Source organism: Macrotis lagotis, chromosome X, assembly GCF_037893015.1.
Source record: "Macrotis lagotis isolate mMagLag1 chromosome X, bilby.v1.9.chrom.fasta, whole genome shotgun sequence".
In the NCBI taxonomy this organism is placed as follows: domain Eukaryota; kingdom Metazoa; phylum Chordata; class Mammalia; order Peramelemorphia; family Peramelidae; genus Macrotis; species Macrotis lagotis.
Genome location: NC_133666.1, coordinates 20,037,599 through 20,325,956, shown reverse-complemented (window position 1 = coordinate 20,325,956; position 288,358 = coordinate 20,037,599). Strand labels below are relative to the sequence as shown.

Genomic DNA, 288,358 nt, shown 5'->3' with positions numbered 1-288,358 from the left:
AGAGCCACACACCTAACCTATCTCTGGCTATTAGATCCAATTCACCTAAAATTTCTTTTTCTAGTTTGTTTAGTAATTAACCATAAAGATCCAGGACATTAAAGGAAAATTCCTTTATAGATATAAGTCTTGCATGTCAGTGTCCAGGTAGAGGTCACGTGGGTAAGTCAAATGTCTTAGGCCAGATTTATTCTTCCAGGTGAGATAGTCTCCAAATGTCATTTTGGGGAAATCAAGTCAAAGGGGTCCAATCTCAGCCTTACTGAGAAGTCGCCCCTTTGGCCTCCCATCCCAGTCACCTGACATCTTGGCTTCCTTGGCTGCAAGAACATGACATTTACCCAGTGGCATTTCCTTTTTGTTGACCATCCTGGTATCTGACATAAGAGAAAATCAATTAAAAGTCCCGTGATCTAAAATGGTTGTTTTACCTAGTTAGAACTTCCAGTGAATACAATTCACTAAATTCCAATTATAATCTTAATGGAGTCCCAATTAATGAAACCCCCTGCCTAAAGCTTGGATTATCCTTCCTGGGTCTTTGCCTAACATCTGGTATTCTAACTATGACTGGCCCTACAGGCCTGTCTCCTACCTCTTACATTCAGACATCCCTTTGTCTGAAATCATGCAAGGCAATTGGGGTTAAGTGACTTGCCTGATGTTGCACAGTAGACAATCACCAAGTATCCGAGGCCTGACCTGAACCCAGGTCTCCTGACTCCAGGGCCAGCGCTCTAACCCCTGTGCAACCTAGCTTCCCCTAGCACACAAATTACTAGATTGTACAAAGTAATTGCTCCATTATCACATTATTCATGAACCCACAGATCTATACCAGAAAGTGTCATATTTTGCATATTTTCCTTATTGCTCTTCAAAGCAATCATATTAATCCCAGGCTTTAACAATACAGTATTTAAAAAAACCATTTTCACAAGAGATAGCTAATAGCTAAATATTGCAAATATTATCTCTTTGCAGTTACAAAAGAACATCACATAACAGATACAAACATCTTATTCATCAATAAGTTACCTTACAATCGGGCCCACAATTGCAATTTGTTCAGAGGCCCCCATCAGCTGTCTGCAGTTATCAAGAGAGAAGTCCACATTTCTTGACTTCTTTAAACATACACTAATATACATTAAACATTAAGATTCTTAAACATCTCATTTCCCTTAGAACAAAAGCAAAATTCTCAGAATCCACTCTCATACATATGACACATTTAAAACCCCAATGTCATTACAATTCAACTAACTTTCCAACAGCTTAGTTTGATAAAAAAAAAAAAAAAAAACTTTAGAGTACCTTATACAGAGAATCCAGCACTCACAATCCAAAAGCTCTACCCAAAATAAAAACACTGTTAGCATTATTAAACTTAACATTAAAACCAATTAGAGCTTTTCCCCAAAAAGACATCAGTAAACATCCCTGATAACCTAGGTGTTTCTCTCCTTAGTAACCCAATACCAGTTTTCTTAACCCATATGTTTTACAATAGAGTTTTTTTTTTGCAAGGCAAATGGGGTTAAGTGGCTTGCCCAAGGCCACACAGCTAGGTAATTATTATGTGTCTGAGACTGGATTTGAACCCAGGTACTCCTGACCCCAGGGCCAGTGCTTTATCCACTACTCCACCTAGCTGCCCCAACAATAGAGTTTTAAAATCCCAAACTCCTTGCAAAAGTTACAATAGTGTTAAAACAGTTTAATCCCAAACTAATTTAACAATCTAGGTTATTTGATTCCTCCCATTCTGTACAAATTTTGTCAGAATATTACAACAGTAGTATTCTTCTTTTAGAACCCTCAGAATGCTTTCCAAAACTCTAGTTCATAAACTTTAGAAACAATGAGAGTCATCACTTAGGCCACACGGCCAGCAGATAGTCATTAAACGTGATTTCCTTTCAATAAAGGAGTCTCTTAACCCTTGGATCTTAGATAATTAATTTTTTTCCCAATCACACATCCCACCTCCCCACCATCCTCCTGCTACCCTCTTCCCCCTTTTTTATTTAGTGAAGGAATCTTCCAAGGGGAAACAGAAGGGACCTGTTGACAGGGGTGGGGGGATGGGGTGTGGAACTTCAGGGGCTGAGGGCACTAAATTTAACAATACAGTAATATGTATAATTTCCTCTTCAACAGATAATAAACTACACTGATCTCACATATCAATATTCCCTTTCATAAACATGAGGTGAAAAACAAAGCCTTTCACAAATTTTCTGGGCCAAAAGGACCTTGAGAACTAGAACCCATTGGCAAGGTATTCTCTAGTTGGTTTTTTTTCATAACAAAATCTTTACTAATGTGATAGGCGAAACTTCAGTTCATTTGTTATTACAAAACTATTTTAAATCTCAAAAAGCGTAGTTTAAATTGTTCTTATACAAAGCTTACTAATTGTACACAGCATATTTCAATTGCATGTATGTTCTCTTTATTCCCTAAACCTTTAAAATATAAAGAATTCTTAAGACTAATTGTTGCTAAAAAAAAATCCCTTCTTATTACTACAAGATTTTCTTCATGCTTCTCTTAAATTCCAAAAGTTACATTCAAATTAGTTTTAAATCGTTTTCTTTCCAAAAGCTAAAAAGTTTGCAAATTCTTCTTATCTTCATCAGTGCAATTCTAACTTCTCAATGCTCTCACTTATAAGAACTTTCTATCTTCACTGACCAACATTTCTCAATATTAGAACATTCTATGTTCTGGGAATGAGAGATTCCCCACAATTTGAGATATCAAAGTGATATGTACTAATTCTTTACCTAATTCCAATCAGTGTAAAATATTAACTTCCTCTTGTTTAGTTATTCTAAAGCTAGCTCACAAGTCTGTCCTGACTCCTATGACTCTGGAGGGGCCATAAAACATCAGAATCCAAACTCAAACATATTCTTTACAAGCCCCTTAATTCAATTTACAGGTATCTTTAGATTAGCACATTATAGGATTGATAATAACATTAATAAAATTAACATTTACCTAGCAATCGCTTTCATATCAAACTTTTCACTTTATGGGGTTTATTACTTTTCTTATCAATTCATTGCCAAACATTGCAAAAAGTACCAATTTAATGCAATTTTAAATCACCCCAATCTCAGATACACACATATCTCCCTATAGACTTACAGTTCTATACTTTCTTCTTTTCTCATAATGATTTGTATTATACCTTTTTCCAAAGTTCCCAAAATCCATCTTTGGTGTACAAAGTCCACCCTGCTCAGACCTTCTGTCTACATACTTTTACTACTTTCCATACTTAACAAATGGTTCAAAAGAAACCCCAATTGTCTCTATGTCTGGATTTTCTTTTCCAATACTTTCAGAATCTCTTACTCACGCTATACGACTCACATTTTCCACCATTCCTTTTTATTAGCTCTTCCTGACTTTAATTCATACTATTCCGAACTAGAATCACATAGCTTATACTACAGATATGATTCCACTTTTCACAATGCATTTTCCATTCCAAGGTTTTAATATGTAACATTTCTTGAAGACAACTGCTAAAATCCTGGAGAAGGCAGTCATTCAAAAAATCCCTTAGCCTAATTAGAATATTCCCTGCCCTCCTTCTTCAAATAGAGTAAACTGAGTAACTTTTATAGAGAGAGAGGGGCCATCCTAGATTCTTGCTGGAGGGGTGGTCTTCTATTCTTCAACCCTTACATGTCCCATAATTTTCTGTAATAACTAACAATATCTGAATCTATATTGATAAACTCCTAAAGCTCTAATGATGCCATATCATTCTGGGAAAAAAAAAAAAACTAGTTTCCCCTATACAGGCATCTTGGAAACCACATTATACACTTTAGGATTAACCTGACTCTCTTGTCTTTCTGAAATTTATTTTCCCTATTTTCAAATTAAAATAGAATTTCTTTCTATGATTTCTTTGTTTAACACATTTGGTAATATTTGCTGTTTCTTTAACTTCAAAGTAAGGTCCCTTTTAATACTTACTTTACTAATTCTTCCTGAAGTAGCTCTCTCTCCTGTAAGGGGGAGGGAGGGGGAAACACTCTGGCAGCACAGAATCAAGGAGGGCGGTCCCTTGACCTCCTTAAAGTGGTCTAGGAGCAGGCTCAGAGGAGTGGTCTGGGTCTGTCTCATCCCAGCTGGACCTTAGATTAAATGATTAAGAGCAATAAGCAAAGCAGAAGCAAAGCAAAAGAAGCAAAGGGGATAGATAACCAGTCAGCATCCATCCCTTCCAGCGGGACTAAGTGTTGCTAGCCAGGTCCTAAAAGAAAATCAGGTTAACCTTGTTTCCTTATCTTATTCCCATATGTCAGTCATTCCTGACCTGCAGAAGGGTTTCCTTATCTCATTTCCAAACGTCAGTCCTTTCAGTACTGACCGCCCGAAGGGTTGGGGAACGTCCACCACCACAACCCTGCTGGCGACCGTTATCAGTGCATCCACCTAGGCCCTTTGCCAGCTTAGTCCAAAAAAGAGCCACGGACTTGGTTACTTTAGATACCCCTCCAATTACGTCTTGTGGCCTCTGCTGGGGATCCCTAACAAGCCCCCAAATGTTAAGGTCTGAGAAAAGTCCCCAATTACAGAACAGAGGCACTTGACAAGATGGAGATGCAATAGCAAGGGTTTATTAAACTAGCTCAAGCTAGGGTTCCATCCTAGGTCAGGGCTAGGATCCTGGAACCCCGAGTAAAGTGAGGAGAGACCTTATATATGGTTTGGTAGGGGAGTTTCAAGCATCTGCCTGCAGCTTGTCTTGAGATGGTGTGGTATGTTCTTATTGGATGCAGGTCCTAGGAGAAGCCCCCCTGCTGCATGGTCCGAGGACTGACCAGGCAGGATCTTCAGAAGCTAATCTGGCACAAACTCAGCTAGCTGACCAAGCAGAGACTTAAGGGGCAGAATTTAGGCAACAGTTCATAGGTTTCAACACTTAGGATCTTACAGGCATTCAGGGTCTTACACCATCTCCCATCTCCAAAACTTTGAGCAGATTGTGTCCCATACTTTTATTGTACTCCTGTCTCACTTCTGCTTCTTAGATCTTCCTTCAATGATCTACTCAAATTTCACCTCCTACATGAAACCTTTAGATTTCTTCCAGTGCTCCCAGCCTCAAAGTTACTTGTATTACTTAGATATTTTTCCAGAATTTATGCGTGTACATGTTATTTCCTTGATAGAATGTAAGTTGAGGTCCAGAACTGTGTGTGTGTATGTGTGTGTTTCTCTTTGTGTCCTAACACAATGACTAATGATACATGTTAAATAAGTACTTATTCCATTGTTTGATTTTCTTTAGAGTTGTGATGGACAATGAAATCACCCAAGGAAGAAGGGGGAAGGTGGGGGAGGTAAAGGAACAATGCCTTGTCTAATTGAGAATTGAATGAAGGAGGACTGCAAGTCCTGCAAATTTTCTTCCTGAGAGAACCCTCTATCCCCAAAGCTCCTGGTGTGGCTCTAGGAATGCTGGATGGTGACAAAAAGGGAAGATGATGGGATGTAGTGTACAGCAAGAATACCCAGTAGTCCATAGGTTTTGACAGTCTAAGGAAACCTGAAGGAGTCAATTGCTATGGGGTTGGGTAGATAGAGACCTTGAGGAGCAAGTTCTCAAGGAAATCACAATGAACTCTCTTGCTCCAGTGATTTCAAGGGAAACAATATAGAGAATGTCCTGGTTCCAAGAGGGAGAGATGATCCAGTTGACAATTTGGGGTTTTGCCAAAGTTTTGGACATCTTCAGCTCATAGTCCAGGCATCCCCTCCCTTCCCTGCCTCCCCCTGTCCCTTTGTGTCAAAAGAGAATTTTGATAAATGGGACCTTCCTTGAAATGCCTGCTGATTGAATACAGTCCAACAAACCATTAACTTGGTACTGGAGATATGCTAAGAATTCAAGTACATAAAAGAAACAATCCCTGCTCTCATGGAATTTACATTCTACTATATATGTAAGACCCTGAATTTCGAAATCTGTGAACTTTAGCCTGAATGCCTGTAAGATCCTGAGTGTTGAAATCTGTGAACTTTAGCCTAAATGCCTGTAAGACCCTGAATGTTGAAACCTATGAATTGTTGCCTAAATTCTGCCCCTTAAGTCTCTGCTTGGTCAGCTAGCTGAGTTTGTGCCAGATCAGCTCCTGAGGATTCCGCCTGGTCAGCCCTCGGACCATGCATCAGGGGGGCTTCTCCGAGGGCCTGCATCCAATAAGACCACGCCGCACCATCTCAAGACAAGCTGCAGGCAGATGCTTGAAACTCCCCTACCAAACCATATATAAGGTCTCTCCTCACTTTACTCGGGGTTCCAGGATCCTAGCCCTGTCCTAGGATGGAACCCTAGCTCGAGCTAGTTTAATAAACCCTTGCTATTGCATCTCCATTGTGTCTAGTGTCTCTGTTCTGAAATTGGGGACTTTTCTCGGACCCTAACATATGGGGGAGGGGAGAAAGGGGATATAACATGGAAAGAAAACATGTATGTGCATACCTGATAATTTCAGGAAAGAGATTTTTAGTAACTAGAAGAATCAGGAAAGGAGGTTTCCTGGGGAAAGTGGAACATGAGCTGAGTACTGAGGGAAGCCAGGGGTTCTAAAATGTAGGGTTGAGAAAAGGGACGTAGGATGCTTTTAGTTGTGTTTGACTCTTTGTGATCTCTTTGGAATTTCTTCTTGGCTAGAATGGTTGGCCATTTCCTTCCCCAGTTTGTTTTACACATGAGGAAACTGGGTCAATGATAGTTAAGTGACTTGCCCAGGGTCACATAGCTGGTAACTATCTGAGGCCAGATATAAATTCAGGGAAATGAGTCTTCCTGATTCAAAGCCCAATGATTTATCCATTACAACACCACATAGTGGCTCTAACATGGGGTAATGATGATGATGTTTGTTCTTCATTTACAAAGATGACCATGAGATCAGAGAGGTGATGACATGACAAGTATGTGAATTGGATTTGAGTGAGGGGAGGCTGGGCTGAGTCATCAACCTCACTTTCTTCTCCAGAGCCATCTGGATCCAGTGACCAGAAAAGAATCAGTATGATTGGAGATGGCCCTTGATGTGAGACAGTCAGGGTTAAGTGACTTGCCCAAGGTCACACAGCTAGTAAATATCAAGTGTCTGAGACTGAATCTGAACTCAGGTCCTTCTGACTCCAGGGTTGGTGCTCTATCCACTGCACCACCTACCCTACATGGGGTATAGCTAACACAAAAGCAACATAGAGGTAGGAGACTCAGTGCAAGTTCAAAGAATAGCTTGAAGGGAGAAACATGGAATAAACTTACCAAGGTCTCTGAGGCCAGATGGAGAAGTTTGTATTTGTTCTTTATGTTAGAGGCAATACAATTGGAGGGACTATTTTTTTGCAAGGCAATGAGGTTAAGTGAATTACCCAAAGTCAAACAGCTGGGTAATTAAGTGTCTGAGACCGGATTTGAACTCAGGTCCTCCTGACTTCAGGGCTGGTGCTCTATCCACTGCGCCACCTAGAGACTATTTGGATAGTGATGTGCCTAGACACTTGCATTAGGAATATCATTTTGTCAGCAGTGTTAGGAACGGATGGAAAAACTGGAAGTTAGAAGTTCACTTAAGAAACTGTTACAGCGGGGCGACTAGGTGGTGCAGGGGCAGCTAGGTGGCGCAGTGGATAGAACACCAGCCTTGAAGTCAGGAGTACCTGGGTTCAAATCTGGCCTCAGACACTTAGTAATTACCTATCTGTGTGGCCTTGGGTAAGCCACTTAACCCCATTGCCTTGCAAAAAATCTAGGAAAAAAAAGAAACTGTTACAGTAGTTTACAGGAGAGGAAAGAAGAACCAAAGTCTGGTGGTGGCCCACTATATGGAGAGAAGGGAACAGATGCTAGAGATGTAGAGGAGGTAGCTGCAGTTTGGCTTGGCAACTTATTGGTTACAGGGGTTATTACAGAAAGATCTGAGAATGAGGTTGCTAACCTCGGTGATTGGAAGAATGGTAAGACCCTCTAGAGAAACTTAGAAATTAGGAAAAAGGAAAGACTCTGGGGGAAAGATAATGAACGAGAGTTTTGACCATGTTGAGTTAGAAACAGGACATCCAATTTTAAATGTCCAATAGACAGTTTAACATGCAGGTCTAGAAGCTCAGGAACTTCCCTAGAATTGGTTATGTAGATTGTTATTTAATGGAATTTTGAGGGGGTAAACTTATTAATCACCTCCAACTGTTCTTTGGTATAGATAAGAATTTTCAAATAACTCATTTGCCTAAATTAAGGGCTCCTGTTTAATATGAATAGCTAACACTTTCTTTGGGCTTTCAGATTTGCAGAACATTTCACATAAATTCTTTCAACTGATTCTCCTTCTGATATTATTATGATGCCCATTTAACAGATGAAGAAATTGAGGTAGAGGGACATTAAGTGACTTGACCAAGGCCACATAACTACTAAGTGTCTAAAGGTGGAATTTGAACTCAGGTCTTTTTGATTCCAAGTCCACAGCTCTATCCAGTATCTCAACCTCTTTCCAGTTCACAAATTCTATCCAGTAGTCTGTAATGAGGACATCACAGAGAGGCAGTTTTCATTTAAATATAAAGAAAACCTTCTTATAGTCAAAGTTGTCCTAAAGTAGAATGACCTTCCTAGTAGTTCCCTCTATGTTCAGGTCTTCCAACAGAAATAGGATGAAAGGATATCATAGGGGAGACTCCTGTCCAGATTTGGGTTGGATTATGTTCCCTCTGCTTCTTTGAAGGGCATGGAGAAAATTTATCAATTGTCAGAATTGATATAAGTCAACTTTCTAGATAGCATTTTTTTTTAGTGGAGGAGGTTCAAAATATTTTTCAGGTTCCCACTTCTACAAGTGTTAACTTTCCAGAAATGGTCAAAATCATAAACCTAGAATTGGAAGGAACCTCAGAGACCATTGAGTCCTATCATCTCATTTAACAGAGGGGGAAAACAGAGCTTCACTGAGAGGAAATGATGTGCTCAATATCACTCATGGGATCATATATCTCAAGTAAGATGGGGCCACTCCCCCTTCATTTTACTGAGAGGTAGTCCGAGGCAGTGAGATGAATGGAATTATGCAAGGTAAATGTTTGATATTGTTTTAAATTTTCTGAAAAAATGTAATGAATTATGCTTAATTTTGACAACCATAATAATATGCTATTGAAAATTATGAAAATGAGTTTTTGTTCCTTCAGTCTGTGACATCAGTGAGTTTAAATAAAGATATCATAGTGGGGCAGAAATACACTGATTAGATGAATGGCATTAACCACACAATTGCATTATTCTATGCTGGGCACATGGGAATTTGACTGAGAAAACAGGCTCCAAGCCTCCCCTTGTTGTGTTAGTCTCCATTTTGAGCAATGGTTAAAGTGATTTAATCATTGAATGAGTTGATAATTGAATGAATGAGTTAGCCAATCACAAACACTCCTTTGGAGATTCAAGCCAACAGTCAGATTTCTCTTCAGTGGTTTTATTTAATAGTCTATATAACTTCTATTTTTTTCCTCTGTTCTCCTTAATCACTTTTGCTCTATTTGATAAGGCCCTTGCAGACTTTCTGCAAATATTTCCATTTTGACAGGACTGTAATAATGCCAGGGCACATAGAGAATTATAGCAACCCCAATCGAGGAGAAAAATGACTTAATAAGATGAAAATGCAGAGTACCTATTTAGAAAATCAAATTACTAGATAAATGAAATGTGTTCCCATTTTGTTTCTAGCTTGTCTACACAATGAAACTCATGTCAGGCTGCAGTATGGTCCATGTTTAGGAATCTTGAAATGTGGTTCTTGTTTATTCTTTTTACTAGAGTCACCTATTGTAGAACCACAGGCAGTTTGATGTAGGAGAAGCTCTGACCTGGGAGTGAAGAAAGTGGCATTTTGATCTTGGGCTCTGTCACTAACTTCCTGTGTGACCTTGGGCCATTTCTGATGAGGAGGGAGCTGGCTCCTTTGAGGAAGAAGAAGCTGCTAGCTCTTTCAGAAATGATGCTGAATTTCAATGCGTTTTATCAGAAATATTGAACAGTCTGATAATAATAAAGAAGTCTGTTCTCGATGGAGGCATTTGTACCAAGGAAAAAACTACTGAGATTTGTAAAAGCAGATGGCTATGACCCACCTTGAGTGGTTCAAGTTGGCACAAATAATCCTGTTCAAAGGAATCTGGAAAGTATCATAAAATACCCCCCAAAGTCTTCAGCAATAAGTTGACTGCTTCAGGGGCACAGCAATGTTTTTATTTTTGCCACTGACCGAAGGAAATGGCTGCAACAGATTAGGGTAGAACTGAGAAATCAACAGTGGCATCCAAGAATGGAATTTGGATTTCCGGACCATAGATTAAAATAGTGGAATGATATACATTTGAAAAGGAGGTAAGACGGGCTGCGACTAAATTTACTAGGACAGTTAAGTGACTCAGTGTTGGACTTGGAAACAGGAACAGGGAGACTCATCATCCTGAGTTCTAATGTAGCCCAAATGGGGCAGCTAGATCGTGCGATGGAGAGAGTATTGGCCCTGGAGTCAGGAGGAACCTGAGTTCAAATCCAGTCCCAGACACTTAATAATTACCTAGTTGGGGAAGTCACTTTTGCATTGCCTTGCAAAAAAAAAAACCCAAAACCAAAAAAAAATCTAGCCTGAGATGTTTCCTGGGCAAGTCATTTGACATTGATTGCCTCAGTTTCCTCATTTATAAAAAGAGCTGGAGAAGGAAATGGCAAAGCACTTCATTATTTTTGCCAAGAAAACCTCAAATGGGCTCATGAAGAGGTGGGCATGACTGAAACAATTTGAAAACCAACAATATATTTACTAGGAATCTTACAAATCTTTTTTTTAGGTTTTTGCAAGGCAAATGGGGTTAAGTGGCTTGCCCAAGGCCACACAGCTAGGTAATTATTAAGTGTCTGAGAATGGATTTGAACCCAAGTACTCCTGACTCCAGGGCTGGTGCTTTATCCATTGTGCCACCTAGCCACCTGAATCTTACAAATCTAATCTAAAAAGCTCTAAATTGAAAAAGAAATGGGAACACACATACTCCCCCATATATATCTATCTCTACATTATGTCTATAGAATAACTACAAGTTGGAAGTAGCAAAGAACCAAAAAGAAGCCAGAAATACAATGTATCTTTGGTTCCTTTTTTGTCTCCTTGTAGGTTTCTTTTCTGTGACCCACCCCTAGGTGTATTTTTAGGTCTCTGTCTCAGATTCTAGCTTCTTCTTTCCTACTCTCTCTATATGATGTCATTGGCTCCCATAGGTTCAATGATCACCTCTATGTTGATGATTCCCAGCTCTAGATAATCAGACTTAGTCTCTCTCATGAGCACCAGTCTGCATCGCCAAACTCTCTGCCTATTGGAGGTTTTTGAATTAGATCTCAAATTCCACATGTTCAAAACAGAAATCATTACCTCCCCTGACAAAGCCTTCTCTCTTCTGAACTTCCCTAATACCATTGAGAGCATTACCATCTTCCTAGTCGTTCATACTCACAATGTTGGCAGCATCCTCACGTCCTCATTCACTTCCACCCCTGTGTTTAAATCTGTTGCCAGATCTTGTCACTTTTACCTTTACACATCTCTCCTCTATACCCCCTACTCTCCAATTTCACAGTCACTGCCATGGATTAGGTCCCATTCCAATCCATCTCACTCTCAGTGGCTGCTGCCAAAGTGATTTTTTTTTTGCAAGGCAATGGGGTTAAGTGGCTTGCCCAAGGTCACACAGCTAGGTAATTATCAAGTTTCTGAGGCCGGATTGGAACTCAGGTCCTCCTGACTCCAGGGATGGTGCTTTATCCACTACGCCACCTAGCCGCCCCCCTGAAAGTGATTTTTAAAGTATACATCTGACCATGTCATTTCTCTATTCAATAAATTCCAGTGGCTCCCTATGTCCTTTAGTGCTGGGACTTCTGAGATCTATTCTAAATCTCTCATTTTATAGAGGGAAGACTCAGGCTCATATAGATAAAGTAACTTAGCTAAAGTTGCTCCTAGGGTTATTGATCTGGTGCTGGAAGGGGTCTCAGAACCAGTCTGTTCCCATTGTCTCATTTTACAGATGAGGAAACTGAATCATAGAAGGGAAATGTCCTGCCTGAGCTTACATTAGTAATTGTCCAAGACAGAATTTGAACCCAAGACTTCCTGACTCCAAATCCAGTGTCCTATCCACTTATGTATGGATATTGCATTGCCTTAGACCGAATTCCTTGAGGACAGGGTCTCCTGCAAAGACTATATAGCTGTGATATCAAAGTTGAAGCATATGAAAAAAACTTATTTTTAAAGAGTTAATTGAATTCAAATAAACTTAATTGTTCACCTTGTAGCTAAACATGATGGTTTGTAGTTGACAAAGAAATGAGTTTCTGAATCCTCATTTTTGTTCCATACTGCTTTCTTGGAGCTGAGCCCCAACAGGAAGATGTGAAGTTCCCAGAGCTGGGGGCAGGTGTTTCCAGGTTCATGCCTAGGAGGGATGTACCTAGGAAATGAACCTGGGAGAGTCTTCTCTCTCTGTCTCTGTCTCTCTGTCTCTCTCTTTGTCTCTGTCTCTATCTCTCTGTTTCTCTCTGTGTCTGTGCGTCTGTCTCTAACCTTCAGTATAAAGACAATTGCTCTTCCTGATACGTGCTCAGCTTCCACTGGCCACAGAATGTCACTGTTGCTCTGAAGGAAAAAAAAAACCCTCTGAAGGTCCTGTATAGAGAACTGGAGCAAAGAAATTGATAATAGCATTACTTGACTTGGAAATGCCCACAATGGTCTCTTTCTATTCAACATGGACACAAGGAGGCTCTTCTCCTCCATTTCCCCCTTAAGTCTTTAATCTTTATTCCATCCTTCCCAGTGAGCCTAATGTTTTAGCCCTCCCCCAAAGGGAACCTGCTCCAATTAGACCAGTTTGAGGCGGCAAGGTTGCATAATGGGTAGAGTTGTAGATCTAGAGTCAGGAAATCGAATCATTCCTCAGACTCTTAGTGGCTGCTTAGGTCAATGACCCTCTTTGCCTCAGTTTCCTCTTTGTGAAATAAGGATAATAGCACCTGCCTCACAGGATTGTTGCCGTTGGTTGTAGCAAAAGGAGAATTCTGAATACTTTGAATAAATTCACTTACCTTGGCAGCATGCTTTCCAAGATGCACACATAGATGATGAGGTTGGTACACACATTACCAGAGCTAGCCCAGTGTTTAGGAGGCTCTGAAGGAAAGTATGGGAGAGAAGAGGTAGTCGGTTGTCTACTAAGCTGAAGGGCTACAAAATCATTGAACTGACCTCATTGTTGAATGCCTGGGAAACATGGACAGTCTGCCAGCACCATGCCAGCAAATGGAATTGCTTCCATTATCTTAAGATTTTGAAGATGATCTTGCAGGATAAGATAGTAGACAGAATTTGTTCTATTGAGCTAAACTGCAAGGTAGTCAAACTCTACTGTAGAGAGCACAACTCTGATGAACTGGCAACGTGGTTCAAATGCCAAACAGACATTTACCTAAAAGACTATTTTACAATGAACTCATGCTCACGTGGTGGCCTGAAAAATCAATACAAGGACACTCTCTAGATCTCTCTAGAGAACTGTGGAACTGATTGTGTGATATGGTAGATGCTGGCAAAGGATCCCCCAGCATGGTATGCTCACCTCAAAGAAGGCTCTGTGCTCTATGAACAAAGCAGAATTGCAGTGCTTCAAAAGAAATGTGTGATGAGCAAATTTAGAGGCATCTTCATCCCAAATGCTCACATGGACTATATATGCCAGACCTGTGGTAGAGCATTCCAAATTCATATTGGTCTGATCAGCCACAATTAGACACACTGCACCCTGACTCCAATCTAGTGATGTCATTTTGGAACAAAGGAGAACTAGCCGAACCTACAAGTACTGGGGAAAGACCCATTTCCATGTCTGAGCCTTTCTTTTTGTGCCTGCTAGCCTCTCTTCTCATATCTACTAAAGACTTTCTCTAGTTACTCCAGCCTAGAGTGATCTTCCTATTTCCTGACTTCCTACTTGAATCATGGAATCTCAGTGCTTGAAAGGGACTTTCTGAGGTCCATGGGACTCGAGGGATGGGATCATCTAAGCCCAACCCATGTCTAAAAAAGAATCCCCCTACAATATTGTTATGGTCATACAGCCTTTTCTTGGAGACCTCCAATGAGAGATGAGCTCACTACCACCTGATGTCACTAATTCTACTTTGAGATAGTCCTAATTGTTAAAAATATTTCCTGACTTTGGCCAAAATTTGTTTCTTCCCACCCAAGTCCTTTCTTCTTCTACCTAAAAGGCCTCAATCCCTTCAATAATCCTTATGAAATTGTGTAGAGCTCTTTCACTATTGTTCAAAGTCTTTTCAGTTCATCCAATGGCTTGCAAAAAAAATCTAAATTGGTCAAAGAAGTTTTATACTTAATTGAGATGACTGATTGATTTGATTAATTGAGATGTCTTCTCACCTTGTTTAGTTAGTGGGACATATAGCATATTATCAGTAACTCTAGCTATGTGGGGTGGGGTGACTTGATTGTTTCAGTTGACCCTTATATGTGCATCATTTTTTTTTGGCTTACACATTGATCCTTTTCAGATAATCTGTTTTCTAGTCATGCCCTCTCCATCTTTAAAAAAAATATTTTTGACCCAAGCATAAGATTTGACACATCCCTATTAAATATTATGTGATTAGTTTCCAGCCATTATTTTAGAATATTGTAATATTTTTGAATCTCAGTTTTGTCATCCAACATTTAGCACATTGCTCTCAGTTTTATATTTTCTGAAAATTTGAAAAGTGGAAATGCCATCTTTGTTTTCATCCAGGTAATTGGTAAAGATATTAGGTTGCAGATCCCTTGGGCACTCCACTTGAGATTTCTACTCATTTGACATCAATGATGACTTTTTGCATGTTTTGCTTAATAGGATTGGGGCTATTTTTTTGGCAGGGGAACCATCTGTGTGTGGGTTCAAGGATATATAGCTTGTGATACTCATGGGAAGGGAAGGATAGTCTGTGTGTTGGGTTAAGGACACAGTATATGACTGCCATCGAGGGGGTCAGTCTGTGAGCAGAGTCAAAGTTACAAATATGATCAGGGTGGGGGAGGTGATTCTATGTACTCAGTCTGTGATACAGCCTATGGGTGGGGTTGGGGATACAATCTGTGCCCATGGAATAGAGCCAAGCAAACTGGCTCACACTGGGATTGAGAATATTATGACCTTGGCCTCATTAACACCATGTGCTGAGTTGCTGAGCCAATTGTCCCAGAATTCACAAAGCTCAGGTCCTGAGAATCTGTGGGGTATAAAGTCAAATGAAACCATTCCATATTCTACTAAGAGTGAGCCCATGCATGGAAAAGGAATGCCATGTCTTTCCTAGTCAAACTTTCTCCTTCTTCTATGAGGGGAATGGAGAGAAATTTCAAGGAACTGGGGACTGGTTGGTTCAGTTCTTAAAGGATTTCCTTGAAACAAGAACTCAGAGTATCATTAAGATTCATCAAACCTCAGGGCGGCTAGGTGGTGCAGTGGAGAGAGCACTGAGCCTGGAGTTAGGAGTACCTGAGTTCAAATCTGACCTCAGACACTTAATAATTACCTAGCTGTGTAACCTTGGGCAAGCCACTTAACCCCATTGCCTTGCAAAATTCTGAACAAAAAAAAGATTCATCAAACCTCAAAGATACTAAATAATGGTGTTAACAATGTCCAAAACTGCTACCTTGGTTTGACTTCAGAAATACTCATAGTAATGCCCAGACCTCTCATCTGCTGACTTTCTTCCTTTATTCGAGCTTAAATTTATCACATGAACTCTTATTGTATTTATAACAAGAATTTACTTAAAAGTAAAAAGCCTTATGATATCAAGTAAGCATCAAATGGCAAAGAGCATTAAGTATATAATTATGTTTGTGCATAAAATTCTCATCTCAAGCTACCTTCTCCCATGTTCCCAAACTTTAGGAAACTAGTGCTATAGACCCTGGGTTTCTCATTACTAAAGCCATTCTCAGTCTATGGGAACAGTGTTATGTCTGAGAGAATTTGCTGCATATGATTACTAACAATACCATATCTTAATGTCTGGGCCATCAGTGTCTCTTGCCACTGACCAGGTGAGTTTCCTGGGATTATGTAGCTACAATACCCCACATTAAAGGTTTGAGAAGGGTCTCAGGAATTTTGTGGTCACAGATAGTCCTTTGGTTGAATATTGGCAGAAACAAGAAAAACCTCATTGCCCTGCTATGATACTGCCTCTTTAATCCTCACATCTATTATCAGTGGAAGCATGAAAATGTGAACAATTGTGACACTCTAGTGGAGAGGGAAATAGCTCATAGGGTCCTCTTGCCACAGTGGACTGTTCTTTTGGTCATCTCATCATCCTTTGTTTCTGCTAATGGCAGCTGTGAGAAAATATAGCTGAGTTGAGTATGAGTTTTGAAATACAAGCACAGTATTGGAGTCCAAGCACGAGCAAAATGGCCAAGGTCCTCATTGCTAGTGCCCTTTTGAAGGCTCTCCCAGTTTTGTCTGCTCAGCCAATCAAAAAAGTTTTTCCTTAATCAGGCCATTAGCAGACCTGACCAATTATTAAATATCTACATGTTTCACCATTTTGATTACACAGAATCACAACTCTCCTGGAAACAGGACACCTAGTCTTTCCCATGGGGAAAATTTACATTGACTTTGAATACTGATGCATTTGTATATATGCCAGTCCTTGTTCAAATGTAATAGAATATTTTTACATCATAAAAAAATGATGAAAGCATGCTTTTGGAGAATCCTGGGTAATATGAACTCATGAAGAGTGGAGCGAAAACCAGGAGAGCTACCTCCATGAGTACAACATTATCAGAAAGAAAAAGACCTTTGAAAGGCTTAAGAACTACGATGAAGGTACTGGTTGTAGTTTCCTGTTCTCTCTCCAAGTGCTGGATCATTTTCCTTTGTTTTGTTTTGCAGTATTTATTCATAGAGATCTGAACTCTTACTGGATTAGGAGACCATACCCCCTTCTGTTGCTAAATGGTGGTTTGTTTATGTTTGTAAAGTTTTTGAGTTTTCTTTTTTCTGAGATGTTTGGTAGTTTTAGTTCCCCCTCCCCAGCCTTTGATTTTCCTCTATTCACTTTATTTCTGTTCTCTCTGATGGTAGTTTCCTTGGATGCTGGATCTCAAAGCTTCTTGGCCTTCCCTTGACAATTCACAGTTCACCAGACTAGGAGTCCCACATGATGTTTTTGTGGTCAGAATCGGCCCCAGTTGGATGTTGTGCTCTTTCTCCCAGGCTAGGTAGAGTGTGGCACCCACCTTCCCCTACTCAGTACAGTATCCTGTCCCTCTGTTCCTTAGTTCTTTGACTGGGCACTGAAAGTCAGATCTTTGCTGTGCTAGTGCGATGGGCTTGTGGTCCTGCCTTCTCCAATCCCCTCCCCCTCCTTCCAGATTTTGCAACCACAGGGCTAGAGATTTGATGGTTGTCATTGCCCCAGCAAACTTACAAAGCCTGAGGCCCAGGTTTCCATAGAACTGGAAAGAAGGAAGGGGACTGGGGAATAAGGGTAGGTTTTGTGGTAAGCCAGTAGCATGTCTTTGGTCTTACTACCAACCAGCAGCACAGAGAGTGCAGGAGGATGGTGAAATGGAAGCTCAGGGTCAATGTGTATAGGGTTATGATCTTTTCTCTTTACCTTTTTTTAGATTCTTGGTGTCCTAGAACTTGGAAACAGCTGAAATTGCTTTGTCTTTGACACTTTTTTTCTGTTTTGTAGATGTTTGAGAGGCCATGGGGATCAGAGAAAATATCTAGTTTCCATCTTGTTGCTCAATGACTTGGAACTCTAATGTATACACTTAAAAAACCCCCAAGTACTATGAAATGGAGATTTGTTATATGCACAATCTCTTTTAGTGTTTTGCTGTGTTTGGGAATGTTCATTTTTTCCCTTGCTGTTTAAGTTCAGAATAAAAAAAAAGTAAATTAAAAAAACTAGGAACCATCTCTACTTGGACCTATCTTTTGTCCTGTGAGTTTCAAATAACCTTATGGGGAGAGGAATAAGAATTGGGCTTATGAGTTCCCTGATATAAAGAAATTCCAAATGAGTTAACTCTTTTTCCAGTGCAGGTTGGCACTTTCTCTGCAACTTCCAGTCTTAGAGAGTTGTCTGGGGGCATTTAGCACAGTGTCTAGCAAATAGAAAATGTTTACTAAATGTTTATTGGTTTGGATTGGGGCATTGGGAAGTTATGACTTGCCTAGGGCCACACAGCTAATGTGCATGACTTAGAAACAAACTCTATTAACTATGCCAGTATCCAAAAGCTTTTGTTTTGTGAGGGAATTGGGGTTAAGTGACTTGACCAAGGTCACACAGCTAGTAAGTCTCAAGTGTCTGAGGTCAAATTTGAACTCAGGTCCTTCTGACTCAAGGGCAGATGCACCATCCACTACAGCACCACCTAATGTCCCTAAAAACTTTCTTATAAAAGGTGACTCAAAATAGCATCTTTCATTATTCAAACAAGAGGGGGACAAGATTTGAGTTGTGAGTTTAAGAAATATCAGCTGTGTCACCTCCTTGAGGTCCTGAAGAAATGGGTGCCTTTTATCCATGAAAGAGCTGAAGGAAGAATGCTTTTGACTTAAGGCTTCAAGGATGACCTCAGGAAATGTAATCCTTTAGTTCGATTTACTTCTCTTTATAATTGGAGAGAGAAGGTGAACTGGGGTCTGTGAATTGAGCCTATTGAGGAATTAAATATTTATTTGTGGTGATAAATCATATAGTAAGGGCCTTTGAAAGGGCCTTTTCATCTCTTTCAAGGGGGAAAAAGCCATAGACTATAACACAAGGTTAATAGAATAATAATGACTCCCATTTCGATAGTGCTTTAAGGTTTACAGAATGTTTTTCTCACAACACTGAGGAGGTGATGCATTTCACAGGACAAAAAAAATGAGGTCAAAGAAGGTAAATAACTTGTCTACAGTTATACAGTTAGTTGTTGCTTGAGCCAATATTTGAACTCAGTACTCTAACTGAAGAATCTAGTGCTCCTTCTGCTGGCATTTGCATGTCATTCCTGAAAGCTACCCTAACTGTGCTCAGACTATCGTCATCTACTTGTTCCTAGAAGTATACAGATAGAGGCCTTGGAGTGGCTCTTTCCAAAGAGAACAGACTTGGGGCAGACCTTGGGTACTGCAAGTCACCAATGGGCTTGGGTTTGCTGAATGTTTAGCAGCAAAAGTCCTGGAGGAGGGGGAAACGGGGATAGAGGAGGAGGAACAGGAGAGTTAAAGGAAGAAGAATACAAAGCTGGAGGAGTTGGGAGGAAAAGAAAGAGCGGGATCAGAAAGAAAATAAAGCAGATTAATATAGGAAACAATGGACTCTCAGGGTTGGAGTGTAACTAACCAAGACTGGTAAGAATGAGTATTTGCCCAGACATTTGCAAATATAACCAAAGAAAGACTTATTTTAAAGAGGAGAAGTCTTAAGGGCCATATAATAGCTATTTTCAGGTATTTGAAGAACCATTTCATATGATAGCTAGATTAGACATGCTCTGCTTGGCTTTAAAGGGAAATGCTAGATGCAATGGGCAGATTCAGGATTTAATGTTGGGAAAACTTTCCTAGCAGTGTTCCCTCTATAATGGCAAATGGTCATCACTTTTGAGAAGGCCCTGTTAGAGAAAATCGAGATGAAGGGAGAGTAAGGAGAGACAGGAGGGAGCTCAGAGGGCCAGAAATTTAACACTGGAAGAAACCTTCAAGGTAATCTAGTTCAATCTCAGTCTTTTGAAGAGACTGAAATCCAGAGTAGTTGCCCCAAAGTCACAGGTAGTAAGTTACAAAACTAGAATTCAAACCTGGATTCTCAGAAACAAATTCATTGCCCTTTCACTCAGATGTGATCACTATGACCTTCAATATAAATAGCATTGTTGTCTGTCCTTTTTTAAAAAAAAACATTTATTTGTTTTCCAATTATATATAATAGTAATATGTACCCATCATTTTTTGCAAGGCTCTGAATTCTACAATTTTCCCCCCTCCTACCTTGCCTCCCCCACCCTGAAGGCTGTCTGACAGTCTCTACATTGTTTCCATGCCATACATTGATGTAAATTGAATGTTATAAGAGTAAACATAAGAATAAATATAACCACCCCCCCAAGAAGATGGGAAACCTCAAGAATAGAAAAAGAGGAGAGAAAAAAAATTGTACTTCAGTCTGTGTTCAGATTTCAATGGCTCTGTCTCTGGGGTGAGTTGCTTTCCCTATCATAACTCCACCAGAGAAGTTGCTTCAATATTTTTCCCACAGTTGCTATTACTAGCTGTTCCTCCACTCTATTTCTCCCCACTCTCATTTATTCTATTCTCTCTCTCCTTTCACCCTGGCCCTGTCCAAAAGCGTGTTGCATCTGAGTAGCCTTTCCCTTGATCTTCCCTCTCTTCTCTCACCTATTCCCCCCCACCCCATTCCCCCCATCTTGTCCCTTTCCTCCCATCCTTCTCCAGGGCAAGACAGATTTCCTCACCCTATTAAGTGTGTGTGTGTGTGTGTGTGTGTGTGTGTTATTTCCGCTCTGAGTCATCTCTGATGAGAATGAAGGCTCACTCATTCCCCCTTGCCTTCCCCCCTCCCCTCCATTGAAAAAGCTTTTTTTTGACTCATGTGAAATCTCTCAGCTTCTTCATCTCCTTTTCCTTCCTCCCAGTACTTTCCCCTATTGCCCATTGACTCTATCCCTTTACCACATCATATTATATTCTACTCCTTCCTGTGCCCTGTCTATATATGCTCCTTCTAACAGCTCTTATAAATGAGAAAGTTCATGTGAGTTATCAATATCTTCTTCCCATGCAGGAATACAAACAGTTCAACATCATCAAGTTCCTCATAGTTAGTCCCTCTCTTCTACTCCCTCTATGGTTCACTAGTGTCCTGTACTTGGAGATCAAACTTTCTGTTCAGCTCTGGTCATCTTGTTAGGAAAGTTTGAAAGTCCCCTGTTTCATTGAAAGTCCATCTTTTCCCTTGAAAGAGGGTGTTTGGTTTTGTTGGGTAGCTGATTCTTGGTTGTAAACCAAAATCTTTTGCCTTCCAGAATATCATAGTCCAATCCCTACGAGCCCTTAATGTAGTTGCTGCCAGATCTTGTGTAATCCTGACTATGGAGCCTCAGTAGTTGAATTATCTGTTTCTGGCAGCTTTTAGAATTTTCTCTTTGATTTGAGCATTTTGGAATTTGGCTATAATATTCCTGGAAGTTTTTCTTTTGGGATCCCTTTCAGGGGGTGACTGGTGAATTCTCTTAATTTCTATTTTACCCTCCACTTCTAGGATCTCTGGGCAATTTTGCTGTATTATTTCTTGAAAAATAAAGTCTAGGTTCTTCTCCTGGTCGTGGCTTTCAGATAGTTCAATAATTTTCAAATTATTTCTTCTGAATCTCTTTTTGAGGTCAGTTGTTTTTCCAATGTGATATTTCACATTTTCTTCTAATTTTTGGCTTTTTAGGAAGAGTTTTATTTCTTCCTGATTTCTTGCAAAGTTATCAGCTTCCTTTAGTTCCATTCTGCATTTGAAGCAGTTATTTTCTTTAGAGAGATTTTTTTATCTCCTTTTCCAGTTGGCCAATTCTGCTTTTCTTCTCCTCATTGCCTTTTGTTTTGCTTTTTACATTAGGCTTAAACTGTTTTTTAACATATTATTTTCTTTGGTATTTTTTGGTATATCTTTCACCAAGCTTTTGTTTTGGTTTTCATGATTTTTCTGCATCGTTCTCATTTTTCCTCCCAATTTTTCCTCCATCTTCCTTAATTGCTTTTCAAAGTCTTTTTTGAGTTCATCCGTAGTCTGAGCCCATTTTCTATTTCTTTATATTTTTTATAGTTTTTTTCCAAGGCAAATGGGGTTAAGTGGCTTGCCCAAGGCCACACAGCTAGGTCATTATTAAGTATCTGAGACCGGATTTGAACCCAGGTACTCCTGACTCAAGGGCTGGTGCTTTATCCACCCTGCCACCTAGCCGCTCCCCCCCCCCCCCATTTTCTATTTCTCTTGGAGATTTTGGATATGGAAGCTTCAATTTTGTCATCATCTGAGTATGTTTTGCTCTTCCTTGGGACTAAAGTAATTCTCTATGGTCAGATTCTTCTTTTTCTGTTGTTTACTCATTTCCTCAGCCCAAGACTAATTTACAGCACTTCCAAGGCTTTGGGGTTTTTTTTGGGGGGGACCCCACAGGGCCCTTTATTCCTCCAAAGTCTTATGCTCTCTAGCCTGTGCTTTGATATGTAGATGACCATAGCACTGCCCTCTGCCCTGGGGCTATAAGGTGGGATCTAGTTATCTTAGTATGGAAGCCCAAACTGCAACCTAGGTCTGAGTGTAGGCAGAGTCCTACCTACCCTAGGGAGAGCAGAGAAAACTCTGCAGACTTTCATTACAGTCTCTGGGGATGCAGGCTGCTTTCTTCAGATTCTGTGGCTGGTGCTCCCTACTCCACACTCATCCAGGTACAGCAGAGTTCTCTCACCGCCCTTCAAGTTGTTGTAGGTGATCTCTGGACTGCACTGGGCTTGGCTGCGCCATGGCTTTTTTCCCAACCCCTGGTCCTGGTGAAGCACACCTTTCCCGTGGAACTTCTAAGTTATCTTGGACTGGGAAAATGTATCACTCAGTCTTTTTATGGGTTCTGCCCCGCTAAATTTTGGCTAGAGCCATCCTTTGTGTTTTGGGGGTTTGGCGGGTTGGAGTTGTCGGGAATGTTGCCTTCATGCTGTCATCTTGGCTCTGCCCCTGTCTGTCCTTTTTATCTTGGGAGAAGAATACTTTAGAGAATAGTGAGTTTTAAAATTTAAAAGTCTGACAACTATTTCAGTGCACTATTAGAGGTTGCCTTAAGTGTTATCCCAGTAATCCTTTAGATTATCAACTAAGAAAAATGCCCAATGGACATAAAGAATAGCTATCTTGGAGAAAGTTTTTGAGAAGTTGCTTAAACTTAGATACCAGTTTATTGACTTCTTATATCTACTCTGTAGAAGATAGTGAATTCTTCATTAAAAGGTGCATTATGTCTTCTAATAGACCTCCAAAACATTGAGATCTTTCCTTAAAATATGCCAGATGTGTCACAAGGAAGGTTGTTCGTCCTTCATTTTCTTTTTTTTTCTTTTTAAAATTTTTTAAAATTAATTTTTATTAAAGATATTATTTGAGTTTTACAATTTCCCCCCCAGTCTTACTCATCCCACCCTCCACGGAAAGCAATCTGTCGGTCTTTACTTTGTTTCCATGTTGTACCTTGATCCAAATTGGGTGTGATGAGAGAGAAATCATATCCTTAAAGAAGAGACAAGAAGTCTAAGTGGTAACAAGATCAGACAATAAGATATGTTTTTTTTTTTTCTAAATTAAAGGGAATAGTCTTTGAACTTTGTTCAAACTCCATGGCTCTTTCTCTGGATACAGATGGAACTCTTCTTTGCAGACAGCTCCAAATTGTCCCTGATTGTTGCACTGATGGAATGAGGGAGTCCTTCAAGGTTGATCATCACCCCCATGTTGCTGTTAGGGAATACAGTGTTTTTCTGGTTCTGCTCATCTCACTCAGCATCAGTTCATGCAAATCCCTCCAGCTTCCCTGAATTCCCATCCCTCCTGGTTTCTAATAGAACAGTAGTGTTCCATGACATACACATACCACAGTTTGCTAAGCCATTCCCCAATTGAAGGACATTTCCTTGATTTCCAATTTTTTGCCACCACAAACAGGGCTGCTATAAATATTTTTGTACAAGTAATGTTTTTACCCTTTTTCTTCATCTCTTCAGGGTATAGACCCAGTAGTGGTATTGCTGGGTCAAAGGGTATGCACATTTTTGTTGCCCTTTGGGCATAGTTCCAAATAACTCTCCAGAAAGGTTGGATGAGTTCACAGCTCCACCAACAGTGTAATAATGTCCCAGATTTCCCATATCTCTTCCAACAATGATCATTATCCTTTCTGGTCATATTGGCCAATCTGGGAGGTATGAGGTGGTAGCTCAGAGAAGTTTTAATTTGCATTTCTCTAATAATCAATGATTTAGAGCATTTTTTCATAAGATTTTTGCATCTATGTTCATCAGGGAAATAGATGTAGAATTTTCTTTCTCTGTTTTAACTCTTCCTGGTTTAGGTAACAGCACCATATTGGTTTCATAGAAAGAGTTAGGCAAAGTTCCATCTTTCCCTATTTTTCCAAACAGTTTATATAGAATTGGAACCAATTGTTCCTTAAATGTTTGCTAGAATTCACTTGTGAATCCATCAGGCCCTGGAGATTTTTTTTTAGGGAGTTCAATGATGGCTTGTTGAATTTCTTTTTCTGAGATAGGGCTGTTTAGGTGTTTAATCTCTTCTTCATTTAACCTGGACAACTTATATTTTTGTAAATATTCATCCATTTCACTTAGATTATTGAATTTATTGGCATAGAGTTGGGCAAAATAATTTCGAATTATTCTTTTAATTTCCTCCTCATTGGTCGTGAGTTCACCTTTTTCATTTATGATACTAGCAATTTGGTTTTCTCCTTTCATTTTTTTAATCAAATTGACCAGAGGTTTATCAATTGTATTGGTTTTTTCATAATACCAACTTTTGGTTTTATTTATTAATTCAATAGTTTTTTGCTTTCGGTTTTATTAATTCTCCTTTAATTTTTAGAATTTCTAATTTGGTATTTAATTGGAGATTTTTGATTTGCTCTTTCTCTAATTTTTTTAGTTGCATATTTAGTTAATTGATTTCCTCTTTCTCCAACTTATTCATGTAAGCATTTAGAGCTATACTATATCCCCTGAGAGTCACTTTGAATGAATCCCATAGGTTTTGGTATGTTTTTTCATTATTATCATTAACTAGGATAAAATGGTTAATTCTTTCTATAATTTGTTTTTTGGTCCACTCATTTTTTAAAATGAGGTTATTCAGTTTCCAGTTTGTTCTGGGTCTATATCTCCTTGGCCCAGTATTGCATATGACTTTTATTGCATTGTGATCTGAGAAAGAGGTCTTCACTATTTCTGCCTTTCTGCAGTTGATCATTAGGTTTTTATGTCCTAGTACATGGTCAATTTTTGTATAAGTTCCATGTACTACAGAGAAAAAGGTATATTCCTTTCTATCCCCATTCAGTTTCCTCCATAAGTCTACCATATCTAATTTTTCTAACAATCTATTTACCTCCCTAATTTCTTTCTTGTTTGTTTTATGATTCGATTTATCTAGATCTGATAGCGGGCGGTTGAGGTCTCCCACAAGTAGAGTTTTGCTGTCTATGTCTTCCTGTAATTCTTTCAGCTTCTCCTCTAAGAATTTGGGTGCTGTCCCACTGGGTGCATATATATTCAATATTGAAATGACTTTATTGTCTATGGTACCTTTTAGGAGGATAAAGTTTCCTTCCTTATCTCTTTTAATGCTTTCTATTTTTGCTGCTGCTTTGTCTGAGATAAGGATTGCTACTCCTGCTTTTTTTACTTCAGCTGAGGCAAAATATATTTTGCTCCAACCTTTTACCTTTACTCTATATGTATCTCTCTGCTTCAAATGAGTTTCTTGTAAGCAGCATATTGTAGGATTCTGGTTTTTAATCCACTCTGTTATTTGCTTACGTTTTAAGGGAGAGTTCATCCCATTCACATTCAAGGTTATGATTACTAATTCTTTATTGCCCTCTGTGCTATCTTCCCTCTGTTTATATTTTCCCCCCTTTCCCCCCTTTTATCCATATTCCCCAGTATTTTGTTTTTGAATACCACCCCCTTCAGTGTGTTTGCCCTCCTATATCACACCCTCCCCTTTCTTTCCCTTTTTCCCCTTTTCCCTTCCCTTACTTTTGTTATTTCCCCTTATTTCCCCCACTCCCCTTCCCTTTCTCCATCCCCCTCCCTTTTTCCCCTTTTAATACTTGAAAGGTTAGATGTTTTGCAAGTTAACTGAGTATGTGTCGGTTGACTTTTAGCCAAGTCTGATGAGAAGAAGATTCAGGTGTTTCTCCTCTGCTCCCTTCTTCCCCTCTACTACCATAGGTTTTTTGTACCCCTTAGTGTAATGAGATTTGTCCCATTCAATCCCCTCCCTCCTCCTGTCTCTTTCCTGTCCCCCTTTTTAGGGAGGTAGTGTATTTTTTAGATCATTCAATCTAGGTCATAGAAAATTCTTAGTGTCTGTCCCTTCTAGTTCAGTATATTCTATTGAATAGAGTCAAAATTCCTGAGAGTTATTAGAGTCTTTCTCCCAAGTAGAGTTAAAGCCAGTTATATCCCATTAGATAGCAGTCTCATGGACGGGTCATGGATGTCCATCATTTCTAGCTAGGTATATTCTCTCTGTTAGAGTTACATTTCTCAGGATTTATGAGAGTCTCTTCCCCCCCCCCCCCCCATATTGGGATATAGCCAGTTTCAACTTACTGGATTGCATTTTTTTCCTTTTACCACCCCCCCTTTTTTTTTTACCTTTTCATGTGTCTCTTGAACCTCCTGTTTGATGTCCAAATTTTCTGTTTAGCTCTGGTCTTTTCATCAGAAATTTTTGGAATTCTTCTATTTCGTTAAATGTCCATCTTTTTCCCTGGAAGAGAAGGCTCAGCTTTGCGGGGAAGTAGATTCTTGGCTGTATTCCAAGCTCCCTTGCTCTTCCAAATATCTCATTCCAGGCGCTTCGATCCCTTAATGTTGATGCAGTCAGGTCCTGTGTGATCCTTACTGTAGCTCCTTGATATTTAAATCATTTCTTTCTGGCTGCTTGCAGGATTTTCTCTTTTATCTGATAGTTCTGGAATTTGGCCACAACATTCCTAGGTGTTTTCATTTTAGGATCTTTTTCTGGTGGGGATCGATGTACTCTTTCAATAACTACTTTGCCCTCCGATTCCATGATATCAAGGCAGTTTTCCATCACTAGATCCTGTAATATTAAGTCCAGGCTTTTTTTCCCTTCAATGTTCTCAGGAAGTCCTATAATTTTCAGGTTGCCCCTCCTTGATCTATTCTTTTTTTTTTTAAGTTTTTTTTGCAAGGCAAATGGGGTTAAGTGGCTTTCCCAAGGCCACACAGCTAGGTAATTACTAAGTGTCTGACACCAGATTTGAACCCAGGTACTCCTGACTCCAGGGCCAGTGCTTTATCCACTATGCCACCTAGCCACCCCTCCTTGATCTATTCTTGAGGTCAGTGGTTTTGTTGATGAGGTATTTTACATTTTCTTCTCTTTTTCTATTTTTTCATTTTGTTTAACTGACTCTTGCTGTCTCATGGAGTCATTAGTTTCTGTAGACTCCATTCTTTTTTGGGGGGGAGGAGTTTTCTTCATTACCCTTTTGCAACTCCTTTTCCAATTGGTCAATTCTACTTTTGAAAGAGCTTTCCATTTGACCAATTGAGGTTTTGAAAGAATTATTTCCTTTTTGCATTTGCCAAATTGAGGATCTGAGAGATTTATTCTCATTTTGTATTTGTCCAATTGTACTTTCTAAGGTTTTGTTTTCTTGTTGCAAGGTATTAATTGTATCTGCCAAATTTTTAAGCTCCTTCCTTATTTCTTCAAGGAAGTCTTTCTGTGCTGAAGACCAGATCATATTCTCCTCAGAGGTTCCAGGTCTCTCTGAGTTAGGGTCTTTCCCTTCCAAGAATTTTTCTATGGATCCACCTTTCTGCTGAACCTTCTTCATTTTGCTAAAACCTGAGTTGGGGAGGGGCTGTTTCCCAAGGGCTTGGGATCACTAAGGGCTTTACTCACTGAGTACAATTTCTCTGGCTGGCCAGTAGGAGGTGTTGGTTGCTTTCTCTGGAGTGTCTGTGACCTTGACTCTTTGCTTGAAGGGAGGAGTTGGAGCTATTGAATTCTTTTGCCTTCAATCAATGGTTGGCTTTACCCTGGCCTGAGGTCATTCCCCAGCTGGGCTGGTTCTTCTGCTGGAACACCTGGGCCTGAGGCAGAATTAGTTTGCATTTGTTTGTTTGGGAGGAGGTCTGAGCTGCAATGGGACTGTGTTCCTCAGAGTAGAGGAGTCCGGGGAGGATGGTGTCCCCAGCTCTCTTGCACCAAAACTCTCCCCCCAGCCCTGTCCACAAGCCCTCAGGGAACAGCACCAACACCAGCGCCTCTGCTCCCCAGTTGACCCAAGCCCCTGCCATACAGCCCCACTGCAGATATAGCAGGTCCGGCTCTTGGGCCCTCAGACTCCTGGTTCCAATTCAGCTGTTAATCTCGTTGATCTGGGCTGATCCTCCCTCTGAGCCTAGACTCACCCACCCGAATTTGGCCAAAGCTGCTGCTGGAAACAAATCCTGAGGTAGATGTTCTTTCTCCTGGCTTTTCTTCCTGGGTTTTGTGGGTCGGATTTCTTTTAAGAGGTTTGTTTCATGTGATAGATGGGGAAGAGATCAGGAGACTTTAGAACTGTGCTTGTCTTCTCTCTGCCATCTTGGCCAGAACTCCTGTCCTTCATTTTCAAAGAGGACCAATGATGTCATTACTTGTGTGTGCATCAGATTTAAGTGAGGCAGGGTTGCATTAAATCCTCAGCCTTACTTTCCCTTCCAGAGTCATTGAAGTCCAGTGGCAAAATGAAAGTCAGAATGACTTTTTGATGGTTCTGGATGCAGTGGATGACCTTGGTGACCTTGATGTCTGATTAAGCTTTATACATCTGGTTTAACCACCTTCAGGGCCATTGTTCCAATTGGAACTTGAACCCAGGTCTTCTGTCTCCAAGACCAATGCTTTCTTGGACAACTTCTCTTTTCTACTGTTTTTCTTTCAGTTCTTCTGAGTCTTATAGGGAAAACACTTGCTATTAGGAGGGCTTGCTCATTTTTTTTATCAACTATGAAATATATTTAGATCTTAATCTGCAACTTGACTGTTAAATTTGGTTAAATTTGAATGTCCTTGTGGACGAATTTTAATTTCATCCTGCTGTTTCTTTTGTATTCCACCACCTATATTTGTGAACTTTAAAGAGAGAGTTGAAGGCTGGTAGATTGCTTTAGTTTGGGAGTTCAAGCTAAAGCAAGTCAAGCTGATTGGGCATCTGTACTGTTTGGCATCAAGATGGTAAGCTCCCAGGAGAAGCCCTGGGGAGGGAGCCCTGGGAAGAGGAGCACTAATTTGCTTAAGGAGAGGAGAATTAATGAAAGTTGTAAATAGAATCCCAGGCTCACCAGAATGGGACCTAGCTCATGAGGAGCCCCTGTACTTCCAGTTTAGGTGAGATAGGGAGATCTAGTCTTTACAAAAATAAAGGGAAACTGAGGCAGCTAGGTGCAGTGGATAGAACACCAGTCCTGGAGACTGGTGGACCTGAGTACAAATTTGGCCTCAGACACTTAATAATTACCAAACTGTGTGATCTGGGCAAGTCACTTTACCCTTACCTTGCAAAATTGAAAAAAAAAACCCAAAATGAAATAAAGATTTAGTAAACATTACAAATCATGGGGTTGATGGTGATTTGGAAATTCTTTCATTAGGGTTACTTTAGAGCAGAAGAAATTTTTCTATTCTCCTCTTGCTCCAGTTGGACTTTGTGGACATTGTGGCTCAGGGTTAGCTTTGGGCCTCTTTTGCTATTCCTGCACATTAAAGATTTTAAATAGGTGAATTTTGTAACAATAAAGACATGACATGGGTGGAAACCAAAGAGACTCCTATTATTGTATTGAGGATGGGCTGGCTCCTGTTACAGTTGAATAATTATAGACAGTATAAATTCACCCCACCAGTATCTCTGGCAAGCAATAAGATGTGGCTTCTCCCCTGAAAGTGAGCAGAGACTGGTCTGAAAAGGCTGCTTTCGAGAGCATATTCAAGTTTTGCATCAGCTAGCCTGCTTACTGAAATTATTGAATTTTTTGAGATTTGCATTTATCTTTTAAATGGCTAAGGACTTTTCTGTTCCTTCCCTCTCTGGTGCTAGTTCCCAGTTTTCCTTCAAATTCAACCTGTAATTATTTATTTGTATTCTGTATATAATCATTTATGTGCATGTTATCTCCCCTGATAGAATAGAAGCTCCTTGAGGGCAGGAATTTTTTTTTTAGATTTTTGGCAAGGCAAATGGGGTTAAGTCACTTGCCCAAGGCCACACAGCTATGTAATTATTAAGTGTCTGAGACCGGATTTGAATCCAGGTACTCCTGACTCCAGGGCCGGTGCTTTATCCACTGTGCCACCTAGCTGCCCCTGAGGGCAGGAATTGTTTATCTTTATCTGATATTTTTTATATCCTCAACATCTATCATATATATAATATATAGTTTATTAACTGGTTTCCAGTAAGCATGTAATAAACGCTTATTTACTTGCTTTATTATTGTCTGGGGGATCCTTATTCCAGCCCCCACTCATACTGAGTCAGGTCCTTTCAGAGCAAAACTAACTAGTTATCATCTTTGTCTCAGAAATCTTAAGGTACCCCTGGAGGGTTGATAACTGATGTTATCAGTTCAAGCTCCCATTCTAGTGTTTTCCTCACAGTTGCTATCTCCCCTCTCTCCTTGATTGCCACAGTGATTAGTGTCCCAGTGTCATTTAACTAATCAATATCAATACATTTTTACAAGAGAATATTTGCTAAGAAAATATAGCAAGGACAGAAGTATAAAATGTGTCTCCTCCCTACGCCAGGTGCATACTCTCCTCTCAACCATTTGCCCCATCGGGTTCTGCAGGTGGCGTAGCAGACCCACAAGTTCCTTCCTTCCTTGAAGGACCTGGCATTCAGCTCCTAGCTCTATCTTCTGCTGACTGGGCTGGGTCTCAGAGTTTATTCCTCAAGTCATAGTTTCTAACCAGTTTTCATAGGAGCGCCAGTTCCTAGACCTCTGGTAGCTTACTGTTCCCACATTTTGAAGCTCACAAGGTTGTTACCTTCTCCAATACTCTCCCTAGTGATCCTGAAGAAGAGGTACAGCAAGGACAAAAGGATCAACAGGGTCATCGACTATTGGATTGTGTGACCCAAGTGACCAAATGAGACTACAAAAGTCAAGCATGACTGAACAGCAACAACAACAATGTGGGCACTCATCACCTCCAGCCACACTTGTTTCAATAACTTCCAATTCATCCTCCATACAGCTTTCAATGTGATTTTTCTCTTTTGAGGGAGATGGGTTTGTGGGGCCAAGGGTTAAGTGACTTGTCCAAGGTCACTCAGTAAGTATCAAGTGTCTGAGGCAGGATTTGAACTCAGATTCTCTTGACTCCAGGACCAGTGTTGTATCCACTGCACCACCTAACTGCCCTGGAAGTGATTTTCCTTAAGTGAAAAGGCCTGACTAGCCCACCTCCCTTACTCACGAACCTCCAGCTTACAGGATCCTTATTTTCTTTGGGATCAAAAAGGAAAAACATCTGGCATTGAAAGCACTTGAGAACCCATTGCTTACCTAATTTTTAGTCACTTTACTCCTCTCCACAGTCACTACAACCAGCTACGTGTACCTCCTTGCTGTTCTTCCCACAAGACACTTCATCTCTAGCCTCTATGCCTTTGCACTGATTTTGCCCCGTGTTTGGAATGCTCTCTCTTCTCACCTCCACTTTCTAGCTTCCCTAGCTTCCTTATGCATTAGGAGGATATTTCATGCCTACCTCTTCAGGAGGCTTTTTTTTAAAAAAAAGAACAAATTCTAGTGTTTGGGGACAAGAGGAGAGGAGATGGTTGGATACCATTGCTCCCTCATATCCCAGGGTTAAGAAACACAAGATATGAACAGGCTCCATATACACAGGGAGGGCAGTAGTCAAGGAATGTACAGGAATATCAAAGCCACAGTCGAATGAATGCAACATCACAGGAGGTGGGGGATAAGGGGTGAAGGAAGGGGCAGGGAGTAGAAGGCAGTCATTCAGGAAGGAGATGAAAAATAAAATAGTTTCCTGCCCTAGTTTGATCCTTCTCGCCATATACCTTTAGAGTGTAGTGGGGACTTCAGAGCGGGGCACTTGACTTTTTGTTGAGCTCCTGAGGTACCTGGGGACTCACCCTGTGGGTGAGGGGAGAAGGGAGTAGTCAGAGATGGGGCTATATTTTGGAAATGAAAAACCCCGTCATTTGGAGTTACCATATTCTCAGCTAGGTCCAGCTGCTCAGGGTCATACTGGTGGCCAAGAGTCCAATCCCCATTACTATCAGATTGGGCCTCAGCCTCATCCATAGTGAAGTAGGGTCATTTGATATTTTCATCAAACTTGGAATGTGGGGGCCCAACCTTCCTCCCACCCCCACCCTCCTCTTTCTCTTCTTCCTCACTGCTACTCCTCCTTAGTGGCCTATTTTTTGTCTCATCATCTGAGTTTTCTGGGTACTGGAGGTTCTGGGCCATGGATAGTTGGTGTTGCTTTAGCTTTTTCCATAGACAAACTTCTCAATATTGTTCAGGAGGCCTTTGCACTCCTTCCCTCCCCACTCTTCACTCCACTGCCTTTCCTCTGAGAATATCTTTGACCCATTCTGTATGTATTTTACTGAGAGTGAACCTTCCCTGGGTGAAATTGTTCTTTCTCTTCTGTTTTAAACTGAGGTTTCATTTCGTGTCCAGCTGAGGAATACATTTGTTCTTAGTTATTCTTTGGTATATCTTTTTTAATATTTATTTTTTATTTCTTTATTTTTTCCAATTACATGTAAAGATACAAATTAATATTCATTTTTTGTAAGATTTTTAAGTTCCAAATTTTTCTCCCTTCTGCCCTTCCCTTCTATTCCCCCTCCTCTTAATAGCAAGTCATCTGATATAAGTTATACATGAACATCTATGTCAAACTTATTTTGGGTATATTCTAAATCTGTAAAACTTCTCCAATTTCTGTTTGTCATTTTACTTAGGTAAATAGATTTGGTAATTATTAACTGTTTGTGATGGATTTTGTGGAGCTAGCATTTGGCCAGGAAAGGGCTAAACTGTTTAGTGTAAGTTAAGGCTTACCCTCTCTCTTAAAATGATTAAGGGAATATCTTTTCTTCTAAACCCAGAAATATCTGAAGAGTGGCATGAAGATATAAGTTTAGCCTGATACCCCACTTGGAGGGTGGAGGAGATATTGCACAGTCTTAGCAATCCTGAACCTTTCCTTTTCATCTTTATGGTTCAGGCACATTCCTTCTCCTACTCTTCGCCATACTTGCTCATTTTATAGATGAAGAAACTGAAGTACAGAGAGATTAAGTGATTTGCCCAGAGTCATGCAGCTAGTAAATATCCAAGGCAGGATAGGCTCCAAGTCTATACACTGCCTCTACATTTTTCTCTATCTTCTGTAAGTCAATAAACGTTTATTAAATTCCTATCATGTGTTAAGTTTCAGGGATTCAAAGAAAGGGTAAAAGATAGCCCCTACTCTTTAGGAGTTCACAGTCTGATGGGGAAAAAGAACAAAGTTCAGCACAATGGACAGCTCTTGATTTTTGATTCAGAATAAAAGCCTCCTGGGCAGCATTGTTCTGGTGGTGTAAAGTATGCAACAGAAAAGCCAGGTGCTGACACCACTGAATCTTCTGCTTAGACCTTGGGCTCTCTAGTATATTTCTCACTCATTAAAGTGCTTTCTCTCTGGGATTCCAGCTTCAGAAAGGACCTGAACCCTGTTTCACCTCACTCATGCAGAGTTCAATTTGTTTTCTTCTTTACGGAGCAGCCTCCACTCTAAGACCCACATCTTTCCATCTTCCTTTCCTAGAGTGTAAACTCCTTGAGGGTAGAGACCATCTGATTTTTTTTTTTCATTTTAATCCCTAGCACTGGATCCAGTCATCGACATATAGCAAGTATTTCATGAAAGGCCTATATGACTATAGGACTCCTTGACCATAGCTTTATGACTTGCGTCTTTTGAAGGTTTAGCAGTAGCCAAGTATATAATAAAAGCTATTTTATTCATTCATTTCAAGATTTCTTGGTTCTTGCCAAGGCTAGTACCTCCTTGAATAGCTAGCTGTCAAAATATTGACCTTGATCAGAACGAATTCTGGCAGAGAAGTCATTTGCAGAGTAGTTCTATAACATCGTGACATCTGGAAAAGCCTTCTGGTTCCTGGGTAGAGTAGACCTATTCATATGGGGTGAAATAGATGCCCTGCTAGGATGTTGCTTATATCTTTCTCAGCCCTTTCCAGGAAAGAGACTGAGTATCCCAGCCCCCAAACCTCACCAGGGAAGCATTTTTAGTCAACAGCATTTTAGTGTGAATATACCAAGACTATGTATTCCTCTTATTACATATCTCTCCTGCAAATTTGGACTAGTAGATGCTGGTCAGTATCAGCTACAACATTTTCTCTTTGTCTGGATGTCCCAAATTAACCATACAATGCATTCATACGTCTTGAGTAGGGCGACCTTGGGTAGCATTATCAACTGCCTTCTCAGACTTTGTGTTCTAGTTCAGTACATTTTTGTTAGTTACAAATTTTGTCACTGTCTTCTTCATTGCAAAATGCCCTTTGGTTCTTGAATCCTTGAGGGGTACATCACTTTTTCTTGTCCTATATTATCTTACAGACTTTCATCTTATAGTTTCATTCACTGTAAATTATCCAGAGATAAAAGGGGAAGAAGGGACTTGTTCAATGCTACCATATTCACTCCTACTGATGGCACAGTCTCTGAAGAAAGTCCAAGATTCTTCACTTTGCCATCTTGCATGAGTGTATACTATTTGCCTGCCACATTCCTATTTTCCCGTCTCCATTCAGTGGATAGAGCCCTGGGTCTAGAATCAGGAAGATGAGTTCAAACATCATCTCAGATACTTAATAGCTCTGTGACACTAGGCAAGCCACTTTACCCTGTTTGTCTCAGTTTCTTCATCTGTAAAAGGAGCAAATGACTCCACTATCTGCCAAGAAATCTCCCCACCCCAATAAAAGGGTCACAGAGAGTCGGATGTGACTGAAATGACTGAATTATGATGCCTTTGACAGTAATAAGGAAATTAGTAAGAAAGCAATGTTTGAGAGGAAAGATAATGAATTCAGTTTGGGATATGTTGAGTTCCAGATGTTTATGAGATATCTGGTTTGAAATATCCAAGAGAGAATTGTCAGTGAGAGTCAGGTTAGAGCTGGATGAATAGATCTGAGAATCATTGTACTGATTAGTCTACAATAATATAATTATCAAAACTATGGGAAGAAAAAAAAGAAAAAGGACAAGTAACATAAGATAAACATTAAACCCTAGCATAAACCATTAAAATAGTGTCAGCAAATGGGCGTGACAAAATTTGAAATCCCTACTGCTGGGAAGGCTAAGGCTGGTGGATTGCTTTAAGCTACAGGAGTGTTAAAGTTCCATGGATGTCTGCACTAAGCTCGTGATATGGTGAACATCTCCCTCCTCTGGGGGTGAGCAGTAACTAGGCTGCTTAAGGAGGGTCAGGTTCAAGAGTAGATCCTGTAACTTCCAAAAAATGGAAGTAGGGGACCTCTTTCTCAAAGGTTGGATGACCCGTTTTTTGGGATTCCCTTCTACTGAGAAGATTCTTGTTTAGGTTGGGAATGGACTGAATGACCATTGGAAGGATGTCCTTTCCAATTCTGTGTTTATATGGTTTCATGATTCCATGTCATAGAAATTTAAGGAGTGGTTTTTAAAACAATGATGTTCTGACAGTATGCAGAAAAGGAGCTCTTGCCAGTGGGGTCAGAAGAACATAGGAAATATGTACTCCACAGTGTTGATATGCCAGTTTAGATGAACTGACCCTTGCTCAGGCCACAGATGTTTCACTGACAGTATGCTGGCAGATTTCAGGATATAGAATGCCTATTCCACAAGAAGAAGGAAACTTGAAAGAATTTGTTCCTCACAATCTACTGGATGGAAGCCAGAAAATTGTCATGACTATTCATATCCCAGGCTTCCTTCAAAGTACAATTCAAGAATTTTCTGGATCTCCTCCACCTGTCAGTTCTTCCTTCCTTCCTTCCCTCCTTCCTTCCTTCCTTCCTTCCTTCCTTCCTTCCTTCCTTCCTTCCTTCCTTCCTTCCTTCCTTCCTTCCTTCACCTGCTCTGTAACTTATGGTCTTGGATAGTTGCTTAAAGTACTGAGAGTTTAAATGAGTTATCCTATGTTCATACAGTTAAATGTAGGGCCTTCAAATGTAGGGCCTTCTTCTTTCCGAGATTGCATCTATATCTACTGTTATACTGCTTTCTTTGGTTATTAGGCCTCATATTGACTATAAATGGGAATTAGTCTTATTTACATATAAATAGAATTATATATTATATGCAACATAGAATATTATATTGTTACTAGTTCATACAAACATAAAAAATCTGAGAAAGTAGATACTATTATTACTCCAAACTTATCTAAGGTCATGAAAGACCTTGGTTATTTTAGACATTTGGGTTAAGATAAAACTCTGGAGGTGAAATTGAACAGATTCTACTAGCCCAAGAAATGTGAGATCAATGTTTTATAAGAATAATGAAACTGATTCACACCCCCTAGGAACCAGTGTCCAACGAATTCACTCTATGAGAACAACCTAACATTGGGACTTGTCAATACATGCCCTAAGGTAGAGAGGCAGTTATGGGGCGAAGATGGTTTGGACAGGGTGAAAAATACCATCCCTGGAGTTAGGAGACTAGAGTTTGCTTTGAAGTGCCAACATTTATTAGCTAAGAGATACTGGACTAGTCACATAAGCCCTAAGCAGCCCCAGCCCTTCTTTCACTTCCTATTTCCACAAAAAGAGTTTAACCCCCCCCCCCCCCCCCAGTAACTTCCCCTATAAAAATCCTGTCTCTTATCTTTAGCTTTCCTAATATTTTTTAAAGACTGAGTCTCTCCATCTTATCCAGGCTGGAAGTGCAGAGCCTGTTCATGAGCCAGATCTCATTCTGATCAGAGCAGGAGTTTTCACTTTTGCTGCTTTTGACCTGGGGCTATTCTACTCTCTTTAGGGCAGCCTGGTGGTCCTTCATTCCAAGAAGAGGAGGAAGCTCACTACATCATGAGCTTAGTGTGGACACCTAAGGAAATTTAGCTCTTTTGGAGCTTGGAGATTCTGAACTCCAGTGATCCATCAGCCTTAGCCTTCTGAACAGCAAAAGTTGCAGGTGGGTACCATCATGTCCAACTCTTGACTATTATTAAAGGTCTGTGCTAGATTTTAATAGCAATGTCACCTTCTTCTTCCTCTTCTTCTTCCTCCTCCTCCTTTTGATGTTGTTGTGGTTCTTCTCTTTCTTCGCAATGTTATCAAAAGTCAATTAAAATGAGCACTTCAATATATATTATAGAAGGTAAGGAGATTGTAAATGAAACTGCAGATTTCTCATATATGACACATTCTTTTCTTTTAAAGCATATAATGAATTAAACCTGCAACTTCAAAGCTGTCCTGCTGGGCTGTGATTCTTTTTGTTCTCTCCCGTGTCTTTTATTTTGTCTTGTTTATAATTTTTTAAAAGATCAAATTGCGGGGTGGCTAGGTGGTGCAGTGGACAGAGCACCGGCCCTGGAGTCAGGAGTACCTGGGTTCAAATCTGGTCTCAGACACTGAATAATTACCTAGCTGTGTGGCCTTGGGCAAGCCACTTAACCCCATTTGCCTTGCAAAAACTAAAAAAAAAACGATCAAATTGTATAGGACAATAGATTTTACGTAGAACTGGAAGAAGACTCACAACAAAGCTGCAGTTCACACCTCTGTATGTGAACCTTTTTAAGGTATGAATTTTTTTTATATCACATTATTCCAAGGAATCATTGCATCAAGAAATCAAACCTTGGAAATATTTTAAAAGAGATCTGATGGTCTGGGATTTTACTGCACATTGGGCAAAAATATGAAGAAATACTTTATCAAGGAGGAAATGAAAAAAATGATCAGCTCCCTCTCCATCGTCCTGATCAACACCTCTTATTCCCTCACTGCTGAATATGGACAGTCTGTTTCTTTCTCCCTCACACCCTCTCTTCCTCCTTCTTCCTCTCTCTCTCTCTCTCTCTCTCTCTCTCTCTCTCTCTCTCTCTCTCTCTGCTTCTCTATCTCTAGCCCCTTCTTCTTCCTCTTTTTCCACTGGAAAAAATAAAAGCAAAACCTTTGTAACATACACACACACACACATACACACACACACACATATTCAAGTAAAACAAATTCCCACACTATCTTCTCTTCTCCTAGCCCCACCCCCCCCAGCTTCTAGTTAAGTCTCTTCAAAATCTATTTGCAATACTTCCCTCAAAGGGAGGTATTTTGAAAACCTTAAGCATTAAGGAAATGAGTATGGGATCATGAACAGGGAAGGAAAGGTACTGTGGTTAGATTTTGTTGTCCTTTTAGATTTCTGCAGGTTGGATACTAGCATGAGTTAAAGATTTGCAGTAAAAAAAAGACTGTCAATTTTAAGGCCATCTTGTCTCTTGCCTTTTTTTTTTTTTACAATGGTATCTAATCGGTCTCTTTCAGAGAAGATACTGAGTTAATCTCATTTATCTGATCCCAGGTTTCAAGGCTCATTGAAGGACAGCCCATGGGAAACTGGTTGGAAAAGACTTTTTTCATAATTTGGCAGCCTCAAGGACAGGTTGCTGAATGATTTTCACATGAGGTCCACATATCATCAAAGGAAATGACTGGGGGAAGGATGGAATATCGATATTGCTCCTGGGACAACATCTCTCACAGTGGGGCCCTTGAGATTAGCTACCCAAAGTTCCAGGTACTCTGTGGGTTCAAATGAACTTAAAATCATGACTCATGAGCCCCCTCTAATTGTTTACTCTTTTCTTCTCTAGTCATCGACAGGTTCAATGAGCTCAAAAAGATCTTCAATAAAATAGCATACTGAAATATGTAATTCAACATTCTCCCTATCAATCTGGGTCATGCAGTCCAAGAAATACACACACCATGAGTATGTAGAGTAGTTATGTAGACGGCTCAGGAATGAAGGGCTTATACATAGGTAACACCCATGATTAGGGTTCACATGTGGAGGGCAAACAGGCTTCTGACATTCTAGTACCACCTAAATACCTTGTGGCAAAATGACATTGATCTCACGGGGTCTGATCCCCACTGGATCTGGAATCAACACTGGGTATGTTATTCTATTATTCCCTCTTGATACAGCGACTACTAGTTATATCATTTCAATGGTTACCTATTGCTGACTGCTATGTTGCTATATGTGTCTAGCTTTGATGGCTGTTGTTCCCTGCTCCCAGCTTCAAGGTTTTTTTTTTAGTTTCTGTAAGGCATTGGGGTTAAGTGACTTGCCTAAGATCACACGATTAAGTAAGTATTAAGTATCTAAGGCTGAATTTGAACTCAGGTACTTCTGACTCCAAGGCTGGTGCTCTATCCACTGCACCACCTCACTGCCCCAGCTTCAGGGTTTTATGTCTTTAGGGCTCCCCTGCCAGTCAGCTTAGCTGATTCTACTTGATTGTAGTGGCTACCACTTTTCTCTGATAAAAATGCAAGTTGACAGAGCTTCTTTTTTAAATTAAAAATTTTTAAGTCAATAAAAATCTGTTTTTTATTTTTCCCACTTACTTCCTTTCTTGTGGGGGGGGAAGAAAAAAACCTTTTAACAAATGTGCATGGTTAAGCAAAACAAATTTTCACATTGGTTATGTCTAAAAAATTAATTTCAATTTGCATCCTGAGTCCATAACCTTTCTTTCAGGATATGGATAGCATGTTTTTTTTTTAGGTTTTTGCAAGGCAAATGGGGTTAATTAGCTTACCCAAGGCCACACAGCTAGGTAATTATTAAGTGTCTGAGGCTGGATTTGAACTCAGGTACTCCTGACTCCAGGGCCAGTGTTCTGTCCATTGTGCCATCTAGCTTCCCCTGGATAGCATGTTTACCATCACTCCTCTGGAATCATGATTAATCATTAATGTTGATCAGAGTTCTTAAATCATTCAAAGTTACTTGTCTTTAAAATGTTGTTACAATATAAATTGCTCTCTTGGTTCTGTTTATATCACTTTGTATCGATTCATACAAGTCTTCCCAGGTTTCCCTGAAATGATAATTTCTTATGGCACAGTAGTAATTCATTACATTCACATGACAACATTTGTTCCTCCAAATGATGGACACCCTCTTAGTTTCTAGTTTTTTTGCCACCACAAAAAAGTGTTGCTATAAATAATTTTTGTACGTATGGATTCTTTTCCTCTTTATTTGATCTCATTGGTGATATAGGCCCCGTAATGATATCATGGGTTGAAGACTATGCTCAGCTTGATAATTTTTGAGTATAGTTCCAAATTGCCTTTCAGAATGACTGGATCCATTCACAGCTTTATTAACTACACATTATTGTGTTGTTTGCCCATAGCCCCTCCAACATTTGTCATTTTCCATTTTTTAATCATCTAACCAATATAATGGGTGTGAGGTAGAAGCTCAGAATTGCTTTAATTTCCTTTTCTCTAATTAGTGATTTGGAGCAGCATATTGACAGCTCCTTAGTCATAGATAACCACACCTAGCTAATGAGATTCAGGCAGTGGGCTCCTGTGTTAAGATTTAAGTTTTTCTTTTCATCGTCCTTGCCTGAGCTGAGATCTCACATGCTCCCACCCCTTCCAGACAATTATCTCACTTAGGGTTAAATATTCCCAAGACCCTCTCTGGCTTAGCATGCAAATTAATTTGAGCCAGAAAAAAAGATACAGAGAATACATTATAATATATACTAAATAAATAATTGGTAGTTTGAGGAGGTAGAACATGAGTAACCGCTGTTGCTGGTGAATCAGGAAAGGTTTTACATAGAAGGGAGTGCTTGATCTGAATTTTGAGGGAAACCCAGGAAAACAAGAAGCAGTAGTGAAGAGGGAGAATATTCCAGTCATGGGGGACAGTCAATGTAAAGACATGGAGGTGGGAGATAGAGTATCATGGGTAAAGAATAGCAATTAGTCCAGAATGGCTAAATCATAAAGTATGTGGAAAGGAGATTTGGAAATGGAATTGTATAGGAAGATTAGAATGATAGAAAGGGGTCAGGTTGTAAAGAGCTTCCAATTCATATCTTTCTTGAACATACACCATGTTTCTTGATGAAAGAGGAAAAGTCACAAACTGGCTCATTTGCTCTTTGAATGATTCAGGGTTGACTGTATTATTGTGGTCCTTGTGGATAACCTTTTGTAGGAGGACAAATATATGATTTTGATCTTCACTTGAAGACCTTATTATATAGTGATGCCTAGTTAAGACCCCAAAGACAACTGTTAGCTTGACTTCGAGACAAGAAAGGTCTATCTCATCTGTAGTTACAGTTGAACATTCCTAGTTAAGAACACTTCTCCCTTAGGATTTCAATAAACACTTTTATGTAGAAATACTCCATTCTGCTCAGCACTTAATGTTTGCTATGTCTGATACAATGGAAAGAGTAACATCATTTCTGAGACTCTTTCCTCCTCCCTTCCATTAAGAGAATTATGTATATATCTATGGGGCTTTTGTTTATTTCAAAACGATTCCTGCCATTCCTGAAAGGAATAGATCCTAGATGACTTTTGCATCTAGGCTATATAATAAATGACAAGTTCATAATCAAGGCTCTTATCAATTTAAAGATTAGACTTCAAAATGTACACCCAGGAACTGGAAATGGAGATAGTACTCTAGAAGGAAGTAGAAAAAAGGGGATGCATAATTAGACTTGCTAGCTCTGTCCTTGGATGTAGTACTGTATATTAGCATGAGATTATATGGATCTAGGAGATTTGCCCCTTGGGAAACTGAATTGGCACAGATGGAAAGTGGAGTGCCTACAGCAGCCATGTGTTGTTCTTACCAGGACTTTTAGCTATGGAATGCACATCCTTGTGGATGTCACTGGATTTCTATGCTAAACAAGGTAGTGGTGTAGAATAGCAATGCTTGAAAGTGAGAGGGATCTATAAGCCTGCTGAGCTTGCCATAATGCCTTCCCAACACTGAAGGGCTATGAACTAGGTTCTTATCATGATAAACATTAAATGTGACAGGTAGTATGATATAATGGAAAGTATACTAGATTGCACTTCTGGATACCTAAGGTTGAGGCCAGGTTTGACTCATGATAGATAAGTGACCAAGACCAAGTCAATGCTCAGAGCTTCATTTTCCCCATCAAATGGAGAAGAAAGCTCCTGTCTTGCAGAATCGTTTCAAGAATGAAATGAGATCACTGATTTAAAGACTTTGTAAACCTTAAGGTTGTACACAAGATCATAGGGACTTAGATGTCATCAACCCCATCTCCTTCATTTGACAGAATAGGAAACTGAGGTCCATAGAGTTTAAGTGACTTGCCCAGGATCATAGAAAAAATAAATGGAAGAACTGCTGTTGATATAACTATGAAATTGGGATAACCAGAGGTAGCCACAGAATGAGTTTCTCCAAGTTATGTTCTTTCTCTGAGTCTCAGTTTCCCTCTCTGAAAAATAAAAATGATATTTTTTCTCTTTACTTCACAAAGTAAGCATTTTATTAGGAGAACTGTAACTGTTTTTTTTTTTTTGATTTATTTCACTAATGATTTTTTTTGGACAACGTTTCTCTAGATAAGAAATTGTCAGAAGGAAAAAATGAAATAAAAATTACTTTCTTATTAGGAACTGTAAATACTGATGGCTGCTATATATAATTTGGCACATCTTTGCACAATATACGTTTCTGATGGTGTGGTATTCATTTCCTACACTGCGGCATTAGTGAGGAAATTGGGATCAGGTAAATAACACCAGGAAGTAATGACTGTTGACATTACCACTAGTAATCTGTTTTCCTGGAACAAACCATAAATGTATTCAGTTTGGAATTAATACACTATTTTAAATTTTCTCCATAAAAATGACTTATGAGATTAAATCCATTAGTTTAATGGAATATCACAACCATTATCCGGAACTTGTTTATATTGCAATCAGTAGAATGGGATGTTGTCTCAGAATAAGGAAATGAATGTGAGTGCCAAAGATTTTCCCCTTATTTAATTTTAATAACTGTAAATCATTATATGCGACATGTATTTTTCATATTTATGCTCAGTTATACATCCATAAAGCCAGAGAGGGAGTAGAAGAGAGAAAGGATCAGAGTTTTTTAGACTTAGAGCTGAAAGGAATCTCAGAGGTTTCTTGAACAATCCCTTTATTTTACAAAGGAGGAAATTGGGGCTCAAAGAGGTTATATCCAACACCTCTCCTCCAACACCCCTCCTCTCTTCTGACAGTGCCACCACCCTTGGGCAGTCCCTTTAGCATCTCTAGTCTGAACTGTGACTCTAGTTTGCTGGTTGCTCTCCCTGCCTCATCTTCCCAATCATTTCTAACTTTAGTGCCTTCTCTCTAAGATTATCTACAACTTGTGCTACATCATTCTTGTTTGTACAGGGTTGTCTGAATGTTGCCACACCTTTAGACTATGAACTCTATGAAAGCAGGGACAGTTTTTAAAAAAAAAAAATTGTATTCTCAGTGCTAGTAGGCACTTAATGTTTATCGATTTACTGATGCTTTCCACTCCACTCTATCCTCTACTCAATTATAATATTGATCATGGCACTCCTCTCTACAATTCAATGAATTCAGGTGGCTCCCTATTATCTCCAGAATCAAATATAAAACCCTCTGTTTGGAATTCAAAGTCTTTCATGTCCTGGCCCCTTCCTACCTTTACAGGCTTCTTACTCACCCCTGTGTTCTCCATGATCTGGCGACACTGGTCTCCTTGTAGGTCCATCTTCTGATTGGGCATTTTTACTGTCTAGACTTCATGCCTAAACTTTCTTCCTCATTATCTCTCTGTTTTGGCTCGCCTAGCTTCCTTCAAATTCCAACTAAAAGCTTACCTTTAACAAAACCCTTTCTCAATTCCTCTTGGATTGGTAGTACTTTTCCTCTGTTGATTACCCGTAATTTCTCTCTCTCTGTCTTGTTTGTACATAGTTGTATGCATGTTGTCTTCACTACGTAGAGTCCTTAAACAGGGGCTATCTTTTGCCTTTCTCTATATCCCAAGCATAAGTCCTTAGTAAGGGTCCAATCAATACTTATTGACCTACCAAGGGGCACACATCTGGTAAGTGTCAGAGGTGAAAGTTGAAGTCTTTCTGATACCGAGTCTAACACTCTTATCTGCTCAACGATGCTGCCACTTTCAGGACTGTGCTATATTCAAATGGATTTCTTATTTTAAATGATTTTTTAATTAAAAAAAATTAAGAAGTATCGATTTTCTCCCAGCCCCTTCCTCTTCCCCAGTGGAAAAAAAGAACAAATCTCTTATAACAAATAGAAATTTGTTAGATGATTTCTCCTGTAGAGAGACAACTAGTTGACACAGTGGATAGAGCACTGGCCTAGGAGTCAGGAGGATGAGAGTTCAAATTTGATCTCAGACACTTGACTCCTACTAGCTGTGTGACCTTGGGCAAGTCACCTAAACCTGATTGCCTCACATCCAGGGCCATCTCCAGTTGTCCTGATTCCTATCTGGCCACTGGACACGGATGGCTCTGGAGGAGAAGGTGAGGCTGGTGACTTAGCACAGCACCTTCCCTCACTCGAATCCAGTTCATATGCTTGTCGTGGCATCATCTCCCCTGATGTCATGGTCTCCTGAAGAACTCAGAGTTCTAGTCCTCCCACCTCTCATCCCTCCCCAAGAAGGTGGGGAATTGTTGGTTAGCAATTAGAGTTGTGCAACAATGTAATAGGTTATCTTAAGAGAGTGTGAGCCCCCCATCCCTGGAGGTGTTTAAATAATGACCGAAGGACCACCTGTTGGGTGGTTATAGAGGGTGTACCATGTTTCAAGTGTGACTTGGGCTAGATTCTCCTCTGAGGTTGCTTCCAGTTCAGAGTGTGTGTTGTAGCAGCAAAAATGGAGATTTGTATGTTTGGGTTAGATGTAGCATAAAGGATAAGAAAGAAGTTTGGGAGATATATTTTTTATTATTTCTTAACTCATCATTAGGGCCTTTTGTTGGTGGAAGAATGTCTTACCTCTCCTAGCAGCCCTATAGAAGAGTTGATAGTGCCAATATCTGCTAGACAAGGTTTTGATTCACACTTCATGTATAGTTAAGAGTTTTTTGTTTTTGTTTTTTGTTTTTTTTTTAGGATTTTTGCAAGGCAAATGGGGTTAAGTGACTTGCCCAAGGCCACACAGCTTGGTAATTATTAAGTGTCTGAGGTTGGATTTGAACTCAGGTACTCCTGACTTCTGGGCTGGTGCTCTATCCACTGCGCCACCGAACCACCCTGGGAGATATTCTTGACAGAGAGCTTTTGAAAAATGCTTGATGTCTGTTCACCAGGATGGGATTCAGGATAGGGACAGTGAGGTACTAGAAAGAGAATCCAGGAGGAAGATTACTTTCTCCTCAGGGGTATCTATTCAGATAAGCTAGCCAATAAAACCGACCCTACACACGGACAGCACATACAGTTACCTGGAAGTATGATGTAAGGTCCTGTTTTTGAAGCGATCTCTGCCTTTTCTTGATGACCTTCCAGAGAGCCAGAGGCCAACAGGGATAATACAGAAGTATTTCCACTTCTGTATGTACATTTAGAGGTAGCATGATGTAGTGGCTGTAATTCTGAACTTTGGGTTTAAAATACCTGGATTCACCTCAGATTTGTGTTTGCTTCTGCTCATGGATCTATGTCACATAGACAAGTTATTACATCTTCCTAATCCTAAATTTTCTCCAACTGTAAAATGAAGATAATAATAGCCCTTCCCCCACAGGATTGGTGTGAGAATCAAAATAGCTAATGACTGTAAAACATTTGGCAACCTTTTAGGTGTTACAAAATGTCAGCTATCTAGAGAACTGAACTAGATGTGCCCTGAGGTGCCTTTCTGTTCTACAATTGTGATCTGATGACTTCAGTCAGAATATCTGGGTTTTGAATTCTGGCTATGACACTTAATAGTGTAATGGAATAAGAGTCACTCTCTGAACCTCAGTTTTTTCATCTGAAAAATGGGAATAATGATTTTCAAACTTCCTTTCTCACGGTGTCATTGTGGGGAACACCTTGTAGATGTGAGGCTTTCTTGTCATTGCCCGCAGTCCCATGGAGATGGCCATGAATATTTTGGCAGGACTGATCAATCAGATGGTTTTTCTACAGGGATTTCTGAGGATACCAGGAGCCCTGGAGGAGTAGCAAAGTTTGGTTATTGCACAATTTTGACATGAATTGGCCCTTTTAGTGTACATGGTTTTTTTTCCTTATCCACTCTTTCACTGTGTGTGTGTGTGTGTGTGTGCATGTGCGTGTGTGTGTATCAGATGATACACTCTGGCCAATGAATAATTATTTTTCCCCTTTAAATAGACAATGTGATATTGTGGATAGAATATTGTCCTTAGAGTCAGGAAGACCTGGGTTCAAATTCTGCTTCATAGCTATGTGACCCAGGGCAAGTCTCTCTACTTTCCTGCGTCTCAGTTTCCCTCATTTGTAAGACAGCGACAATCATAGGACCTAATTTATAGTATTGATTTGAGGATCAAATGAGACAACATGCACTTTGTGACCTTAATATGCAATATAAATGTCTGCTCTTATTAGAAAGCTGGTTTTGGAGCCAGAAAGGTACTTCAAGTCTCACTTGTGACACATACTGACACCTAGACAAGTTATTTAACTTCTCATGTCCAGGCCACTCTCCAGGGCTAAAAGTCACCATGGAATTGCTTACTTCCATTGGCAAAGAGACTTTTCTCACTTGGGACTTCCATATATCAATGAAATGAGAGGTCCAGTCCCTGTCTTCTCTGTTTTTTTGGACCAGAACTGTGATTTCACATGAAGCTCCCAGTGAGGAAATTTCCTCTCCCCAAGTAGACCAATGACTGTTCTGCATCTTCTAGTTTTAGAGAGGTGTCCCCTGAGGAGAGAGCAGCCATCTTCTTAGATTCTCACCCTGTCCCTGGTCTCGAAATCTATCCTGGTGAATAGACATGAAACATATTTTGTAAGCTCTCTGTCAAGAAGGTCTCCCAACCTTCTTCCTTTTCCTTGATGCTAGATCTAACCCAAAGGCGTATCGCACACTCAGAGTTGGAAGGTGCTTCAGAGGCCCGCTAGCCCAAGTTGTGCTTGCCCAGAATACTCTGAGAGGTTGAAATGGTCTGTCCAGGATCATGCAGCCAGGATGTGTGAGAGGCAAAACTTGAATACATGGCGTATCTTTGCCATGCTGCAGTTTCCTGGACCAGGGTGATAGTAGCAAGGATAGAAAGGAGTGAGAGAGATTGTGTATGTAGAATCATCATGACTTGGAAATGAATTGGAGTTGGGAGCTGAGGAGGATGATATAAACCCCACGTGAACACGGGAGACAGCATGAATATGGTAGAACTGCAGACAGAAATAATGAAGTCAAAAGGACAAGCAGTTTAAGGAGAAAATATAATGAGATAGTTTTGTGACATGTTGAGTTTGAGGTTCAGGTGGGGCATCTCGAGAGCACTCAGGAGTGAGGACAGAACTGGAGAGGGAGATTTGGGTACCATTTGCCTAGAGATTGGCATTTTGAAGCCATCGGAGTGAATGAGAGGGCCAAAGGAAGAAGAGAAAAGAGTTAAAGACAAAGCCTCAGGTTGCATTTATTTAAAGGGACTGGGAAGAGGAAAAAATAAATGGGGGCTAAGAGCAGCAGGAGGACAACCACTTAAATATCTTATCTTGGAAGTCTAGGGTATAGTACCTGGTTAGAGCTGGGGGGGGGGGTTAGGAGGGTGAGGTGAAGAGCGAGGGCATTCCAGGCATGGGATACAGCCAATGCAAAGACACAGAGTCAGGAGATGAGGAATAGCAGGAAGCTATAAGGATAGTTAGAAAATAGAATGAGTAGAATAGAGGGAATACAGTATAAGAAGATGGCAGGTTACAAAGGGCTTTACATGCCAAATAACGGATTTTATATTCGATCCTGGAAGCCATGGAAGTTTACTGGGGAGGGAGGTGATATGGCCTTTTGGAAGATCACTTTGTCAGCTAAGTAGAGGATGGATTGGAGTAGGGAGAGGCATGAGTCAGGGAGAACAATTAAGAAATGATTGCAATAGACCAGGTAAGAAGTGATGGGGGGGGGTCTAAACTAGGGTGGTGGTTTTAGGAAAGAGGAAATAAAGTTGACAAATGCTGGAGATATTGTGGAGGTAAATCAAGAATGAATGAAAAAAATATTTATTAAGTATTTACTTCATGCCAACCACCAGGAATATAAATACAAAACCAAAAATAGGCCCTGACCTCAAGCAGTATATATTGTAATGGGGCAGACAACACATACACATAGGAAAAAATGATGGTCAGGAGAACTTTGTTCCTGGAAAATTACAGGGACAGGAAGTTAGGATCATAGGGATGTAGGTTGTCACACCCTAACCAGGAACAGCAGCAGAGCTGACTTGATCATGAATCTAGGACTGAAGGAGGGAGGAAAGGTTGTGCAAGAGACAATAGGTTGTCTGGTGAAACTGGAAAGGGGAGATGGCTGTAGAGTTGAGGCTAAAGACTGGGGTCTTCCTGAAATAATGAATCAGGAGAGGTAGTACTAATCAGTCAGTTCTACTCAGTACTATCAGACAATATTCATTGGCTCAGGCCAAAAATTGTGGAGATGAAAGAATTGGATTCTCCAGGGCATAGTCTCTGGTGGGACTGGCAAGGCAGTTGGTGAGGCTGTGGAAGAGATGGCCAGAGAGTGAGGAATGATTTGGTTGAGACAAGGCTTGGTAGCTGATTGAATATGGGAGATGAATTTGAATGAGGAGTCAAGGATGTTAATAAGGGAAGTTTAGAAGAGGAAAGAACTTGACGGGGGCGGAGGGAGATAATGAGTTCTGTTTTGGACATGTTGGGTTTGAGATGCTTAGGAAATGTTCAGATGGAGAAATCTAGCAAACTTTTGGAGATGATAATTGAACCCAAGGGAGCTGAATGAGATAGGTCACTGAGGAGCAGAGAAAAAAAAAAGAGTATAGACATTTTTAAAAGAAGTTTGCAGGTGAAGAAAAGAGAAGGGGAGTAGTGGCACATAGTTGAAAAAGTCCCAAAGTGATGACCAATATCTGATAAATTGCTCATTATGTCCTAGTTTGATACCATCTGTGGAAAATTAAGCATCATATTGTCTCTTAGCATGAGCCCTAGAGTCACGAGGACCTGAATTCAAATTCAGCCTCAGACACTTAATAATTACCTAGCTGTGTGACCTTGGGAAAGTCTTTTAATCCTATCACCTAGCAAAAATAAAACAAAAAACCAAAAAAAGACCTGAAGTGAGAGAAAAGTTATACGCTTTCCATGAAACCCATCTCACTTTGAGTTATTTCCTTTGAGTTCCTATGCAACATCTATTGACCATTCCCACTTGTGCTCTCTGGGACCAAGCAGAACCAGACCAAGTCCCTCTTTCACACAATGGCTTCCAGTGATTCCCTTCAACCTTCTCTTCTGTAGGAAAACATATGGATATGGTAGCTATCATTGTTTTCATTGTACTGATTGGGTTTTTGCTCTGGATGCTCTGTAAGCTTTCAATGTTTCATCTCAAACATGGATCCAGAAGATGTCCTGTGTGCCTACTGGGTTGTCACTGGCATCTCAGGGACAATACTCCGTGTGTGGTCTGAAGGAAAGGATCAGAACTCCCTAGTTTGGGACAATGCACTTGTAATAATACAGTTAAAAATGACATGAGATTTTGACTGCCAGAGCTTAGCACAGTGTCTGGCTCGTAGGGTCTTACCAAATGCTTACTGATTGATATCAAAATACCCATTATATATAATAATTGTCAGCATGGAAACTAACTTATTTTCCTCTATTTTGCTCTGAATTTTCCATTCCCATTCTCTCTTCCATGGGCTATCCCATAGCTCTATAAAGAATAGGGAGCTGACCTATGTTCAGGAAGCCTGGGGTTCAAGTCTCACTTCTGGCTGTATGATCCAGGTAACCTCTCAGTGTTTCAGACAGCTCTATAAGACCACAAATTGAAGAACAGTTGCTGATATGCAGTAGGGGAGGGAGTTTCCTTGCTAGGAGTTCCTGCCACTCATGAAAACACAGGTTTGGACAAAATCTCTAGTCCCCCCCCCCCCCAAGTGTTTGTAGGTTCCATCAATATATTTCAAACCTGCGGCATTCCATGATCAAATGAGCTTAGGAAACCCTGCTTGATGTAAATGTTCAATTGTTCCTTGGCAAATAAGAAATGCTTCTTTGGGTTCTCTAGAAGGGACCAGATGCTTTGGCCTTAGAATAACAATAAATCATAGAATGCATTCTGAAGGCAAAAGACAAAGAGAAAATACCTTTTGGAAATAGAGACTACATCTAACTGTAACTTCTTTATGGTCTGTGTATCTCCTGCATTTGCAAATTCAGGTTGCTGTGTCCCTCTCTAAGGACATGAAATCAATAGTATCAGTTAGTATTAGGCAATGTTAGACAGAATCTGATGATTGCTTCACTTGTTCCTCCAGTTCTGGTGCTCATTGGTCTCTGAAGTAAAATAAGCCATGAATCTGAATTGAGACAGACACCCAGTAATATTCCCATGTGTCATGATGGCAACACAAGGGATGGACCTGGGACCAGCCATGCCCGGTGTCACAACTATTCATTTCCACTTTCACTTAATTTCATTCTTATACTTATTTCATGCACTCTCACTATACATCTCACTGGTGACCATATATTGACTGATTCCAAACCAAAATGCATTTGCTTTCTTCTATGCTTTGCTATATCTCTCCTAAATATCCTGGAAGAATTACCAGTGCCTTTGTTTTTGCTGTTGAAAGACCTCTAGTACTGCAGGGCTATCTCAGAGGATCTCCTGTGTGCCTGCTGGGTTGCCACCGGTATTTCCGTGAGCCTGTTATTTAACATTGTGTCAACACATTCACTTTCCTCTACTGTCTTCTTCCTTGAATGCTACTACCGTGTGTGTGTGTGTGTGTGTGTGTGTGTGTGAGAGAGAGAGAGAGAGAGAGAGAGAGAGAGAGAGAGAGAGAGAGAGAGAGAAAGCTGTTCTTCATTGTCTTTGGAAGATTTTTTCTTTTCAAGCTCATTAGCACCAGCATTTCTGGGCAATGACTACTGGAGCACTGATTGACTTGCTTGTATTTAATGAATATTTATTAGCAAAATGCAAATGAACCATTTTGCTTCTAGATGAAAGCTTAGGGAAACCACTGCAGGGGTAGCTTGGCTGAGCCTGGCCACATGTGCTGAGAGAAGATTATTTATGAGGCTGTCGGGACTGGTTCTTTAATACTCTTATACTTTGTCTGCTGTGACTCAGCAGACAAATGAAACTGTCCGCTGCCCTGCGGTGGGCAGAAAGTTTGGCTGTGTTTGTGGGCTCCCAGAATGCCAATTGTTGATACTGCTGGGATGTGAGCAGCTTCCTGGACACAATATCAGTTATGATTGGCTAGCATTTGATTCCATTATGCATAGAAAGCGGAGATACTGGAGGCAGTGCTGGAACAATCTTTGTACTTAGATTTAGCAGTTGGAAACATATCCTCAATTTAGTTATTGGGGGTGGGGGAGGGCAGAGGCTCCGGCATATCATGGAACCTCTATTGGGGAGACTGATGTGGGGCAGGGGAAGTAGAGGTTGGCAGCCGGGACCAGGGTCAGGCTACAAATAAGGTCCCTTGTGATATAACTGCACAGGGAGGAAGTTGAGTTTTCACATGGAGTTATTCTAGTTCAGTTCAAGTCCCATTTTCTTAATGATGCCTTCTTTGACTATCTCTGCCCCTGATGATGGTTCACTCCTCCATCTTACTACAATACTCAGGAGGCTCTTATGAAATGCAGCCTTTAATGTTAGTTATACCAACTAGAAGCACTTCTCTTTGGTGTATGTGCCAAACACAGGCCCAAGTGCTACATTGGGACCTGCAACAGTCCGGAATGGTGCTATCTGAACCAAATTGAACTGTAATTGAGAAGAGTTTTAAAAACATAAATACAAATGCAGTAAAACAAAGATAATGTTAATTTGTGATTTTCTAAGTCATTATGTGGTCCTGAAGGAAGCCATTTCTATTTGAGTTTGATATCACCAACGTACCTTAGTGCAGGGTCAGGTATATCGGGGTAAGTGTGTGAGTCAATGTTTATGGATAGTTTGATCCATTGTGTACCACCTTGTCAGGGCAAGGCTGATAGGCCTCCCTGATTGAACAAATACTGAATCAGGGAAACAGTAGTGCTTGTCTGAGAGGAACAGGAAAAATGAGTAAAGGGTAAGATTTTCAGCATGTGGAGGAACTGATTGTGTAACTCAATGCATCTTTGTAAAGCTTTGGTCTTTCATAGGGTTTCTGGCATCTCCTTCACTGACATGTATGGCCTCTAACCTTGTAAGCTGTTCCTACAGGAACATGGATCTAGGATTGGCAGGTCTTCAGAGGTCATCCAAATTCTCTAATTTACAGATGTGGAAAAGGAGGTCCAGGGAAGTAAAGTAACTGGTCCAAGATCATGGATGTAAAGCTATAAAGGATCTCAGAGGCCATCTGGTTCTCATTTTACAGAGGAAGAAACAGAGACATGGTGAGGGGAAATGACTTGTCCAAAGTGCACAGAGAGTAATTATTAGAACTGGGATTTGATACTAGAGCCTCTGTCTCTAAATTTATCCCTCTTTCCATTGTGCCATGCTTCTTAAACTGTTTCTCCTATTTAAGCCACACTGGCATGGCTATGGCCTCTGACTGAAAAATAGGAGACAGGGCTCATTAGGAATAACAACTCAGAATTCTAATGATTTAAGATTTACAATGTGCTTTCATAGGATCTTTGGGCCCTAGATCTAGAACTCAGAGTGATCTCTAAGGTCATATAGTCTAAACCTCTCATTAACAAAGGAGGAAACAGAGGTCCAAGGAACAGAAATGATTTGTCCAAGATCATACATAGGATCCTAGAGCCAGAGCTCAGACAGAACCATAGAAGTACTGAAGAAAGCTTTAAGAAGAGCTGATTGTTAAATTTTCAGTGTGAGAATTTACACTTTGACAGTTGGCAAACATTGCAGTTGTCAAACACAGCAAATCAGGGCTTGATTTATTGTTTTGTTGATTGTCTAGTCTTAAAAAATGTCAGAGAAAATATTGATAATGGAGATTAAGCTCACAAGTGTGTGTGTGATATATTCATATATATGTATGTGTATGTGTATGTGTATGTGTATATGTATATGTATATGTGTATATTTTGAGGGCCTATTGTTAACCATTTACCCTAGGAGAAACCATCAAGACCATCTAGCTCAATGCCCTCTTTTTCCAGGGGAGGAAACTGAACTCCAAGGAGGGGAAGTGACTTGCTCTGTAAGGTTCTTTTCAGAAGAATTGAATTAATTCAAGGCCCTATTATCTGTGGGCATATTGGCTTAGATTAGTGGATCACATCAGCCCTGTGATGGAAGAGGGAACTAAGTAAATTGGACACTGGACTGGACAGTTTGTTTTTTTTTTTTTTTTTTTTTTTTTTTTTTTTTTAGTTTTTGCAAGGCAGTGGGGTTAAGTGGCTTGCCCAAGGCCACACGGCTAGGGAATTATTAGGGGTCTGAGGCCAGATTTGAACTCAGGTACTCCTGACTCCAAGGCCAGTGCTGTATCCACTGTGCCACTTAGCCGCCCCATGGACTGGGTTGTTTTCATAGGAGGAAGGTGAGGGGTGGAGTATTCTCTAATATAAGCTATCATCCTGGGTAGGCAAGTAGGTCTTAGGAGTAGACCCTCATACAAGGGCTAGAGGCAGACTGCTGGCAATGTTGTTACTGAAAGGGAAAGGTGGAAGTAAGAAAGGGTGAGGAATGTGTCTGAAAGTTGTAGCTCTGTATTAATAGAGGAGGCTTCCTTTCTAGGCTTTTCTTACAATAATGACATAACATATTGGATGAATGCTTTGTATTTACTTCTCCAAGGCAGTGTGATACAGTAATGGCTTCTGGAACCAGAGGACTTGGATTCAAATTCCATCTCTGATATCTGCTATATGTGTCATCTCAGACAAGTCCCTTCCCTTTTCATGGCCTGTTAACTTGCCTATAAAAATGAGTGGGTTGGACTAGTATTCCAAGAGACCCTCCAGTTTTAGATTTAGGATACTGTGGTGTTGTTACCTCCTTTCTCCACCCTCAATAAAACCTAAATTATTTTTATCTGTACCTGATATATGTTTGTTGATTGAATATTGAATGGACAAATGATTGGGTTGTTCTGACTAGATGCTAGGACTGTAGGTTTCAGCTGTGGGGAAGTGGGGAGAAGTGTCTGTTCTTGACATCTCCCACTAGGAGTCATCCAAGAGGTTGGATGACCATTTGTTGAGGGATACAACATGTGCACTTGTTCATAAAGGGGTTGACTGAACCATCAGCCAATTCTGCCATTTTTTGTTTCCATGACGAATGTGGGGTCCCATTTCCTTCCTTGCTGAATCAATAATGCTGAAATAATGACCATCACCATTTTTTCTGGTGCTATACTTATGAAGCCATCTTCCTCATAAGTCACCCTGTGATGTGGGTAGTACAAGAGTTATTCTCTCTGTTTGACCAGTTGGGAAGCTGAAGCCCTGAGTGGTGAATGAACTTGCCCAAAGATACACAATTGACAAATCTCAAAAGAAGGATTTGAACTCAGATGTGAACTCAAAGATTTGAACTCAAGACCCCATGCTCCTTCCACTAGGCCTTGCAGCCTCTCATTGGTGGTTTTTGCTGCTTTTACCAAGAAGAAACTGTAACTGTTTTCTGAAATTTGGCTGTGAGGTGGTGGTGGTGATATCTGTGTGTACGTGTGTGTGTGTGTGTATGTGTGTGTGTGATCATGATGAACTTTGGGTCCCATATGTCATTGTATAGGAACCTTCCAGAGACAAAAAAGACAATGTTGATTTGGATACTTCGGAACTTGGTGAACAGAGAATACCTTGGAAACCAGCTGAGAAGGTTTCCCAGAGTAGCAAGAGCTAAGTGTCTCTGTGGCTTGTAGAGAACTAGACACCCATTTGCTGGTCTTAAACCCTAAACTGTAGAAAACCTTCATCTCTGGTTCCTTCCCTAAGTCTTATAGTTTTTATTCATGTATTTATCTATCTATCTATCATCTATCTATCTATCTAGTCATTTATCTATTTATTTTCTTATCTATCTATCCATTCATTCATCTATCTATCTATCTATCTATCTAGCTAGCTAGCTATTTATTTTTAGGATTTTTGCAAGGCCATGGGGTTAAGTGGCTTGCCCAAGGCCACACAGCTAGGTAATTATTAAGTGTCTGAGACTGGATTTGAGCTCAGGTCCTCCTGACTCCAGGGCTCATGCTCTATCCACTGCACCACCTACCTGCCCCTTAAGTGTTATAGTTCTTAAAGTCCTTTCTGACCTTTAGATGATTGACAGGGGGATGGAGGGGGCAGAAAGAGTCTTTCCTTGGACAGTGTGATAGATGGTAGCTTCTGGCTAGACTCTAGACACTTCCTCTCATCAGCCTACCTGCCTTCATTGGGATCTCTTGCTAGGATTGTTAGCTGGTGGGAATGATGGGTTGATTCAATTAGTGAGTTTACTCAAAAGCATTAGTATTCTTTGAAGAGATGGCATTTTGGGATAGAACAGACAGGGTTCAAAACAAAGTGCTAGCCAAGCCATACTGGGAAGAGGTAAGGTATTGTCATCAGGTACCTTGGACATCCAGGAGGTGGTATGAGGGGTAATTCAAAAGACATGAGTCAATTTCTTGAAGACAAGAGGTCTTTTACCCAAATACCCTTAGAAAAGATTGTAGTGGAAGAGAACTTCAAATATTGCTTATTCAAATGGGGAGGATTTGCAGAGGCAGGCAAAGCATTCTCCCTCTTTTCCCCACCAGGCTTTGACTCACCTTTCCCCACAAGGCTCATAGTTTTAAATCTTGGAGGTCATCCATCCCAACCTCCTCATTTTACAGATGAGGATACTGAGGGTCAGAGAGGGGAAGAGACTTGCCCAAGGTCACATAGCATTTGAGGCAAAATCTAAACCCAGGTCTTTTGCCTCCAAGTTCAGCATTGTGTCTGTTAAACATGTTGTTGAATTACTAACCGTCTTTTAGAATCCATCTCAAATGTCTCCTCCATCGTGAAGCCCTCTAGATACGATTTAGTCTTCTGTTCATTTTGTTTTGATTCTGACTGATCCAGGAGTACCCAATCCCTGGAGCATTGCCTCTATTTAAATAGGGTATTTGGACTAGAGCAGGTCAAGCCTTCCTTGGGTATGTCAGTGGTTGCCAGGAAAAAGAAAAAATATTTTCCTTTTTCCTTAGAGAGTCAGTTGCTTGTCACTAGACTGACCACAGTGAGAGAAACTAGAATATCAGAGTGCCCAGGGCTGCTTCTCAGGCTTGGGGTGATATCACAACTTGTAGTGATTCCATGTGAGCTTGATATGGTGGAAAATGGTTGATTTGGGTTCCATATGTCTTTGTATAGGAACCTTCCAGAGACACAAAAGGTAGTGCTGATTTGGATACTTTGGAACTTGGTGAACAGAGAAAACCTTGGAATCCAGCTGAGAAGGTTTCCCAGAGTAGCAAGAGCTAAGTGTCTCTGTGGCTTGTAGAGAATTAGACACCCATTTTAACTGGTATTCACTATGAACTAGGCTTCCATTTATGGACAGGGTCCTGAGAGGTCAAGCTCATAGGAAGGGCCTTCATGTCCCTGAAGTCATTTCTGATTCATCAAAGGGATGTAACTGACTGTGGTGAATCTAGTTTTTAACATCACTTGTAAATTTACTTAGGGATTATAGGATTTAAAGCTGGAAGGAGCTTCAGAGACTATCTAGTTCAGGGATTCTTCATCTGAGGTCTAAGAACTTGTTTTTAAAACTATTTCAATTGTTTCTTGTTGGTTTTACAAGGCAATGGGGTTAAGTGACTTGCCCAAGGTCACACAGCTAGGTAATTATTAAGGGTCTGAGGCTGGATTTGAACTCAGGTCTTTTTGACTCTAGGGCCAGTGCTCTAGCCACTGCACCACCTAGCTACCCCTTCATTTTAAAATCTTATTCTGAGATGATTTCACCAGACTGCTGAAGGGATCCAGGTCACCAAAAAGGTTAAGAACCCCTGATCTGGTTCAACCTTCTCATTTGACAGAGGGTGACATTGAGGCCCAGGGAGGGAAAGAGACTTACTTGTCCAAGGTCACACAGTGGTCCAGCATTTGGAGGCCAGGTTCTCTGGCTTAAAACCTAGTGCTCTTTCTACTATACCATGATGGCTTGAGAAATTATGGATCTGTACTCAATTCATCCCTCATATCCCCACTCTAGGAGATAGTCAGGGGGAATTGATGAACCTGGGCAATTCATCACCTGGCAGTCAATATAAGGCTTTCCAAACTTATCTGGATTGGACTAGACATTGGGCCTGTGTTTGAAGTCTTTCAAGCCAGGCAAGAATTACCAGAGTTTGGGATCCCAAGGTCATTGTTACACTATTTGAAGGCATCAGAGGAGAATTCTGATGGAGATTCTTCATTTCCTTAATGCCTCTTCCCCCAAAATGACCATTTATTTACTCTGCTTGAATTTAAGATATAATTACAAATGGATATGTTGATTTCCCCAAGAGAATGTAAGCTCCTTGAGGGCAGGGATTCTCTCATTTTTTTCTTGTATCCCCAGAGTCTAGGAACATGTCTGGCACCAGTAGGCAATGAATAAATGCTTGCCGATTGATTCCATTGTATCCTAATTCTGTGAAGTTTGGATAATAGGTACACCTGATAATATCTTAGCCACCAGAATGTTCCATTCCTCACCTGTTCTGGATGATAGAGAAAAGGTTGTATGCCAATGGAGCAGAGGGGTGGCATAGATAAATAAAGACCATGGATAATCCCAAAGTTAATTATGATTGACTTTAGAATACATTCTAAATGCCAACCTATATTTATATAAATTCAGATTTGCCAACCAGATCATTTTAAAAGAAATGCTTCCCCTTAAAAAAGGACACAGCATTATATTCCTGTAATCAATAATCTTATCTTATTGATAAGATCCACTTCTATACTACTATGATGCCTCAAATGTGCCCATCACTGATATATTAACCATAGCTACTGTTTGAGCACTAGCTGAGCTAAGCTCAGAGAAGTTTATCATTAGATAGTCAGCCACCAGGAGGTGGACTTTTTTCATAGCAGCATAGATTAAGACAGGTCCTCAGGGACCATCTACTTCAACCCCTCCATTTCACGGAGGAGGAAAACTGAGGCCAAAGGTTAAGGAACTTGCCCAAGGTCACACATAGGATTCTACATTTTGAGCTGAAAACAATTTCAGAGGCCATCTCATCCAGCCTCCGAAACTGAGGCCCAGCCCAATTAAATGACTTGCCCAAGATCACACAAAGGATCCTAGCTTTAGAACTGGATGAATCATCAGAGGCCATCTAGTCCACAGCAATTCACACAGACTGTCCATCTAGGTGTGACATGGTTTGGTGACTATGAACACTGGTGAAAAACAGAGATCCTTGAAATTTTGGAGTCAGTCCTGATTTCCTTGAAGCTGGCAGATGATATTCAGGGACTATCTATGGCAAAAAGCTTTGCCTTCCTCATTCCATGCAACTCAAACTGTGGTTAAGGCAGGTTCTTGTTCTGAAAGTAGACCCTCCTTGGTGAAAACTCCAATTGCTATGACTGATCCAGAAAGTAGAGAGAACCCATTCGCCTTTGGGGAATTGGGAGTTGAAAAGGTCTACTTGGAACATTGACTAATTTCTTACCACTCTAATGAGAAAGAACATTAGCAAACATTCTGTTTCATGGAGAGCAGTGATTTCAGCACTTTAATATTTTACTCTGTAGAAGGGCAACAGGTCTTGCATTGATGCCCTGTCACCACTATTATGAGAGTTCACTATTTTTTTTTTAAATTTGAGCAATGTTAACTCTTCTTTGTAGATGGCACCATTAACAAAGTTCCACTCCATGTGGGTGTAGCTGTGGCCACAAAGACACAGGGCTAACAGTTTTGTGAGAACTGGGGCAGAGCTAAAGAGCAGTGTTTGGGGATGCTGTTGCTCCGACTTGCTCTGTGCACAAGGATGGGTCTGCTTCAGGTTGTCATTTAGAGGTATTGAAAGGCCCCTCATGCTAATCTGTCATAGTGCCCAAAATTAGTCACTCTTTTGGGTCTTAGCATTGTTGACCCTTGTCAGAATACAAAGTTGTCATTTAGGGATGATGGCACATCAAGTCAGAGGTGGCGAACCTCCCAATAATGGTAAGTTGGACCTTAGCATGATAGCTTCCAGTTAACATTAGTCTTGTTACAGCTACTGTAACCCAGAGAAGAATTTCTCTGACTATCAAAGTCAAAGGATGAAGGATAAAAAGCACAGAAGAACTATGAACAACAGTTAATTAATTAGAATTTCAGAGCACAGATGTCCATGGTCCAAGCAGAGAGCAAACTGTGATGAATGCCTATTACTTAATACTTGAAAACCTACTGAGCCTCTTTCCTTTCTCCTCCTATTTTCTTCTTTCTCCTTCCTCCCATCATTCTTCTTCCCTATTTCTCTCTGTTTCTCTCCTTCAGCAATGAGAGGGAAGAGAGAATCTTTCTCTTCTTTTCTCTTTTGCCAATTTCCCCCTCTTTCCCCTCGATCTTTTCCCTTCTCTCCAAATCCCCCAATCTCTCCCACTGTTTTCCTATTTTCTGTATCCTATCTCCTGTTTTCCTTCTCTCTTTCCTTCTCCTTTAACTAACCATTAATAGGAAATGGAAAGATGTTTGAAGTATTTGTTATATTTATTCAATACAGTTTTAAGTTCATGGGTTTTATATGTCTTGACCTCAAAGGAAATCTAACTACATGAAGCTGATTTTCCCCCGCTCTGGGCCAGAAGTACTTGATAGGATAAAGAGTTTTCTCCATCACATCAGGCCATGAGCATTGTGGCACAAATGTTTTTCATGGTATTAGCAAAGAATAGCACCCCAAAGGTGCGGGGTGCTAGGCAGAGAGATTCTAGAGCTGGAAAGGACCTTAGAGACCATCCAGTCCATCCTGATTTTTAGATCTGGAGGTACCATTTTGGTTATGGAAGAACTGGATGGGTCATGGAAAGAACAGATAACATGGGAGCCCCAGGGCCCTGAGCACTGGGCACTAGAGAGGGAGAGAGGGTTGGAGAGAGACACATACTGCCCCTGTGTTCCAGATACTAGTCAGCCTGAAGGATCTCACCAAATCTAAGCTCGGGGAAGTAGGTTTCCTTTTGCTAGCAATTCATATGCCATGGTTCAGGCTTGAGGGCCTGCCTTGGCCCAAGTCGGAGCCAGGGGTGGGGAGTTAGTGGGTGGTTGACTGAGTAGGTGAGTGGCTAGGTGGGTGAGTGGGTGGTTGGGTAAATGAGTGGGTGACTAGGTAGATGAATGGGTAACTGGGTAGGTGAATGGATAGCTAGGTAGGTAGATTAGATGAGGTAGGTAGGTGAATGAATAGTTGGCTGGCTGGGTGAGTGAATGAGTGGTTAAATGACTATATGACTGGCTGGACATGATGAACATGAGCACAGGGAGTCTGGAGGGCGGCATCGTTCCAGGCGACTAACTGGACATCAGAACAGAGAAGCCGAATTTTCTTTAGAATTTTATTTACAAAATGTACTAAAACTGTTCGTACAATACCCCATTACATTGAGGGTTGGGAACTTTTGCCCACACATGCAATTTATGCTTTAATAGCCATTAGTTTGCTTGGAAATTTTTTCGTTCACTCGAGTGCAGTTTTAACGACTAAAGGAAAAGACCCTCTAAAGAAATCGAATCCTCAAGTCTCTACTGCGTGAACTCTTGTAGCTTAAAGTTAGTAGCAGGAAATTGAAGCAATCGATACTTTTTAAAATTTTTATACATGCAAATTAAAAAAAATAACAAACCAATTTACCGGCCCTTCACCCTGGTGAAGGTTTCATGCCAAGAAATGGAATAGCTTATAAGAAGAGCCATTTCTTTCTGTCCAAGGCCGGTTTGCCATTTTGTGTTATATGATGTTTTCACGCACAGCTGTAGCTTCTTGCTGCAGGGGATGATGATATATAGCATTCCAAAGCTGAAAATCACAGTTTCATGAAAAAAATGGAAAAACCCCCACAACAGTTTCATCTTCTCCAAAACCATTTTAATACTTGACTTGACAGGTGAATTCTTCTCTTTATGAAACAGTTTTGGGAAATGAGTTTATATTACACTTTCCTAGTAACAGTTCATCCGACAGGTCTTTTTCTTTCCTTTTCTTTCCCTTCTGAAGATTGAGCTTAAAATATTCAGGAGCTGGGCCTAAGAGTACAACTCTTAGAAAGGACTCAAATACGCCCAGTGCCTCTAGTCTCCTAACTTCCAATAAGCACTCATCATCAATGAGCTAAGACTACAAAACTGTAGAAAGTAGACTGCTATATAGGAGGGAATTGATTAGTGCGTGGAGACTGTACTTGTTTAGACTTTTCAGTTGAATCCCAAAGTACAGATGCTTCTATTTACTTATTTATGGATGGAGTGAAGTGGGCCTCTGACAGTGAACCTCAGTGGGGAGACGGGTCCATCTTGAGGCTCCCAAGTGAGTGGTGCTGAGGATTTCTGTTGAGCGTAGGATCAAGAACACGCCTTTCATTAAAATTTTTTTTTTTAGCCTTTGCCAACTGGAAAAGGACACATGCAGTCTGGGGTGGAGTGTCATAGGCAGTCACAGGCAACAGGTGGTGGGCCACGTCTAGCAAGAGTGAAGTGAGCTGAAGAAAGCGCCTAGGCTGAAATGGTAGGCCCTCTGTGAAAAGCTCTCCTATTTCCATTGGTGGACACTTGAAAGGCATACTTATTAGAGAAAACAGAGCTAAAACACAGTGTTGTTTCTGAGAAAAAAAGTGATTCTAATCACGACTTGGAGCAGCATCTCCCTCACCTATATGCTTGCTAGTTCTTCAGTGTTGGGGGATTCCAATACATACAGAAAGCAAGAAAAAGTGATTGGGCTTCTTGGAAAGCCGCTCAAAATCCATTGGAATAAAAGCACCGAGAGGTATGCCTGATAGAAGGAGTGTCCTTTCCCCTTATCACCCATGGGAGAGGGAATGGTGAGCGCAGTTAATTCCTTCGCCAACTGGGAAATCACAGAAGTCTTCCAATGAATCTGGTTGCCGATCGCAGAGAAGTCATGGGTTAGTCTCTTTGTCCAAAGTGTTTGAATGCTCTTTTCTCAGAGGGTTGTGTTCATGGTCAAAGGATATACACATGTTGGGAATGTTGAAAGGATATAGGGTGTATAGAAAATCTCCACTCATGGGAATACCAAAAAATCTAGTTGAGTAGCCAATCTTAGAAGTGCTTGTCTGGATTCTCAAGCGATGGGAGACATCAATTTTAAATTATTTTAGCTAAGATGGAGCATGGTTAGGAGTGGTGGGGTAGAATGGTATTCATAGAATTAAATTCAGAGAAATTTGTTTTGTCAAAGAACAGAATGCTCATTTACTGCGTACATGATATATATATATATATGTATACATATATATGTATGTATATATATATATATATATATATGTATATATATATACCAGGATATCAAAGAATGGCTTTTGTGGAACTGTTTGTTTTTACAAGAATTATTTCCATATGAGAATCTTGCCCATCCACCTTGTGTGTGTATGTTAGTTTGTGTGTCTGTTAGATTTTCAAGCAAAGCAAGAATATTTCAATGATGATTTGCATTGCTGCAAGTCTCAGAGTGTTCCATAAGGCACTGAAGGACAAAAAAAATCAGTTTTTCCTATTGAAAGGTCATTGCACCATCAGCAATATTCGTGTCATGCCTGACACCAAGGAGAGAGAAAAATCTGGCTCAGGATCCTTGAAGCAGCCACTTTTTCGGCGAACCATCCTGTCACATGCTCCCAGGGGGGAGGGACCTGCAAAGGCAAGTGGGAGATTCAGCGATGCCCTGAGGCTGGGCATCCCCTGGTCAAACCCTAGGGTTCTACAGTTTTCAGATTGGCCTCAGCCCATGGAGATGCTCCCCAGCTGGTGTAGACCTTCATGGGCTCTCTTGTAACCAGCCAGGTCACTTTCTGAAGCTTGATGATCAAGGTCAGCTAGGCAGGATCTGAGCTACCCTGCAGGTCTTCCTAAAGACCTTGGGACCTTGGATACTTGGCTGATGGCTTAGGTTGTTTGTAGGATAGAAACCATTTGTCACTGGTATTGAGTTGCAAAAGTGAAGGACTGACCTGATTTGGTAATCCCATTTCCCTGTGGAAAGACTTTGGGGTCTTTCTTACCTTCAAGAACATGTACAACGTCCCCCTCTGGCATTTGTGGTCCATGATGATCTGTTTCTAACCTGACTTTCTATCTTCATCTCATACCACTCTCCTTTATATGTGCTACATTCCAACCAAACTGGATCTCTCACTATTCTTTCATTTCATCCTGTTTTCCACTATGTTGAAATCTTACTTTTCCTTCAAGACCTACCTTAGACACCACTTCCTTCCAGAAACCTTCTCTAAGAAGTGATTCTCCATGCCCACCTCCCCCATCTTTGAATCTCTCAGGCCTCTTAGTAATATCTTTCCAATACAATGAAATTGAGAGACTGTATTACTGATCAAGCCTCTTCCTTGAAATTCGAAGTTAGAAGACCTGGGTCCAATTCCCATCTCTGACATGTCCTAGCTGTGTGTTCTTTTGGCCAGATTACTTACCCCCTCACTGCCTTAGGCAATTCTCAAAGATCAGATATTACAAATGAGGTGTCCACCTGTAGAGGGAGTTTTCATCTGGGAGTCCCCTATACTAATGAAATCATAGGTCTGGGCCCAAAACCCCACCAATGCACTTAATCATATTCTAGAGACAATTAGGTGTATGTCTAACCCAGGGGTCTATACTATAAATCCCTTATAAAACTATAGAGATTTGTGCTCTGCATAGACTAAGCATTTAATAAAGCTGGATCAAATGCATTTTCTTTTGAGGACCGATGCATTGCTTATTTCAGTGCATATAGATTCTGAAAATATATCTTGCAGATGAATTAAGCCTTTTCCTTTGGCCTCTCCTTTTACTTAAAAGGGTACAGATGGTTTCTTTCCTATCCACAATCTAAGTTTTTAGTGTTTTAAAGTTGGGACAAGCGCAAAATGTCCAGAGACCTGATATGCCATTGCAGGAATGCTCGCTTTGATGCCATGTTGCCCAGTGGAGATGCAGGTCACATGTGGGTCCCTCCCACCCCAGTGCAATGTACCCTCCCTCCCCTTCTGACTTTCACCCCTGTGGAATAGCACGATTATGGCCTACTTGGATGACATGTGCCCTCCTCATGCTAGGAGTGACTACAGGACTTAGTGGAAAGGGCATTGCAGACATTGCCTCCTCCCATACCCAAGCCCGAGAGCTCTATTCCAGAGCTCCGAACAGACAATTTCAGGAATGTGAACAAATTGTCTTTCCTTGGCTAAAAGTTCCAAGCACACTACTTCCCGCTGGCCACTGGGTAGACCAGCTGCCGGGTCTCAGCAAAGCCCTCTGTGCCTGCCTCCCCATCTGCCAAACAGGCCTAGCAATCATTCTCCCTCTCTCCCAGGATGCTGCAAGGATAAAGTGAGGTCTCCGAGGGGAAAGGACTTTGGGAAAACACAAATGCAATACAAATTACAGTAACACCTCAGGCACCCAGCAAAGTGGGGAAAGATGGGATGGGGTCACTTAGTGTCATTTTTTTTCAATTAAGCAAGAGGCAACCCATTTAGACAATGAAGGGGTGACCCTTCATTGACTGTAGGGAATTGTCTCAGAAATATTTACAGGCTCATCTTATCTTTGACCATTTTCAACATTCAGAACCTCCAAAGAAGCATTGTAGGAGCACACAGCTCAGATTGCCTAAGAGAATAAACCTAGAGGGGAAAACAAGATCTCGTCCCCAAAAGTCACACTTGCTTCGAAAGTCGACAACAGCAGAAAGAAGACTGGCTCTGCAATAAGGGAAACTGGGTAGAAATCCAACCTCTTATGCTTATTACCTTGTGGGACCTTAGGCAAGTCAGTTAAATCCCTGTACCTCAGTTTCCTCCTCTGTAAAATTGGAGGAAGTTGGACTAGATGGCCTCTGTGGTCTCTTCCAACTTTAGAGCTAGGATCAGTGATCTGTGCTCTATTACATAATCATTGAGAAATAACCAGTATTAAAAAAATAGAGTCTGATTAGACATGTAAAAAGTCAGAGGGAGTTCTGGAAGACAATGGGGCCAGTAGACAGTATACTTGTAGTGGAAAGAATGTTGCATTTTTGAAGCAGAGAGAACCTGAATTCAAGTCCTGGCTCTGCCATTGCCAAGCTGGGCATGTTTCTTCCCTCTGAGCCTCAGTTTTTCCTCCGTCAAATCACAGGGTTGAACTAGGTGGACTCTGAAGTCCCTTCCAGCTCTAGATCTGTGATCAGATATAGGACCTTGGGCAAGTCACTTGGCCTCTATGGGCCTCAGTTTCCCCATCTTAAAATGAAGGGCTTGGCCTAGATGGTTTCTGAAGTCCCTTCCAGCTTTAGATATAGGATCCTATGTGTGACTAATGCACTAGACACATCACTTCCTGGGGCCTCAATTTCCCAATATGTAAAATGAGGCAGTTGGATTAGATGGCTTCTGGGCTCCCTTCCAGTTCAAGATCTGAAATCCTTTAACCCACAAGACTCTATCCAGGCTGCAGGAGAAGGCAGAAACTTTCCAAAGTTCTTAGGAAATGAAAGGCTTTTAAGTTGACCTAAGTTGTATCCTTCCACCAGTTTGCTGAACTCACTGTAGGCATTTGCTACAGGTTTCCCAGCTCAGTTCAGATTTGTGCACTGACACAGGCAAAGTTTATTTCAAGGACTTAGGAGACTTTACCCTTGTTCCCGTATGCCTCCAACAGGCTGCCTTAGAGGGCAGCCCTGTGGGTCTATGCTCTGCCCTGGTTTCAGGCCCATCTTGGTTCTGGTTGTCTGGGTGCTAACTGGGGTGTTACTGTATTGCTGTTCGTCCATCAAGACACAATCTTTTCTCATTTACTCAAGCCTCAAGAAGCAGGATTTTGCTTTGGGGAAGGGGCTCATCCAAGGGCACGAGACCGAAGCCAAAGAAAAGGGCAAAAGGCAAGCTCCACCTTGAAGCCAAGGCAAGCTCTTCTCCTGGGGCACCTACTCTAGAACTATGTGCTTCTAATAATGTGTTTCTGTTAATAACTTTGAAGTCCAATGTTTGCTGATTCCAGGGTGTGCTCAGGCCCCTTCCCTGGGGCTATTTTTTTTTTTCTTGAAGGTCAGTAGACCTTCAATAAGATCTGGAGATCATAGTTTTTGAGCATCTAGGAGGGGGGCCATGCTGAACCACTCTTGGGTGTCATGGCAGCTGCTCCAGTAGGTCCAAAGTAATCCCCCTCAGCCCTCCAATGACGGAATCTATTTGGGTGGGAGGGAGGGAAGGAGGGACCTGAGCGTGGAGTCCCATGAGCCAGAATGGCTTATCACCAAGTAGACCATAAGGGGGATGTGAACAGGGAGGAGCTTGGCAATCTTTCCCCCTCCTCCGGAGCTTTCTTTTGAAGAACCGAACATACAGGGCTCTCCATCCAGCTGACTCCCATGCTAGACTCCTGAAGGTCACCAACAGGACAGGGGCAATTACAGAGGCATGATGATCCAGTAGAAAGAGTATTCCCACTTGGAATTGGGGAACCTGGGTTCCAGCCTTGGCTCCCCTACTCAGTAGCTGTGTGACCTTGGGCAAGTCACTTAGCATCACTGGCTCTCAGTTTCTTCCTCTCTCAAATGGGCACCATACATAGTATCTTTCCTCAAACGAGGTAACAGATGTGAAATCATTTTGGAGCTTTAAAAGCTTACTATGTCAATGCAAGGTTAGCACTTGTTTTGACCCAACTAATACCAAATCTGGGATAATTTGAGGGGGTGGGCTGAAGTTTGCCTTTGCACTGTTCTGTGAAGAGGAGGAGTTGCTAAGCAAATTAAAATGTGCACAAAATTGCAAAGGGTGTGTTTAACCTGCTCAGGAGAACAAAATGTTTTTAAGGACATTGACACATTGTGTTTGCATGCAAATGGATGATGCCAATTAAAAATGAGTTCATTCTTTTTTTTTTCCATTCAGTAAAGCAGGCCCAGCTGAATCTCTATTTGAAAACACTGTTAGTATTGTTTTGTGATTATGTTATGACTAAGATCGAAAAGTAGCTAATGTCTGCAGCAGCAAAGAACAAAAAGCAAATTGAAGAATCAAGATTCTGTTTAAAGTCAACTACTGAAGGATAATCATTTGTTTTAAAAAAGCCCTGGACTGATGGAGAGATTAACTGTCCTGAGGTTATGGAAGGGGAAGAAGAGTGAGTGGAAGCTGAGGAACAATTGCCATGAGCTTATGGGCACCAATGGCTTTAGTCAAAATAGAACAAAGGATTATCTCTGACAACAGAAGCATAGGTAGGATTTACTCTAATGAATGGAGTCACTCATTGATCTTTTCTATTGCAGACATCAGTTTGGTTATTAACTATGGCAGATGTTCTGGAAGGTATTAAAAATCAATTCCTGAAGAGATGTCTATAATCAGACCTTTCCCTAATTCAAACTGGCCTTGCAGCTGGTCTGAATCAGGTGAAGCTTTGCTGTAGGTCTCTAGGTCCCAGCAGCCTCCAACAGCAGAAGTCTGAATATAGATGGGGAGGGTGAAGGGGTGGGGTGAGGAGGAGGAATTTGTTTCATGTCCTCCAAGAAACACTTACCTGAGCATGAACTCTTGGGGGAGGGAAAAAGAGGGAAAATATGACTCAAATATTGGAAAAAAATGGTCCCTGGCTTCTTGACTATTTAAAGAATCATCGACTCCCTTTGGGATCACTTCATTTCTGCTACTCATTTTTATCATTGATTACTGGATTGAGTAATGAGAATGACTTTTCTGGAGACTTTGCTCCATGCCAGGAGAGGGTAAGGGGAAAAGGGAAAAGGACCAGGAAATGCAATTCAATCACAAACATGTTACCCAGAAACTCAAGGAAAGCATCATTCATTATGTGTGACAAGAAAGGCACAGTCGCCGAATAGTTTTCAAAGAATCCAACAAACACTCTGAAGACTAGACATGGCTCGGAAGAACATCACCGAGCTGAAAAAAGAAAGGGCACACAATGCACAGCAACGGAAGGGCAATTAGCTTAGTCATAGCAGGCCTTAGCCGTACCCTAGATCTTAACACTCTCTGTTCCATACACGTTGTAGCCTTCTCTGTAAGTGGCGTAATTCTGGGTGGTGGCGGCAGGAGCAGGCTTAAAGTTTTGAGTGTTCTTCGTAAGTTTCATGCGTTTGGATTCCGCTCGGGATTTATAGCAGAACTCGATCAGAGCCACCATCATGGCCAGGCCCAGGCCTCCAACAAGGATATAGAATACGCCGGCAACGTTGCTCAGACTCAGAGCGCTGGTCTTGTCCTAAGAGAAATGGACAATGTGATTAGTTGGCGGGAAAATCACAGGCAGTGGGACATCATCATGCTTTGCAACAGTTCAGGGCTGTCCTACACTGACAAGATTACTAAACACAGGCAGAGATGATATGGCTGAGCCTTGGCAACTGGCTTGTGTCATGCAATGAGTAGATTATGCTTCCACTGACTGTTATAATCCCAAGGGGTCCTATCACTTCAAAAAAGATTTTGAAAGCAGAGTCCCCAACAACCAACTTTAGGAACCAAAGAGTAAATGGAAGCATATTTCATCCCTTTGCCAGCCTCAATAAACACCTATTGTCAGAGTTCAGTCATGACATCTCTCTTTCTCTCATTTTCTCTCTCTCTCTCTGTCTCTCTGTCTCTCTGTCTCTGTCTCTCTGTCTCTCTCTCTCTCTCTCTCTCTTTCTCTCTTTCTCTCTTTTTCTCTTTCTCCCCCTCTCTCCAAGTAACACTTTTCAGTTGGGAACCTAAATTATTCTTTGCCCTCTCTACCCTGCAGTCCTTTCCCCCTAGCCTCCTTGAAGCACTGTATTTATTGATCCCCAAAGCAATGGGTAAGAGTATTAGAATTTCCTATAACTCTGAGCTGGGGACATTCTTTGCCAGGCTCTTTATATCAGTGTTTGCTCCATTTCTTTCTCAGTGGTTGAGAGATCAGTCTAGGACTAACTTTGATTAGGGTGGCAAGTCTCTCTGCTGATGGACTTCATCTGCAGTAGAGGTTAGTCTATCAACGTCCTCCCAAGAGCTGCAGGGGCCTAGTAGAAGGCCCCTTTATTCCCTGATTGACTCCATTTACAAATCAGGGAACATTTCTCGGAGACTGGTGATTTAAAAAAAATACCAGCTCCTTTTAAAACTTGGATTTAAGTGAATGTCAAGGGTAATCTTTAAAATCACTAAACTGATCATAAGCTTTCTATTTGCTAATTTTTAAAAATGAGGAAGACGGTCAGTTACTTTCAGGTCAGACTGCAAATTTGACTAAGCTAAGACTGCATGAGAAAGCAAAACCTGGATTGCTGAATAATGGAAAGGAAAAAAAATTGCTACCTGGACCCCACCTTCAAGGTAGGGCTGACCAAGGGGGAGAGGAGGGGGTTTTCATTTTGTAATCTGTTTAGAGGGAATTGTGACCATTTTGCTACTGGATACAACAGAATGATTTGTTCATCATCAGATTCTGACCCCAATGGATTAAACTTCCTGTTTTCGCTATCATGCCATGCAGGGCCATCAAGGATGCTGAGCAATGGGAGGAACATAGTCAATCTTTGTGTTTGTGTCTTTAAGGCAGTTAAAATTAAATGGGAATGATTTATATCTTTGTATGGCCATTTTCACATATTTCTCTTTCTTAGAAGCTAGTCCTATACTTATTTGCCCTGATGCAAAAGCCAAAGGACTGTATGTAAAGGAGAATGGAAAATATCCCTACACACACCCCTGTGTCTCATTGCTTGTCTAGCAGAAATGATGGTTCAAGTTGAGGGAGTAATACAAAATATATGCCACTTATGGCAATGGATCAATTTTAGGTTGGCTCCTACCGACCCTCTACTAATCTCACCCCAATCTCATTATTGGATTTTATATGGGTTTCTTGACATGACTTCTATAAGCTGTGACAACAAAAGTTCTGAGTTTCATTTAACTGAGCTCCCAGGCAATTATGCCATTTATGGCCATGAGACATAGAGCTACAGTAGCAAAATGGTTCAGTGCATAGGGGAAATGAATGTTGGCGTTTCATGAAATGAATTAACCGATCCCACAATATTAGTTTAAAGAAAGAAAAAGAGGAAAAAAAATAACGGAAACTCAAAGGAAAAAATAAACTTTCTTGGGGAGCAAAGGGATAGAGGGTTGGGGTGAGGGAGAGGCGGGGAAGAGTGTTTCATGCTTATCAATGTGATGTTAATCCTGACGATGTATACCCTCAACGAGCATGCGGCTAAGATCTCAAAAGCACTCCAAAACAGCTTTGGAAGTGAGAAATGGGACAGACTTAGTGGTCTTTGAGAACCACCCAGGTGCTGGACTTGATTCAACAGCAGCTAGAATGAAGCTGATTCGTGAATTCTTCCAGAGACCAGTCTGATTTCCCAATTTGAGGGTGGGGCCAGCACAACAATAGAATAACTAAAAGTACAAAACTTACAAAGTCTCTGATACTGGAAGAGGGAAAAAAAAACTGTCATGATTGGTTCTTTTTTTTTTTGTGATTTTGGAATTGTTTTTCCTTGAGCCTTTAAAATGTAAAATACTCTGGAAAACCCTTAGAATATGCTGTGGGCCAATTCATGGCCTTCCTTCAAGAGGCCTGGCCTGATTATGCCAGCCTGATGTGATAGGGCTGATCCTCAAGGCCCATCCTTGTTCCATTGCTTCAAGAGTAGCATTATAAGGGCATTCCATTGTATTGAAGTAGGGTTATGTATGTTTGTGCACATGTCTGCATGCATGTGTGTACATGTACATATACGTGCATGTGTGTATGCATGTATGTGTGTGTGTGTGCGGGTGTTGTTTTGGGAAAACCATTTCAGGGGGAATCAAATAAACAGTGGGTCAAACTGCGATTGCTAATCAGTACAAAAAGACCGCCAGCGACTGACCTTACTCCCGGAGTCCTTGGCTCCGCACTCCCCCTTATCGTACCACCATTTGTTTTTCAGCTTGTCTAAGATGCCTTGTTCACTGAGTTTCAATACTGCAAGGTTTACAGGCGTTCTTCACGTGGGAAATAACATAAATAACATTATATTATGTTATTTTATGTTATTCAAGCTTCAAACTACTTTAAAACTATAGAAAGCGATAAAGCAGGGAGCCCTGGCCACAGTCATTTTAGACACTGCAGGCAACCTGAGCATTTTTTACCTTATCAAACTTTACACTAGAGCATCTCTATATTTACCAGGGCCTGCCCATATCGCTTTGAGTAATCGGCACACACTGTTAAATAACGAGGGTAGAAAAACAAGGCAGTCACTTGTTGGGGTGGGCTCTCTCTCCCCGTGGATACAATTGTCTGACTGCCACTTACTGCGAATTGGGTTTGATCTAACTGGGAATCTTGTTGGACTTCCAGACAGAAAGCGTTTTGGGGCAAGGGAAGTAGCTAAGGAGAGGAACAAGAAGGGAGTCCATCCATATTAGAGACAGAAAAGTAGAATGCAATAGATCAGATCATTGTTGTAGTCATCATCCTCCTCTTCCTTAATCACGTGAAGATAAGAGACTTGAGAACGTTCATTGAAACATTCATTGGAGAAGCCTGAACCGGCCACTGTGTCTTTGTTCACATCACAAGTATCTTTTGACCCAAGGCACAGCTAAGAGTACGCACCTTTGTTGGTGTCCTCCTTTTAGGATTCACAGTGCAGTAGAGGTGACTCTGGGCTTTCAAAGGCACTGCCAGAAGAGGTCCTATCAAGCTGTAAAGGCTTCTGTTCCAGGCTGAGCCCTGGATTATGTGTCTGGAAGCTGAGGATCACCCTGGTTGAATGTACAGACGCTCACCACCAGAAATGAGGTGTGTGTGTGTGTGGAGAAATAGGACATCAAACATTTTTTTTTTCCTATAGAAACTCATGAACCTTGTCAGCTAAGGCCTGGTGGGGTTGACCTTTCTGTGAGTCATGGGAGGATTCAAGAGCCAGGTTGCTTAAAGCATCAAGGGAAATGTTATATGTGTGGCAACATTCTAGGGAAGCAACTTGTCCCTGTAGGTTACAAATCGGGAGCACCTGGTAGTCAAAAAAGAGAGAAGGGGGGGGGGGCTAGAGATAGAGGGGCTAGAGAGGCTGCATAGCCTTCTAACTTCTAACTGTGGCTATATGACTGTAGCCGCAGCACCTTCAAAAACACCCAGTTCATCCTTGGCCATTGAAATGGCCACTTTGGATTTAAAGGCAAACCCCTTGTGAGGCAAGTGACTGATATCATAATATCAAATGGTGCCAAGGATACTGCTGATTCCATAGCTGTGGGGGAGGAACTAGGTGACCTCTGCACTCCAGATGGCTCTAGAGGAGAAAGTGAGAAGGGTAACTTTGCATGGCCCTCTCTCACTTGAATCCAATTAATTTGCATGTCATAGCATCACCTCCCTGATGTCATGGTCTTCTTCATGAATGAAGGACAAATAACAAGTAATGGGGAACTCTTTATGCAAAGAGACTGGGAAAACTCAAAGGTAAATTTTCCAGGCTCCATTTGCTATCCCAGGCCATCAGATACTTGAGTGGACCTGTCTTTGCCCTGGAGTAGCCAACATTATTTCTGGGATTATTTTCTCTTCTGATCATGACTATGATGAATCTTGCCCCTGTCTTTTCTCTAGGGAAGCTGAATGTTTAGTGAATTATCTGTATATCTGAATTATCTTTATCTGGATAAAGAGTACTATAGAGACCACACAATAACAACTTATCAAAAGGCAAAGTCAAGATAAGAAAACCAGTAGGAATTAAACAATTATTATTACATAGTCTGAATCATCAGTTGATGGTATCTTGACCACCCCTGGCACCATGATTATCTGGTTCACTTACTCTCTATGGAAGATGACAGGGATCACCATGGATATATTCCACAATGCTCCTTCCATCTCACAAATAAATTCGACCAACCACCTTTTTATGACCAATTCCAATCCAGAGAATAGGTTTTTATAGCTCTCCTACTCGCTGAACCTTCCAGCCTCTTTCCCACTATTACTGTTATAGGAGAGAGCAATTTTGCCTCCTGTAATGCCACTTTTGAATGTGTAATGTGACTTCTTAATCAAGGACCCTTAAGACAGGGGCAGATTCATGATGCAGGCTATTGGAGCATACTGAAACCTGCATTTCCTCAAACAACTGGGAAAATTTTTGGGGAGACTTCCCTTAAATGCCTGGTGGCCAGGGTCTTTTGAACTGATAAAGGGGAGGGAATTGATGGTGCTGCTATATGTATATAAAGCATCCTGGGATGCTCTGAAGGAAATTTGAAGTTCCATTAGGATATTATCGGGGACTGAAAACCAAAGGACTCAGGAAAACACTTAAAGCTGGGCCAAATAACTTCTGATATGGATATCAGTTAGGGGTGCCTGAGTCATTGTCATCTGGCCCATCTTTACTACTCCCAGACACTGTCTGCCCCTCTTTATCCAGGTATCCCTTTTATATCATGACTTTTCCCCATTACAGTGTTGATATATTGTGGATTGACATAAGAAATTAAATGAGAGTTTTTGCCAAAGCCACATACGACACAGGAAGGCCAGCAGACAACACAGAAAAAATTTAGAGAGTCAGAAATGCATAAAATATGTATATAGTATTATATAATAACAATCTATTTCATCATTTAATACCATGATAATTCAGACTACTTCTATAGATTGAAGGGAGGACCAAAAATATTTACACAGATTTATCAGATTGCTGGGGTATAGCATTCCTAACTCTTGTGGTGTGGAAGGGACAATTGTACTGTTCTCTTTCTCTTTCCTTACTCTTTTTTATTTTCTTTTCCTTTCTCTTTTCCCAATTTATTTCCCTAGTCTATGCGTTGGATCCAGCCTACCCAACCTTGGGCTGGTAGGCTCATCAGGAGGCACGGCTTTTGCCCCTTCTGGGCTTCATTTCTGTACTTCTGTCTTACCTCTTGGCATTTCCTCTCCCTTTGTTCCAAGGTATCAGGGACTTCCATGGCCTTACTTTGGTTGGCTCAGTCTTCCCAGTGGTGATACTCACTCTGCCAAGTTCTCTTTGCTTCAAAATCATCCCTCACTGCCCCTCGTTGCCAGTCAAAACTCCTACTCTTTCAATCTGGGCGGGCTCAGCTGGGTGTTGGCAAGGAAGCTCTGCTTAACACTATTTTCACAAGGTGGTAACTAACTGCTAAGACAGGGAGTAGTAACACTCAAAAAGGAGTACCTGTTAATTCAAAGGCTTATCGGATCCTAGATTTAGAAGTGGAAAGGACCTTAAGGGTCATCAAGGTCAACTACCTCATTTTACAGATGAGGAAACTGAGCTCCAGGGAAGTAAACAGACTTGACTAGAGTCACATAGTTAAGTGTCTGAAGGTAGGTCTTAACTCAGGTCTTTCTAACTCCTGACTTGCTGAACATGTGGATTCTCTTCTGAGAAGAGGAGGTCTTCCTGGTGACCCTTGGCTCAGTTTGTTCCCCTCTTCTTCAGCTAGAAGGTTGCCAGACCTTGCCCTGGGCCCATTCAGTGCCTCCCTAGGGATATTTAAGTATAAATTTGCCTAGGGAAGTGCCTCCACAGTGGTCTCTCAGAAGTTTCTGTACCCCACCAGAAAGTAGTGAGACCCACCATTGACATACAGTGAGTATGTCATTATCATTATTGTCATTGTTAATAAGTACTATAGACCACTGGAAATGATATCTTTTGAATGGGAAAAAATGCCCTCAATCAAGGCCAATCCATTTCAGAAAACATAATAAAAGCAGGCAAAGGAAAGTATCGATAAGTCTACTTTAGGAAGTCAGGATAGATGCTAAGAAAACAAACAGAACATACTTTCAAAGTCAAATCTCCTACAGTCATATGCCTCACTGGGGGCAGGGGCAGAGCCTCATGAAGTTTGCAACATACAATTAACCCCGTTTACTCTAGAATGTATGATCCTTACTACCAAGTCACATAAAGTCTTTTTCTTTGCCCAAACTGCCTACACCAAGTCAAAACCCACTGTTTGAAATTTAGAATGATCGTCCTATGGTTGGAAGGGACCTCAGAGGCCATCTTGGTCATCCCCTTCATTTTTGCATTTTGGGAAATTGAGGCTCAAGGAGGGATGAAGTGACTTGTCCAAGGTCAACATAGGATGCCAGATCTAGATCTGAAAGGGCCCTCAGGTATAAATTGAGAAATTGTGAGCCAAAGAGATGAGGCGATTTGACTAGAATCACACATAGGACCAGAGATCTAGAGATAGACTATTCTTCAGAAGCCATTTAGTCCAAGTTCCTTATTTTTATGCGAGAGATTGAGGCCTAGGGAGATGAAAGTCATGTGTAGGACCATAATTGGAGAGCTGAAAGGGACTTCAGAGGCCAGCTATCCAAATTCCTTAATTTTACAGCTGAGGAAACTGAATCCCAGGGAGGCTGGAACTGAAGCTATTTGACCAAAGGCACTAGGCATGAAGATAGGTTCTCTTCCTCTGGAGCTTTCACCTCTCATTTTTGCATTTGTGTCTAACTCTACAGAGGGAGCTCCATGAGAGCAGGGACCAGACCTGTCCTGAATCTTTTTACTCCTTTGGTCCCCTGTTTGGTGCTGATTAAACCTAAGGGGAGCTTCATGTTTTTTCAACTTTGATTACACAGACTTATGTGTTGGCCCAGGGACAGCAGGGGAGGGAAATAAGGCAACAGGAAGGTTAAATAACTTCTCAAATAACTTGAGTAACATGTAAGGCCTAAGAGGTACTGAGGCTTCATGTAGATCCACATAATGAGAACTCTCACTACTCTACTGCTCTAAAGTTTTTCAGGTATATATTCCTTATGATGTAGTTTAAGGATGATAAATTTGCCCCATTTTACAAATGGGAAAGTAGAGGCACAGAGAGAAGGAATGTGCCTGAGTTTGCACAGTTGCAAATATCAGAGTTAGGATTTGAACCCAGATCTCTTGACTCCACAATAGCACCACCAAATTTAACATTCTGTGCTCTCCAGAAAAAAACCCCTAAGCAATTCTTTTGGAAGTCAGAAATGTTCATATAATGCCATTTCTTTGGGAATATCCTTGACCTAATACATTCCTAGTCTAGCAAGAACACATCTTACTGCTGGGATCTCTTGTTGCCATTCCCTGAGAAAACTCCAGAAGTATACTTCGGAGGAATGACCACAGGCCTTTTGGAGAGTAGGGAAGCAGTCAGAGATTTAGAATGGGTTCTGGACAAAGTTGTCCAGATCCTTTTCAAGGAAATTATTCAGGCAGTCATTGACTCAATAAAGTTTACTGTAAAATTCTTGCTTAGTCAAAATTTCCTAAGACAAAGATATTGAGCAAGAATGGGGCCAGCAGGATAGACTATACACATGCAGGATGACTTTTGGCTCCCAGACACCTCTTCCATTCACCTGTCACAATGCCTATATTTTTGCCATTAGAGTTATATTCCTTGTATCATTTCCTGTTAAAAAGTATATGTCCTCAAAATGATATGGGGAAACTAATATATAACTATCTAAAAATTATGCGATGTTCTCTTACATTCAGAATTGATTTTTAGAATCTTCAGAGAGACACAAGAACCTTTAAACAGACAACTTTCAAATGAAATCTGTGAAGAGTTTCTGTGATGGAGGAGGTGATCATTAAATGTAGATAGGCTGGACTGAATGGAGAGCAAAGACCTAGTCATTGTTAAGGAAGAGAGCCAGTGGGAGAAAGACAAAATATATCCTAAAGGCATATTGAGTTTTCTCTAATTGTGGGACAGTTATTGGCTGTCATGAGGTACCTGGTAATAATGTGAGCTTGGCTTTCTTTTCATTTGATCCACTTGGGGGATAAGAATGAAGAGGGGCCTTTTCTCTGATAGCTTGACTGGCAAGACCAGCCATGATCCAAAGATGAATGAAGCCTCATGTCCAAGAGTTAGAGTGACTTACGGTCACCTCTGATTCCTTATCATGGCACACAGGTGACTCTGGGAGTTCTCACAGATGATGCCAGTTCAACATAAGCTCTGGCAGCTAAAAACATCTAGGCCTGGTCTGAGGTCCAGCCATGAAAATTTGGAAAGATTCATTATCAGTTTGGCCACAGGATGTTTTCATCTTTCGTTTGGCTACAACTCTCAAAGATCATCTTTTAAGTCATAGTAGAGTTGTGAACTGCACTAGTCAAGGCAATTAACAATGGGGAAATAAGAAATGCTTGAAGTTTTGAAGAAGAGTGATTTAAAGACTAAAGTGATCAGAAAGTTGCCACACTTTGATACTTATTGCTCTAATATCCAAACCATGTTTTTGGTGGCAATGCACAGACTGGGGTCCCACATTGGTTTTTATTATCTAGAAGTTTTCAAATGAGTTCAAATTAGGCTGGAAGGAAACTTGGTTCAAACTGAGTAATTATTAAACTCAGCAAAAACTAGTGAGAAACCCATTTGTTTCTAGATGGAGATTTCATTGTTTTTTTGCTCCCTGAGGTATTTCTTTTGCTTCTTCATTTGTTATGGTGACCAGAAACAATACTTATACTTTAATAAACTGTTTCTTCTTCTTCTTCTTCTTCTTCTTCTTCTTCTTCTTCTTCTTCTTCTTCTTCTTCTTCTTCTTCTTCTTCTTCTTCCTCTTCTTTTCCTTCTTCTCCTTCTCCTCCTCCTCCCCTTCCTTCTCCTTCTCCTCCTCCTCCCCTTCCTTCTCCTTCTCCTTCTCCTCTTCCTTCTCCTTCTCCTTCTCCTTCTCCTTCTCCTTCTCCTTCTCCTTCTCCTCTCCTCTTCCTCCTTCTTCTTCTCCTATTTTGTCTTCTCTTCCTTCTCCTCTTCCTCCTCTTCCTATGTCTTCTCCTCCTCTTTCACCATCTTCTGCTTCTCCTCCTCTTCCTTTTTAAATAGAAAATAAAGGGCCCTGGGTGGATTGTATAGCTTTATTTCTGACATATTTGGATCATCCACTTTTCGGTCTTAAGGAACTACAAAAACTGTGTTCTGTAATTCAGGGCACTACTGCTACTACTTAATGACAATTATTCAAACTGTAGGCATGGTCCCTGGGAGCAACCAAGAAAGCTTTAGGACAGAACTTGTGGCTTCAACAGGATTATAGTAATGGAAATTTTACATGGGATGGCAACAATGATAGCAGAGAAATTGAGATTCTTGAGAGATAGCAAGGACATTTCTCCCCTGCAAAATTACATTTTCTTTTGGAAAATATTTAGAAAAAATTCCCCTAAATTTTTTTCAAGAAAGTAAAAAGTAATAAACAGGAACAAGATACCTGTGACACAATAAAAATAAATTTTAAGTTTTATTTTGAAGATAACCAGAGTAGTGAATAGCTTGGAGCCATGTCAAATTCTTTGCTATAACAAAAATGCCAAGAGAGTAATTTAAGAATGTTGGACTGTCTTGCAAGGAAAAGCAAAAAAGAGAAATGTGGGCCATGGTAATTCATCAGCAAAGACTCTGCCAAAGAATCCAGTGATCCTGGTTGGAGATACAGCATCTTCAGAGGACCTTGAACTATGGAAAATGGAGCTGAAGCTGACAAAGTTGGTATGGAGAGTGACAGATTTAAGGACATAAAGAGGTCAAGTGGGAAAGGAGAATGTGAGGGAACAATGACACAGTCAGTGTCTGCCAAGACCACTTGGAAAGATTTCAATATTATTTACAAGAAGACAACATCTCCAGGCCCTGTTGGGTACCTTCCATAAAGTAACTCATACATGGGACATCAGGGAAGGTGATTATCCTTAGTGTCATCATGACCACATTGGCCAAGGGGTATCCAGTGTGTGGTGTGTGTGGTGTGGTGTGGTGTGTGTGTGTGTGTGTGTGTGTGTGTGTGTGTGTATGTTCACGCGTATGTGTGCATTTCTAACAGTATATTTAAAGATGCCACATTTCAGAGGTCTATTTTGAAATCTAAATATTTTAAAATGAATACTATTATCTTAGAGCTTTAACACAAATAATTTATGACCCAACTTAAAATGAGATTGGAAGGGATACACTTAAGAGTTTGAATAGCTGGGTCCAAGTTTGAGCTGTGTCACTTACTTGTTATGTGACTTTGAGCAAATCACCTTTGTGTCTCTGAGGTTCTGTTTTGTCATTTATAAAACAGAAGCACTAATCTGTGTTCTGTCTGTCTCACTGGTTTGTAGGGGTCAAATGAGATAATAGAGATGAAAGCATTTTGCAAATGGTAAAATGTTATATGAATGTAAGGTAAGTTTAGAGGGGACAGTGGAGAGAGGAAGGAGGGAAGAGATGGAGCTTAATTCTACTAGGGAATACAATATTTACATAAACTATAAAATGTTTTGAGAAAGGCTTATCTCCTAATAACTACGGGTGGTGTGGGGAAGGATTTCCAGAGAAGGCAGCACCTACATTGAGCCCTGAAGTAAGAAAAATGAATGAATGAAGCAATTATTGTTTAGTATGTGCAAAAGCCCCAGTAGGACTTTTAAGCTAAACAGTGAGGGAGCAAATTGAGAAGTAAGATAGTCCCTGCTGCTAAGGGGCTCAAATTCCTACAAGGAGGAGACAATTCATAATCATAATGAATAATATACACAGTGTATCCTAAAAGTCTTAGTGCAGTTTTAAGCTCTTGATAGCTTCCAGTATTAATGACTTTCAGTGGAAATAGAGAAGTTTGGAAGAAGGGTGGTGTCAAGGAACACTCATCAATCTGAGAAGTTACAAAGACAACTTAGACAAGATATTGAGCTTGAGATACTTGTAAGTTAACACCTCATGTTGCCCTTAATGCCCAAGTACAGAGTTGAATTCAACTATATCATTAATTTTAATTCAATTAAATTCAACAAAAAGCAAGATCCAAAGATATTTGTATGGATGAAGATGCTGGAAGATTATTGGTGATATCATCTCATAAAACAGCAAACAGAAGCAGAAGCAAAAAAAGGCTAAGAAAGTTTGGCATGAGACTCAACTAAGTCACATCATCCCAACAGTACCCACAGATGATGTTGGTAGAAGGACAACTATGGGCAGTTAGATGGTATAGTACCCACTCTGAAAGCACCAATCAAGAAGCCAGGAGGACCTGAGATGAAATTCAGCCTCAGACACTTACTAGTTGTGTGACCTTGGGCAAGTCACTTAATTCTGATTGCCTCCCACCCAGGGCCATCTCCAGTAGTTTTTTTTTTTAGGTTTTTGCAAGGCAAACGGGGTTAAGTGGCTTGCTCAAAGCCACACAGCTAGGTAATTATTAAGTGTCTGAGATCGGATTTGAGCCCAGGTACTCCTGACTTCAGGGCCGGTGATTTATCCACTATGCCACCTAGCTGCCCCAAGTAGTTTTGATTCCTATTTGGCCATTGGACCCAGATGGTTCTGGAGAAGAAAGTGAGGCTGGTGACCTTAGCTCAGTACTTCCCTCACTCAAATCCAATTCACGGGCATATCATGACATCATCTCCTTGATGGCATGACCTTCTTCAAGAATGAAAGATAAATATCAGGAGGACAACAAGCAGTACAGACATTTGAATGGTACTGTAACCATTTTCGTGATCAGTAAAAGTAGAACCGTATTCAGTTCCTATCATCTGAGTTCTATGTGTAGAAATGACAATAATGGCACTTGGGAAAAGCATCTGGACCTGATCAATGCACACTGAGGAAATCTGTGCTAGTGGAAAAATAACCTTCAAAATGTCAGGAGATCATTTTACAAACTATCTTGCAGTAAAGATATCAAAAGGAGGCAAAAAATGATGGATGATAAAAACATCTAAAAAATGGACACAGATAGGATCTCAATAACTACGAGTCCATACTACCTCATCTTTAGAAAATCTATGAGAACAATTTACACAATGATTACATATTCAGGGTATTCTTGATGGAAAGATGAGAAGGGAATACATATGCTTTTCCATATGATTCTCTACAGCAGATCAGATCTTTATCCACAGCTGACTAAAAGGTATGTAAAAACAAAAATCTATCATATTTAATTTTTATTGATTGTCAAAAAGAGGTGGTGGATAAAAATATAACCTATAAAATTCTCCTTCATGCATGAGTTAAGACTATACAAGGAGTTTCTCATGCATATGTTAAAACCATAGGCGATTCCTTGATAAATTCAATTCTAAAGTAGGTTCAACAACTCTCTTATTATTACTATCAAGTAAGGCATAAAAGAGGCAGATGTATGCTCACTAAAGGTGTCTATCACCCAAATGAAAGAGGGATTTCTCCTTAGATATAGCATCTTCTAAATACTTTTGTTCAGGGGTTATATTGTGCTGGTTCCATCAAACCTCTGAAACTTTTGGCACCCCATCATTGAGATCCATAATTACTTTGAAGAGGTCAGCCTAGCAATCTATTCAGAAAAAAAACTAAATGGATGAAAACGCCCATTGTACGGACTAAGGCACATATTTGGTTAGCTAGTTCATTGAAGGAAGACCATCAGTACTTTTATCTGGCATTGTAGATGACTGATTTGGTTTCAGGATTGAATGGAGGAAGAGGGTAGGTTAGACTGCATATGGCAAATGGAACCCAAGCCAATCTTTTATTTTATTTTATTTTAATTTTTTAATTTTGTTTTTGCAAGGCAATGGGGTTAAGTGGCTTGCCCAAGGCCACACAGCTAGGTAATTATTAAGTGTCTGAGGTAGGATTTGAACTCAGGTCCTCCTGACTCTAGGGCTGGTGCTCTATCCACTGCCCCACCTAGCTGCCTCCAATCTTTTATTTTTGAAGACAAATGTTCTCCCAGTGATGCTCTATGGTTAGGAGTTGAAGACCACAATATTAATCTCCTATGATTCAAAATTTTGAGTGACCCAAAGGGCAATGGAGAGATGCATGATGGGTTAATGTAGGTTATAGAACATTTCCAGCAATCTCTGCATAAGAAATTCCATAAGGGTTATCAGGAAATATCTGATAGTAAAATGGGGTGGATAGTTTTTTATTAGAATAAGTAAACTTCCTTTAATATCAATGTTCCTCTTTTTAAAGTTTTTCCTCATATAAAAGTTTCTTTTTTGAAACTGGGTTTTAAAAAAATCCCTTATAAGCAATGGTCTTTTATTGAGGGCAAGAAATTGAAAATTGAAATTGAAATTGAAAAAGGCCTAGAGGAATTTCTCCAGAATGTTGGGTGAATCCTCTGTGGGAGGATCTATTGGAGAACATGGACCAGCATAAGGAAAGCATGAGACTATAGAGGTAGAACACTTATCAGTGAGATCACAGATCCATTGAATAACTCAATTCAATTCAATTCAATTCAACAAGCATTTATTATTTGCTATATTAAGATGAGAAATTAGAATAGCAAGGTAGTACAGTGGATAGAGTTCTGTTCCTGAAATCAGGAGGATCTGAGTTCAAATCTGGCCTCAGGCACTTACTATCTGTGTGACTCTGGCTGAGTCACTTAACCTTGCTTATCTCAGTTTCCTCATCTGTAAAATGAGCTGGAGAAAATAAGCACAAACAACTCCAGTATCTCTTCCAGGAAAACCCCAAGGAGTCACAAAGAGTCAGAGATGACTGAAACAACTAAACAATAACAGCATCAAGGGGTGAGAAAACATGTGAATGTTGAAAACCAGCCCTACCTTTTTTGGTGGTTTGCTCTGACCCTGCTCTTGTTGGCTCTGCTGGGCTCAGTTGGATTTCTAAAATTTTCATAATCACAGACCAGTCTGTAACAACTAAATGGAACTTATGGTATTTGTAAATGAGCCCTGGTGGAATCTTATCCTACAAGGGAATATTTTTTCAGTTCTATCCTTTCTTCTAAACTAATTTTTCAGGTTTACTAAGTGGATTTCATCACACCTGCCTTTATGGAACATCTTGGCATCATTCAATGCCAGGCTCCTTGTTCTAGAACTGGAAGGGATCTCAGAAGTCATTGAGTCTATCCTCCCCCTCATTTTACAGAGGAAGAAACTGAGGACCAGGGAGATGAGATTTTCACCTTGGTCTTACGTCTCCGTATTTTTTATTGGTGTTTTCTGTTTCTTACATAATCATGATATCCTACCTCCTAGAGCCATCCCACTTGGCAAATGGTGCTTTTTAAAAGTATTGGTGTTGCTTCTGTTGACTCTCTTCATGTGATAAAGGAAGAAATAGCAGAATGATTTTTGAAGGATGAAATGTCAGTCATTTTTAGTAAGGAAAGTCAGATGATTATGTAAGTTGGCAGCAGTGATCCCTTCCTGGGTCCCAGCTTCCCTGCCTCCCTCTAATCCCCTCAGTCCCTCTGTTTTTTATCACCAGTGTCTAGCATAGTGCCTGGTATACTATTGGGGTTTAATAAATGCTTTTGATCTGAGGAATTACTACTTCTTGGGGCTACCAGGAGAGCTTGAGCCTACCTCTGTTTTCAGCAACCTGCTAGATAGCTTCCTGCAAGGTCATGCTATGATCTCAAGTCCTGCCTGCCTGGAAGCCAACTCCTCCTCTTTTTCTCAAAACCAGTTTTCCCACCTTTATTTTCCTATTCCTATTAGAGGTATTTAGTCACCTGGTCTTGAAACCCCAGTGTCACCTTTGAGCTCTCCTTCTTTTTGGCCTTCCACATCTAACTAATAATCAAGTCCTACTGAGTTTGTCTTTAGTGTCCCCAGTTCCCTCCTTTCCATTCCCTCTGATAGAACCTTAGTGTTAGGTGGTATAGAAAGGCTAAGCAGTACAGAAAATAGTGTTGGGCCTGGAGTTATAAAGACCTGAATTTGAATTCTGTCTCAGACTCTTAACTATCTGAGTGACCTCTTCCAGCCTCAGCTTCCTCATCTGTAAAATGGGAATAATAAGAGTACCTACTTCAGAGAGCTATGAAAATCAAATGAGATAAAAGTTTTCCATTCAGGCTTAAGCATAAAGGCTTTGGAAACACAACAAAATACACTGGGGATCTTAAAGTACTATAGCAATATTGTTCTTGTTTAGTGATCTCAGTTGTGTCGAACACTTGGTGAACCCATTGTTTTCTTGACAAAGAAACTGGAGTGGTTTGCCATTTCCTTCTCTAGTTCATTTTCCAGACTAAGGCAAACAGGGTGAAGTGACTTGCCCAGGGTCACATTGCTAGTAAGATTCTGAGGCCAGATTTAAACTCAGGAAGATGATTCTTCCTGACTCCAGGTCTGGCAGTCAATCCAATGCTGCGCCACCTAGCTTCCCTGTAGAATTTTGAGCTTGTATTATTTCTAGCTAGATGTCTCAGTGGATAGAGTGTAGGCCTGAAGTCAAGAAGACCTGAATTCAAATCTGGCTTCAGACCCTCAGTAGCTGTATGACCTTGGGTAAGTCACTTAACATCTGTTTGCCTAATCCGCTGGAGAAGGGATGACAAACCACTCCAATGTCTTTGTTAAGAAAACCCCACATGGGATCCCAAGAGTTAGACACAACTGAACAACAGAACAACAACAAATTATTTCTTATCACTTCACCCTAGACTATGGCATTAGTCTTTTTCTTCTGAAGTCCATGCTTGATGCCACTGGCAAATTATTTTTCCTAAATAATACTTCTATTATGCCATTCATCTACTAAATAACCTCAGTGGACCATGAAGTCCAAACTGCCCATTTGGGCATTCAAGGTCTTTCAGAAAATTGCTTCAAACTGTTCTTTTCCCTCTTATTGTTTCTCTGTAAGCCCCCATTCTGCTTTAGTCAAATTGGTTCTTACTGACACTCCCTCTAGTCCGCCTCCCCCCTACACTTCCCCTATCCTCCAAACAAAAATCCTCTCCCTAGCGTCATTGATTGGTCTGTTAAGACAGGCCATGAGATAATTGAATCCAAGAATATCTGAGTTATAAGGGCTTGAGCAGCCTTCTAGTCTAACTAGATGAAAAAGAATTCCTTCTATACAAAGATTTTTATAATCAACAAGCAATAAATACATCAAGTGGTCATATACTTTGCTTGAAGATGTCCAATGGGGGGAGCACCCAGTGCTTTCTGAGGTTTAGCACTAATCGTTAGGGAGGTTGGTGAGGTCAAATTTGCCTCTTGTTTTTAACTTCCTAGGAATAATGAGAGGAGAGAGAGGAACCAGAAATGTGATTTCAATGGGATGGGAAACTCCTACCTGAGGAGATTCCCTTCTACCAATTTTGACCATCACCTCTACAATAGATAATCTTAGAGAGTTGCCTGGGGTTCCAGCAAGTTAAATGATTTGTTCATTGTGACATAGCGCCAGAAGCAGGATTTGAACCCAGGTCTTTCTGACTCTGAAGCTGGTGCTCTATCTGCTATACCATGCTGCTTCTAGAGAGGCTGATTTATTTTTTATTTTTATTTTTTATTTTGTTAGGATTTTTTGCAAGGCAGTGGGGTTAAGTGGCTTGCCCAAGGCCACACAGCCAGGTAATTATTAAGTGTCTGAGGCCGGAATTGAACTCAGGTACTCCTGACTCCAGGAGGGGCCAGGACAGGGCCAGTGCTCTATCCACTGCGCCACCTAGCCGCTCCAAGGTTTTTTTTATTTTTATTGCCTCCACTTCCTCACATCCTCACCTTCAATTCACAACTTAGTCCTTTGAAATTTGGCTTCTGATCCAACCACTAGACCCCAAGGGTACCAATGATCACCTGTTAAAACCGATGACTTTTTCTTAGTTGTCATCTTCCCTGACTTCTCTGCAGCTTTTGACACTGCTGTCCTCTCCTTGGAGAATATTTCCTCCCTTAGCATCTGTGACATGGCTCCCTTCCTTCCTGTTGGTACAATGGCTTAGTCTCCTCTTCTTGTCCCCTAAGTGTAGACACCCTCCAAAGGCTCTGGCCTGGACCTTCTTTTTTTTGCACTAGACAATTTCTCTTGGTGCACTCAACAGTTCTTATAGGTTCAATGAGCATCTTTTTGCAGGTGGTTCCCAGATCTAGAAACCCAGCCCCTTCTCTCCTGTGCTCTAGCCTGTTATATTGTCCTTACAAACCTATCCCTCCAAGCTTCTCCACGCCTGTTGAATGTGCTCCAATCCTTCTAGGGTTTACAACCATCACTAAATATTCTTGATTTTTCTCTTTCCCCCAATTTTCATATGCATTCAGTAGCCAAATCTAGTTGATCTAATTCTATAACATCTCACATCTATCCCCAACTTTTCCCTAACACTTACTATATCCAATTCAGTCTCTCATCATCTCTTGGATGGACTATTGCCAGTCTCCTAATTGGCCTCCCTCTCTGTCTTCTCCAATCTAATCTTCCCAATACATATCAAATTTGATCACATACTCCCTCCCCTCATAAAAAAAACAGCAACATTTTTTTAGGTTTTTGCAAGGCAAATGGGGTAAAGTGGCTTGCCCAAGGCCACACAGCTAGGCAATTATTAAGTGTTTGAGACCAGACTTGAACCCAGGTACTCCTGACTCCAAGGCCGGTGCGGTGCTTTATCCAAGATGCTACCTAGCCGCCCCCCCCAATTACCTTCTAAGCATGGTTCTGGTGTCATATCCTACATGAGACCATTCCTGATCTTCCCACTTATTAGCACTCAGTTCCTCTTGAATTCCCTCAAGTGCTATCAAACGGGAGCTGTTAATAACTCCTGGGAACTTCTGAAAGCAGGACCCTAGGCTACAGGGTCCTAATAGTCTGGTATTACTTTTTCCATAGACCAGTTCTGTACTAACCCTGGACTGTTCTCCTTCCCATGAGCAAATTTTCAATTACATGCAAATCCAACTTAATAAAGAGATGCCAATCCATGCAACCCACATGTTGTGACATGTGACATGCTATGACAATACCAAGATGTGCAGTGCACAAGTAGCTTGGGAAAAGATTCATTTGACCTATTTCAGAAATGTAGTTCAAGCCTATTAAACTTTGCACTATAACACCATCAGTACAGTGGACTAATTTAACAAGGCAGGTATAATGGTTAGAACACTGATCCTACAGTCAGATAGATCTGAATTCAAATCAGACATTTACTACCCACGTAAGCCTGGGCAAGTCATTTAACTTCTGCCTGCTTTGCCTGTACAATGGAGATGATAACAATACCCATTTCCCAGGATTCTTATGAGGATCAAATAAGATTTTTATTTGTGTATATATAGAGACATTGTCCTCAGCTTCTGATTTTGCTAGCAATTGAAGTCCATAGCTAGATATCTAAGTGTCCTTAAGCTGACATGCTCTGGCAAGTCTGTGGGTCTATTGACATTGATGGTGATTCAGTGGTGAGCTGGGGACCTCAAATATTTATCTCTTTTCCCTGCAGGTTGGGAATTCCTGATGGGAATTCTGGCCCAGTCTCCTCTTGAGCAGGAGTCCTAAGACATTTCACTTATACTCAAAGCAGTAAAGACCTCATACCCAATGCATTCTTACTCACTATGAAAACTTTTCTCTCATATTGCCTCTGGCCTGACAAATCATCATTATGGGAGTGACATGGCAAGATTGATAGATTTGGAGCTGGAAGGGTGCTCAGAAGCCATATAATTTGACCCCATCATTTTGAGATGAGGACCTTGAGGTGCAGAGGGTTTTTCCAAGTTTATACAGCTAATAAGCATCTGAGGTGGGATTTGAAACCATCTCCCCAATACTCCCCAATAAATCACATGCACTTTTGGTAAGAAGGAGCAACTGACCTAAAGAACCTTCAAGACCTGCAGTAGCCTCTGGTCCCTATCTTGTGAATTGAATCTGCTGCCTTTGCTTAGGGCACTGTTAATGACTACCATTCCAGTCCCAGTTGGGTCTTCCAAACATGGATGGCATTTTAGCTTTGCTTCGTGAGGATGATCTGTTTAATTCTTGGAGTTTGGCCTTGGAGTCAGAAAGAGTTGGGTGTATAAGAAGGTTCACATATAGGCTACATACCATAAATTGTATTCATGGTAAATTGAATGTGGGGTGAAGAATACTGTCTTATGTGAAGAAGTCAGAGATCCTATGGCATGAATGTAAAAACACTGCTGGAAGTCTACCTTGGGGGGAATTGGAAACAGGAGGGATTAGGAAGAAGCTCGTCACATTTTATCATCTTCCTATCCTTTTATCAGCTTCCTATTTTTACTAATTATTCTTATTAACCAGTTGCTGTGCTGTCAGTATCTTCTAAATTCAGCAACTGAGGACAAAGCCCCAGTCCCAAGTTATATCTATCTCTGCCTTTATCTCTCTCTCTCTCTCTCTCTCTCTCTCTCTCTCTCTCTCTCTCCCTCTCTCTCTCATTTGTCTGTCTATCTAAAATCGATTTATTTATCTCTGCGACTATTAGCCCTACATATAAGCCCTCATCTTCATCCTCATCATTTTCATTTGCAATTAACATTTGAGTTTAATCCAAAAGACATCTTTGATCTGGTTTTGGAATATATTTGATGAGATGTTTTTTAATCCTTTACTAAACATATTATTTTCTATTATGCTATACATAAACATTTATTAAGCATCTGCTATATTCTAGGCAGTGGGGATACAAAGACAAAAAAGAAAGCTGATCCCTTTCCTCAGGGGTGACATTGTTAGGGGAGCTATCACCTGAAAATGGACTTTGCAACAGGCCAAACTTTTCATAGCATTTTCCCCTTATCCAATCAAATATAGTTTATTTCATTCCTTGAAGGATTGTTCTCTCTTAAGATTATAGGATCATATATCTTGGAGCAGGAAGGGATCTCAGAGGCCATTTTACAAAGGAAATTAATTCCCAAGGTCAATTGACTTGCCCACAGTCAAACAGGGAATAGATGACATAGGCAGGATCCAGATCCCCTGATCCTGAATTTTCATTGAATAATATTGCCTCAATACTGTATATTTATGGTACAGACAAAGACCAAATACTGGTCAGATAGAAAGAAAGAGGTCTTCACAAAAACATTCAGAATTTTGGTTATTCTGGGATCATCTAGACCTTCTCCCTCCAGCCAGGACTCTGTTCCAATGAACTCAAGTGGACACCAGCCTGATCTCAGGGACGGAAAAGCAACATTTTTCTAGCATGGCTTGGCAGGATAGGGGCTGGCCCCGGGATTGCACTTGCATGGGGAATTCCAGAATGAAGAAATTCTATCAGTTTGGTTTGGCACTTTCTCTGCAATTTCTGATCTTAGACTTGTCTAAAGTCCCAAGTGTTCACCCAGTCAGCATGGACCAGAGACCGGGCCTATGTAAAAGGATTGTGATAACTAAAGAGTTGTGTGAACCTTGAAATCATACAGAAATAGGATATAGTCTTCTGATTTTCCAAGGGCAGAAATATAAAACTGTGGTTAAACTGGTTTTAGGAGACACAGTTTTGAAAGACATATTGCAATCAACAAAGCATTTATTAAATTCCCTCTGAGTACTTAGCTTGGTACTGTGGGGATACAAAAAGGAAGGTAAATAGTTCCTGCCCTCAGTGAGGTTATTTTAAAAAATTGTTAGGGATAAGAATGGAATTAAGCAAGTAAAACCCTTTCTTATTAATTACAATTAACTTTCGACATTTACATAGTATGCTGAACTTTTCAAAGCATATTCAGAGGTATTATCTTGTTTGATCTTCACAACAGTTCCTTTTTCCAAATGGGAAAACTGAGGTCTCAGGAAATGCTGATAGACCTAGAGTCTATGGATGTTCTGAGAGGTCAATTATGAAGGGAGACAATGGGGTCTCATTGAAAATGGTGAGAAAAAGGAAGGTCCTTCTCTGAGATCTCCTTCAGGTCTTGGCCAAGAACTGAGCTAGCATTTTAGAAAGTGCTCAGTCTCCGTGTTGCTTCCCCTGATGGAATGTGAACCCTTCTGGGGTAGTCACTGTTTCATCTCTGTCTCTGTGTCCCCAGTGTAGAATGCTGACACATAGCAGATAATGAATGTTTGTCTATTGGTTAAACAATAATCCCTTTCACAACCATGAAATCCTGCGAAAATACTTTGGAAAATTTTACGCCTGTACAGAGAATTATCATCATAAATTTGTGCTTATTTTTCACTTGCCTAAAAGTCTTTGTATTTCTTCAACTTCCTCTGGTTTTCTATCTCCAGAAACCCTGACCTCTCACTAGTTGAAGGGAGCCAGGATATTTAGCATGGCGAAGAGAAGACATAGGGGCAGAGACCTGCTCCTTTTTTGTTCTATTTGGTCCCAGAGACCAGAACTACTGTGGAAGCCACGGAGGTGACTCTCAGCTTGATCATCAGAAGCGTCTGACAAGGGAGTGACCTTCATGGGGAAGGTCATTATTTCTCTTTTGCTAGAAGTATTCAGGCAAAGGCTGAATATCCACTTATTGGGAATGTTGGGGAAGGGATCCCTGTTTCAGGTACCAATTGGTTGAGTCCCTTTCCAGTTTTGAGACCCTATGAAAGTATGTCCATAATTAAAGAAAGCATAGGAATAGGGCTTCAGTGTTGCAGAAGGGGACATGGTGTACATATACCATATCTCAATTTGCAGTCAGATGGGCATCTTTCTTTGCTTCTTTTTCTTTCTGGAACCTGTGGAGTACCACCTTCATTTCAATGCTTCCTCCTGTTTCTGCCATTTCTGCACTCTGATATTGAAAACTTAATCAGATTTCTTTCGCCCAAACCGCCACTTCCTACATCTTTTTTTTTTTTAGATTTTTCAAGGCAATGGGGTTATGTGACTTGCCCAAGGCCACATGGCTAGGTAATTATTAAGTGTCTGAGGCTGGATTTGAACTCAGGTACTCCTGACTCCAAGGTCAGTGTTCTATCCACTGTGCCACCTAGCCACCCCCCTTCCTACATCTTAAAGTCACATCTTGAAGGATACAGAAAAAATAACTTCCAGATCACCAGAGATTATAATCACAATCCCACAAGTCAACTTCTATGTATTATAATAAAATAGATTCAAACCCCAGTGTCCCATAGGCTCATAGAGGTTAGAGATCAACTAGTTCCACTCTCTCATTTTACAGAGAGAGACAACTGAGGTACAGAGATGTAAGTGACTTATTCAAGGCCACACAGTAGAGATTAGAACAACAATTTCCTGGGTTTCAGGCTAATACTTTTGCCTATCTGTCTCTAAATCACAAACAACATGACATTAAATAGTACAATATTATGGCGGACAGTTCATTTACAGCAACAGTTTGTGACCTGGGCAGTCAACCGAAAGACATCATGGTGGGGTTTAAGATGTTGGCAGGCATCACCAAGGGGTTGATTCAACACAGTGTATTAACAATTTTGTGAAATGATTTAATAAGACTAGGTTAAATAGAGATATACTTCAAAAGGCTAAATCCCATTTCTTTAGGTAGGATTTTTAAAAATCTTATAATATCTAGAAAAATCCAAAGTTTTGACTACCACTAGACTGGTTGAGTCATTAAGGCCTGCTAATCCTCTACTCGGAGCAGAGACCTATGAGGAAGCAATGAGTTCATTCTCCTATCACCTTCCCAAGACTAAGGAGCATGTTCAGTAGGAAATAACCTGAATCTTCAAACTTCTCATAGGCCACCATGGCTACATATAGACCAATGAATGGCATTAAAATACTCACCCCACTCCTTCATTCCAAACCAGAGTCTTAGGGATTCCCAGGAGTTCCAGCTAAGACCTGAGGAGGGGTTCATCATTCTGTAAGGATTCTTGTCCATACACATAGTCAACAGGGTCAATAAAGAGGCATCGATTCCATCTCAATCCTGGGGATCCAAAGTATCTACCTTTTGGGCGTCTCTTTCCAATTAAAGGTCTATCTTGATGCAGGTAAAAGTCAACTGTGGATTCATAGCCATCACCCCAGGACCAAGAATGTCATAGAATTCTGGGAGTGGAAGAGAATTGGTTAAGAGAAGGTGGCATGGGAAGGTGGAGCTAGAGACAGACATGGGAGAACCAGTGAGATACACTTTAATCATGCACGTGGGAAATCTAAGCTGACCTCATCAATTCAGATTCTCTTTAGTTGATATCTTTGTTAATTCGGGGGGGGGCTTGGTTGAAGTTTGCTTTTGTACTATCTATGAAGAAAGGATTTGATAAGAAAATGCATCATGGGAAAAGTGGAAAGAGAAGATATTCATGAAGAAAAAATTATTTTCAAGCATCCTTAAGAACTTTGCAAACATACACACACATACATATATATATATATATATATATATATATTTATATATGAAAAATGGATGACTTACTTCATTATCAAATTTCCTTATGAATTCATTAAAGCACCCTGATAGGAACTAGACAACATTTTGGTTAGCTTAGTTGTATTCCTGCTCTGTGTATTTGAAGGTACTCAACTGGCATTTTCCTAAGATAATTTATATTAATAGCTGGCATTTATAGGGGGCTTTAAAGTTTGCAAAGCATTTTACAAATGTTATCTCATTTGATTCTCACAACGACCTTGGGAGGTAGATGTTAATATCCTCATTTACCATATGAGGAAACTGAGTTAGAGATTAAGTTTCTTGCCCACGGTCACATAATAAATGTCTGAGTCTGAAATTGAATTCAGGTTTTTCTGATGCCTGGTCTAGTGTTGTAATTACTGCACTACCCATCTGCCTCTATATATCAGACTGATCCCCCGCCCCACCACCGCCCAAGATAGCCCCAGATTTTTCTTTTTTTGGGAGGTGGTTAATTCTCCAAGAAAAGTTCAGGTATAGCTGAAAATCATCACTGCATTGTGGTGTATTCCTAAGTAGAATTTTAGGATGTTAGAACTGGAAGGAACCCTAGAAATCATCTAGCATGCGTCTTTCATTTTACAGAGGAGAAACAGGACACTCAGAGCATGGAAACAATCAGTTCTCGGTCACACAGTGAGTTTAGTAGCAGAACTCTTGGCTCCTAGTCTTTCCACAACACCATTGCTTCTTCTTAGGCCCTGGACAGAATTTCAGTGAAGTCACATGAGGGTACAGATTTGACAAATAGTGAAATATCCTAACACTTCAGCTTCACTGTCCAATCAGTTCTGCTTCCCTCTTTTATGTTTAAACCTTTTATAAAGGCAATCAATGTGATTTTTATTTTCGGGGGGGGGGTGGAAATTACTTGCCCAAAGTCACAGAAATAGTCAATAGCAAGAGCCAGGATGTAAACTCAGATACAATAAAAGAGAGAACTGAGAAGCAACTTATATTTCACTCTTTTTTTTTTTCATTCTGGAAATCATAGATATGAAAATGCTGTGAAAAGTTTCAGACTGTTGCCATTCTTTGTCACTAATCTTTAGGAATGGCATGGAGTTAGGACTCCATTTTCCTAGGAGAGGGGGCTCGGACTCTGCTCAGTCCCATTCACATTGCTCCCTCACCTTCTGAGGTAGCTTCTGAGGTGACCCTGAAGGTCAGCAGAGTTTTCCACTGCATCAATTTTGTGTCCTCCTGACTCACCATCCTCTCTAGGCCCCACATTATCTAGGTCAAAGGATTGTACTCTTTTGATTCTTTATTCTTGCTTGTGGTAATTGTAGAAAATGATTTTCAAATGATTTTAAGTTATACAATGAAGGCTTATAAATTAGGGCTATCAGGAGTGGGAGTGGGGATGGCAAGTCTAAATTAGTGAAGAGTCTGAATTGACTGGCAAAACAGATTTGCCCTCTTCTGTCCTTCAGTTTCCTCATCTGTGAAATGAGTTGGGTTAGTCTGGGTGATCTTGATGGTCCTCTTCTGGTCTGAAATTCTCTTTTCTCTGTTCTAAAAATGCTTTGAACTTTGATCGTCTATGTTCTATTTATGTTCTTTAAATTGTTTTTGTTAGTATCTTTCATTTTCACATAACTTGTGTTTCTAAATAAATCCTTCCCTGCTTCCCTATCCAGAGTCATCCCTTGTAATGAAGAATAAAAGACCATTTTCTATGTTTTAAGTCCCTTCTGGATCTGAGATTCTTTATTCTCCGTTCTGAGGCACCTTCCAGCTCTGTCTTTCTTCTGTCTTCTAAGATTTCAGTTTTTGCATTCCACAACTCAATCAAGCATGCCATATGATAGTGGATGGGGAGCTGCCCATCAGGGTTTAGAGATGGGCTCAAGGTCTCCTTCCAACCTAACTGGCTATGTGACCTTGGGCAAATCACATAAACCCTAGAAGCACTAGACAAGTTTCTAAAGTTGTAAATTGCAGTGAAGATGTCAATTTGTATTGATAGAGGGAGTTTCCTCACTATGAATTGTCTGGAGCCATGAGATCATGGGGCTTGTTCCCCACATAACTTTAATAAAATGCTTCCTTGTGGAAGCTGCTTTGGGCAGAAGTGCAAAGTACATCCCAAGTCAGGTCTGAATCAGTTTAAAATATAATTGGAAATATTTAACAAAATAAATTAAACGCAATAAAATGTAGACATCATATTTTAAAACTAAGTCAACATGGGGCCCCTATTTCTATCTGAGTTTGACAGCATTGGCTCAGGGCATCTCCTTTAAAGGAATAGAATTGCTACTGGTATATTTATTTTTTATTTATAAGGCTGGGTTTTTTTAACTTGAGGTCCATGAAGTTGGAGGAGGAAAATGACATCTTTATTTCAATATAATTGGTTTCCTTCATACTCCTGTGTATTTCATTTTATGGACTTAAAAACTTTCTGAGAAGGGTTCATAGGCTTCACCAGATGGTCTGAGGGGTTTGAAGCACAAAATAGTTGAGGACTGTTATTAAAATTCATGAAAAGAAACTCTTATCTTAAAGAGACATTTCATTTACCACCTTTTCTACATTTAATTTCCATATCAAATCCTTTTGGGCATAGATAGCAGATAGATAAACTTCAACCCAGTCCTTGTCTGACTTTTTCATAAATTCTGAATTAGGTGCTCCAATGGAAATCTTAGCTTTCACCTTTATTTATATTTTTAAATGTCAATTGCTAATGAGGGGGCAAAATGAACTTGTTTCATGGCTGTCCCTTCCTTTTCCTGTTTTCTGATATGCCAGAATACAGCAGGTGGGAAACAGAAAGAGAAAGAAGGCGAGCAGATGGATAATCCACCAACTGGATAATCAGGAATTGAGTAGTCCAGATGTGACAGTATGCATGATGGGAAAGGAGGATTAACATCTTGCAAGGCCATGTGGAAGACTAACTGATCCAAGCTGCTGAACAAGGAGTAGTGTGAACTTGGGGATAGTGGAAACTTTTAGGACCTAATAGGAAAGAATGATAATTTAAAATGTCACTAGCTGCATGCTCAAAGTTTGATGACCTGGAGAGAGGGGGACTAGCAATAAATTGACTTGATAAAAGCTTCTAAAAGAAGTGACCCCTTTGACCCCCAAAAGTTCGAGTGTTTCATATGCATGATTTATAATCTCCATCTGCCCCAAAGCTTTTAGGGGTGGCACTTGGGTGCTCTCCCCAAATCAACCTTTATTATGTGAACACATCTCTATAACAAGAAGAAAGTTTGCCATTTGGATGTATTGTCTAATTCTTATCAAAGAGCGGAATATTTGGGAATATCAATGGGGAAAACATCAGGAGACCTGGGTTCTAGTTTTGACTTAGCTACTCATTGACCATATGACTTGCATCAAGACTCTTTCTCTCTATTTCTCCATTCTATAAAATGTGAGAATCGAATTAGAGAGGATCTCCAAGGTCGCTGACAGTCTGTGAGATTTGAAAATTTGACCTATATAGACAAAACATTTTGAATGAGTGGTCAAAGTTTCTGTCTTCTCATCCAGATGCTTTTGTGTCATCTGGCATTAATATCTCAAATTGAGCAAGAATGAGGCATTTGTGAGAGTCACTGCCTTGGTCTGTTGGTACCCAGAGTTTCATTGGGTAATTCACAGGAATGATGTAACAAGGGCCCCTGGTTCTCCTTAGTTTCAGGAGAAGAGGCTCAGAAACCTTTTGTTACTTTTGTAAGAGGCTAGCCATATCCAAGATAGGGCTATACCTTGCTTTCTTTTTTTTTTTAGGTTTTTGCAAGGCAAATGGGGTTAAATGGCTTGCCCAAGGCCACACAGCTAGGTAATTATTAAGTGTCTGAGATGGGATTTGAACCCAGGACTCCAGGGCTGGTGCTTTTTCCACTGTGCCACCTAGCCGCCCCTAGGGCTATACCTTTCAATACCTTCCACTCACATTAGGGTAAAGACGAATCACTGCCTTTTGTCACAGAGTAACACCTTGATTAAGCGAACACTTTGGGAATGGGGTGTTTACTGTGAGTAGAATTTTCTGGTTGTCTAAGCATTAACAATTGGCACTCTTTCTTGTAATTGTTGAAAATTTTCTATAATTTTTCAGAATTCACTTTATTCCTCACCAAAGTCAGTCTAGTAACTAGGACTGAGTCTTTCCTTGTTGGGAACTGGTTAGAGTCTCAGGGCCATTCTTCAGTCCATCAGTGATCTGTGCCCAGCCTGGAAAGTGATTTTTCTCCAAACCAAATCTTGGCCATATATTTTCTTTTTCTGCACAATTTGCTGGTCTTGGTCTAAGTGGATCCCACGAAGAATAATTCTAGTTGACTGAAGGACTTGTTGATTAGTTTCTGGTTTACTGAGGCTTTAGCATAAAAATTATAGCCAGTATCTTGATGGATCATGTATGACGAAAAAGCGTCTTGAAGCTTGTACGGGGTGGGGGTGTATCATAGATCAAGGGTAGTTGTAATAGTTTGGTTAGAAAAAGACTGATCTTCCATAATATATCGGAGACTCATACCTCAGGCCACAGTGAGGGCCCGAGTTGAGGTTCTCACTCCTACTTACCGAGCCCTTTTTTTCCACCAGAGAGTCATTTGGTCCCATGGCTTCTGAGCTCATCCTTATCCCTTGCTGTTCAGTTGATTGCTATTCCTGCTAGCCCTGATGAGAGTTACTGAGCCAAAGGAATGCCAAGTAAGATAGGACTTCTCATCACTGTCTGGATCACACCTACCTGAGCCAGGAACGGGTCTAAGGAGAGGACAAATCAGGAAGCGATACCACATATAGTAACCGAGTTATGCAACATCCCTGCTAAAATCTATCAAAGGCTTCCTACAGCCTTACACCTGGGGTGGCCCACTGAAGAGAAACTCCCCCCCCCACTTAACTTGAAGCAGAGCCCGTTGTTTTTGCTGTCAAGTTAAATGGGGGTTGTCTTCAATTGGCCATCACAAATAGAGAGCAATATGTTATCACTTCAAGTTCATCTTTGCAACAGTCAGCCCTGATTGGTTAGCCAACCAACCAAGCTCTAGTAGCATGATGTCCTGGGAGAAAAAGCCCACGAGCTGTCATTTCAATGTCCAGGGCTGTTTTCATGGCTATTACCACTTGGCAAAGGTGGGCAGGGACTGCCTCAGGGGCAATCTCTGGATTCTTACCAGCCTAGGAAGCTGATGGCCTTCATGAGTCAAACCTAATGGGGAGGGGTAGGATAGAAGAGGGGAAAGGAGAGAAAGCCAATCTGGTTGGGGAACCTCTGTCTGGTAGTTTAAGAAGAGACCCAGTTAGATCAAAATCTATAGCAGCACCACAAGCACTGTCCGGGTTCAAAAGCCACCGGACTTTTGCGTGCATCTTGCTGTACTCTCTCCTCAATAGTAAGATAACAGTCTTGCCGATTACTCGTCACTAAGGGTACCCGGTTGTGGTGACATTGAGGCTGACCTTGGAGTCACCGCCCCCGCTGCCGCACTCTCCTTTGTCGTACCACCATTTGTTTTTCAATTTGTCCAAGAGGCCTTGCTCATTCAGTTTTAATACTGCCAGGTTAACAGCATTTCTTGAAACGATAAAACATAACTTGTAAGAAAATGCACAAATGCTTAGGAAATCGTTAACGTATAAAAAAGGAGCACAAGAGGACAAATTGGCGAAATTGCACAGAACGGGGAGCTAGAAAAATGTCTGTACAGCAAATACAGGGTTAAATATTGGAAGGTGGCATGTAGGATAACGTTTGCTCAAAACTGAAGTGTGCGGGATGGGGAAATTGTCTTTGAGAAAAAAGTAACTAGACTGCCACATCCATGCAATTAACATTCGTCACACATGGCACCAGAACTTGGCTTTTACCATTTAAATTGAAAAAGCCGTTGAACTGTAAAATTAAAACAGCAACAAACAGTCAGAGAGGACAACACAGAGAGAACATTGAAAAAAAAAAGGATGCATTAAATAGATGAAACCATCATTTACCGTCTTATTTAACTCCATGGAATAGTGTAGATTTTTAAACTGTTAAGTTACCTCAAAATCCACAAGAAAGAAAATGACAACAAAGTACATCAGGGTAGGTGGAATACTATAACAACATGGATATTGTTATATTATTCCACCCACCTTAATGTTGAGCCTTTAGGGGTTGCCACACCATAGCCTTTGGAATCCAGATTTCCACCAACTTTCATGGTATCGCACGGCTTTCTCTGCTCAATATACTCGTTCATGGTTGACTCCAGCAGGAAGGCGAACTTTCCTTTGGACTTCCGCACTCTGGCCACACCGTCGGCTGTCGTCTTGGTAAACACCGATGGTTCGGCTGATTTCATGTACGACCACATTTTCTCATAGACAGCTATTTTGGATCGCTGTAATCAATGAGAGATCAATGGGTAGAATCAGATTCTCATGGATCAAATGGACTCAGAAATCATTTATTCCAATCCCTCACCCGATGTATTCTGTGACTGCTCCCACAGGTGGTCCTACAGCTTCTGTTTGAACACCTCTAGCAATGGAAAGTTTACTGCTTCTCCAGGAGGCCTTTGCTGTTTGGGGACAACTTGATTGGAAGTTTGTCTTTATATCAGGTCAAAATCTGCCTCCTTGTAAGTTTCCTCCATTAGTGCTAGCTCTTCTTTCTAGAACTACTTATATGGAACAAATCCAAAACCTCGTCCTGATGATGGACCTTTAAACATTAAAAAACAGTGATTGGGGGCGGCTAGGTGGTGGAGTGGATAGAGCACCGGCCCTGGAATCAGGAGGACCTGAGTTCAAATCCGACCTCAGAAGCTTAATAATTACCTAGCTGTGTGGCCTTGGACAAGCCTTGCAAAAAAAATAACAAACTAAAAAAAAAAAGCAGCGATCACATTCCCCTTCAGTCTTCCCTTCACCTGGCTAGATCTGGCCATTTCCCCTCACCCCTCCCTTTTTTTTGGCAAGGTAATAGGGTGAAGTGACTTGCCCAAGGTTACACAACTAAGTGAATGAGGCTAAATTTGAACCCAGGTCCTCTGACTCCAGGGATGGTGCTCTATCCACTGTGCCACCTAACTGCCCCCCCCCAATCCTTTTTCAACAGTGAAAAGAGCATTGGTTTTGGAGTCAGAGTTCCTGGGGTGAAATCCTGCCTCTGACATTTATTACTTGTGTTACTTTGGGCAGGTTGCTTCCCTTCCCTGAGCCAAAGTTTCCTCTTCTATAAAATGAGAGGGTTGAACTAAATGACTTCTGAGGTTCTTTTCAGCTCTAGATCTATGATTATTGTGTGTGACCTTAGGCAAGCTATAGGACTTCTATAGGCCTCAGTTTACTCCTCTGTAAAATGAGGGAGTTGGACTTGATGGCAGTGGAGGCCTCTTTCAGCTTAGATTTTGGATTCTATCATAAACCCTCCACCATTCTGGAGTGTTTATGTGAGCAAGTACTCATGTTTCTATGTCTAGCACATGCTAGTCTCAGAGAAACTGGTTTATTAAATCCTTTTGGAGGAATGATGATTTGTCAGGGCCAGATTATCATGGAGGGAACCCGTTTAACTTGGCACTCCCATCTCCCCATTGAGGCCTGCTCCCATCTGACTCAAGCCCATGTTACTGGACTTTGCATGCTACCCAAACTGGACAATGCTCTTGTCGCCCATTCTAATGCTGTCTTCCTTCTATCTCTGCCTGTATTCATATTGTCTCTCATGTCTAGAAAAGCAAACACCACAAGAGTCTAATTAGATAAATATACATATACTAGGCTAATGAGACAAGATCTACCACCCACAAAAAAGAACAGAGCTACTGAATAAAGGTAGCCAGTTTCCAGACAACCATAGAGAGCCTGTGGTGAGCCTGGAATTGTCAATGCCTGCTCCTTATTGTTAAACAGGATTAAAAAGGTGGACAGCAGGATTCTCCATGGTTAAAGAGAATAAAATTTCTGAGGGCAAAGTCTATGTGTTTGTTTCTATCTTTGCAAGCTCTGGATTGAGCATGAGGTCTTTTTACATAGTGGCTGTTTAGTACATTTTTGTTGAGAAGATGGATGGATAATTCTGGTATTGGGGGGCTATGACTTTGAATGAAATTTTTTGGTCTATGATCAAGATTTCTGTGAAAAATGAGCTTCTATGTTCTATTGAGGCATGATGGTAGTCCCTGGTCATCCCCAGAAGATGCGTCCCATGAGGCAAATTAGTAACCCTGGGTTTAAGTGAGCCTCTGCCTCTTATTCATTGTGGAACCTTGGACAAATGACTTCATCTCTCTGAGCCTCAGTTTTTTCCTAAGAGGCAGAACTGGCTATGGGTCACTATGGGTCACAGATAATCCCTGAGATCCCTTCTTCTAACTTTTAAATACTGTGATTCTGATATAGTAGAGAAAACACTGGACTTGGAAGAAGGAGAGAGCTGCTTCAATCACATTCTAACAATTCTAATTGCTATGATATTCTTTAGTTTCAAGCTAATATCTCTCTGTCTTTGTAACCCCTTTCTCTTGGTTCTGCTTTCTGGGGTTGAGGAGAACACATCTAATCCCTCTTTTGTATGATTCCTGGAAGAGAGCTTTCATATCTCCCCAAAGTCTTCTCTTCCTTCATTCCTTCAATTGATTCTTTCATGGTATGACCCCAGGACCCTTCAGTATCCTCTGGTTGCCCTGCAGCTTATCTATGTCTTTTTAAGAATTGCTCTCCTAACTTCTAAAACTTTCTAAATTGGTATCTGAACTTCAGAAATAGTTCCAATTTTTGCCTTTACTTTTTGCTACATTAGTAAAAGTCGAGGAGAGGAAGAAGAAACTGAGCTAAGGCAGATTCTGTCACATAGAACATAGCCACAGCAGGTTGTAGTGAGGTTCAAATGTTATAATATATCTCAATAGCTTTGAAATAGTTACAGTCTGTATGAGCATCAACTGGTGACTTCCAATCTAATTCAGTATGGAGAAGTTCATTACTAAGGTGCTCGGTAGGGTCATGATACACATACACATATACATATGTATGCACATACATATACACACATATATTTGCAATGGCAGACAATGAAGACTAGCTACAAAATGATAGCTGTGCTATGGTTTGTATGAGAGTCTAGTCATGTCAATGAAATCACACATCCTTGAGTTATTAGAGTAATAGAAGAAATTGTCATTGTTGGGGCAGCTAGGTGGCACAGTGGATAGAGCACCGGCCCTGGAGTCAGGAGTGCCTGAGTTCAAATCTAGCCTCAGACACTTCATAATTACCTAACTGTGTGGCCTTGGGCAAGCCATTTAAACCCATTGTCTTGCAAAAAAAAATAGCCTAGAAATTGTCATTGTTGTCATCATCAGGGAATTGATCTTGGGCAAGTCACTGCCTTCCTGGGCCTCAGCTTCCTCATCTGTAAAATGAGGGGGTTGGATGGGTTGGTTTCTGAGATCTCTTTCAGATCTAGGCAACCATGTGACATAGTTAACAGAGTACTGAACCTGAATTTGAATCCTGTTTCAGATACTAGATGTTTGTCCATCAGTCTTTTTTTTTTTTAGGTTTTTGCAAGGTAAATGGGGTCAAGTGGCTTGCCCAAGGCCACACACAGGTAATTATGAAGTATCTGAGGTCAGATTTGAACTCAGTTCCTACTGACTCCAAGGCTGGTGTGCTATCTACTGCACCACCTAGCCACTCCCTTGTCCATCACTCTTGAAGAAGACCATGACATCAGGAGAGGTGATGCCATGACGGGGCTGCTGTGCTAAGTTACCAGCCTTACTTTCTCTTCCAGAGCCATCTGGGTCCAGTGATCATATGTGAATCAGGACAACTGGAAATGACTCTAGATGTGAGGCAATCAGGGTTAAGTGACTTGCCCAAGGTCACACAGCTAGTAAGTGGCAAGTGTCTGAGACCGGATTTGAACTCCTGTCCTCCTAACTCCAAAGCTAGTGCTCTATTCCCTGCTCTACCTAGTCACCGGCTTCAGATACTTATTACTTAGGTGATACTGGGCAAGAAATCTAACCTCTATGGTCCTCAGGCTTTTCAACTGAAAATGGGAATAATAAAAGTTCCTACCTCTTGCGGTATTGTGGGGATCAAAAAAGATAATATTTGTAAAGTTCTTTGCAAGTCTTAAAGCTCTATTTAAATGTCAGCTGGTTAGATCTAGGTTCGTATGAACCTAGGAAGCAGCTCCAAATCCAACTTGAATTATCCTCTGCTAATCATTCCCTCCTATCTTGTCTAAAAGGATGGCTAGCATTAAATGTTTCTCAAATGCTTTGCTAAAATTGAGAGATGCCACATCTAACTCCTTTGCTACCAACCTAGTTACTTTGTTAATCAAAGAAATGATGCTAGTTTGCCATCACTAGCTCTAAGAGAACCCATGCTATTTCTTAGTGATTGTTGTTTCCTTATGTGTTATAAACTATCTGATTTCTATTATGTTCCAGAATTTCCCAGGGGATCAAAATTAATTTCACCATTTCATAGTTTCCAAAACTCACCCTGTCCTACCTTCTTCCCTCCCCTTTTTAAAAATTGGGACATTTTTCCACCTTCAGATTTCTGGTGTCTCACCTACTGTTATCTATTTGATATTAGACTTAGTATTTCTGTGATCATATGTGCAGATTCTTTCAGGACCCCAGGTGTAATTCACCTGAAACTGGAGAGTTGAACTCATTTCTAGCAGGAGCATCAAGCCGAGTGACCTCTATCTAGTTTTTAATCTAGTGTGAATTCTTATTTCCTCTTTTTAATCAATTAATTTTTAGACTTTTTGCAAGGCAATGGAATTTAGTGTGGCTTGCCCAAGGTCACATAGCTAGGTAATTATTGTTGGAGGTTGGATTTGAACTCAGGTCTTCCTGACTCCAGGGTCAGTGCTCTATCCACTGTGTCACCTAGTTGCTGCCTTTATTTACTCTTAATAGTGGTGATTTCATTCTTGTCAGAAGATAATTTTCAATGATAATTATTTATTCTACAACTTTCAAACTCAGGGTTACAGGCAGAGTGGTCTCTGTAATTCTAGTTCTCTACTTCAGTGGACAAGCTTCCCCTTCCTGTTTTTATAGACTTTGATTACATCTGTCTTCGCAGTCTTCAGAATTTCAAGCTAGAGTTTAAATTAAAAAAATTCTCATAATAATTATAGCTAACATTTATATAGCATTTTAGGGTTTGCAAAATGTTTTACAAATATTACCTCATTTGATCTTTTTTTTACCTCATTTGATCTTCACAACAAGTTGGGGAGATAAGTGCTATTATTATCCTCATTTTAAAGATGAGGAAACTGAGGTACAGAGAGGTGAAGGGACTTGCCCAGTGTTACAATTTAGTAAATATCTGAGGTGGGATTTGAACTTGGGTCTTCTTGACTCCAAGTCCAGTACAAGTATGTGCTATACTCCTTTACTATCCTCATAGAAAAGCTTCTTCAGACCCTTAAATTCATCCTGCTTCCTTCTCTCACTTATTGTCCTTCTCAGTCCCTTGGCCTGCTTGCCATTTGGCCTGCTTAGTCCTGTCTTTGGGGCACTTCCTGCTCACAGAAATCATTAGGATGTGTTTTGTCTTTTTTCATCTTGTCTGGTTCAGGCAGGCGTAGGCATGCCAGGGGTCAGTACAATTTACTTCTGCTGCCATTTGCAAATAGGCCTCTGATTCCAAAGAGAAATGTCTTGGCCAAGGGCGGGAGGGAGTTTCTGAATTCCTCTCCAAGGATGCTACCATTTGGATTCATTTACTTCATCATTTACTCTAGCTCTTGGATCGCTGATGCAGGTAAAAAGGTTTAGTCCTCTTAGTAAGGAGAATAAATGACCACGTTTGTCAGGTGCCATTAAGTGGGGGGGGGGGTGCTGTGCAGAGAAAAAAATTAATGCATGCAGTAAATGAAAAGTTAGTTAATAGTGGCTATATTCAATCCCTGGTCAGCGACTGAATTCTGAGAGAGGTCAGAGGGCAAAAGGAGATGGTGTAGAAGTGGGGAAAACATTTATCTTCCTAACTGGGATTTACATGGCAGGGCAGCATTTGTTCTGAAAAAGAGAATAAACTCCTGGGCATTTTTTTCCAGTCTGTCTTATTTTGGCTGAACTACTGAAGGCAATAAAAAGGGATTGGATCTCAGCTCACTCATCTGGGGGAAATTCAGAATGATGGGCAGGACACATGGCTTGTTTAATTCCTTTCCCATCTGCCATGATTCATTTATTTCATCCCACCATTTTGTGACCAAGAAGGTCCAAACAGTGGCTGTGCAGTCATGGCCAAAAGAAATTTAGAGGCTCCCAGACCTAGAGATGGAAGAGATCTCCAAGGCCATCTAGGCCAACCCCTTCATTTTCCAGAGGAAGGAACTGGGTTCTAGGGAGGGGATGGGACTGGCCCAAGGCCATACAAATTGCTGTTGTTGGTGAGGGTGATGATAATGATGATATGCTTAGAGCTGGAATGGACCAAATCTTTTAGCTAATCAATCAAGAATCATTTATGAAGTCCTTAGTAAGTGTGGTTTGCAACGTGCTTTATAAATGTCTTTTATTTATTCCTCATGAGACCCTTATGAGGTGGGTACTATAAATATTTTTATTATGTTCATGTTTAGATCAGGAAATTAGGTTAAGTTAATTGTCCACGGTTACACAGGGAGCAGCTAGAAATGAAATTCAAGTCCAAGAATCCTTGCCTGCAGGTCCAGAAACCTTTTAACCACATCATTCACCTTCTCATTTCCCTTGATATATATATATATATATATATATATATATATATATATATATATATATATATATATGGTTTGTTCAGACCAATGTAACCAAACATTCACTTTTCTGAACTCTCAGGGAATAGAAAATTCTAGGTAATGGTATTTTTTCATAGAGAGAAAAGACCTTTTTCTTTCATTTCTTTTGGTTGTGGAATGCTTGCCTTCACTTTCCTGTTTTTGCAAATAGAATTCTTTGTCCATGGTGCTGAAATACAGGACCCACCTTCTGCCTGAATTCCCAATCTTTTCTCTCTTAGGAAGCTCACATTTGAATGGAAGAAGTGTATTATACTGAAATCTTTACAGAACAGCTTTTGCTTTAATAGACCTATGATCTCATGTGTGACCTTGGGTAAGTCACTTCTTTTCCCTGGGCCTCAGTTTCCTCCCCTGGAAAATGTAGGAATTTGACTAGATTTAGGCTTCTGCAGTTCCTTCTAGCTTGGGATCTAGGATCCTGATCCCATAACAGGTCAGCTATTATCATGATGACTATTCAGTCCCACAAACATTAATTAAACCCTTACTATGGTCTGGTTTTATCCTTTGAATGCTGCTCTCTTTTTTGTATCCCTGTTGGGTTCCCCCTCCTCCCTGGCAGGGGCTCTGTGGGGTCCCATCTTTGTGTCTCTGATGCCAAGAGCCTGCAGGACACAGCACATAGTAGGCCCTAATAAATATCTGTGGAATTGTATTGCTTCTTTGATGCGCTGAAGCATTTTATATTGAACACTACTCATTTCCCTCTCTAGATTGCACCTTTAATTAAAAGCCTATAATTAAAAACCATAATCTGTCCCCTCCCCCCCTTTAGTCTGATGTCCCCCCCCCCCCCCAAATGAGTTCTTTTAAGAAACTCCCCAGTGATACTGCTGGCTGGTGCTGACATCAAGAGGATATTTGCAGACTTGTAGCCAGCAGAACAGGAACATTTAAAGTCTCCCAGGGTTGTGAAAGTTCCATCTTTTTTTTTCCACTCAGGATTTGATTATTCCCACACTGTGTTTTGCACATGCTGGACTATGGAGAGACAGCTCACACAGGGCAATGCAATCGGAGGCTATGGGATTTATCCATTAAGGAATGACCCCAGGAAGTCACACTCAGATTTCTCTTAAGGGGACTTTCATTCTGCCTGGGAGAATTTCTCTTCTTTCCCTTCTCTCCTTTTCCTTTCCCATTTCTGCCTTTTTTCTCTTGCTCCTTTTTTCTTCTGGCCTGACTCTGTGAGTGGGTGGGAAAGAGAGAAAGCTTTGATACTTTGATATGTGAAGGCTCTATGGATATAACCATTGCTATGTATGGCTAAACCAAAAAAGTTTGTTGAGTGATTATTGTAGAGTATTATAATTATCTCCAATTAATCATAGAATCACAAGACTATCATAGATCAAGAGCTGGCAAGGATCTCAAAAGCTATCTAGTCCAATCCCTTCATTTTACCAAGAAGGAAACTGGGGCTCAGAGAGGGAAAATAACCTTCCCAGGATCACACAGTAGTATATGACAGAAATCGGATTTGAATCCAGGTTGTCTGACTCCAAAACCATACTACCTTTACCACACTATGACTTTGTCACAAAATTTGAGCATTTGACAGGATCTTGGGGGGCATGTGAGAAGCATGTCCTTTATAACCTACTCAAGAAATGATCATCTAATCTCTGCCTAAGGACCTCCTCCCTATTGAATATCCTTGCCACATGTGGGCAGCTCTCAGTGGTGGGAAGATTTTCCTGATATCAGATCTATCAGGTCTACCTTGACCTCTCTGTGACCTCCCAGGATTCCTACTTCTGCCCTCTGGGGCTGAGCATAACGGTATTAATCACACTTCAGCAGTAGAGTCTGTCAAATATACAACTCTTAAACTGCCCCTGCATCAGCTTTCTCCTCTTGAGCCTTACCCTTCCTAGGGCCTTCAATCATCAAACCCCATGTGACCTGGTTTCCAGTCCCTTCTGCACCCTGATCATCCTCTTTTGAGCCCATTCAAGTTTCTCAATGTGCTTCCTAACAAGGAGGGCCAAGAACTGAGGAAAAGACTGATAGGGCTAGACCAAAGCAGTGGTTGGCAGGACTAGCATCTTCCTTACTCAGGTCACTATTGATGAAGCCTGAAATCACACTGGCTTCCTTGGCTACCATATCATTGATGACTCCTATTAGAACTTGAACCCTGAGATTGTTTTTGTCATATGTTGTTTGTCTAGTTAGACCTCCTCCATCTTGTATTATGAAGTTGTGTTGGACTTGACATTTTTTTAGATAGGTCTTTTTTAGAACCATGTTCCTCCATCTTTTTTTAAAAACACATTTGATCCTACCCACCCTGATACCCATCTACCCCTTTCCAGCTAAACTCTTTTACCAAACCATGTATACTTGGTGCCTCTGCTTCTTCTCTTTTCAGTCTCTTCTAAACCTCTGCCATCTGGTTTCTGACCTTATCATTTATTTGAAACTCAGTCCACTCCAAAATCATTAATGATCTCTTTGTTGCCAAATTCAGTGACCTTTTCTCAATCCTCATTCTCCCGATGTCTCTGCAATCTTTGATGCTATTGCTCCCCCTCTCCTCCTTGCTACTCTCTTCTCTTTAGGTTTCTCTTTTAAGTTTTCTCTTGGTTCTCATCTTGCCTCTATGACTGTTCCTTCTCAATTTCCTATGATGTCACCTTATCCAAGTCTAGCCCATTAACTTTGAGTATCCCCAAGGCTCTCTCCTGGCTCCTTTTCTCCCCTGATAGTATCTCCCTTGTTGATCTCATTAGCTCACAGATTAAATGATCATTTCTATAAAATGATTTCTAAATCAATGAATCCAGCCCTAACTTCTTTTCTGAATGACAGTCTTACCAACGGCCTATTGGACATCTCAAATTTATCCCCAAACCTGGATTTCTTTTGAATTTCTCTATTACATGCTCTGTCACCAAGACTTCTATCTTGACTGTCATTCTAGTCTCACACTCACTCTACACATCCAAACTGTTGCCATATCTTGTTCCTACTTTTGCACTATTTCTTGAATATTCCCTTTCCTTTCAACACTGCCATCGCTCTGGAGGAGGCCCTCATCACCTCATTCCTGGGCTGTTTCAATGGCCTTCTGGGGGGTCTGCCGGATTCAAGTTTCTGTTCACTTCAGGTCATCCTCCACTCAGCTGTCAAGTTGCTCTTCCTACAACCTGATCCTATCGCTCAATAAATTCCAATGACTCCTTATTACTTCCGGGATCAAAAAGGAAATCAAGGTTGCATATAAGACTTTTCATATCTGGGCCCCTTTCTACTCTTCTTACACCTTATTCTCCTTCACGAACAGTACGTTCCAGTTACACAGACCTTCTTACTCTTTTTCCAATAGGACATTCCATCTTTGCACCGGCTGTGCCCTAAATCTGGAAGACTCTCCCTCCTCGCCTTTGTCTCCTGGTTTTCCTGGTCCCCTTCAAGACTCATTATAATCTTACCTTCTAGAGGTCTTTCTTAGTTCTTTCCATTGCTAGTACTTTCTCTCTTCCATCATTTTGCATGGATCTTGTAGGTACCTAGGCATACTATGCTGTCTCCCCCACTCGAATGTAAGCTCCTTGAAGGCAGCTATCTGGTTTTTGCCTTGCTTTGTCCCCAGTGCTTGGCATGGTATCTGACACCTAGCCACTTCATTGATGCTTCTTGACTGAATTGTTGACATATGAAGCCATTGAGCAACATGTTTTTTCTGGTTTTTGCAAGGCAGTGGGGTTAAGTGACTTGCCCAAAGTCACACAGCTAGGTCATTATTAAGTGTCTGGGGCCAATTTTGAACTCAGGTCTTGCTGACTCCAGGGCCAGTACTCTATCCGTTGTTTTCCCTAGCTGCCCCTATCGACAAAGATGTTAAACAGATTAGAACTTGGGGAAGTAGGAGGTAGCCTGGTACATTAGAAAGAGCCCTGACTCTGGAGTTCAAATCTACCTCTGTCACTTATTAGTTGTGTGATCTTGGGCAAATCATTTAATCTCCTTGTGGCTCAGTTGCCTCCTCTCTAAAATGAAGGAATATATTTATCCTGTTTAAACTGTAATAATTGATTGATGAGATGACCTTTCCCTCCCTTCCCCCTCAACTAGGTCACAGGACTGAGAACCAAAAGAGAACTCAGGGTTACCATACATTTGATATCAGAGAATCATTGATTTAGAGCTGTCCAATCCTTCATTTAATAGTTGAGAAAACTGAGGCCTAACAGGAGAGAAGTGATTTGTGCAAGGTCACACTGCTAGTAAGTGCATCAAAGATTTTGAACTGGCAGGTTCCATCAAGTCCAACCCTTTCATTTTCCAGAGGAGGAAACTGAAGCCCAGGGAGGGGACATGTCTTGCCCAAGATTGCACAGATAGCAAGTAGCAGAGCCGGGATTCAAACTTACCCCATCCCCTCCACATCCAAACTTCCTACTGCTCCATTCTGCCTCCTATTCACCTTAGGCTTGCCAGAGGAGGTTATCCTGCTGGTGAGTGGCAGAACCTGTTGAACCCAGGGTATCTGAAATACATGTCTACTCGGCAATTTTTGTCCCTTTAGAATCAACTTCACCTGCCAGCTCCCATTTGCTTTAGACAACCTGCGTTTATTGTCTTGCTGCCTGTGACTAAACAGCCAGGAGATGGGAGGTGGGCCCAGAAACCCTGGCTCTCAATCTTGGCTTTTTGATTGGTTCCTTGGAATGGCAGCTAAGCTATTTTGAGGGCTGGGCTCTCAGATAACCCCCGGAGAGGTCACCTTCGTCTGCCTGCTAATGTTTCCCTGCCAGTGTCAAGGCCATATCTGGAATGTCTTTGCTTGACATTTCCAAGCCATGTTCTGAGGTTCTACCTCTGATTCCCCAGGGAGAAATATTTCAGACACCATGGCTGCTCTCTGGGCCCAAGCAGGGCTGACATCACAGCTTCCCTTCCCAAGGACCTTTCAAGTACTTCTTTTAGACCCTGAAAGGAGAATTTTCCAGTCAGGTTTGGTTTCTGCCTGGCAGACCAACAACCCAGGCTGAATATAAGGCCTGGGGTGTAGATGGGGAGTAGAATGTGGGTTAGGGGCCTAACACAAGATGAAGCACAGGAATGGGAGAAGGCTGCATTTCAGTCCCAGGAGGACAAGTTTCTTCCTTTGTTACCTGCCCTTGCATCACATTGCCAGTGTAGTTTTGTGTTATCTGGTGGCTTCCAACTGCCTCCCTGCTGGGCCCCTGCTCCCATGATGCCTCTTTTGAGGCTCCTTCTTGTTGTGCTGGCAGTGAGACTGTGTTCTGTGTCATTATGCACCCTCCTAGACTGACTTTACCCCTGGCTAAGCTTTGGCTAATTATGGTTCATCCAGGGGTCATATGGGGGGCAAAATCAGTACTAACAGATGTTGAGAGAAATCACTTCCTAGGTCTTGCTGATTCAACTGTAGGGTGAAGATAAGGGTGACAAAGTCCCATATGGACCTCAGCATACTCAGCTCTAAGTGGAACAGAAGAAACCCCCTTTGATCTTAGAATAGCAGAGGCAGAAGGACCCTTCAAGATCATCTTGTCCGTTAACAGATGAGGAAGAAATGAGGACATGCTGGACAAAGTTTTGTGAATTAAGGAATGAATGATTATAAATCACCTTGGGAAGGCTAACCTAGGTGTGTTAGATGACATTGGGTTGACTAAATCAGAACCCAAGAGATAAATATACTAGGGTAGAACATGAGGAGAGAATACTAAACTTATAGGTGGGAAAACTTGAGCCTAAGCCCATCTCAGACACTTTCTAACTTTGTGACCCTGATCAAGCTAGTTAGCCTTTGTGAACCCAAGCTTCTGCATCTGTAAAATGGGTATAATGACAGTGTTGTGAAGACTGGTTGAGATCCAGTCTGTCAAGGACTTTGAAAACCCTAAAGTACAAACTTTTGTGTTAGCGATTATTGTTGTTCTTTTAATATATTGTGGTCACTACTGCGGTATCACTTATTCTTCTGAATCTCTTATTTTTCTGTATAAAGGATACCATTAAACATAACTGTTCCATAATATTAACTGTTATATAATACATAACTGACTCAGTCAGTTTTGGAAGCCATGCTTTTTTATTTTTTTCTGGAAACAGTACTTGGTCTGGAGTTTAGAGGGCCTGCGTTAGAATCCTGCCTCAGTTACTGACCTGCAGGAGCTTGGGCAAGTCATTACTAACTTGTCTGGACTTCAGTTTCCTTTCTGTATCAGGAGGGGTTGGACTATTTAGTTGCTAGGGGCCCTTTCCATCCCTGACAACCAGTCATCTTATAAGTACAATGATTATTTTTCCAGTTGAGTTTGCAAAGAACTTTAGAGACACAATTGTATATCATTTGGGAGCTAGCTCTATGATCATACCCATTTGACAGTTAAATAAAGAGAGGTTCAGAGAAGTTGAATGATTTTTCTATGGCTTCACAACAGTAGGACTCCCTTGACTCCAAGGCCAGCACTCTTTTCCATTATTCCACGATGCCTCTCTGCACTTTATATCTCTCTTAGTGGCTAGGTGTTGTTGTATACATATTAGATTTTAATAAATATTTGCTGAATTGATTTTGAGACTTGGATTTCTTGTTAACTTGTTCCTAACCAGCTGGGTGCAGAGCTGGAACTAGTGAAGGCAACTGGTTCTTTGTCCCAGGGTGCCAATATCTATGTGTGTCTATTGCTTCTCTGTGCCATCCCTGCTCTGGCATCAGCCCTAGGTTGCCACCCCAGGCTCTTGATGCTCTGCTGCTCCTCTCCAGGCCTGTCCTTCCCTATGGTTCAGAAGTTGGAAGACTGGTGCCATTGAATACACCAAGGAGGTATGACTTAGTTTCTTTAAAATTTTTTTTTGTTTTTTTTATGACTTGAATTCTTGGGACACTGGGCTGAGCCCTCTTTCAGCTCAATTAACTTTCAGCCCATCTGGGGTAAACTGTCCTCTTTGAATTCTCCCCTTTCTACTAAGTTTGCTCTGGGTAGAAGAATTTCCAGCTTTGGCCTTGGTTAGGTGGCTGTGGGTAAGTCTTTCATCTCTAAGCCTTAGTTCTCTTCTGTGTAAAATGAGCAGGTTGAGTTATGTGACCTCGGAAATCTCCTCTAATCCTGAGATACCATGAAAAATCGCAGCTGAGAGGATGAAGCCATTTGGTAAGGGGGGTAGAAGGGTGAGGAAACCTTTACATAAAGGCTGACCAGAATACAAATGGCCCGAGGTTAGCCATCTACCGGAAAATTTCCCAGAAGTAATAAATCCTATTTCGAGCTTTGGAGACAGCTGGCTGATGAGATCCAGGGACCACCCTTGATGCCATCAGGATGCAGTTGAGCAGAAATGGAATTGATTAGAAACCCATGTGATATAAGGCCAAGTTCAAATGAAAGGGTGGTGTCCTTCAGGGAGTCTATCAGGGGATGGACAAGAGAGGAAGTCTGGGGCAGCTAGGTGGTTCCAGTGGATAGAGCACTGGTCCTGGAGTCAGGAATACCTGAGTTCAAATCCAGCCTCAGACACTTAATAATCACCTAGCTGTGTGGCCTTGGGCAAGCTACTTAACCCCACCGCCTTGTAAAAAAAAAAAACCCTAATAAATAAAAAAAAGAGAGGAAGTCTGCTTATGTGTCCAGGACCCATCTGGGGCAAAGCTAGAGGGGACATAGGAGATCATCTAATATAATGCCCTCCATTTACAGTGGAGAAACTGAGGTCCAGTGAGGTGATGTGATTTGTCCAAGGTTATACATTAAATAAAGGTAGCAGAACCAGAATTTGAACCCAGGATCCCTGACTCTAAGTCCAGTGTCTGCTTTACTCCACAGGGTCTTTGTGGGAGATGCTTGAAAATGGGATATGGGGTCAGGGAGGGGAGGGTTTCACCAAGTGCTGGGGCATGTAGAACTTGACTTAGTACAAAACTCATCCTTGCAGATGAGGAAGGTTGACTGGATGTTTCCATCGTGATCATGACAATCCTGTCCCCAACATTCCTCATTTGATTCTGATTTGTGCCTTGGGGAATGGGGTTTGGCATTCTGGGTGAAGTGAAAAAATTTTAATTTCTGAGCCCTCAACTGAAGAAATGCAGCACCAAAAAGTGGAGTTGCAGTAATCAGTTTGTGAGTGGGGAGGGTTTAGTTTGGGCAGTAGTTTGGGCCTTTGTAATCTTCCTTAAATCTCACAATGCAGGTGGTCATCTCCACTGCCAAGTTTGCAAAATATATTCCCCATCACTGACACTTGCTACTTGTGTGACTTTGGTCTCAGTTTTTTGTTTTGTAAAATGAGGGGAGGGGCTTGGATTAAGTGGCTTCAGAGGTCCCTTCCAGCTCCATATCTATGATCCTTACTGATGGGTCACATTTCAGAGCCCACTTTCCGGGTAGGTGTTTCAGGGCAGAAGGTGTTTAGCCAACCACACCCTCTGTCAATAACAGCAAAGCTGCTAATTCCCAGAATGCTGTGCTATGAATTTATTCTCCCTGTCCGTCACTACTGACTGCTCCCTAGTAATTTCCCTCAGGTGGCAATAGTCCTGTTTTTCAATGAAATCTCATCTTTATCAATCCAGAGTCCATCATCCTTGGCCTATCTGATTTCACTTTCCAATTGCCTTTCCATTTTCTTTAACTATTGCATTTATGGGAGAAACGAAATCCTTTCGTTTGTCTTTAATGGTGTAATTTTAGTACCGATGCCAAGGCTGACAATATAGAGCCAGGGAAAAGATAAGAAAAATGGCTGCCCTATGAAGGAGACCACCTGCTCAGAGTAACAATGAGCTCTTGTGTATTTCACAGCAGCTTCCACTCAAGTGGCCCTCTATTGCCTCACTGTGGAAGGAGGGCAAACTTGGGGTCTCCCAGGCCATGCCAGTGGACAGACCCTTTGAAGCTGGAAGGACTTTGTGGACAAGCTCAGTTGGCTAAGTGCCAACCCAGCTAGGTGAGAAGAAACCCCTTACCATCATGTCATGATTTTTTAATTTTTTGTTTTGGCCACAGGAACTTGTGAACCCATCTCTAGGGGATGGAGAGGGTTGTGAACCAAGTTGAGATCGGAAATCACTCAACTAACAAGGAATTTAAAGTGAGTACTGTGTATCAGACACTATACTGAGGGATGGGAATCCAAAACCAAAAAGGAAATAGTTCCTGCCCTCTACGAGCTTACATTCTATGGGAGAGACACCATGAACATATGTGATCCATGGGTGGAGAGGGCACCTGCACTGATAAAAATCGTGGACATCTGGAATTTTTCCTTGAAGTAGTGTGTGTGTGTGTGTGTGTGTGTGTGTGTGTGTGTGTGTGTGTGATTTCATTGGAACAAGGAACTCCTAGGGAGTTGATTCACTCCAGTACTACTGATTGGCATCTCCTTTACAACTTCTAGTCTTACAGGCATCCCTGGGCCCAGAGAGGTTTAGTGACTTGTCAAAGTCACACAGCCATTCAAGATGATTCAAGACTTGCTCTCCATCAATTACACTACGACTCAAACCTCACTTTAGTCTAGCATATGGGATAGTGACAAGCCCTGTGATTTCATTAATATAGACAGATTGAAGGGCTTCCCCTCTAGCCATGTAAATTCTCATCTGCTTTGTTGTTCCAAGACCTAGAGTGATTGTGAAATTTTCAGGGTGAGCATTTACAACCTGGGCCTAAGACAGTGAACATTTTCCAGCCCACTTCTGAGTGAGAGATGAGGTGATTTGCAGAGGAAATCCCATAGCTTCTAGATGTCTTAGGCAGGATTTGAAACCAGGCCTTCGGGACTCTGAGGTCTCCTCTCTGCCCCATTGCTGAGCCTTAAGGCACAGGGATATCAGACAATTTGTCCAGAGGTTCCTTGGAGAAGAGCCCAGACTCTTCCTGTGTCAGAGTTGCCCTGTGGGTAGGATAGCTTCCCCTAGGACTAATTGGACAAATCTGGAGAGAAACCTTTGAGTTTGGGATCTCACAAAGGTCGCATGTCCAAAACAATTGACCTAGTAAGGCAATGGGAGGGAAAATTGCTTGTGACAAGTTGTATGTATGCATACATGCTGTGCTGATATGGAGATAAAGATTTGTTCCTTTTAGTTGGACATCAGAACTTTTTATTCTCTCTCTCTTTCTCCTTTCTCCCCTTCATCAAGACCAGCCTATGCTTAAGGAGGTGACTTTGTGCTTTGGTATGAGGGCCCCCATAGAAGACTTTGGCCTACTCAGAAAAGATCTCCAGCTGGCCTATCATTGGGTCTAAAATGTAACCATTAGTGAGTCAGTCTTCTTCAGGGTATGCTTGTAAATGTTTAACAATCAGCTCTCTAAAAAGGCAGGACACCACACCTCCATTTAATCTGCATTTTCTCCATCACCTTCTTAAACTACATAATCAACAAAATGATAAATCAAGACCTGATTAATAGCATTTGCTGATTTCTGAGTTATAAATTCTCACACTAAAAATCTGATCGTTGGTTCTTGAGAACCCAGAAGAGCTGGCTCTACCACCTCCTGCCATGATTTTAAGAATCTCTGCTTAAGTGCCAGTGCTTTCTGATCTATAGGAATGCATCTACTTTCTAGTCTCTACCCATCATCCCCCCCTCTCCTCTCCACTTCTGGAATGTTCTTCCTCCTCAGATCTGCTCCTTAGAATGCTAAGTTTCCTTTGAAGCTCAGCTCATCACCTTCTACTTTGAGGGTTCTATTGCTTCCCCTTTCAAATTTATGTTAGCTCTATTTTGCATGCATTTCACTAGACTGTAAGCCACTTGAGGACAGGAACTTTGTGTCTTTAGTCCATAGTAGGTGTTTCCTTAATACTTGCTGATAGAGAGATTAATTAATATTCTATGTTTTTTTTTTTAGATTTTTGCATGGCAAATGGGGTTAAGTGGCTTGCCCAAGGCCACACAGCTAGGTAATTATTAAGTGTTAATTAATATTCTAGCATAATTTTGGATATTAGAGAAAGAATTCTGAGGGATGGGATACAAGACAAATCAGTTTTGATAGCAGGAAGAGACAGTGGCTAGGCATAGGCATGGGAGGGCTCTGCTCCATACAGGTTGGGGTATCAGCAATGGTGATCCGAGAGTACTCGAAGATCTGATAGCTTCAAGCTTTTGCAATGGTTGTACCCCAGGCCTGAAATGTTCTCCCTTGCTTTTTCTTCCTGACTTCCTTGACTTCTTTCAAGACTCAGATCAAATTTTGCCTTCTTTAGAAGGCCTTTCCTGGTTCCCCACTCCCTAGTGGCCCTTTTTTTCTGAGCTTACCTTCCATTGACACTGTCTATATCTTGTATGTTCAACTGTTTTCATGTTCTTTCCTCATTAGAATGTAAACACCTTGAGGGAGGAGATCGTTTTTGCCTTTCCTTGATCTACCAGACTTAACCTAGGACCTGATCTTTATGTAGGAATTGTTTATAAATGCTTTTTATCTGGGCAGCCAGGGGATGGCAGGAGAGTGCAAAGTTTCTTGATGGTGGGGAAAGTGGCTGGTAAAGACAATTCTGATCTCTTTCTCAATTAGCCCAGGGACCACCCTGCTCCTTCTGGCTTTCTGTGTTGCTGGAAAGAGCTATGCCAACCCTATCTTATTGTTTTGTAGTCTTGGCCCAAATGAAGTCTCTCTTTAGAAACGACTCAAATGCCACCTTCTAAGGCCAAGGAAGGCCACCCAAATACCCAGCTGAAGAGTCTACACATCTCGCTTCTGCCTAAGGCCCTTGATTTGGAACAGTTGCGTTTAGTCTTAAGCCTTCTCCTTCTTGCTGTGTTAGGAGTATTAGGGGAGAGCTCATTTCCATAGGCATCATTCGAATTATACACAGAAAGAAGCTGGCTAAGGCTTTGTTTGGCAAACACACTAGCTGTGAAAGCGACAGGAAAATGGATTTTTCCAGCGCTCCCATGTTCTCGTGCCAACTTCTGCAGCACCAAAGCCCCACTGCCAGGGCCTTCTAGTGGGAGAGAGAGAGAGAGAGAGAGAGGTAACTGAGCTGGCAGACTTTAATTATTCAAACTCACAGAGCTTCAGTCAGGAATCGAGATAGCAGACAACCCTATTGCTCTCTATCTGGCTATGGGCTGTCATTTAACCACACACATACACACATGTACATACACACATACTCTCACACATGCACACATACTCACACAGGTTCACACGAATATATAAGTAATCCATGTCCCCACACGTACATGCACACACATGTACAACTCATACACACAACCACACACACCTTTATCCATATACTCATGCATGTAGACATACACACACTCAACCACACGTTCACATACTCACACACCTTTACACACTCACACACCTTTACACACACTCATCCATATCCACATTCAACTCCTCGCACATATACACACTTACACACCCTTAAACACATTCACACACAGTCATATGCATACACACTCAACTGCACATACATACACATCCTCACATACACATCTATCCATACTCATACTCACACACACTCACATACATACATTCACACAAAGCACACACTCAGCCACTCACACACTCATACATATACACTCACTCACACCCACACATATACACACACACTCTTTCTCTCGTGTACATTTGATATTTATGCTACATATATTTGTTTTGTCCATGCTCTCTTACCCATTAGAATGTAAGTTCATTGTGAGTTGGGATTTGTACATGGATTTCTGGTTTCTGTCACCAAGTAAGCTCTTAAACAAATACTTTTTTCATTGATTGATTGATGCTGTCTCCCCCTGTACAAAGTAAGCTCCTTGAGGACAGGAGCTGTTTCATTTTTGGCTCTGTATTGCCGGTGCCTAGCTCACAGTAAGCACTCGAGAAAGGTTTGTTGAATTGTTGGACAAGCAGCTTGCAAAAAGAAAACATGTCTGAATTGTAAGAGAACTTAGAAGTCCTCTAGCCAAACCCCCTCACTTGACAGAGGAAGAACCTGAGACCCAGAGAAGGGAAGGGATTTGTCTGTAATCACTCAATAAATAAGGAGGCAGCTAGGTGGTTCGGTGCATAGAACTTTGGACCTGGGGTCAAGAAAACCTGAGTTCAAATCGAACCTCAGACACCCATGAGTTGTGTGATTCTGGGCAAGTCACTTCAACTCTGTTTGCCTTACTCCACTGGAGAAGGAAATGGCAAACCACTCCAGTGTGTTTGCCAAGAAAACCCCTTGAACAATATTGAAGTGCTTATGGTCCGTAGGGTCAACAACAGTCTGAAACAAGTAAAGATCAACTCAGGAAATAAATGTTGGAGGTGGCATTGAACTCAAGTCGTCTGACTCCGAACTCCGTTCTCTAAGTATTAATGGCCTTAGATAAAGTCTTGGATACCCCATCCTGGGAAACATCACTGACCAGTTCAGAGTCATTTACATATATTATGCAAAATGACTTACACGCATGATTGTATTTCTTCCTCACAACAACCTTGGGTGATTATTGTTCCAGTTTTACAGATGAAGAAACTGAGGCTGAGAAATATTAAATCACTTGCTCAAGGTCACACAGTCAGGAAATATCTGAGGCAGGATTTAAACCCAGGTCTTCCTGACTCCAAGTTCAGTGTTCTGCCTAATACATCATTTAGCTGTCTCTTACAGGAGAATGCTTAGTATGCAAATGGATCTGGTGTCCTGAGTCCAATCTGTTCATCAGTAGCTACCAAAGAGACTATTTCTCTGAAAATTCTACACGATAACTCATCTCTCATACCACTTGTCTCTTCCAATGCTTGTCACATCCAAAGTGCTTAATCTGTTTGTTAATTGATAGATTCTTAGTTGGAATCTATATAGCTGCCCATTTCATGGCTCTGCCTTCTGTTCTGAAAGGGCTACTTATGCCTTGTGGAGAAAGTGAGCACCCCTTTCATTTGCCATCTTTTGCTCTTCACTGGTGGAAAACACAGCCATTAGCTGGGAATCCCCAGGGCCCCCACTAAGCTAAAATGACATAGATATACCAATTTTACACAGGAAATCAATGACAGCAGAGGGATTGTGGTATAGTGAAAGGAGCACTTGTTTTTGAAGTCAGAGAACTTGCCTTTGAATCTTGCCTCTGTCACTTAATATATATGTGACCTGGGACAAGTCATTTGACCTCTTGGTGACTCAGTTTCCTCCTCTGTAAAATGAAGGAGTCAGACTGAATGGCCTTTAACCTAGACAGCTAGGTGGTGAAGCACTAGGTTAGGAAGATCTGAGTTCCAATCTGACTGCAGATACTTACTACCTGTGTGACCCCAAACAAGCCACTCTTTGTCTCAGTTTCCCCATTGATAATAGCATCTACCTCCTAGAGATGTTGTGATGATCAAATGAAATGGCTATAAAGTTTTTAGCACAGTGCAAATCCCATATAAATGCTATAACTATAATGATTATCGTTCCAGTTTGAGATGTAGTAGGTCTATTTGGGATAAGTCACCTGACTCCACTGGACCTCAGTTACCAGCTCTGCACTTAATAGTCTTCAAAAGTTACCTGGGTCACTGAAAACTTAAGTGACTAGTCCAGGGTCACATAGTCAGTGCATGTCAGAGGGGAGATTTGAAAACAGGTCTTCCTTTTTTGTACTTGTGGCCAGTAAGGTGCCTGGCAGTTAAGTGTTTTATAAAGGCTTTTTAACCATACCTTCCTTCCTTCCTTCCTTCCTGATGGCAAGGTCTGCTTTTTAGCTACAGTTGGGCTGCCAGTCTATTTTTTTGGGGGTTTTTGCAAGGCAAACGGGGTTAAGTGGCTTGCTCAAGGCCACACAGCTAGGCAATTACTAAGTGTCTGGGGCTGGATTTGAACTCAGGTACTTCTGACTCCAGGTCTGGTGCTCTAGCCATTGCGCCACCTGGCCGCCCCGGGCTGCCAGTCTAGAGAAGGTTTTGGTGCTTCCCTTGGAATGCTTGCCTGGACACAGGCATACATTACTTTATACAACAGTCAAGGCCTAGAAGATGTATGCAATGAATCCAACTCTGGATCTCATATCTGGAAGGGTCCCTGGAGGTAGGTTTTTCAGAAGTCAGTCCTGAGGGAGAATTCTCTCTACAACACATCATCTAAGGTCTTTATTTGAAGGTTTCAGGTAGCTTTGGGAGTAGGCTACACCATTTTGGACTAGTGCATTGACATCCGGCTGAAATTCTCTACTTTTGCACCACTCCCTAATCCCTTGCTCCTGTTTGGGCCCTGTGGGTCAAGCCTTCTTCTACATGATAGTTCCTCAAATACCTAAAGACAGTTATGTCCCTCTTCTAAGGCATCTATTCTTTTTTTAAAATTTTTATTTATTTAAGGCAATGGGGTTAAGTGACTTGCCCAAGTCACACAGCTAGGCAACTATTAAGTGTCAGAGGTCAAATCTGAACTCAGGTCCTCCTGACTCCAGGACTGGTGCTCTATTCACTGTGCCACTTAGCTGCCCTGGCATCTATTCTCCAAGTTCAACATCTTTAATTCTTTCAAGCCCTTCACATTTGGCATTCTCTCCCCAGACTACCTCGGAAGTCAAAGGTTAGCCTAGGGCCATCTTCAACAGCCAGATGGGAGACAAGCTCATAAAACCATATGGGAAGAAGTGCCTGGTGGGGTCAGTTTCATGGCCCTAACAGCTTAGGAGACTCTTAGATGGAGTCAGCAAGGGGTGACTTTATTGAGAGGCCAACTCTCTAAGAGCAAAGAAAAGAGTGAGGAGTGAACTCTCTTTTTCTGTGAAGCTATCCAAACTCTCTTGGAAATGAGAGAAAGGATTATTTCTTCTGTATTAATAACCTATTATTGAATTAGAGCTAAAGTTTCTCCCTTCTATTTTCTCATTCCCTGTGGGCTATTCAGTCAACCTTTGAAAGACAGGACTGATAAAGAGATGAAATCTTGGGCAGATGTATCCCACTGGGAAAACTCAGATCTGTTCAAGAGATAGAAAATTTTAGTTTATATGAATCGATGGATTTTGGCCCATTGTGTTTTAGTCAGACAGAAGTGGGTAAAAATGGATTCCCCCTTTTTTCTAGATTATCTTAGGTGTGGTGATATGTGTATAGATGAGTCTCTATGACCAAGACTGAGTGATCAGAGTCATGTCTCCAAGACCTTCATTAGAATAAGCCCACTTCTCATTAAATTGTTCATTCTCTCATTACTTAACCAACCAGAGTGGATTTCTATCTGAAGGTGCACTCCCTTTTCTAAAGACTTATAAATATTGATGGTTCTACAGGTTAGCTCTCTTTGATCATTGAGAGGGAAAATGAACCCATTTTGCTGACTACGTGCTAGCTGTAGTTAATTAAAATTGGCTATAATTTACTTAGAAACTCTGTCTCTCTCAGAATTTTCAATCATCACAGAAACTTGGGGCAGAAGAAGGAGCACTACCCTGAGAGTCAGGTGACTTGGGTTCACAGTCACAGTTGTGACACATTGGACCTCAGTATCCCCTTCTGTAAAATGAAGAAGTTGAACAGGGGTTCCTAACATTTTTTGTGTCCTTGTATATATATATATATATATATATATATATATATATATGTATATATATATGTATATATATATATATACATATATATATATCTGTGTGTGTATGTGTGTGTATAATATATCAAAATCTGAATTCAAACCAAATTGAAACAGTTATCAATATATGTATTTTTAAAGACAGGTTCAGGGACCACAGATGAATAATTTCTGGTGGATAGTCCCACCTCTAATATTTGACATTTGATTGTGCCTCCCAGGCTTGGTGTTCTATTTTCTAAGGTCCTTAATGACTCTAACCCTCAGTGTTCTGTATTCTAGGGTCTGTCTCAGCTCATTCTATGTCCTGAGATCCCTGATAGGTTTTGACATAGTATGATTCTAGAAATGACTTTAGTTTTCCACTGACTCTATTGTGTGTGAGATACACACACATACAATGATGCAACTGGCTGAAACCCCAGATCCAGAAGTTGGGTATGATGGAAGCAGCAGCCGTGCCGCCAGCTCAGCTCTGCAGCTAGGGAAGAACTCAGCCCAGTTCTCAGAGTTTTTCCATATTTAGCTATCAAACTCCAATTATAAGCCAATGATCACCTTAAAGTAATGGAATAACTGTAATAAAATAAGGTAATAACCCTAAGTAATGGCAGTATTTCACTTTGGCCTGTGGTTGTAAGCAATAATCAATAAATATTTAACAAATGCCTACTATGCAAAGCACTGAGAATATAAAAAGAGGCAAAAGAAAGTCCTTGTCCTCAAGTAGCTCACAGTCTAATAGAGGAGACAACAGACAAACAAATCTATGTCAAGTTAATAACATATAGGAAAAATAGGAAATAATTAAGACAGAAGACCCTATAAGAGGGCTTGTAAAGGCTTCTCATAGAAGATGGGATTTTAATTAGGATTCAATGAAAGCCAGGTAAGGTGATAGGTAGAGATGAGGAGGGAGAACATTTCAGGCATGGGGAACAGTCAGGGAAGATGCCTGGAGCTGAGAGATGGAGGGTCTTGCTTGTGGAATAGCCAGAAGGTCAGTATCACAGGATTGAAGAGTATGGTGCGGGGAGCAAGGTATATGGAGCCTGGAAAGATAGAAGGGGCCCTGTTATGAAGAGCTTTGAATGCCAAGCAGGATTTTGCATTTGATCCTGGAGGTGGTAAGGAAGCATTGGAGTTTCCCAAGTAGAGAAGTGATGTGGTCGAACCTGTGCTTTAGGAATAGCATTCTATTGTCCAAATGGAGGATGGACTGGGATGGAGAGAGACTTGAGGCAGGTAGATCCATCAGCAGGCATGAGGTGATAATAAGGGTCAGTGTCAGAGGAGAGAAGGGGAGTTTGTGATGTTAAAAGAATGAAATCAACAGACCTTGGTAACAGATAAGATACGGGACATGAGAGAAGCCAGCAGTCAAAGACTAGATGACTAGTATATGAGCTCTTTTTTTAGGTTTTTGCAAGGCAAATGGGGTTAAGTGGCTTGCCCAAGGCCACACAGCTAGGCAGTTATTGAGTGTCTGAGGTCAGATTTGAACCCAGGTACTCCTGACTCCAGGGCCTGTGCTCTATCTACTGCGCCACCTAGCTGCCCAGTATATGAGCTCTTGAAGGAGAACGTGACATCAGGGAAATGTTGCCATGACATTCACATGAATTGGATTTGAGTGTGTGTATGTGTGTGGGGGGGTGAGCTAAGTCTCCAGCCTCGCTGTCTCCTCCAGAACCATCTGGGTCCAGTGGTCAGATCTAGATCAGAATGACTGGAGAAAACCCTGGATGGGAGACTTGCCCAAGATTACCCAGCTAGTAAGTGTCAAATGTCTGAGAGGTCAAATTCAAACTCAGGTCTTCCTGACTCCAGAGCTGGTACTCTATCCACTGTACCACCTAGCTGCCCGAGGGACTGGCAGGATGGTATTGTATTCTACAACAATAAGAAAGGTAGGAGGGAAGGGGGAAGAGTTTAGGAAGAAAGAAAAGGAATTATCTTTTGGATATAGAGTTTAAGTTGTTTACTGGATACCCAGTTCCCTTGGAAATGCAAGCTAAGAGGTCAGCGGAGAGGTTGGGGCAGGATAAGATTTGAGAATCATCAGCATAAAGATGCTAATTGAATTCATGATGAGCTTATCAAGTGAAATAGTATAGAGGGAGATGAGAAGAGGACCCAGGAGAGAACTCTGAGGAACACCTATGGTTAGAGGGAATGTTTTGGAGGAGGATCCAGCATAGGAGGAAGAGAGAAGGGGCAGTCTGAGAGGTAGGGGAGAATCAGGAGAGAGAGAGAGAGATTGATATCTTGAAAACCCAAGAAGGAAAAAAGTATAGGGGCAGAGGGGAATCAAGAATGTCAAAGATTGCAGAGATGGCCAGAAGGATAAGGATGGAGACAAAGGCCATTGGATCTGGTAGCGAACAGATTACTGGGAACTTTGGAGGGAGAAGTTTCATGGAATGATAAGTTCTGAAGTTTGCAAGGGGTTTAAAAAGGGAGGGAGCGGTGAGGAAGTGGAGACCTCTCTTGTAGATGACCTTTTTTTTGAGGAGTTTAGCTATAAAGGGCAGAAGGGAAAGAAGCAGTTGACTATATTTAGCAGGGATGGAAGGATCAAGAAAGTTTTTCAGGATGGAGGAGACATGCGTATGTTTGTAGGCAGAAGAGAAGGAACCACTAGGCAGGGCGAGATTGAAAATAACTGACCCAGTGGGGATGACAGTGGGGATAAATTGTTGGAAGAGATAGGATGGAATGAGATCACTTGAACACAGAGAGGCATTGGCCTTGGTTGGGAGTGAGGTCACTTTATCATGCGAGATGGGGTGGAGGAGGAGAGAGTGTCAGAAGGCATCTGAGTGATAGGGGATGAGAAAAAGGGGAGAAGAAGGAGCTCATGGAGAATGGTCTCAACATTTTTGGGAAAATATGAGGTGTTGTTTTCAGTTGAGAGGGTGGGGGAGCTATGGACCATTGAAGGAGAGATGAGTCTCCTTCTGGAGAGTGGGATGGTGAATTGCTAAAGCAGGTATGGAAGGCCTGCCTAGAAGCAGCGAGAGCCCAAGTGGAGCTGTGTATTTGGTGTGGACCCACTCAGACAGTTGTGTGATTTTCTCTACCTTCATTCAACAGCATGTGGTGTGTGTGTGCGTGTCTGTGTGTGTGCATGTCTGTGTGTGTGTGTGTGTGTGTGTGTGTAAGAATGAAGGCTGTGATTATTGGTGGGAGGAAAGCTTGGTGGGGCATAATCAGCAAAATAAGAAGCTGAGAATTCTAGATAGGGCAGGGTAGAGCAGGGAGAAACAGTTTTCTCCATCCCCTTTTACCCCAAGTCACCTTCATCAGATTCTCTTCCTGAGAGACATAAGCCATCTGGTTAGTGGAATGGGGTGGGGTCGGCGAGGGGCTATTCATCTTGGCCTGACTGAGCTGGGCTTTCGTTTGCTGTCTCCATTTGTGTTGACCTTTTCTGAAAGATTTGCAGTAGAATTAGTTGTGTCCTGATCCGAGCTGCTAAAGAAGCTTTCTTCATTCTGGAAAACTGACTTTCCTAGACCTTGACAAAGGAAACTCAGACAACCTGGAGCTAGCTCCTTTGGAAAGAATACAAAATATTTGGAAATTAGGAATACCTTGGAAGAACCCAGGAATCACTGCCTTCAAGACAAACCTTGAAAACCATGGCCAAAGAAAGCAGTGTATGAGTGTGTGCGCATGTGTGTTTGTGTACACACATGAATCCAGGCACAATACACACAAGGCAGTCCACACATGTAGATACACAAGACATGTACACACATGTATATGCATGCCTTGTGCAATGAGCATGTGTGCAGGCATATATGTGCATGTATGTCTGTGCATTCACGTGTGTGTGTGTGTGTGTGTGTGTGTGTGTGTGTGTGTGTGTGACAACACCCTATTCATGGAGATGGGAATGACAAGGAAACAGTGAGCCAGGTAACCATGACGCTCAAAGTGAAACCCCTCCTTCCTGCCAGAATCAGATCATTTGGCAACTTCTTAGCTCTGTCCCTATGTTTAATACTGGGTTCCACTCCTGCCACCTCATTTCATCAGTAGGTCCCTGGGCCTCTCCCTGACTTCTTCCTTAGAGGAACACAATCACTTGTTTCCACAAGTGTCCCTAAAGCCATTTTCCTGCCCTGAGACAATCTTGATTGCTCTATCCTAGCTACACCTCTTCACCTTGAGGCGTAATTGTACACTCATCTTTAGCCACACTTGTGATTATTTTAGAGTGAGAACTTTCCCAGAAAGTGTCATTTTCAATCTCCCCATTCCCAGTTGCTATCTCTCACTTCCTCATAAAGTCTGCTAATGGCATCCCTGGCTTCCTTCAAGATTCAGTTCAAACCTGTCTTCTGCAGAGTGCCTTCTCTCCCTCTTTCCCTCCCTCTAGTGTCTTTTTCTCAAAGATTACCTTCCATTTTATGTCTATATGTGTACACCTCTCTCTCTCTCTCTCTCTCTCTCTCTCTCTCTCTATCTATCTATATCTCTCTGTGTCTGTCTCTCTGTATCCCCATATCTCTATCTGCCATCTATCATTTACCTGATCTTTTTTCAATCTGCCATCTAGCTACATATACACACACATAAAGCAGACATGCACACGGTTATTTGTGCGTCATCACCGTGATAGCTTGTGAGCTTCTTGAGGGCAGGGATCACAGTTTCGCCTTTCTTTGGATCGCCGGCCCTAACCTTAGTTCTTTTCATATAGACGTAAGAATAATAATAATAACAGCCAAGCACAGTTCAAAAGTCGAAATGGGTTTTCACTTGTTGGTTCTCCTCAGAACACCTCCCCCTCTCCCTCACCCTTTCTTCCCTATTCCCCCCCCTTACTCTGCTCTCCTCTTGTCTCCCTCTCCTCTCCCTCTCCTCTTGTCTCCTGCCCCTTTCCCCCCTGCTCATTCCTCCTTTCCTCTCTCCATCTTTCCTCTTCTCTTCCTCTCCCTTCCCTACTCTGTCCCTTTCTCTCCATCTCCCTCCTTACCTTCCCCTCCACTCTCTCACCTCTCCCTTCCCCTCACCTCTTCTCTTCTCTTGCCTCCTGCCCCCTCTCTCCTCCCCTCCCCTCTCCTCTCCTGTCTTCTTCCCTCCTCCCATCTCCCTCTCCTCTCCACTCTGCCATTCCCTGACAGACCTTTGCTCCAATATTCCCTCCGCCCCCAAACTTCCCTTCCAGAGTTATAGCTCCCTGGGATCCAGGATCCTGACCTTGAACCTGTAGCACTGGTTTGTGACTTGTCTTTCTGCCCAATCAGAGGAAGCCCAAAATAGCAGAAAGAGCACTGATCATGATGTCACAGGACCTGTGTTTGAATCCTGACTCTGTTGCTTGCTACCTAGGTGAACTTGGGCAAGTTATTTCCTGTCTCTAGGCTTCAGTGTAAAATGAAGGGGTTATGCTAACTATCCTCTGAGATCTCTGCCAGCTTTACATCTAAGATCCTACTGGTGACTCAGGCAAGTTCCCTACCTTTCCTGGGCCTCAGTCTCTCCACCTATCAAATGAGCATCATAAGAGCATCTACGTCACAGGATCACTCTGAGGGTTAATGGAGACAATGAACATTAAGGGTTTTTGAGGCTCTTCCAATTGACTGGTTCATGATCATCACTGACTGCCAGTGGTCGATTCCAGTAGCAGCTTGAACCTCTCTCTTCCTGACTCTAGGTCCCCCAGATCTTGAACTATTGGACAGAGAGAAGGGAGACCTAAGTGGGCCAATCCCCAGTGACTCCAGGCGACTCCTGCTGCTGCTACAGACACCAAGAATACCTGCATTGGCATATTCAGGTACGCAGGAAAGAGAGCTTGGCCTGCGAATGCAGGGATCCCTAATGTGAGATTGTTTTCTTCCATTCTTCCAAGGTGGGGCTTCAGGGTGACTGGCTGGAATGAAGGAGAAACTCAACAAGCGATGGTCTTTTGCAGATTTTTTCAGATGCACATGTTATTGCCCCAGTCTTCTGATAGGAAGGAAAATCTTTAGTCACCAGGCTAGTCCTAGAATGGATATTTGGGGGACATGAATTTTCTTGAGAACTGAAGGGTTCCCTTGAAACCCTTTCTTGCCCAAAATCTTTTATAAATTGTCTTTTCTCTGCTTCTGTGGTTCAGTAAACAGAATCTGATAGCTCTGACTACGCATAGAAGGCTCCTTGGAGTTCTTCTACTGACCCTTTAGGATCATTGATCAGGATTGGAGATGGAGAATATGCAGGAGCATGGCCTGCTTTGATTGACACCCAAGCCTGGCCATTAACAAAATAGCTTATTTTCTTGCAGCTTGCCTCTTTCTCCTAAAAGTGGGCTTTAAAAAAATTTCTGGTTTATTGAGAATTCTGGAAGCTGAGAAGAGTGTTATGATGGGGGAAAACACCACACTGGGCTAAAAGACACAGGCTCACAGGCTCAGAACTTTAGACTTGGAAGAGACCTTGGAAGTGGCCACTGAATCCAAGTTCTCATTTTACAGATGAGGAAACGGAGGCCTAGTGGACTGACATTTCCATGGTCACATAGAGGATCCTAGATTCAGGGCTGGAAGAGACCTTGGAGTTGGTGAGTCTGTCTTCTTCATTTAGGCCTGGAGAAGTGACTTTTCCCCGAGTCACACAGCTAGCTAGTGATTGAGGTGAATTTGAGTCTATGGAGACTTGGATCCTCATTCAAGCTCCATTACTAGCCAGATGTGTTGACCTTGGGCCAACAATTTACTTTTGGGGGGAGGAGGAGAGAGAACTCAAAAGTAGCTCCTAGCTTAATATTCTTAGATTCAATGAACTTCTGAGTTCCAGTTAATTGAAGTTTCCTATAAACCTTCTGGCCAAGGTTTTCAGGCCTCTAGCCAACAATCAAGGAAATCTTTCAATAATTAACTTGCTTTGCCCACATGGTGAATAGGCAGAAGCTCACTTGAACAGATGGGCCTCACCCCTCCAGCCAGAAAGCTAATACATTATTTGACTTTGTCAGATAAGGAAAGGATGTGAGATCCTGGGAGCTGGGTTCCCCCAGGGCCCGGCCTCAGGTTTCCAGTCTGTTTCAAGAGCAGCGAGTCCTAGTTCGTCTTAAGTGCTCTGATGGTGGCTAGGAGAGTTGGCGGGCTCTCAATGCGGTCATGAAGGCTTAACGGGACTTGAGATATCTAGACTTGGAAATAGTCACCTGAACAAGTAGGCAGCATGGAGGACTCTGGGAGATAGGCTAATGGATTTCATATGGTGGGCGACTTTGGGCAGACAACTCTTGGTCCCCCTGTAGCCTTGGGAGTTTTCTGGTAATCTTGAAGGGTATCTCCATGTAAGGTGCATGGGGGTCTCAGAGAGGTCACAGTGGCATGGAAAACTGAGCAAGTGGGAAGCCTTACTTTCTTCTATGCATATGACTATGTATGTGAACCCATAGATGAATATGTGCTGCAAAGGGGAAGTAGAGGAAAGGAGAGCATTCTCTCTCTCACCTGCCCTTTCTTTTTCTTCCTCTCCTCTGTCTTCTCTCTCTCATTCCCTTTCTCTCTTTTCATTCTTTCTCTTCCCTTCCTGCTCATCCTCTCTCTCTCTTTTAAATTTGGTTTTGGAAAGGTGATGGGGTTAAACAACTTGCCCAAAGTCATAAGCTAGGTAATTAGCTGTGTCTGAGGCTGGATTTGAACTCAGATCTTCCTGACTCCAGGGCTGGTGTTCTATCTACTGCACCACCTGGCTTCTCCTCTTTTCTCTCTCCTTTATCTCCTCTTTTGTCTTTGTCTCTTTCTCCTTTCACTTTGTTGTTCTTATTCTTTGCCCTCCCCTCTCCTTTTTCTCCTTCCTTCACATTTTCTCTTTTTCCTTTCCTCTCCTAGGGCAAAACAAGTTAAAATAAAACCTCTTTGATGGATGGTGCCGAGACCAAGCATCTTTTATTTAGGTCATTCCCCTAAAATGATATCTCTCTGGAGTAAGAAAAAAAAATAGAGGTAAGCTATGGGAGGGAGGAAGTGAAAACAAAATCCCTATTCTAGGTTGCACTAAGGCTTTATGAGAGAAACAGAGAGACACAGAGACAAAGTCAGGAAGAGAAAAGAGATTTGAATTCGAATCCTACCAAAGACACTAATACTAGTTGGGTGACCCTGGGTAAATCAATTAACCTGGCATAGCCTCAGTTCTTTCATCTGTAAAATGGGCATTATGAGAGCATCTACCTTATAGCATTGTTGTAAGAAGTAAATTAAATATTGGATGAGTGAAGAGTTTTGCAAAGCTTCAGGTACCTTCGAAATGTTAGCGAGTACAGACAAATGCACTTGGATAGATCTTAGAGCTGTGTGATGGCAGAGGTCAGCTAGCCAAACCCCTTCATTTTCTATACGAGGAAACTCAGATCTGGGAAGGTGATGTGACTTGCCTAAGGTCATCTAGCAGATCAAATGAGTTAATACATGCAAAGTGCTTTGAAAACCACACGCATATTATAGTTTGTATTACATCATGTCTATATGTGTGTAGATATGTATATGCTGGAGAAATATTAGTTATTCTTAGTAAACAACTCGCCTTCTCACCATTCCTCAGACACACCATTCTGGCTCCTTCAGTCTATTTCCCGCCCGGAATGCTATGCCTCTTCACTTCTGTCCCAGAATCCCTCACTTTTGTCAAAGCACAGCTCAGGCAGGGGCCACTCTGTATACCATGCCTATTCTGGTTTCCCAGATGATCTTTCTTGAAATGTCCCTCCTCCCTCCTTCCTCTGTCCCCACTCTGGATAAACTCCTAGAAAGTATGGACTGGTCTATCTGGCGCATGGGTACTTTAGGGAAAGCTGGGGGCAAAGTGGCTGAAGTGCTGAGCTTGGAGTCAGGAAGCCTTGACTTCCAATCAGGCCTCAGACTGGTTGTATGACCCACCTTCCATGGTTGCAGCGAGGATCAAATAAGTTAATATTTTTAAAGCACCATGCAAGTTACAAGGATTTGTTAAATCCTATAATAAAATGCTATTATTAAACATAAAAAGAATATTTGATCTTTAATAATATAAATATAAAAATGATATTTATATAATGAAGTATTCAAAAGAAAAACTTGACCTTTTTTTGGTTGTTTTTTGTGGGGCACTGGGGTTAAGTGACTTGCCCTAGGTCACACAGCTAGTGACAAGTGTCTGAGGCTGGATTTGAATTCAGATCCTCCTGTCTCCAGGGCCGGTGCTCTAACCACTGAAATGCTATCTAGCTGCCCCTAGAAAAAGTTGATTGTTAAGACAGAAAACTTTACGACTTTACCTCCAGTTTTACCCTCCTTCCCTAATCTGAGTTGCTCTAGTGAAGGTCCTTGAGATTTGGTGAATGACTATTGACCTCTCATGTCCCTTAGAATTTTTTGTATCTAGTACCCTATAGAGTCAGCACCAAGTGAGAAGAGATCTCAGTAACACCCAATCCAGTGACTAGACTGTGCCATTGCCTTTCAGAACTTTTTCTTTGCCCTTTCTCATCCTTTGAGTCAAGGGCTCCACTGGAAAGCCTCCCTTTCCCCATCCATATGAATGCCTCCTCTCCAAGGTCATCCCTCCCTTTAAAGGTCATACAACTTTCCAAAGTCTGCTGAAGAAGGAGGAATGCTTGGCAGTGGGTCCCAGCCCTTGGTGACCATAGAGCCCAGGTCTTTTCCTGGGATATTCTTAGGTGGCAAATGTCTTTAGGCATCAGTGCAGTGAGACTTGGGTTGAGAATTATGCCACCTGCTCTCAGGGTCTAGATGTGCCGGGGTCCTGCATTACCTTGAGGAAGTAGTATGGAGTCATGGGAAAGAACACTCATGATTCATAGCCAGAATGCCTGAGTTCAAATCTCAACTCTGTTAGGCCCATAAAATCACAAGTTTAGAAATAGAAGAGACCTTAGTCACTGGCTAGTCCAAACCTTTCATTTTACAAATGAGGAAACTGAGGTCCAGGAAGATAAATTGACCTGTGGTTGTAACCTCTCAGTAACATAAAAGTAGTGTGGCCTTGGGGAAGTCACTTCCCCTCTAGGAACCTCAGTTTATCCATCTGTAAAATGAAGGAATTGGACCTTTATGGCTCTTAATCTCAAAGTCCTATGGCTGTTAGCCATCTGTGTTCTGATCTCTCCATACATAGGGAAAACCTTAGAGCATTTAGGTGATTGTCTAGACAAAGATAGTCATTTTCAGATGAATATACTAGATATGGCAGATAAAAGCTTTCTTTATATGGAGTTGTTTGAACAATGACTCATGTTTCTATGGTCCTATCCAACTCTCATTTCTATGGTTCTAGGTTTTGCAGATTGGGAAAGGGATAGAATGGTATTGTTTCCAAAGGATGCTTTAATCATCACTCGCTCTTGGTGACAAAGATGAGATAAAATGGATTGGAGGCCAGCTTCGTTGGCATGGAAAGAGTAGGTTGAATATTCTCTCTCTCCCCAGATCCTGGTGAGCAAGGAAAACTCTGGCCCAGAAATAAAAAAAAAAAACTATTGCATGGTCTTTGAGATCTTTTAACGTAATACCCCTCATTTTATCGAGGTGGAAACCGAGTGCCCCATAAAATGCCTTCATGACTAATTTTTGTTGGGCAATACAGCCCAGAAGAGCTAAAAGGTTGGACACTTATGATTTAGTCCAATTCCCTGATTTTACAGACAAAGAAATTGAAGGGGATGGAACTTGTCCAATGTTACAGAGTTTGGTAGAATTGGGATTGGAACCCCACTGTGTCAGATTCGAATCTGCCCAATGAAGGACTGGCAGGGATAGGTTTTGCATGAGAAACTGAAAAAGTTGTCTTTTGAAAAGTTAATTGTTATAAATTCAAGAAACATGCTTCCCCCCTATTTCCCATGCAGCCATTGGACAAGCCTTGTGGCAGCATGTTTAACAATATATTTCTACCTGATTTCCTAATGCAGATTGCTTTAATCCTAATGGCGATTTACTTTGGATGGCCAACATCAAATGCAAGTGGTTGGACCCTTTTGTTTAGGATTCAAATGAGATGATGTTGGTAAAGTGCTTTGCAAACCTTAGAGCCGACATACATGTCAGCTCTGGTTATTATCATCATCAGGGGCTTGATTCCTGAACTCTGAGGAAAGATGGCTTATCTTTTCCTTTTTTTGTCAGACATCTTTCCTTATCTAATGTGCTGTGCTCAGTTAGAGCAATTTCTAAGGTCTCAATCTGAGGGTCCTCTGAATCTCATGCTCTTGAGTGACAATTAAGTCCACGACTTGCCTCCTAGACAAACATGTTTTCCTTCTCGGATCACCTGAGCAAGACTCAAGGCAAACCAACTCCCTTGGCATCATTCTGTCTGGTCCAATTACCCAATGACAAAGATGACTGCAGTGAAAATCAAAGCAAATGGTCCCTCCATCATCTCTCCCAGCTGTCTCCCCCTCCTCTCTGTCAATTCTGTTAAGGCCACAGACGATATCTCTTAGTATCCCTTTTCTAAATGGACATTCTGCTTCTCACTAAAATTGGGGCCTTAAATCCCGAGGAGAACATCTCTCCCCCAAATCAAGTACACATACTCTCCCAAGTAATACGAAACACAACCACTGACAGACAATCTGAAAAAACTGCCTTGGAATGTTAAGGATCAGCATATGTCATCTAGAACTAGCTACATCTATATCTCAGTCAGTCAACAAACATTAATGAATTAGGGACTCAGTATTGAGGATACAATGAAAAGGGAAAGCAACCCCTACTTTCAAGGAATGCACATTCTTTTGGGAAGGAGGGAAAGGAATAAGCATTTATTAAGCTAAGGACTTTACAAATGTTATCTTTATTCATTCTTACAACAACCCTGTGAGGTAGGGGCTATTTATTATTCGTATTTTACAGTTATAGAAACTGAAGCAGACACAGGTTAAGTGATTTTGCTTAGGGCACACAATTAGTATCTGAGACTGGATTGGATTTCAGGTCTTCCTGACAGGGAGACAACATATAAATAAAATGTTTACATATAAGAAATACACAATATGGAACATAATCTCAGATATATCTATATCTATGTTCAAGTTCCATTTCTATTTTAGGTATAATGAGAAATTGGGATTGGGTCTGAAGAAATAAAAATCAGACTCCAGATGAAGAATGAGCTCCTATTTCTGTGACTTGCTGGCCACTTCTTCCACTGGTACCAGCATTAAAGATGAGTCCTCAAGGAAGATGACCGGTAGACTGAGTTTTAGGAGTATGGTGGGTAGCATTGGTAGAAGGAGTTTTTCCCCTGAGAATTGCTTAAGCCAATGAAATCATAGGACTAGTTAAACAAACCCCCACCTATATCTATGTCTATATCTATTTCAATATCTGTGCCTATATCTGAATATTTAGACCATTCAGAGGGACATTTAAATACAGTTGAAAACTAAATCCCCTTCCAACATGGAATAACTTGCTTTCCTGTAAGCTCTCAATGACTGAGTCAGACTCCGATTCCTATAGCAACCCAATCCTTTATGGTATTTCAGCTATGAAAAATGGAGTGCACTGAGGCACCAGTTGAGAATGGTCCCATTTTAAAGGTCAACCCCCCCCCCCGTCCTGACTTCCCCCTTGGAAATGCCATATCATTTTTTTTAAAATAACAATTTAATGATTTGAACATAACAAAAACCAGAAGAAGCAGACCTAAACAAGTGAAAGGTCACTTACCCGGAAGAATTCTTTGGTCGAGCCTGAGTCCAGGGTTCCATAGGCAATCTCAGTCTGCTTTGCCAGATCCTCCGCACTCTCTATGGGCGACACCATCCTCTCCACAGTTAGGAAGGCAGCGAGGTTGGCGGTATAGGAAGAGATGATGATAAGGGTGAAGAACCACCAAACTCCTCCAACAATTCTGCCCGAGAGAGATCTGTAAAATAAAAACCAAGACAAACCCCAGGGGCTGATAAATTCATAGAATTACTTCTGATTAATCCAATTAGAATTCATCAAAGGGGGCAGGTGATATGAGAATAGACAAGTGAGAAAGCCTTTACCTGAAAGAGCATGATGCCAGAATATATGCTTATTTTGGACACCAAAAGACAGGGGTTCGTTTCTTATCTAAGAAAACCTTTCTTGCCTATTACAGTTGGCTCCATTTGTGGAATCATGATCAGTGACCATCACATTGTCTGCTGTAACTAGAGGTAAAAAAAAGGCCCTTTTGGTCTTATAGGTTTGGGCACTGAATTTAGAATTAGAAAGACTTTATAATTCCATCTCAGACACTTATTGTCTGACCCAAAGCAACTTAACCTCTTAACCTTTCTGAACCTCAGTTTCCTCATCTGTAAAATATGAGCATAACACTTGATGAACTTTGGGCTCTAGATCTTGGATTTTATATGTGACCTTGTACAAGTAAGTCACTTCCCTTCCTAGGGTCTCTGTTTCTTTCCAGGCAAAATGAAGGCTAAGTACTAGATGCCTAACACCTCTTCAGATTTCTCTCTGATCTTTTAAGGAAAAATTGTGGCAGGAGAAAAGAAAAAAGCAACATCCTTCCTCACAACAAGAAGAATAGAAACATATGAATGAAATTGTTGTCCATTGGTGGAGAGCCCAGGGAAGAAATTTAACAGTACTAAAAGTTCAGTTAGGTCTACCCTTTCCATTTCAAGAGTAGTTATATATGGAGAAAGAGACTGGAAGATGATATATATTTCTTTTTCTTGAAATAAATGATTGGTGGGACTTAGTATCTCTGACACAGGTCATCACAGAGAATAAGATCTCCTAACAAGGCTGAAAACCCAATTCTGGACAGTCTCTGGCTTCCTTTCCAATTCAATTCTTTGTGTTGCTACAGGGGCCGAAAGCTTTGCAGTTTCCAAACCAAGCCATAGTTAATAGGCAGTTCTCCCTTAGTATAAACTAAGAGAACTTCTACATAAAGCATTTGAGTAGTGCCATTCTCCAAATCTCCTCCATTGACCTGCCCTGGCATATGACTGAAGGTCTATCATGAGAGTGCTTTCTTTGAGTTGTCAAAACTCAATGTTCCCTGCAAAATGTGGACTATAGAACCAGATTGATGTGGAACATGGGTTTGTGAAACCTAGAGAAGATCTGGAGGTGGGGAGGGGCATGATACATATCTTCAAGTAAGTGAAAGGCTGCCGGGGGGGGGGGGGGGGAGAGAAACAATTATCAGTGGAAAACAGGGAAGTCACTTGCCCACAAAAAATGTATAGGAAGAGCATGAATTATAATAAAGTTCAAAAATGGCTTGTGGGGAGGATATAAAGAACTTTGGAGGTCCTAGGTTTGAATAGCGCCTTTTCTACTTACTACATTTGGCAGATCTCTTTCCTATTCTGGGTCTTAGTTTCCCCAATCTGTAAAATGAGGGGGCTTGACTAGGTGATTTCTAAGGTCCCTTAGCTCAGAGGTCTTAAACACATGGTAAGTGGATGGATGTGGTCCACAATAATCCCAAGAGAGGCCTGAACCAGATTAAAATGTAATTGGGAACTATTTAAAAAAGTTAAAAATGCAATAAAACATAAATAATAATACATTTTAAAAGTAAGTCAATATGCAGTCTACAGGGAAATCTATGGGTATCTCCTCTCCCTCCTCCCAGACATTTTGGATTTGGGGGTTTTGTCTTCCTCTATTAGATTGTAAGCTCCTTGGGGCAAGAAGTGTCTTTCCTTATTATATTTGTATCTCTAACTGGCACCATAGTATATAGAAGGTAGGAGACTGATTTTAGAATCAGGGAAGACCTGGGTTCAAGTCCTTCTTCTATGTGAACTTGGCCAAACTAGTTAACCCCTCAAGGTCTTGGATGGCTTGAAACGACTCTAACTTGAAGATGAATTGCCAGCAACTCCTTATACCGATGAAATCACAAGACTACACCTCCTCCAGAAATGGGAGAGAGACCCACGGTAGATAAAAAGGTTTGAAAGGATTTGGATTTGTACCCATGAAAGCAGTGCCCATGTTGGATGGACAGAGATCCAGCTTAGTACTGACTCATGGTTACAAAGCCCACTCTATTTTTCAAGGTCTCTATTCCCTCAGCTTTAGCTTTGTTTTCTGGCTATACAAAATGGATTATTTATTTAATTCTTTCCTGAACACAAACACTTCAAGTCCCTCCAACATGAAAAGCCACTTTCCTAACAGGTTTTTGCCAACTAATAATTATTCTCTCTCAGGGTTGCAGTGGGAGAACGTTTCCCTTGCAGGAAAGAAAAACATCTGGATGAGTCAGAGATGAATGTTACACTTCTGGACACCAAAAATACACGGAATGTTTCTTTTATAAAGCTGGACCTTCTATAAGCTGTTTCTCCTTTTTTGGGGGGAGGGGGGAAAGATGTGTGCATTTAATTAGTTCCTGACTGATCTGGATGACTTTGGAAACAATTATTAGTATATAAGGGATTAATCCCTGTAAGTAGCTTCGCTTTGTTAATCAGCAAGAAAATATCTCTCCTTTGTGGCTCTAAGAGGAGAGAAATAGGAATGGCAAGTGATTTCTGGAAGATGCCATTTTCTTATTCACACTGAAATTTCACTTAAAGGTACAGGAGGGTCAAAGTCACCCTGAGAATGGAAAGGGGCCTTTTCTTTCCTTGGGATGGATAGGGGAGTGAGATTGTCATTGGGAGGAATGGGCTTTGATAGTCTCAGGGGAGGACATATTTGGGAAGCCTTCAGGGGTTACAATGAGACCCAGAATGATGAACATTCTGTCCCTGGGAGCCAGGGCACAAACTTGTAGGTGGTTCCACATGGATTAGAAAGGAAGATATGGCATACAGCATGAATGTATTGGTGCCAAGGTACTCCCAAACCAGGGTTATGTATGCTTCTCTGAACCAGCTCCACAGCTGATTCAGACATGATTGATCCAAATGACCAAGTAAACATAGAAATCCATTGGAAAATGGTCACCAAAGTGGACATGAATGGCTATGTCAACTTTGCTACTGAATTTGGCAATTATGAGAACAATTTTTTTCTGCATTTCTTTGCATATGGGGGTACAGACATACCAAAACCACAGCAATCATTGCCAGTCTCTGATTACAAATTCCTTGCTAAATTGGGCTTCTGTATAGAGAGACCAAAAAAATCTAGTCCACTGGAAAATGGTCACTAAGGTGTCACAAATGCCTAAATCTACTAGGCAACTGATTTTGGCCATCATGTTAATAATGCTTCTCATTAGAATCTATATTAGATTTAGAAGTTGTAGTTTCCACATCCCCCCTCTACCCAAGTAACTCTGGCAAGGATTTCTTTTTGACATTCTCACTTTGTACTTGTGAAGGAGTATGTGTTCCTCGGAAGAAGAGGTGGGGGTTGGGAGTTCAACTCCTATGAGAGGAATGTGCTGCATGCTAAGTTACTTTCATCACCGCAAATGATTATGACCACGTCTCAAATGGCAGTCATAGCTAGACAAAGCGACACTGATGGGTGAGCTCTGTCACTTTTGACAAAGGCTCTATTAAAAGCAGACAAAACTACAGAGTTGTGCTAAAAGGCCTGTCACCTTTCAAAATGTCACTTCCCCCCTTTGACTAAATTGGCACATTACTTAATGTTCATTTCAGACTAAGTTTTTGCACAGGAGAAGGATCTTAAGGTTACTATAATGAAACAGCTTCCCAACACTGGCTCTTCCTAAACCTCTGATGGGGCATTCTAATCAGTGAATCATACTTGGGAGGATTGAGGTAGCAGGAAGCTAAAACAAATTAGAAGTAAGAGAAAGGCAAGGCAGCCAAACCAAAAATTCTGGAAGATTGAGCCAATAACAAACATTGTGCTTGGTATCTGTTGAGCGCAAGACATTACAATTTCCAAATTAATCACAGAATGCATTTTATAACCTCTGAAAGAGTGTTAAAAGTGAGGGATGGGCCTTTAACCTTCCTCCCATAAGAAAATATATAAATCTCCATCTTGCTAACAAAGAAGAGCTCCAGTTATAAATCCATTTCTCTTTTACATAGACTCTTGATGATTCAATTTTTTAAAAATCTCCTTTCCCCCCAAAATATATACCATTTTCACACTGCTCACTGTTCTATGGCTTTGACCAATTGAGCAGAGGATAAATACCAAAATAAACACCCCAAGTCCCAAACATGCAGAATCAATCATCAGCTCTTACGGCTCTCTCTGATGGGAATAAGGAACTGTGTCCCCGAGATGGAAAATGTTGGCTTTTAGCCACAGACCTCGTGAAATAGTTGTAATAAAAATGTTACTATTACATCATCTATTTATTGCCCTGGCTCCTCTAAAGTGAATTTGCAGCAGGAAGAGGAGGTGCTGGTTGTATATCAGAAGACGAAAGGGATGTTGCTTAAGGTGAGAAAAAAGAAAGAAGCCCTCCCCTCCCATCCCTACTGTCTTTATTGTTCTGCATATATTCTCTGTTTTTAAGAGGTTCATTAATCTATGTGTCACCAGAGTGGATTCCCCCCTTGCCCATCTCCTTACCTAGAGGGAGAAGAATGGCTTTGGAACAAGGAGGAGGTTACTGCTCTCAGGAAGTCAGTGTTACATGATTTGAGCTCCATCTCACCTTTCTGAGTCTAGGGGACAGCGAAGACCTGGCTTGGACCCTTTTGATCCCCAGTTAGCCAACCCTTGGCTAAGCCTGCAGCAGCTCTACATACAACCAGCAGGGGGAGCACTTCCCATGCAGTGGGGGACAACAGGCTGGCTTCCTTCCAGACTGCTCCTACTGCAGAGGCTCTGTCTGTCTGGGCCAGTCTGTCTGCTTGTCAAACTCCTTCAAAGACTTCCCTTCTGGGGACGAAGACAAAGCTGGCCTTCTGGCAGGGCTGGGAACGTAGCTAAGGGCTGGGGAGGCCAATCACAACATTAGGAAGGCCGTAGGAGGGAGGGAGAGAGGATGAACGGCTGGAACCTTGAGAATAATGCTCAGTCGTCCGGTTGCTAAGATATAAGTGATGGAAATGCTTTATATTTGGAAGGCGAAAGGGTGGAATGATGTTTTCAGATGTCCAATTTTTACTAGCATTAGACTGTGGCTAAGCCCATGCTCACAAACTGGTCTGGGAATAAAAGCAGGTGATTTCAACGAGGACCAAGTTATAGGATGACTGAATTAAATTTAAAGCTGGAACAATAGCCAAATGAGGCCTAGAAAGGGGAAGGAGAGGAGGCTCATGGGATCACAGGCTGGCTGAGGATTCAAAGAAAGGCAAAAGGCAGCTTTGGCCCTCAAGAAGCTCACAATCTGGGGGGCAGCTAGGTGGCGCATGGATAGAGCATTGGCCCTAGAGTCAGGAGGACCTAAGTTCAAATCTGGCCTCAGACACTTAATTACCTAGCTACGTGACCTTGGACAAGTCATTTAACCCCATTGCCTTTCAAAAAACCAAAAAAAAAAAAGCTCACAATCTAATGGAACTGGAAGGCACAATAGAAGTTATGTAATCTAATAACTTCATTTGCCAGAAGGGAAAGCTGAGACTGAGAAAGGATAAGGGGCTCATGAGATCATAAAGATTGTCAGAGCTGGAAGGGGCCTTAGGGATCATTGAAGCTAATATTTTCATTTAACAGAAGGGGAAACTGAGGCCCAGCACATTTGAATTCCATCTCTTTTTTGATGCCCCGTGATTGGCTGGTATGTGTAGAAGCAGGCTCAGTGTTTGGGTAAGGGTTACCCTTTTGATATTTACCTCTCTCTGCAGTTTGATATAGAGCAAACTCATTCACTGTGTTCAGTCAAGGGAGTTAAAAGTGTCAAACTTAACATTTGCTCAAATTCTCCAGGCCCTCAGGACACTGTCAATAGCGGGGTCTGGCTAACATGGAATGGTGCCCACAGCTCTCCTTGTGATGGTCCAGTGCTTGTTTCCTGGCCCATTAATTTGGGGGGGACCCATGGACGATCGCATTTGAAATGCTCTCAGGACTTATGTTTGTTAACAGTCCCGGCCAAGGCACAGGCTCATTAGAGATTGGGAAACCAGAACATAAACACTGGGCATTAACTAGAGGAGAGACACAAAGCAAAACTAAGTGAAGGCAGCATTTGGGTACAGTGCAACTCAGAACCTGGAAAGAAAGGAAGGAAGCCCCTCTGGGGCCTGTGGAGATGCCACTCTCAGCCAAGCTCTGCCCTGCACGGAAGAACTTGGTGAAGTCCCTTCTCCTCTTTAGTCCTCAGTTTCTTCCTCTGTCAAATGCAGAGTTGAGGTAGAATACTTCTAAGCGCCCCCCAGCTCTAACACTCTTTTTAAAAAAGTTCTTTCCCAGCTTTGTAATTTTTATTCTTTGATCTTGCCCCACTCTGAGATTCTTTGCTCTAAACTCTCTCTCAAGTCTGAGATTCTCTTTTCTAAGGTCTCTCAGGTCTCTGCCATTCTCTTTTCCAAAGACCCTCCCAGTTCTCACATCCAGCAGTCTATATTCTAAGGCAGAGGTGTCAAACTCATGGTCTGAAGGGGAAAACTCCCTAATGCTACCTGAATCAGATTAAAATGTCATTGAAAAATATTTCGTTTGTTTTGTTTTTGCAAGTGACTTGCCCAAGGTCACCCAGCTAGGTAATTATTAAATGTCTGAGGCTGGATTTGAACTCAGGTCCTCCTGACTCCAGGGCTACTGCTAGCCACCTTGAAAACATCTAACAAAATAAATAAAAATACAATTCAACATAGATGATATTAATTTTTAGTTTTTTTCAGTCAAGATGCAGACCACAGGAATCCATTTTTTATTTAAGTTAGACACCTTTGGTCTAAGTTCTGTTTTCTCTATGTTCTAAGGTATTTTCCCTGTTATATTCTAGGGTTTTATGTTCCATATCCTAAGGTTCCTTTCAGTTCTTTGGGAGATAATGTTTTATAATTCCTTAATTTATCATTGCTGGATAAAGCTTGGGGAAAGTTAATTGCACATGCACAAATCTGAACTGTCTGGAGTTTGTTTCAAATTTAAACCAAATCAAGACATCCGTTGTCTAAGGGCCTTGAGAGGCCAATGGGTTACATATACCTGATGCCGGGGCAGAAAGGCTAGACTGAGTCAAGAGAACTGAGCTCAGTTTCCAGCTCTGACTGTTACTAGTTGTTTGACCCTGTACCTCCTTTTGCTTCTCAGTGCCTTGGATTTCCCCATCTATAAAATGGATCTGATAATATTCCTCCTAGAGTTGTTGGGAGGAAAAGCTCATTGGAAACCTCTAAATGCTGAACATGTGAGCACTTACTTCTCAATGGGAAGGATGCTATGATAGTAGGTGTCCTGGGAGGGTGGGAAGCACATTGGATCTCCAGTCACAGGAACTGGGTTCAAAGTTTACCTCTGATTGTTGCTACCTCTGTGACCATGGGCAAGTTACTTAACTTCCTTTGACCTCAATTTCCTTAACTTTAAAAGGAGGGGGGTTGGAGTCAGCCTCTAAAGTCTCTTTTACTTCGAAACCTGTGACTTTGCCAGCCTGCAAAGGGGCTGGACGGATGCCTTTTGAGGCCTCTTCCAATTCTCTATCATCCCAAGACCTGGGGTATATACAAATGTATGACATAACAAAAACAAAAAACCAAATAGTGAAATTTAGACACTGAGGCTACTTGCATTGCAGACACCAGTGTCGCAGAGAATGAAATGCTATTTGAAATCCAAGGACGCTCTCTTTTGATGGGAGAAAACCAGAGAGGGTGGGTGTGTTCTGTTCCTGGAAAGGATCACATGCTTGGTAGAAAACATAGGGCTTCTAAAGACAATAATTATATCCTCTCAAGAAGAAAATGGCTGCTTGCTCACAATCACCCCTGGTGGCTTGGTCTTTGCCATGGGGATAATAACCTGCTCTATTTCTCTGCGACTGAAGTTCACCCCATAAATATTGCTACCAAACTTTCCCAACCTGCCTGGCTTGCCAGTAACAGGTCACTAGCCTACTTTAAAGTTAATATTTCTTAAAGTGATTTGGGGAAATTCACTTAAAACAAATGACTCTTTGAAATAGTCCTATGTAAAGTAGGCGCAACCATGGTGGTGAGATCATCAATCCAGTTTGGAGAGCTTTATTTATGCAAAGCTATTAAAACCGTCAATTTTAATGAGTGTACACTACCGTCTCACCACAGATTTCCTGGCCATGTTCCAATAGCCTTTGTTAGTGGTCATTCAGGAGCTCCACTTCCTTGATTAACAATAGACAGATAGACACATGCAAGAAGTTTTTAAAAATTTGCCCTACCAATGAGGCCCAGGTGAAAGTCATAGAACACCATGACTTGAGTGCTAAAGAGATGAGGAATGACTCATATTGGAGAGGGAAATGTGGTGGGATGGAGAGCTGTGGCTAGCTAGGACATGTCAAATTCAAGCCCCATTGGCTATGATTTTCAAAAAATAGTAGGCAGTAGGGGACTTGATAAGTCAATTGGGTTATTGCAAATGACCTTGGCCATGGTAACTCGCTGTGTGTTGTCCAAATTGGAAGACCTTGTTCCTTTTGCAGTCTTGATAGACTTGAGGCTTAGCTGGTATCTATGTCATGGCCGAGTCCAAACTCTGATCGATGTCTGGTCATTGATAAAGTGGATTATGATCAATTTTGTGCCCTCTCTACCCCTATTATAGCTTATCACAAAATGAGATTAGTTTCATGAACTGCATGTGTGAGAATGAGACTGAAAATTCAGCTTGCATGCAAGCATAATGAATACTTGATTACTCTAAGAGTTCTTAATACTTTCCTTCCTGGACTATTGAGATACCTAATATTCTACTAGCATGAGTACTTCATAATGTTTGGTTGAGGAGAATTTCCTTAGGTTAAGGAATTATCTCCAGGAGTCCCTTGTCAAAGAATCAGGATTGTGGAAGGCTAACTCATTGAGGCTTCCACTATTATAAGGACCTTAGTGACACTAGTTTGGTTATCAACTGGACTAGTTAGTTAGCTAAAGAGGAATGGAAAGAGTCAGGTGAGTATTGATGGGGGAAAAGATAGAAGGAAGGTCTTTCTGGGGAATTCTCTCTCTCTTTTTTTTTTTTGCAAGGCAGTGGGGTTATGTGGCTTGCCCAAGGCCACTCAGCTAGGTAATTATTTAGTGTCTGAGGCTGGCTTTGAACTCAGGGACTCCTGACTCCAGGGCCAGTGCTCTATCCACTGTGCCACCTAGCCGCCCTTGGGGAATTCTCAAGGGATGATAATGACAATAGAGGGCAGCTCTGATTGCCCAGAGGCCACTGGGTAACTGAGAGACAGAGGATACATATGGGGAAATGAGCAGGTACTGAAGACAAGCTTCACCACCTTTTTATACTTGTCTAGAGTTAGAAGCCTATTAAACAATCCAGAGGCTCTTAGATATTCCAAATTCATTATGTGGATCAGGTTGGTTCAGGAGGAAACCTTGATTGTTTTATTTAAACTTTGATAAGCGACTACTTGGTTAATATTGACTTTAGCTAGAGTTTATATATTAGCTGTAACATGCATCAATATCCAAAATATGTTCATGTTGTGACATCATGTACTTGATGACATCCCTTTGAGAACAAAGGACAGAAACATGCACATAGATATGGCAGAAATGCAGTCACACAACTTGCTTGAAGAATGCTAACAAGCTACACGGTCTGATGATCCTTTGCCTTGGATGGAGTAGTAAATGAAAGGAATATGTAGTCCAGATGCTTGTGAGCACAGCACCACACACGCGCACGCACACACACACACACACACACACACACACACACACACCCACAAAAGGCAAGAAGGGGTGATGAGAATAATATGGAAACAAACCTTGGAGAAATATCACATCCTTGTTGCATAAAGGCACCCAGGGAAAACCAGAGGCTATTAAATATTCCAAATTCATTAGGTGGATCAGGAGGGCTCTGGGGGTCCCGGGGTTCTTCATTATTATCTTCCAAGTGCCATTCATAAGGACTGAATCTGCTGACCAGGAAAAGAACGACACTGACTCCAATGTAGGCAAAGACGATGCACATCCAGATCTCATAGGCCAAGGGGTCCAGGAAAGAGAATACTCCTGGCTTTGATTTCTGAGGCTTTTTAATCATGATGGAGATGCCCAGACTCATGAAGGGCTTGGAAAAGTCTATCACTTCTTCACGAACCAGTGTTATAGTCAGGGGGGCGACAGCTATATCTGCTCTCTGAAAAAAAAAATCAAGAAAACAAATGATTTAGAGACATTTCCATTAGTCACATGCCATTCAAAAGAGGCAGTTTGGTATAGTGAAAAGAGATGATGACGTGACATCAGTTAGAATTCTTGGCTTGAAATTCCCTGATTTATTAAGTGTAGGCCCTTTAGTGGGCCATTTTCCATTTCCGATTTCTCTGCTATAAAACGAACAATTAGAACTGGAAGATCTCAAAAGGCCCTTCCAACTCAGATGTTCTATGGTTCTCCCTTTGGGCAGTTATTAATGTAGTGACTCAGAGAACTCTTCGAGTATTGTCTGGTAGGCAATAAACTCTTGAACCATTGTGGATGGATTCATGAGTTTGTGCCTTGGCTCTCCAGCTCGATCATAAGCACCTTGAAGACAGGGACTGAATCTTTGCATATGTCCTTCCTCCTTTCCCTTCTCCCTCCCCAGTAGCAGTCGAAAGAGCTCTATCTGCGCATTGTACATGTTCAGTAGGTGCTTGGGGGTTAATTGATTTTATAAGCTTGGGGATAAAAAAGGGAAATGTCAAGTGAGAACAATAGAAGACTAAATGCAAAATTTTATACTTGCAACTCAGGAAGACCTGGGTTTGAATCTTGCTTCTGACAATACCTGTGACCTTGGGCAAGTCCCTTTTCCCCCTCCCCCTTGCCCTGCGTATCAGGACTCAGTTTCCTTTTCTATAAAATGAAAGGATTGGACTAGAGAGCCTCTAAGGTCCCTTCCAGCTCTTTTGTAATGTTAGCATCTGGATTGACATCATAGGCTATGTCAAACTTATTGTATCGACTTGTTTGGGGTAACATGCTTTAATCTGTGACCTATTCGTATATGTGAAAGAATGAACTTCAAGGATCCCTAACATCCTCAGTGTGTGTGTGTGTGGATATGGCCTTGACTGATGGCCTCTTCCATAGGTTCAGAGAGGGCTTCATGAATTGCTTTGCACGTCTCCCCCCAGAGTCATTCCCTAGTGGACAAGTCTTTGGCTGGCACCTCTCAGTGTTCAGTGAGACTAATCCTTAAGTCTATTGTTAGCTAGTATGTGGAAGCTTTGCCCTCTTGGTACGTTCTCCCAGAGCTTGCACCCTGCTGGAACCGGGTCCAGCCCGTGCAAGACTACAAGGTCATTTCAATGACAGAATGAAGTTTTAGAAAATGAGTTCATTATTTATTAGGACATTTGATAGCATGGGGCAAAAAATAAATCATACAATGTCAGAGTTGAAAGGACCAAGATAGTTCAATTTCTCATTTGACAGAGGAGGAACCTGAAGCTTAGGGATGTGAAAGGTCTTGTCCAGAGCCCACAAAGCTGGTAACTGAAGTAAGATTGAAATCAGTGTCTTCCTTAGTTGAAGCCTGTCATTCTATCTGCTGTTTCCAGTAGCCCTTTGGACACAGTTTCAGGGAAGCTCCTAGCCCCATGAACTTAAGTGGGAAAAAATGGTATTGCTATTTTTCACTAGCCTTTGGGTCCTTTTCTAATCCTATGGGGTTTGTTTTTTTTGCTGTTAAAAACACTATTCTGAAAAGGGGTCCCTGGTCCTTCTGCCAAAGGGGTCCAGGACCTAGGAAAGGTGAAGAAACCCTGGGCTAGGCAGACTAAAACAAAGCAAGGCCTGCCATCACACAGGACTTCATTCAAACATCTTGAGACCATGCCAAGGTTGGGGGTGTGTGCCACAATTCTTTCCAATTCAATGAGTAATTGCTTGTTCAGCACAGCTCACTCCTTTAGAGGGTGACCCTGGACAAGTCATTCCCCTTTGGACCCTTTGTTTCCTTATCTGAAAAATGGGGATAATGATTCTTACACCATCTCTCTCCTCTGGTTGCTTTGATCCTTCATAATCCTTAAAGGGCTTTATGTTTAGTCTCTGGGCTCTGGCCATACATCCCCCCTCTCTTTCAAAGGCCTCCATTCAAGTGAAACGAGGAAGGGGGTGGAGTGTCTAGACCACGGGGAAAAAGAACCCTTTTCATGCCATTGGACCTGAATATTGGCAAGGGTCAACTTGGCTCCAGCCTCATTCTGTTACTTGGTTATGAACTGCTATTGCAGGCCATACTTAGGAATAGCAGGGCTCTTGTAAGAACCTGAAATGGTTCTCTGAAGTCCACTGGATCAAATCCCGAGTCCCCAGTTTGTTATGCCTGCCAGCCCCATCCTAACCTTCTCTGCTGTCTGACCTCTTCTCTCATTTCCCTCAATCTAGGTCAGAGGGTTCATGGTTATGGAATCACAGAATTAGAGCTAGAAGAGATTTCAGAGGCCCTTCATTTTACAGATAGGGAAACTGAGATTCAGGAGGAAAAGGGACTTGCCCAAGATCACTCAGGTAGTATGTAATATATGAATAAGATTTTAGGCTTGGTGAGGGATATTACAGATCATATAGTCCATTCCTCTTTATTTTATAAAGGGGGAAACTGAGGCCACCTCTCTATCCATTGTTCCATTATTTTAATCCCATTTTACAGTTAAAGAAACACACCCTCTGAGAGCCATACATGAGTCTTGTCTGCAGTTTCTGCCTGCCAATCAAAGAGAAGTCCATTGGGACTTCTAAGTACCCCCTAAAAACATCCTGGCCTGCACTTCTCAAGAAATCTCAGAAGAATGACTAGAAGAAAGATTTCTTCCCCTCAGGCACTGGGGTTCTCTCCTCCATTTGGCATTTATTTCCATCTGCTTTTTTTTCCAGTGGAGCTGCTTCTTTTTTTTTTAAAGGCAGGGCAGGACTTTCTCTAAATGTGCTATCTTCCTAATGAAGAAGTACATTAAACTTGCTGTCAATTAAGCCTCACTGATGTGGAAAGTAGCCCTGGCCCAGAGAGAGGTGAAGCCTTCCAACTGAGCCTTGAAAAGCACCCGAAAGAAGTGTGGCAAAGTTGGATAAAGGGAGACGAGCCCCAAAAGGTGAGCCTAAAGCAGCTTAGCCAACAGGCAGGAGGAAAGCCACCGGGTAATCCTTGAGGGCAGTCAGGGAGGTAAGAGGACTAAGTTACTTCCCCCCCCCACCCCTTCTCCCCATTTATCTGAACTGAAGGGGGTAAATAGAGGCTAGGCAGAAAACAGCTCTCACCTCTTTCCTTGGGGGACCCCAGAGAAGTTACAAAAGATCTGGGGCTGTCACCAGGCCTGGGGCCAGGGGCAACTGAGCTGTGGGAAGGGAGATTTTGAGGGGAGGTATGGAGTAGAAGTTCATGGGAGTGGAAGAGAAGAGAACACTGACTTGAGAATCAGATGAGCTCGGTTATTGCCATTTATTACCTTGGCTGGGCTTCCTTAAGCCTCAGTTTCCCCATCTGTAAGGTGAGGGCAATGGACTAAGTGACTTCTGAAGCCCCTTCCAGTTCTACAGCCCTCAACACAGTGCTTTGCACATAGTAAGCACTTAACAAATATCTTTTTCATTCATTCATTGTTTCATTCGCTCATATTACTTGCCTCACTAGAGTGCTATGATGAAATTCTGTAATGAGCCTTAAAGTGGTAGGACATAAAGAAATGGGAATTGCTGCTTCCTGGCGAGAAAGCTTAACCACAGGAAATGACAATTTCTCCTTCTTCCACCAGATTCCACGAATGGCCACTCCAACCCTGATTCCAGCTTCCCAAAGAACACAATTTCCTACAGATTTAGGCATTTTGCCTTCTGGTCCCAAACACTGACTTGATCTGTCATAGTTGATGTTGAGAGGAGGGGGAAGGTTCTGGATAATCAAAGATTTCCATCATTCTTTACAGATGTCAGATAACAACTCTTATGCCACTATGCCAGAAGTTAAGTGGCTTGCCCAAGGCCACACAGCCAGATAATTATTAAGTGTCTGAGGCCGGATTTGAACTCAGGTCCTCCTGACTCCAGGGCTGGTACTCTATCCACTGTGCCACCTAGCCACCCCAGTACATTCATTTTACACCTTAAGAAGTGGAGGTTGGGTAAGGGGAATGACTTACCCAAGGTTACACATAGGATAATAGGTCTAAAGTTTGAAGAGACTTCAGAGACCACTTAGATTAAGTCCTTAGAAAAGGAAACTGAGTCCCAGAAAGGGGATGGGACTTGCCTCAAGTCTCATGGATAATAAGTATCCAAGTCAGCAAACATTAAATCACAAAAAATTAGTAAGTCAAATTGGAGATATTAAGTGACAAATCTGTATCATAATTTAAATAAATTAAATATATGTGACAAGAAAACTGAGTAGATCATAGTTTCTTCTTTCTTCAGAACTTAAGGTAGTCCCGATAAACCTGTTATTCTTGTACTGTGGATGTCAAGAATATCACTTTACTGGGAATTCTGACTAATAATAACATGTTTCTATAGTATTTTATGTTTATCAAATACCTACTATGTGCAAGATACACTTCTTAGGGCCAGGAAGACAAAAAAGAGCAAAGAAAATGGCCTTATATTCTACTTTCCAAAGCCACTGTGAGCATCTCAATGGTTTTGTCAGGAAAGGGAGGGAGGGCAGAAGTCAGCTCCTACCTTCTCCCTTCTTTCCCTGCTAGGTAAGCTGAGCTAACCTGCTATAGCATGAAGAATTCTAAACCAGAGTTTCCAGTCCCCACTGCCACTGACTCACTTGTGTAAGCATGAGTGAGGAATTTTATATTCTCTGTGCCTCAGTTTCCCCCTTTGTTAAATAAAGAGACTTGACTACATGACCTTTGAGGTTTCTGCCAACATGAAGTCTTTGAACCTTGTTATTCTCCTGGGAACATGCATGGCATGGAATGCCAGGGAAACTGGTGGTCCAGAAGGGCTGGTTTCAGGGCCTATGTGGTGGTGGTGGCAGATGCCTAAGAGTCAACTCGCAACACAAACTGCTGAAAGCAGGTGGCCTTTTCTAAGGCCATAATGTTCTGAAGAGTTTACATAATGGGGCCCGTTGGGTGGTGTTGACGTTTGTTTTTTAAAAATAGCTCCTGAGTGCCCCAAATATCAACCTTGACTGTAATTTCTTTGGAAAAGAAGAAACCATTTTGGAAGGAAAATTCAATCCCCTTGGAATCACTCCTTCTCACTACTTCACTAGCACAGACCATGAGCCCTCTTTAAAAGCTTTCTTTGAGTCTGTACTTCATCACTGGTGTCCTTGGGACACCATTAACAAGTTAGTTCGTCTGCCATAGTCTGACCCTTCTCTGGGGAATTCAAAGATTTGGGTTCAGGTTCAACCTCTAACATATCTTGGCTATGTGACCATGAGCAAGTCACTCATCATATGGAACAGATGGTGCAGTCAAGCTGAAGGCAAGGCTCTTGGCCAACCCCCAAATGGGATTTCTGATGTTGGGCACTATACACGTTGCCCCTGCTGTACTGGGCTTCCTGGCTCCAAGGCTGCCTCAATTTTCTGAAACTCACATCCTGCCTGCATCTGAGTCTTCACTATTAGATTTGCCCCCGCCTTCTCCTGCCTCCTTGTAGACTGTTCCCTAGGGCACAACCTGGTTCTACTCAGAGAACTATAGAACTGAGAATCTGGACAGAACCTTAGAGATGACCCAGTCCTATTAGGCTCAAATGTCTAGAGCTGAAAGAGACCTCAGAGACCCTCTAGTACAACGCTTTCATTTTACAGAGGAAAGTGAGGCCCAGGGAGGGGAAAGGACTTGTCTAAGGTCATATATTGGGATACAAGACCATGAATTTAGATGGAAAGGGATCAGAGGTTATCTAGTCCCCTATCTTCATTTTACAAATGAGAAAATGAGGCCCAGGGAGTTTAAATGACTTGCCTGAAGTCATACAGAAAATATACGTAAGAGATAGGATTTAAGTTTCTGACACCAGACCCAGGGCTCTTTCTACTGTCCATTGAGTCCAATACCCTCACTTTTGGATGGTGAGTTAAGACCCTGAGGACAGGCACATACAGGAGTGTTTTAGATTTTGAGGTCTAGTCTCCAGCACAGTGTTCTGTAGAAAATATTGCCAAAGTCCTAACCATACAGTAGAGAGCCAGGAATCCTTGTCCTGTAAGGTCTTCACCTCAGGTTGTCTCAGTGTTTCCAAAGGCTCATCCGGGGTGCTCAGCTGTGCCTACCTCATCTCTTACTCAGGCTACAAGTAAGTAGCACTTCATTGGCAGGTGGCCCCTGTGGGGGTGGGGCAGGACAGGACACGACACAGAAGCCTCCCAAAATCCAACGGTGTTGTGCTCATCTCAGCAAGGTGACTACTTCCCTCCCACATGTTCTCTCTTCCTCTCTCTATTCTGGAAATTATACCAGTGGGGGTGCCCTACCTGTCTAATTCTCAAGTAATTTGCCTGCTAGTAGAACTCAGAGGCTTAAGAGTGAATGTGCACATCATCCACCCTCTTGCTTGTGTTTCTCTTGGTCTCCCCACCATCTCTCCCACTGCCTTTGACAGAAAGATGGTCCTAAAAACAGCTTAGAGTGAAGGTGGGAGGGAACATTTGACTTTTGAGGATGTGTGACACAGGGGGAAATCCATCAAACTTGGCATCATTAAACCCAGGTACCAATCCTGGGTTTTCTACTTACTGTGTGACCTTGATCAAGTCACTCAAGCTCATTGGACTTGTTTCCTCCTCTGTGAAATTAGAGGTTTGGAGTAGCCAAAACACTCAGATGTCTTCCAGTTCCACATTAAGCATAGATCCCATGACTCCACCTTCTCTAAGAGCTCTTATGCTATATGAGGCCAGAGTTTTATGGCCAATGGCTTCAATCACTTGGGGTCTGTTAGCTTGTTAACAAGTTAGTTAGTCTGCCATAGTCTGAACTTTCTCTGGGGAATTCAGAGATTTGGGTTCAGGTTCAACCTCTAACATATCTTGGCTATGTGACCATGAGCAAGTCACTTAACCTTTCAGGGACCCAGGGCACTTTCCAAGATTATTATTGACTCAGAGAATCCTTCCTGGCAAGAAAAATCCAGTGAGTGCATCATGAAGAGAATCCACTAAGGGCCAGATGGATGCTCCAAAAGTGTCAGAAAGGCCTGGCTATGGGCAGGTTTTGGAGGAGGGAGAAAGCAGGTGAACCATTCCCCCCACCAAACAAATGTGCTAGAGCCTGGTCAGTCTGGACATCCTGCCATCTGCCCTGTTGCTCCATACCCAGCCCTCTAGAGACTCTGCCTATTTTCTAACTTGCTCTGGGAGTAATCAACAAATCCATATTAGTATGGTTACTGGAGAGGACTTGAGTCTTGTCTCAATGGTTCCACTTGCCTAGGCCAAGACTCCCTCTCCAACAATTCTTAGATATATTCTTCTCCCTCACCCACTGAATGAAAACCTCTTGTGGGTCTGTATTTTCCCCTTTTGTCTCTGGATCCCTAGCACCTAACACAGTCCCCAACACATAAATGTTTGTTGATTGATTGAAAGGTGAAATCATAGGATCACAAATACTGTAGGTGTAGTGACAAAAGGGACCTTAAACGTCATCCAATCTAACCCACAGCCTTTATAGATGAGGCCCAGACAGATTTAATGATTTGCTTAAAGTCACACAGGTAATGATGTCAATGGGATTTCAGCTTGGGCCCTCCCATTAATGCTTTTGATTTTCCAGCTGAACTGGCATTCTTGTTCCCCAACATTTCATTTCTGGCCTCTGTGTCTTTATGCAGGCTATATCCCCTACTCCTGGGATAATTTTCTTTAGAATACCTAACTTTCTTCAAGGCTATAGTAGTGAGATCCACCCCTCCACTTGCATTTTCGTTACTTGGTATACATCTTCCAATTCCATGCATCCTTATCCATGTATACGTGTTCCTTTTCCCCTCTCCTCCAAGTTAAAAAATAAATTCCTCAAGGGTAGGAACTGTTTTATCTGTATCGTTAACCCTTGTATATTTATTAAGGGGCATTACATACTTTCACAATGGCCTATTAATTGAATTGAATTGATTGATTGATTGATTGAAATGAAAAGGAAGGGTTAAGAAAGTCGAATGGAAACTTACCCCATAGACAAGCTCCCCAACCATGCCATTCCATATTTTTGTCTCAGGATCCCTTGCACCGTATTTTCCGTCTCCAACAATGGACAGCTTGTATTTGATCCTCACGTGCTTGGCTATTTCATAGGCTAAGTCAACGCAATAGCCTTCATAGCGCTCGTTACCTTCCAGTTGTTCATGATTCTTCTTGTACATTACATAGGGAGATTCCTTGGGGATCAAAATGAGAAGTTAATTCAAGCGAATGATCCTAAGAGAGAGAAGCACCTGACTTAGAAGGATGGGCTTCCTTAGTTTATTGCTGAGAAGCTTTAGTGCTCAGCGGGCTGTCATTAGATTGAATCTTTAGGCAAAAGTCCCTTAAACTATGATTCACAGGACTGGACTGTTATTCTAGGCACTCAGCAGCTGCTCTGTGAAAGCTTAAAACTCCATAGAGGAGGTTTCTACGTGTGGAATCCTGGAGCTGGACCAACTGTCCACATGTATAGCCCTCAGTCATGCAGAGGCTAATGGTCCTTGATGGCTCAGGGATTTGTAGGGGCAAGGAAAAAAATGGACTTTCTGAGGTGGAAGAAGAAAGTCGGTTGGTACTCACTAATCCATGCTATCTGAGGAGAAAGTCAGCTGGAACTGGCAGAAAGTCTGGATTATAGGATCATTTGGAAGAAAATAAAATTCTAATGAATCTTGAATGCTCCTACTTACTAGACATCATCATCAAAAAAAAAAAAAAGGTTTGTGAACAAAAGTCCTTAGACCTGCTTTAAGAAATAATCAAAGGACGATTTGATGACTTCTGGTTTGTTTGCAAATGGACAGTTTAGAATTTCCTTCCAAACAGTCCAAAGTAAAACTCTCCCCCAGTTCTAGTCCTCTGCACTTGTCCCCAAGAATGTCCCCCAAATCGTCATCGTGGAGGCTAAATGAATGAGTTTGGCCTGAATTCTGTAATCTGCCTCAAGCTCCATGAAAGCAATTTGTCTTCTGCTCCCTACAAATGGACCGAATGGATTTTCAGAAAGCCCTTGTGGAATCCTTTTAGAGCAGACATTGAATGAATAATCATACTTGACCCGTGGGAAGTGTTTTTTAAAGGCTTTCATGTTGTTTTTAACCCTGAGAGAGTTTTTCTCCCCATTCAACAGAGGGTAAACCATGAGGACGGGGCCTGATTAGGTGACTTTTCTAGGAGCTTTCCTCTAAGACCAGGCTGCTTCTCGAAAAGACAGGAATATAAGTCAAACTTTAAGGAAAGGCCACAAATAGGTGGTGGTGAGTGGATGAATGGGAGTGGGCAGATGAGATGGATGGAGCCCCCTACTCATTATTTTTGATATTTTAAACACACCAAGAGGCAGGCCAGTATAGTGAGCAGAGAATGAGCCAGGAAGCCCTGAGTTCAAGGAACCCATCTAACTCATACTGGCTGTGTGACTCTTAAAGTCACCTCCCTTCCAGTGCCTCAGACAGCTCTGGATATTTTTGAACAGTGGCTGATATGTACTGGCAGAATGAAAATAATAAAACCATGCCCCAGACCTCACGTAGATTCATCTCAGTGAGTATAAAAGTCATGAAAAGGATCTTAGAGCTAGGGACTGGAGCTGTTTTCATTGGTGCAGGGAATACCCAGGTGAGGAAATTTCCTCCACCAATGCAGGGACACAGAATCAGTGTGTGAAAAAGATATTATCAAATAAACATAGGACTAGCAGAGAATATGGGCAACATGACTGAAGGGATGAAGTCTGAAAGACCCAAATTCTAATTTCTAATCTTTAATGTCTTTCAGTCATGTGACTATGGGCAAATCCTTTAGTCTCTGTGAGCCTCAATTTCTTTATCTGTAAAATGGCCTTACCCTCAGAGTTGTTAGGAGACTCAGATGAGATATTACTAATAAGGACTTTGTAAAACTTAAGTGCCATAGGAATGTTATCATCATTGTTATTGAGACATGGAGGGGGTGGCTAGGTGGCATTGGGGTGGCTCAGAGGTGCAGTGGATAGAGCACTGGCCCTGGAGTCAGGAGTACCTGAGTTCAAATCTAGCCTCAAACATTTCATAATTGCCCAGCTGTGTTGCCTTGGGCAAGCCAATTAACCCCATTGCCTTGAAAAAAAACCTAAAAAACAAACAACCAACCAACCAACCAACCAACCAAACAAACAAACAAACAACTAAATAAATAAATAAATAAAAGAAAGATGGGCTAACTCCATTGGTAGTCAAGAAAGCTGCAGGTAGAAGCCCCAGAACCGGAGTGGACCTCTGGTGGAGGACTGATTGGAAGATATAGACAAGAGGAGAATGAGTGGATGTGGCAATAGAGGAAGTCCCCACATGGGTGAGTTCTCTTGTCTGCTGGAGGCTGGTGGATTTGCAATGAGATGCAGTGGGATAGAGTGAGGGGCTGTGGAGCTCTGAGAGCAAGACTTTCTCTTTGACCTTGAACCACTCCACTCTCCTAAACGTTTTCAAATAATGACTTGGTTTCACTAGAAAGAAAAATATCCCCCTCTCAAGAACTTACCAGAATGGTAGTCACCACTATAGTCCTGTTTTCAGAGGACGAACTGTCATTGCTGACTTGTTGATCCAAGAAAGGGACAAACCTTTCATATTCATTCCAATAGCCGGCCTACAAAGAGCAGATGCGTTACTTGCTTACCTCTTTATCACTGTGGAAGTGATGAATGGAATTCCAAGGCTTCAGTAGAGCCATTTAAATAGGAAGAAAATGGATTGAAGAGTTTTATACACAGGATGGATATATATGGATATGTTTGGTCTCTTCCCTCCCTGCCCTCCCCATTCATACACACATACACGTGCAATACACACATTCATACAAACACACACACACACACAACACATACTCAAACACACCCACAAACACATTCATACACACATACACCCGAAAGTGTGGTATCTCCTCATTCTGGGGATTCTCCCACTTTATAATCTTGTGAAATAATTTAACTTGCTGAAGTGTAAAGGTTTTTCTTTTTTTCCTATTCTTCCTATAGCACTCTCATTGAGGAACTGTGAGGAGGCCCAGGGAAGCAAGCAGTGGGCTTCCTGCAGAAATGACATAAGGCAGGGTACTTACTGCTTAATAACCCTGTTGATGTGTTTGCAAGAGGATGCTTAATGTCCACCCCCTGCTCAGTTAAGAAATGTGGTGAGAATTAAGGGGCCTGTCAAAAGAGGGCTAGAGGAAGCCGTTTCATAGGCCCTGCCCAGCTCTGGCATTCTCTGTTCTCTTGGCTCTGGCATTCCATGTTTTAGGTTCTCCTGGATTCCATATTCAATTGGCCCATCCAACTCTGATATTCTATGTCTATTAGTAGTCCTAGAATTCACCTCAATGGAGAGGTACTTCCCTTGGTTCTAAAGTTCTCAAGGGCTCTAATTTCCACTGGAGATTTGGTAAGGATGAAGAGATCCAGAGGCATATTTGGCAATATCGACAGAACATCTATCTTTACATTGGCTTATAGCAGCTTGTGAAAAATTATTTCATAAAATCTATTGCTTTGCTGAGTTTGGGTAGGGATGACCTTAAGGGGAAAATAATTTTCTCTCAAAATATGTGGAGATCTCACTTTGATAATAGAAATAGTCCAATGAATAGAATTGCTCCCCATGGCATTCTATTATGTTTGTCTTTGTGCATCTGAGTGTAAAATGTGGCCCATTTTCTTTGATGACTATATAGTTTGTCTACTTACTTTCCGAGAGCCAGTGACTTTCATTTCGTACACATCAATTGTATAATTTGTACGGCGTCCATAAGTATCAAATTGGATATTTCCAGTCATTCCTTGTACTTGGACCTGAGTGGAGAGAAGGGGAGAAAATAGAGGAATGGAAGGGGAGGGAAGGGGGAGAGGGAAAGACAGAAAGGAAAGAGGAAAAGAGACAGAGAATATTTAAATAGTACAGCATTATTGCCTTTTTTATATAGTGGTATGAAGAGGTCCCTAGGGGTTTGATTAATTCTGTTTTATATGGAGGAAATCCATTTTGAATTCTTTGTTGTTTGGTCTTTTTTTTTCAGGGTATCTAACTCTCAGTGTCCCCATTTGGGATTTTCTTGGTAAAGATACTGTAGTGGTTTGCCATTTCTTTCTCCAGCTCCTTTTACAGATGAGGACCCTGAGGCAAACAGGGTGAAGTGACTTGTCCAGGGTCACAGAGCTAGTGTCACATAGCCAGGGACATATAGAAGATATCTTCCTGATTTCAAGCCCAACTCTCTATCCACTACACTGTTTGAATAATTATACACGGCCTGTGCAGTTGGAATCATCAACTCGTTCTTGGAATTCTCTAGGTGTCATCTTTCCATTGAGGAGTGTTATATACTTTTCTACAATCTCCTAGATAGGAAAAGGAGTTAGCCACCTACATTATATAATTAGATAACAACCTTCCCTGAAGTTCACACTATGAATCTGTATAAGATCCTTTTGAGAACTGTAATTTAAACTAGGCTCAGGTCCAATATGAGTGAGGAGATGATAAAAGAACAACCAGTTGCCCACAGACAATTACCAGGTTCCCACAAACTACATTTCAGGGTTCTGAAAGAGCACACAGTTGTGATTGTTGATCTCTGGAAATCACACCAAATAGAGGACTAGAGTCGGGCAAATGTCCTTGATTTTCAGAAAAAGAGAAGATAGAGGAAACTGAAAGCCATATGACAATGAGATTGACTTCAAACTTGAGTGTATTATTAAAGGAATGCTTAGTACATATCTCAAAAAGGAAGCAATAATTAAATTAAAGAGTCAGAAAGCATTACTTCATCAAGATCAGAGGATACTGGACGAACAGTATTTCCTTTTTGGCCTAGAGTACTAAATTTGCAGAACCAAGATATACATTAAATATAGCTTAACTAGAATTTAGTTAAATGTTTGACCACTTCTCTCTTGCCATTCTTGTGGAAAAGAGTTGGGAATGTTTAGAGCTGGTAGACTGATGGCGTCAAAAATGGCTTCCATTAATAGGCCAATGTCACTTTAGAGTCGTGACTCTTGTCCCATCCAGGTTTTTTTTTTTTTTGGCAAGGCAGTGGGGTTAAGTGGCTTGCCCAGGGCCACACAGCTAGGTAATTATGAAGTGTCTGAGGCTGGATTTGAACTCAGATACTCCTGACTCCAGGGCCGGTGCTCTATCCACTGTACCACCTAGCTGCCCCTCATCCAAGGTTTTCTTTTTATAAAGGACTTGGATGATAGCATAAATGGTATATTTATTAGAGTTGCTGATTAATTGGAGTTGAGAGACATAGCTAATAAGTTGGATGATTGAATTAGGGTTCCCTCACCTCTCAAAAGATCTTAAGAGTCCAGAAAGATTCTCTAGATATAAAATCCTACATGAGGTCTAAAAACATTCAAGCACACAAAGTTTGGAGAGATATTGCTAGACAATAGTAAAGGTGAGCAAAAACAGGAGGTCTTAGTGGGTTTCAAGCTTAATATGAGACAATAGAGTGAAATGGAAGGCCAAAACATTAATGTGAACTTGGACTCCATTAAGAAATGTAGAATGTCCTAAATGAAAATGGTGGCAGATAGTTTTATTATCCTCTACCCTGGACAGATTGCATCTTAGGGAGTAAATGGAAAAGCAGGAATACATCCAGAGGAGGACAACCAGGGCAGTAAGAGGCCTGGAGGAGGATATGACGACTGCTATAAGGCATTGAAAGACTGTTACAAGGAAGAGGGATCAAGTAATTCTTCTTGGTCCCAGAGTGGAGCAGTGGAACAATGAGTATAAGTTTCTGAGAGGCAGATTTTGACTTGATGAGATAGGAAACAGTCCAAAAAAATTGGAGCTGTCCAAAAATGGAATGGGTTGCCTTAGGGGTTAGTAGGGTCTTTTATTTGGGGCAGAGTGGATTGTTGGACAGAACTCGGTTAGACTAGGGAACTCTGAGAATGGGCGATTCTTTGGAATTCTGTTACTTGGGAGGAACAATACATTTCCTTTAGTAGGAATTAACTTTTCTGATGAATGAATGCCTTTTTACCAATTTTCCCTCTAGAGAGAGCAGGGCCTTTTAGAGAAGGGACAAACAACTTCCCTATTGCTCCTATAGTTGTTCTTAGCCCTACGAACTAGCTAGGAGAATAGTGCGGCGTAAAGATGAGTAACCTTGTCGTTAAGAGACTGGGTTCCAGTCCTAGTACTGCCACTATATGACCACAAGCAAATCTCTTACCTGATCTGTATCTCAGTTTCTCAACCCATAAAAAGAAGTGAGTTAACCTGCCACTCTGTGCTCTAAGTGACTCTTACCGAGACAGGTAGAGCAATTTCTTTCCACATTTTTCAAGGTGCACTGGTGTGTTTTGGATGAAAGGTGCTCCATAAAACTAAGCCATTATCATTACCCACTCACATTACTCATTTGGTGTGTAGGAGCTGAGTACTTAGTTTCAAAGAAAAAAGAATCTGTCTCGTTTTCCTAGTATGGAAGGATGAAATATTTTTTTTATCACTTATCAAAAATGACAAGCTGTCAGGCAAGTCAGAAGAAGTAATGGACTTCTGCTGCAGGCAAGAAGATGGATGTCACACATTAGAGAACATTTTGGTAAAGGGAAGAAGGGATTGTTCACCAGTACCTAAGGCATGGTGTGGAATGACTATTTCTGGGAATCTGGATAGCCCTCTTTGAGGAGAAACAAACTCATAGAATTTCTGAGTTTGAATAGCCATCTCATCTCACCCAAATGTGGAAAACAACCCACTCTGTAACATCCTGGAAAAGTAGTCATGGAGTCTTTGCCTAAAGACCTCAAGTGAGAGAAAAACCATGGTACCTATGCATTCCCTTCTTCCTTGGGACAGATCTTATTGGGAGGATGTTTTTCTTGATATCAAGTCTCAGTTTGCCTGAATTTGCATCTCCCACACAATGTCCCCCCCACCTTTCTTCCCTCTGGGGTCATGCAAAACAAAATGAATCATTCCTCCACGAGGCAATTCTTCATGAACTTGAAAGATAGCTCTCATGTCTTCTCTACACTTTCTGTTCTCTAGGTTAAACACTTTCAGCTCCATTACCTTGTGGTTATTGGTTTTTGTTCCTTCACTTAGGCATACAGGAAGTAAGGTAGTGCAGAGTCACTGGAGGGGAAGGTAAATAAAGTCACTGGAAGTTCTGGCTGTAGGGGGAAGGACTCAAGTCTTTTATGTGAAGAGGGTGTCTGGAATGACTGAGGTGTGAAAAGCCACATCAATGTAATCTATCCAGTAGGCTCAGGGAAATGCTATTTGAAGGTGGTCTGGGAATGAAGGAGGAAGAGGGAGCATGTTCTTAGGTCACGCCAATAAACATATAGAAAGACTCTGCTCTGGGCTAGGCACTGTTCAAAACCTCAGTGGACACAAATAAATAATGCCTACCCTCAAGCAACTCCCAGTCTAATGGGGCAGAGAACATGCCAGCAGTTGTGTCCAAACAAGCTCAGTCAAACTGAGACCTGGGAAAGATCTTAGCTCAAAAAGGCCTAGTTTCCCATTGCATCCAGGGCCATCTCTAGTCTTCATGATCTATATTTGGCCACTGGATCCAGATGGCTCTAAAGGAGAAAGGGAGCCTGGTGACTTTGCACAGCTTTCTTAATTCAACTCATTTGTTTGTCATGATATCGCCTCCCTGATGTCCTGGTCTTTTTTGAGAATGAAAGACAAGCATCCTCCTCCTCTTCCTCTTCCTCTTCCTCCTCCTCCTCCTCCTCCTCATCATGTATGTGTATGGGTGTACATGTTGAATATGTGAATGAGCTTGTAAATGAAGGGAAAAACATTAGAGCAAATAATTCAGTTATTTCTCAGCAGTGAGTTTGTCTCTGTTTTAGGATACAGTCCCACCTCCCTCACATGACGACAAAATCTTATTGGCATGGACTACACTAATTTGGAGTTTGTGCTAATTCAGCCAGGTTGAGTTGAATTTGAACACTAGCTGTTAAAAATAACAGCGTTAGCTGAGTCATTGAAGAGTTTAAACAAGATTACACAAGGGGAAGAGGTGGCTAGGTGGTGTAGTGGATAAAGCACCGGCCTTGGAGTCAGGAGTACCTGGGTTCAAATCCACCTCGCTTAATAATTACCTAGCTGTGTGGCCTTGGGCAAGCCACTTACCCCCATTTGCCTTACAAAAAAACCTAAAAAAAAAGATTACACAAGGGGAAAGCTTAGCTTATTTAAGAGAACACGTGGTTTTCAAACTCTTTAGATGCATCTGCTGTCCAGTCAAGAACAGGGCCTTGCCCTTAGGAGATCCTTAATGTTTGTTGACTTGTATTGAATCTAAAGGAAACAGAAAGTGGGGTGGAAATCATAGGGAGGTAGATTTCAGCTCTATACTGTGAAGGTCTTAACAATGAGAGATGTCCCCAAATGGAATGGGAAACCTCTGGAATCCTTCAAGCAGAGGCTGGATGATTGCATGTCAGGGACATTACCAAATGGATTCACGCTTCAAGCATGGAATTAATTGAACTCCAAAGAATCTGTCAATTCCGAGAGCTCAACATTCAATTGTCTCCATCATATTCTACCTGTCATCATACTTATTTTGTGTACATAGATTCTCTTCGGTAGGATGTAAGCTTCTTGAAGGTGGGACTCATTTTTGTATCATTAGCACTAATCACAATATTTTCCTAATAGCAGATACTTAAGAAATGTCTGGTTAATGAATGAATGAACATAAGCAACCTTGTCATCATCATGATAATAGCTAACATTTATAACATGTCTAGTATGCACCAGGCACTGAAATAAGCACCTTTACAATTATCATCTCACTTGCTCCTCATGACAACCCTGGAAGATAAATGCTATAATTTAAAATTTTTTTTTTCTTTCTTTATTTAGGGCAATGGGGTTAAGCAGCTTGCCCAGGGTCACCCAGCTAGTGTTTAAAGCCATATTTGAACTCAGGTTTTCCTGACTCCAGGTTCAGTATTCTGTCCACTGCACCATAAAATGGTATAATTACAAACCATTTTCATCTATTTATTAAAGTAGATCTCCTAAGGACCTCTATTCAGGCAATTTTTTTGTTAGTCTGATTTGAGTTACCATATATCTGAAAGTAATAGAACGCAATTTTAAAAATCTGCTATTTCATAAATCATAATTTAGCCTAGCTTCTTCAGTTAGTGAATTAGCTGTTTATATTACTTTTGTTTTCAGGTTTTTCTATTTCTCCTCTAATTTTCAAGTTTTCATCATTTGTTCTTGCTTTAGGACTGCTAATATATATATATATATATATATATATATATATATATATATATATATATATATATATATATTAGTCTTTTAAAACACCAGCTCAATTCATTTATTGTCTATTTTTCCATTTTGTTACTATATTTTCAGAGATATAAATTTTCCTCTGAGATCTGTTTTATTTATTTTTTATTTTTTAGTTTTTAGTTTTTTGCAAGGCAATGGGGTTAAGTGGCTTGCCCAAGGCCACACGGCTAGGTAATTATTAAGTGTCTGAGGCCGATTTGAACTCCGATATTCCTGACTCCAAGGCCAGTGCTCTATCCACTACGCCACCTAGCCGCCCCCCTGAGGACTGTTTTAGCTGCATTCCTTAAGTTTTGGTATGATGTTTCATTATCATATTTTAAAAAACTATTTATTGTTTCTATGATTTATTCTTGGATCATTGTTTTGGCAGAATGGCATCACTTAGTATATGTTTAAGCCTGTATCTTTTGTTCATATTTGCTTTATTATAATTATTGCATTGTTTGCAAAGGACATTTAGCAAATCTGCCTTTTACATTTGTTTATGATTCCTTTATGATCAGTTTTTATCAAAATACCATGGGGTGCAGGGAAATAAACATAGTTTTAAGAACTCCTATTCAGGCATTGACATGTCAATCATGTCTAGTTTATCCCCAGATTCATTCACTTCTATATTTTTTCCTTGTGTTTATCTTTCTGTTGGTTAATCCAGCTGTGAGACAAGAATATTCAAGTCTTTTGCTATCAATGTGTTACTATCAATGTCTTTTTTTGCAATTTCCTAGCTTGTCTTTTAAGAACTCAGTGGCTCCATTTGGTGGTAGATACATTTTCCATTGTTATTTGTCATTGTCTAGGGTGCCTTTAAACATAACGCACAGTTTCTCTTGACTTGATCAACTTTTATTGCTGCCTTATCTGAGATTGTGACTGCAAATCCGGCTATTTTTAGTCACTTGAGACATAATAGATTTTTTTCTGTCCCCTCATTTTTACTCAATTTATATGTTTTAAGTTTTTGTATGAAGCAAATTTTGGGGTTTTGTTTTCTTATCCACTCCTTAATTTCTTCTCTTTTTTCTTGGAAAACTTAATCTATTCACATATAGGGTTATAGTTCTAAAATATGCATTTTCTTCATATAGTCAATGAATTTTACTGTCCATCTGTTGCAATGGGATTTCTTCTCCTGGGGGAAATTGGTCTGTGTTAGCCTCTTTGGGGCAATGGGCACAATTCTGATTCTAGATAAATAGGCCAAGAGGACATAGTTGATTCTGGGTTTGAGTGCTTGACATCTAGGCTTGTAGGAATTTGATGAGTTCCAGGAGCTTATGGCTTGAGGTCGTCATGAGTTTCTGAAATGTAAAGACTCTGTTTTGCAATAGAAATATTGACACATATTGTTCTTGCAAATGATGATTTTAAAATCCTGGTTCCTTGCTATTTTTCCAATGGAAAGAATGGGATGGTGGAGATATTCATGCCTGTCTCTTGCATCTTTATTGATGGAAACTTCTTTTGATGCTGTGGACAGAACATTGGATTTAGAATCAAGATGGTGTGTCAGAACCTTTGCTCTAGGGCATTTGTGCTCTTGGGCAAATCTCTTCTCATCATTGGGCCTCAGTTTCTTCCTTTATACAGTGAAGGGTTTGGACTAGATGTTCTCTTAGATCTCTTTTGCTCCATATCTTTTCATCTGATTTGCTCTGGGGGCATTTTTTTTATTTCACACATTGTTCTGTTTTGCCTGACAACACAAATCCTATAACTGCTGTGAAGGTTGAATGTAATTAACTGCTCTTCAGAACCATGTGGTGCCATGTCCTTAAATCAGTATTGAGGACATTTGGTGAGGAACCGACATAATGACAGGAGAATTGGCATGAGGAGAGGACAAAGCATTTCTCTCTCTTGGAAAGACCCAGGGGCTGCTAACCCCTTCGGATTGAAAATGTTTGTAACTTGGCAAATGGGAGGCAGCAGACGTGAAATGAAGAACACAGTGTGTGTGGGGTCTTTGCTAGTCCTTCACTGTCAGCTTGGGTGGACTTGGCATTTCCTAGCACCACTTGCCTTTCTTTGTGCATGCTGTTTTGGACAAAGAAGAATCAGGACACATTAACAATGATAAGAAAAGAGAGGCTAGGGATTCTTGCAGGGAGGGATGGAGGAAGGAACTTGTGGACAGAAGGGAAGAGCTTTTGTTTGGAAAGCTGGGGCCAATTGGGAATACTGGCCCAAGTCAAGAATAGCCTCTGCTGGAGGTCATAATAAGAGACTGTAGGCAAGATTTGGTATCCTCCCAGTATAAAAGTGCACTTTTATATGCATTCATTAATTGAGTCCTTGAATTGCTAGCCCCTTGGTGAGGCCTGGGAATTGATCACCATTTCTGTACGTCCTTCATTGGAGAAGGGGAAAGAAGATTGAAAGGAAAGGTGCTCTTAGTAGCTATTCTATCTTAGTAACTATGAGTTGACTAAAAATCTGGGAAGCAATTTGTTTGCCTCACACTGAGAGCTGGAAGGGATCTTAGAAACCATGTTGTCCATCTTCCTTTGTTAAAGATGGAGAAACTAAGACCAGGGAAGGGAAGGGACTTGCTTAAGGCCACATACCTAAAGGCAAGACTAGAATAAGGGCTCTTAACTCTAAATCTTGTGCTCTTTCCATTCCCTACATTCTATCGCTATTATATGAAGTCTGATCTCCGCTTCCTAAATCTTAGTCTGTTGAGTTCAGCTTAAATCCTCTACCTTCTCTCCTGCCTTTACCTGTGCTTTTCCCTATGCTCCTTCCTCTCTTCATGTATTGTATGACTATTTAGCTTTCAAAGCCAAACTTAAAGGTCACCTCTTTCAAGGAGCTTTCCCTGATACCCCTGGTTGGTAATGAATACCAACTTGCCCAGGATGTCATATGGCCCTTTAAACTTCTGTAATGAACTTAAGTAATATTATGTATTACAGTGGTTTGTTTTGATATCTTATTGCCCTTATTAGAGTGCAAACTTCATGAAGGCAGAGCTACCTTTTCTCTCTCCCAGAATGCTCTGTGCAAAGTAGATACTTAATAAATTTATTGAATCGAACTGAATTCCTGTATATCTGTTATAAATTTATGGAGCCCCCACTCCTGATTCTAGATTTTCAGAACTTGGTGAACTGACCTGGGTTTTCCCTCTCCATACCATTTATCTCCATACCATATCTCTACCTTATACCCTCTCTGCTTTTGTCTCTCAACAATGGAAAAGTTTTATTGCTTTGTTCATACTTAGAAAGAAGCCCATTTCATCTTCCATCTCCGTGTTCAACCTGCTTTCTATCTCTCCCCCCCCCACCATCCCCATCTTGGCCATTACCATTTTTAGAGCTCTCTCGATATCGATTCCTTGACTCCATGGTACTGCAGGGTTGGCCAAACAGTCTCCAGCACTGCCTCTCCTGGAGACGTCTACTCGCTGCCTGCGCAGGTAGCGGAAAGCTTCTGCTATGACCAGTATGGCATCGTGTGTCAAGGCAGACGTGTACTGAAAGAAAGAATAATATTATGATACATTGCCATTACAAGTGGAAAGGTGCTTGGAGATCATTTAGGCCAATATTCTCAGTTTACCAGAGAGGAACTTGAGACTGAGACAAGGTCTGAAAGTTAAACAGCTAGGCTGTATTAGACCCAAGATTAAAGCCCAGTGCTCTTTCCTCACACCACCCCACAGTTCATATAATCCATTCATTGCCTTTTACTCCTGCCTTCTCTTATCAGGGAGTCAGCATTATTGATGAGTGCAATAAAAAAGATCCAGCCATGTTCCTGCCTCAAGATAGTTCTGCATGTGATTTATCTGTATCCTATCTCACTCACACAAACATGCAAAATATGTGAGCTCTTCCCTATCATGGTCTTTGACCCCATTCGTTGTATGGTACTGAGTTCAGTAACTGACTGGGAGATTGGGTGCTCTATATTCTTCCCCAATTAGGTGGCATGAATCCCTTAGATATTTTCCCCTCAAAAATATTGAATATGTAATGAAGTAAGTGTCACCAAACCCTGCTTCACCTAACATCCTCTCCTGATACTTCACCAGGGTGAGGAGGGGACCCACACCCTCAAAAGGCAATGTCAGGGGCCTCTGACTCTAGGCTGAAATGGGTTGGCATTTGGGTCCGATGATGGGTTTTAAGTCAGTTTAGCTGTGTGTGAGGAGTTCATCTTCAGAAGGTTGACCTCCCAGAGATATTTTTTTGTTTGTAAGTACCCCTTGAAAACATTAACTATGATGGAATGAGGCCCCAATCTATATTGATGGAAGGAATACTCATACTGAGGAACTCACTGATATTTTGAAGTTACTGAATGAACAAAATAGTTGTTACTGTATGAAGAGATTTAATTTCTTCTTTCCCTCACCCCTTCCTTTCACTGAAGGGTATTCAATCTGACCGATGCCCCATGGGACATCATTGATAGGTTCTGTCAATATAGTTTAAATCTCAAAGTTTTTCCATGTCTAAATGAATTAGCATGTTGCTGAACTTATGGCAAGAGCTCTGAATTTGAAGTTAGGGAGTTGGGGTTGGGTTGCGAGTTTGCCCTTTAGTAGCCGTTTTACTTGGGGCAAAGTTACTTTTCCTCAGTGGGTCCATATTTCTTCATTTGGAAAGTGAGGGGGAATATTCCAGAGTCTCTTCCAGGTTCCAGCATTATTAGTCTTTGTTCTGAGTTTCCTATCTATAGTCTGATCTCTCCCCCCCTCCCCCCAGCTCTGACATTCTGTGTTTCAGGGTCATTCCATCTCTAAAGATTCAATGAATTAAATAAGGAAGGCTTGTGAGGTGAGGAGAAGGTTAGCAATGGGTTAGAAAGCTTCTGTAAAGTGTTCTCAAGCTGGACTGGTGTTTGTAAGAGAAAATCCAGCTCTCTTGTTTACTTAGAGGAAAAAATGGAAATGGCCAAGTAAGACGGGCTGGAATTCATTTAGAAGAAACATTAATCATTCCTGCCTGGGTCTTGTTTCTGGCAAAGTAGGACCTAGAGCCAGTAATCAATCAGTCTTCACTTCTGTGGGGGGAACAAAAGGCAAAGTTGGTTTTTTATTGAAGCCAATTCCATTTGTTATTGGGTTTTCCATCTGAGAATGTCACCCATTTTTAGAGAGTATTGCTAAGATGCAAGAAGACTGCCTCCTGCCCGCTCTGCTACGAATGGGCCTGAGGACCAAATGGCAGCTTCAGATTTGGGGTGCCATTTGTATATGAATCAAATCGACAAAGACACAGGAAACCAGCTGATGCTTCTTTGTCAATGGACCCAGTACCAGACATTTAGCCTTGGACCTGGTACACAAGTAGGCATTTGATAAATGCTTACTAACTGACAGGCAGCGGGATTCTGGATAGTTCCTTGCATGTTTTGGAATGTCCCCAGGGCTGTTCTCTGCCCATCCAATGCCTTCACTTTGTCATTAGCTTGTTGGTCAAGTTCCTTTTTTTTCTGGGCCTCAATTTCCTTGTCAGTAACATGATATGTGGTTCTTTATGATAATAATAGCTTTATTTCTAGGTTTCTTTCTAGTTCACAAAGCATGATCTGCACCTTCCTGGGAGGAAGGTAGTGTGTATGATATTATTAATAATAATTATTATTACTATTATTAGTTTTATTATTTGGCAAAGTTGGCAAATTGAGGCTTTGGAGGGTTAAATAACTTGACCATGGACACAAAGCTAGTGAGTAACTGGGAATCTAAGAATTTCAGGATTAAAAGGGGCCTCAGGAGCCAATTAGTCCAAAACACACCTGGAAAAGAATCGTCACTCCAACATCCAGCACATGATCACACAGCCTCTAAATGCTAATATCTAGGGAGATTAGGAAGAACCTTATATATGGCCTTTGAAGGAAGCTAGAGGTTCTGAGAGGCAAAAGTGATAATGGAGAGCATTCCAGGCATGGAGGACAACCTGGACAAAGGCATTGATTCAGGAGATGGAATAATGAATTTTGAGATCAGCTTGGTCAGTCAGTTTGGTTGAAAATGTAGAATGAGTCAAGAAAAATAATTTAAAGTGTCCAGAAAGCTAACCAGGAGCCAGATTGGGCAGGGATTTATGTGCCGATATAAGGAGTGTGTATTTTTTCCTAGAAGTAATAGGGGGTCATGAAAAATATTTGTATTAGGAAAATTCTTTTGGCAGCCATGTGGAGGAAGAATTGGAGAGGGGAGAAGCTAGCAACTGAGAGTCCAATTAGGAAGCTATTAAGAGGTTATGAGGACTTGAACTAGGATGATTATAGCATGAGTGGAGAGCCGACATGTGAATAATAGAATGGACAAGATTTGGCAACTGATTAGAGACCAGGGCATGGGAGGAGGGGTAGAGAGAGGGAAGAGGCAAGGGTGAGTAAGGTTACAAACCTGGGCTGCGGAGAAGATGGTAATATATTCCATCCAAGGCATGGGGGACGTTTACTGAGGGGGTAGTTTTTATGGGGAAGATAACTTCTGTTTTGGATATGTTTTATGCTTGGACATGGTTCTCCAGGCAAAGCAGACAGACTGGAGGTCAGGAGAGGGATTAGGGCTGGATATATCAAGCTGGCAGTCATTTACAGCTGTGTGTGTGTGTGTGTGTGTGTGTGGATGTGTGTGTCTATGTTCAGTTTTTCCTTTTACTTGGACAACCTGGTAGAATATATAAGATAGCTCAGTTTCCTCATCTGTAAAATAAGAATAATAATACTCATAATCCCTAATTCACAGGGTTTTTGTGAGGGTTAAATGAGATAATACACACATTCTCTCTCTCTCTCTCTCTCTCTCTCTCTCTCTCTCTCTCTCTCTCTCTCACACACACACACACACACACACACACACACACACACACACAATGCTTGACAAACTAAAACATTCTCCAAATACCTTCTCTCTGACTATATAGTCTGACCTTCTGATAGATGAGCATTTATCCTGAACCCAAGGCCTTTCATTCTCTTTTAACTCCACTCCATCTCTGAATCCAAATTCCAGTTCCCACCTATCCCAAAAGATAGAGACAGAGACAGAGACAGACAGACAGACAGAGAGATAGAGAGACAGAGACACACATACAGAGGAAACAGGTCCAGGGAGAAGTAACTTGCCTGGGAGCAATCAGTAGGTGGCAGATTAGGGATCTGAACCTAGGTCCTTTGACTTCACTTCTCTTTCTTTCAATATCCTCTACCCCTTCCCATATGCATCCAAAAGGACAAATCAGTGAATAGCTGTTGAGGAGGACACTCAGCTAGGGGCTGTATATTTGTGCTAGAAGAGTAGATCCTGGGCTTCTGATTAGTGATATGTAGCCCGGACACAGGCCCATCATCCTACTTGCCCTGGGGCCATGAGTGCACCCTTCTTTCTCTCTCTCCCTTTGCCCCTGCTTTCCTTCTGTTTCTAGCCCTGGGAAAAATAATCAAATGGATGCTGCCATTATTGGATAAGGACACATCAATCAACCGTTTTCTAAATCTGATCACTATTCCTGATACTTCCTTATCACAACATTCCTCCCTGGCCACCACTTCCCCCAATTTGAGCTTGAGTTTCTCGAGGGCAGTGACTGTCTTTGCTTTTGTAGTTGCACCCCCTTCTGTGACTTTAAATTTTGCTCTCCTTGCACAGTGCTGGCTGCTGCCTTCTAAAGCTCCTATTTCCCAGCGCATGAATGTGTAAGATTAAAAAGACTGAAAAGGAAGCCTTGATAAAATGTGGCATCAATTAAGCATCAGGACTGTCATTTCAAGGCAATTTTTTCCTGAATAAAAAATATGGAACATAAATTTTTAAGGTGTGCTTTTTGTCTGATTGATAAATAGCAAGCAAATTGAGGAACAGAGCAAATGCACACTGGGAACTGTCTCTGCTCTTGGCTGTTCTATTTCCCAAGATACTTGATGCAAATGTCCTTGTTAAAGCCTACTTAGCAGCTTGAGCGGCTTCTACTGGAGGGATGTCAAAACTGCATTTGTTTATACCACAATTGGGACCTGCCGCTGCCTATGGGCAGGGTAGGGAAGTTGGGGTTAAGGCCTGGAAGGGAGGTGCTCAGTCATTCGGTGAGTGGGGAGTCGAGAGTTAAGCCTAGATCTCCTGGCTCTGAGCAAGGTAAAGGCCGAGTGTCTTCACAGTGGTTGCCTTGCACTGTGCTCATGGTTTTGCCCCTTGTAGGCCCAATATATATTCAACTTTGGAATGCTCCCTTCCTTTTCCTGTGCCTTCATTTTTTTTTATAGGATCACAGCTATAGAAGCAGAAGGATCTCAGGGGCTATCTAGTTCAACCCTCTAAATTTTGAAGAGGAAAAAACAGGCCCAGAGAGAGGAAGTTAACTGCCCAAGGTCACATATTGCATTAGACAGATAGAGTTGGAAGGAATCTCAGAGGTTATCCAGTCCATTCCCCTCATTTTACAGAGACAACACAGTCAGACAAAGACAAAGACAGAGAGAGACAGAGATAGAGACAAAGAGAAACAGAGACAGAGAGATAGAGACACACAGAGAGACAGAGAGACAGAAAGACAGAGACAGAGAAACAGAGAAAGACAGAGACAGGGAGAGACAGAGAGACAAAGTGAGGCAGAGACAGTAAGACAGACAGAGACAGAGACAAAGAGAGACAGAGCCAGAAACACAGAGAGAGACAGAGAGAGGGAGATGAGAGAGACAGAGAGACAGAGTGAGACAGAGATAGAGAAACAAAGAGAGGCAGAGGCAGAGACATAGACAGAGACAGAGAAAGACAGAGAGACAGAGAGAGAAAGAGACAGAGAGAAAGAGAGCAGAGAGTGAGACAGACAGAGAAAGACAAACAGAGACAGAGATAGAGAGACAGACTGAGACAGACAGAGACAGAGACAGGGAGAGACAGAGACAAAGAGACAGAGACAGTGAGACTGAGACAGAGATAGAGAGAGAAAAATGAGAGTCAGAGACAGAGACAGAGAGAGGGAGACAGAGTGAGACAGAGAGACAGAGAGAGACAGAGACAGAGGGAAAGAGAGCAGAGAGTGAGACAGAGACAGAGAGACAGAGAGAGAGACAGACAGAGACAGAGAGAGACAGAGAGATAGTGAGACAGAGAGACAGAGACAGAGAGACAGAGTGAGACAGAGACAGACACAGAGAGAGACAGCTGTATTCTAAATTGCAAGAAAATAGAATATTTTTTATTCATAGCAGCCCTGTTTGTGGTGGCAAAGAATTGGAAATCAAGTAAATGTCTTCAGTTGGGGAATGGCTTAGCAAACTGTGGTACATGTATGTCATAGAACACTATTGTTCTATTAGAAACCAGGAGGGATGGGAATTCTGGGAAGCCTGGAAGGATTTGCATGAACTGATGCTGAGTGAGATGAGCAGAACCAGAAAAACACTGTACACCCTAACAGCAACTTGGGGGCGATGATCAACTTTGATGGACTCTCTCATTCCATCAGTGCAACAACCAGGGACAATTTTGGGCTGTCTGCAATGGAGAATACCATCTGTGTCCAGAGAAAGAACTTTGGAGTTTGAACAAAGACCAAGGACTAATACCTTTAATTTAGGAAAAAAACCAGATATTTTATTGTCTGATCTTGCTATCTCTTATACTTTGTTTCTTCCTTAAGGATATGATTTCCCTCTCATCACACTCAATTTGGATCAATGTAAAACATGGAAACAATGTAAAGACTGGCAAATTGCCTTCTATGGGGGGTGGGGGAGGGAAGTAAGATTGGGGGAAAATTGTAAAATTCAAAATAAATAAAATTTTTAAAGAAAAGAAAATAGAGTATGTTTTGTTTTTTCTGCAACATTTGGTATATGAAAATCTGGATTTGTCTGAACTATAAATTAGGTGGGGAGGGGGTGTTTTACAAAGGGTTCTATTATCCCGTAGGCTGCCTTGCTGGTCTTAAAATAGGATTTGGTTTCAAAAATTGGATTAATTTGAAATTTTTCTGGAACATTCTGATAGTGAAAGGCTAGGCAAACCTATACTGTGATGAGGGCTGGTAAACCCCTTTCTTTTCGATGAGGGGTAGTGGGTGGGGGAAGGAAGACCTGACTCATCTCATTCCTCCATGTTTTCAATGCTCTGGAACAGTTGTATGTCAATTGAGACCCCAAATAGAATCCTCTTTTCCACCCATTAGATTCTTTAAAGGAAGTCCAGATTTGGCATCCTTTTGTAATGCAAATCTTGAACCCCAACTTGATTTATATATATATATATATATATATATATAGTCAGATATTTCTATATTCTATATCATACTTTTTACATAGAGATAGGTCTGACTACAAGATGAACATTTGTGGAAGCTTTTAAAGTTACATTTTTTTTTTTGTTTTCACTATTTCCATCTTTATTTCAGTAAAATGAGCAATCTAGGTAATGCTGTTATTTAAAAGAGATTTTTGCAGACAGGAAAACATTTTGGCTGCTCCCATGCATAGTGAGCCAACCTACTCTCCATCAGCCCTAAATTCATCTGGCTTCTCAGAGATTCATGGGACTTATTAGCACACAAAGTGATCACATAAATAATGGAAAATCTAATTTGCTGTTTCAGTTCATCAATCTTCCCTACCTATTCTCCCCCTTCTTGTAATGAATATTCTAAATTGTTATGAGCAGATTACAAATTAAATTCATTTAAAAAAAGGTTAGTCAACTTATTCCTAATGCTAGATGATACTATAAAGGAGAAAGGGCACCTAGTTATTTGGTTTGGATTTAGGAATTCAAGTTGGGATCCCTCAACATCTGTGGCTATGTTCAAGTATCAGGAAGGCCTTGGTGCGGGAATATTTAGAAAACCAGCCACTTGGTCTGGGAATGAATGGAAAGGATTCATTATGGATGGCAGTCTTGGTAGGCTAGCTTCAGTTTATATTAGACATAGATATTTACCTTCAAGGGAGAATTCTTGGCTTCCGGAAACTCTCTTTCATCCAGTCTCACCCAGCGCTGTATGAATTGCTGAACCATGGGATTCTCATTATTCACGATCTGGAATCCTGTAATGTTGGCACCCCCATGCATGACTCTCTCCAACACGATGTCTGTGAAGCCCTGCAGACACATGGAGAAAAAGAATCAAAATGGTGGCAGGGCACAGGATGATATTGACTCTGACAAGAGTGGTCATCTACCTGAAAAAGCCCAGGTGTAGGCTTTGTCTCTGAAGCTGAAGGATAGACCCAAGAATGTGCCACCTGCTTCTTCAGGGTTAGGGTGTGTTGGCACCGAATGTGGGTGCAAGTTTAGATGTCAACTTTAAGGAAGGTGTGAATGCAAATGAAACCACCACTTTCTTATAATTCTTCTCATTTAATTTTCATAACCAGCCCTGGGAGAAAGGTACTACAAGTATCATCAGTTCCAATATCCAGATGAAGGAAAAGAGGCTCTAAGGAGAAATAACTTGTCCAAAGTCCCATAGCTAGTAAGAAGCAGATCTGGGAGTTAAGCTTAGATCTTTGGGTTTCATCTGCAGACCTTTTTCTGCTGTACCATAATCTCCTTTGTCCTTAGAAAATGGTGGAAAATCATGGACCCTAGACTATAGAAATCAGTTGAATCCACCTTTGACATACTAATTATGAGAAATGATTTTTGATTGTTTTGTTTCTAGTGATGGGTCCTTCATGATAAATCACTGTTATATATTTTATTGAATCACAAACTGATTAAAGCAACAAAACCCCCAAACAACCAGATAAAACTTTGTGGCAAATGGTAAACAAATGTTAATTTTGGGTCCCCATGCAAGTTACTGCAAAGGAGGGGCATGTACCTTTTGCTTGTAGCCTCTTCACTCATCCTAGCCAACATGCCAGTCATCTACATGTACCCTAAGGGTCTGCTGCCTGATTTCTGACACTTCTAGCACCTTCATATTGCTATGCTTTGAGTCATGATATTCAGTGCTAACTGTACGTCTTTTGATCTCCTGCTTAAGTTTTAGCTGTGGATACCTCATTATCACCTTTGCTTTCTGAGGATATGATGTTTTGTCCTTTATTCAAGTGTCTGAGGGTGCAAGGTCAGTGCTCTATCCACTGTGCTACCTGGCTTCCCCTTGCTTTCTGAGGAACAATCTAGTTAGAAACAGAGTAGACAGGGCTGGCTAGGTGGTACAGTGGATAGAGCACCCGCCCTGGAGTCAGGAGGACCTGAATTCAAATGTGACCTGACACTTAATAATCACCCAGCTGTGTGGCCTTGGGCACGCCACTTAACCCCATTTGCCTTGAAAAAACCTAAAAAAAAAAGAAATAGAGTGGACTGAGCTCATGGGATTGAATATTTTGAGTTTTGTAATGAAATACATTAAAATACAAAATGACCGCATTCCTATGTGATTCCCTTTTGCTTCTGCAATTATGGGGTGGAGAAGGAACACAGAAAGTGTAACGTATTAAGAATCACAGAGGTTTTAAGCTATCTATAAATACTAATTTCACTGTAGGTACTTTTCATAGGAAGTCTGGCTCATGGGTTCCCCTTTGCAGAAGCAAATAAAAGAACCGGTGGAGTTGGTGTTATTGTGAGTCCAAAGGTCATATTTATGGGACACTTGGCCATTTAATATTATAGTGCTCATGTCAAGTATTTGTAAAATGCCTTTCATGAAAATAATTTTAGCTTTTGTGCTAACATTTATTACAGAGGAGGAGAAGGTACAGAGGTGCTACAAGGAATTTGCTAAAAACTCTCAAATTAACTCTGCATATACTTTAATACTTGGTGAATTCAGTGGAAAGATGGGCATGAGGAGGATGGTGAAAAATATATAGGAAAACATAGTTTAGGAGTAAGAAATAAGAGCAACTAAAGGCTTATCAACTCTATAAGTCTTTTAAGCACGGTACTTTCTTTAAGACGAGTCAGGAGACACTGGATATTGCAAGCAACAAATAATATTACAAAATTATTTTTGATTATGTTTTAACTGACAGAAAAGTGTTGGTTACAAATTATTGGTGGGAGTTATTTCTGAATCAGCCACCTGTATATAGTCAGACCACTGACTTGTTAGAGCAACGATCCAAATCAATAACAAAGTAGAAGGGAGAATAAAAAAGATAATATAGTGTACAATTGAGGCATCTTCATCATTACCTATTTAAATGAGCTGTTGATGGTGAAAATAGGAAATGGAAAAAAGGACAGACGCTGACACAGGCCACTGCCATTTCCTACGGACGTTTAAACAATCTTTAAATTTAAGCTGTGACCACAATAAGTAGCCCAGGAGAGACTAGATACTACCTCAGTCATCGAATGCTGTATCTTAATGAGCAGAGAGACAGGACAATCATGGGCAAGCCCAATTTAGAATATAATCATTTGTAAAAACTTATGAAGGAAGATGGTAGAATATTTTTTTTTAGATTTTTCAAGGCAATGGGGTTAAGTGGCTTGCCCAAGGCCACACGACTAGGTAATTATTGTCTGAGGTTGGATTTGAACCCAGGTACTCCTGACTCCAAGGCTCTATCCACTGCACCACCTAGCCACCCCAAGAAGGTAGAATATTAAGAACAGTATTAGTTCATAAAACATCAGGAAGCAATGGAAGAATTTAGAAATGTAAATTTGCAGAAAGCTTGATGAGGGACTCAGCTAAGTCAAATCATCTCAAGGTTTTAAGGGATAAAAGTGGAAGGAAGACTATGAGCAGCCAAAAAATGGAAAAGATTTGTCAAGATTTCTACAAATTCTTTTCTCTTTCAAGGGCAGTTGAGCCACCACATTTGGCTTTTGACATTAGTGTCCCTGTTGTGCTATTTGAGAAAATAGAAATGACACTAATTAAAATGACAAAATAGTGGTAGACTAGAGGAGATTTGTGCTAGATGTGACTCAATTTTGTGAGCGTTGAGGAATTGCTTCTCAAGATAAATGAAAGAGGGAAGGAAATGAAAAACTTGCAAAATATAAATTTTACTTTTACTAAAAAAAGGGGAAGGAATGAAAAAAATGTCACTCACTTTGACTCATGTGCTCCTTGGATGAGGAACCGAGGCAAAGAGGGTTAAATGACTTGCCCAGAGTCACATTGCTAGATTTGATTCCCAGCCCAGTGTTCTCTTTACTGCACCACCTATCTCTCTGTAGTTTATTGCCAATAGGTTATCATCTGAGGAATATAATTAGGAAATGAGGCAAACTGGTTATGAAGCTAGAGCAAAGAGACTATGGCCCTGTGGGTTCTATTAGTTTCCATGAAATCTTAAGTGATATAGTGGGAAATCCCAAACATTTGAGTAGATCACTTGTGAAGAATTGAGGGGAGGACAAGGGAAAGAGTCACATAGCATAAGATGGTATGGATGAGTTGCAATCTGAGCCACTGGAGGGAATAATCACATCGATGAAATCATAGCATTCTTCCTTGTTGACCTTCTCTATTGGGCCATTGGGACATGAGAATGATTTTGCGTTCTCCAAGGCTATGTCAAAAGAAATGCAATTTGGCAGATCCTCTTAAGCTGGACATGTTTTAAGCCTTGAACTGGCAATAAATAGGCCTCTATCATCCAAGGAGCAGTTTAAGCAAAAAAGCTAAGAAGCTTATCACCAGAGAATTGGTCACAGGCTGATGAACTTTTTAACCATCAAAACATCATGAAGATGTCTAAGTTCCCACAGGACTATGATCTAGGTTGCTCTAGTATAGGGGTCCTGAGTCTTTGATGTGTTCTAGACTTTGTTTTGTTTATCTGGTGAGGCCTATGAATTACTTAGAATAAAGTTTATTGCCTACATTCATGATGGAAGGAAATGCTAAATTTCAGCAGGTAATTAGTGTAAATGAGGATGCAATTTATTTCTCATCTAAGCTTACAGACTCTCTGAAATCTATTCCTAGACTGTGGACCCCAGATTAAGAACCCCTGCTATTGAGAGAAGATCCCTGAAATATTGATATAAATACAAACATCTCTCACCTCTGAATGTTTTCTTACCTCTTATAGAAACAGACTATTGGGTAAACCAACATTACTATGGGTAATTAGCTCTCTACAACCAGTGGCATAAATGGGTTATCTCTAGTCAAATGACTCCACAGTGTGGTTTGTGGCATCAAGGGGGATCTGATTTATTAACAACTTGTTAGGAAATGACACTATTTAGGACAGGGCTATTCCCTCTTTTTGATGATGGGGGAGATCTGACCTCTCTCCCTATATATCTTGAATGTACTTAAACTAGTGGGGAGGACTGGAACAGGAGATAGCCCACCAGATAAATAGCCTCAGGAAGGCTCCAGGGTGTCCAATTTAGATCTATTGCCAGAAACCTGACATAGGGTTTTGGTTTCCCCTTGGGAGGAAACTGTTGGGTCCCCCACCTGCTGCCCTGAAAGCTCACATTTGGAATTTGGTTCTCTAATTAAATGAATCTTTTGAATGATGGCATTCAGCATCATTGCCTTGGCATGCCAGACAATATTCACAAGGGAGTCAGAGAAATAAAAGAGCAGAGAGGAGGGGGGAAATACAAATTGTGTCCTAATTTATCTGAGTAGGAGGAAAACTAAGACGACAGCACACTGTTGTCGTCGATATGGAGGGGTGTTTCTCACTGATTTATCAGGCAGGGAGGTATTATGTTCTTAATTCTTCTGCTAAGCAGGCAGGAAGGAGCAAGTCTCATAATGTGGTTTTGTAATAAGATTCCCCTGAGAAGTGCCAAACTGAAGACAGCAGCTAGCTGCACCCCTATTCTCTGACTGGAGATGGGAAAGAGGCAAGCATCAGAGGACTCTACTCTGGAAGGCATCTTACAGGTTATCTCATATGATCATGTCACATGACAGATGAGGGAAGTGAGGGTACCAGAGAAGTGAGGAAACTTGTTTAAGATCTGTACCAGAGACAGATTTTGAACTCAGGTCTTTGGAATCGTAGGATCCTAGACCAAGGACTGGAAGGGAGATGGAGTTGTGAACTGATCCAACCTTTCTGGAGAGTAATTTAGAAATCTTCCCAAAGGGCTATAAAGCTATATACATACCTTTCCATCCAATAAAATCACTACTAGGGGTCTGTATCCCAAAGAGATTAAAGAAAAAGTGGAAAGAACCCACATGTACATAATATTCATAGCAGCCCAGTGGCAAAGAATTGGCAACTGAGTGAATGTCCGTCAATTGTGGAATGGCTTAACAAACTGTGGTTCATGCACACTATTGTTCTATTAGAAACCAGGAGGGATGGGAATTCAGGGAAGCCTGGAAATACATATAAGAATTACTGCAAAGTAAAGTGAGCAGAATCAGGAGAACACTGTACAAAGTAACAGTAATAAGTCTATAATAATTAACTGTGAAAGATTCAGCAATACAAGGATCCAAGACAACTCTGAAGGGTGCATGATGAAATATCCACCTCCAGAGAAAGAATTGACAGTATCTGAATGCAGATTGAAGTATATTATTTTTCACTTTCTGAATTTTTCTTGGTTTTTTTTTCTGATCTGTGTTTTCTTTTACAAGATGGCTAATATTGAAATACATTTTATATGATTGTACATGTATTATCTATATAAAAATGTCTTACCATCTCAGAGAGAGGGAAGGGGAAGGAGAGAGGGAGAGAATTTGGAACTTAGCATTTAAAAATGAATATTAAAAACAATTTTCATATATAATAAGAAGAAAATAAAAGGTGAAAAAATAAGAACTGAAAGGAACCTCAGGGGTCAGGCTAATTCTCTAATTTGGCAGAGAAAGAAACTGAGACCCAGAGAGTTTAAATAATTTGTTTGAGGCCACACATGTAGTAAGCATCAGAATCAGGATTTGAACCCAAGCCCTTTGATTACATAGCTAATGTTCTTTCTTTGTGTTACTAGGAGTTTTAGGCTCCTAGTTTTTAGCACTGGAAGGGCCCTCAGAGTTCATATAATGTAAAGCCCTAATTTTATAAAGGAAGTCCTGGGAAAGGAAGGGACTTGCCTAAGCTCAATACAAAGTTAGAGATCTAGAGATGGAAGGCCCTTCAGAACCATCTATCTAGTCTAACCCCCTCATTTTGCAGAGGAAGAAACTGAGACCCATAGAGCTTTCTGAATCTAGAGCTTGCGGGAACCTCAGAGGTTATTGGGTCCATTGCCCTCATTTTACAGAGGAACAAACTGAGACCCCAAGAAAGGGGAGTGCCTTGCCAGCTCAGAGATCTAGAACTGGGAGGGTCTAGCCCAATCCCTTTCCATCATAGAAGAAGAAAGTGAGGTACAACTCGATAAAGTAACTTGCTAAGGCACACAGCTAGTGTCGGAGTGGGTAATGGTGTTATTGTACCGATTGTGAATAACCCTGCATACGTGACTAAATGAGCACATGGCCCCTCTTATCTAGGGGCACCACTGTATGTCGCTGCATCTAATCTAGGTGGCGTAATGGAATTACTTTGGTAGCGGCTAAAACAGTTAAAAACCCTATTAGGATGATCAAGCTTGCCATTAAGAAGCTGAAAACTAATAGAAAGAAATTATCAAGTTACTATTTTTCAAATCATTTGAACCTATGAACTCCCCAGACGAAACAAAACCAGCATAATTGAAGACAAATGACTATTACGTGGAGCTTCTGGTTTTTGGTGAAGTCATTTTTCATGATCAAAGACATTTGGGGTGCCTGATGAGGTTCCCCCTTGGCCGATATGTGACCTGCGTTGCTAGGGGCAATTACCCAGATCCATTTTAACCCAGTGTCCTTACCAGATTGGCAAGCATGTAGTGATATCCTCTGGAATGTTTCCCCAGGATTACTACCTGCAGAAAAGAGAAATAAAGATTGGTTAACCAAGGGAGACGTTCTCAGGCTTGCAGAGAGATGGGAAACCAAACAATGCTAAACTACACCTAGCACATCAAAATGCTGGAACTTTCCTAAGCTCGATGACCAGGTCTAATGAACAGATAAGTGCTGACTATACACCGAGAACCATGCACTCTAAGTGAGATCTCCTTCAGTGATTACTACATTCTACACATAATGTTTGTTGAATGAAAAAGATAGCAGAGTTTGTAGCTCTCTTATGCACATGTAATAATATATATATGCATATATATATATATATATATATATATATATAATATCCTTTTTTATAGTGCTCTCTTCTTTTGTCACATCTCCCTCCTAAACTATAAACATCTCCTTGCCTTGGGAGAGTCTTTCTTCCAACACTCAGCATAGGATTTTGCTCACAGAAGACAATTCATATTTGTTGAGCTTTTGGGTAAGTTAATCACTTCTTTGCACCTCATCAGTAAAATGAGAGGGTTAGACTAGATGGTCTCTGAGGTCCCTTCTAGGATCTTATGAATAACTAAATCGATTGAACCGGAATTCTAAAATAACCAAAATTCTCTTATATTTATAAAAGAAATAAATTTATATTTATTTCTTTTATATTATATATTATATATATATTTAATATATTTATAAAAGAATTCAGTTCTGGACAAATTATTTTTCGGAAATGGAATAATAGCTAGCATTCATGAAAGCGAAACTCTCTATCTACAAACACTCTCATTTTTGATCCTTACAACAACCCTCGGTGATATTACTATTATTCTTGTTTTACTGATGAGGAAACTGAGAGTCACCCAGCAAGGAAGTATCTGAGACAGGAATTGAACTCAGGTCTTTTTGACTCTAGGTCTGATATTCTATAATAACAGCTGGCATTTACATAGCACTTAAGGTTTTTGCCAAGTACTTTACAAATATTATCTCATTTGATCCTCTCGACAATCCTGACAAATAAGTGCTGTTATTGTCCCTACTTTACAGATGGAGAAATTGAGGCAAATAGGGTTAAATCACTTGCTCAGAGTCACTCAGCTCTAGTAAGCATCTGAGGCTCAATTTGAATTCATAAGGTTGATTCTTCCTGATTCCAGGTTCAATGCTCTATCCACTGCAGGGCCACCTACCCAGCCCAATTGATACATTTACATAGTGCCTTAAATTTTGTAAAGCGCTTTGCATCCATTATTTTCTTTGAGTTCTCACAAGAACCCTGCCAAGGGACTATACATTATATTAAGAGATAAATGAGTGATAGAGTCCATAAAGAATAGTGGAGGTTGGGAGGTGAGATCACTGTGGACAAGGGTGCTCAAGTAAGACTCCCTGGAAAAGCTGACATTTGAGCTGCAGATAAGGATTTCAATGTCATAGAAATGACAAAGCCACAGGTCCGATTAGGTCTGCTTCTCAATGACTTTTAATCCAAGTTCATTTTTTTTCTTTTATTATTTAGATATACCATAAGAGTGAGTGCATGACAAGTTTTAAAATGTTTTGCTTATTTCTCATGCTTCTCTCACATAAAATGGTATAATTTGGGATATGTTTATTTGACAGCTTGCAAGAAATATCACTTTCACACATGGTTTATTTTGTTGTTGTGGCGTATTGAATGGTAGGTCAGAAAGGTACATTTGTCCTACTGAAGATTTAATTACCAATTGAGCCCAGTATGTTTCTAGTTTTGCCAAGAAAAGGAAGTCTAGGGAGTATAGGGACCTTCAGAAATCTGGCTGAGCCTGGAGGGGAAATCAGCAAGTCAGACCAAAATCAATGTAGTCATAATAGCTCCTGTTGCCATGGTACTTTAAAGTTTACAAAATGTTTTTTCTCACATCTATGAGATAGTACAAATAACAGAATGAATCAACTATTGGCCTAGGACTCAGGAAGTCATGGGTTCAAATTCTGCCCTACTAGCTAGTTTACTAGTTAGTGTGACCTTACTAGCTAGCCGTGTGATTCTGGGCAAGTAACTTAATATTTCTGGGCCTCAGTTTCATCATCAGTAAAATGGGAATCATAATGGCCTCTACTTGACAGGGTTTTTTGTGAGGATCAGATGAGATAATGTATGTAACATACTTTGTAAAGCTTAAAGGACTATGTAAAAAAGTGAGTTAGTATAATGATGATGAGGTCATGAGCATTTTCTAGGAATGTTCAGTGGCTAGAGTCCTGGACCTGGTACCAAGAAGGTCCAAGCCGAAATCCACCCTCAGACACTTACTAGCAATAAGACTTGGGCAAGTCACTTAACCTCATCTGTAAAATGGAAATAAAAACAGGACTTACCTTGCAGAATAAAGTGAAATATTTGTAAATACACTGTAAACCTTAAATATTTATGCTATTATTGTGATGGTTACTGTTGGTTTTGGAGTTCTTTAAAATTCTATTTTATATGTTCCTTGATTTTTTTTATTCTTGTTTTTTTTAGGATTTTGCAAGGCAAATAGGGTTAAGTGGCTTGCCCAAGGCCACACACAGCTAGGTAATTATTAAGTGTTTGAGACCGGATTTGAACCCAGGTCCTCCTGACTCCAGGGCTCATGCTTTATCCACTGCGCCACCTAGCTGCCCCTCATTCTTGTTGACAGTAAGTTTGTAATAAAAAAAATTCCAAGTCCAGAATTTTGATGTTTTTCCCCCCACAGAAGTCATATGGACTGTTCTCATCTTTTTCCTCATATACTAGTAACAAGTGTAGTTAAGGAGAATCAGACTTCTTAGAATCAGTTTCAGAAGAGATATCAAGCACCAAGCTGTGCTGGCTGTGATGTGTTCAAAACAGTTGATAAATGCGACAGAGGGAAATTATGGAAGATTTTAGATTAGAAATCCATTGTCTAAAGGAAATATCATTTTCTCCACAAATATGTTTTGAAGGAAAAATGTCACGGTTGAGTTACAGAGGTTGACACAGTGGCATGATATTAGGAGAGGCAATGGCATTTCAGGGAAATGAACTCTAGAAATCCCATTGTGGACACAACTGGGTTTGGGGATGGGGTCCAATCTTTGATTTCTCTAGATTGGGCTTTAGTTGGCTACTTACAAGCACTGAATCTGGAGCCTTACGGCAAAGGTTTGAATCTTGACTCAGTAGTTTACTGTCTGTGTGATCCTAGGCAAGCCTTTTCCCTCTGTGCCTTAGTTTCCTGCTTTGTAAAATGCAGGGGTTGGATTAAATGGCATGTGAGCTTCCTTTCAGCTCTAGATTTTGGATCCTCTGAATGTCCTTGGGCAAGCCCTTCCCCTTTCTGGGCCTTAGTTTCCTTGTTTGTAAAAATGAAGGGGTGGGACATCATCTCTGAGGGTCCTTCCAGCTTTCAATTCCAATATTCCTACAGACAAGACCAGTCTTTGTTGTTGCTCATGTTTTATTCTGGATGTTTTCTTACTTTCAGAAATTTGCAAGCAAACTACCCCAGTGGTCCTCTCAAGAGAGACACACAGACCCTCCGGGATGGGCAAGCATCTGTTTTTCCAGTTTCCCATTTGGTGGGCTGTTTTTTTTTTTCATGTGGAAATGTGTGTCCTTTCCCCTCCCCCCATGCTCCATCTGTCATGCAAAAAAGTATATTTGCAGACTGCAAGTGGGGGAGGACTTTCTTGCTTCATGTGGGAATCTTCTTCATAGAAGGAAAAAGGGGATTTATATTTCAAGACTGAACCGAATCATTTCACTTTGGCAAAGGCCTTTGATGAAAGCATCCTGACTTCTGGCTTAACTATGTTTTGTGGAGTTGGATTCCCTCGATTTTGGAGTACATGTATGCTTATATGCATGTGTATATTGTACACATATAAACACATAGATGCATATAGTTGTATATAAATGCCCATTTCTGTACATATGGCTAGGCTCAGAGATCACATTACAGGCTATCCAGTTTCATTTTGTAGAGACAGAAACTGAGGAAATGGTTTGTTGAGGTTATATATAGGAGCCAAAGAAGGTCTTTGATAAGCTAGAGAGGATATCAGAGGCCAGCTGGACTAAACCCCTTATTTTACAGAGGAGGAAACTGAGGTTTAAGTGCATATATAAATATATTTATATATATATATGCATATACATATGTGTATGTATAAGTTATACTTACATATATCTAAGGGTTAAAGGGAAGATTGGAATTCAGGTGCCATGACTAAGTTCAGTGAGAAAATTTGGCATTGCACCACACTACCTCTGTGCGTACATGTGTATCATAATAATAATAATAATAATAATAATAATAATAATGATAGACAGTGATGCTAGATTAGTATAATTTTGTTCTTTTGAAATGATTATTAATCTGGTAGCCGTCAGGAATGCTGTGAATATATTTTATAGTTTTTGATGAAGTATCTCGAACTATTCTTATGGAAAAGATGGAGAGATATGAACTGGACAATAATGCAATCAGATGGATTTGGTGGTTGGATTCAAAGAATAATGGTTCAATGTTAACATGGCAAAAAGTGTCTATTGGAGGACCCTGGTGATCTGTGCTTGGTCTTATGCTATTTAACTTCTTATCAATGGCTTGGATAGAGACATAGATGGCATGCTCATGAAATTTTCGGATAACAAAGATAAGATAAAGAGAAAGACCAACACACTGAAAGACAGGCTAGAAAGAGCATTGGACTGAATCTAATAAAATGAAATTCAATAGAGATAAATATAATCTTGTACTTGGGTATTAAAAAATCAATTTCATTGGCATGAGATGGAGGAAGTATGATCCAACTGTAATTGTTTTGGGATAAGATCTGGGGGCTTTAGTGGACTCCAACCTCAATATGAGTAAGCAGTGGGATGTGGCAGCCTTTACTCTGGTCTGAACTCATCTGGAACATTGTACTCAGTTCTAGGAACCATAGTTTGAGAAGGACTTTGATAAGCTGGAAAATGTCCAGAGGAAGGAAGGTGCAGGGTCTTGAGTTATGTCAGATGAGGAGCAAATCTTGACCTGGAGAAGAGAAGTCATGGGGGGCATTATAACTCTCTCCAAGTATTTGAAGGATTGGCATATAGAGGAAAGGATGAAACTTGTCCTGCTTGGTCCTAGAAGAAAAACCCAGGAGGAGGGTGGAATTCTAAAGTGACCATCTTAGATGTCCTATCAGAAGAAGTTTTCTAACCAAGTGCAATGGACTGTCGGAGAGGTTGGGGCCACTTCCCTTTCCTTGGAGGTCTTTGAACAAAAGCTAGAGACTCACTTGTCAGTCATATTATAGTGCATAGGTTGGATTAGATGGATGCTGAGATCCCTGGTAACTTGCAAATTTAGTGATTCTCTGAAAATGGGACTTTACAGCTCCAGTCCCTGTGGATCCTTATAATCACCTAACAGGTTGGTACTAGGGGTACAGGCATCCCTGTTTTACAGATGAGGTTCTTATGAGGGAAAGACCACCAGCTGTTAGTAAGCACTACCTCTGGTCTTTCAAACCAGGCCTCTCTTGACTCCACTCTAGGTACTTGGGGAGACTGTGACATTACTGTTTTTAATAGGTCTTCTCTTCTATGATCATAGCTTAGCTTCTTTCTGGTTATCAGCTTCTTTCATTTTATCACTGTCATTATTACTCCCAATGGACACTAATGAGTAAATGTATTACTCTTCCCAAGTAACAGTTGCATCGTAAGAGGAGCTTTCTAGGAATATCATACCTTGACATCCAAGAAGGAACTTGATGGAAATTCACAGCTGAAAAGGACCCTATCTAATCCAATTGGTGTATATATATATATACATACATATATATATATATATATATATATATATATATATATATATATATATATATATATGGAAACTGAGTCCCAGAAGCAGTAAGTGAGAACTTGTCTGAGATAACACAACATGTTACTAGCAGAGTTATGACTCCAACTCATTGCTTCCATTTTTTATTTACATGCCTTGACCTGTTCTCTTCCTTTCCACCCCCCCCACCATGCCCCACCATCTAGAATCCTGAATGAGCAGAAAATGTAAGTAGATATTACACAGAGGCAACCAAATATTAGAGTGGATAAGGGGCTGGGCCTGGAGGCAGGAAAATGATCGCAAATTTGAATAACTTATCTTTCTATCTCTTTCTCCATTTCTTTCCCATCATGGGTGGTTTGTATAGGGAATCAGCTCTCTAGCTCATTGGGAGGAAATGGGCAAAATAAAGGTAAGTAAAATGAGCAATATTTTAAATTTACTTTAGTAATTACCATGACATTATGCTTAATTATTGAACAAAAGAACATTAGATATTACTGTGATGAATTGTCTCTATGATGACATTTGATAGAAATAGCTGCACAGTTCAATCTTTCTTATTTCCCTAGTTGTCTTCATTGCCTATGAACATTTCCTGACCTAGGGCTCTCAGGGACCTTTGCCAAGCACTGAGCTACAAAGAAATGGGAGACCCAGTCCTTGCCCTTAGAGACTTTACAGTTAAGTCCCAAATCTACTTAAATCTTTAGAGGATTTTAAAGCTATGCACATAGTTGATATAGTTGGAAGTAGGGTTAAATTTCTTAACTCTTGAGTTTCTTTTGTCTTCCCTCTATTACTCATCCCCTATCATCTCTTCCAAAAGATGACCACACAAGTCTCCTCTCTCCTTCCCTCTAATTTTTATATCTCCCTATGGATTGGCTCTTTCTATTTTGCCTACAAACAGGTCTCTATCTCTCCCACCCTTAAAAAACCCATTTGACCCTACCACCCCCTCAAGGCATCATCTCTTCCTCTCACAACCAAATTCTTAAAACTGTCTACCCCCAGATGTCTACTCTTGCTTCTTTCACTCAGTTATAATACTTTGCAATCAACCTGGCTTCCAATATTATCACTCCTTTAAAACCACTCTTTCCAAATTTACCGGTAGTCTCCGAATCACCAAATCCTTTAATGATTCTCTGAGAAAGGGACTTTACAGCTCCAATCCCTGTGGATCCTTATAATCACCTAACAGGTTGATACTAGGGGTACAGGCATCCCTTTTTTACAGATGAGGTTCTTATGAGTGAAGGACCACCAGCCTTTTCTCAGTCTTTAGCCTTCTTAGCTTCTGTAGTCTTTGAAAACATTGATGTTCTCCTCTTTCTGGCCACTTTCTTCCTCGAGTTTTCCTGAGTTTTCTCTGCCTTGGTTTTCCTCCTGCATGACTCACTGCTCCTTCCCTCTTTTGCTGACTCTTTATCCATGACCTGTGAATGTCTCCAAAGGAAGCTCTATCCTGGGCTCTCTCCTCTTTTCTCTTGGCCGTTCTCACTTGGTGAGCTTATCAGCTCCCATGGGTCGAATTATGACTTGAGATCTAGCTATCCAGTCCTAGGCTCTCTCCTGTGCTCTGGTCCCACATTGCCAACTGCCTTTCCCATTGGTTGGCCTCTAGACATTTCAAATTCAATATGTCCCTATCTTTCCCCATAGATCCATCTCTTTCCCAAATTTCCAGAATTCAGTAGAATGTACCACCATGTTTCTAGTCGCCTACGATCACAACCACAGTCACCCTCAGTTCCCCACTTTCTCTTATCCAAATAGTTATCATTTTGTTGATTACGTTATGGCAACATCTCTTTCATTTGCCCCGATATCTCTTTTCACATTTTGGACAACTGTAGCCTCACCAATAAAATGCCAATTTGGCTTGGGAAGCAGAGAACGTGCCTTTATGGGTCAGTGTTGTCAGTGATCTGCTGTGTGACTATGGGAAAGTCATATTCCCTTACTGAACCTCAGTTTCTCCCCTGTTCTGCCTATCACAAAGAGCTAATATAAGAATCCTCTTGGCTGATAACTATAACCTACCATATAGTGTTAAAATTGCTCTAGACCTGAAAAGGACCTTAGAGGCCATTTAGTCTGACTTCTTATTTTAAAGAAGAGGAAATTGAGGCCCAGGAAACAGAAGGGGCTTTTCCAAGGTCACATGTAGGATACTAGATTTGAAGTTAGAAGGAACCTCAGGGGCCAGCTAGTTCAACTCATTCAGGAGATTAAGTGACTTGCCCAAGGCCACATAGATGGTGTCAGAGTCAGGATTTGAATTATGACTTCAGCATTCATCTTTATTTATTTCCAAGCCTCTTTATCCCCTACTTTCCTCCCAGCCTTCTTACCCTCTCTGCCTATATGATAGGAACTGGAATATGGAAATGGCTAAGACAGATTATAACCCTGCCAAATTGTCATTATTAGCAGGCACAGCCATTTGCTCTTCAGCTCAGACAAAAATCCCTTGACTGAGTTCTTCCTTAAATCAAACCCTATATTTTACCTCATTGGGGAAGGGGGCAAATAAGGAAACTACAACTTTAAATGGCACCCATCTTCTAGGGTCATGGACTTCATGGCCAAGAACTCAAAGGCAAAGGTTCTCAACAGAAAAAGTCACCAGCCAACTTCGAGAGAGGCCTGCCTTCCACTGAGCCAGTCCCTGGAAACCTTATTCAAAGAGGGGAGTGACCTCAAGGCCCAAAGCAGTACTTCCCAGGACATGTGCCATGGCTTCTATCAAAGCCAGACACTTGGATGCTGCTCAGTAGATCTATTAGTGGTATATATCCTATTAAAGCCAGACAGAGCACACTAGACTATTATTGTTCTAGAGAGAAAATGCTAGCTGGGGCAGTGTGTGCTTCCTAGAACTATGAAGTGACATTTGTCTAGTGAGCTTTTCCTTCTCTGATTCCTTCCTGCTCCGGGTCTTGCTTGGACCACTCGACACTCAGCTTTCAAAAATGCAGAGCTGGAGCAGACATTAGAAGTCATTATTTCATTAATGAGGAAACTGAGTCCAGAAAGGAAAGTATCTACTAGATGCCAATATTGTGTAATGCTTTTTATAAATAGCACCTTTCACAACAACCCTGGGAGATAGGTGCTTTTGTCCTTATTTTACAGTTGAGGAAACTGAGGCAGAGGTTAAGCAACTTTCCCAGGGTCATAGCTAGCAAGTATCTGAAACTAGATTTGAACTCAAATCTTCCTGATTACAAGTCCAGTCCTCTCTATCCACTGTGCCACTTAGCTACCTAGTTTCTCTGACCAGGGGAGGGGAGAGATTTGTCCAAAGGAAAAAGCAAATCAAGGTCAGAACCCGAATTAGAACTTTTACCCCCAGATCCCTATTTATAATATAATTGGGTTGAACTAGATAATAATACAACATTATTTGTATAGCTTTATATGAATATTTAAAATAGTCTTAGAATACCTCCATGGGAGTTAGATAGCTACACGTTTTATTGCCCCATTTTATAGATAAGGAAATGAGATCCAAAGATTTAAAATGACAATGCAGGATTTTGGACCCCAAGTCTAGTGTTCTTTTCACTTTTCATCTCTGATGCTGACAGAGAGAATGTAAGGTCTCGGAGGGGGCAGTTAGGTGGCACAGTAGATAGATCATTGGCCTTGGAGGCAGGGATTCAAATCCAGTCTCAGATACTTGACACTTCCTAGCTATGTGACCTTGGGCAAGTCACTTAACCCTGATTGTCTCCTGTCTAGGGCCATCTTCAGTCATCCTGATTCATATCTGTCCACTGCACCCAGATGGCTCTGGAGGAGAAAGTGGGACTGGGGACTTAGCACAACCCCCCCTCACTCAAAACCAGTTCATGTGTTTGTCATGGCATCACCTCCCTGATGTCTTGGTCTTCTTCGGGGATGAAGGACAAACATCATGCTTCCTGATAGTGGGGACAGTCTCATTTCATTTTTGTATCCCCAGAGCCTGGCACACAGTTAGTCCCTAATAAACACTTTTTGACTGACTAGACGTTTCCTAAACTTCATTTCAATTCTAATCTACAGTTTGGAGTTAGAAGGAGAGTCTCTTGATTTTATAAATGGGAAGAAGAAATATTACTAATGGTAGCACAGGGTGAAGATGGGCTCTAGTCAAAGTCCAGTCCCTGTTTTGATTGGACTAGTGTTTTCTCCTGCCTCCTGTTGGCAAAAATGTGGGGCCTTTGATCAGTTGTGCAAGAGAATAGACACTTTCTCTTTCCTTTCTTTCCTTTTTCCCCTCCCATTTGACACTTTCCCCTTTTTGACCTTTATCTATTGAAACACAATTTTTGCATTCCATAGTGTGTTCAGGACCAAGGACAATTACAGTATGAGTTGAGAGCATTGGTCAGAATCCTTGGAAATAGGATGTTTTTAAGAAAGGAAGGATGTTATTGCCCATCAGTCTCCTTTCCAGTGGTTATCGAGGGAGTAGACCTAAGGTAGGGGAGGTCATTTATTCAGAATTACTGGGGGGTTTTTTAGGTTTTTTTTGCAAGGCAAATGGTGTTAAGTGGCTTGCCCAAGGCCACAGAGATAGGTGATTATTAAGTGTCTGAGGCCGGATTTGAACTCAGGTACTCCTGACTCCAAGGCCGGTGCTCTATCCACTATGCCACCTAACTCCTCCCAGAATTATTGGGTTTTAAAGTATGAGAAAAGAGAGGTGCCTCCTCACCAAATGACCCTTTTCTTCCCTTCCCTTCCCTCTCATTTCCTATTTTCCAAGCACTTGGGTTTGGCAGAATTTCCTTCTTGCCATGAATCAAAAGCTCTGGCTCCCAGGAGAGCTGCCCTGCACACAGAGGTAGGCACTGTGGAAGGATGTACCCCGGCAGACATTGCTATAGACTCTGAGTTCCCTGGCTCAAGACTCTGGGCTGCGGTTTGACAAGTCAGGCTGCAGTGGACACTGTGCTTGGGGTTATATAACATCATGACTGAGAGGGAGGACAGTTTTCTGGCTATAAAGACAGGCTTGCTGGGCATCAGGCCAGTGCTTTCTCTTCAACAGGCTATGGAATGAGGAGCCTATAACTCTTGTGGGGGGGGACTGAGGAGACAAAAGAGATGTCTCTCCTTCCTCCCAATCTGAAAGGCCCACTGCCACTAGTTATGGATGAAGGTTGACTGCCCCATTGGGACCCTTTCTTACCACTCCCTAAAGTTACCACTGAGGGACTCAGTCATTGTTGCCATGGCAACTGATGAAGGCAGGGGTTTGGATGGGCCAGTTGGAGTTTGAAGGATTGCAGTGTGCCAGAGAATGAGAGCTTGGAATACAATTAGTGCCTGAGATGTTGAGGCTCCTTTCTTTTCTCTGCAGCTTCTAAGCTAGATGGTGCAGAAATGATTGTCAAGCAACAATTGGTTTTGCTTTGGATGCAGAGGAGAGGAGGGGCAATGGAGCAAGGAAGAGTTAAAGCAAGAAATTTGGATTCTAATTGGAAATGGGGAAAGAGTGTTTCAAAAAGTCCTTGGATTTGGGATGAGAAGTTCATGGTTAGAAATTAATTAGCCTTGAAATTGATCTCCTTGCCTTCAATTTATAACTCACAGGATGCCAGATTCTCTAAAGCACATTGCTGACCATGCCATTCTCATGCTCAAGATGTTTCAGAGGCTCCCTATTGCCACTAGAACCACATATAATGCCTCTATTTGATTTCTCAGCCCTTCACAACATCTCCCCCAGTTTTATTGTTACTTCTGCTCATTCACTTTTCCATCCATCCAACTTGGTCCACTAATTGTTCTGCATAGATGACATTCCATCTTCCACCTCTGTGCCTTTGCATAGGCTGTTCCCCAACATGGAATACACTTCTGCCTTACCTCTACCTCTTAGAGTCCTTAACTCCCTTCAAGCATCACCTTCTTTATGAAGGCTTTCCTGATCTACCCTTGCCCCGTGGCTAACAGCTCCTCCCCCAATCAAAAATTATTTTGTGCTTACTGTGTAAATATTTTGAATTTACTTATTTGTGTACACATTTCCCCCCACCCAATAGAACAGAAACTCCTGGGTCCTCAGGATATGACATTAAGAAATACTTGTGGATTGATTAGTGACTGGTTAAACTCTCTCCTTGCCTCACAGACTGTGTTTCCGTCTTAACTTTTCTCTTGCTTTGAGATAGGGTAACACTATTTATCTGCTTATACTAGTTAAGGAAAACCATGAAAATTTCTTTTCACTAATGAAAAAAGCTATCCTCAAATACTTATTTTCCCATAGAATTTGAGTCTAACTGGAGTTGGAAACTTCAATCTGTTGGAAGGACTAGAGCCACAATTAAAATACATTTAAATAATATTTGGAGGCCATTAGATTGTAGTCATCTATAGGCCAACCCTGTATTATACATAAAAGAATACTGAGGCTCAGAAAAGGGAAGAGACTTAGTCAAGTTCACATCACTGGCTAAAAGCAGAGCTGGGTCTTGAACCCATGTGTCTGGATTCTTTGGTGCTTTTTTCCACTGCACCATATGGCTGGGAACCAAGTGTTTGGAGCACAAGGTATCGCTGGATCTAAGGAAGGTGGGCCCTAACTGCTTGAAAGCAGTGTCTAGACAGGAAAAACCCTAGCCTTCTGAGGGATGAATTTGCAAACTGAAATCTTTAAAGTGCACAGAGCAATAATATCTCAGCTACAGACATGGATATATATGAAAGGACTGAAAAACAATGGGATGAGCTTGAACCATTTCCACTGGCTGAGCAGGTAGGTCCTCATGTCTGCTGGATCAGCTTTTCCCTCATGAAACCTGCCTCAGATGATGGAAGGAGGTAAAGGGCTATTATGGTTTCCTGGCTCAGAGAACACACTCTCCCTGGCTTTTTATTTTTTTTTTCCTCTCCACTTAGGAAATTAGGTGCAGTGACTCCGTTTAATTATAGTTCTCGATATTTGTCGAGTCTCCCTCTCTAAGGAGCTTAGAACACCTGATAGCACTGCTCTGATTCATCCCACCACTGTCCTGGCCTGGCAGGGCAAATGGAGCAAGCCACTGGGAATTTCCCGTATTACTGATGCAACTGCTAAAGCAGGAAGGCCAAGGAACTGTCCAAAGTCATTAGATTGTCCTTGGCGTGGGAGACAGCCTGGAGTTCCATTCCTTAGCCCAATGGGCTACTTCAGAAGGCATTGAGGTACTTCCTGGGAAAGGGGGATAGTTGGAGATCATAGGATCCTGGATCTCTAAGAGACCTTGGAAGTCTTTCAATCTAACTCCATTTTGCATATGGGGAAACTGAGGTGCAGAGATGGGAAGTGACTTGCCAAATGTCACACATAGGATTCTAGATCTATAACTCTAAGGGATCTTAGAAATATTTAGTTTAATCTCCAAATAAGGAGAAACTGAGGGAAACTGATGGGGAAACTGAGTCCAGAAAGTAGAGTCACAATAAGATCATAGATCTAGAGCTAGAAGGGACCTCAGAAACATTTTAGTCTAATCCCTTCATTTTACACAGTAGGAAATTGAGTCCCAGAGAAGGGTGAAGTCACTTGCTCAAGGTAACAAGTGGCAAAGCTGGAGCCCCACCCTTCTGAATCCAACAGTCCTATTCTCCTGTACATTCTCTATAGTCCAGCTGAATGGGACTATTTTCTGTCCCCAGGATGTAGCCTAAACTTTCCTACCTCAAAGCTTTTGTACATACTGTCCTCTTGGAATGCCCTCTCTCACCCTTTCTCCTGTTGAATCCTTTTCCATCCTTTAAAGATCCACTGAAATGCTCTCTCCTCCTGGAAGTCTTCTGAAGCAGCTGAGAGTAGTAGGCCTCAGGGCTAAGAAAACCTGGGTTCAAGCCCACCCCACCCCCATACTAAGTGCTCTAAGACTCTGAGTTATCATTAGGTGTATTGATGGAGACAGTTTGCCCAATGGCAGTTCCTGATACCCATGGGGAATCTCAGCTCCAGAACAAAAATTAGATATTAGATGTGTATCTGTGCCCTCCCTTATCACCAGTAGACTCCATGAGAACAAGAATTGCTGCCTGTTCTAAGCTTTGTAACTCCATCACTTCTGTGCATACACTCAGCACTTAATAGGCGCTTGTTGAACAAATGACTGAATTGAATGAAGGAATAATATTCCGTGCTCCACCAAGCAGTATGGGCAGGCTGCTGGCTGCCACTTGGGATTTGCCCCACTTTTTGAATGAATGAAAAAACATTTATTAAGCTCTTACTATGTGCTGAGCAACATGCTAAGCACTAAGAAAATGAATATTAAAAGAAAAGAAAGGGTCTTCTTACTCCTGCAGCTTCTATTCTGATAGGGAGAGACAACACCTCTATGGGAATGGGGACCAGGTATTGGAGGTAGAAAGGTTGGAATATAGGCAGATGGTGGTGGGCTGGCATGGGGGGCATGGTTGATTGAGCTGTGAAGGGTAAGTATAGTCTGGAGTCTAGGGACAGCTAGAAACCAGAGTGGGCCAAATGGCCTTGTTTGCACATACACAGTCACCAATCACCTGGATTGGTCCTTGGGAAGGGAGTTCCAAAACTGAGTAGCCTGGGCCAGGAATCCGGGCACAATTTGCCAATTCTGAGCTAGGGGCAGCAGTAGGATTGCCGCTAATATTTCTCTGCTCTGGGACAGGTAGCCTAGTGATTCTCCCATTCCCCTGTGATGGGGAGGCCCACAGCCAGTCCAACATCAAACTGGGCCATGGTGATGGAATGCTCCTTCCTACCTCTCAAAGCTAAGAGGAGTTTGGCAGCCAATTAGTCCCACCTGGACCTGAAGAAGAATCCTGTCTGTCACCTACCTGCCAAATGTTCATTTGGCTTCCACTCGGACCACTTGCCATGGCAGCCCAATCTACTCTTGTCATCAAGCCTAAATTGGCAACTTCCTCCCATTGATCCTGGCCCTGACTTTGGGGGTCAAACAGAGTGAACCTATCCATATTTCACGGGACAGTTCTGGAGATAATTGAAAACAACCATCAAGTCCCTCAGAATATAGAAGAAGCTACTTACTATGTGCTGACCAGCATGCTAAATATTAAGAATATGAATATTAAAAGAAAAGAGACAGTCACCTTAGCCCTGGAGCTTCTTTTCTGACCAGGAGAGATAATGCCTCTCTGGGAATGGGTACCAGGTAAGGAAGGCAGACAGGGTGGAATATAGGTAGAAGGGGGTGGGATGGCCTGGGGGCATGGCTAATTGGACTATGAAGTTTTATTAGGATTGATATGGACCACTGGAACATTTTGGTGAGGGGTTTCAAAACCATATTTCAAGTCTCAGTTTTGCTACTTCATAGCTGTGTGACATTGGGAAAGTCATTTTATTTCTTTGGGCCTCAGTTTCCTACTCTGCAAAATGAAGGCATTAGACTCAACCATCTCTGTTTTGTCTATAGTTTTTAATTCAAAGATCCTATCCAGTTCTGGCATTGTATGACCCTCCTCATATTTTTTTTTTTTTTACCATCCCATCTCTTGGCTTGCAATCTCTTGGAGCTTTCTAGAAGAACACTCCACATGTCCAGGCTCAGCTCCTGGGGCTCTGACTCCTTAAGTCATTGGGCTTTGGTGACCACCACTAGCTTGCCTTCTTGTTGATCTCCCTAAGTCATCCTTTGCTATCTGTCAGGATCTAGGGCAGCATTCTCTTAATGAGGCAGCTGGGAGACTAACCTAATTGTTCCAACCTTGTAGCTCTGGTTCTGGGGGAACCTCCTGATAAAAGGGGATCATGCCTGCTTACAAGACAGGAAGTCAAATGGCACCAAATGCTTAGAACCTGGTAAGGCTTCTGGGCACTCTCAGGATGAGACCACCAAGCTGTGAGTCAGCATCACTTTTGTTTCCCACTGTTGCCTGAGAACGAGGTATTGCTGCCTGAGGGGAAGGGCAAAAAAGCCACTGAAATCTTTCTTTTTTTTTTTCTCTTGAAAGTAGCAGATCTGAGTTCCTATTTGATTTAAGATGTGGGATTAGCTCGATACCAAGGGATATTTGTGTCAGCCAGGCTTATACAGCAGAATTAGATTAGTTTGTGTTTTCATAACTTGGGGAAAGGGCACTCCCCTCAGCTCCTGAGTGTTTGTGCTAAGGAGGGGGTAGGATTTATGGGAAAGTAGGTACTAGATGGCATAAACAGCAGCCTGCTGCAGGGAAAGGAGGGGAGGCAGGAGGCCTGGGCTCTGCTGCTGACTCACTAGATGACCTTGGAGAAGGCATTTTTCTATTTCATCCTCCAAGGTTCCTTGCAGCATCAACATTCTCTATTTTAAGGTCCCCTCTCATCTGGGAAGCTAGGTGGTACTGCAATGGATAGAATGTTGGGTCTGAAGTAAGGAAGACTCATCTTCTTGAGTTCAAATCTGACATATATTAGCTGGTTGATTCTGGCAAAGTCACTTCACCTTGTTTGCCTCAGTTTCATCATCTGTAAAATGAGTTGGAAGAGGAAATAGTAAACCACTCCAATATCTTGGCCAAGAAAATTCCACATGGGGTCATGAAGAGTTGAATACAACAACAACAACAAATAGCTCCTTCTAGATCTAGGTCTGGGGACCTCTGTAGTCTTGTAAAATTAACAGAGGTTCATAGATCTAGGGTCTGGGAGAAACTCGGCTTCTGGTGCCATCTTGCTACTTACCCTTCCATGAGACTGAGAGGTGATGATAATGATGTTTGTCCTTCATTCTCAAAGAAGCCCATGGCATTAGGAAGCTGATGCCATGACAAGCACATGAATTGGATTTGAGTGGGGGGGGGGGCTGTGCTAAGTCACCAGCCTCACTTTCTCCTCCAAAGTCATCTGGGTCAGTGACCAGATATGAATCAGGATGACTAGGGATGGTCCTGAATGTGGGGCGATCAAGGTTTAGTGATTTGCCCAAGGTCACACAGCTGTTAAGTGTCAGGTGTCTGAGGCTAGATTTGAATTCTCTTCCTCCTGACTCCAAGGCCAGTGCTCTATCCACTGCACTACCTAGTTGCTCAGAGATTGGGTGGTATTCTTGCCCTGATACTTTTTATCAGGTTGGTTCATTATGGGCTAAATAAAACACATTTCTCCATGAATTCTGTGATCCAACAACACTGTTTTATTTGCTGTTCCTCACCTGGAACGCTCTATCCCCCACCTGTCTCCCTGGCTTTGAACTGGCTTTCCCCCTTGTTTGCAATAAGCTCCCTTCTCACCTCTGCCTCTTGAAATCTCTGAATTATTTCAATACTCAGTTTAAATATCACCTTCTACATACAGGCTTTCCTTCAGCTGCTAGGGACTTCACTTAGAAAACCACCTTGAAGTCATTTTTGTGGGTATTCTGGATATCTCTCTCTACATAAGGATCTGTCTTTCCTTCAGCTGCTAGGGACTTCACTTAGAAAACCACCTTGAAGTCATTTTTGTGGGTATTCTGGATATCTCTCTCTACATAAGGATCTGTCTTTCCTTCAGCTGCTAGGGACTTCACTTAGAAAACCACCTTGAAGTCATTTTTGTGGGTATTCTGGATATCTCTCTCTACATAAGGATCTGTCTTTCCTTCAGCTGCTAGGGACTTCACTTAGAAAACCACCTTGAAGTCATTTTTGTGGGTATTCTGGATATCTCTCTCTACATAAGGATCTGTCTTTCCTTCAGCTGCTAGGGACTTCACTTAGAAAACCACCTTGAAGTCATTTTTGTGCATATTCTAGATATGCCTCTAGATAAGGGCCTGTGGAGGGTATACTCCCTGAGCAAAAGAATGGTTTTATTGTTGTCTTGGTAGCTCCAGGGCTTAGTACGGGGCCTACACTGAATCAGTGCTTGTTGACTGATTGACCAATATGAAATCGCTACTTTTAAAGATAAGAAGCTAGGTTACCTAGATGAGGCAAATAGTGCAGTATTGGAAAACCCAGGTAAGTTAGAGTCAAGACAACCTGGGTCTGAATCCTAGATTTCTTTTATTTTTTATTTTAATTTTTAATTTTTAATTTTTTTAGGTTTTTTTTTGCAAGGCAATGGGGTTAAGTGGCTTCCCCAAGGCCACACAGCTAGGTAATTATGAAGTATCTGAGGTCGGATTTGAATGCAGGTACTCCTGACTCCAGAGCCGGTGCTCTGTGCCACCTAGCTGCCCCTGAACCCTAGATTTTTTACTTACTATCCAATTGACCTTGGGTCCTGAATTTTAAGGCTTCTCAGAGTTCTAAAAGCCTAGGATGCTATGAAATCTGATTTAGGAAGAGAAGGTCCTTCAGAACCATAGCTCACTCACCAGAAAGGCTAGCCCAGTGTTTTGAGAGAGGCTCACTGGGGCAATAGGTGGAGAAGCCCCATACTCTTCAGTTCACTCATTATGGGCATCATTTTGAAGATAATGGAATTTCTCAACTCACATACCTATGGGACCTATAGGTAATCATAGCTAGAGGTGCTCCATTGTTGCAATATGGACAGCACACTCTCACACTGACAGGAAAAACTGCCAGCAGCTGGAAACATTACTTGGGCATTCATGTCACTACCTAATCCAATGAGAACTGAGCTCTCCAAATTGATTCCTCCCCTTATGGGGCCCATCACTGAGTTAGATTGTTTTCACTCTGAGTAAATGGATCCGATCGTCATAAATGAGCTCTTAGGCAAAGGGTAGGTACAAGGGGCAGATTTTCAATTCAGTGTGTTAATAGGATATAGCTCTTCATCCATCAAGTGCTGATGATAGCCATGAAATGGTTGCTGTGTAAAGCAGACGGCTGTGGGCCCTTTCCAGAACCTCAATAGCAGAGTCCGATAAGGCAGTATCTATGAGTTAGTATCCTAGGGTTTCTTAGGAGCTAGCTAGGCTTTCTTTATTGCTTTTTAAAATCCAAGAACATCTAGAATCTGGAGTTAGAAGGGATCCAAAAGATCAGCCGGTCAAGATTTCTCACTTTACCATGATTTTACAGTGACAAATTCAAGGTCATAGAGTTAGGGTGAATGAAGGAAGGAAGGAAAAAAATATATTTATTAAGCTCTGTGCCATGGCTGGAGATGCAAGTGGAAAAAGAAACAATCCCTTATCTCAAGGAGCTCATAATTCTGATGGGGGGGAGACAGCCCAGAAAAGAAAATGCAGCTGCAGGGTAGATGGAAAATTCAGGATTCTCAGAAAGTCTTCAGGATTGTAAGAGTAGAGTGACAGTTCAGATGGCACTTACCTCAGTAGGGAATATGATAGTGTCAGCAAAGATTTGAATGCAGGTCCTCTAATTCCACATTTGGTGCCTTTTCCCCAGCCTCACTTACAATTTTGTTTTTCCAGAAAAGTAGAAAGATCTCCTAGGAAAAGTTTGTTTTATTGAGCTCAGAGTGGTAAGATCCAAGGAATCTTAAATCACTTAAAAACAACTGAGGTAGGATGATGATGTAAGACATATGAACTGAGGATATTGGTGAACTGAAATTCCAAGGTGTTCAAAGGGACATCAACATGCATGGGGCCTCAAGTATGATATCAAGGTTTGGGGTAAGAGAGATTGTGACCCAGATGCTGAACTCCTTAAATTTCAGTCTTCATCATCATGGCATGAGCCCAGACAACTAGTATGCCAGAAGAGCTGGGAAGAAATGATCCAGTGATGAAATTTGGAAATAGAAAAAATAGTAAAGGACATTGGGAGGGAAGATTCCTGACGCCTATCATTGGGGGACGCTTGTCAGAGGAAATGCCAACCCTCTTCTTTGTTTTATACTCCAAAGAGTCAGAATCTCAGCGGTCTTAGCATCATAGATTTAGAATTGTGAGGGATGTCAGAGCCTATCTCGAATAAACCAATAGTAGTTGTTGTCGTCGTTATAGATCCAGAGCTGGGAGTGACCCGAAAGGCCACTTGGCCACTAGTTCAATTCTATTTTGCTGATGCAAAATGGCAACCCACAGATGAGAAGTGACTTTCCCAAGATCATACAGATACTAAGTATGAGATACAGAATTTGAGCCTGGGTCCTCTAATTCCAGTCAGCATTCTTTCCACTGTACCAGTTGGAAGGTACCTCAGTAGCCAGGTTGTCCAACCTGAACAGGAGTCCCCTCTTAAACAACCCCAACAAGTGGGGGAACTTACTACCTCCCTAGACAGCCTGTTCCTACTTTTGTACAACTCTCATTATTGGTTAATTTTGCTGGACACTAAGCCTAAATCTTAGCCTTCTTGCAACCTTGTCTTTGCTATTGGTTCTACCTTTTGGGTTCAAAACAGAAGCTGAATCCTTCTTTAACTGAATAACCTTCAAGCAGAGGTATTTTGTTTCCCTTGAGTCTTTTCTGTAGGGGAAAACATCCATAGTTCCCTTAACAGATCCTCATTCAGCATGGACTCAGTACTTTTCACCCTCCTGGTCACCTTTCTCTGGACACTTTCTAACTCATCATTGCCCTTAAATTGTGGTGCCTAGAATGGAAGCCAATAGTCTGAATGTGGCCTGACCAGGGTAGAGTGGAATGGGACTCAGAAAGATGTAGGGTAGTGTAGAGTTCAACTGGGCAACCATAGAGTCAAGTCTATGAAAGGAAGAAATGGAGCCCAGAGTAGGGGTTTCAAGAGCAAGAAATAGAAGGATGAGTAGGCCTGGAGAAAATGAAAACCAAGTTAGAAAGAGGATGAGAAGGAGGGAGAGATGGAAGGCTAGGACACTATGATCACAGAGAAGTCTTGCATTATCAATGACTGTGATGGGCATGGTGAATTTATATTTGAACTGAGAGTCAATAGGAATCCCTGAAGATTCTTGAGAAAGGGAGTAACACAGCCAGACCTGTGTTTTAGGAAGAGCATTTTGGCAGCTGCGTAAAGGAGCAAGGAGATCAATTAGGAAGCAATTACAATAGGCTAAGTGGGAGGAAGATGTGAAGTAGGGTAATGATTGCCTTCCGAGTGGAGAAAGATTATGGAGGACAAATTGATCAGATTTGCATGCTGATTGTATATGAGCTAGGGATGAGGGAGAAGAAAAAGGTAAGGATGATTCTTAGGTTGCAAAAGTGGGTGAATGAAAGGACAACCAGTTGTTCAAAGTGTGTGTCAAAAGTGTAGTTATTTTAATAGAGATCGATTTTTTGGTATAAATAAAATGTGGGATTTTGGTAAATTGGGGTGGGCTTGAGCACAGGACTGCCATCTTGAATCTCAGAGAGAACAGACCACATGACTCTATGTAGCAGCCTATTAACCACCTGGTGACAGTGTACCCAAACCACAGTGACTGTTGTTGAATACTAGGAAATGAACCCCTGATGTGCAAAAACAAGCTTCAAAATAAAAGTCATGAGGTGATTGAGTTTTGCTATACCCAAGAGGCCTTTTAGAAAGGTGGATGAATAAAACCGACTCTGCTTCCCAATCTTTATAACATAATGATTCTATGACTAGTGTTCCCTGAAAAATCATGTGGAAAATAGAATGAAGTATTTGCATATAGGGAGGGTGGTGGATCCTAAAGGGCTGAACAGAAACATTCCTGAATAGGGCCAATAATACCCCTCCCCTGAAACTGTAATAATACCAACACGCATTTTTGCTCTAGCCTTTGGAGAGTTAAAAAAATGCTCTTTGCCTAAGATCTTAGGATCATGGATTCTGAGATAGAAGAGATCTTAGAAGCTGTTTCATTCAGTCCCTTCATTTAATGGAGAAGGAAACTGAGGACCAGAGAGGGGAAGTGATTTATTCCTTCTCACATTTGATCCTCGTGACTTCCTTGAAGAATGGGTAGGGCAGGAATTGATCCCGTTTTTCGAGGGGGGATACTGAGATTCAACACGGTTTTGACTTTGGTGAGGTCATGCATGCATCCAGATAGCAGAGTCAAGAGTAGAGACCAAATTTCACCCAATGCTCACTTCTTTCCTTTTCTTTTCAAAACCACATTGTACTGGCAACTCAGAAACATTCAACACGAGGCCTTATAAAACTGGAAAGACTTCTGAAGCCCAGTTGAGTGACTTGAGAGTTCCTTTGAAGTTGTTACTTAAAAGGCAAAAGGCAGGGTGTTACAAGGAGGATGGTTGTGCCTGGGGGTGCCTGGCTATGAAATAGGTCACCCACTAAAAGGCTTTGGTTTTATTTGGGTATGTGCCTGTTCCAGGTCATAGAGTCCAGGCACTGACATCGCTGACCTGATTCTTCCATTTCTAGTCCTAACTGAATTGAATTGAATTGAATCCACATGGATCAAGGGCAGAGCCTTGTGCTAGGTACTGGGAGAATGACAGGGTTTAGCTAAGACAGGGTCCCAGCCCTTAGGGCGTTGATAGTCTGAGGATTTAAAGAAATAAAAAAGATGTAACAGTGAGGTGGAGAAGGAGTACTGGCCTAGAAGCTTGGAGATTTGGGCCTGAGGCCCATCTCTGCCTTTAATTCACTGAGTGACTTCAAGCAAGTCATTGAACCTGGAGGGGGCAGAGAATCTTTATATCATAGGATAATATGATAGCAGTTGTCTTTTAAATAGTATTTTAATGGAGGAGGGATACATTCTCTTATTGCCTTCACTTTGCAGATGAGGAAACTAAGGCTGAGGGAGTTTAAGAAACTTGCCCTTGGTCACAGATGCTTGAGACTGCATTCAAACTGAGTTTTTCTGACTCCATTCTCTTTGGCCAGTTGCATTGTAGGATTAGAGTTGGGAGGGAGGCCATCTAGTCTAACCTCCTCATTTTACAGAGGAGGAAAGTGAAGTCCAGAGCATAGAAAGGACTTATCCAAAATCACACATAAGATCTTAGATCTTAGAAAAGGTCAGCTAGTCCAAACTGTGGCTCAGTCCCCATTGGTAGTAAATGTCAGAGGTAAGATTTGAACCCAGGTCCTCCGGCTGTAGCCTCAATATTCTTTCAGATGTATTACCCTTTGATCTTCCATTTGGGAGTACAGATAATGCCTATGCCTCAGGAGAAGGGCTACTTGGCACAATCAGGGCCACCTGCTAGCCTGACTTCAAGGGTGGAGGGACCCATCTTCTGGCAAAAGGCAAAGGGCCAAATAGCAAACTCCATCCTCACCCCCCACCTCCAAGTCTTCTGGCAATGGTCATCCAGCTGCTCTCCCAGGGTCTGCTCACACTCGACCAGGCTCCAGGGCCTGGAGCCCATTGGAACGACTGGATCTGTGGAACGGAAGTGTGGTGGGAATGTGTCCCTTTCCAGTTGTGGTCCTGGCAGGATGGACAGACAGTGTATTCAGAGCTGGGCGAGCAAGCAGATCAAGCTTCAGCACAGTTCAATTGGACTTTTCATTCTGAACTGTAATCGTCTGTTTGGTATGTGAAGGGAGGCTTCTTGGCCTGTTCTCTGGGCACAGATTCCCTGGAATGCTCTCCTAGGTTTCAGAATTAATGTGCACTCTGAATCTGGGGCCCTTTGAAGGGCAGCTTTGACTTCATCATTGAAAGCCACTTAACTCACATTTTGGAGCTCTACACAAGGCCCGAGAACCAGGCAGGGGTCAGGAAACCTGGGTTCAAATTTTAATCCCAGAACCACTGTCCAGCTATGGGAATTTGGTCAAATTATTTCCCCTCTGGGAGCCTCAGTTTCCCCTCCGTAAAACCATAGAATTGTAGAGAGTTGGCCAGGACCTCAGAAACCATTTAGTCCACCCCTTCATTTGATAGGTGAGGAAACTGAAGCCCAGGAATCATAATACTTGTCATGAGAAAAGTGCTTTGTACATAAAGTACTATGGAAATCTGAGTGACTATTTTCTTTTCTTATTTTATGACACCTCTTATTTTAGAAATTGTTTTGGCAATTCCAAGGAAAAAAAAGCAACCCCCCCACAATATATTAGAAATATGAGACTGCTATGCCAAATCCCAAGATTCAGTTTGACTTCTTGATTCAATTCAATTCAAGAAATACTTAAGCCCCTACTGTATGGAGATGCAAAGACAAAGAAATATAATCCCTGACCTTAAGGGCTTATGGTCTACAGCTTGGGGGGTTCAGGGGAAGGTGACGGGGTGCTACTGCTTCATGCCCAGAGAATGAGATATAGCCAGTACAAAATACATACAAAATGATTTCATGGTGAGGAGAACACTAGGAAAAAGCGGGAATCCATAAAGACTTTTGTAGAAGGTGGGACCTGAGTTCAGCCTTGTGGCAAAGATGATAAGCGGGAGCTTTCTAGCCAGGAGGGAAAGACTATGCGAGGACTTGGAGGTTGGAGATGGAATCCCAAATTTAGGTAACAGATAATAGGCTACTTTGGGGAGAAAACAGAGTATGTAATAAAGGAAAACTTAACTACTTAGTCCCATTAAAAGGCAGATTGGGACAAGGAATGCTTTGAGAGATCAAGGAATTCTGTAGTTCTAGGGCCATGCTCTGGAAAAAAAAAATCCTTTCATTTCATCTCACTTCACTTTACCCTAACTGGATTAAATTATTCTTTTTTTCTCTCATATGACAACACTCTTTATAGCAAGGTATGTCTGGAAGGGCAATGCATTGAATACTTTGGAAAGGCCAGCTGTCTGTGAACCATGGGTATGGCTCTGGCTGAAGTGGCATTAATTCAGGGCCTACAATTGCCAATAGACTTCATATTGGAGGTAGGGTACTGGTGGGAGTAGAGTAAGGTGGTAAAGATTCAGAAGAAAATCACCATCCATGGACCCATGGGTTCATTGAATCTCTTGGGCATGCTATTTCTTTGCAGATGTGGGAAATTTAGGGAGGGGGGCTGGTCTGGGGGACTGGCTGCCCACCGAATGAGCCTCAATTGTACCTGTTCCAGAATTGTGTTGATCCTCTCGACTTCACAGTCAATCAAGTAACGTTTCTCCTGACGCCTGTCCATTTCCTCAATGATTCGCCGGAATTCCTGCACATCCTTGATGCTTCCCACAGACCTTGCTGTCACTTGCCAATTGTTCTGTACAGCAGCCTCCATAATTGCCTGGAGGATTGAGAATCCTGAAAGGAAAAATATGATTATTATTTAATTGAAAACACCTCTTACTTAGGCATCTGTAGACATGGTAACCATTCACAGGACTTTGGGAATTTTTGGCAGGGAATCATCAACTTCAGAGACAGGCCATTGAATACGTTTGTGAACCTGTTGAGAAACTCTGGACACTAGACATGGCCACCATCTTATACTTGAAGAGTCCAGGCAAAAGTACTTCCATTTTGTTTTTAATACCAAACTTTAGAGAGCATTAGCTACCATCTTGTCTATATGAATGAGTGTTCATCAGGCATACATTTCATATTTTATTATTCATACTACACTGCAACTATTAAGTTGAAAAATATACCATTTCTCTAAACTATAAACTAAGAATGATAAATCTATCCATATAGTTTAGTATTTGCTATTTTTCTTACGTTTTTTGTTATGTATTTTTAGGGAGATTTGAAGGATTATAGATTTACTTTGAATGAATTTTCAAAATCATTTATTTTGATAATGGCCCTTAATTTATGATAGACAAAACACTGTCAGATATATCTATATATTTATTCTAAAGGGAATTTTTTTTAGGTTTTTGCAAGGCAAATGGGGTTAAGTGGCTTGCCCAAGACCACACAGCTAGGTAATTATTAAGTGTCTGAGACCGGATTTGAACCCAGGTCCTCGTGACTCCAGGGCAGGTGCTTTATCTACTGCGCCACCTAGCCGCCCTATAAAGGGAATTTTAAGTTTTATTTTACTGATATCCAAAGTTACTTATTAAAGACTTGTTTCCATTTTTAAGTTATTATTCCTAAAGTGATGAAATGATCTAATTATCTAGTCAATGTAGGCAGTTCTGCATACTCTGATTTTGCTTAAATTATATACTTTTTATATGTCTGTATTGCTGAGTTTCTAGACATGGCCTCATCATGAGCAAGTTCTCTTTTAAATTTGTCCTTAATCTTCCTGGAGTCTTTCTTTCATTCTACATATACTTTCTTTCTAGAATTGAAAAGAACCATCATTAACCCCATTATTCCATGACTCTGGTAGCTATACATAAAGAGACATAAAACACATACTATAAACCGAAAACAAATAGTCTAAGACCAGAATTGATTCACTGATTGCTATTAAGTCACCTTCTTAGTTATTCTTCTTCCTTACATGTACTGCCAATTCCTTATCAAATTTGAATTCATTCACATCTGCTTTGTCAAGATCTAATCACTACTTGCAATTCCAGCTTTCTGTATTCTAAATCTACTCAGGATGGAATGAAAAACAGAAGAGAGTTTGGATGGTTTAAGGTGGGGTGAGAATGGTTTTCTGTCATTTTGTTTTGTTTTTGTTTTTGTTTTTGTTTTTGTTTTAGGTTTTTGCAAGGCAATGGGGTTAAGTGGCTTGCCCAAGGCCACGCTGTTAGGTAATTATTAAGTGTCTGAGACCGGATTTGAACCCAGGTACTCCTGACTCCAAGGTGGGTGCTTTATCCACTGCGCCACCTAGCCGCCCCGTTTTCTGTCATTTTGAAGTGAAAAAAATTAAGTCCCATCAAGATTTTTGTTTCTAGTGTGGAGCTATCATATATCAATGTACTAATAAAATACAAATATCATTAAACTGGTAAAAGAGCTTGAACCAGAATAATAAGGACCCCTTTAGCTCTGACATCCTGTGATGATGTATGTTCTCAGGACCTTGTCAGTTCTGCCAGTCTATGTTCTTTGTTGTCAAGTCTCTCTCATCTCTGGCATTCACTCTTCTGTGCTTTTGAGTCTATTTTTCTGTTCTAAGGTCCCTTTTAGCTCTGACATTTTATGTTTTAAGGTCCCATCCAGTTCAGTCTCTGACACTTACTTCCAGCTCCAATATTCTATGCTCTGAGGTTCCTTATAGTCCAGACATTTTGTGTTACATGTTCTAAGGTCCATCACAGCTCAGTTTATGTTCTATATTTCAAGTTTCTTTCTAGCTCCAACAGTCTTTGCTCTATTAGCTCTGACATACTCTTTTTTGCGTATTAAGGCCATCCCTTTCCAGTTCTAACATTCTATGTTGCGTGATCTAAAATCCTTATTGTAACTTTCTCTGTTCTAAGGTCCCTTTCAGCTCTAACATTCTATGGCCTATGTTGCAAAGTTCTTTCTAACTTTGACATGTTGTATTGTAAGGTCTCTTACAATGCATTCTGTGTTCTAAGATCCAGCTCTGAATTTCTCTGTTCTAAGGGCTCTTCTTGCTTCAACACTTAAAGCAGCTTCTTCTCACTACTGTCGCTATGTGTGTGACTGTCTAGTGGGAGCTCGTCGTGGGGTGGAGGTGCATCAGATTCCTCAACCTGGCAAACTGAAACAAGTTCATCAGCCTCCAAGGACGAGTGGAGGGAGGAGAAAACCATTGTTCTTCAAACAGAATCAGGTTTCTAGGTAGCTCTCTGGGTCTCACTTTGCACCACAGAAAGCCTCTGGCTGACAATACTGACTCCTGATCTTAAGACAATGGCCCAACAAGTTGAGTGCCTACTTGAGGAGATGGTGGCACAGTAGTGACTCAGATGGCCCTCAAGTTATGATTATATGCTGGTCATGCAGAGCCGCATGTCACAAATGAGACCCAAGCACTGGGTAATTTCCAAATGAGCAATTTCAGTACCAGAGCTCAAAATCACAGATCAGAGTCAATTACCCAACTCTGAAATGTTTATCTTTTCTCCATATTAACAAGTCACACATATTTATCTCTCTTATTTACATTTTTCTGTAGGCCTGAGGTACCTGCTCAGCTTTACTGGTAATATGCAGGTCAAAAATGGGATTATAAAGTCAGCAGAGAAAGGAAGAGATAGAAATGTTTAAAAATCTTTCCTAAGTCAGGTATGCCTCCAGAATCTGAAATTTGGGATATAGTGTGGAGCAGTGGAGAGGCCACTGATTCTGGAGAGGGAAGACTTGGATTCTCATGTGCCTCTGATGCTTACTTACTACCTGGGTGACTTTTCAGGGTCCATTTAACTAAACTTCTCATCTTATAGAAAAAAAGACTGAAGCCCTAAGAGGAAGACTTACTTGTCTGAAGTCACATGAGTAGTCTGACTCGAGAGGAGGCATTTAATGTTAAGTCATTATTTCATTCTGCCTCTAAATATTGGACTTCTTCACCATACAATTCAATACTGAATTTTTAAGATTGGCAAGAATTTCCAAGCACAGCATGGGCATCTCTCAACAACATCCCTCATAGATTGGTATCCAGACTCTGGGTACCAATGTGCAATAGAAAGATCCCTAGATGATGAGTCTAGAGACCTGGGTTCTAGTCTCAGAGATCATTTTGGATAGGCTTCAAGTCCAAAACTTGGCTGTGGACCATTTGGTTCTGTTGCCACAGGAACACCCTAGCTCACTGCAAGGGTGGTCACTGCCCACTGCAGCTCAGGAAAATATTATTATTATTATTATTATTATTATTATTATATTTCAGTTGTCATGTGTAGTGTTATTTCTTATGTTTATATTTTATATTTATTTATATTTATGTTATCGCTCTCTTTAGAATGTAAACTCCTTGAGGGCAGAGATCATGATTTTTCCTTTCTTTGTATAGGACCAAGCACAAAGGTATCTAATAAGTTTAATAAATATTTGATTGATTAGCACCCACTAATACAAGGGATATGCAATGCAGCTGTAGAACTGGACATGTCCTTTCCCTCTCAAACCCTCAGTTTTTTCTTCTGTGAAATGAAGTGGGGAGACTCAGTGACTTCTAAGTTCCTCTCCCACTCCGACTATGGATGAATGAAGGACTGGTTTTGTGCTGCATCAGTTTGAAGCCCAGCAAGCTGGTTTGGGGGCTCAGCTCAAGGGTTTGACTTTGGGAGAGGGCACACATAGTATCAGACCTCTTTCTTGAGGCTGATGAACTCAGAAGATGCTTGAGACTAACTACCATCACCCACGATTTCACTGCCTCCTGTGGTATCTTGGTAATTTGGGTTTGGTTCAATAAAAGGCTCACAAGATCATCCCTTGTATCTGATCGCTCCATTAGGCAAAGGACAATTGAACTAAACTACCCTGATGATGGACATCTATTAAGGCCTTTTTTTAGGTGCTAGACCTGTGCTAGGCCTGTGGAAGATGCAAGAAGAGTAGACAGGCAGAGTGATGGGCAGTAGAGAGGTCACTGGACCTAGAATCCATCCATAGTCGGAGTGGGAGAGGAACTTAGAAGTCACTGAGTCTCCCCACTTCATTTCAAAGAAGAAAAAAAAAACTGAGGGTTTGAGAGGGAAAGGGAAGGTTTTAAAAATTTCAGATTCTATTGCCCTGTGTGACCCTTGACAAGTCACATCCTGCTCCTTGCCTTTGTATTGGTTGTTGTCCTCTTTATTTGGAAGGCCCTCCCTCCTCATTTCTGCCACATGAATTTCTTCCTTCAAGGGCAGCCCAAGCGCCCCTTCTATACAAATCCCCTCCTGTAATCCTCCCAATTGCTCTGGCCCTCCTTCCTGAGCTCCCTTAAATTTTTTTCTGGATCTATTTAATCTATATAAAATACATACATGTGCATATATGAATATGTATACATGTTGTCTCCCTTCACAGTTTATGGTACTGGCACAGAGTCGATTGCTTGATTGATGAGAAGGGATTGTTTCATTCTGATCTTTGGGTCCTTAGTTCCCAGCACACTCTGGCATATTTGAGGTGCTTGATATTCTTTGACTTGCTGATTGAACAATAAAATGAAGACTGTAGCCCCTTTCTCTTCAGTGACTTAGGCAGACCGTAAGCTGAAGATGGCATAGAAGTTGACCTCCTGCGTCGATGGAAAGAGTTTCCATACTAAGAGTCCCTCTGAGGAAATCACAGCTTTAGACTTAAAAAAAACCCCTTTCTCCTAGACATTTGCTGGGCTGTTATGAGGCAAAACTGCATCTTAAACCTTCAAAATCCCAGAGAAATGTGGGCAGTTCTTAGCATTCTTAGAAGATCCAGTCCCTTCCCTCCAGAAGCTGACTGATTATTAGGGGGGAAAGCTCACATACAGCAATAACTAGCGTAGAAAATCAACATAAACATAGGAGAGAGATGGAAAGTCACAAAACATTTCATGGCTGTGATTATGTTCACGTGGGACCATGACAAATGGGGAAGGTTTTGGCAGGCAGAGATAGGGTGGGCAGATACAGTTACAGGAGGGTGGGTCTGAGCCTCAGACCAGAGTGAAAGGTGAGGAGCATACCTAGCAGACTGGAGTCTAGAACATGCGGTGGGGCAGAGTGTAACATAAGGCTGCAAAAAAGTCACATGACCCTAGAGGGAGGCTTGGAAGACACCTTCCAGGTCATTTTACAGAGAAGAAAAATGAATCCCAAGAAAGTGAAATGACTTGACTAAGATCATCCCAAGCAGTCAATGTCAGAGAAAGAATCTGAACCCAAACCCTCTGATTCTAATTAGGTTAAGGCCAGGCTCCAGAGGGTGATGGATGTTTGGCAAAAGATATTAATATATATCTGTTCTTGCAAAGCCCCAAAGCAGCCCACGGAATCAGAATAAAGAGAGTGTGATCGATTTCACAGCAGTTGAGATGATTCCTTCTAACCCAATGTATTCGTGGAATGCATTTAAACAAGAACAACAAACCACAAAGCCACCAAAAAACCAAAGGGAACTGAATGAGCTGAAGGGTTGCTGGGGAATCTCAGCAGAACAATAAACAGGATATTGACATATGGAAGTGCCTAATGAAGAATCGCAGGAAAGCAGAGCTGGGGATCATTTGCCTCCTTTGCCTTTTGAACATTCCAGCAGGGGCTCTCTGCTAGAAACAGTAAGCAGTACAGTGAAAAGAACTGATTCTGGGCAATGAGAAGACCCAGCTTTGAGTATCAGTGGAGTTACTGACTATGTGACTTTGAGTAAGTCACTTCTCCTGGGGCTTCATTTTCCTTCTCTGAGAAATTCAGGAGGCTGACTCCATTTTTCTCAGACATCCTATGAGTCTACATTCTCTCCACGTCATATACTCCACTCGCACAGCATCAAGGCTGCCTATAGTGTTCACAAGTATCCCTGGGAGATCCATAGTCACAAATCAAAATTGTGTCTAACCTCCAGTTCCAGGCCTCACCTGTCACCATGGGAGCCTGGGAGGGGTCTTGCCCACCCACAGTCATCCATAAGATTATAAATCTTGAGTTGGAAGGGACCTGAGAGGTCATTTAGTTCAATCCCTTTTCCCATTTTACAGATAACAAAACTGAAGTCCGAAAGGTAAAGCAACTTGCCTAAGGGTCAAATAGTGACACATGAGGTCAAAGACAGGATTCAACCCTAAGTGTTCCAAATCCAAAGCTTTCCTACTGCTCCACAAAATGTTCTCAAGACTAGAATGACATTTTTTTTTTCTAGATGGACTACTTCTGTAGTAGGTGCGGTGTGGTCTGAGGAAGCAACTTTTGGTACTTTCTGAGTGAAGAAGAAGGGACCAAATCACAGATCAATATAACTTGGAAACTCTGCTCAGTGATCTGGAATCTGATATTTGAGAAGAAATATGTTAGCACAGTGAGGGAGATAGGGAAGTGGAACTCTGAGGAGGAAGGCAGAAACTGTTGCAAACAATGCTGCCTGGGCTAGGCCACAACTAAAAATGAGGAGAGCCCAGGCATCTGGGTTAGTGTTAGACTGTTTCTCCCACTACAGTCTGAGAATGTTTTGGAAGGAGAGAGAAAGCAATGGAACCAGGGGAGACCTGAGTGTGTTACAGCAGCATAACCCCAAGGAGGTAGTCCACCTGTGGGGCCTTGACCTCTGGGTCTGTGTCACTTTTGTCTTGGGTGATGCTGTAGAAATCTTTCATATTAGGATGTGCTGTGAACCTGTGAGAGCTTGAACAGAAGAATATATCAAGGATTGGGAGATAATGACTGCCACAAGATCAGGATCACATTCTGAGTCCTTGGGTGTGACGATGTCAAAGCTCATGAGGCCCTGGCCAACAGAGGATGTCAGGCTACTACTAAAGCATCTTAGAATTGAAAAGAACCTTACATAATTAATTGTAATAATAATATAAATAAACAAATAAAATAATAAAAATGAAAAGACTGGCAGAGGAGCTTTGGGTACTCCTTGGTGACCCTGAAATCATACCAACTAGGCTTTGACCCAGGTATAAACAGGTTCCAAGTGTAGAGTTACAGGGGAGAACTTTCTCACCAAGTTGGGTATATAAAATTTGACTATAAGGATAACTTAAGAACCTTAGGCAAATAGAATTTAATAAAAAGAAAAAGGATTACAATCATATATTTCTATGGGAATGGGTAAGGGGCCTTTACTGGGAATCATCTGGAATAAAGACAAGAAATTAGCAAACATACTTGGGAGAGAGCCTGACATAGTATATATGTCAAACTTAGGATTCAAATTCATATCTGCTCCTGATATATACTGGCTGTCTACCTGGGCAAGTTCACCTGGCAACTCTTAGAATAACAAATTATGTGTATTAGGGGAGGCAGTTAGTTCTACATGCCATACTGATAAAACCATAACATCAGGACCTAAAGAAAAAGACAATAAGCCTCCTATGCTGTTTGACATTTCTCTCTGCTTACAGGGAAGCTTAATCCTAAGAATTCTCTGAAGAAGCATTGTTTAATTTGATAAACTATAAATAAAGACAGCATGGTATAGGAGAGAATGCTCAACTGGGAATTAGAGATGTATTCAGGTCCCACCTTTCTCATTTCTACTTATATGATCTTAGGGAAGTTCTTGAGTCTGTTTCCCCATGTGTAAAGTGGGGAGATTGCATTAGATGAACCATAAGGCCTCTTCCAGCTCTAAATCTAGGATCCCATGTGTGACATTGGACAAGTTACTGCATCTCTCTGGGCCTCAGTTTCCTTCCTCTGGAAAATTGGAAGGGGAGTTTGGATTGATGGATTCTCAGGTTCTTTCTGAACTCTAAATCTATAAATTATGTGTTTATTAAGAAATTTGACCCCATGAAGATACTAGATCTTTCTAGGGTTAACCAAAACAAAAGAGTGAAATGGAGGCATGGTGAAGAGGAGGGTTTTTGGCTTGCACACTGACTCTACATAAAAATTGGTGCCATATGCTCATGTGATGGAGTGCTAAAGAGTGACCACAGAGCCTGGCACTAGTAGGTGTTAATAAGTACTTGGTGATCCATAATTCTCTTGCTCTCCTCATTGCCTCCTAACTCACTGACAGGTGAAGAAATTGAGGCTCTCTCAAGCTCTACCTCCTGGCTGCTGAACTGTGCAGCTCCACCCTCTCCACAGTAAGTCAAGACAACATACACCAACAGATAGGTCAGCTTTGTTGAGCACAAGGCTTTTGGCTTTGTGTTGTCAGAGGAAAGGCGATTTAGACCATCTGGAGTAAATTTGTTCAATGTGAGAGAACAGCAAGCTTTCTGATCCACTCCCAGCCAGTCTTACAATTGAAGAAACAGAGAGCACCTGGGATGGGGATTCCACAAAATTTGCTGAGAATTCCTTAGTGCACCTGTTGGATGTGGGCGGCCTGGCTTGCCAGGGCTCCTACCCAAGTAGCTCTGGGTAATATTCCATCATTTTATAGATGCCATAAGATAATTGATTGTTCTCATCTTTATTAATAATGATGAGTCCCCTTTTCTCTGGTGACTTTAAGTCACAACCAGGCTGTGAGGTAGGGAGTGCAAGTAGGACCATATGCATCTTTCTAAAGGTAAACTAAGGCTCAGAGGAAGACAGTGACTTGCCCAAGGACATTCAAGAAGTGTCAGGAGCTATTACTTGAATCTAGGCCAGTGTTATTCTTATATCCACAGATGGGAAGGGATTTTGGAGACCATCTGGTTAAACTGTCTCATTTTACAGAGGGGGAAACTGAGACCCAGAGTGGATCATAGACAAGCTGGAAGAGGTCATAGAGGCTATCAAGTCTAAGTCCTTCATTTTACAGATGAGGAAACTGAAACATAGAGAAGTCAAGTGACTTGCCCAGGACCATATGATTTTTTTTTAGGTTTTTGCAAAGCAATGGGGTTAAATGGCTTGCCCAAGGTCACACAACTAGGTCATTATTAAATGTCTGAGGCAGGATTTCAACTCAGGTACTCCTGACTCCAGGGCCAGTGCTCTATCCATCCACTGCACCTCCTAGTCACCCCAGTCGTATGATTTTTAAGTAAATATTTGGGATGGGATTCAAACCTAAGGTTTACTGACTCCAAGTTCAGTGCCCTATCCACTACATTGAACTCTTGTTTGAACTTCAATGTTTCTAAAACTTATGATTCCTCAGTATGGGACTTCCCCCTTTTGGTGATGATTTTGACCCCTTGATAATTAAATATATGGTCCTTGAAACTTTTTAACTTGGTAGGATCTTCCCAAAGATATGTCTCACTGGCAGAACCTTCTACATGTTGGGATCTTCTCCATAGCATATTAGGAGGTATGACTTCCTAGTTCATCCACTGGAAATGAGTTAATACACAATGAATCTAGGGGACAGAACTCTTAGGGAGCTATCTTTCAAAGCCAAAGATGATTCTAGCAGACAGAGGATGCCAGGTGGGGAGGCAGAAAGAACACCAGACTCAGAATCTTCTGAGACCCTCTGTGTGATTCTGGTCAAGTCACTTTTTCCCTATTATTCTCAATTTCTTCATCTGTAAAATGGAAATATAATAATAGCACTTACTTGTAAAGAAAGAGTTTTGCAAACTATGAAGTGACCTAAAATGAGAACCATTATTATCCATGATGGAAGATTCTTTGTAAATATGAGACAAGATATAAATGCAGCCACGTACATATATAGCAAAAGCCCCTGCTAGTCTCCAGTATTAGTCAAAAGCCATATTTCCTCTCTAGGACTTAGGATTCCTCAGTATGTGACTTCACCTTACAGGAGATAATTTTAAGCCCTTGATAATTTAGTATATGGTCCTTGAAGGTAGGATCTTCCCAAAGAGATGTCTCACTGGAAGAGCCTTCTTCATGTTGGAGTCATCTCCATAGCACAGTAGGAGACATGGTTTTCTAGTTCATCCACTGTAAATGAGTTAAAACATGATGAATCTAGGGGGTCAGAACTCTTTTTGGTCATTCCAAAGGGACTAAAATGGCCCCAGGAGCCAGATGTGTGCTTTGAGAGCTTCCCTTTGGTAGGACCAATGAAACCTGCCACATTCTTTCCTATCACCTTTCTTTTGATCAATGGATCAGTACTTATGGGAACACACAGGGTCATCAGTTTAGAACTGTTGGGGATCTTGGAAGCCATTCAGTTGACTCCCCTCATTTTGCAGATGAAGAACTCCAGGAGGAGAGTGGTAAAGGAAGTTCCTTAAGGTCACACATAGAACCATCTGACTCCAAGTCCCATGCCCTTCCCACTGTGCCATACTACCCCTTAAAATAGCACATGGATGCAGTGAACACATGAGTAGGCAGGGAGGGATAGGGTCTTTATGAGAAGGAACCTATGCTCTAGACTACCCAGATGAAGACCCATTGAAGGAAATGGAGATGTTCAACCTGGAGAGGAGAAGGTTTAGGGGAGGCATGAGTGTCTTCTTCTAGTGTTTAAAGGAAGAGAGAAAACACTCTTTCTTCTTGGCTCCAGGAGGACAGAAGGTAGGCAAGGGATAGAAAGTGAGGAGGCCTATTTTGGCTTGATGTAAGGAAGTTTCAATTATAGTAAGAATTGGCCTAAAGTAGAATTGGATACTTGGGGAGGTAGTGAGATTCCTATCTTTAAGTCATTTGTCAAGGATGTTATAAAGGGGATTTTTTTTTGTAAAACCTTGGGCAAATGTGGATGCAACAGGGAGGTGTGAGGGGAAAGTTTCACTGATGACAAGGTAGTATTTGGGCGAGGCTTAAAAGATCGGGTAGGAATAGATGAAGATGGCGAGAGATGGCATTCTTGATCCAGAAAAATAGCTTGGACAAAGGTAAGGAGGTGGGAAAGCACAGGGTGCTTGGGGAACAGCTTGGCTAGAGCAGAGAGAGTGTAGAGGACAGATGTGGAAGATGACATTGGTGAAGCATGGTAGAGTCAGATAATGGAGGATCTTAAAAATCAAGCTAAGGAATGTGAATTCTTTGTTTTCAATTGGAAGGGCTGCAGAGAGACAGACTATCATTTTCCTAGGGTTGTGCCTTGGGTCTTAAGAAAGAGGGAGGGGCATGAACTTCCCAAGGGGACAAAGGAAGAGAGGGGAAGCCTGCCTCCAAGTCACTGATAGGACAGAGGGCAAATAGGTCTTAGTGGTTCAGCTGTGTAAATATGGGCCTTACTTTGCCTGCCTTCACTGCCAGGAAAGGCATGGTCTCTTGATCCTGATGCTATCAGAAGGCTGTCAGAAGGAATATTGAAGACAGTCTCTGGAAAAGGAGACTGAGGGAGTATGCTGAGGGACAGTGGAGGAGTTTTCCCCTTGAAAAGATCTGTGCAAAGATTTGGTCTTGTCATCTCACTCAGAAATTGTCAAGGACTCCCTGTGGACTATCAAGTAGGTGGTTGTTTGGCCTTGGTTCTCCAAGAGGATCATGACATTAGGGAGGGTGGCATTCAAAACCCCTCACCATCTAGTATACCTGATCTCTTCATATACCATTCCTTGATTCTCCTCTGTCCAATGGTTTTCATCATTTGATGTATTTCTACTGAGGGAAAGAGATTTTTCTTTGGGGGAGGAGAATTGCATGGATGAATCCATACTCATGTCTCCCTCAAAGAAGCTGCCCTACCTCCTGACAATCAGCAGCAAGTTAACTAAACATGTATGATGGGCAGATGGTTACCAAGGCTGCCAAGATAAAATTCCCTGTTCTGGAAGAACCTAAAATCTAGTAGTGAGTATAGGACACAAAAATAGGTAACAATTCTCTAGCTTCTTATAGTTTGCAAAGTGCTTTCTAGATATTATTCTCGATTGAATCGTATAAAGTAAGTTAACATTACCACCAATTTACAGTTGAGGAAATTGGTTCAAGAGATTAAGTGATTTGCTCAGGATCACAAAACCGGTAAATGTGTGATGTGGGATTTGAACCCAGCCCTCCTGACTCTGCTTTTCCACCATGCTGGTCCTCACATATGTACAAGAAAACACATTCTAAGTTAGATTATGGTTATAATGCATAGGAAAGACCCAATGGGAGGAGGAATTGGTTCTAATTGGGGGCTCCACTGTGGAGATTGTATCTGAGTGGGATATAGAAGGAAGAAAGGTATGTCAACAGGCAGAGAAAGAAGGAGAGACTCAGCTTTAGAGCTGGAAGGGACTTGAGGCCAGCTAGTCCAAAGCCCTCACTTCCCCACATGCCTCCCTGACTTAAACTCCCTTACCCTGGTATGCCAGCTGGCTACAGCTAAGAGTGACTCCCTGAACCTGAAATGTTGGCTCAGTCCTGAAGTGAGGGGTCTTTGGGGCTGCAAAATTTTGAGATAAAATATTTATTTCATTGGTTAGGAGTGTTGCTGCTCCCACTAAAGTCTTAGGGTCAAGCAAATGCCTTGGCTCTGGCTGGCGATCTAGTTACAGAAAATAAAGATTCTCATTAGGAATCTTTGAACTCATTGAGATGTAGTGGAGGACAGGCCTATTGTGGCCACAGCCTCAAAAAACAGTGTAATTTAAGGGGGAGAGTGACAAATTTGGAGTCAGAGAACCTGGGTTCAAATACTGGACTTGCCACTTTCCACTTCTGTGACATCGGACAAATCCCTTCCTCTCCCTGGGCCTCAGTTTCCTTCGCTGTAAAATGAGGGAGTTGGACAAAAGGGTCTCTGAGGGCCCTCTCACCTCAAGATCTATAATACTATGATCATATATATATGTATATATATATATATTTGTATATATTTTGTATGTATACATATATATAGGTATGTAAAATCTTGGGCAAATCACTTCCCCCCACCCCGTACCTTGGTTTTCTACCCTGTAAAAGAGGTTGCTAGATGAGATGCTCTCTAAGGTCCCTTCTAGACATAGATCTAGGATCCTATGACCCATGCTTACAAGTGTCTTGCAGCAGGATCCAACCAAATATCTGCTCTTGACTTTCAATTTGGAAAGCAGGTGCCAAAGGGTGTGCCAGCAAACTCTCCAGGAGGTTGGTGCAATGGGACTGTAAGTAAGTTCAGGGAAGGTGGGTGGTGGGAAACCAGGGAATTATTGACTGTTTATCCACAACTCCTTGGTGGGCCAGTAACCTCAGTTGTTTCTTGCATGCAGGATGGAAAAACCAAAAACCAAAACCCAAACTGGGCTGCTTGGGATTGTCACATTGGCCGATTTTGAAAGCTGCCTTAAATTTTCCAGTGTGTTTCCAAACACTGTTTGACAATCCCTTTAGGCCATAAAACATGTTTATATTTCAGATGGAAACGACATAATCAGATGCTCCAGGATCTTCTTAGGGGAGCCTTCCCATCTGTGGGCAGCACTTGGCTTAGCTCAGTTCAATTCAGCCCCATGTAATGGGGCAGCCCTGAAACCAGAGATGATTGGTCTTTAAGGTTTATTAGCTATTTCAAGTGAAGAATACAACCAAGAGCAAAATAAAAGATGTAAGCATGCTGGAATTACCTTAGGAAGCAAGGGAAAAGATCATTTTCTCTACCTACTTTTGTTTTGACAACCCTCTAAGCAGAATGCATCATCTCTGACCATTGTTAGTACACTAATGGCATTAGAAGGCTCCTTGGGCAATGATGGAAAGGCTCTCTCTGGAAGGAGGAAGCTTTGGTGAAGTGACAAGTCTTGAACAGGGGTGGGGGGTCTGATGGTCTGGGGGTGGGGTTCTATCTTTGACTCTGTCAGTGATTCACTGTGTGGCCTTGGGCAAGTCATTCCTTGTTCTGGACTTTAGTCTGCTCATCCGTAAACAGAAAGAAGATGGATCTAAGAGTTGGCCTCCTATAGAGGATGTGACAGCTGTCATGGAGAACCGGGAATAGGCTTAGGGTCACATCCTCATAGATTTAGAACTAGAAAGGCCCTTAGAGACTGTTGAGTTCAATCACTTTATTTTACAGATTAAGAAGAAAAGTTTAAGTGGTTTGCTCAGAATGCCACAGCTAGTAAGTGTCGAAGGCAGGATTTGAACCGAGGGTCCTTCTGACTCAATGCCTATCCACTCTACCATATTGCATCAGGGCCCCTTCTCAGTCATCCTGAACTATATCTTGCCACTGGACCCAGATGGCTTCAGAATAAAGAGTGAGGTTTGTGATTCTGCACAGGCTTCCCTCACTTAGATCTAATTCACTTGCAAATCATAACGTCTCCTTCCTGAAGTCATGATCCTATTCCAGAAGGAAGGAGAAATAGCAACAAAAACAGCTATGTAGAACAAAGAACAATGGATGGAAGATGCAAAGAAGCTTGCTCTAAGGAGAAACTTCCCAATAATGAGAATTATCCCCAAATGGAATGGGCTGTCTCAGCAGGTAATATGTTCCCCAGGAATCGAAGTGTTTGAATGAAGGCCAAATGAACAATCGGCAGGGGTATGGTAGCTACATTCTGGTTAGGTATGGGTTACATTGGATGATCTCTGAGGTCCTTTCCAATACTAAAGGGGTATGCAACTTTAGAGCCCAAATCCAAGCCACAGAAAGAATGCTTCATTCAGTTAAATCTCCCATTCATTCACTGAAGTGCCTCCCATATGCCAGGCACCTGGCACACAATGGGGATTTGGAGACAAAATTGATATTTCCTCCCCTTAAAGAGCTTCCATTCCATTGGTGTGACTCACAGGAAACACTCAATATGCACACTGATGGGACAGCTAGGAGGCACTGCAGTGGATAGAGCACCAACCCCAGAGTCAGGAAGACTTGAGTTCAAATCTGACCTCAGACATTTATTAGCTGTGTGATCTTGGGCAAGTCACTTAACACCATTGCCTTGCAACCCCCCCCCCCAAAAAAAAACAATACCACGAACCCCAAATTATGTATACTGTCAATGCAAAATATATATACAAATAAATATAAAGGCATTTTGATGGGTAGGGGAGGCCACTAACAGGGGAATCATCAAAGGCCTAGTGTAGGAGATGGTGCTTGACTTGAACCAGATCTGAATCCTTAAGGGAAGATAGTAGAGTCAGGGGAGCAATAGTCCTCTGGGGATTCCAAGAGGTAGAGGAAAGGAGAGAGTGCATTCCAGGCTTGGAGGACAGGTATGTAAAGATTCAGAAGAGGCAAATGATTGGAAATGAGGGGTAAGGAAATAACATACAATAAATCTAGAAATGGACATTAGAATCATATTGTGAAGGTCTTTAAATTCCAGATGGAATGGGGATATAAGGTGTTTTGTTTTATCCTGAAGCTTTTTAAGAAGGGAAGCTATATAGTCAGACCTGTCATTTAGGAAAATCAATTTGTTAGATATAAGAAGGAAGAATCATAGGGGAGAGATTAGAGGCAGGGAGACTAATCAGGAGGCTGGTGCCATAGTCCAGATGAAAAGTGATAAAGGACTGAAATTGGGTGGTGGTCAAAAGGTGGCAGATAAGAGCAATGTTGTAGAGGTAGAAATGATACCTGATTGGAGATGTGAGGAAGACTGGAAAGATTAGAATTACTTTGAGGTTGGACCTTGAGATGTCAGTCTCAGTTGATGCGGGTCATGTCTGGTGTCTTTCTGTCCTGGTTATCTTTCTCACCTTGGTCTTGTGTCCCAAGGTTTGAGATATCACTCTGAGGTTTCTGTCTACTTCCTGCGACTGAATTCATCTTAAATGTTGATTCCAAGGCACCTTTTGTTGATTATCCAGGGGAATATTTTGCTTTGCTTATCTGAGAACCTAGATACCAAAACTGCCAGTTAGATCTCTGTTGCCGTGCAACAGAGAGGACTCATGTGAGATCAGGTGACAAACTTATAATGGACACTGGCAATACCATTATGTTATTTTTTTTCCAGCAGAGTTTGGTAGCATGGAAGCAGTAAAAGAAAATTAATTCAGGTGGGGTTAATACAAGACTGGGAGTTCAAAAGGAATGAGCCAAGGACAGGGGGGCCAAAGAATCTGAGGACAGAAGATATCTTAAAATTGAATTGCTTAGCTATAATGTATATGACTTTGATTTCCTGTAACCTTAAGCTGTTTGACAGGGTGATAAGGCTGCATTTGGACCATGGCCAGGTCTCTAGGTGTGAAATGAATAGATTGTGACCTGGCTGATCCGGTTCCTTCAGTAACCTTAATTACTGATGCAGATCATTGAGTGAGGAATTTGCTAGAAGTAGCCATCTATTGGGAATATGTTGTACTGGGACCCTGATCCGGTTTGTTCCACATGTGTTGTTTATGGAAGTAAGATTGATACCTAGAAATATCTGATCCTCTGGCAGCACCATGATATTTAGTCCCCATCCTCAAGTACCATTTAGTCCAGTAATTTGTGTTCCTAGGAAATCTTTGACCCAAGAGTAATGGTGGTATTAGTGACTTGGATTCGTGTTTATAGAGCAATGGATATCAGAGCTGGGAAGGAACTTAGCATATAGAATATCAGAGGTGCCAGGGACTTTAGAACATATAACGTAGAGGGGCAGAGCTTGAAGGAACATTGGAATATAGAACTGATCATGTCAGAGCTAAGTGGGAACTTAGAACACTGGAACTGGATAGGACTCGAAAACAGAGAATAATAGAGCTTAGAAGGCAGCACATTGGAGCTTAAATCTTAGAGCAAGGAATATGTCAACTAGAAAGAACTTAGTCCTGGAAAGAAGCTTAGAACATAGAAAATAGAATGACAGAACTGGGAAAGACCTTATAACATAGAGCATAGAATGCTAGACCTAGAAAGGACCTTAGAGATAATCTGGTTCAACCCCACCTCAAGTCTCTAATTGGGAAACTTGTGGCTTCCTAGCCCCATTCCAAATAACACGAATAGATTTATACCTATTGAAGGATGTTAGTTATCTATCTGGCACACTAACTAGTGGAAATAGTTCTTGGCCTCTGTAGGTGAAAGCATCTAACAAGTCATTTCTGGCTCTCAGGGTTCTAGCCAAAAGACTTAGCTGCTGTATTGAGAGAACAGATGCTGCTCCATTAAATGCTCATAGCTTCAGAATCTGATGGGAATTTTGCATCTCAACATTCCTCCACAGAGGTCTGAGGCCTCCTCATAGCTTGGGAGGGCTTGCTTGACCAGGTTGCTCCTGACCAGACTGGGTGGCCCTCACCTTTTCTCCTGTTTGTTGGGCTTTCTAATTAGTCGCCACATTTCCTACACTTCAGTGGTCCTGGAGTTCTTGACAGCAGGGACCCTTAGCTCAGGAAGTGAGGACTCACAGGGGAGAGACCCAAAGAGGTTAGCAATGTAGAAAGGGTTCCTGAAGGTAGAAAGGAAGTTTCCAACCTAGGAAATGCAGGGTGGTTAATCTGGGGAGTAGCTGGGAGTAGAGAGTAGTGGTCAGTGGGTGTAAGCAATGGCTCTGAGGGAAGAGGCACTAGCCTCTATCTTGTTCTGAGGCTATCTACAGGCAACAGATCAAAGCTGGGAGAGCCAGTGCCTCTATTGAGGCTAGTGTTTATGAGACTAATTCACTGAACTGTTGATACAGAGCTGTATGTCTGAAAAAGAAAGGGGGACATTTTTTGGTTGGGGGTAACTTTAAACTCTAAATAAGACATTGCTCATATATATTCTGGACCAGCCCTGGGTTGCACTGAAGGGATAGTCTCTGCCCTCTAGAGTCTGATGGTCCTAGGTATCACTAAGTTCTAAACTGGAAATGAAATGGCAACTGGATCATCTCACCACTTTGGGAATCTAAGGCCCCTTTCTAAGATGTTGCAGTTTCGTCCACTGAGGCCATTAGTTGGCAAGATTATATTTTGATCTCAGAACTCTAACCTGAATCTTGCTCAGGAGGAGGTCACTTATAAAATAATACTATTAGGGTCCCCTGGAGTTGGGATGTATCTTGGACACTATCTAGTCCAACTCTTCATTTTGCAGAAGGGGAAATTGAGTCTCAGAGTGAGGGGAAATGACTTGCTCAAGATCACATAGGTACCATGTAGCAGAGATGGAAACCCAGGTCCTGGGAGTTCCAGCCAGCAATCATAGATCATAAATTTAGGTTGAAATAAGGTTAAGATTATATATTGGATTTAGATTAGGAAGGGATCATAGGATCACAGATCTAGAGCTGCAAGAGACCCCACTGACCATTGGGCTCAACAGAGAAGGAATCTGAGACCCAGGGAGGGACATTGATTTACAGCTAGGCCAACATCCTCATTTTAAGCAAGAGAAAAATGAGGCCCAGAGAAGGCAAGGACTTTGTTCAAGGTCACACAGATCAAAGGCAAGATTTGAATTCAGGTCCTCTATCCAAAGCCCATTCTCTTTCCACTGATGATGGATTCTAAACAGACCGTCTAATCCAACCCCTTTGTTTTTTCAGGTGAGGAAATAGAGACTCAGAAAGTGATACGACTTGCCCCAAAATTAAACAGACAAGAACTGGCCGAGCTAGGATTTGGGCCCAGATCCCTTGATTCCAAATCCAGAATTCATTCCAATATACTTCATTACTTCCAAACTTCCCACCATGCTTCACTTTAGTGCTGTTAATTGACTTACCCCCCCCCCCCATTACTGATGATGGACTGAAATGACTTCCCTGCTTGGCCAAAGCATCCTTTAAACACTTCCTCCTCTCATCCCCACCTCCCTCCAATTTAAAGGTAAACATCTTTATGAAGTTCTGACTCTGAAAACTGTCCCTTTGAAGCCTCAGTAGACCACGAGAATCTAATCCAGGCCAGAAATTGTTTCTGGACAGAAACAAACTCACTGTGTGTCTTCCAAGGTCTATTCTAGACACGGGGACTTTTCTGAATGTAGGCACAGTAAACTTGATGGATTACTGGCTCTTTTGATCACATGATATATAACATCAAGCAAGACCCTTTGCAAAACTTAAAAAATTATGGAATTATTACCCATCATTGTTATTATTATATCTTGTCTGGCAACAGGACAGATAAAATACAATTTTTTTTGAATCTGTTAGCCAAGCTTCCCTTTTTCCTCTTCCCTTTTCTTTTCTCTTCTTGCAACTGAGCCCACCCTCCCTCTCCCACCTCATGGAAACCTTTGAGGAGAAGAGGAGGGGCAAAGGGAAGGAACAAGGGGAAATAAGAGGGTGAGGGATAGGAGAAATATACTCTGGAACAGATTGCTCTCCTCCCCCTCCCCCACCACTATCTATTACCTTCAGTCACTCTGTCTTTGAGCTCAATCTTCTGATTTATTTTATTTATTTATTTTTTGGTGGAATGTTTGGCTCTAGGGATAAGCCAGGAAAGCAATTTTGTCAAGTTCTACCGACTAAAATCAACTCTATTTTCTCTTGGACTATCTATTAACCATAGGAGATCAATGCTGCTTGCGGGGCTGGAGTTATAGGCTCCTAACTCCTGAGCTGGCAGGGCCCTCTGAGACCACCTAAACCAAAACTCTCATTTTACAGAGGAGGAAATTGAGGCCCAGGGAGGTCAGGTCTTCTGTGCAAACTTATCCATAGGATCCCAATTTACAACAGGGTCCAGTTGTGAAAAGTAAGTTAACAGCACTACTGCAGAGCATGGTGGGAATTGTCTGGATGTAGATGGATGGGATCTCAGAGGTTGCTTAGTCCGACTGCCTCATTTTCGACTTGTGGAAACGGAGGCCCAGGGAGAGAACTTCCAAGGTCACACAAGTGATAAGTGACAGAGGCAAGACTGGAACCCAGGGTCACAGACTCCAATCTCTTGCCCCTTCCACTGTAAGATCCTGCTTGTGCCATATTCCAGCTGTGTCCTCGACAGCTAGCAGTGTCTGAAACATGAGTTAGCTGGTACAGTTTTGTTTATTGTTCCTTGGATTGCATTTGGATCACTGTTACAAGAGAGACTCATACAATGTCAGAACTGGGAAGACTCGTGGTAATCGTCTTGTCTAAGGCCCTCATTCCTAGTTCTAACCACCTGGGAAGAAATTAGAGCCCAGAGAGGGTAAAGATTTGCCCAAGGTCACACAGTAAGCCAGGGCAGAGACAAGAATTAAGGCCAGGTCTCCTGACTCCCAGTCTGGCGCTCTTTTCCCTACAATATGGATGTTGGGATACTTATATAAAATGGGGCATCAGAACCCCCCCCCCTTTAGCTCACCCCAAGGTCGTATCAAGGCAGAAGTCACTTTGCAGCATTGGTCTGGCTGCTGCAGGAGGAAGATAAAAGGCTTCCAACCTACTTCTGGTCCCCTGAGCCTGGCAGGCCCCCTAGGCCCATTTTAATTTGAGCTTTCAGAATGGCAAGAGAAGAAGTGAGCGAGGGAGGTTAATTATCCTAATTAGAAAAGAAGCAGAGGCTGGCCCTTCTAGGTCAAGCAATGGGCTAGTTTCTCCCAAGCTGCTAGCTTCGGACGTTAGCCAGTCATTGAATGCCAGAGGATAGACAAAGGGCCCTCCTTGTTTTGCTGCCCAAGGTCCTCCCTCTGCCCCACCCCACCCTCATCTACAGTGGTAGAAGACTCTTTTCAAGAAGAGTCATGTGATTGGACTGGACCCTAGAATCAAAGTGTGGGGTTATCTGGAGGGAGCAGTTGAATGAGACCCCACTATAAACACAGGCCTGGCCAGCCTAAGGACTGAGAAAACCACAAGTTAATATTGGGTTTGATTGTATTTTTTATTTATTTTGTTTACTATATCTCAATGATGCTTTCATCTTGTTTGGTATTCACAGCTAGGGGGCACAACGGATAGAGTACTGACTTTGGAGTCAAAGAGGACCTGAGTTGGAATCCTGCCTCAGATACATTGTATATATTAGCAGTGTGTCCTTGGGCAAGTCACTTAACCCTGGTTGCCTAACATCCAGGACCATCTCCAGTTGTCTTGATTCCTATCTGGCCACTGCATCTAGATGACTCTGGAGGAAAAAGTGAGGCTGCTGACTTAGGGCCCCCCTGCCTCACTTCAATCCAATTCATGTGATATCATGGCATCACCTCCCTGACGTCATGATGGTCTTCAAGAAAGAAGGACAAACATTATTATTATCATCTGATTTGGTAGACTCTTAGGAGTGTATGAATTTGAGGCCTCTGGCCTAGAGCTGGGATGCTCAACTTCTGTTCCAGTGTCATATAGTCAGTATGAGTAGCGGGACTTGAAGCCAAGTCTTTCTAACCCCAGAGACAACTGGCACGTTGTCGTGCTACCTCTCTTTTACCTTATATATCAGAGTTTGTAACTTTAGGAGAAATCCTCCTGAGCACATGTTTGGGGGTTTCCCATTGAATTTTTTTGTTTTTTTTGCAAGGCAATGGAGTTAAGTGACTTCCCCATGGTTACTCAGCCAAGAAAGCATTAAATAGGGAAGCAGCTAGGTGGTACAGTGGATAGAGCCCTGGCCCTGGAGTCAGGAGGACCTGAGTTCAAATCTAGCCTCAGATAATTACCTAGCTGTGTGACCTTGGGCAAGCCACTTAACCCTGTTGCCTTAACCAAAAAAAAGTATTAAGTGCCACCTAGATGCCCCCTCCCATTGCATTTTTTAAACAGTAGGGCATCTCTTTGACAATCTACTTTTTATACCTATATGTTAGATACTTTGAGCTGTTAAATATACTCATTTATCAATGAGGATCAGCTAAACTGTAAAGTGCTTAGTACAGTGGCTGGCACAGGTTGGTGCTTATTCTCCCTTCCTCAGTTTAGAGAGAGAAGAGATGAATGGTTTGTGTGATCCATTGGCTCTCTGGAGATACCAAGAAGCCAGAGGAAGGGCTTAGTTTGTTGGATGGCTCCTCAAGGGGAGATTTATGGGAGGAACTCAATGAGAATTCCAGTGGTCCATTGTCAATGGCTGTCTGGATGGGGTGATGTCTCCTTGGACATCTCTCCCTTTCCATCCCGAGGTTCTATGGCTGTCCAGTGAAAGAACTGGGGTTTGAAGTCAAGTCACCTGGCCCCTAGCTTGGTGTTCTCACCACCATACTGTACTGGACTAGACTGCCTCTGCTCTCCAAAGAACTCCTCTTTTCTCCCTTCTTAAGAGTCGGGTTGGATGCGAGGTAAATAAACAGGGTTTGAGATGTGAACAGAACAAGTAATTAAGAAGAAGAGACACTTACTGTCAATAAACTCAAAAGCAATGTCTGTTAGGTGGATAATTTAGCCATAGGTAATTGGGTGCTGACTATAATAGCTCCTCCTGCCATTCCTAGCCTCTCCTTCTAAGTCCTGAGGGTTCCTTTGGCACCTTTGGGTTCCCTGTGAATGACCTGGATGGGGGAGGGAAGGTGCCCCTGCTGGAACACACTCTGTCCAGGCAGAGTCATTTGGGTCACACCCAAAGCCCCAAGGGGAAAAGCCAGTAGGCAGCCAGGAGAGCATCTGAGCCTGGGCCCCAACCTGCTGGCAGCGGGCCTGAAATTAGGTCAGCTGCTTGGAGATCTAGCACTTCTGGTGGAAAAGGAAGCTTTATGGAGCCTGTAAGTAGTCCATAGCCCAAGTTTGGCAAGGAGTCAAGATTTGATGTATAGATCCGCTTGGGATGGCAAGAGAAAGCGCATGAGACTAAAGCAAAAGTCTGTGTGACCTTGGGCAGGTCCCTTTCCTTCCCTGGGTTTCAGTTTCTTCCTCAGTCACATGAGGAGATTGGACTACAGGGCTTCTGAGTTTCCTGCCAGCTCTGATACTTTTTGGATTATAAGATCCTAAATCTAGATCTTGAAGGGTCCTCAGAAACCATCTGGTCTAATTCCCTCATTTTTCAGAGAAGGAAACTGAGGCCCAGGGAGGGGAAGGGAGGTCAACACAAGTAGGAAGTGGCAGCGGGAAGATTTGCCTTCAGTTTCAATATCTCGAGGTTCATACCACTTGATCCCACTGCCCCTCTCTGAGGATGAGGATGAAGATGAGAATGAGGAAGAGGATGATGAGAGCTAGCATTTCTGTCACATTTAAAGATTTATGTGGCACTCTGCATATACTATCTCATTTGACTTTTTTGGGGGTTCAAACTTTTTCTTTCCTTTTTGTCTTTTTTATAACTTATTTATTTTCACATTACTGCCATAGTCTTCTTATAAAAGTAACCATATCCCCCCTCCTCCATAAAGATAGAGAAACTTCAAGAAAAGTAAAGTGAGAGAAAAAGAAAACAATGTACTTCAGTCTGTGTCTCATTTGACTCTTACAACAACACTGTGAGCATAGCCCCATTTTACAGAAGAGGAAACTGAAGCTCAAAGGTAGAGTGTTTCACTCAGGTCCACAGAGCTACTTCCTTCAGGCCCAGCATTCCTTCCATTGGCCCACTCTTGCCTGGAACACCCTGAGGTGATGACTGCTGTCTCTAGAGTTTCTATGGAGCCCTAACATGAGGCAAAGTCATTGGGGGTGGGGATCATTTAATCCAGGCCACATAATCCTTAACCTGGGATACAGAAGGGACGTCCATGAATTTGGATGGGAAAAATTACACCTTTATTTTCACCCATCTTTGGTTTCATTCAGAATATCATATATTTTATGCATTTAAAAACATTCTGAGAAGGGGTCCATAGGCTTCACTGGTTGGCCAAGGGTTCTGGGACTCAAGAAAATGTTAAAGTCTCCTGGTTTAAGGTATGAGCATATCTGTGTAGCGTTGATATCAACTAGGGACAGAAGACAATGATGGAGAGGGAGGTGAAGTGGGAAGTCAGGGTGCTTGAAGGGGACAAAGATTGGAGTAGAGGGAAACTCTGTGAGCCAGGTTCTAAAATGCTTGTAGAGGAGGGAGTGTGACCCAGAGGAGCCTAGATGATAGGAAGGTCAACATGAGTCAACAGATTGGACAGAACTTAGAAGGAGAAATGGTTGTTAAAAATGGTGGCTGTAAGGGGCAGCTAGGTGGCCCTGGAGTCAGGGAGGACCTGAGTTCAAATCCGGCCTCAGACACTAACAATTACCTAGCTGTGTGGCCTTGGGCAAGCCACTTAACCCCATTGCCTTGCAAAAAAAATGGTGGTTGTGGGAAGGTCTGAATGGGACTGCATCAGAGGGTTTGTGAGAAAAGAAATAGTCTTTGAGACAGGACCAATAATGATGTGGCATGTCCTGGAGAAGGGCAGGCTTCATTGAGAACAAGAAGATAGAAGGAATGTTAGAGGAAGAGACTGCAGATGAAATGGAGTTTGTTAATGATCCAGGAGGGTTCCAGGGGGTGCAGACAGAGAGAAGCCCTGGAGAGGACTAGGAGGGCAGGGTGGGATGCATAGAGAACAGAGGAAAGGGGTTTCTGTCTAGGTATTAGAGCAGAAATTTGCTAGCCTTAGCACATTGAGAGAGTATCAAATATATAGGAGCAGTTAAATCAGCTCCCAGCTTCTAATTAGAATGCAGTACAGGGGCCTCTGCAGATCTGGACTCTAGGAGGGGGGCTCCCCCCTCCCCACTTGGATGCAGCAGAGAAGGAGGGGGGTGCTGATGGATTGTTTGTTTGACAGCAAATAGATCCATTGTTATTGGCTCCATTGACAGCCAGTTATTGGCCACTTAAGCTGTGCCCAGATGCCAGAGAACAGGTAGCAGAGGAAATTCCTGCCTTCAAAGAGTTTCCTGGGGGATGGGAAGAGATGCAGAAGCTGGCCCAAGCCCCTCTCACTGACGATCTTGCTTTGGGTTTCTGAGCTGACTGGTAGGATGAGGGGCAGCCTGCCCTGGGGAGGCAGTGCCCCTCTCACTACAGGCTAGTTAAGGCCCTAGGACATACTTCCCATTGCACGGAGCATCAGAAGCTTAATTTCTATCTTTGAGTAACACACGCACACACACAGACAACACATGCACACATACAGACAACACACACACACACACACACACACACACACACACAATTTTTTCAGGCTGTTCAGAGTAGACCAGAGAAATCTTTGCTAAGAGTCCTGCAGAATCTCCAGAATGCCCCAGGGCAGTAAGGACAGCAAGGAAAATCATCTCTTTATTTATTTTATCTGATTTATTCCAAGACTCTTCTCTTGCTTTTCAATTAATAATACAAACTTAATTTCTACCCTAGCCCCAGGCTAGTCAGTCAAGTGCTATGTTGTAGCAACTCAGCTTTCATTCCTTAAACAGCTGCTCCTACATGCATGGGGAAGGAGCTCAGAGTGGTCAAGTTAACCTGAACCAATCAAATAAACACCCACTAGGCTCCAGTACTGAGGCAAAGCACTGGTCTTCCAAAGACTAGACTGGCCCTTCTTTTATGTAAGCTAATACCCTTGAACACTGGTCTCTCAACACCAGCAAGGATTAGGGAGCAGGTATCACCTCTTTTCTTTCTCTTAGTACATTTTGTGAAGATTACCCCAAACATAGAATCCATCATGGAAAACCAAGAAGTCATGGAACCCTAGGATCCTGGAATGAGACACCAGAATATCAAGAGCTGGAAAGGCCCTTAGAAGAGAGACAAAGAAGTAATAAGCTCAAGAGGAGTCACTGGTGTTCCAAGCCATCATGGAGAACCAAGAAGTCATGGAACCCTAGGATCTTGGAATGAGACACTAGGAATATCAAGAGTTGGAAAGGCCCTTAGAAGAGACAAAGAAGATAGGAAGCTCAAGAGGAGTTTCCAGTGTGTCATGACATGGCAGTCAAGAAAGTCAAAGCCATTTCCCACCGCATTAATAGGGCAGAGTGTCCAGGATGAGGCCAGGTCACACTCTGGCCAGATCTTGCCTGGAGTTCTGTGTTCACTTCTGTGCACCTCAGTTTAGAAATAACGTCAACAAGTCGGAGAACTGGTCAGCAGAGAGCAATCAAAGTGGTGAAGGACCTATCAATTGAAGGAACTGAGGCTTTGAGGCTGGCAGAAGGGAAGATGGAAGGAGGATGGGAGGCAAGACCGGAGAGCACGTGAGGAGCTGCCGCATGGAAGATACTTAGTCTTCTTGAGTTTGGCCCTAGAAGGTAGATCTGGTAGCAATGTGAAGAAGTGATAGAGCCCAGTCTAAGTGTGACATCAAGAAAAGCTTCCCAATATTTAGAGTTGGTCCTGAGTACAAAGGAACCTTGAGAAGTGGTTGGGGAGATCAGGGCTTGCACTGGAAGTCTTCAAGCAAATATCACATGGATTGACAGATATGGAGAGGACATTTTCAATTAAAATTTAAAAATTTTATTGGCTTTTCTTTTTTACATCATATTCATTTCTCTATATCCAGGGCATCTTTGTCTTTGTTTTAAAAACCCTCTCTTATAAGAAGAAAAAGAGTTAAGCAAAACAATTCAAGACAGCAAACACTTCATCTGTCAGCAAATTCAACATTTGGTTTCCCTTTCCCCAATCCTGAGAGGGTCATAGAACTTAGAAATCAGAGCTGGGAGGGTCCTTGGAAGAGAAATTTTCAGAGTTGGCCCTCGGGACATAGGATCATAGAATCAGAGTTGGATATTTGAGGACACTTAGTCTACCTCTCTCATTTTACCAAGGAGGAAACTGAGAAATATCAGTTAGGAGGGACCTCAGAGCAGGAAATGTCAGATCTGGGAGGTACCTTAGAATGTGGAATGTGAGGGCTAGAAATGATCTTAGAACCTAATGAACATTAGAGCTGAGAGGGACTTTAGAACACAAAATAGGAAAACGACCTCGGAGATTATTTGGCCTTACCTCTCTCTTCTAACAAAGAAAGAAACTGCTTCCATCCTGGACCTTGGCCTTCACTTGGTTTTCAGGCCCCAAAATGAGGCCTAGGCAAGCATGGTCTAACTATAAATGAGGCATTCCCTCTCCTGCAGGATTCCTTCCTCCAACCCAAATCCCTTCTTCACTTCTCCCCTTCATTCAGTCTTTGACTTCTTTACTGAAGTCCGAGAAAATGGCAGTTCGGTAAAGATTATTTGCTTCTTCTTGCCTGGAAAAGGAAACCACTTTATCCCTCTTCCCTCAGAGCCATAACTAGGGCTTTGCTCTATGGTACAGAAAAAGAGAGGAGATTTGCATTCCCTCAGCAAACTTCTCCCAGCTACTCCAGGTGAGCATCTTCCTTTCATTCCACTGACCTCACTCTACCCCAGGGTCTCTGTCTCTTTCCCTCTCCCTGAATAAGTCTGTCCTAAAGACTGACTTCATACACCATACAAAGTATACTTTGCAAAGCTTGCTCCAGGTGCGGAAAAAGGCCAGTTATAGCTGTGACCTCACACCAAGCAGCCTAAAGTGCCCGTGTCTACTGTGCCCTAATCCTGTGTCATGGTGAGGTGACTCAGCAGCTGTAAATACCAAACCTGCCAGGCCTGGCTTCTTTTCCAAAGCCTTGGATGTCACTGAGACAAGAAGTCCCCTCCCCAGTGGAGAAGCTGGAGGAGGTGCCCCTGCCAAGGAGAAGGCAGTTGGGGATGTGAGTTTCAGTCCTTTTGGCTCAACACGTCACACATCTTTAGTAACCCATTCAATGAATTGGTGAATTCTGACTTAACTTGTTTGGACAGGGTTTGTTTTCACTTGAAGTTTTGCCTCATCAGGGCCATTGGAAGAGGGGATTTCTCTACAGGTGCTAATGTTGTGAGAAGGACCCGGAGATACCTTCTAATTCTGTCTGGAGGTTTAGCTTAGAGAAGACCTGAATGTTAACCTCAAGATGTGAAGGGATGTCAATTGAAATGAGAGTTACACTGTTTGGACAACAGAATTCAAATTCTGACTCTGTGAATATGCATGTGATGTTGCACAAATTACCAAACCTCTGTGAACCTCAGTTTCCTCATCCAAAAATTAGGGAGTTGGGATAGATAACCTGTCAGATCTCATCAGCTCTAAATCTAAGATTCTGTGATCTGATCATCTTGGGCATCATTTCCCCTCCCTGAACCTCAGTTTCCTTCTCTTTAAAATAAAGGAGTTTCATTAGATGGCTTCCAAGGTCCCTTTCAGCTCTGGATATTGGATCTTCTGGCTCATTCAACTTGGTCCCAGTGGGAAGGACCAGAATTAATGGGTACAGTTTGCAAGGGGCCATATTTTTGAATTGAGAGACAAGCTTCTTATGGAGAGCTGTCCCAAAATGGAAGGAGTAGCCCCTAAATAGATTTCTTCAAACAAAAGCTGGAGTACTTTTCAAGGATTTTGTCAAGGGGCAGGATGGCCTTGGAGGCCTTGAAATTCTGTGTCAACCAGAAGATTTGGGTAGGAATCCAGCCTCTGCTCCTTATTAGGGGTGGCATTGGGGTTACTATACTAACCTAACAATCCATCAGTAAATTAATAGACAAGGCTTTATTGAACTTTTGCTAATTGTCAGGCCCTGGGCACTGGGAGACAAAGAAAAGCAAACATAGGCCCTGCCCTCCAGGAGTGTGTGTTCTAATGGAATGCATATATAGAAAATGCACAAATAGAAACTGAGATATACATGATATACATAGAGCAAGTCATAGATTTAGATCTGGAAGGGATGATAGAGGCTATTAGGTTCAAAATTTATTTTGCAGATGAGGAAACTGAATCTGAAAAAGATTGGAGTCAGAAAACTTGTAAGTAGATAAGAGAGAATTTGAACTGAGGTCTTCCTAAATTTCAGAACAGAATCCCAGGACACGTTCCATTGTACCACCTAACTTTCTATATGGAAGATCATCTTAGAGAAAAAGGTGCTAACAGCTGGAGGGGGGGCGGATAACAGCAGAGGATGCCTTCAGAAATTGTCATTGGAGCTCTATGACCTTGGGCAAGGCATATTCCCTCCTCTAGTCTTCAGGTTTTCCTCCCTTAAAATGGAGGCAATAATACTTATTGGATCCAACCTCACAGGGCTGTGGTGAAAATAAGTATGGAAAATTCTATAGAAATATGAGCCAACATTATTATTATTCATTACATTATTATCATTTAGATCTATCCTCCCTGATGCCTCAGTGGACTTAGGAAACTTTGCGTGCCCAATTTGGCATGGAAGAGATGTGCTCTAATTATTTATTTGTGTGGAAGCAATTAGTAATGCCAATTAAGGCCATTTAGATCTGTGGATTGTACAGAACACTGTATTTTCCACTGTTTGTGTTTGGAGTAATTGTTTGTGTCAAAGTAATTTCCGAGGGAACATAGAGTAATTTCTCTCAAGTCTTAGTTAGATGATCTTGATCTAGTTTTAGCCTCCTGCTTAGCAATGGGGGCCAAAGACTTCTGTACCGTGTGTATTTCCAGAAGAGGGCAGAGGGTGTCAAAGGCAAGAAAGCAGGGGGACCTGGACCATCTGCTCTCAATCAGTCTAGAGGCAAGTGCTCAGAGGTAGGAATCTGACTTAGAGACTGCTTGGGCTAGTGGGAGCCTTGGGGGCCTCAGTTCATGGAGGGAGTGAGGAGCCAGTTCAGCCTGGAATTGGAGACAGATGCACAAGATTTTAGGAGATGGCCTGGTGACTGATTTTGGAATCTTCCTTTCTTTCTACATGACTGAGCCACCTTCATTTTTCCAGGTGATGTCAGTCTGTTTATATCTGCCTTATATTGTTGTATTGTCTTTTGGACCACTTTTATCTATGTTTTTCTAAGAAGGTCATAGACTTCTAGATCTAGACCTGGAAAAGTTCTTAGAGGCTATCTGGTCCAATTCCCCTCATTTTATAGAGAAGTTCGGCCCTGGGAGAGAAAATGACTTTCCCAAGGTCATATGTGAGATATGAGCTTTAGAGGTAGAAGGGTGCACGGAGGCCATGGAATTCAATGTCTCTTTATAGAGGAAGAAATTGGGCCCTGGAGAAGTCAGCTGACAAATCTGGTAGGCCACTCACTATTATCTTTTTGAATCCTGACTCTTCCTTCAGTTCCATACCATTCAAGTCTCTTTATCATGATAGGTCCTCTCCTGGGACAAGAAAGTTAGCCTGTGGCATACTTTGGGTGAAGGTCACCATGACTGACACCCCAAACCCTTCTGTGGCCATTTGTTCTCACAGGTGCCAGAATGCATTGCTTCTATTGTAGTAAATGCTGAAATTTAGGAAGACCTCAGTTCAAATTCTCTCTTATCTACTTACAATCTCCACTCTACTGATAGAACTCACATTTATAAAACATGAAAAATTTTTATTATTAAATTGTCTCACAGAGAAGCTCTACAGAGACACAGTGATGAGATTTTTGGAACATAGATGCAAACAGTGACAGTTTTTTTATCCTCGTCCTGCTTACCTTTTAATCATTTGATCTTTAAAAATGAGCAATTGTTTATAGCCATTTAAGGAGAGGGATGCAAGAGTCATTCACAAAGGCCAGTAAAGTGATTGTTTGCAACATAAACGATTGTTAAGACCTGGCTTCTGTTTTAATATGAAATCATTCAATATAGCTTTTTATGGCATTTCTGCAAAAATATGTCCATGTACAAATCAACTTGGAATTATCAAGAGAGTCATTATAACTGTTCAGTCTTTGAGTGGGGCAGAATTAGGACTCTGAACAATATTTATTACCAGCAAATTCTTACTCTGGAGAGGCAGCATGGAATAGTGACTCAAGGGTCAGCTTTGGAATAAAAAAGATCCCCCCATAACACATTTGGTTGTGCAATCCTGGGAAAATCACTTAACTTCTCAATAGTCTAGGTGATTCTTTAAGACTCTAAGTTACAGAAAAGAGAATTGCCTACATTGGTAGGAGTGATTTCTTTAGGGAGAATGAAATAAACTAATGAAATCATAACTATAGTCCCCATTTCTATTTATTTACTATTCTTTCCATCTCCAATGAAGCCACAGAAAATGATTGTGAATGGGTCTTGAATTTTCCTCTGGGAGTGCCAAAACAGTGATACCAAGTGCTAATTATCAGAGTTGTAAGGTTAAAAAGTGTTGTATACGCATTATCCCATTTGATCCTAACAACCACCCTGTGAAGAAGATAATAACACAAATGCTATTCTATTTAAAAGGTGAAAAAAACCAGAATGACATTCCCCAAGGTTACAGAGCTATGAAGGGCAGAGCTGGGAATGATTCCAAGCTCTCTAACTCCAAATTCTAATATACTGCAGGATCTCAAATTATATCATGTAGGCAGCCAACTAGTCCACCTATGCTCAGGGCCAGCCTAAGTGCTCAGTATGGATTTTATGATGATGATCATACTGATAACCCTTCTTAGACCTTCCTAAAGGAACTCCAACATCATTAGACTACCATACAAAACACCACTTTTGGAGTTTAAATCTTAAATACACAAAAACTTTTTACAATTGATCACATTTTACTAAGATCTATTCTGGAATTCTTTTTCGAAAAGGTCTTTCTCTAAACTCTGGAGAGAATTCATAGGAGCAAGACATTCCAACAAAAATCAGTTTATTGTGTCAGACACTTAATAATTACCTAGCTGTGTGGCCTTGGGCAAGCCACTTAACCCCATTTGCCTTGCAAAAAAAAAAACCTAAAAAAAAATCAGTTTATTGCTCTGAAGCTGAGTGACATATCAAAGATGGCTCTCCAAATGTTAAGTTAAATGGATCTGGATTAGAAGTTGTGGGAAGAGAGATATGGAGGCAAAAGATGACCTAAACCACCAGGCCACTTATTGTATTTCTTCTCCAAAATGGGCCATATTCTTCAGTCCATTTTCAAATGCAATTTGCATTAATATCCAGGCAAAAATTCAATTAAAAGGTAGAATGGGATTTGCTGGCATATAATAATGTGAATGTTCCATTAAAACAAATGATCCCAGTAGTGAAAACTCAAATGTCTTTTCTCTGAAAAAGTTCATTTTTGGAGCATTTTAATGATTATTTAATACTCTACCTGAAAATGTCCAGATGATTAGATGAAATTACAGTGTCTGAACTACAGTTTGATGCTGGGGAAAAAATAAACCTTATTGTGCACCTGGACTGAATTCTGCGTCATTCACTCCTCTATAAAAACTTTTTGCTTATAATCATAACCTGCCAGAGACAAAATTTAATTTCAAGAAGGGTTCAAACTAGATAGAAATCCACAAACTTGAAGGAGAACATTTGGGTAGAGATAGAAGTAGAAAATGCTGATGAGAGTATTCTATAGACTGCTTAGTCAGATGGAGGATATGGATGCTGAGTCCCTGACTTTGATCAAAGACTTTGATCTTTGAGAAATACTGTAGAACTTATAGGTAACTTCAACACTTCAGAGATTTGCTTCAAGCTTCATTACATTGGTCAGTTCTTGACCTACTTTGGGAACAATTTCATCTCTCAAAATGAGCAGTGAGGTCAACCACTGATCCTGACCAAAAGAAAGAATGAATCAATGAATTACAAGGCAGAAAGTTTGGGAGAGAGTGATTATGTCATCTTAGAGTTCACAATTGCCAAGGAAGGGAATACTGGTATGATTGCATATGGACTATAAGAAAGTATTCAAATATTCAATGAAACAATAGGCATAATTCCATGATTACAGACTCTATAAGCTTCACAAAATTAAATTCTGACAATAAAATTGAAAATGGTCCTGAAGAAGAAGAAGAAGAAGAAGAAGAAGAAGAAGAAGAAGAAGAAGAAAGAGAGGGAACCATGTAGATAGAACTATGTGACTACACAGGGAGCTCTCTGGAGCTCAAATTTCAGGAAGGCTACAAAAGATAGAAGGAAGGGCACACATATTAGAAAGTAGCACAGAACTGTAAAAATAAAAAAAGAGAGAACCATTGCTTACACCCCCCCAAAGTACATTGGCAGGCACCAATTTTTATATAAACACTAGCACCTCCATCCTTGGAAGTCTTAAGATAGAGGCTTGATGGCCACTTTGGAGGCATTCTTAATTCCCCCAATAGCAACAACCCAAAGTGAATTGAAGCTTGAGAAAATTGCTAAGCACCGCAAAAAAGATTTTGGTGTGCTCAGAGCAAGAATAGCAAGGAGGGCACAAACATGTCCTCTGCCTGGGGCAGATGGTGAAATGTTAACTGACAAGAGATGAGATGACAGAGAGAAAACAGAACTACTCAGTTCCTATTTGACTTCTGTCTTTTCTATCAAGAAGCAAGATCTTTAAACAAGAAAAGGTCAAACAAACATGACTAAGCCCTCTTGAAGTACAAACCAAGTAAAATGAGAGTTAAAAAACCATCCAAATGTTCAAGTGTACAGACCCCAACAAATTATATCCCAGCACATGAACTCCTAGTACTTGAACACAAATTTTCTCTTCAAGGCCGTCAACAGGTGGTCACTCAGCCTCTTCCGGGAGAAGTCCAATGAAGGGAAGCCCACAATCTTTCAAAGGGACTCAGCCCATATTGGAATAGCTTTAACTCTTAGGAAGTTCCTTCCTACGTTGCCAGTTTGTTGAATGAATGAAAGACATCAGCCTCCCTGTGACTTCTTCCTAGTTGTGTTCTCTGGGGCTATATAGAATAAGCCAAATCCCTGAAAGCTTTCTTTCCCCATGTGCTGAGATGTAATTTTGGGCCATTCCTTTGGTTTCAGATATTCTATGAAAAATTTAAAAGAGACAGTATTGTCTTCAATACTGTCCTCAGAGAATCTCATTTTACAGATGAGGAAACTGAGTTCCAGGGAGGATAAGTGACTTGATTGAGGTCACACAGGTCTTAAGCATCAGATGTAGCATTTGAACTCAACTTCTCTGACTATGGAGTCAGGGTTCTTTCCACTGTACCATACTCAGAGCCACAATTTAAACATAAATCTCCAGTGCTCTTTTGTGAAGTAATTACCAAATTGCAAGCTTGGAATTGGAAAGAAGTGAGGAGTTTCTTTACTCTAACCTGAAAGTGAACAAGAATTCCCACAAGGTGGCCATCAGGTTTCTGTCTTGACTTCCAGGGATGGAGATGCTAGTGTTTATATAAAAATTGGTGCCTGCCAATATACCTTTTTTTGGGGGGGGAGAGGGTAAGCAATGGCTCTCTCTTTTTCATTTTTCCCAGCTAGATGGAAGTTTTTCCCCCTGTGACTCAGTTGCATACTTACTTGGGTCCCTGTGTGGGAAGATATGTGTATGTGGGGAGAGGGGAGAAAAAGAAGGGAAGTAGCAGGGAGAGTGATAGCTTTCCATTAGTAGTTAGTGGCTTTTTCTTACATTTATTTCATAGTCAGATTCAGGAGAATCCAGCTCTTCAAAATGTAAAACTGCCAAAGGATTGCAAATGATGGATTTCAATAGCCCAGGCAATTAGTTAGGGAGCTTAGGATAAGGGATCACATCATCTATTTTGTGTGGAGAATGGCCCAGCACAGTGGGAAGGACACTGGATATGGAGTCAAAATTGATGAGAGCTTGGGTCTTGGTACTGACTTTTAGAAATTATGACCTTGGGTAATTTACATTATATCTCTGAGCCTGTAAAGGTGAAGGTGAGGCATGGGGGGAGACAGAGATAATTCTCATTTCTTTCCTGTTTTACCCTTATTCTTTAAGAAGCTCAAGAAGAATCCTTTCTATTGATATATGCTCAATGATAGACTGTGTATCTGAGTATCAGGATCAAGCTGGTTAAATTCAGAGAAGGTCATGCTTAGGTGCTTTCAGGATAATAAATTTTCAGCCATATTAACCCATAATAAAGCTCATCTATTTAAGTGTAGAGTGGTAGTAATCTGCCCTAGTGAAAATGAAATAATGAAATCTTAAAGAATTGATGCTAAACACATTATTTGTATATTATATTCTTTGTATTTTCAAGATATTTTCACAAGGTGGCACAGTGGATAGAGCACTGGGTCTGGAGTCAGTAGAGCTGAATTCAAATTTGACCTCAGATAGTTTGTGACCAGGGGCAAGTCATTTTACTTCTACCTGCCTCAGTTTCCTCAACTGTGAAATGGTGATAATAATAACACCTACCTTTCATGGTTGCTGTGAGAATCAAATGAGATAATATTTGTAAAATGCATACATAGCACAATGTTTAAATACTTATTTTGCTCCTTCATTATTTCATTTGATGCTCACAACAGTGTTCTGGGGTATGTAGACTAACCATCACCATGTTACAGAGGATCAAAGTGAAATGACTTTGCCAAGGTCAGAGCTCATCAATGACAAGCAGAATGAGAACCAAATCTCCTGTGCTTTTGACCAAATCCCAATGCCTCCAGTTGAGGCAGCTTAGAATAATTGGAAAGAGTCCAGGCTGTGGAGTCAAGAGGAAGCTCTGAGATTGTGGGCAAGTCGCAGGCTGCCCTCAGCCTACCTAGTCAGTCTTACTACATATCACTTCCCCTTTGGCATGTTTGGATTTAGTAAAATGGTCCCCAGGTTCCTAAAGTGTAAAATTAGGGGTTTAGACATGATGGCCTCAGAAATTCCTTCTAGTTCTGAATCAGTGATTTTGTGAAAATTTAGAAAAGTTGGTTTAAACCTTTAGAAAATGAAACCAGAGGGGCGACTAGGTGGTGCAGTGGATAGAGCACTGGCCCTGGAGTCAGGAGTACCTGAGTTCAAATCTGACCTCAGACACTTAATAATTACCTAGCTGTGTGGCCTTGGGCAAACCACTTAACCCCATTGCCTTGCAAAAACCCCCAAAAAGAAGAAAAAAGAGAAATTGAAACCAGAGTCTGTCTCCAGATAGGGAAGTGAGAAAAATTTAGTGAAGCATTCTTTGTCATTCCTTATCTCTTCTTGTAACATCCAAGAGGTGAGTCCCAGTTCAGGGGACACCTGTGCCGAAAGTGTTCCCTGATCCTCCCAGTTGGAAATATTCTCTCCCTCATCTGATCTCACAGAAGTTTATTCCTCATTCAAATACCTGGGCTGTTTGGTGTTGTTTTTCTGCCCTTGTTTCTTGGGGCAAGGATCATGTCTTATTTATCTCTGTTCTTTCTCCAGAGCTCATTACTTTGTTCTGCACATAATAAGTATTTGCTGAATTAATAAATGAAGACATTTGATTCGTAAAAATGATGCATATATTTTTAGAAGAAGGGTAAATGGCCTCTAAGAATTTGTTCATTTATTAGCAGGGATCTGACTCTCTGAGAAAAAAAAATGTGTGCATAACACATTTTGAAGTCAAATCTGCATTATTAGCATGTTTTTCATCACCTTCTTAAGCCCAGATAATCAACAAAGCAATAAATCAAGCCCTGATTTGGAATGTTTGCCTATTGCTGAGGTGTAAATGCTCTCACTGAAAACTCAACAAGAATCTCCCAGTACTATAGGGTTCCAGCACATCCCCACATTTCTCTCTGTTTTTTAAAAAAACATAGTGTGAAATTCAGATAATTTGCTTTCAATTGACCTTATGTCCTGCTAAAGAATTTGGAGATCCAGTTCTGAAGGTGTTAAAAATAAGAAGCAGTATATGCATGGTCTAGTAGAAGTCACATTAGATTTGGAGCTGGAAGATCTGGGTTCAAATTGTGCCTCAGCTGTTTACTAGCTGGGTGACTCTGATTAAATTACTTACCCTCCTTGGACTTTAGTTTCCTCTTCCAAAACATGAGATAGTTCCTTAGGGATTAGCTAGCATTAACAGTCTTATGATCCTACATTTAGAAGAGAATCTATTCCCATTGCCAGAGACCAGCATGCCATAGACAAGGTCATTTAAAGCAAATAAAGCAAATGAGCATTTTGTAGGCCAAGATCATATTATGCAAAACAAATAGCTTTCAACTGTGATGCTTAAGGATGACATTGTTATGACTGCCATTATCATCTTGCCCATGACTCTCCCCCAAGAGTGAAATTTCCCCCTAAGTGGAAGTGAAATGTAGCCAACATGGGAATCCTTCCCTGAGCTAGAGAGTAAGGATTTGAGTTGGGCAACATCTACTTAAGAAGGTCAAAACAGAGTGGTTGGGACTAGAAGCCCAGAATCCCAGTATTAGAAAGGATCTTAGAAGCCATGCCCTCTATGATCTCCCAGACAAGTGGGTAGCAGGCCTTTGCTTATCGTACTCTAGGTCAAGTTTCAATTTGCCTCATTATTCTTGGTCTGTCTTCCTGAAGGAGTAGAACAAGACTAATGCTTCTCCTGCAAGACAGTCCTTCAAATACCTAAACAATGCTATCATGGCTCCCTTAAGTTTTCAATTCTCCAGGCCCTGCTTCCATAATGGCATGATCCTGAGCTCCTTGGACGGTCTGGTTTCCTTCCTCAGGACCCTTATCAGTATCTTTTGGATTCAGTTAGTATCTAGAATTGAACACTCCAGATGTGGTCTGACCTGGCAGCAGACAGAGGGCCTCCCATCTCCCTAGTCCTGGATACTAGGCTAGTCTCTCTTTACGGGTTAGCTTTTTCAGTTATCATAGAACACTAACACCTTGACCTTGCAGGGGAAGCTAGGTAGTGCAGTGAATGGAGCACTGACCTTGGAGTCAGGAGGACAGGAGTTGGAATTCAACCTCACACACTTCCCACTTACTAGTTGTCTGACCTCGGACAAGTCACTTGACCCTGGTTGCCTCGCATCCAGGGCCACCTCCAGTCATCCTGATTCCTATCTGACCACTGGATCCAGATGAATCTGGAGGAGAAAGTGAGGCAGGTGGCTTAGCACAGCATCCCTCACTCAAATCCAAGTTACATGCTTGACATGATATCACCTCCCTGATGTCTTGGTCTTCTTTGAGAATAACTTTGACTTTGCAGCTCACCAGAGCCACCAGAGTATTTTTTTTCCATAGGAACTATCAAGCAGCCAAAAACTCTCCCATATTTTATTTGATAAATAGGTTTTTTAAACTGAAGAGTGAGACTTAACATTTATTCCTATTGTTTCCTCTTAGATTCAGGTCACCATTCTATCCTGTCAAATTTTGGATTCTGATTGTCGTCCATAATTTTAGAATCTCAGTGTGGCAAGACACCTTAGTGACCATCTAAACAAACTCCTACCTAAACAAGGATCCCTTTTACAACTTGCCCTACAATGGTCACCCAGGCCTCGAACAGCATGGAGTACACCATATCTCCCAGGCAGCTGTCTACTTTGAGACAGCTCGAATGATTAGGAAATTTTTCCTGGCATCAAACCTGGATTTTTCTTTTGGCTGCTTTATGTCCATTGCTCCTAGTTCTACTCTCTGAGGAGGGTGCCCCAAAGGGGATACAAAGTTCCAGAAGGGAAAGGCTAAGGACAGTGAGGACAGAGCCTGCCTAATTCACAGTACAGATCTGCTGGCTTGGGTAGCTAATGGCTGTCTGCATAGGAACCTTTGCTCTTATGACATTGATGAATTTTGCCCATTTAATATGAGTGACTCATTGATGGCAAGGAGAGTCCAGCAATATTTCTATAGCATAGGGGAGATGGGCTGATCCTGAGGGTGGTACATATTAGGATTTTGGGGGAACACATTAATTCTTTCAGGTCCTTTTGGTATAATATTTATTGTTCAATTGTTTGGTGGCCTTATGATGCTCCAAATGGTTCCTGGCTCTCCCACCAGCCCAACCACTTATCTAGAGAGCTCCTCATTTAGCGGTGGGTGAGCTGCCAATCATACTTTGTGATATTTGATTTTAACACACATCATAGTGCCAGTCCTTTTTGTTCTTCTGAGATAAGGAGCAAGCTGTATTATTGCCATTTTCTAGATAAAGGAATTGAGAAGCAGAAAATAGGAATGGCTTAACCACATAGAGCAGGGAAAAGCTCTCAGCTTATTCCAATTTGGTTTAGTAAAGGTTCAAAGGAATGAACGCTAAACTTGGGGTCCAAAGGTCCACTTTTAGCTCCAATATTCACTAGCAATGTGAGCTGCCAGATGTTAGTCTCAGTTTCCCCCTATGTCAAAGGGGGATGAGAATCCTTGTATGACTTGCTTTATGAGATTGCTGGGAGGAAAATGCTTTGGAAAGTAACTCTATAGGATAAAATGTCTTGAACTTAAAGGGCTCAATTTCCTCATTTCCGAGGAGGAAACTAAGCTCTAGAGAGGGGAAGTGACTTTCCTAAAGTAACATAAAGAATTCTAGGTCTAGAGCTATAGGGGACCTAAGAAGGACTTTCATCTTCCCCTTCCCTATTTACAGAGGAGAAAAGTTAGACCCAGGGAAGTAAACAATAGGTGGAATACTTCTGCCAACCGGGTCCTGCCTTTTCAAGTCTAAGAGAAAAACTTTCATGTGCTACTAAGGCTAAAAAATTCTGTGACCTGGTGGCAGCCATTTGATGATGAGCCTACTGAAACTTATGTAGGCTTGTGTTTGGGCGACAAAGGTCCTATTGCTTGAAGCCTTTATAGCTTGGAAGGACCCCAAATTATGACTAGGATGGGACTAGATGTAACAACATCTGAACCTCCCTTCCTTTTCAGGGGTTTTATTCTTTCCTCTCTGATTTGATGCAGGTCTCTGTTCTTTACGCCTATGCTGGTCCATGCCTCAGAGGTGTTTGACTGGAATGGGACGAGACCAGGGGATGGAGGAAAGACAGGGCTGTCATCTCTCCCTTCCTAACTGAATCTGTGGTCAGACTATCCCTCTGGAGGTCTGCCTATCCCCCCCCCTTGAATCTTGTTTCTTCCTCATTCCTTGTTAGAATTCAGCTTAATTCTAGCCTTTCCTAGTCTTTTTTCCTCCTCTACCATTATCACCAGATCCCCTGGAACCCTTCTTTTTTTTAGATTTTTGCAAGGCAATGGGGTTAAGTGGCTTGCCCAAGGCCACCCAGATAGGTAATTAATAGGTGTCTGAGGTCGGATTTGAACTCAGGTACTCCTGACTCCAGGGCTGGTGCCCCATCCACTGCACCACCTAGCCAACCCCTGGAACCCTTCTTGATCATCAACCCACGATCTCTTCCTCTGACATTCTTCCCATTTCCTGATGCTCACTGAACCCCAGTTTCCTCCAGAAGGTACCACCTCTCTCTTGGCTCCCTCTATAGAGCTAGCTCTTCTTTCTCTTACATCCTTTGAGACAGGTCTGATAGGATGAGCCGACATATTCTCTGCTCTTTTCATATCTCCTATTCCCAACATCATTCATTTTCCTATCTGGTCTTTAAGTTCACTCCATCATATCCAGATTATTGATATTGATATCTAGGAGCCTCTAGCAAGGTCACTATGATTTATAATCACAAGATTATAAAGCTGAAAGGACCTTAGGGAACACCAAGTTCAATTCTCCACATTTTGCAGAAAAGGAAACTCAGTTGGAGAGGTTAAGTGATTTGCTCAGGGACACACAATTAGTGTCTGAGATGGGATTTGAGCTCCTGGCTTCCAGTCCTGTAGACAATCTGCTAGGCTATGTTGCTTCTTTTATACCTCAGCCCCTGTTCTCCCATGACAAATTGTTTTAAATTGCCTTCCAGCTCTCAAATTCAGTGCTTTGTGATCCCACGCTATATGTGCCATATGGTCAGCACTGTGTTAGACACTGGGGAACAAAAGCTATATGAATGATGGTCTCTGACCTCTAGGGACGTATAGTCCCTCTGTAGAGCCAAGTCTTATGCCACAAAACTGTTAGCAGACAAGCTCAGCAAGAATTTCATGACCTGCCCAATCATGATCTGCCAACTCCAAATGAGCTGAGATAAAGTAGTGGTTGGGGCTGAACCCCAGTGGAGCAGAGTTTGCCTTTTGACAAGCTTATATGGACTGAAGAAAGTCTGACTTTGGGGATGATCCTGTGCCCCTGTTGGGGTCTCTGATGTCCTCCTTCCTCAGGGACCTATCCAAAGTCTTAGTCTCATTAGTCCAAGATAGGCCATAAAGGTAAAACTAAGTCTTTACTGCTAAGGGAAGGTCTAGGTGGCTCCACATGTGTGGAGCACTATTCTGGTTCTGGAGTCAGGAAGAGCCAAGTGCCTCAGGTACCTTGGATAAGTCACTTGTTTGCCTCGCTGTCCTCATCTGTAAAATGGGGATAATAGCAGGAGCTGCAGAAAGGTTAGTGATGATTGCTATTATAATTATTATTTTTCTTTCTTTTTAAAATTTATTTTTATGAAAGATTTTATTTGAGTTTTACAACTTTCCCCCGTGTCTTACTTCCCTCCCCTCCCCCCTCACGGAAAGCCCTCTGTCAGTCTTTACTTTGTTTCCATGTTGTACCTTGATCCCAATTGGGGGTGATGAGAGAGTAGTAGTGGTAGTGGTGGGAAAGGTAGTAGCACCATCTCAGGCTTAACCTGTGAAAGTAAGGGGGCCCATTGTGCAGAGGAAAGAGACTGATGCAAAAGGCAGGCCCTTGTTCAACTCTGTGTATGATCTTGGACAAGTCTCTGAACCTCAATTTCCTTCTCTATGAAACAAGGAGGACTGGATGGCTTCTGAGGTCCCTTCTAGCTCTCAATCCAGGAGCTTAGAGCGCCGCTATGGGATTTGAAGTGCTCAGAGGAAAGGGTGACATCTGGAGGCTTTGCTTCCTCCTCCCAAGGGTACTTATATTCTCAAGGGAATTCTCAGCCCCAAAAAGCTTTCATGGCCCAGTAAAATGCCAATCTCCTGGCTCATTTTGGAGCTTCTCAAGGCTGCCTGGTCCCCTTCAGCGATGTGACTGGATTACCTCCTTTGGAGCGAGTTGATCCCTCTCTTAGCCATTGTCTCCCTCTCCTTCAGGGATGCACAACTAGACTAGTCTGAGCATCTGGGGAAGAGCGTTTCCTGCCCAGAGAAGGGTCCTGTGGATTCGCCCTTCCTGGGCTCCCCTCCAATGGCCCAGATAACCAAGAGAAGTTGGCATGGCCTTCTGCATTAACCCTAGGAACTGATCTGTTGTAAAGTCCTCCTCGCACCAGCTCTGTGCCAGCCCTCCCGGCCGCCTGTCATCCTTGTCACTTTGCCTATGTGGGCATTTGGAAACAATTTGTTTTGTTTACTCTCTTGCTGGGAGCCGAGAAGATTAATTTCGTTTTGCTCTTGTCTGTCTTGAGGGAATTGAAGCAATTCTGTAAATATCAGCAGGTTGAGCCTAATGGAATAGTGGAGAATCTGGGTCCAGTAGATGCCATTGAAATGGTACCAGAGTCAGGGTCCAGCTAGCCCCAGGTGGCAGACAATTCAGTCAGGAGAGAATAGGGCTGAATCCTAGCTGTGAACTTCTCATCCGTGTGTCCTTTGGTCAGTCACTTCCCTTCTCTGATCGTTAGTTTCCCCAGACCAAACTACGCTTCACATCCCACCCAGATGTCCACCCCGATCTATTTCTCGCCATATCCTCTTTTCCTTCTTCAATTCTCTTGAATTTCTAGATGGTCAATTGCAGGGAGAGGGAGGGAAAAGTGACTGACGCTAAAGTCACTGGAAGAGGAGAATGAAGACCAGGGCCAGCCTAGCCCAGGCAGGGGTAACACGGTTCTAGCTATCCCCAATGAGGCTTCAGAAAGAAATTTAGGTAGTGAATCCACTGTTGGAGAGCACTGGAATGGCCTTGGGCACAGAAACGAGGGCATCTGATTTCTTTCAGGAAAAGTTTGTCTGTCCTGTTCTAACTTCCAAAGCATAGAAAGAGATATTGTGAGGTTTATGCATGGTCTGGATGGCTGGAATCTAGGAAAGAAACTGGAATACTGTCTGGATACACAGAATGATATAGTAAAATGTGAGAACTAGAAAGAACTTTAGATTGTCACAGATGGAAACTCCAACACAGAATATAGAATGTAAGAACTAAGTGGAACCTTAGAATATAATGTGAGCCCTAGGAGGGCTCTTAGAACCATGCATAGAATGATGAACTGGAAGAGCCCTCAGAAACAAAAGAATGCCAGAAGTGAGAGAGACCTAAGAACCCAGCACCTTAGCACTGGAAGGGACATTAGAACATACAGTAGAACATAGACTTGTGACAAACCCTTAGAAGAGGAAATATTAGTGCTGGGTGGAATCTTGGAATATAAAAAATAGAATGTTAGAATTAGGAAGGAATTTAGAAAATGGATCATGCAAAGTTAAAGCTGAAAGAGAAATGGGCAATCATTAAGGCCAGCATCCTTATTTAATAGAAAAGAAAACTGAGACCCAGGGAAGGGAAGTGACTTGTACAAGGTCACCCATAGTATGTATTTTAGGTCTACGGCTGGAAGAAAATCTCAGAAGTCATGGAGTTCATCCCCTTCATTTTACAAAGGAGGAAACTGACTCCCAGGGGGCTGAAGTAACTGGACACAAAGGCAATCATTAACTTTTATCATTGCTTCTAAACATAATTCAAATTATATTTGAAGAAGAGAGGCAAAATGGAAGAGTGGCAACAGCACCAGATCTGGGTTCAGATCCTGTCTCTCTCACTTACTGTCTGGGTGACCCTGGGAAATACCTTCCTCACTTGGGGCTGTGGTTTCTTCATCTATAAAATGAACAGTTGGACCCTGAGATTGTCTGAGACCCACAGCCCTATGAAATTCTGGTCCCAATATGCTTTAGTTATCTATTCCATCTCTGTGAGTCTCAGTTTCCTCATCTGTAAAATGAGAATGGAGACTCTACTATCTATTTCTTAGGGGTGCTCTCAGGGAAGTGTCCTAAAAACTTACAGTCCTAAAGAATTGGGAATTATGAGCATTACAAAATGAGCCTAGAACCTGGCAGTGGCCCACAAAGGAAGGACCAATGTATGTCTTGGATAAGATGAAAGGAAGTTGTCATGGGACTGGGCCAAAGTCAATGCCAAGGGCCGCTACTGAAACAGAGCTAGTGGAAGAAGCCCAGCCCCCAGGAAGAGTGGAGACCCACGAATGTACAGACTCCCATTGGCCTCTCTTCCTGACCTGATCTTAATTAGCCTCTATTCTAGTGCCCAGAAAGCCTGCTGAGACAGTTAGCACCGGAGAATTAATCAGATCATTTGGGGAGCCGACAGAGTGCAGGCCAGCAGCCCAGGGGGTGGCACGCCTGGCAGCTGCCCAAAAAGACTTGATGGAAAGCAGGCTCTCTTTTTTTCTCCCCCTCCCCATCTCCCACCAATTAAAGGCATTCAATGTACTGGGTCTGTGGGGAGGAGGGAATTGCCTTTCCTATCTTAATTCTCTTTCCAGGCCTTCTGGATGACTTTGTGCAGAGGTCTCCAAGGTGGGCAGCAATCTTCCTGAGACCAAGAGGCAGGGGCTATGTTTCTCTTCATTGTCATTTACGTGTATGCTTTGGAATTAGCAGAAGGTATGTAAGGGGGATCAGTAGAGCCTTCATCCAGTCTTGGTGTTGCTCTCAGACTTGGGGGATTCAAGTCATGATTCTGTTGCTTATTTGTTGTGTGAGCCTAGGCTTTGCTTCTCTGAATTTTTGTTACCCATCCTGTCAGTAAAATGGGAATAGTAAATTTACTTAGATCTTTTATCCTGGGCTATCTAGGTGGCGCTACAGTGGAAAGAGTGCTAGGTCTGGAGTTAGGAAGACCAGTTCAAATCTAACCTCAGACACTTACTAGCTGTATGACCCAAGGCAAGTCACTTTACCCTGTTTGTCTCAGTTTTCGCACCTGTAAAAAGGGGGACCATTGGACAATGAAATGGTAAGCCACTCCAGTAGCTTTGACAAGAAAACCATGGGGTCACATAGAGTACGTTATGACTGAATAATTGAGCAATAACAAGTGATCTATTCCACAGGGTTGTGGGAGAAAGTTTCACCTCTCTTTTCTTTTTTTTTTGTAGGTTTTTGCAAGGCAATGGGGTTAAGTAGCTTGCCCAAGGCCACACAGCTAGGTCATTATTAAATGTCTGAGGCCGGATTTGAATTCAGGTACTCCTGACTCCAGGACTGGTGCTCCATCCACTGTGCCACCTAGCTACCCCCACCTCTCTTTTCAACATGCTTTTTCTGTTCTGACAAATTGGGCCACTCTGCATTTATTCCATCTTCCACTTTAGGACTGCCTTACTAGCACTTCCCAGAATCCTTCACTTTTACTTCAAAGCTCACCTTGGGGGCTTCCTTCTATGGGCAGTCTTTCCTGGTTTCTTGGTTCACTGAGAAGCTATGGTATATCCTATTCCCCCTCCCTCCCTAGAAAATGCAAGGTCATTGTAGACAGATATGGATTTTCATTTTGTCTTTTTGAATATAACAGATCCTTAATAGGTCTTTATTGAATGAATTCTAATTGTAATAAATGGCACAATATAGAGTTTAATGATTACAAAGCACTTGATAATTATTTTCTCATCTTATCCTCACAACAACCCTAGGAAGTAGGCACTATTCTGACCTGTATTTGAGTTGAAGAAACTGAGGCAAGCAGATTAAGTGATTTATTCAGGGTCACATAATTAGTACCTGAGACTAGATTTGAACTCAGATCTTCCTGACTTCAGATCCAATGACTTATCTATTGCACCACCTAGGACTTAGTATACATTAACACATTAGAGAAATGTAAATTCTTTTTTCCCATTTAATAATCAAACAATAAGTTTTCAGCATCATCATCATCATCATCATCATCACACCAGAATAGAAACTGGAATGCAGATCAGTACCTGTGTCTCTGTGACTTTTCCGGGTTAGAGAGCTGCCAGAGCACAGAGAGGTTAAGTGAACTCATTCAGGGTGACATAGCCAGTGAGTGTCAGAGGCAATTCCTGAACCTGGGTCCTTCTGACTACAAGACTAGACAGAAGTGAAGGATAAGAGTGAGCTAGTCTCTTCCTTCAGGGAACTTACAATAATGTTAATATCTCTCTCTGCTCAGGAGGTTGGGGCCTGCTGCTCTTGGTGCTATCTCTAGGCTCTGAGGGGCAAAGGTGGAAAGGAGCCATTACTTCATTTTCCTTTAGGAACCAAGGCAAGACCATTGCAGGGCAAGAAGGATACATGGTGATCTGATAATGGTTTCCCAATTTGTCCGGGAAACTTTCCCTGGCATCTCTATTGAACCATTGAACTCCTGGGCCACACATATAGGAAGGCTTAGTCACATACTGCATTCTGGATTGTCCCTTAATTGTTTTGAAGGTATTTATTTTGTTTCCTTGCCCAGCTGGCCAAGAACAGGGCCAGCTTCTCTTGTGTGCACCCCACCCTTAAGACAATGCTGAGGACATAATAGATACTTAATAAAAACTTGCTTGTTTGACCCCTTGCCACACAGGTGGATGCTAAGGTTCTGGTAAGCTGACTGCCATTATTCTTCTCTTGACTGTGCTACCCCCTCTGGCTCATGTGGTATTTCTTTCCTTCCTTTCACTGTGAAACTTCTCTATTGAGCCATCTATAACCATCTGGCACCTGTATTCCCTCCCTAGCCTCTTCTCATCTGGCTACTGTCCTTATTACTCTTCTAAAACTACTCTCTTAAGGGTTACTATTGACTCTTGAGGCCCCAAATCCAGTGGCCTTTTCTCTGAACTAATTCTCCTTGCCTTTTCTTCTCTGACACTCTTGACTATGCCTCCTTCCATCCTGAAATTCTTTGCTCCCTTAGCTTAGCATGCTGTCAGCTCAGACAGTGGATCCTAAGTGGAATTGCCAGCCAAATCACCCCCACAGAGCTGGGAGAGGCCTGAAGGATGAACCTCAAAGTCACAGCCCAGAGGTGGCAGCTGTTGAGACTTTCTACAGACTCACACAGTATATTAATATTGTAAGGGGCCTTGAAGGGATCACCAAACACATATATATTATACTGACTTCGGCTATACCCTATGAAATGAGAAGAGTCATTCATTGGTTGGGGACTGTTTTGAATCTTAGGATCATCAATTTAGAACTAGGAAGGACCTTAAGGGTCACTGAGCCCAACTCCCTCATTTTACAGATAAGGAAAACAAGGCTCAAAAAGTTAAGGGACTTGCCCAAGGTCATGCAAAGACAAAGAATTTGAGGCAGGATTTGAACTCAGAGCTTTCTGACTCCAAGTCCAGAACTGTATGTACTGTAGCTGCTGCAACTTCTACAGTCTAAGTTCACTCCTGGTAGGAATTCCCTCCTCAAACACTCTGGACAGGGAGTCCTAAGATTCACTCTTTTCTGAGTCATACTATTAGGTGTTTGCTCCAGGTGTTCAGAAGTTCTCCCACATTGAGGTAAAAACTCACCTCCCTGTAGTGTCTAGACACTACTTCTAGTTCTTTCCTTTTGGACCAAGCAGAGCAAAGGTCAATTGGCTCCCATGTGACAGTCATCAGATGGTTTAGACAGTTCTCACATCCTTCCCTCACCTACCAACATATGTACATATACTCACACTTACATACTGACACACACAAGCACTCTCTCTCTCTCTCTCTCTCTCTCTCTCACACACACACACACACACACACACACACACACACACACACACATAGCCTTCTCTTTTCCAGGCTAAACCCTCCTGGTTCTTTCAAGGGTGTTAGGGACTCTTGTTAGGGATACCTGGTGTCCTTGAGCACCTGAGCCTGAGCCTTATTTTACTAAGCGCCACAGGAGTGGGAGTGGATTAGAGACTGGGAAGGATATTTAAGCACTGGTATTTGGTTCAATAAATGGAGTACTTGGAGACCTTGGTGTACAAAGAGAGAACTTGTCTTCCTTGTTTACCCCCCATCAATGTTTGCCTGGGAAAGGTTAAGGGAGTCTAGAAAGGGACTCAACACAAGGGTCCCTCATCTAACACCATTTCCAATTCTTTCTCCATCCTAGTCACTCTCTCTTTTCTCCATCTCAAAGCACAAAAGGAAAAGATGATTAAATATGAATCTGTACAATCCAATTCTGAATATTTCTTTACAAAAGTATGTAATAAACTCTCCATGTTATTTCCAAGATATCTTATTTGTCTCTTTCCTCTGGTTTTCTTCTATTGAGGTTTCTTTTAATTACTTCAATAATCTGCTTCTTGCTATGTTTTGGCAACATCACTAACCTCTTTTTCTTACTCCAAATCACTCCAATTGGAAATAAGAGGAACAAAACCTTTGTGATAAATGCTCATATTCACACATTGCCCATGTCAGAAAAGAAATGTTTGCATTTGGGCCCATCATCTCTCTGTCAGGAGGCAGAAAACATATTTCGTCATTGATCATTTATTACATGTTGCTGTCATTGTATAGAATTAGCTCTCCTGGTTCTGCTCACTTCATTCTTTTTTTCTTAGAATTTTCAAGGCAATGGGGTTAAGAGGCTTGCCCAAGGCCACACAGCTAGGTAATTATTAAGTGTCTGAGGTCAAATTTGAACTCAGGTCCTCCTGACTCCAAGGCCGGTGCTCTATCCACTGTGCCACCTAGCCACCCCATGCTCACTTCATTCTGCATCAGTTCATTCAAGTCTTTCCTGGGTTCTGTGAAACCATCTCCTTCACCATTCTTACAGTACAATGCTATTCCATTAAACTCATACACCAAAACTCGTTTAATCATTCATCCATTGATGAACACATTCCAGTTTTCCAATTGTCTTTCTACATCATGGCCCTGTAATTCAACTGGGTCTTTTGTGGCCTAGCAGAGTCTAAAGTGACTGTGGCCTACCTCTGTCCAGACAATACCCCTCATCCAAGATGACATGAGCTTCTTTGACAGCCATATGACTGTTGATTGCTGAGCCTGTGGCCCACTAAACTCCACCATATCCTTCTTTTAATAGGGATTGTTTTTCATCACATTTCCCTTATCTTGTACTTGCGAATTTGATTTTTTCAAAGCTACAGATATCACTTTCTGTCTAGTCCCCATTAGCCTTTGCCTCCTTTGGGTAGGTCTGTTTTTCCAGCCTATTGAGATCTTTTTAAATCTTGATTTTGTCATACAAGGGAGCTCCATAGGATCATGCAGTTTATAATTCCATAGGATCAGAGGCCTAGAGCTAGATGGTCTCAGAGGCCATCTATTCTAAGTTCCCTCATTTTTACAGGTATAAAAACTGAGGCCTGAGAATGGAAATGATTTGCTCAAGATCACACATTAAAAACTCCAGAGTTGGAAAAAGCCCCAGAGGCCTTCTAGCCCAGACTTCTCATTTTACAGAAAAGGAAATGAAGACCCAGGGAGGTGATATGCCCAAGATCACATATATTAGCTCAAATTGGATAAACATGTCTTCATGTATAACTACTTCAAATGAACAACGAGCTGGGCCTGGAGTTATGGAGGCAGAAGACACGGAGCTGGAAAATGGCAGAGTGCTTAGGATGGTTCCCTAGTTGCTCATTGTCATTGAAGCTCATCTTTCAAACATCAATATTCTTCAAGTGAAGAAACATGAAACACCATGATCTCAGAATTATAATTACAAGGAACCCAAAGGGCATGAGAAGATGTATCACAGATGCAAGCCAACAGCATCATGTCATCATAAACACTTACATATGAGATATGAGTAAAAATCAACAGCAAAGATGTGTGGCTTCAGAAAAAGGGGTAGATGGATCATCAAGCAACAATGAGAGACATAAGACAGACAGTCTGAGGGCCACATTAGAACTCCTGATTTAGGAAAAGAATCTCCACTGCATTTGGCAGATTCATTGTCGAATGTTTATGGAAGGAGATAAGCAATACATTTTAATTAGTTTAATTAATAAATTCATAACTATTAAATTATGAAAAATGCACGTGGGGATATGTGTGGAGGGTTGGGATATGAGTTATGCCAGTGAAAAAGAATGTTCATGGTTCTGAGATGTGGGATCCATCTAGGGATATAATACAATGCTCTTCTGGTCATCAACACAAAAGTGTGGATTAGAACAGAGGTTAAAGCTAAATCTCTTTGGTATGCCATTGAAGACTTGTTTGGAGGTTGACACTGATCCAACAGACAATTTTTATTTTAATGTGGTCATTCGACCTGGTCATAGATATGTGTACTTGGGTGTGTCTAGGCCTACCACATTGCCTCCCCGACATTTGATATTTTCAGTTTGTAATTTTTAAATAAAACTTAGGTAGTTATTCAAATAAGTTTTAGATTTTAGCTTGGTTACTGAATAAAAATAATACCCTTTATGATTGTGTATTCAAGATTAACCTTCAAAAGGAAAGAAAATTTCCTCATGCTTATGACACGCAATGTGGTATAGATCTCAAAGAACCAGAAACAAATCCCCCCAAATGTACCTTCACCTTCATTGCCATTTTCACCTTAACCTCCACGTCACAGCTTTCTATCTTGTCCACAAGGGAGACATGACAACTGTCACTTTGGCAGCTGGGTCGCACAGTGGAAAGGAATCTTGACCTGGATTCAGAAAGACCTGAGTTCAAATTAGACTCCAGGAACTTACTAGCTGTTTGACCCTGGGCAAGTCACTTAGCCTCTCTCTGCTTCAGTTTCTTCTTCTGTAAAGTGAGGGCATTGGACTGGATGCCCTTTGAAGTCCCTTTTACCTCTCACTAATATACTACTATAAGAGACTCTGGGAAATGCTCTGCTAAAATCTATGCTGTTTTTGCACTTTGGCTAGAGTTTCCCTTCTCTATCATTAGCAACCCTACTAGGAAAAGAATGAGGGAGGAAATGAGCATTTATTTAGTCTATTATGTTCCAGATACTGTACTAAGTAATTTTAGCCCTGAGAAACCAGAGTCCCTGGGACTTGAGTCCCATGGGGCTTTGAGACTTGGAAATGAAACTATGTTCTATAGAAACTGAGTTAAATTATGAACCTAATCCCTCTCCCTTCCCTGGAGACTGAGATGGTATAGTGAGTAGGGATGATTATGTCTCCTGCGTGTTGTGGAATAAGCTTGTATATTTGTGATTATATCTTTTGAAGTAATTATTTCTTTGTATAAGCTAAAGAAATAAAAATATTATCTCATTTGAGCCTTATAACAACCCTAGAAGGTAGGTACTGTTATTATCCACATTTACAATGGGAGGAACTGAGGCAAACAGAGGCTAAATGACTTGTCCAGGATCACATAATTAGTAAGTGTCCAAGGTCAGGTTTGAATTTAGATCTTGCTGATGCCAAGCCCAGGGTGCTTTATACTGCATCACCATCAACTGCTTCTAAGGAGATAGTTTGAGTAGTTACTCTTAAAGAAATAAAACTAACTCCTAGTTCTCACCATTTGCTTTCTTAGGACTCCCAGATTATTCATCTAATAATTTGTTCTAGAATTTTCACCAATATGAAGTTTACAAGTTGATTATTTCCAGAAACTACCTTTTCTTTATTCTTTTTTTTTTTAGATTTTTCAAGGCAATGGGGTTAAGTGGCTTGCCCAAGACCACACAGCTAGGTAATTATTAAGCGCCTGAGGCCAGATTTGAACCCAGGTACTCCTGACTTCAGGGCTGGAGCTCTATCCACTGTGCCACCTAGCCACCCCCCTTTTCTTTATTCTTGAATGTCAATATAAAATCTGCCCATTTCTAGTCTTCTGGGAACTTTTGGAAACTCTATTTTTCTGTGATTCCTCCAAGATCACAGTCAGTGATTCTGAGATCATATTTACCTGTTCCATAAGTACCCATCTGGATCTGGAACCATAAGCTCAGTTACAATAGCTCAACGTTCTCTCCCTAGGTTCCTTATCTAATCTGGGCTTCAATCCTCTTCACTGAATTTCCTCTACCATCATCCATTTGAAAATCATTCTCTTTCACCAGAAAAGATAGGAATTGAGTCATTCTGCATTCTGTCATCTGTTAGCATTATACCACCTACTCTCCTCTCAAAGGTAGTAGGCCTATTTCTTCCTGGTTCTTCTTGCTCTGAACAGAATGATTCAGCATCTTTTTAGGGTTAATTACTTTTGGGGCTCTGATCTGCCTGGGGAAAGTATAAATGCATTGGAGGGTACACCATAGTCAGAACAAGAGAGTGAAATCCTCCCACCTGCTGCCTCTTTTCCTCCCGGGGAGTCAATGCCATTCAGGTAACTGGTGCATTGCAGGGGCTTGGACTCGGGGTTGGGGGAGGGTGAGCTATTCATTTTTGCAGACCAAAAGGAACTTGTGGAAGAAGAATTTTGACCTATGCAGCTGAAATGGCAGCTATACTCCTAATTCCAGTCAGCATTCACAGTGGAATATCACCAGATCAGAGAGCCTGCAGATCAAGGAAGGGAGGAAATTGGAACCCAGAAAGGTTCTGGCAGAAAGCTAGAAAGTACCAAAACCAGGATTCAAAACTAGGCCTCCATCTCCAGACCCACTGTTCCTGGCATGGTAGATGGTAGAATGGTCCTGGAGTCAGGAAGACCTGAGGCCAAACCCAGCCTCAGGAACTTAAGAGCTGTGTGACTCTGGGTAAGTCAATGAACCTCTCTATGCCTCAGTTTCCTCATATATAGAATGGTGTTACTAATAACACCTCCTTCACAGGTTGTTGTGAAGGTAAAAGGACATAGTATTTGTAAGGTGCTTTGCAAAATTTTTAAGTGACAAATAAATGCAAGGTGTTATTGTGTTGGGTTTTTTTTTTGTTTTGTGGAACAATTGGGTTAAGTGATTGCCCAAGGTCATACAGTTAGTATTAATTGTCTGAGGCTGAATTTGAACTCAGGTGCTTCTGACTCCAGGGCTAGCACTCTATTCACTGTGCCATCTAGCTGCCCCAATGTTATTTTTAAAATGTTTTTATTTATTTAAGGCAATGGGGTTAAATGACTTGCCCAAGGTCACATAGCTAGGCAATTGCTAAGTGTCTGAGGCTGGAATTGAACTCAGGTACTCCTGATTCCAGGGCCAGTGCTCTATCCACTGCACCACTTAGCTGCACCAATCTCATCATTACTGATTGTTTTTAAGTACTGCCTGTCAAGTGTGTGGGTAGCCCATTCCCATTATGGAAAACAATTCAATCTTGTGTCTTAATGATGAAAATGCCTTTATCTTATCCGAAGAAGAGATTAATTTTTATAAACCCTCAAAAGAAGATTCTGCTGACCCTATAAACATGAGGATTAATAGAATCTGATGATCCTGGGATAGATAACTGGACAAGACCTTAGAGGTCATCCAAGCTGACCTCCTTCACTTTATAGATAAGGAAACTGAAGTTCAATGATTTGCCCAAGGCCACACATTGGTGAAGTATTACAAGGCACTGTGGTTTGGTGGCAAGAACAGGGGATTCAGAATCAGAGAATTTAATTACTACTTGTGTTATATCAGGCAATTCACTTCATCTTAGTTTCCTCCTTTGTGAAATGAGGGGATTGAACTAGATGGCTTCTGAAGTGTCTTCCAACTCTAGATCTGTGATTATGACCCTGTACAAAATAATTTTCTCCTCTAGGCCTTCTTTTTAAAATGAAGGGTTTTGGACTAGATGGACTCTGAGGTACCTTCTAGCGCTTGATCTATAATTTTATGAATGCCTCTGGGTCTCACTTTTCTTCTATATGGAGGGATTTGCTGACAAATGTATCATTTCTCAAATATTTAGGGAACTGAGTCAAATTTCTAAAAAATAAGAACTATTCTCCAGTTGATAAATGGTCAAAAGATATGAACAGGCAGTTTTCAGAAGAAGAAATCAAAACTTTCAATAGTCACATAAAAAAAAATGCTCTAAGTCACTATTGATTAAAGAAATGCAAATTAAAGCACCTCTGAGATATTACCTCATACCCATCAGATTGACAAACAAGACAGAAAAGGAAAATGATAAATGCTGGCGGGAATGTGGAAAAATTGTCACTTAAATGCACTGTTGGTGGAGTTGTGAACTGGTCCAACTATTCTGGAGAATAATTTGAGATTCTGCCCAGATAGCTAAAACTGTGCACATCTTTTGACCTAGAAATACCAAAAGATAAAAAAGTAAAAAGGCTTGACCCAGCGATACCAAAGGTCAAAAACAAAGGAATGCAAAAAGGTACACATGTATGAAAGTATTTGTGGTGGTAAAGAATTGGAAATGGAGAGAATGTCCATCAATTGGGGAGTGACTGAACATAGTGTAGTATATGAATATGAAATACTATTTTGCTATAAGAAATGATGAGTAAGATGGTTTCAGAAAAGCCTAGGAAGATTTATATAAACTCATACAAAGTGATGTGAGCAGAACCATGAGTATCAACTGTGAAAGATGAAATACTTAGCTACTCTGATCAAGATCCTTCAAGACAATTCCAAAGAGCCCATGAATAAAAATGTTGTTCAACTCCCTAGTGAAAACTGATGAATTCTGGATGCAGACTGAAGCATACTTTTAATAAATTTCTTTATTTTTATTGTTTTTTGCTTGTGTTTTCTTTTGCAATATGGAAATGTTTTGCATGACCTCATATGCATGATCAAAATTGAATTGCTTGCCTTCTCAAGGAGCGGGGAGAGAATTTGGAACTCAAAAATTTAGAAACTGTTGTCAAAATTATTTTAAAAAATCATTGTAAAAATTGTTTTATATGTAATTAGGAAATATTTCATGAAATAAATAAAAATAATTTTAAAATAATAAATGGAGGAACTGGGGCTAGATGATGTCTAAAGGCTCCTTCTGTTCTAGATCCTATAATCTTATTAGTGGCAGAATGAAGATTCAAACCCATGTCTTTAGCCTCTCAGTAAATTCTGTGCTCCTTCCACAATACAATGACTTCAACTCTGGGTTAACTGCCACCAAGGAGTTAAGGACACATTCTAATCTGGTGGGGTCAGAAATGGGAGTGGGAAAAGCAAAATATACTACTTTTGGAAAATCCCTTCGGAACCAAAGTCTTTCCCCAGCTAAACTGGAAATCTTCCAGTAAATGGCGTCCCCTCCCAGAGCTCTTCTCAGCCTGGCGTGACAGCCATAAAGGGTGCCTGTATTTATTAATAGTCACCGTTGTCTAATCTGCTGCATTGTCCCACTGTGGCGAGAACAATTGCCCTGGTAACTAATCTGTGGTAGTGGAGTGGCTGGTTTAATGGCTTGCGATTTTTTCTCCCTGATAGTCAGCCCATCCACAGGAACAAGCTACCAAGCTAATAACCTTTGTGGAAGAGGAAGTGTTTAAATGATAATTTATTTCAACAGCTGACAACAAATTGCTCAGTACTTGCTCTTTTTATGCCTCAAAGCAGTCAAGGATGTGCCGGGCAAAGTATTCAAAAATATGACAGCTCTGGTATTTTCCTCTTCAATGAAATTCTCATTACAGACATATGTACGGCCTTTTCTTCACAAGCCAGTCCAAATAGTCATTCAGCACTCGGTACGGGCTCTGGGGTGTTCTCTGATTTGAAGACTCATCACAATAGATTAGGCAAGCTGCAGAAACTACCAAATGTCTCAGCTACTGTCAACCTCCATTATTGCTGCTCAGACAGGGGGATTTTGTGTCTGTCTCACAGAGGATAATGGACTCCATGGGCCTGGCTAATTTATGCAGATGGAAAAAGAAGCCAGAGTTCGAATAAGACCCCAAACTGAGCTCAGTTGGGCTTTACTTGTCCGATCCAACATACATTTATTAAATACTTACTATATTCAAAGTCCTATGCAAGACATTGGGTAAACAAAGACAAAAAAGGAAAATCGCTGTGCCCATATTCCACTGGCTTCATGGCTATAATGTCCTTGAAGGAGAAGATGTTGGGAGCGACATCTCTAGCCCCTTTGAAGGCAACAAGTGTCTGGGAGCAATGATCTATGCCTGGAAGGTCTGAAGACACCATATGAGACCAGGTTAGTCAACTGACACAGAGAAATTGAAACCCAGACAAAGAGAATGACTTTGCTCAAGGTCACACAGCTAGTGAATCATCCCCCAAAGTGCTCTCCCCATTCTATGATACCACTCCTGAATCCAGGAGAATGGAGAAAGACCACCAGGAAGAGAGCAGGGCAGAGGAATGAGCCTTGGAGAAAAACACAGACACTGGGTATTGATTTGGACTTTGAACTCCGACCTTCTCAGTGAGGAAGCTGTACATGCTTGTGTTCTAAGAGAATGTTGGAACTGAAATGGAACTTGAAGATCATCCAGGATCTGAGATCTAAGGCTGGAAGGAGCCTCAGAGGCCAGCTAGGCTGAGGCCTAGAGAGAGAGATTGCCACTTGTCCAAGGTCAAAAGGTCAGAAGTAAGTGTCAGAGACAGGATTGGAACCTAGCTCCTTTGGCTCTAGAAATAATGCTCTTTTCACTCTGTTGTGTGTTCTCTCTCTGTTGTGCCATGTTAGGCCAATGAAAGGAAACTGAGGTCCAGAAAAGATACGTTGATAATCAAAAGAATAACTGTCATTTAGCTAGTGTAAAAAGGAGAGAGAGGATTTCATTGCCAAGGGGAATTCCCAGAGGAGGAAACTCCCTTCTATGAATTCAGGTCAGCTTCTTCTCTGCCACATATAGACTTAAGAGTTATTGGGGGGGCAGTTAGGTGGCAGAGAAGATAGAACACCAATCCCTGGAGTCAGGAGGACCCGAGTTCAAATCCAGCCTCAGACACTTAATTGCCTAGCTGTTTGACCTTAGGCATGTCATTTAACCTCATTGCCTTGCAAAAAAACAAAAAAAAAAGATTTCCTGAAGGCAGACTTGTCAAAATCACAGCTCCCTGGCTGCCTGAGGCCCACCATATTCCAATATGACTAGAACTAGATTATAGTGAACATTTCATGGGGAAATGGTGAACACAAGAAATAAAAATGGAGGTCTGCAGGGAAGGTCACATAGGTAGTAAGACGGTGAGGATGATTCAAATGATGGCCCATAGCCTAGATCTAGCCCTGAATCTGATACTGCTGGCTATTGTGTGTATTTGTGAATCAGTTTTTCTGGTGTTCCCTGACATTGTGGCTTTGAGCAAGTCCCTTCCCTTCCCTGGACCTCAGTTTTCTACATTACAAAAAACAGGGAATTGGGCTAGATAAGATAGTCTCTGAGGACTTTTCCAGATCTAGATCCTGGAATCCTATGTATGACTTTGAAAAAGTCACCTTCCTACCCTGGGCCTCAGTTTTCCCTTCTGTAAAATGATGCAGTTTGGACTAGAGGACCTCTGAGGTCCCCTTCAGCTTTGTCATAAGGCCAAAGGATTAAAGATTTAGAGCAAGAAGGGACAGAGGCTAGTGAGTCTCCATTTCACAGATGAAGTCACAGAAGCACTGAGAGATCAAATGAGTTACCCAAGGTCACGTAGCTGGTAAGTAGCTAAGGAGGGATTTGAACTCAGTTCAGCATGACTCCAAGACCAGCGCTCTGTCCATTCTATAATATGATTCTTTTTTATGATCCCAAGTCACTTAACCTCACTGCCTCCATTTTTTCAACTGCAAAATAAGAGGGCTAGATTAGATTCATTCTAGTTCTAAAGTTCCAAGCCTAAGTGAGGGGAATGGGAGCAGTCCAAGACAGATGCCACAAGAACTTCTGAGCCCTTCACAAAAGCAATAGAAACGATTCTTTTTATGGCTTGAAGGTATTTAGATGATAATGAGTTCCCCGTCGGTGGAAGTATTCAAAAGAAGGCTGAAAGGGCCACTTATTAAGAAATAGTGTGATAGAGCGTGGACCAAATATACTCTGAGGCCTTATTACAGTTCTAAGATTCTGGAATTCATGAGTGCAGTTATGAACTAATAAGTGACAAATCTTAGAGGAATGAGGTCTCATGGACCTCTGGGAGGGAGTAGGGGAGCCTATTACCGTGAAGAGATCTCATGATGACATGCTCACATTTCTGCCAGACTAGGGTTTCATAGGTACAGATGTGCATGTCACTCCCCAGCTCAAACATCTTTAGTGACTCCCTCTTGCAACTTGAATAATACACACTCCTGGCCATTCACACTCTGGTACTACCCAACTTTTCTAGTAGCAATTCATCATTCTCTTTCTGATTTCTCCATTCTATACAAAACTAAAATACTCTGTCCTCTACACCCATCCTGTGCCCTCTCCAGCCTCCATGTCTTTGCTTCTGCCATTTCCTCCACCTAACATGCCCTTCCTCCCCCCTCTTTACCTAGAAAATTCCTTCCTTTCCTTGCTATTGAAGTGTCACCTCCAGGAAGGACCCCTTCTGATGCCCCTAGTCAGTCCTCCTTAGATATCATCTTGCAATCTATTTTCTGGCCCACTCCTATGTATTCATTACACAACATGGTATACTTTTGTCATGTATGCTTGTGCCTAACTTTGCCCTCTCCCTACAATGTGTGCAGCCCATGTGATCCATGTCCCATCTCCTTTGCTAGAGCCTCTGGATACAGGAGGTCCCTCAGCAGTTGGTGATTGGCCAAGCTTTGGGTGAGCTTGGCCAAGCTAACAGTATGACATTTGATTACAGATCAGGTCTTTGCTTTCAGAGGTTCTCCATCTAGGGGATTTCTTCTATACATCACCTCAATAACAATGGTGCAAACCTCCCCAGAGCCCTAGCCATGCATTAGTTCCTGTATCACTCTCTCTACTACTTGCTAAGAGCCTACTCTAAGAAGACCTAGTGTGGATTAATAGAATGAGTCCTGAGCTGGGAGGCAACACTTAGTCCATATTTCTTACCTTACATCTTTTTTTTAGGTTTTTTTTGCAAGGCAAATGGGGTTAAGTGGCTTGCCCAAGGCCACACAGCTAGGTAATTATTAAGTGTCTGAGACCAGATTTGAACCCAGGTGCTCCTGACTCCGAGGCCGGTGCTTTATCCACTACACCACCTAGCTGGCCCTCACCTTATATCTTAATCAACTCTTTCCAAGGCTTGGCATGTCCTCCCTCCCTATCCTTTCCTAGGAAATTGCTACCCAGCTCAGATGCTTCCTCCTCCAGGAAGCCTTCCTTGATTCCTCTAGGTGGCGATGAACCCACCCCCATCAGACTTTACAAAACACTCATTTTGTACTTAAAAATAACAGACAATATTGCAAGTCATCTTTATATGAGTCTCCCCCCCATAAGATGACACCCCTGTGTCATCTAACAGAACCTTGCCCAGCTCTCTGCATATACAATATGGGATTAAATGTCTGTTGAATTTTTAATGGGCAACTCAGATTCTAGGTCTTGCCTGATATGAGAAAGGGCTTAATAAATGCTTGTGCCTGAATTGATTCCCAGAGCCTTAGTTTTCTCATCTGTTAAATGGACACAGTGACATCTGCCTTCCCTACCAATAAGTTAGCCCCCCTAAACAAGCAAACAAAAACCAAGCAAACAAACATTCTTCTGGCCCAATGCTCTCTCCACCTTGAACTAAATGACCATTTTAAGTTCACATTTTAGATGAAATGATTAGTTAAAACAAATAATTTTTGTTAGGGAGGGGCTCAGGTATTTTTTTTTTCTCTGCTACACCAACGGTTCCCTCCCTCCTTACTATTTGACTGCTTGTGTAGCTTGGTTGAAATTGGAGTTAATAATTTACTTCTTTCTGGTGACAGGGAGGACCACCAGGCCTGACTATCTGCTTAGTCATTTCATCCCAAGAGCCTCTAGGCCCTACCTTTCCCCCTGTGTCTGAATCCTGCAGTCCCCTAGCACTGTCATCTAATCAACTTATGCAACCTCCATAATCAGTGATAAAGATCCCTGGGCCTTTCCATCTGCCTTGCTGATGCACCCTTAGGACTTTTGTGCCTTTCCATCTGTCCAGCAATGAACTTTTTCTTTTCTAATGTGTTGTATCCTCCAATGGAGGGTGAGCTCCTGGAGAGCTCTCTTGATCTTTCTATTTGTATCTCAAGGCTTAGCATAGTAAATGGCCCATAGTAAATAATAAATACTTTTTTATTCATTCATTATTCATCTTTCATTAACTCATTCAGCAGTTGAAGGAAGAAGGAACTATGAATGTCACAACTTACCTCTTTCGGTGTCATATAGATATACAAACTTCTCCCACTTGTAGTGGCTCAGTAGATTCAAGATGGCACCCTTCAGAGCTGGCCGCATCTGGATGACAAACTGCACATCGGCATCAGTGGGGAAGCTGGGTGTGACAAAGGATGTGTGCAGAGCCCCACAGAAGGAGGTCAGGGTGTTCATTGACATCTGGTCATAGAACCCGAAAATGGCATACACCCCTCTGGAGAACTGGGAACAGACTGTAATGAGAAAGAGGAACTTTTCAATAACCTTATCCTGATGGAGGGGGGAAAAAAGCCAATTTTGAAGTCCTTTGATCTGAGTCAGATTCCCAACTCTGACACCAAATGTATGTTGCACAGTATGTCACTGAAGTCCTTTTGAGTCAGTACTGGTAACTTGCTTGTCTTAGTATAGTTTGCTAAACGCTGGAAAATCTGGATTTGAATCCCAGCTCCAACATCAATAGCTATGTGACCCTGAGCAAATCACTTTTCTTCTCTCCCATCCTCTAATCAGTAGCAAGAGTGAAACACCCACTTGCTTCCCTTCCTCAAAGGCTTTGGATAGTACTGTACTCTCAGATTACCACCGTTTAGACCCCAAGTTTTGATGGGATTGGAAGAATAACATCAAATCCCAGGCTTCAAAAAAAAAAAGCAATAACCAAACAAAACTTTTGTAAAGTTCTGAATAAGGTAATGACTTGCCTCATAGTCCAGACCTTTCCTCTCATACTATTGACCCTACTGAAAGACCATATGGCCTAATGGGATCATGAACTATATCAGTCCCTGCTAATACATTATCCCTCTTTCCAGGTAACAAGCATTTTAGTTGCATGAAAATGCCTAACAACAAACTGAAAGAACTTGGGATGTTCAGCCTGGAGAAGAGAAAACTCAAGGAGGACTATGATAGCTGTGTTTGAATATTTAGAAGGCAGATCAACGCCCTCATTTTGCAGAGGAGCAAACTGAGGGCCAGGGAGGAATAGGAGCTGCTCAAGGTCCTACAAAGAAACTAGATATAAATCTGGAAGGAACCTTGCTGGCCATCTAGGTCAAACCCCTCATTTTACAGAGAAGGAAACTGAGACCCAGGGAAGGAATAGGATTTGCCCAAGGTCCCATACAAAATCCTAGATCCAAAGCTGGAAGGAACCTTAATGGTCATCTAGGTGAAACCCTTCATTTTACAGAGGATACTCAGGTCCAGAGAGGGGAAAGGACTTGCTCAAAGTCACATAGTAATTATCAGAGGTAGGATTTGTATTTAGGTTCTCTAATTCCTGAGTCAGCACTTTACCCTCTGTATCATGCTGTCTCCTTGGACTCTCAACAAATGGTTCTTCTAGTGAAGATCTGGGGCACTGAGCCAGGTTTATTGGGGTTATTTGAGGGGGCAGAGAGACACTTTGGGCACATCTTCCCATTACAATTTGTTGGGCAGTCCTTATCCAGCTCATGCAGGGCACCAGTCCTGATTTGGGAATGGCAGGTCCTGCTTCAACAGTAGGGTAAATGGGGGGCCCAAGGCTGACCAATGCCTTCCTAGGCCTGGGCCCCTCTGCTGTCTCCTAGCAGTGAGCGGTCCTGGCTTCTCTCTGACAACACCATAATTTAATTACCATTTTTGGGTTCATTTTCTGGCACTGGGCTTTGCTTCCGGGAGCACACTGCCTCTTCACAGTCTAAATGGTTATTTTTGCAATTACATGGTATGGAGCTAAGCTGTGCCAAAGGAAATACTGCTTATCAGCATCAGCGCCTGCTCAAAGGGAGCCGGGAGCCAATGTGGGCGTTACCCCGGCAGAAGACCCCGTCTCTTTGGGGAGGCCATTCTTTTTCTCCATGAGTCACAGAATGGTGAAGTTCTGGGTTGTGAGGGACCCCAGAGGTCATGTAGTAGAATGAATAGAAGCTCTTTGAAAGAGAAATTTCTGTATCAGTTTTCCCAAGTGGTCATCTAGTCTTAGCTTGAAGACCCCCAGAGGTGGGAAGCTCACCGCCTGGAGCTAGCCCAGCCCATTGTGGGACCATTTTCCTTCTTAGCAACTTGCTCTTCTGACCTCTGGTTCTAGATCTACATTCTGCGATCATGAAAAATAATTTCTTTCTATCCTGGAAACCCTCCTGAAGCTTGAAGACATCAATCATAAAGGAATATTGTAAAGACGTGGAATAAGAGGACATGGGTTTTAGAATCCAGCAAGTGTTTATTAAGGATGTCCTATGTGTCAGACTCAGAACTAGGCACTGGAGACAATGAATGAAATCAACCATATTTACAAGAGGTTTACATTATAATGGGGGATAGTCTTGGCTCTGTCATTTGCCATATGACCTTGGACAAGTTGCTGCCCTACTTGGGCCTCAGTTTCCTCATCAATAAAATAAGAAACCTGGTCTAGTATTATAGAATCATGTAGATTTAGAGCTAGAAGGACAGACCTCAGAGGCCAGCTAGTTCAATCCCCCCCTCATTTTACAGATGAGGAAACTGAGGCCTAGATAGGGAAAGAATTTGCCCTAGGTCAACCCAGTTGGAGGTGGCAATATTGTAAAAATGTTTTACAGCTGTAATTCATAAGAATCCATGTGTTTCCTAAATCTTTCCATGTCCTGGGTAAATATCCCCAGTTCCTCCATGTTAAAGAATCATTCTAGTCTGAGTTTCTCAACATCCCCTTTAAAGTTTTGACAATGGGAAGAGATGCACAGTGATGCAAGGGCATGGCTGGGGTGAGGGCGCTTCTTTAGAACCCCTTGGTATACACCAGCAGCAGACTGGGGTGTTAAGGACCATGGATTCTAGTACTAGCTCAGTCACTATCTCACTGTGACTAAACCTCAGTTTCTTTTACTTCAAAGTAGAGATAATGCAACTTGCACTGTCTGCTTTACTGGGCTGTGATTGAGAGAAAATGAAGTAATATCCCTAAAAACACTTTGGGAAGAATTAAAAGTAGTGAATAAACCCAAGGTAGGACCATTACCCACTATAATAATGGCAATAAAGGACTCAATAAAACTAATTGGGGTCACCAATGTCAGTTGTTTCCATTCCTACCCTAGACTGGATGGATTTTTATCCATAAACTATTTGAGTCCAAAGCTCTGGGTTAAACCCCAACTCTGCCATTTCCTATTTGTGAGATTTTGGGCAACAGCCTCCCCATCTGGTCCTGGTCCTGATTTACAACTCATGAGACATAATTCAGGAGGAATCTCCAGTGAAAAATGTCTTAATCTCTTTAAATGAGACATATCAAAAGTTGTCTAGAAAGCTGATTTATATGTCCAGGTGCCTTTGCACCAGTTCCATTGCTTTCCATAGGCAGACAGGGTTGGAAGAAATGATATTACATGGTAATAAGTCAGGCAACAAAACTTGGAATTGAGCAGAGGGTTGCAAAGTAATAATATGGTCTCCACCTCCAAGCAAACAATGTCAAATCCCCTATAAGAGACCAAATATATTTATTGTCAGAGGCCAATAGAGCTTTATTTTCTGTGTATCAAGGAAGCCTACCTCTTACCCAGTGGAATAATGAGTCATCATTGCCAGATGCCCATCCAGCTTTGGCTTGAACAACTCCAGACATGGGGAAGTCCCTCCTTCTGAAGCTGTCCATTTCTTCGTTGGACAGCTCAGTATTAGAACATTCTTCATAGTGACTTCCAATCTGTCTGCCTAGGATTTCTACCCATGATCCCTAGTTCTGTCCTTGGACTCCTAGTCTAAGTAATTATTTGAAGATAGTGATTGTGTCTCTTTCAACATCTCCAATTCAAACTAAGCAAATATCTATAGTTCCTTCCACTCTTGCATGCATGCAATAATTTTGAAACCTTTTACTCTCAGTTGCCTTTTACTCTAGCTTTTCAATATCCTTCCAAATATGTGGTGCTCAGCACTCTCCACAGTCACCCAAATGGGATTTGATCAGGGTAGAGATAGTGGGAGGTCCAAGCCAACTTTGAAAGCTGTCGCATCCAGCTGTTGACGCATATAGTACAATATGGTGAAGTCATAGAGTAGTCAGAACACTACACTTGCAGTCAAGAAATGAGGTAAAATCCAGCCTCAAATACTTACTAGCTGTGTGACCCTGAGCAAGTTACTTGACTTCTGTCTGCCTCAATTTCGTCATCTGTACAATGGGGATAATAATAGCCTCCTACTTGTCAGCATTGTGAGGATCAAATAAGATAACATTTGTAAGAGGTTTTTGCACACTTTAGTGTTATAAAATACTATGTATTACTATTAATAATGATAATAACTAAACATTCAGTTGGTTTTTCACAGAAACTGCCCCCTAGCCATTCTTGTGCATTTATTTTTTGGACCTACATGTAGGACTTTGCATTCATCCCTATCACTATTCATCTCTTTAGATTTGACCCATTATTCTATAATAATTTGAATGTTGATTTTGCAGTTCAACATGTTAGCTTCCCCCTGCCCCAATTTTTCCCTTAGTGGTATAATTTGGTAAGAGTGCTATCTATACCTTCAACAGTGATAAAAATGTCCCACAGCATAGAACTACTTATGGTGAGCCCAACCCTCTATGAACAACCTTCTTCTGGGCTGTTATAGACACATTAATCACCACACTTTGAATAGGGGAATTGAATAAGCTATGAATCCATTGAACTATATTATGAATTAGCATATTTCCAATAGACTGAGTTCTTTAAACCCCATTTACAGGGTAGAATAGAAGGCAATAAAGCAATGGCTCACCTTTGACTTGTACTAACTTTAGAGCTGAAGACTTGAGTTGTAATCTTGACTACAATACTTACTGCCTTGTGATCTTGAGCTGGACACTTTATGTTTTGCCCTCAGTTTCCTCTCCTGTAGAATGAAGGGGTTGGATCAAAATACCTTAGAGGTCTCTCCCACCTCAAAATCCTATGATCCCATATTCTGGTTTGGCCAACCCTATCCTGTCTCATACCTGGTTTTGTTTTAAGTTGGAAGTAGGGTAATGGAAGAGAAGAAAAGAGAGGGGGAACAGGAGGGAGGAGAAGGAAATAGGGAAAAGGGGGTGAAGGAAGAAGGGGAAGGAAGGAGAAGAACGGAAAGAAGAGAGAAAAGGAGGGGAAGAAAGGATCCTGGATTCAAATTCCATCTCTGATTCTCATTCTGACCATGAATGAATCACTTAACCTTGCTGGGCCTCAGTTTCCTCATTTGTGAAATGGCGATAATAATTCTGGCAGTGCCTATGGCAATGTTAAATAAAGGGCTTTGTAGACCTTAAGATGCCATAGAAACATGGGCTCTGATTTCAGTAGACTTTTAAATTCTGTTTCTCTTGGGTACAGAAGCAGACCAGCCCTATCTATGGAATAAACAGAGTGATGGTGAGCCCTGTGTTCTTTTGCCCATGCAGAGCCCTAGATTTGAAGTCAGAAACCTGGGGTGGTTGTGTGACCTTGGACAAGTCACTTATCCCTTCCTGCCTCAGACCCTCATCTGCAAAAGCAAGGGTTGGAGTAGAGGACCTTTGAGGTCCCTTTCAGCTGCAGCTAGGATTCAAAGTTCCACATGAAATGAGCCCAGTGGGTGGTCGGGGATGAATAGTCCCTGGCCAGATTTGGTCTCCTACCATGTCCCCCATATCTGAGTTGGCATTTTTGAATACCTGTAGTCTCTGCAGGGAATAATAACCATCGACAAACAAAGATTCAGGACTTCTTGCATTTTAGACAAGGTGCTAAAAACTGGGGAGTCAAGGAAGAAATGGAACAATTGCTGGTCCCCAGGACCTTATGTTCTACCCCTGGAGAGAACATGTGACTCTAGAAAGATATAGAGTCTAAATACGAACAGAAGAAATCCGGGACAGTTCATTACAGAAAGAGAATGCTGGGGGCTGGGACCCAGACCAAAGAGAGGGTTTGGGATTGGGGTCCATAAAAAGGAACCTAGAGCCAGAGCTGGAAGAGATCTCAGAGGCCTTCTTATGTTACAGAGGGGGAAACTGAGGCCCAGAGAGAGGAAGCGACTTGCCCAAGGTCATACAGCCAGTAAATGACAGGGCCTGACTATGACTCAGGTACTTTGGCTGCCAATGCAGCCCATTTCAGCTGTGGCAGGAGGTGGCTCAGGGAAGGCCTGGAGCGGGGATCCTGCCTGGGGCAGAGGATGAGCCTCCAGGGAGGAGGATGCTCAGTGGGTGCCCGGGGGCAATGTGAGCTGGTGGAAAGCCCGGGTTGCCAGGCTCTGCAGAGACTCAGTGGGCGGGAGAGGTGGAGGCGGCGCTGAAGACAAAGCTTCCCCTATTTTCCCAGCCACCCAGTGCAGGCTGTGCTCTCCCATTCTGGGCCTGACCATGGCTATCTCAAGGCCAGAACTCTCCTGGCCTCCTCTTTGCCTTGGTTACAGCCCTCCTCTTTGCCTTGGTTACAGCCCTCCCCAGGGCCAGCTGGAGGGTCACCCTAATGGCTGGGGCCCCTGGGGTGATACCTAACCCCCACCCAGAGCAAATAGGCCACCTGCTCCCATCTTCTTTGGGCAGAGGAAGGCACACAGAGTGGAGTAGAGACTTGCTGAAGGTCACCCAGCAAGCTGGAAGCAGACCAAGGACGCCAGTGCAGGTGGTCTTTGACTCTGAAATCAGGGATTTGCACAAATGGACGATACTTACATAATCTGGCTGGTAGAATAAGTCCTAGATCTTCAGCTGGAAGGGCCTTCTTCTAGTCTAACCTCCACATTTTATAGAGAAGGAAACTGAGGCCCAGGAAGGGGAATGATTTGCCCAAGGTCAAAGAGAAGAGGATCCTGCATCTAAAGCTCCAAACGACCTTAAAGGTGTTTTGATTTCCCTCTTCTTCCACTTTTACAGAGGAAAATGAGGCCCAGCCAGGGATGCTGGGAAGTGCCTTGCCCAAGGTCACATAGGTAATAAGTAAGCAGCTGAGATAAGATTTGAATTTCAGAGCCAGGAGCTCTTTCCATCTGATTTACACTGGTCTCAGCCTCCTCCTCCTCCTCTCTTCTTTGTCTTCCCCACCTTTGTCTGTCCTCTCTCCTCTCCATCCTCTCTCTCACTCCTTGCTTTCATCTCTAAATGATCTCTCTTTGGGTGTCTCCTCCCCCTCCCTGTCTCTCTCCCTCTCCCAGCTCCCCACCCCCAGTTGCATATTGGTTTAACTCTCTTGTGTTTATCCCTGTTAGAACTGGCTCAGTGCTGTCTTCAGAATTCTTCTGGTACAGCACATTGAAGGGCTGAATGTTTTTGATGACACTGTCACTGCTTCACCGATGCCCTCCTCTAATAGATGTCTCTTCCTGGCCTGGAGGTGACCTTGGGCTCTCCAAAGCTCCTTCAGCAGAGCCATGTGCAAGCTGATCAGGTTCTGCCCAGATGAAGAGACGTTCCCACCAAGCTTATACTTAGAGAAATGGTCATAGCAACTTCCCCAGTGGCTGGGATTTAACTTGGTGGGGGCAGGAGTCACGCTAAGAAAGATACCACGCTAAGCAAGGTGCCACACTTGTGAAGCTTTGAAGTATTAATGGCACTTCACTCTCAGTTATCTGGAATGCTCCCCCCTTCTGCCCCCATGCACTCCCCAGTTTGACCAAGGCCTTAAATATAGAGCAATCTAATGAGTTTATAATAATAAAAAAACAGACATTTATGTAAAACTTTTGTTTGGAAATGCTTCACATACATCATCTCATTTGAGCCTCAGAACAAATCTTTGAGGTTGAGATTGATATTACCCCCATTTTATAGATAAGGAAATTGAGAGCCAGGGAGGGCAAATCATGGTGTTACATATTTAAAAATGATTTGAACCCATATCTCTATGACTTCAACAGTCTATTCACTGGGCCAAGCTGCTTCTCTCCTCTGGGTCCAAGGATGCTTAACCTGTTTATGTCCTTAGACCTCTTGGGAAGTCTGACCTATTGACCTGTTATGAGAAAAATGTATATATATATATATATATATATATATATATTTATATATATAATTGCAATAAGGCATAAAACAAAATATGAAGATTATAAAGGAAACCATTTCTAATTGAAATATAGTTATCAAAAATACCTTTTAAAAAGTTCAGAAGGGCAACTAGGTGGTACAGTGGATAGAACACTGACTCTGGAGTCAGGAGGACCTGAGTTCAAATGTGACCTTAGAGACTTAATAATTACTTAGTTGTGTGACCTTGGGCAAGTCACTTAAACCCATTATCTCGTAAAAATAAAAAAAAAAGTTCATGGACACTAGATAGGTATGTGGTGTAGGGACCTTTGTTTGCTATTGTCAGTTGGATAGAGACTACCTCCCTCAGTCTGATATTGGAGGTCCTCCTTAAAGGTCTGTCTTCATTGTACTTAGCTAAATTTATTTGCAATGCCTTCCCTGTGGAGGTATCTTCTCCTCTCCTCTCAAATCCTCCATATTTCCCCCTGCCAGGGATTCTCTTCTGCCCCATGCTAGCTGGGGGGAAATGAGGAGGTTGGGTTAGATGGCCTCCAAGGTTCTTTCCAGCTCTAGATATAGGGTTTAAATGATTTGTAGAAAGATGGCACACAGACCCTCTTTTCCAGAATCTTCTACTCTAATAGAGGGGAAACTCAAGTAGACATGGAGATGATCTAAGGCAGAGAGAAATACTAAGGAAATGTCCTTCTCTAGTGCTCTGAGAAACCTGAAAAAAGGAAATCTCACCCCCCCCCCAGTAGTGGTGGAAGTGGGGAAGGGAATAGTGAAGGGGGAAGGCCAGGAATCACAGAGGAAAATAATCTGACAAAGTCTTTCCACCAACAATTTACTCCTGATGGTTCTGTTCCTGTACCAGGAAACTGCACCGACAGTTTTAGTAACAAAGGCCTCCTTGAGCAGATCAGCATCCAAAGAGACCTTTCTAAAGGGCCAAACTCCTCATTTTCTAGAGGGGGAACTGAAGCTTGGGGAGGGGAAGGGACTTGGCCAAAGTCTCACAGTTACAAAGGAGCAGATCTGGGATCAGAACCTAGCATGTGATCATAGAGTTTTAGAGGAGTAAACTCAGACCTAAAGTGGGAAGCCAACTTGCCCAAGGTCATACAACAAAGCAGTGGCAGAAGTGAGATGAGAATCCTTGACTTCTGACTCCTCATGTTAGGAAAACTTGTCTCACATTCTCCCTTAGACACTTGCTAGCTATTTCGTCTGGAGTATCGCTTAACACCTCAGATCACTCATTTGTAAAGTAGAACCAATAAAACCTCAGTTTCCTTGCTCACAGGGTTATTAGAATGAAAGGACTTTATGAAATATGAAGCATGTAGAAATAGGTCATCATGGATGGTTTTGTTCTTTCTGGTCCATCATGCTCCTTGAGTTGGCCGTCTTCTCACTCACCCTGCAAACTCCCAGAAGGGACTGGGCTTCTCTTCCCTTCCCCAAAACACAAAGAGCACCACGATGGTCTGGTGGGTGCTTAAAGATGATCTGCTCGTTACTCTGTCTACCACCTACCAGAGCTCCCAAGTTCAGTTTCCTGAATCATTGCCGCCCCAGTCTGCCATGACCTTTACTTTGCCTCAGTCTGTGTTCTAGAAGCTCTCTGGTACCCTGGAGAGCCTGTAGTATTTACACACTTGGAGGGATGTTTGGGGGATTAGCAGCGATGGTTGTAAAACACTTAAAAATATGAAGATCTGTAGGAACCCTATTATTATAGGAATAATCATAATTACAGCTGTGCTCTAGTAGGCATATTGAGGAAGCCTTCTCAAGGGGCAAGGCAGCCAACTGTACTGGCAATTAATCAATTATGAGTACTTAATTCCCTTTTGATCACTTTTGAATTTTGTGTCTTCACAAAAATGGGGGTTCGGTCACCTGTTTTCTCTCCTAAATGGCACCCTCAGTGTAGCTGGATCAAAATGGGAGACTTCCTGTTCAGACTGATGGGAGTTTTAATTTTATGGTTGGCATAGATTAGGGAATGGGTTTCCTTGGGCCTCTTCTGCTTAGAGGAGGGGCTGTGGCTTTGGAAGGAGTGTGTGTGTATGGGGGGTGGGTGAGGAGAAATGGTAGAGGGCTGAGGAAGGCACTGCAGTGGATAGAGTACTGGGCCTGGAGTCAGGAAATCTTATTTTCCAGAGTTCAAATCTACCCTCAAATACTTACTAGCTGTGTGACCCTGGGCAAGTTACTTAACCCTGTTTACCTCAGTTTCTTCATCTGTCAAATGAGCTAGAGAAGGAAATGACAAACCACCTCAGTCTCTTTGCCAAAAAACCCCCCAATGAGGTCTTGGAGAGTCCAGGCATGACTGAACAACAACCAAAAGACAGAGGGATAAAGGGAAAGAGTTGAAGAGAAAAGGGGGAGGAGAAGAAGAGGGGAAGGAAAAGGAAGGGGGGGGGGAAGGGAGTAAGGGAGAAGCCAAAGAAAAGGAAAGGAAAGGGAAGGAGGGAGAAAAGGAAGAAAAAGGAGATGAAAAGGGGAGAAGAAACAGGAGAAAGAGGAGGATGATCTTATCTGTAGAGAGGCACCATAGGTGAGTGAAAATACTCATGGGATTTCAAATAAAAGCTCTGGTTCTGCTACTTTCCCTCCCTGGATCTGAGTTTCTCTTTTGTAAAACGAAGGGGTTGAATTAGGTGGCCTTGGAGGTCCCTTCCAGGTCTAAATATATGATTCTGTAACACTGAACGGTCAAGAGACTTACCCAGGGCCACACAGAGGTGGGACTTGAAGGCAGGTCTTTCTGACTCTACTAAGATATATTGCCTTTCCAAAATTAGAACATAAGAAGATGGGGTGGTATAGCTTAAAGGGCCTTTTCAACATGGAACAAAAATTGGGCAGTCCTAGGAGGGACTTCAGAGACCACTAAATCTAACCTCATTTTGCAGATTTGGAAACTGAGGCCCAGATTGAGCTGCCTAAAGTCATCTATTGAGTTAGTAGACAAGCCAAGACTCCTGACCCTTGCCCACAGCACAATTCTTTCCTCCACCTCCTGCTGTTTCCTAAGTAAAACCAAAAGACTGGCTTCCTAAGTGGTGTACCCTGGTCTCTGGCTATCTGTCTGGGGGGTGACTGGCTCATGGGGTGGCATGCATGTCATGCTATTGGCCCTCAGCACAGCTCTGAGCTGCAGTAGGCTCCCTCATAGCTCTCAGGGGGGCCACACCTTCAGCAATTAAGCTGCAGGGGGAAGTGATTACATTGATAAGAAGCAGCCTAGCTCTGAGGCTGCCCTTTATTTAAAACTGCAGGGGGAAGTAATTATATTTACTAGCAGCTATATTTCCTGAGTGTCACCACAATGGCTGGCGGGGCCTCCTTAGCAAACCAGGCCAAGCTCTGACCTCCTAGGCTAGCTGGGGGTCTCCTTGGAGAACATGTGGGGGCAGAAGGCACACTGATTGCTCCAGTCCCTGAGGAGCTTCAAGGTTTACACAGGCTCTCCTTGCAATAGCCTCATAGGTATAAATGTTGTTCCCATTTTACAGAGAAGGAAAGTGAGACTGAAAAGGGAAGGTAACTTGCCCAAGGCTACAGAGTGAAGTCTCATGACTTCAGGTTCAGGACTCTTTGCATTACATAACAAAGTCTGGTTCCCTAGCAGCCCCGTCTCATCAGGAATTCTGGGAGTCTGCTCTCCTGGGCCTTGTGATTGGATGGAAGGCTGTAGGATTTTTTTTTGGGGGGGGGAGGGTTTCTTGAGCTGTAGCTGTTTTGGTGTACACCATGATGGTAGTCAGAAGTCACGTTGGGTTAGAACTTAGGATGGAAATATTGAATCCTGTTTCCAAAGGCATGTACAGAATAGGACTGTAGACTTGAAGAGGCCCCCACTGGAGAGTTTACACAATGATCCATGCCATGAGCCTCCTAACCATTCTTGTGACACAGGAATTGTGGGTGATATCATTCTCATTTCACAGATGAGGAAACTGAGACTGAGAAACTACTAATGTGGGATTTGAAGACTTCCTATACAAAGCCCAATATTCTATTCACTATACCATGCTGATACAAATTCAGAGACTGATGTGAGAGGCTCCTAAGATACCACTATTGGTGATGATGATAATGTTTGTCCTTTGTTCTTTGAGTAGTAATGACAGCTAGGTATGAAGTCAGGAGTTCAAATGCATTCTCAGCCACTTCCAAGCTGTGTGGCCCTTGGTGAGTCATTTCACCTTATTTGTTTCAGTTTCCTCATCTATAAAATGAGCTGGAGAAAACTCAAATGGGGTCACCGAGAGTCAGACATAGCTGAAAAAAGGACTGAATAACATCAGTAGCAACACTGACAGACAACTGGGCTCTACCACGAAGACCCGGGTTTGGTAAACAACCTAATCTTTTCCGTGTCCTGAGGTGCTCGCAGTCTGAAAATTGAAAACAGGTGAAGCAGTGAAGTTACAGACCTGAGCTGACCTCTCTTCTCATTCTTAAACTTCCTTTGCAGCTTACAGAATGCTTTCCTCATACCGGCTCTACCTGTATTGAGTTAGAACCTTGGACAAGTCATTGAAGCTCACTGGGTCTCAGTTTCCACATCTGGAAAATGAGAGAGTCGGACTACACAAGTTCTAAGGGTCCTGCAGCTCTAGTTTTAGGATTCTATGTGTGACCTTAAGCAAGTCCCTTTCATTTCCTAAACCTCAGTTTCCTCTCAGCAAAATGAGGAAGTAGGATTAGATCAGATGTTCTTAATCTTTTTATTTTAATATTCTGGATGCCTTGAGAAGTCTGGTGAAAATTAGGGACCCATTCTCAGAATAATGGTTTTTAATGTATCAAATGTATAGAATAATAAAGGAAAGCAATTATACTGAAGCATTGTTATCCAAATATTTAAGAAACCAGGTTCCAAGACCCCAGGTTTAGAGCCCTTGGACTAGATGGCCTCTGAGGTCCCTTCCAGCTAAGTGATATTAGGTCCATTTTATAGAGAAGGTAACTATGGCCAAGAGAGACTAAATGGCTACCATGGATGACATCTGGCTTTGGGCACCTGTCCACCACCTCTACTGATCCTGAACATGACTATGGGACCCACAGATCAATAATTAAAAAGTCTCTGTGTCTCTCAGCTTTGGTCCCTTCTCTATGGCCCTTGAAGCTCTGGATGAAGTTAGCTTATGCTTGTTTCTTTTAATCTTTTTTAAGGGAATAGATTTTGAATGGTGAGGGCAATCCTGAACAGAACAGGGAAGTGGCAGCAAGCAATGAGGGCCCTCCTGAAGGAGGGAGAGTGAGGCCTGTACCAAAAAGTCAGGCAAGCTACAGAGGAAATAGGAACCATGCTCCCTTTCCTATTAAAGCATCCTTTTTTGGTCCACAAGGGGTTGTGAGACATGAGGAGGCGCCTCTCTGGGAGGTTGGGCAGTGTTCTCAGAGAAGCTTTATTTTTAGAGAGCACAGATGCTCTTTTTTTCAAGTTGGCTCAGGTGCAATGCTTTGCTGCAATCCAAACACACTGTCTGCAGCATTCTCCCATCTACAAGTCTAGTAACCTTTTCAGAAAAGCAAATGAGGTTAGTTTCACATGACTTCTTAGTGAACCCACGCTGACTCTTGGTGATCACTGATTCTTTTTTGTAAGTGTCCACAGACCACTTGACTAATTTTCCATTTGAAAGCTCTGATGGGGATAGATATCATAGAGGAGAATATCTTAGCTCTAGAATTAGGGGGTGGGGGGAAAACTTCAGAGGCCATTTAGTCCAGATACTTCCTTTTACAGAGGAGGAAACTGAGACCCAGGGAGGGGAAATGACTTGTCAGATAGCCAGTAGTGTAAATGTCAGAGGCATTTCTGCAAGTCTTTTTGACTTCAATTCCAAGGCCTTTAGCCACCATACCTGGCCATCTCCCATGGTTTCCCAAAGAGGAATGGGGGTGCTCAGATCACACCATCACATCCTTTTAGTACCTTGGGATGTTTGTTCCTTGGAGGCTGGAGACAAACTTATTTAAAGCAGTTCAGGTTATGGTCTACTTCAATTTCCTCTTAGCCATGTTTGTTTTGACTTTTTCCGTCTGTAGATCATTCTCATTGATGGAGAAGAGAGAAGACAAATAGGAGTTGACTTATTCTGCTTTCTACCTAACGTCTGGTAACCTTGTACCATCTGCAGATATCCAGGTGGTCTGTAGGATGTTTCTCTGACATCACTTCTTCTCACTCAAATGGTGTCCACTATGGTTTCTCCTTTTGATTCTTGGACTTCTTCATATACCTGGCCACATGTGACTCTTTTCGATTTGTCCTTAGTTATATGTACCCCTACTTGTATCTTTTGTATACACTCACATTGTTGAGCTCCCTCTGACCCCAGGAACATTAGAGCATGTCAATCAGGAAACATTTATTAAATGCCTACTAAGTGCTAAGGATACAGAGAAAGACAAAAGACAGGCCCTTCTATCAACAAATATTTACTAAGGCCCTACTATGTCTATCCTCTGAAATGTAGAGAATTAGGTAAAGAACAGTTCCTGTCCTCATGGAGCTCCCAAGTTTGGGGAAATGATGGCAAAATCGAATCTTTATTTAGTCTGTCAAGCTCCGTGACAATAAACTTGCCATTCTAATGGTGCTCTCATGCCTTTCTTCAAGGAGCTCACAATCTTATGGGAGGGGAGACTTCCCTCACTGCTTATTGATTGACTGACCCATTATTTCCCAAGATGCTTTGAGATGGTTGCTAGGGAATTTTGAGGCACATCATTTTTTCCCTCTTTTTAACTTTCACTCAGACTTATAGTTCTCTCCAGAGTCAAATAACAGAATTCCAATCCCTCACCTGCATGATAATCTGCAATTTGATGGCAGCTATCATGTATCACCCAGTTTTTCTTCTCTGGGCTAAATAGCACCGATTCCTTCAACTGATCTCCATGTGGGACCCCCCCGGGGATTTTTGGAGCACTGGACTTAAAAGTCAGGAAGACCTGAATTTGAATCCTGACTCAAACACTGACTAGCTGTGTAATCACTTATCTGAGCTTTTGTATCTATAAAATGGGGGAAATAAAGCACAACTACTTCATGAGGTCATCGTGAAGACCAAATAAGCTAATCTAGCTAGAGCACTTTGCAAGTTTGATTATTATATTTTTTATTAATCAACAACACTAATTTTGATTGTTTAATTTTAATTGATAATGATAATAAATATTCCTGATTCACAGTAATAATATGAAGCATTTTGCAAACCTTAAAGAGCCAAATAAATGTTAGTGATGGTTATTATGATATGACATAAACTTGAGGCTCTTCACTGTTCTGGTTACCATTTCTGGGCATTCTTCTATTTATTAAGGACCTTCCTAGATTATGGTACCCTGAGACAGAACACAAATACTTCGATCACACTTTTACCTCTATTGCTCAAAACTCTATTCTTGTTTTGTCCAGATCTGTAATTTCATCAGTGCAGGGGATTCCTAGCAAGGGATCCTCCCTCTTCCAATTCATAGTAGTGCCTGCTTTGTAATTTATTATCTTAGAGAGGTTATATGACTAGCCTAGGATCAAATAGCCAATGTGTGTCAAAGACAGGTCTTGAACCCAGGTCTTCATAATTCTGAGACTCTCCATCCACTGCCATAGGGCACATAGGTGCTATAGAGTTCTGAACCTGGTAATCAGTTCAAATCTGGATCTCAGACACTTACTAATTCATGTGACCCTGGGCAAGTCACTTATCCCTGTGTGCCTCAGTTCCCTCATCTGTAAAATGAGCTGGAAAAGGAAATGACAAACCACTGTAGTCCCCCTACCAAGAAAACCCCCAAATGGGAATCAAAAGAAGCAGACAAAACAGAAATAATTGAAGAATAACAAAATGGGAATAATACTAGTATCTAACTCCCAGTGTTGTGAGGATCAAATGAGATACTATTTGTAAAATGCTTTACAAATCTTAAAGCACTGTATAAATGCTAGCTGTTGTTATAGCAGCACATGTCTTCTAGGCCCTTCCTGGAAGCTAAATCTCTCTTAAAATAGTCCAAGGTTGCAATAGCTTTTTTGACTACCACATTAATTAATTAATTCATCCAGCTGCTTCATTTCATTCATTCAACAAACATCATTTAAGCACCTACTAGGTGTTAAGGATACAAGGACAAAATGGCACACCCATTATGCTGTTGACTTAGATTGACCTTGCAGTCCAATAAACACCCTCAGATTCTTTTTCAGCCTCACTATGGTCTAGCCATCTAGTTAATGCAAGCAAGAATTGGCTAACACAATTGCTCTCGGCTTCTATTAAGGAGACAGGTCTTACTGTTTCTCATACAAACATCTCTGAACGTGGTTATTACAAGTCAGAGTCCTGTAGAATATAAACTCTTTGAGGGCAGACTCTCATTTTGATCTTTGTAGACTTAGCACTGATCACAGTGCTTACTCAAACTAGATCAACCAACAAGCATTTGCTATGGCCTTACTATATTTTATATATTTATATATATGTGTGTGTGTGTGTATGTGTATATGTGTGTATATATATACACATATGTGTATAGAAATACATCTATTATATAATAGATATTTCTTATATATAATATTATATAAATGAGTATGATATATAATATATAATATAAATATTATATACTATATATGTATGTTGTATATAGATATCATATATATTATATATATTATATGGACATATACCCTATGAATCATAGAAAGAAAGGAAAAGAACAGTCCCTGTCCCCATGGAACTCCCCGGCTTAGGGAAAAGATGGCAAAATCGGGCCTTTATTTATGTCTATCGAGCTCACAGACAGTAAACTTGCCATTCTAATGGTGCTATTGTTGGCCCTTTATTTCTTTGTTGTGCCTTTCCCCAGAAGTTCCCCCAACGTGAGCAGCTTTGCAAGGATTATGGGGACTCTATTTCAAGAGACATTTTAAATACCATAGAACCCATCCCTCTACTTGGAGCATATGTTTTTTAACATTGACTGCACACCTGCTTTTCTCAGCCCAGGGCTACCCCCAGTGGGGAGCACCAAAGGGTGCCACCCAATCGCTCCCTGCCCTCTGTGAACTTAAAATGGAACAGCCCCTGGAGGCCTAAGCTAGGACCAAACAGCTGTTTCAGTCCTCCATGCCACCCAGACCTCTCATACTGCCTCATTTCCTCCCGTACCATTCAGCATTTCTCATTTTCTGTGACTTCTATGTTTTTTTTTTTTGGGTTTGGTTTTATTTTTATAGCTTCCCATCCCTGATTATATATTCAGCACACCCTGTAGGGGGCCAATTTGATTTTATTGGACCATTTAAAGGGCAAATAAACCTTTGTTTTTATAAGGAGAAGATAAAGGACCAATTATCTTGGTACTCTTTGCCATATACATCTTTAAAAGAACATTGGCCCATCGTACCCTGTTTCCTTATTTCCTGGCATATTGGCGTGATGACATAACAGGCTTGCCAATGAAGACCTTAGCTCTTAATGAACGAGTTGTTATTTTATTAGCCCCTGTCTTTTTATTTATGTCCTAAGCTCCCATTAGGAGGCGGACCTGAGCCAAAAGGAACATTTCATCCCCTGAAGAGGATGCTCCAACTCTGACATGTCAATACAACGTCTGAGATGATCAGGTAGGTACATGCTGTAATTGCATTTCACACAATGCATTTTCAGGAGCCCTGGAGGACAAACCTTTCCAGGATAGCTCCCCAAAGGAGTTTGTCCTGAGCGGCCTGTCACGCAGATAGGTGTTGATTCAGCAGTTTCTTTAGTCATCCAAAGTCACAGGGGAAATCTGTTGATATGGTTTTAGGAAGGTATTCCCTTAAGTACAGAGTGAACTAGTAACTGGGGGAATTGCAAAAAGTTTCTAGGAAGAGGTGGTACCCAAACTGAGCCTTGAAAAAATTGAAGATTAAAAGAGGAGGATATGAGGAGAGGAGTGCATTCCAGGTGTGAGATACAGCCTGTGCAAAGGTTTGGAAATGAGAGATAAAATATTTGACTAGACTTTGTTTTTTGATTTTTGCAAGGCAATGCGGTTAAGTGACTTGCCTAAGGTCACACAGCTAGGTAAGTATTGTGTGTCTGAGGTAGGATTTGAACTCAGGTCTCCTGATTCCAGTGCCAGTGCTCTATCCACTGCACCACCTAACTACCCCTAGACTATTTTTTTATAACTATCTCTGTCTCTTGGACTCTTGTTTGGACAACAGCAGATAGAATTCCATCTCCTGTCTACATTCTTTTATGTGGTGTTTCCCCTTGTTTGGCATTCCACCTCTTAGATGCCCATTGAAGGCTCAGCTCATGCGTCACCCCCTACAAGAAGACCTTTGGGATCTTCCCTAATTAGTAGCATGGGCCCTCCCCTCCTCAAATTATCCTATAAATATATGTATTTGGGTGCAAAGCCATGATCCAGTGGGAAGTGCCCTGCCTCTCAAGTCAAACTCCAAATCAAGCCTTTACTGTCTGTGTGACCTTGAGTAAGTCCCTTCTCCTCCCTGAGTCTCAGTTTCCTTCTCTGTAAAATGAGGGGGCTGGACAAGAAGGCCGCTAGGTTACTTCCAGCTCTAAATTTGATTACATGTTGTGAATCCAATAGAAAGTAAAGTCCATGAGGACGGAAACTTTCATTTTGTTTTTCTATCTAGTAAAGAGCACCAGGAGCAAGGATATGCCCATGGAGTATGAAAAACTTATCAAAGAGACACAGAGAATATTTGCTAAATAATAAGAACCTGCTGAAACAGATATCTTTATTTTGTATTTTATATGCATATAAAATAAATTCCAGAATGTCTTTCATTTCATATTGAACATGGGGCATGGGAGCCAAGGATTTCAGGGCCCCCCAAAAAGCTAGGATGTCTTGACTGAATGTGATGCCTCACACATAAGCAGGTGCTTTTATCTATGTGGGCTGGATTGGCACATGGATTATGAAGACCCCAAGAGAAAATCCTTCTCTAAACTCCATTGGTCTTCAAGCACTATACCCAAATGAGGTGTTTTTGAAATTAGGGTAGCTCAGTGGCACAGTGGATAGAACATTGACCTTGGAGTCAGAAGGACAGGAGTTCAAATCCACCCTCAGATATTTGACATTTACTAGCTGTGTGAATCTTGGGTAAGTCACTTCACCCTCATTGCCTCCCATCCAGGGCCATCTCCAGTCATCCTGATCCGTATCTGGCCACTGAACCCAGATGGCTCTGGAGGAAAAAGTGAGGCTGGTGACTTAGCACACTCCCCCTTACACAAATCCAGTTCATGTGCTTCTCATGGTATTGCCTGCCTGAAAGTCATGGTCTTCTTTGAAAATGAAGGGTACAAAAAAGAAAATGAAGGACAAAACATCATTACTGAAATTATTATTTAATTTTGGAATACTATCAATCATGAGCTATTATTTTTTTACTGTGCTCCAATATTAATTGTTCAGAGCAACTACAAAAACTGTAGGTTACAGTGAGATGTCAAGGAGGGTTGTTCCAACGTGGCTTGGACACATTGAGGGAGAATGGTTTTGGGGAGGGGGTTGAAGCTTCCCACTCTCTGGAGGTCTTTAAGCAGGAATTGATTGTGAGGATGTTGAGAGGGTTCTTGTTCCCGTATGGGGCAGACATTTGAAATGCTGGGTGAATCTGCTATTGTGATCACAGCAACTTTAGAGCTGGAGGGGACCTTGGATCTAGTCTAATTCCTCATTTTAGAGAGGAAAAAACAGGCTTAGAGAAAAAAGTAACATGCCAATGTTCACACAGGTAGCAATATTACTACTACTACTATTAATAATAATAATAATAATAATTGGTAATAATACTATTACTTCCTGCTGCTGCTGCTACTGCTGTTTCTAGCTGGGATTTACAGGGGACTTTAAGGTTTTCAAAGTACTTTATGAATATTATCTCATAAATAGTAGTTATTATCATCTCCATTTTGGTAGATGTTGAAAGTGAGACAGACAGATGGAAATCAGATGCCTTGCCCAGGGTCACACAGCTATGAAGTGTCTGAGGCTGAACTTGAACTCAGGTCTACCCAGCTCCAGGTCTATCACTATCCAAGGGACAAACATCATCATATCTGTCTAGGTAGTGAGTGACAGATTCAGATCCAGGTCCTCTGATTTCAACTCTCATCTACTTTCCTAACCAGTTAGTTCAGAAGTTCTAACTCCTAAATTATTGAGGCCAGTCATTAGGTATAGTCCTGGGAGTTTCAAATCCTTGGGATTATGGGATAATAGATTGAATTCTACAAGGGAACTCAGAAGCTCATAGGTTCCTAGATATCAAGCTAGGAAGGAAGTTAGAGACCACCAAGTCCATTCCCTTAGGCCCAGGGTGGGAAAAGGACTTGTCCTATGGTTTTGCAGCTAGTAAACGTGGAAGTAGGGATTTGAAACCAGACCCTCAGAACCCAATGCTGTTTCCTCTGACAAGCCCGTATTATAGATCACATCTTTGTGATTGATCAGAAGGAGAAGCCAGGGAAAAGACAGCCATGGCATGACGGAAAGTGATTAGAAGGTGCTACCTCTAGCGCACCCTGACTAGGTAACTCAGGGTGACCTCTCAGGACTGTGAGCACTTCTCAAAGATTCTGAGTTGTGTAGAAGGTGCTGACTTGCACTGATGGTAGGAGTTGGCCACGCTGATGCTATCCCAGGTCTAATCTCCATCCCATTCCCCAATGCTTTCTGGGCTGGTGGTTGTTCTTCAATGTCATCTTTGCCTGCAGATAAGACGGCTGTTTTTCTTAGACCAGAAACCCAAACATCAAAATGAGGATTATTTTTTTCTTCTTTTTTAGTATTTCATTATGAGGGGAAAAATCTCTAAGCCTTGAGAAAAGGTAAGTGTGGAGGAATGATTCATGGTCCCCATGTTTATGATGTTACTCTCTGATCATCAGATTCTCTGGAAGAAGACACATTGCTTCTTCTCTCATGCTCATTCCTTGGACAAGAAGTTTGTACTTCATTCTTTTTCTTCTTTGCAAGGCAGTAGGGTTAAGTGACTTGCCCAAGGCCACACAGCTAGGTAATTATTAAGTGTCTGAGGCCGGATTTGAGCTCATGTCCTCCTGACACCAGGGCCAGTGCTCTATCCACTGCAGCACCTAGTTGTCTCTGTACTTCATTCTTGAAGAAGACCATGACTTCTGGGAGGTGAAGCCATGACATGTACATGAATTGGATTTAAGTTATGGGAGCTGCACTAAGTCACCAACCTGACTCTCTTCTCAGGAGCCATCTGGGTCCACTGGTCAGATATGAATCTGGATGACTGGAGATGATTCTGGATCTGAGGCAATCAGGGTGAAGGGACTTGCACAAGGTCACACAGCTAAGTAAGTGTCTGAGGTTGGATTTGAGCTCAGGTCCTGCTGACTTCAGGGTCAGCGTTCTACTTACTGAACCACTGGGCCCTATAGACCCAAGTAATGAGATTTGAGAAAAAAACAGAAATGAAACCCACAATTCTTTTATAGGCAGGAAAATGCTACTCATGTGATCCTGGGCAAGTTTTAGTCCAGGTTTTCCCATCTCTGCACCTTTGTTCACATACTGGTTTCCCTTCCCAACTTCTCTTTTCTCCTTGAAGTCCAACTCAGTGTTATCTCCCCTTCAGGAATCAAATTCCTAATCCTGTCCCCAGGCGAAAAGTCAGCTCAGCTCTCTTTCCCAGAATTCTCTTGTACAATACACATCTTATTTTGTGCCCTTTTCATCTGGACCTACCTAGGCCTTACTTGCTTCTCCTCCCTCTATTCTATTGGGAGCTCAAAGGCTTGACCTTTCTGCACTTTTGGATCCAAAGTGTTATTACTGATGAAGACTTCTGAATGAGGGCATGCATGCCTGGAAACTGTGGCAGCAATTTATGTGTTGTGAGCAAGAGGGATGACAAATGAATGGAGAACAAAGGCTCTGCTACTTTTGGTACCTGTTGAACTTACGAGACCCAGAAGAAGGTGTCTGACTTACTGCTTAGGGTCTTCCACTCTGGAGGAACTATGCAAATTTATGGACAGGAATTACGTGGGAGAAAGAGGCTTAGATGGGTCTCACTCTAACTAATGGAAGAAAAAGCCTACCCTAAGATGCTTCAGGACCCACAGAAGGATTGAATCAGAATTAAAGGCAGCACTTTTTGGAAGGCAGGGTCACCTAGACTTTCTGGAAGAATCTGTCATGGCAGACCCTAAATATGGCCGGGGCCAGGGAAAAAAGGTGAATGGATGCTACTTTTCCCTTCTAGAACTAGGACAAATTTCCCAATGGCACTCGGAGGGGGCAACCCTCTTATAAGGAGGCTCAGCACTGCCTCTGTTTGGACAGAATATCTTAAGGACCTTAAAGAAGGGACCTTGAAGCCAATTTAATCCGAATGATTAAATGATTAGCTTACAAAGAGAATTAAATGACTGAAGTATTACTATAACTCAGGCCATAGAATTTAGAGCTAGCCAAACTCTTAGAAATCATTTATGCTTATCTCCCTGTACTTTACAAAAGATCAAACTGAGGTACCTAGAGAAGGGCTGTGACTTGTCAAAGGTCACATAGTGAATCAGCGTTAGAGTTGGGACTAGAGCCCTAGTCATAGAATTTAAAATTGAGAGGGCCCTTAGAGATCAACTGGACCAAATACTTCATTTTATAGATCAAGAAACTAAGGCTCAATTGGGTGATAGCCTTCTACCAGGTCACACACTCTTTCCCCTCCTGCACCAAGCTGTAGAAACATGAGCAAGCAATACGCTGTGTGCCAATCCATTGTCTGTTTCTCATAACTGAGGAAAGGCTAACAGATTTATAGGATATTCGAACAGAAATTCGTCAGATTATCTAGTTACAGATTGGGGAAACTGAGGTCAGAGAGGGGAAATAATTACCCAATGTCACACAGAGAGCAGGGGGAAGAGGAGGAAGTTAAATGCAAGTCTTCTAATTCCAAATCTAGTACTCTCTTTTGCCACACCATGGTTCTTTCCCATTCCATTCTCATTCCTAAAGAACTTTGGCCTCAGTCAACATTGAATGCGATACTTTGGATTGGTTTCCCTTTAACACTAACAGAGCAAGTAAAATGCATTTCAATGCCAAAGTGCAAACACAGGTATATTGTTTGTATTATCTTTTGCAATGGCTCCCCTCCATTACTGTAGATAACAGAGTTGAGTTAAAATGGTGTTTGTTGTCCTTCAGGCAGGAGAACCAAATTGACATTATATGAAATAAGGACTTACATGTTGACCTTTGATGATAATGATCTGTCTTTATTAAATTTGGATGGCAGTTTTCAATGGCGCCTACCTTGTTCATTTGACATGAAGTCTTAAGTTATTGTGTTTGAGGAATTCCTTCCTTTCTAAACCCTATTAGAAAGAGCCCTTGACCTGAAGATCAGGAGACCTGGGTTAAGGTCACTGAACCATTCTGATGAGAGTGGCAAGAAGGGGATAGATGAGAGAGATGTTATGGAAACAGAGTGGGGGAGCCTTGCAAGTGTTTGAATATTAGAGCAAGGAGTCTGGTCCTGGGGGATTGAAAGAATTGAGGCACCTACAACAGAAACAGGGAA

At 41.6% G+C, this 288,358-nt stretch overlaps 1 protein-coding gene across 1 annotated transcript; it reads right to left on the bottom strand.

The window, feature by feature from the left end:
* Nucleotides 1-62,887: 62,887 nt before the first annotated feature.
* GRIA3 (glutamate ionotropic receptor AMPA type subunit 3) lies at nucleotides 62,888-265,000 on the bottom strand. Its single transcript, XM_074201644.1, has 14 exons — nucleotides 264,767-265,000; nucleotides 204,926-205,113; nucleotides 180,269-180,322; nucleotides 173,447-173,608; nucleotides 165,860-166,027; nucleotides 156,918-157,022; nucleotides 155,717-155,824; nucleotides 153,184-153,390; nucleotides 144,819-145,195; nucleotides 134,711-134,909; nucleotides 98,828-99,075; nucleotides 71,450-71,564; nucleotides 68,565-68,811; nucleotides 62,888-63,233 (listed from the first exon to the last, which is right to left on the bottom strand). The coding sequence occupies exons 1-13, from the start codon at nucleotides 264,951-264,953 to the stop codon at nucleotides 68,566-68,568; spliced, it is 2,364 nt and encodes a 787-aa protein (XP_074057745.1). The 5' UTR covers nucleotides 264,954-265,000; the 3' UTR covers nucleotides 62,888-63,233; nucleotide 68,565.
* Nucleotides 265,001-288,358: the final 23,358 nt, after the last annotated feature.

What these genes read in the sequence shown, in the direction of transcription:
- GRIA3 (XM_074201644.1), bottom strand. Translation starts at nt 264,953, where the DNA reads ATGTCAATGAACACCCTGACCTCCTTCTGTGGGGCTCTGCACACATCC. An exon ending in CGACCAAAGAATTCTTCCGG is followed by an intron (nt 99,076 to 134,710) that starts GTAAGTGACCTT and finishes CATTGATTACAG; the next exon opens with CGATCCAAAATAGCTGTCTA. An exon ending in CCTAAAGGCTCAACATTAAG is followed by an intron (nt 71,565 to 98,827) that starts GTGGGTGGAATA and finishes TCCCACGTGAAG; the next exon opens with AACGCCTGTAAACCTTGCAG.